This window comes from Mercenaria mercenaria, chromosome 18, assembly GCF_021730395.1.
Source record: "Mercenaria mercenaria strain notata chromosome 18, MADL_Memer_1, whole genome shotgun sequence".
NCBI lineage: Eukaryota > Metazoa > Mollusca > Bivalvia > Venerida > Veneridae > Mercenaria > Mercenaria mercenaria.
This window is the reverse complement of record NC_069378.1, coordinates 35,309,327-35,531,856: the sequence shown is the minus strand read 5'-3', so window position 1 is coordinate 35,531,856 and position 222,530 is coordinate 35,309,327. Positions and strand designations below refer to the sequence as shown.

General features: G+C 36.1%; 2 protein-coding genes across 5 annotated transcripts; one reads left to right on the top strand and one right to left on the bottom strand.

The window, feature by feature from the left end:
* Positions 1 to 11,754: 11,754 nt before the first annotated feature.
* LOC123538398 (uncharacterized) lies at positions 11,755 to 46,639 on the top strand. Of its 2 annotated transcripts, none has more exons than XM_045322478.2 (6): positions 11,755 to 11,852; positions 30,450 to 30,564; positions 34,400 to 34,589; positions 35,541 to 35,688; positions 44,879 to 44,932; positions 46,399 to 46,639. In XM_045322478.2, exons 2-6 carry the CDS (start codon positions 30,451 to 30,453, stop codon positions 46,517 to 46,519), a joined length of 627 nt encoding a protein of 208 aa, XP_045178413.2. In that variant the 5' UTR covers positions 11,755 to 11,852; position 30,450; the 3' UTR covers positions 46,520 to 46,639. The 2 variants fall into 2 exon arrangements, with proteins under 2 accessions (XP_045178413.2, XP_045178412.2); XM_045322477.2 differs by having other exon boundaries at positions 11,762 to 11,856.
* Positions 46,640 to 46,878: 239 nt separating this feature from the next.
* On the bottom strand, positions 46,879 to 202,353 carry LOC123538397 (villin-1-like). Of its 3 annotated transcripts, none has more exons than XM_045322475.2 (22): positions 202,294 to 202,353; positions 172,115 to 172,209; positions 168,193 to 168,267; positions 161,779 to 161,817; positions 153,206 to 153,402; positions 150,884 to 150,986; positions 140,477 to 140,587; positions 136,478 to 136,579; positions 123,663 to 123,851; positions 114,953 to 115,051; positions 109,313 to 109,457; positions 100,936 to 101,036; positions 94,202 to 94,339; positions 93,748 to 93,834; positions 91,778 to 91,849; positions 87,979 to 88,170; positions 86,871 to 86,926; positions 75,346 to 75,643; positions 69,679 to 69,801; positions 63,571 to 63,642; positions 57,421 to 57,534; positions 46,879 to 52,136 (listed from the first exon to the last, which is right to left on the bottom strand). In XM_045322475.2, the coding sequence occupies exons 2-22, from the start codon at positions 172,178 to 172,180 to the stop codon at positions 52,023 to 52,025; spliced, it is 2,493 nt and encodes an 830-aa protein (XP_045178410.2). In that variant the 5' UTR covers positions 172,181 to 172,209; positions 202,294 to 202,353; the 3' UTR covers positions 46,879 to 52,022. The 3 variants fall into 3 exon arrangements, with proteins under 3 accessions (XP_045178410.2, XP_053385547.1, XP_045178411.2); XM_053529572.1 differs by lacking the exon at positions 202,294 to 202,353 and adding an exon at positions 196,061 to 196,082; XM_045322476.2 differs by lacking the exon at positions 161,779 to 161,817.
* Positions 202,354 to 222,530: the final 20,177 nt, after the last annotated feature.

Genomic DNA, 222,530 nt, shown 5'->3' with positions numbered 1-222,530 from the left:
CACAAGAGTGTCGAACGGCAACATCCTTTAATTTGGCAGCAGCCACTGAAGTTTTAAAATTCTTTGAGAGCTGGGGTTCCAATGCTTCTGATGGATCCAAATGTTATGACATGAACCACTTCTTTATTTAGATCATTACCGACGTATGTTTATGAAGTTTGAAGACGGAAAAGAAATCAAATTGGTCATATCATTTAGTGACAATCACATGGGAAACCGATAAAATATTTTTTTATAATTACTTTATTTGTAAAACTTGTGAATCATTGGCAGTCCAGTTGAAACAAGTACAGAAAATCGTCTTTGCACCTGATAGTACAAAAAAAATGGCTTGGCAAACCCAAATGATAATGAAAACTGGATGCAGACCGAGAACCAGCTTATCAATCGGTCTTAAAAACTTTTCAATGAATTTTGTTACATCAGAAGGAACATATAACTTTATAAATGTAGTTGCTATTGGTGTACAACGCAAAGTAATATGAAATATCCGCGCAACCCAAGTGACTTTTGGTACATACACACAGGAATTCGGATCTCAGTGTTACATTAACGTAATACATTTGGTCTGCGGCAGAGTTTCTAAAAACTGAGTGCTGGCAGAGGCTAACTGTTGTCAGAGATAAACAACTTTGACGCATTGTATTTTATAAATTTTCAAATTTAGGAAATATCACAAAGTATGCCGTTGTATATCGTAGCCTAAGTTACGTGCATGGCTTTAGACTGTTAGTACACGGTCAAGAAAACAGTGCTCGCAATTTTATCCTTGCAATATTTTCTAGAAAAATTCAAGATTTAAAAGTAAACAATTAACCTGAAATGACTGTTTGCATGTATGGTAACACATGGTGATCAGTAAATCATTTTTAATGCATGACATACTTATTTCTTTATGGTATATTGGTAATACGGTGGGTGGGGTAGCGCTGATGTCGTGATTTTCGTTTCGGACCAATTGAGTTCTCAAAATTTCCGGAGCCCTGTAGACTTGTATAGGAAAAAACTTTAAAAATCTTCTTGTCTGAAACCACAAGACTTAGGCCTTTGATGTTTTGTATGTAGCATTGCCTTATGGTCTTCTACCAAGATTGTTCAAATTATTACCCTGGGGTGAAAAGAGGCCCTTCCCTGGGAGTCCATAGTTTTACATATACTTATAGAGGAAAAACTTTAAAAATCTTCTTGTCTGAAACTGGAAGGCCTAGGCTTTTGATTTTTGTTATATTGCATTGCCTAGTGGTCCTCTACCAAGATTATTCAAATTATGCCCCTTAGTTGAAAAGAGGCCCCACCCAGGGTGTCCCAAGTTTTACATATACTTATATTGGAAAAAAATTAAAAAATCTTCTTGTGTGAAAGTTCAAGGCCTAGGCCTTTGATATTTGATACGTATCATTGCCTAGTTGATTTCTAACAAGATTGTTCGAATTATGCCCCTGGGGTGAAAAGAGGCCCCACCCCAACCTACTTTCTTGATACAGCCTTGAAATTTGGGTGACATGTACATTTTTGTACACTGATCTTAAAACTGACTTTCAGTGACCATGAATGTGACCTACTGACCTACTGTCTTAATATTTTAGCATCAGTTTGACATTTGATACATGTACCTCATATTACTCAGGTGAGCGATCCAGGGTCATTATGACCCTCTTATATTAGTTTAAATTTACCTCACTTTTAGTAAGCCAGTGTAGTAGTGACAGCATTGTAGACCAAATCAGCTCTGTATTTATCTGATGGATATTTTTTGCTGGATTTTAGTCCATTTTAATTTAAATCAAACTTTGTTTTAACTATGTTTGAATAAGAGATGATTTTTATATAAAAGAAAACTTGTCACTTGCCTAGCAAAATTATAGTAAATATATGAATAGATAAAAATTTAGTGTTAACCATACCTTTTCAACTAGACTAGCTCCTAGACTATGATATATCTTTTTACATTTTTATGATTAAATGTAGTGAACTGAGCCAGTCTATATCCTATGTCCAATACCATGATAATTTCAACATCATTCGTCTGTGAAAATCTCTAAAATAGACTGGCTTTTGTCTCTATGAAATTGAATTCGTCAAAAAAAAGGGGAAAATGTAGAAATATATTTATTATCAGTCTAGTGGCTAGTCTACGTATCAACCATGCATATGCAAGACAATTTTAATTTTTTCCAGTAGTGAAGAATATTATATCTGCATTGAAAAAGAAGTAAAAATTTATGTCAGATTGAGTCTATGAAGTGATATCTTCATCATTGAGAAATGTCAGGCAGCCACTGTTCTCCCTCTCTGTCATCATTAAGAAATGTCAGGCAGCCACTGTTCTCCCTCTCTGTCATCAGTAAGAATCGTCAGGCAGCCACTGTTCTCCCTCTCTATCATCATTACGAAACGTCAGGCAGCCACTGTTCTCCCTCTCTATCATCATTAAGAAATGTCAGGCAGCCACTGTTCTCCCTCTCTGTCATCAGTAAGAAACGTCAGGCAGCCACTGTTCTCCCTCTCTGTCATCATTAAGAAACGTCAGACAGCCACTGTTCTCCCTCTCTATCATCAGTAAGAAACGTCAGGCAGCCACTGTTCTCCCTCTCTACCATCATTAAGAAACGTCAGGCAGCCACTGTTCTCCCTCTCTATTGTTTTGTTTTGAAGGTTTCACTTGATAGCCTCTCTCGTATACTAATGTTAATGTAGTATTATAAATTTTAATATGTGTTTTCTCCTAGATGAGCTGCTTGAAGTTGATGTGATAATTGAGGTGTATTTTAACTTATGATAAAGTTTTAACTTGTGTTTTACTCTGAGAATTTTAAACTTTGTGCATGGTTGATGATTATTTTTAGATACAAACTGTACCTTTTATCACACTTGACACCTCAATTATGACATTACTTGGAATAGGAAATATTTGTTTCAGTGTAAAATCAGAATATATTTCACCAAGTGATCACATAATTATACAATATTTTCATGATTGACTTTGCCGGTAGCAGCAAACAAACAAAAAGATATGGTGATTATGGATGAAAAATATATTGATCTTTCATGTTATTTAAGGACAAATTTTTTTTTATTTTATTTGTGTTTTTAACTTTTTATTATATGTTGATAGTGACTATTGAAATATTAGAATGACATATCTGATACGAAGCTATATGTGTGTACAATTTAATGAAATATTGCATCTGATGTTCAACTTGATGGAAGATATTTTGTTCCTACACTGAACAAGATAAATATTCTCTATAGCTTGTTAACTGATACAGGGAAATGTAATCCTCCTTTAGTTAGCGGATAAACATTATTTTTAGCTTGACTGTTTTTCATACTTAAAGACACAGATTGTATGTTTTGGATCATATGTATGAATTTTTATGACTGAAAAATTGTTGAAAAAGACGTTAAACCCGAACACACACACATACACTGACATATACAAGATATTATAGGAAATGAGTCTTCTTATTTACTGTCTTTATTTTTCTAGTATGTTAAATGCTAAAAATTTATTGCCAGGTCTCCAGGTCAAGTTTTTGTTTGTTTGTTTGTTTTGGGTTTAACGCCGTTTTTCAACAGTATTTCAGTCATGTAACGGCGGGCAGTTAACCTAACCAGTGTTCCTGGATTCTGTACCAGTACAAACCTGTTCTCCGTAAGTAACTGCCAACTTCCCCACATGAATCAGAGGTGGAGGACTAATGATTTCAGACACAATGTCGTTTATCAAATAGTCACGGAGAACATACGCCTCGCCCGAGGATCGAACTCACGACCCCGCATTCCGTAGACCAACGCTCTTACCTACTGAGCTAAGCGGGCGGGCTCTCCAGGTCTAGTAGGTCATAATATTATTTCACAACATTGCATACCAAACTTATGTTTTTATAGTAGTTTGTTGTTCAAAAACAACTTTATGATACAGTTCAGTGGTTCAGAACTATTTATGAAAAAAAAATCTGTGTTTGTTAATGTAACATGTACTTCTATATCAGAGTAATAACATATGACATTACATTTCTGACACCAGAGATATAACATAAGATATAAAACATGTCTATTGATTTCAAGAAATGCCAGTGGTTTATGCGACTTAACAAGTATCTTATTGATCCAGCCAATTATCTAATGAAGATATAGCATGACATTATATTCCTCTGGTATTTGTTCATGGATTTGTCTTGTCTTCATGAAACTATATTGATATCAGTTGTAAGTGATAGTATATAACATGGTGCATTCACAGATGTTTATAAGTGCAGAAGCTGCACTTTAACATCTGTAAAATCACTTGTAGGAAGGATAAACAACACCTGTATAAAGTGTAACAACACCTGTAATTTAACATCTGTTAACAGCACCTGAAATAATGTTAACAACACCTGTAAAAGGGTCAACTGCATCTGTAAAAAGGGTCAACTGCACATGTAAGAAGGGTAAACAACACCAGTAAGAAGGGTAAACAACAATTGTAAAAAAGGGTAAACAACACCTGTAAAAAAGGGGGGGGGGGGTAAACAACACCTGTAAGAAGGGTAAACAACACCTGCAAAAAGGGTCAACTGCACCTGTAAGAAGGGTAAACAACACCTGCAAAAAGGGTAAACACCTGTAAAAAAACAAGGGGGTAAACAACTCCTGTAAGAAGGGAAGAAGGGTCAACTGCACCTGTAAGAAGGGTTAACTACACCAATAACTTAACAACGTCTGTCAACTTCTATGAGAAGGGTTAACTTACCTCCAAGGAGAAAAAGTCTACCTAGAAAGATACCTCAGCTATTAAAATGGGGGGGGGGCATGTAGTGTTATCATTGTCTGTGTGTGTCTATGCTTTCTTTCATTCATCCATCTAATCTTACGTTTGCGAGTGTTCAAAAGTCATGTCTGGTAGAGAACTTTGTTATGCCTGGTAGGATTTCACTTGCCACAAAGGTCCAAAATGAAACAACATGTTGTGTTGAGTGCACCACATAGATACCCTGTGCAAAGGTGAAGGACACTTAGTGGTCAAAGATTTAAGGTCTTTTTAGAGATGGATGATCCAGTGTAGCAGAAAGTTTACACCTTTACACCAAGGCAAGTTTCCCAGGAAATCTCAAAATGTCACCTTTATATATAGGTGTTGTAATAACATGACAGGTTGGATAAGTATATATGTAGTATTGATCTGTAATACCTATGTCTATTCCATGGTGGACTTTTCAAAAAAAAATTCAAACAGTTCCACTTGACTACCCTTAGGAGCCTTTATATTTTCGAAATTCATCTTATTTGAAATTGCTGTCCAGATTTCAGCATATTAAATCAAATTTTTCAATCAGTGTTCAGTTGTTAATTGTATGATCTGTTAAGTACGCATCAGTGTTCAGTTGTTAAATATATGTTTAGTGTATGCTGTAAATAACAAGTTGCTGTTATTTTTATCATTAAAGATACTAAAGTTTTAACTGTGTTGTCTTGATAAAGAAAGATCATTTTAAATGATGTAGTTTCATTTTGCTCTTTCTGATAGACTGGTCTTTATATCGTTTTTATACTCCTCCAGTATGGAGAAGGTATAGTGGTACCTTTACATCCCTATCTATTTTTACTTCTCTAGACTGTAGAGGTTTATCCTTACAAGTTTATGCTTCTCTAGTCTGTAGAAGATACAGTTAGTATTTCCCAAAGCTCCTCTAGACTGAAGTAGATAGACAAGTGCCCAAACATCCCTATCTGTTTATGCTCCTTTAGACAGAAGCAGATAGACTAGTACCCAAACATCCCTATCTGTTTATGCTCCTCTAGACAGAAGCAGATAGACAAGTACCCAAAGATCCCTATCTGTTTATGCTTCTCTAGACAGAAGCAGATAGACTAGTACCCAAACATCCCAATCTGTTTAAGCTCCTCTAGACTGAAGCAGATAGACAAGTACCCAAAGATCCCTATCTGTTTATGCTTCTCTAGACAGAAGCTGATAGACAAGTACCCAAAGATCCTTATCTGTTTATGCTTCTCTAGACAGAAGCAGATAGCCTAGTACCCAAAGTTTCTTATCAGTTTATGCTCCTCTAGACAGAAGCAGATAGCCTAGTACCCAAAGATCCTTATCAGTTTTTGCTCCTCTAGACAGAAGTAAACAGACTAGTACCCAAAGATCCCAATCTGTTTAAGCACCTATGGACTGAAGCAGATAGACAAGTGCCCAAAGATCACTATCAGTTTATGCTCCTTTGGGTTGAAGCAGACAGACAAGTGCCCAAAGATCCCTATCAGTTTATGCTCCTCTAGACAGAAACAGACAGACTAGTACTCAAACATCCTTATCTGTTTATATTCCTCTAGACAGAAGCAGATAGACTAGTACCCAAACATCCCAATCTGTTAATGCTCCTCTAGACAGAAGCAGATAGACTAGTACCCAAAGATCCTTATCAGTTTATGCTCTTCTAGACAGAAGCAGATAGCCTAGTACCCAGATACCCTTATCAGTTTATACTCCTCTAGACAGAAGCAAATATACTAGTGCCCAAAGATCCCAATCTGTTGAAGCTCCTCTGGACTGAAGCAGATAGACAAGTGCCCAAAGATCCCTATCAGTTTATGCTCCTTAGGCCTGAAGCAGATAGACAAGTGCCCAAAGATCCCTATCAGTTTATGCACCTCCAGACAGAAGCAGATAGACTAGTACCCAAACATCCTTATCTGTTTATATTCCTCTAGACAGAAGCAGATAGACAAGTGCCCAAAGATACCTGTCAGTTTGTGCTCCTCTAGACAGAAGCAGACAGACTAGTACCCAAACATCCTTTCTGTTTATATTCCTCTAGACAGAAGCAGATGAACTAGTACCAAAAGATCCTTATCTGTTTATATTTCTCTAGACAGAAGTAGAAAGACTAGTACCCAAAACATCCTTATCTGTTTATATTCCTCTAGACTGAAGCAGACAAGTGCCCAAAGATCCCTATCAGTTTATGCTCCTCTAGACAGAAGCAGATAGACTAGTACCCAAACATTCTTATCTGTTTATATTGCTCTATACAGAAGCAGATAGAATAGTACCCAAAGATCCCTATCTGTTTATTTTCGTTGGGTTTAACGTCGCACCGACACAATTATAGGTCATATGACGACTTTCCAGCTTTGATGGTGGAGGAAGACCCCAGGTTTCCCTCCGTGCATTATTTCATCATGAGCGGGCACCTGGGTAGAACCACAGATCTTACGTAAGCCAACTGGATGGCTTCGACACATGAAGAATTCAATGCCCCGAGTGAGGCTCAAACACACATCGATGAGGGGCAAGTGATTTGAAGTCAGCGACCTTAACCACTTAGCCACAGAGGCCACCCTATCTGTTTAAGCTCCTCAAGAAAGAAGCAGATAGACTAGTATCCAAACATCCTAATCTGTTTATGCTCCTATAGACAGAAGCAGATAGACTAGTACCCAGCCCGCCCGCTTAGCTCAGTAGGTAAGAGCGTTGGTTTACGGACCGCGGGGTCGCGAGTTCGATCCTCGGGCGGGGCGTATGTTCTCCGTGACTATTTGATAAACGACATTGTGTCTGAAATCATTAGTCCTCCACCTCTGATAATTCATGTGGGGAAGTTGGCAGTTACTTGCGGAGAACAGGTTTGTACTGGTACAGAATCCAGGAACACTGGTTAGGTTAACTGCCCGCCGTTACATGACTGAAATACTGTTGAAAAACGGCGTTAAACCCAAAACAAACAAACAAACAAAGACTAGTACCCGAAGATCCTTATCAGTTTATGCTCCTCTAGACAGAAGCAAATAGACAAGTGCCCAAAGATCCCAATCTGTTTAAGCTCCTCTGGACTGAATCAAATAGACAAGTGCCCAAAGATCCCTATCAGTTTATGCTCCTTTGGACTGAAGCAGATAGACAAGTGCCCAAAGATCACTATCAGTTTGTGCTCCTCTAGATAGAAGCAGATAGACTAGTACCCAAACACCCTTATCTGTTTATATTCCATTAGGCAGAAGCAGATAGACTAGTACCCAAACATCCTTCTCTGTTTATATTTCTCTAGAAAGAAGCAGATAGACTAGTACCCAAACATCCTTATCTGTTTATATTCCTCTAGACAGAAACAGATAGACAAGTGCCCAAAGATCCCTATCAGTTTATGCTCCTCTAGACAGAAGCAGATAGACTAGTACCCAAACATCCTGATCTGTTTATATTCCTCTAGACAGAAGCAGATAGACGAGTACCCACACATTCTTATCTGTTTATATTCCTCTAGACAAAAGCAGATAGACTAGTACCCAAAGATCCCTATCTGTTTATTTTTTTCGTTGGGTTTAACGTCGCACCGACACAATTATAGGTCATATGGTGACTTTCCAGCTTTGATGGTGGATGAAGAACATTTCATCACGAGCGGGCACCTGGGTAGAACCACAGACCTTCCGTAAGTCAACTGGATGGCTTCCTCACATGAAGAATTCAACGCCCTGAGTGAGGACCAAACCTACATCGATGAGGGGCAAGTGATTTGAAGTCAGCGACCTTAACCACTCGGCCACAGAGGCCACCCTATCTGTTTAAGCTCTTCTGGTCTGAAGCAGATAGACTATGTCCAAAGATCGCTATCAGTTTATGCTCCTTTGGAGTGAAGCAGATAGACAAGTACCCAAAGATCCGTATCAGTTTATGCTCCTCTAGACAGAAGCAGATAGACTAGTATCCAAAGATCCCTATCAGTTTATGCTCCTCTAGACAGAAGCAGATAGACTAGTATTCAAAGATCCCTATCAGTTTATGCTCCTCTAGACAGAAGCAGATACACTAGTACCCAAAGATCACTATCTGTTTATACTCCTCTAGACAGAAGCAGACAGACTAGTACCCAAACATCATTATCTGTTTATGCTCCTCTAAGTAAAAAGTATGCATAAAGGTATTAAAGGTGTGCAAGTTTGTGTGTATCTTAAAAAATTATTGACTTATAGAGTCATGAAACATCATCGCTCTTTCCTTATATTCAACTTTACAAAATCGAAACCCCTTCCGTATACCTCTTCTTCTTCTCTGAGGGATGATTTTACATTTTTGTAGGGTGCTAACGTTTATTTAAGGACTACGTAATGTCAAAGGTCGATACTATGATCTGATTATTTACTTTAAGTTTTGATTGTGTCAAATTGCAAAGGGAATTGTTCTATAATTAATAATAACATTGAACAATACGCTATCAATTGTACATTTAAACTAAGTAATTCAGTATAAATGTGTAATACCACTAAAACTAGCTTTTTTAACAGTCAACTGTAACTGCCTGACATTTAATTATGAATGTAGCTCTACATGCAAGCTTGATTTGTATATTTAGTAAAATGTAATACATTTGATGGATCGTGGGGATTTTATACATTTAAAGTAAATATCTAAAGACAACAATATTTTAGTGAAAGATGGTCATTCGATATATTTAATTCCTCAACCGAAACGCCATTACACTTAAAACTAAGAACGTATTGATAATAAGTGTTAGGCTAACAATTCTGTTATAATGATTAGTACACGTACTCACTTGGATACCATTTTGAAGTCACAGACAAAGATGGTATGGTCGGATTCTGTCTAAGCAACCACAGTCTTAAGGTGTGCGTAGTACAGTGTATATAGGGATTAATACTGGGTCCAAATGTTAATATACACTACACCAACACCTCTCAGTTTTAACTGTTTTAGGGCATTGGAAGTTGTATCTGTTATACATTGCCTTGTATGCTAGGTCAGATCATGCATCGTAACTTGCTAACACCCAGGGCTGATAAAATACAGGTAGTAATGTTGTTCTCCTCAAAAAGATAAAATGTAAAGGTAGATTTCCCGGAAGCACAGAGCACCCCAAACACAATCATACAGCCAAGCATAATTTCAGCACATTGCTTGCATATCAAGGAAGACCAGTGACTCTGTGATAAAAGTGTGTGAGGAATCTCCAGGCAGTATTAAACTGTTCAGGGATGTATATACACAAAGATATACGCATTATAGGCCAGACCCTACTGAAAACATTATAGTAAGTGCAATTGAAGAGATAATGAATTTCATCACCTAACAAGTTATTGTTGCATAAATGACAGATTATTTGTTCTCTAGCAACGTTTTTAAATCTTCCCTTTTCTACTGATAATACACTTTAATTAACGTAATGTGACAGCAAGATAAATTGGCAGAAATTTGAAATACTATAATTTCTATTATGTATAATATTATCCATGTCTACATCACATTGTGACCAATAAAGTCTTATCCAAAACAGAACTTGCGATCAAGTTCTCATCTAGAACTTCATCCTGATTCATTCTACATTCATTTAATTACTTTAATAAACTCAACAATTGTGCACAAAGAGGTAAATGCAAAGATAATTGTATCTACCACCACTTTGTGAAACAATGAACTTAAGCTCCGTAGAGCTTTTGAGCGATCCTATTTTAATAACAATTAAAGCTAATTATACCTTACCCCTATCATTTTGCTTGTACCCATTTACAGCTGTGTCGACTGAGGCAATCGTAATAAAGTGCCTTGTCCAAGGACACACCTCAATGGGAGTAGCCAGGAATCGAACCCGGGGCTTTCACCTCCATGGGAAAGCATCTTAATTAGCCCTCTTGACCAATATGTCCACAACCAATGCGATTTTTATAGGTGGCAAGGATTTTCCATTTAACTTCAACATGTTTTTCTGTATATGATTTTAAAAAGTATTATTTAATTTATACCATGGTTGTAATCAGTATTATAGCATGGTGAAAAAGATCTTGCATATTTTCAAAAAGTATAAGTCCTTTTGGGGAAGAAATTCCACATGCAAAAAAGTAGATTTTCCGATTAAGTCAACAATGATTATTTCTTTGATATTATTTTTTTTTACCTAAACGTTTATGCTTTGATTATAATTTTACTACAGTGGTATTTTATGTTATATTATTTAGAAGATGTAAGTCCTTTTCATGAAGAAACTCTGTATGCGAAAAGAAGTTTTTCCTATCGCGTTCTATGAAGTTGCCATTGATTATATACTTTATCATCAAAATTATTTTTTTAACTTCAGATATGTTTATTCAGCATAATTGTACCACATTGGTAACAAAAAAATGTTTGATTATATATAAATGGGCAAAGAAAATTCCTTTTTGCATAGAATTTCCATAAAAAGGAGTTCATCAGTCTCATCACTGTTTTTATTTGTTGTCATAGAGTTTTCATTCAACATCAAAAGCCGATTTTTCTTTTAGATGTGTGATTTAATCATATTATTAAAACTGTGTTGAAAAAATGCATTATATTCAGTATTTAGAAAAATATAACTCCTTTTCGCATGGCATTTCCATCTGCGAAAAGGAGTTAATCAGATCACAGTTTTATAAAGTGTCACAGATTTTTCATTTAACATCAAAATCTGTTTTTTTTTCTTTTAGATGTGTGATTTAATCATATTATTAAAACCGTATTGAAACAAAATGCAATATATTTAGTATTTAGAAAAATATAGCTCCTTTTCGCATAGCATTTCCATATGCAAAAAGAGTTCATCAGATCACGGTTTTATAAAAAGTGTCACAGATTTTTCAGTTAACATCAAATTTAATTTTGTTTTCGTTTAAATATGTTATTCAATTACATAATTCGTACTGTGTTGAAAAAAGTAATATATTCAGTAATTAGAAAATATGACCCCTTTTCCCATACAAAAGGAGTCTTTTTTCGCACTTTAGGCGTACCGGTACGGAACGGAATAAAACGGCATTTAATTTGAACAACATGGCTGCGCCCAGTGTATGCCACACGGATGATCAATTTTAGCGACAATTTTTGATATGCGAGTATACATGTTTATCTTTCTAGCTTCTTTACATAATTCATTGTTGTACTCTTCACCTAGTATCGAATTTTGTTATATTTCTCACATGAAAATACCTGTCTAAGTGTAACGGTACTCGGGTAGGCTAGTCTACATGGCCCCTGATCAGAATGAAAAAAATGCACTGTACATATTATAATCTACATCTAGTTCTATAAATAAATGTCGGACTTCAATATTTTATGATTTTGACATTTTATATAGTCCGGCGTTTTATCAAAGCTATGAATTTCCCGGTAGAGCTTTCCGCAAAATATTTTGCGGAAGTTTTACAAGTTCACGGTGAAATAGTTCAATAACATTAAACTTGCACAGGGCGCCTTTTAATATTTGGTTGTATCACAACACTGTAATGTTTTGGTTAAAGTCTTGCGTGCAAGTTCATATGTACATGTATCTCAAATTTGCACACGTAAGAAACTTACAAGAATTATAAGCTTAAATGTATTTCCAACTATAAGACTTTTCTACATGTATCTTCTGCATAAATACCAATTTTGATGTAAATAAATGTGCCTTCATGTATTTACATACAGATTTTTAAAGCTGAAAATTCCTCCAATAGATGTGACACCAGCATTAGATTCAGAAAAGCTAACAGAATACAAGATAGGAAGAAATGAAAGCATTCTGTCTAAAGCAAAATGACACAATATTCTGAGCAAAATTGCAGATTTATATGCCTGTACTTGTGTCTCACTATCCTTCAAATACACCATTTTAATACGCATTTATTCAGCCCCTGAATCACGACATTCATTAATGCACCAAGAGGTGATACCATTATTATATGTACACTGTCATTTTACGTTCAAGGCTTTAAAACAAATTTCGCAAAAACTAACTTTTTCAGGGAAAAACACATTTTTTCTACTCCTTTATTGTTCAATTACAGTTTAATTCCTTATGTCCATTTTATGACAAGCTGTAGGAAATGTGTATCTTTCAGATTCTCCATTCTAGTACAGAGAAATGAAATTCATTTCTGATATAAATTTCAGCTCAACTGACCCCTGCAGTTGTGAATCCCAGCTATCAGAATGATGATCTCAGTGACTTGCATAAACATGTGGCAGTAAACCACAGGGCTGTTGTGATCAGTTCACGACACTGATTGATAACAAAATTTAATGTGAACTTTTGGATTGTACTAGACAATGATATTGGACATAGGATATAGACTGGCTCAGTTCACTACATTCAATCATAAAAATGTAAAAAAAAATATATTATAGTCTAGGAGCTAGTCTAGTATTTAGAGACCATTGACATTTGTCTTGAGACCCATTTTATAAATCAAAGTATTAAGAGACCACTTTTTAGTGACTCCGCTTCAGAATTGACTCCATTACAGAGACTCCATTCCAGTAACTCCGCTCTAAAACTGATTTCAAAATTGACTCCAAAATAGACTCCACTCCAAATTTGACTCCAAAATCAACTCCACTCCATATTTTACATGATGCCGTTTAAAAGGCTAATCCACATGCATTCGGCGGTACCCACAGGGCTTTTTCAGTGTGTCCCACAGGGCCGAAATTCGGCCCCATTCCCAATGGCAAATATGCATATTTTTTCCCAATAGCTGTTCAAAAATTCCCAATCAAAGCAAAAAAAAAAAAAATTTTTTTTTTTCAGACCTATTTTGTTGCAAATTATAGTGGTGCAACCATTGTATTGTAGATTTTATTGAATTTTCAGCTTGAATTTGGATATAAAGCAGTTTCGTTTTATGAATATTAGCAGTAGAAATCACAGAAATACAAGTAAAGGAAAAAAAAAAGACTGATTTTCATGGAAATACTTTCCTAATTTGGATGTTTAACCGTACATATATTTCCCAATATGACAGTATTCGCGAGTCAAAAATTCCCAAAAATCACAGGGGCCTTTTTCCCAAAATGGCCAGAAGAAGCCCTGACCCATGCGTTAAATAATGGCCGCAGGTTTTTACTAGTGCCTTAGGTTAAACGTATTTGTTTTCGTCTAAGCATGTATAATTGATTCTATATATTTATTCAGTGTTGTATTGTTCATGATATTTCATTAAATTACGCTAGAAGAGACTGTAATGCGTCGGGGAAGTGATTGGTGGTGCAGTTTTAACTATGGTAAACCAATATATCACGTGTTTGAGAGTTTTCCAACATTACACTTCATTAAAATAAGGTTGAAATTTTTGCTATGCAAACGGCTGTCGTTCGATTAAACTTGACACAGGGACATGTTGAACGTCCAAATATTAAAAGGCGCCCTGTGCAAGTTTAATGTTATTGAACTAAACCTACATCTAGGTATACTATAAGGGCAATTCATTCCGTAGACCTGATAAGAGTCATATCGCCAATGGCAGATGGGTGGTAGCTAGTCATAGCCAATAAATGATCACATAGTTATAAAGCATAACATTTTAGTGAAAATTAAGGAATTAAAAAATGAAGCTTACTGACATGCATGGCAACACTTTATTTATTCGCAGTTCAACTTTGATGTTACTTGTCCTGCAGCATAGCATAAGATATGATTTATTTTGAGTCGGCAAGACAAATACAAGTAACATAAGCTCAAATGATCTATCTTAGATAGATAGGTAGATAGACAGATTTATTTATCAACACAATATCATACAATTCAATAGCACATGTTATAACACAGTTAGATATCACAGACATATTTTGGGGACTAGTGCACTATTATGACATATATAAAACACAAGATAACCTGTAAAAGCCTTACGGCTTATTTCCAACTGGGTCCTTGAACATATTGTCATAATGGACAAGAGTATTTAAATAATATAAATAATAATAATTACAGTTTGTGCAGTATAAGTGCACAAGTATGTTGTCAGCACTTGACATGCATATATTACACAAACAATGTTATCACAATAAAAATCATATATCACATAAACTCTACATTAGACTATTACATACTTTAAAAATAGATATAACTGGAATCCTCAGCCAACTTCATATTTAGAATCAGATGTTTCTTTACTTCCTTTTTAAAAGCATATTTACTCTTGTGTTATGAATACTTTGTGGTAATTGGTTCCAGTCCAAAATACTATTATAATAAAAAGTTGAACTTGTAAAACCATTTACAGCTAGTACATAAAAATTGGTACTGCTACCTCTACTATTATACTGGTGTTGTTCCTTACACCTTTTAAAATCTTCTTTAAGATATGACGGACATTTATCATTAAATATTTTATACACATGATTATGTCTAAGTTGCTTGCACCTATTTTCAATATTTAAAAAACCAAGATAACTAAAATCTGACACACGCAGAGAAGTTCTGCATTCATAACTTAATATATATCTCACAATCTTATTTTGGGCAATTTGCAGTTTACACTTCAAATGTTTTGAGAGCCCACAATACCACGACAAAGTAGCATAATCAAAATGGCACTGTAAGAGTGTATTTCTTAGAGTTTTTCTTAATGTTTCATTTAAATAACTCTTTTGTCTATATAAAAACTTTAATCTAGAATTGACATTTTTGACAATATTATTAACAATAGTAGTGGCAGATAGGTCTTTATCTGACGTACATGTAGCACCCAAGTATTTTACAGAGTTCTGTGCCTTAATTGTATGCCTATTACAATGAACTGAAAAGTCTTGAATTTTATTGAGCTTACGTCTAGAGCTGAATAGAATACACTCTGTTTTTCCTAGGTGTAGAGATATCTATCAGCCATTTACTACAATAAGCAAGTTCATTAATACTTAAAACAGAACTGATCACATCAGGGTTCTTATGGGAGAAAAGAATAGCGCTATCATCAGCATATAAAATTAACTTGCATGTTTTACTAATGCTAATACCCATATCATTCACATAGCACAAAAATAATAACGGTCCCAGTATTCTACCCTGGGGAACACAGCCAACCATAATGTCAAAATCTGACATAGTATTATTCACATGACTACATTGTAGCTTGAGTCCTTCCGGTTAAATATGAGCGAAACCACTCCACCGACTCAATACCCATCGCCTTCAATTTAAGACATAGTTTCTTATGTGTCAGATCAGTAAAGTGTATAAGGCATAAGTCGGTAGTTTCCTCTAAAACCGCTTTGGAATTCAAATAATAAACCATTTTTGACTAGGAAAGATTCCATCTTACACTCTTAGTCATTGAAAGATGTTTTTAAGCGTTTCTGATACTCTTACCTTCTGGCCTAGTTAGAAAACAAAAGTAAATATTTACTAAATATCTTCATAAATGTGTAAGTATACAAATTTGGTATAATTTTGTAGGTTCAAAAGACGCTTGAAACCTGTGAGATTCTTTAACGGTATAATGAATCGTGTATAACAGACAATAACTCTTGTGCTTGACAGTTTTGATTATATGGTTTAGTTTCTAATTACAGTTGCATCAAATTGAGTCATGATATTTGCACTAGTCAAAAACACAGACACTTGGGGTAAGGACTCACCCCCATGCCGCCTTGGTCAGCTTTTCTCCTAAATTATCAAAGCTATTGCTTTGAAACTTGCAACACTTGTTCACCATTAATAGCTGACTCTGTACAGCAAGAAACATAACTCTATCCTGCTTTTTGCGAGAATTATGGCCCCTTTTGGAATTAGAAAATGTCAGATTTCTTTGTTTAGTTTTATGTTTAGGTCAACTTTTCTCCTGAACTATCAAAGCTATTGCTTTGAAACTTGCAACACTTGTTCACCATCAAAAGCTGACTCTGTACAGCAAGAAACTTAATTCCATCCTGCTTTTTGCAAGAATTATGGCCCCTTTTGGACTTAGAATATCGGGTTTCTTGGTTAAGTTTTGTGTTTAGGTCAGCTTTTCTCCTAAACTATCAAAGCTATTGCTTTGAAACTTTCAACACTTGTTTACCAACAAAAGTTGACTCTGTACAGCAAGAAACTTAATTCCATCCTGCATTTTGCAAGAATTATGGCCCCTTTTGGACTTAGAAAATAACAGAATTCTTGGTTAAGTTTTGCGTTTAGGTCAACTTTTCTCCCTAACGGTCAAAGCTATTGCTTTAAAACTTGGAGCAGTTATTTGCCATTAAAAGCTCACTCTGCACAGCAAGTATCGTAATTTTACATTGCTTTTTGCAAGAATAATGGCCCCTTTTGGACTTAGAAAATCATGGGTAGGACAATATTTCTGTTATACAGAGACAAAAAAATCAGATGAGCATCTACACCCGCAAGGCGGTGCTCTTGCTATTGAAATGGCCTAGCTATTACTTGGTGGATATGGAAAATACAATATTAATGGTTCGGCATGTTCTGCCAGCGTCCGTTTAATTTGGTTGCAACAGAACAGATTCGCCAATTTCTACCGACTGGTTTCATTTAAATTATACCAAAATTGATCACATGCAATATCAAAATTTGTTTGATATATACAATTATTTGAACCAGATGTATTTCTGCTCAAAATAAAATGTGGTTTGCAATAAAAAATGTTGTGCATTAAATAAAAGTACAATTTGACAGTTGGCGGTAAAATAAGCCGATTGTTTGAAACACTACCCATGAGGACGTTCTGCTACTATATCATTATCGATTTTGCCACTGGGCATGATCAGAACAGGTAATTATCGGCTGGTTATGTTTAAGATAAAATGTATACATAAAAATTTATATATTGAAATTTTATAGCTGGGCACTAAGATATTTAAGCCGGGCGCAGCTCCCGGCTGAAAGGGCCTGAAGAGTACCCTGATGTATTCAACATTACATGAAAAAAAACCCACAGGCACCAGTCTAGTGTAATTTATTTTCAAAAATCCCTTTTTTCAGTAACTTCTCATAGGCTGAAAGGGCCTGGGGAGTACCCTGATGTATTCAACATTACCTAAAAAACCCCCACAGGCACCAGTCTAGTGTAATTTATTTTCAGAAATCCCTTTTTAGCTCACCTGAGCAATGCTCAGGTGAGTTTTTCTGATCACTCAATGTCCGGCGTCTGTCTGTCTGTTGTCTGTCTGTCGTCTGTCCGTCAACATTTAGCTTGTGTATGCGATTGAGGCTGTTTTTTCAACTGATCTTCATGAAATTTGGTCAGAATGATTACCTTGTTGAAATCTAGGCCAAGTTCGAAAATGGGTCATCTGGGGTCAAAAACTAGGTCACTAGGTCAAATCAAAGAAAAACCTTGTGTATGCGATAGAGACTGTATTTTTCAGTTAATCTTCATGAATTTTGGTCAGGATGATTACCTTGATGAAATCTAGGCCGAGTTCGAAAATGGGTCATCTGGGGTCAAAAACTAGGTCACTAGGTCAAATCAAAGAAAAACCTTGTGTATGCGATAGAGGCTGTATGTTTCAATTAATCTTAATGAATTTTGGTCAGAATGATTACCTTGATGAAATCTAGGCCAAGTTCAAAAATGGGTCATCTGGGTTCAAAAACTAGGTCACTAGGTCAAATCAAAGAAAAACCTTGTGTATGCGATAGAGGCTGTATTTTTCAATTAATCTTCATGATTTTTGGTCAGAATGATTGCCTTGATGAAATCTAGGTCAGGTTCGAATATGGGTCATCTGGGATCAAAAAGTAGGTCATTAGGTCAAATCAAAGAAAAACATTGTGTATGCGATAGAGGCTATATTTTTTAATTGATCTTCATGAAATTAAGTCAGAATGATTGCGTTGATGAAATCTAGGTCAGTTTTGAATATTGGTCATCTTGGGTCAAAAAGTAGGTTACTAGGTTAAATCAAAGAAAAACCTCGTGTATGTGATAGAGGCTGTATTTTTCAACTGATTTTCATGAAATTTTGTCAGAATGATAACCTTGATAAAATCTAGGTCAAGTTCGAATATGGGTTATCTGGGTTCAAAAACTAGGTCATTAGGTCAAATCAAAGAAAAACCTTGTGTATGCGATAGAGGCTGTATTTTTCAATTGATCTTCATGAAATTTGGTCAGAATGATAGCCTTGATGAAATCTAGGTCAAGTTTGAATATGGGTCATCTGGGGTCAAAAACTAGGTCACTAGGTCAAATCAAAGAAAATACTTGTTTTTGCTCCAATTTTAATGATAATTGGTCAGAATATTTTTTTCCATGAAATCACTAGGTCAAACATATTTACACTGTAATGGTGTATTGTAGTGTGTTTCTCAGGTGAGCGACCTAGGGCCATCTTGGCCCTCTTGTTTCAGTAACATCTCATAGGCTGAAAGGGCCTGGGGAGTACCTGATGTATTCAACATTACCTAAAAAGAAAACCCACAGGCACTAATCTAGTGTAATTTACTTTCAAAAATCCCTTTTTTCAGTAACTTCTCATAGGCTGAAAGGGCCTAGGGAGTACATGTACTTAAGTACATGTGCACACAGCTGTGCTGTCTACAAAAACATGTACCAAAAGTTCATTAGGGAAGTTCATCCAGGTTTTTTCACAGGCATTGGTCTAGTGTGTGTGTGTGTGTGTGTGTGTTCGGGTTTTAAATTCTTTTTCAACATAACCAGCCGATAATTACCTGTTCTGATCATGCCCAGTGGCAAAATGGATAATGATATAGTCGCAGAACATCGTCATGGACAATGTTTCAAACAATCGACTTATTTTACTGCCAACTGTCAAATTGTACTTTTATTTAGTGCACAACATTTTTTTTTGCAAATAAGAGAGTGTTTACTTGAGTGTTCGTGGTGATTGCTTGTTTAGTCGTGTATTTCTTATTTCATTAGAAACACCATTTTCAGAACTGTCTTGTTCTGTCGATATAAGTTTTCTTTTTACAAGCATCCATTTCATGGTGACAGGTTGGCATAAAGATGGTAGCAAGTTCATCCTATGTTACATTATCCGTCTGTATTAGTATAAGATGTTGCCATCTGTGTGCGTCTCAATATAATATACAAGCCACTAGTATTTAAGTGTACTACAGTATACTACTGGTTGCAGATCAAATTGCCCCTTCCACTTTTTTCAGATCGATAGAGTTGCACGTTTACGTCACAGAAACTGTGAAGCTTGAGCTATTTTTGGAGTAATTATGACAGGTTAACCCCGCCTCATCCACAATTAATTATTCATTCACCTTGTCGTGTAACTTTTTTTTATCTTGACGTCACACAAAGCGCGCGCTGTGACTCTGAAGTATTGCCGTACTTGCATACATTGTAAAATGCAATAAGGTGATAAAGGATATGTTTTAAAAGTAGAATATAGAATAGTTGAACTACGTTCAAATGAAAACAGCACTTTTTGTTTGTTATGACAATTATCATCGACAAAATTTCCAACCACGCAAGGTACTGTATACAAGGTTTTATAGAAAGGTATCTCGTTGAACCTTCAAGCTACTTAACACTTGTAGATCCATAAACACTGATTTATTTGATATTCAAACTTTTGCAGAGTCTTCTGTAGCTTAACTATTGCAAATCTAACTCCATTTTAGATCAAGTTTTATTATATTTTTGGTTGCGGGTTTGTCCCGCTACCAAAGTTAAGTGTATTTCTGACAATGATGTAGCATCTTTATTTGATTCCAAATCACATGCAAAGGATGTTCATGTGCTACACAAAATAGTCCCATTCATGAACAATGAGGATGAATTATCAATGATCAAGCAGTTCTTATTCATCCTCTATTCATGCACACTGGCCATTTAGATTATATAAGATCTGTCAATGATAAGGTATTCCAGCCTATGGTTACATCACTGACTTCCAGCTGTGAATTAAGTTAAGTTCATGTAAGGTCAGGCAGAGTTTATCTTAGATATGAGGCACATTAGTATTTGTTTCTTATACATGTATATTTATAGATTGGCATTTGAAATGAAAATAAATCTAGAGCAAAACCCGCAACCACCAGACATCTCAAGGCTTTGATTATTTTATTGGTGGGTTTTACGTGTATGTGAATTTATCTACTTTTTATTTGAAGTCGTTTAAACACTATTTCAGTTATTTACATACAGGCAGCTGATAAGCCTTGTCTTCGTTCATGGAAAGAACCAGTTATAGACTCACATAAGTCAAAATAATGCGATGTTTAGTTTGTTTTATATTTGTGACGGTCACTCTAAATGGACCAAAATAATCGAGGATAAATAACAGCACACCGTCATTTAAAGTCATTGGTTTTATTTCTTACACCTTACGTGTAATGTTAATCGTGTTAAGGGGAATTATGATAACTTTTACATAAATTAATGAGGAATTTAATCTCCCCTTTTGATTAGTCTAAATAATGAGACCTCGGGTAGACCGATTTTACATTTTGAAATTTTACGTTGTCTACCTAAAGGGGATATCGACCAGTCAAAAAAATATAACGATATTCAATTCTTGAGTACAATAATTTGGACTACCTACCTTTTGATACATGTAAGTTTTATTTGAATTTATCTCATATTCGCAACAAATCAGCATCTAAACCCAAATCTAGTGATGACAATTTCTGTTGAGTAGAGAAAATAACTCGTAACTGTTTCCTACGATTGCGTCAGATTAGTTAGACTAAGACTCACATATTCCGTAAGAAATTGCCGACTTTTTTCAACTAAAGAGGCATGGTCGGTTCCGGGAATCGAACTTATGAGTCATTCAATGATGAGCGAACCCAACAACTCGAGTCAGTCACGTTTTATAATTATTGTGAAAACTAAACACGAGATACGTTATTTAACTTGTGTGAAAGAAAAGTCTGCAGGAAATGTTACTGAAATTTAGGCAAAAAAAAGGCCTGTAATGTATAAAAGGGTGTCTTTTTTTTCACATCCATGCTACCTAAATGTAGTGTGCATTGTGGCAAGATTCATTTAAATTTTAAATGAAGATTAGATCTAGTACATCTGCATGCATCTGTTACAATCCGGTTAAACACCCGTTCGAACAGTATTAAAATCATCATTTCTCGGTCATGCAGGTAATGTAAACAAGTTCATTTAGCGTAACTTTACTCGTATCAGAAAGGCGGAGTTACCTGTATAGCCGAGATCCAAAAATAGCTTCCGCATCGCTGCTTTTGTGCCGTAAAGGTACAAGTCTATCGATTTAAAATAAGGCGAAAGGGCAATTTGATCTGCAAACAGTAGTATATTTTCAGTGGCCTTGTTTTGCACCAAAATGGAACAGATTCAAATTTGATTCAATTTTGGAAACATATTTCGTATTTTAGAGAAAATAACTGGCATTTACAAAATAATTTTTGAATTAAAGAAAGCCAAACATATAGGATAAAATGCTAAATCAAGTTCTGCTGGGTAATAAACTGGTAATACATTGGTTAATTAAGCAGTATTGAAAAGATTTAATGGTTTGTACCATTTTCAAATCAAAATATGATACCAATTAGATATAAATGTAATGGATTGCCTTGTTTTAAAATGCTAAAAAAATTCATATTACTTGGCAATGCATGGATTGAATTACCCCAGTAATATATAAATTATGGAAAATCTCACTATTGCTTTGCTTTTTCTCTGAACAAAGCAATTATTTATTGCGCAAAATGAGAAGATTTTAATCCTTTATAAAACCTGGTAACACAAAGAGCTCGGTTTACCTTTTTTTTTCAGAATGAAAGTGCAGAAAGTGCATACTTTTGTTTCACTGTTTAAATATTGTATACAATCCAGTACATAAGTTTACAAAGTTAATGCAATTTTACTTAAGGTGTTTAATATGAGTATATCATCAAAACACAGAAATATTTGATAAACTAACAACATCTTTACCAACATTATCTACCTGACCATTGCATGTTCTGCCATACTGTCCCATATGATGGATACTTAAAATATTCTGAAAAAGTTGTCCCCCTTTAAAAATGAATGTCATTTGTAAAGAAATAAGAATAAACAAATGCTAAAAACTACGTTCCACCTACTTATATAAAATTTCAGCACTGGGACATTTTTGCAAATGCATCAAAACGAAGACATGTAACAGTTCTTTGAACATGTTGAGTTTTTAATGGTGTTGAGGTGTCCAAAATGCAGTCCTTTTCCGGAATTCAATGTATATATCAGTATAAAAAAGGTCGCAGTTGTACTCAAAACACATTAAGCATAAAAGAAATGTTTGTTTCTGGTAAACCAACCTACCCTAAATTTTTGGCCCTGCCCTAAAATCAATGTTTTTATGGCCTTGGAGAATTTTTTTTTTCAATTTTTTAATAAAAAGTAGCAAAATTGCACTTTTTGTCGAGTCTGCTTGCGGAAGCGAAGACATAGTTGTCCAAATGGCTGTTCGGTGTATGTGCGTCAGTGCGTGCGTCCGGATTTGTTTGTCTGAACCAAAATTTGACATGCATGGAGCAGTCTCGTATGTTTGGCATAAATGTTAACCTCAGTGGGGCGGAGTGTCATGCGCAAACCGCAGGTTCCTATCTCAAAGGTCAAGGTCACACATGGAGGTCAAAGGTTAAATTCAATAAAGACTTTGTCCGGAGCATTTCTTCTTCATGCATGGAGGGAGTTTGATGTAACTTGGCACAAATGTTCACAACCATGTGACAGAGTGTCATGCGCAAGAACCAGGACCCTAGGTCTAAGTTCAAGGTCACACTTAGAGGTCAAAGGTTAGATACAAGAATGACTTTGTCCGGAGCATTTCTTTTTCATGCATGGAGGGATTTTGATGTAACTTTGCACAATTGTTCACCATCATGAGACGGAGTGTCATGTGCAAGAACCTAGAATTACATCCCTTTGTTGTTACTATAAATAGCTTATATTTTAACTTTTTATTACTGGTTGTAGGGAAAAATCAAGACCGCTTTTCTGTAGTGCATGTTACATCCAATTTTGAGGTGTATTTTGATCTATCTCTACTGGTAAGGATTTTTGTGTGGACTTAGATTTTTTTAAAGATTTACTTCCCTTTGTTGTTACTATAAATAACTTATATTGTAACTTTTTGCAATCATTTTTTATTTGGCATAAATGTTTGCCTCAATGAGACAGGGTGTCATGTGCAACTCCTAGTCTTTTTGACAGCTGGCGGGCTCGACATGTTGCCCATGGGCATCTAGTTATGCTTTAAACATGGTCTGTGATGTTAGAAATCAACTTACTGATGCCCTAAAGGCATAACTTCCTTATTTTTATTCATTTTTTGACATGAAAATAATTCCCAAAAAGTCACACTTAAAAAAAAAACCGACATACCTACCCTAATTTTTTAAATGTTTCACGAAAACCTAGTTTTTTTTAGATTTGTGTCAAAGACCAGTCTGTAACCTCTAGGAGTAGTTCCTGTACTGTAACTTGTGCTCGACGTATGGTCGGTCGGACCGGCGGGTTCATAACATCGTGTGTTTTGTTCAATAACATATATGTTTCTGGTATAAGCAGATGATTATGAATAAAAAATCATATACTTAATGTATTATATATCAAGACATAATGCCAGTGGGTATTGGACAATTTTGGGTTCCTGTGGTGGTCAATGTCAAGGTCACTGTTACAAAATTATAAAAGAGGTTCTCGGTCTCAATAACAATTGTTGTCGGGTTAATATTAAAGATATATTGAATTAAAACATTATGGTAATGTTGTAGCTTATAAACAAAAATAGGTCGGGTATTGATTTTGGGTTTTCTGGTAAGTCAAGGTCACATGTACTTAAAAAAGAAAAAGGGTTGAATAATTAACTTAGGAATAGATCGTATCATGAATTAAACTGGTAAATTAGAACTTAATACAAGTTAGGTCAGACCCTTTGAATTGATTATATTGGGTATTTCTGCATATCAAGGACAAATATTGTTATGTAAAAAATAGTGGTGTAGGTTTATAAAAGTTGAGGTTTAAAGTATCAGATAAACATTCTACAGTCATGAAGTAGGGATTTTGAATCAAAGTTGCATCTTTGTTTCACCTATTATTGAGACCAGGAACTGGCATAGGCCAAGAAACCAGTTCACAAAGTCATAAGATAAGGTCAACATTGGTCAATGTGGCCTCTAGGATGTTAACAAGCTTTTCCTTTGATTTGACCTGATGACCTAGTTTTTAACCCCTCAAGACCAAGTTTCAGACTGGCCTAGAGATCATCAGGATAAACATTCTGTGCAAGTTTGTATCTAATCAAAGACTAAAATGCAACCTTTATATGGCTGAAAGGGCCAAAAATAGAAAATTTTGCCCCTTTTAGGGGCAGTAACTCTAGAACCCATGATGGAATGTAGCCGGTTTTTGAAAGAAGCCGAGATCTTATTGTGAATTTAATTGTGTGTAAGAGTGGTAAAATAGAATGTAAAATGTCATTTCTATCATGTTCACAAGGTAAAAATTTACAAATTCTAACTCTTTCAGGGGTCAATCAGGGGCCGTAACTCTGGAACCTATGATTAGATCAGAGGGATTTATCATGGAATCCAAGATCTATTGTTGTTAAAGATATTTTGCAAATTTGTTTCAAAAATGAAGTCTCTATATGGCTGCAAAAGCCAAAATAGCAAATTTTTGCCTTTTAAGGGGCCATAACTCTGGAACCCATAATGGGATCTGGCCAGTTTTGGAAAGGAACCGAGATATTATGCCATTGCCAGTTGTGTGCAAGTTTGATTAAAATCTTTTTCAAAATGTGGTCTCTATCGTTTTCACATGCCAAAATAGCAAATTTTGGCCCTTTAGTTTAGTTTATACTAATTTGTTTTAGCTTGATTGTGATGAAAGCTTCAAGCTTATTGTAACCACTGAGTCCACTTCCTGGAAAAACCAGTACTGGTGTCATATGAGAATTCATGGTCATTACCCCAGTGAGGCTCGAACCCACGATCCCTGGATTGAGAGGGCGACACCGTATCCACTAGACCACCGCTCCCCTTGAAGGGGCCATAACTCTGGGATCTGGCCCTTTAAGGAACCCATCATGGGATCTAGCCAGTTTTCGAAAGGAACAGAGATATTATGCCAATGCAATGTTGTTAGAGAAAGAGACACAGTAAAGTGAAAATTGTCGGAGATAAAAATAAACTTTTCATGAAGTGAAGGTTAATTTTTTTTTTAGAGATTAGAGTTACCGGTAATGCATAAAGTTTCATGAACTGCAATTTGAAAAAGAAAATGAAAAGAGATGCAGTTACCTGTAGAAGTATGGCAGATATGAATTAGTCTTAAAAAAGGAAATATGCTGCAGTAATAAACTGCAGTAATTGCTTCAGTTTAAAAAAAAGGGAAAAAGAACAAAATGTAGGAAAGTAAAACATTGTCAGAGATTTGAATAAATGCAGTTCCCGCAATGGAAGAAAAGAAAAAAACAAGATTATACAATTTGATTTATGTTTAAACTGAAAATAATTGTATGCTTCCACAAAGAAGATCTTTTATGCGAAAGACTATAATGTTGAATAACAGTTACACTTGTGAACTACAAAAACATTTGTCATGCTGAATAAAATGTTGTTTCTTGCTCAGACATCATACAGTCAGTTATGTAAGTTTCCATGTAATGTTTTCGATGTATACACGAGATGCACATACATACTTTTAGTTCACCTGAGGACAAAGTGCTAGGGGCTAGCTATTGAGATCGTACACTGTTTGTCCGTCCATCCAGTCTTTTCTTCATATGACATTGCTCATTATCCATCCATCCATCCAGATTTTTCTTCAGTTGACATCTTTTAGTCGGTAGCATCCAGGCATGGTCCTCTATCAAGTTAATTCAAATGTTTGAGCTTTGCCCAATTTAGGGGCCGTCAGAGCTAATCAAATGATTGAGATGTCTGGTGTATGGGGTGGTGTGTTGGTAGATTTATTAGCTCACCTGTCACATAGTGACAAGGTGAGCTTTTGTGATGTCTGTCCGTGCGTCCGTCCGTGCGTCAACTATTTCTTGTCTGCACGATAGTGGTTTCATTTATGATTTTATTTTAACCAAACTTGCACACAGCTTGAATCACCATAAGATCTCGGTTCCTTTCTTGAACTGGCCAGATCCCATTATGGGTTCCAGAGTTATGGCCCCTGAAAGGGTCAAAATTACTATTTTGGCCTTGTCTGCACAATAGCAGTTTCATTTATGATTTTATTTTAACCAAACTTGCACACAACTTGTATCACCATAAGTTCTTGGTTCCTTTCTTGAACTGGCCAGATCCCAATATGGGTTCCAGAAAGGGTCAGAATTAGCTATTTTGACCTTGTCTGCACAATAGCAGCATCATTTATGATTTGAATTTAATCAAACTAGCACAAAACTTGTGTCAGCATAAGATCTTGGTTCCTTTCTTGAACCGGCCAGATCCCATAATGGGTTCCAGAGTTATGGCCCCTGAAAGGGCCAGAATTAGCTATTTTGACCTTGTCTGCACAATAGCAGCTTCATTTATGATTTGATTTTACCCAAACTTGCACACAACTTGTATCACCACAAGATCTTGGTTCCTTTCTTGAACTGGCCAGATTCCATCATGGGTTCCAGAGTTATGGCCCCTTAAAGGTCCAAAATTGGCTATTTTGGCTTTTGCAGCCATATAGAGACTTCGTTTATAGTTTTATTTAATACAAACTTCAAAAATATCTTTAACAACAATAAATCTTGGATTCCATGACAAATCAGATCCAATCGTATGTTCCAGAGTTATTTTATATCTGATTACCTCCCCTGATTGTAATCAAGATGGATTTATATCAGTAAGTACTTATAAGACTTATTTGAAATTTCATTATTGTCATTAGTTGGACTGAGCCAATCAGGGTAGATAACTATGGACTGATTTTATGTCAAATTACCTCCCTTTATTTCAAATTAAAATGGGTATATCTCTGTAACTAATGAAGATACTGATCTGAAATTTCATTTATGTCAACAGATTTATTTGGCAGATCCTTCTTTTGTTCACTTACAATATTTTTTTTTAATTACTTCCCTTTTACGTTACTATAAATAGCTTATTTTTAGTAACTTTTTTATTATTGGCTGTAGGGAAAAACTGAGAGCACTTTTCTGTGGTACAACATGGATGGTATCTCCAATTTTTAGGTGTATTTTGACATACCTGTACCTTGTAAGAATTCTTTTCTTTTTGGTTAAATTTCTTCCCTTTGTTGTTCCTGTCCTTTGGACTTAGATATTTTTTCTGAGGACCTTCTTGTCCTCAAATGCAATGATAACAGGTAAGCGATATAGGGCCGTCATGGCCCTCTTGTTTTATTTCATGGCAACTATTGTGTACCTCAATGCCATTCTTTAACAGTTAGGATAAAGCAAAGAATACTTGAATTTACATTGTGTCTATCAAAAATGTCATGTCACCTGTACAAAATGTAACTTTATAAAAACAAAACAACTACAGTTCGTTTTTGTAAACATCAAGTTTGTAAACATTAAAGATTGCATTTTGTAACCTTAACTCCGGCTTCCATATTTTAGTGTTTCTAGTATATGAAAAACATGAGCTCAAGCTAAAACAAAATATAATCAAAAATTAGAAAGTCATTTTGTAAGTAGAGAAATTTTGGTTTGAAAACGTGTAAACACGTATGACCTAGTAATTGAACTGTAGCAGTTCGCATGCAAATCAAAAACAAAACATCTCTGTGAAATATTAACATTCACCACCGTTACTTTATAAATATCTCACTTGTAAATTGCCTTATTTATAACATACATCTGATCTACCAGTAACACTTTACTTGTAACAAAGCAAATGCCAAACTATTAGAAACACGTACAAATGTGCCTCAAATCTAAGGTGAACTGAGTCAGTATCTGCTCACATGAAGTTATCTAAATGGCCAGCTGGAAGCAGTATTGTACCATGGGCTGTAATATTCATGTTGCGCATGAACATCTTTTTGATATGATTAGGAATAAATAAAAAAGATTCTGTGATTATCAGAAGTACACTTACATCTTTTGTAGAGGGTAAACCCGCTCCCAAAATAATGCCCTTAAAGGAGGGGTATATTGTTTTGCAGATGTCGGTCAGTTAGTTGGTCTATCTGTCAGTATGTAGACCAATCCATTTCTGGATGATAACTCAAGAACGCTTGGGCCTAGGATCATGAAAGTTGATAGGGAGATTGGTCATGACCAGCAGCTGACTCCTATTGATTTTGAGGTCAATAGGTGAAAGGTCAAGGTCACAATGACCCAGAACATTGGAACGGTTTCCGGATGATAACTCAAGAACACTTGGGCCTAGGATCATGAAAGTAGATAGGGAGGTTGATCATAACCAGCAGATGACCACTATTGATATTGAGGTCAGTAGGTCAAAGGTCAAGGTCACAGTGACCCGAAACAGTTAAACCGTTTCCAGATGATTACTTAAGAACACTTGGGCCTAGGATCACGAAACTAGATAGGGAGGTTGATCATGATTAGTAGATGACCCCTATTGATCTTGAGATCAATTAGGGCAAGGTCACGGTGACCTGGAACAGTTAAACGGTTTCTGGATGATAACTCAAGGTCGCTTAGGCCTAGGATCATAAAAGTTGATAGGGAGGTTGGTCATGACCAGCAGATGACCCCTATTGATTTTGAGGTCAGTAGGCCAAAGGTCAAGGTCACATTGACCCAGAACAGTAGAACTTTTTTGTACAGTGACCAAATAATTTCTGTTCCTTGTGTAATTACTGAATGCATCAAGGGGGGCATTTTGTGTTCTACAAGCTCTTGTTATAGAAATTTTGCTTGTAAGCATATTTACTTAACCAGATGTTTTCAGATTCTCAAAACTTCTTTTAACTCTGGCTGACAATTAAGCAAAATAATGCCCATTTTTATGCCCCCCTTCGAAGAGGGAGGGGTATATTGTTTTGCAGATGTCGGTAGGTTTGTTGGTCGGTCAGTCGGTCTGTATGTAGACCAATCAGTTTCCGGATGATAACTCAAGAACGCTTGGGCCTAGGATCATGAAAGTTGATAGGGAGGTTGGACATGACCAGCAGATGACCCCTGTTGATTTTGAGATGAGTAGGTCAAAGGTCAAGGTCACAGTGACCCGTAACAGTTAAATGGTTTCCGGATGATAACTCAAGAATGCTTGGGCCTAGGATCATGAAAGTTAATAGGTAGGTTGGTCATGAACAGCAGATGACCCCTATTGATTTGGAGGTCAACGGTCATGGTCAGAGTGACCTGGAACATTTAAACCGTTTCCAGACGATAACTTGAGAACCCTTGGGCCTAGGATCACGAAACTTGATAGGGAAGTTGGTCATAACCAGCAGATGACCCCTATTGATTTTGAGGCCAGTAGGCCAAAGATCAAGGTCACAGTGACCCGGAACAGTTAAACAGTTTTCAGATGATAACTCAAAAATGCTTGAGCCTAGGATCACGAAACTTAATAGGGAGGTTGATCATGACCAGCAGATGACCCCTATTGATTTTGAGGTCAATAGGTCGAAGGTCAAGGTCACATTGACCCAGAACAGGAGAACTTCTTTGTACAGTGACCAAATAATTTCTGTTCCTTGTGCAATTACTGAATGCATCAAAGGGGGGCATTTCGTGTTCTGCGAGCTCTTGTTCAACTTGGCTTCAAATAATCAAGCAAGCTGTTATTAGACCACTCTTGTTAAACTAAACTAATCTTAGATTTTACTCTGAATTGCAGAATGGGAAAGGTACGAAGAGCAAGACAAAAGGCCCACAATGTTGCTGTGAAGGGCAAAACAGGAGATGGTACCTCCGTAAAACAAGATGAAACAGTTGAGATGGATCAGGATCGAGTATAAAATCTAAATATTCTCCCTTTGATAAAATGTATTTTTATACGCCCGAAGAGACGTATTATGCCGCTGGTGTCCATCCGTCAGCAATTTTATGTCTGCTCTGCAAGTTGAACCCCCTTGAAGGATTTCGAAGAAACTTGACACAAATGTTTACCACATTGAGACAACTTGCAGAATGCATGTTTTGGATGACTCGTTTCAAGGTCAAGGTCACACTTGGGGGTCAAAGGTCATATGACTTTGTTTCATGTCTGCTCTGTACCCCTTGAACTGCTTGAAGGATTTTAAAGAAACTTGGCACAAATGTTCACCACATCGAGATGACGTGCAGAGCGCATATTTCGGATGGCTCGCTTCAAGGTCAAGGTCACACTTAGGGGTCAAAAGTCATATCTTCAGGCGTATATTGCTCCGCATTGCGGTGCTCTTGTCTGATATGTAATGAAAACAATTTTACTTAGTTCTGCCTTGTCTTCTTTTTAGCTCGACTATTCGAAGAATAAGTAGAGCTATCCTACTCACCAAGGCGTCGGTGTCGGCGTCGGCGTCGGCGTCACACCTTGGTTAAGTTTTTCGTACCAGTCCACATTTTGACAAAGTCTTTTGAGATAAAGCTTTGAAACTTTCAACACTTGTTTACCATCATCATGGCCAGTTATAGGCAAGAGCACATAACTCCATCAAGGATTTTGGCTGAATTATGGCCCCTTTTGACTTAGAAATCATGGTTAAGTTTTTCGTACCAGTTCATATTTTGACAAAGTCTTTAAAGATAAAGCTTTGAAACTTTCAACACTTGTTTACCATCACCATGGCCAGTTATAGGCAAGAGTACATAACTCCATCAGGGATTTTGGCTTAATTATGGCCCCTTTCGACTTAGAAATCTTGGTTAAGTTTTTCGTACCAGTTCATATTTAGACAGTCTTTTGAGATAAAGCTTTGAAACTTTCAACACTTGTTTACCATCACCATGTCCAGTTATAGGCAAGAGCACATAACTCCATTAAGGATTTTGGCTGAATTATGGCCCTTTTTGACTTAGAAATCTGGGTTAATATTTCGTACCAGTTCATATTTTGACAAAGTCTTTTGAGATAAAGCTTTGAAACTTTCAACACCTGTTTACCATCACCATGTCCAATTATAGGCAAGAGTACATAACTCCATCAAGGATTTTGGCTGAATTATGGCCCCTTTTAACTTAGAAATCTTGGTTAAGTTTTTTGTACCAGTTCATATTTTTTGTAAAGTGTTTGACATATGGCTTTGAAACTTTTTTCACTTGTTTAGTATAATAGTCTCTATCTGTAGGAAAGAGAACGTAACTCTGTCATCTATTTTGGCTGAATTATGGTCGTTTTTGGACTTTGAAATTGGTTCTGTTTTCATACAAGTCCATGTTTTGTCAAAACTATTTGACATATGGCTTTTAAACTTCGAACACTTGTTTATCATTATGATTTCCATCTGTAGGCAAGAGTACATAACTATTTTGACTGAATTATGGCCATTTTTGGACTTTGAAATTGGATCATATAGCCATTTAGTGCAAGACTTATCGAAATCAAAGTAATACAGGAACATTGTTTGTCTCATCTATTTATTTCTTTTGTCTGAATATCCGTGGAAATATTTTAACCCCATTCTTCAATCAATTCTTCGAATAGTCGAGCGCGCTGTCATAAGACAGCTCTTGTTAGCTCACCTGGTAAGCTATTGTGATCACCATGTCCATTGTCATGTGTCGTCCATTGTCTACAATTTAACTGTTAACACTCCAGAGGTCACAATTTTAGCCTAATCTGAATGCAAAAGTTGGTCACAATATTGCACTTAATAAAATCTTGTACAAGTTTGTTACTTGGTCATCTCAGATTAAAATCTAGATCACGAGATCAGTTAATATTAAAAGAATTGTTAACATGCTGAGGTCACGTTTTAACCTCATCTTTATGAAAATTTAACAGAACGTTTGTCTCTTTGAATTCTAGGACAAGTTTAAAACTTGTCGAAGTTAAAAAAGCAGGTCACTAAGTTAAAAAATAGAATTACCTTGTTAACACTCAAGAGGCCTAATTTTGTGTTTGGTCTTCTTAAGTTTTCACAGAATGTTTGCTTCTATGAAATCTAGGTCAAGTTTAAAACAAGGTTACCAGGGGTGACCGTCAAAAACTAGGTCACTATCGATGTTAAATCATAGAAAAGCGTTTTAACACTCTAGGGGCCACATTTTCTGTTTGATCTTTTTAAAACTTTGTCAAATTGTTTGTCCCTGTGAAATCTAGGTTAAGATTAACCTAAGGTCAAAAACTGTAACATACTTATCAAGTCCTCTCAGATTTTATAAATTCGACTGATTTTAGGGGCTGCTCTACCTAAAAAAAGAAAAAAACCTTTAAGCGATTGCTTTTGATGAACCACTTGATGGATCATCACCAAACTTGATCAGTAGCATCCTTATAAGGTTCTTTCTCAGTGGGCCCCTTCCAAGAAGGAGGGTTATATTGTTTTGCAGATGTTGGTCAGTCTGTATGTAGAACCAGTCCGTTCCCGGATGATAACTCAAGAATGCTTGGGCCAAGGATCATGAAAGTTTATAGGGGGTTGGTCATGACCAGCAGATGACCCCTATTGATTTTGAGATGAGTAGGTCAAAGGATAAAGTCACAGTGACCCTGAACAGTTAAATGGTTTCCGGATGATAACTCAAGAATGCGTGGGCCTAGGATCATGAAAGTTGATAGGGAGGTTGATCACGAAAGCAGATGATCCCTAGTAATTTTGAGGTCAGTAGGTCAAAGGTCAAGGTCACAGTGACCTGGAACAGTTAAACTGTTTCCGGATGATAACTTGAGAACGCTTGGGCCTAGGATCATGAAAGTTGATAGGGAGGTTGGTCATGAAAAGCAGATGACCCCTATTGATTATGTGATGAGTAGGTCAAAGGTCAAGGTCACAGTGACCCGTAACAGTTAAATGGTTTCCGGATGATAACTCAAGAACGCTTAGGCGTAGGACCATGAAAGTTTATAGGGAGGTTGGTCATGACCAGCAGATGACCCCTATTGATTTTGAGATGTTGGTATTTGTTTTTGCGTATCATATTCTCATATCTAAACTACTCTAAAGCCATCATTTGATCTGTACCTTATCCAAAATCATTATACTTCATCCTTGTTTTTTTGAAATTCTGAAGAAAATATATACTATATCCATGGTATTTACCATTTTCCACCTGAGCTAGAAGTACTTAATTTCATCAGTCAATAATTGAGGTAACAAAGGCTTGCTTTTCACAGAGTATTTATGACATGTGTATGTTGATAAATGTTTTAAGATGGAAGAAAACAGATGAAGGAAGTGAGAGGTTACAAAAATTAGGGTGACATTTTGATTTACTTCCAGGCTAGTATATTTCAAATCAAGCAAATACATGCAATGAAAACAGTATTGTGCCTGCTTCCGCTGAATGTTTAAACAAAATAGTCAAGAAAACAAAGAGATACCTTTCCACTGTGTTAATTACCTTCCACCATCTTGTTTATCTGTACCAGAATCAGAAAAATTTATACCAGGTCTTGATCATGACAGAACTAAAACATATTTTTTTCTATATATTTTTTGTGAGATATTCACAAAGAAAGATCATAGTAGGATAATTAGTGGGCCCGTTTTAGCAATTTGATAGAAATTGGACATGTTCTCATTGACAAGAACATGCACATTATAGTTGGTTGTACTTGCATATGAAATGAAGCCTGCTACTCATGAATATTTTGATAAAAAGTTAATTTGCAAATGTTATTCCATGTACTATTTTCTTACACAGGTTTTGCCAGTGTTTGAGGTACCACAGACACAGTGCAACATTTTTGATGGGCTGGACCTGTCAAAGTACAACCTTAAAGCCCAGTTACCCGAGTTTGATACCCAGAGTGCAATCACATCAAAGTCACTGAAAGAGCTCAAGTTAAAGAAGAAAGAGAGGCAGAAATTGAGACATGATCTTTGGTTAAAAAGTAGGTATTTGTTCAGACTGTAACATGCCCTGGCTTTAGCATTTGTTTTATGTTGTATTAAAGAAATGAACTGGTTCTTAGGATTTTTTTTTTCACTTTTATCAAAGGATGTTAATGAAATAATGATTTATTTTAAGATATTTATTTAAACTGTATTTCATTAATTTTGAATGATTTTTTCTAGGTAGAGAAACTGTCATGCTTTGTATTTTAATCTCGAGAAATTACAGAAATTAATCTGTTTAAAAGAGTACTTGCTGAATAGATGTCAGGCTTAATAAACACTAAAACAGTTGTGCCAGTGGGTAGCAAATTTTCTTTCAAACTTCCACATGTCTTCCAGTAGAGGTTTTGAACAATCTGTCAGTGCTATGAATGGCTGATGATGACTTTTGCATAAAATCGTATTCTGGTTAGGCATGCTTGCAGGTATCACATGGTTATTGGTACAAAACAATATAATGAATACTAGAGATTTCTTAACATTGATTGCTAAATATCCAATATGTAACTGGAAACATACACTGATACAAGTAGCTATTCTTTCATATTGTTACATGTGACATAAGTGATTATTTTTATTTAAAAAAGCTTGATTTTCCATTTACACCGATACATACAGGAGTGTCTTGCATCTCATTCAAAATATAGAACAACTTGCTACAGTTTTCTGTCATAAAATGCAAATATGTGGTCTTAGTAACCCTTATAAATGCACTAATTAAAGAAATATTAAACCTGTCTCAATATCATAGTTTTACTTGAATGACAATTAGAATTTGCTTCAATGTAAATTTTGGGTACTACTACTACTACTACTAAGAGAATGTGACTGAAAACTCTTTTAACTTACAGGAAACATTTGAAATGATTATCTCATCAAAATTGAAGGAAATGAAATAGCATTGACATAGTGTACAAATGATATTGTATAAATGTTGAATATTTCAGAGCTGAGTGCCATTGATTCTGCAAAGAAGGATGCAAAGGAGAAGAAGAAGAAAGAGCAGACAGCAGTTGTTGGAGATATAGGGGCACTAGGAGATGCTCTGCCTACACTCGAACTTCTGTTGAAGACCTCAACTAAACCAGTTCAGAGGTACAAAGTTCTAGTAGCTCAGCGATTTTCTGTGCCTCCCATATTTTTTGGGGGAGTGGCACTTAGGGTTGCCCTTGACTGTCCGTCTGTCCATCCGTCTGATTTTGTGTTGTTCATATCTCAAAAACTATTTGACCCAGAGTCATCAAATCTCACAGCATAAGAAGTAGAGATAGTACCAAAAATTTTAAATTATGAAAAGCAATTAAAAATATAACTTTGGTTGTTTGAATATAACATTTAAGACGGAATATAATACATAAGTCTTGATTTGATCATTTTGAAAGATGTTGTTTAAGATTTTCTTAACCTTTACCCTGCTAAATTTCTAAAATGGACTGGTCTGTCATTCAATTTGGGCAGTACCATTCATTATTCGACGGGATGTTCACTGAAAATTTAGTGACTGAATAGCGAACTGTCAGAATAATTTGTATATTTAATATATTGATAACGTAACACATAAGCACAGATAGTGCTTGACTCCCTTTTCATGCTATCATTGCTATAATTATTGTTGAATTGCCGTTAATTATAGAATTTGGGTCATTTATGGTTGATTTGGGTTCATTATGTGAATGACTGGGTCCCAGCTTCGCACATTATGCCATATACAAAAATTAAAGGGAACCAGATACTTGATAGAGCAGGTACTCGTTGTAAGACACAATGTATAAATTTGGACCAATCAGAAACAAGTTCTAAAAATAGCACGTCTGCTGGGGTATAAATAGGTAGATGAATGATAGAGAGTTCATTCGGTATCCAGCGGTGGAAGAAGACACACCGAGGATTCAACTAATAATTTATCCCAGTACCTTGATAAGGAGACTATTGCAGTAACCCTGTCAGGGCGGATAAATTATTAAAAAGAAGACTTTGGAAGTTTATAGACTAACAAAGAGTTGCAGAATTTCAATAAGGTTTCGAGCTACAGGGCCAGCGCATAGGAGTTTTACCTTAAGGGTAGTTGAATGCTATAGACGATAGCATATATAGGCTGAGCATCGGGAAGCTGAGACAGAGACCCAGAGTTTGGTAATCTACTGAGATAGTAGGAGAGTTCCAGCTTATAGACGGTTCAGCATTATTGGCGAAGTACAGCCAAGGCATCGGGGATAATACCTATATGGTAGTTGAATGCTATATATGATAGCATATAGGCGCTGAGCATCCAGGAGTCAGGGCAATCTTATAGAGTTTGAGAGGACAGAGGCCGAGCATCTATGCGATAGGACTCGTATGTTGTTGATTCAAAGACATTGTCTGACGGGAACTCCAACAAAAAGACCAGTCAAGTATAGAGTCTCCAGCCTATAGGAGTTTGAGCTAATCATTTTTAATTGAAGATTGTTAGTTTGAAACATTTAGTGATTTGCTTGATCCCTGAAATTGTCTAGCTCATAATAAGAAATCATTCACGAATCACTGGTACACGAATCATTAAGGCAAGGTAGCCAGAGGAAAATTCTATATATGAGATATTTGGTCTCACCAGCTTTACGTTTTAACAAAGGACATTCTACATCGTTTGTCAGCTAGTCTAAGACATAGTCACCTTAGCGATTGGACCCAAACCATTGTTCAAGATACTAAAGGCGTAGGCACTTCCCTGGGTCATATAACCAGTATCCTGACACGAACAGTGCAGACCATGGTCTGAACTGGTCGCAAAGGCAAAGTCACTTGCCGCAGCAGGCTAAAGGTTAAACTTTTTATTATGCCCCCCTTTGAAGAAGGTGGGGTATATTGTTTTGCAGATGTCGGTCGGTCTCGGTCGGAATGTAGACCAATCCGTTTCTGGATGATAACTCAAGAACGCTTGGGCCTAGGATCATGAAAGTTTATATGGAGGTTGGTCATCACCAATGACCCCTATTGATTTTGAGGTCTGGATGTCAAAGGTCAAAGTCACAGTGACCCTGAATAGTAAAACGGTTTCCGGATGATAACTCAAGAACGCTTGGGCCTAGGATCATGAAAGTTGATAGGGAGGTTGGTCATGACCAGCAGATGACCCCTATTGATTTTGAGGTCTGTATGTCAAAGGTCAAGGTCACAGTGACTCTGAATAGTAAAACTGTTTCCGGATGATAACTCAAGAACGCTTGGGCCTAGGATCATGAAGTTGATAGGGAGGTTGGTCATGACCAGCAGATGACCCCTATTGATTTTGAGGTCTGTATGTCAAAGGTCAAGGTCACAGTGACCCTGAACAGTTAAACGGTTTCCGTATGATAACTGAAGAACGCTTAGGCCTAGGGTTACAAAAGTTGATAGGGAGGGTGGTCATGACCAGCTGATGACCCCTATTGATTTTGAGGTCAGTATGTCAGAGGTCAAGGTCACATGGACCAGGAACAGTAAAATGGTTTCCGGCAGTAACTCAAGAATGCTTGGGCCTAGTGTCAGGAAAATTGATAGTTAGGTTGGTCATGATCAGCAGATGACCCCTATTGATTTTGTGGTCATTAGGTCAATGGTCAAGGTCACATTGGCCAGGAACAGTTAAAGCAGTTTCTGATCTTCTTGTCTAAAACCTTATGGCCCTTTGTTTATTTCTCTAATTTACATAGATTTATATAGGGAAAAACTTTGAAAATCTTCTTGTCCAAAACCACAGAGCCTAGGACTTTGAAATTTAGTATGAATTATCATCTAGTGGTCCTCTACCAAGATGATTCAAATTATTGCCCTGGGATCTAATATGGCCCTGCCCCAGGGGTCACAAGGTTTATATAGACTTATATAGGGAAAACCTTTGACAAACCTCCTGTCCAAAACCACAGGGCCTAGGGCTTTGATATTTTGTATGTGACATCATCTAGTGGGCTTCTACTAAGATTGTTCAAATTATCCCCCTAGGGTAAAATATGGCCCCGTCCCGGGGGTCACATGGTTTACATAGACTTATATAGGGAAAAACTTCGAAAATCTTCTTCTTTAAACCACAAAGACTAGGGCTTTGATATTTGTAATATAGCATCATCTAGTGATTCTCTACCAAGTTTGTTCAAATTATCCCCCTAGGGACAAATGTGGCCCCGCCCTGGGGGTCACATGGTTCATATAGACTTAAATAGGGAAAAGCTTTTAAAATCTTCTTGTCAATAACCTACAACATTTAAATTTTGACCACATGTATGGTTTTGAGTGCCAAGATGAACGTTGACATGAGTTGACCTTGACCTTGACCTAGTGACCTACTTTCACATTTCTGTAGCTACAGCCTTCAAATTTGGACCACATGCATAGTTTTGTGCACCGAAAAAAATTTTGACCTTGACATTGACCTAGTGACCTTCTTTCACATTTTTGAAGGTACAGGCTTCAAATTTGGACCACATGCATAGTTTTGTGTTCCGAAATGAAATTTGACCTTGATTTTGACCTAGTGACCTACTTTCACATTTCTCAAGCTACAGCCTTCAAATTTGGACCACATGCATAGTTTTGTGTACCAAAAATAAGTTCGACTTTGAAATTGACCTAGTGACCTACTTTCACATTTTTGAAGGTACAGGCTTCAAATTTGGACCACATGCATAGTTTTGTGTACCGAACTTTGAACTTTGATCTTGAGATTGACCTAGTGACCTACTTTCACATTTCTGATTGTACAGACTTCAGATTTGGACCGCATGCATATTTTTGTGTTCTGAATTGAAATTTAACATTGATTTTTACCTACTACCTACTTTCACATTTCTCAAGCTACAGCCTCCAAATTTTGAAGCACTTGCATATTTCTGTCTACCGAAATGAACTTTGACTTTGATATTGATCTAGTGACCTACTTTAACATTTCTCAAGCCACAGCTTTCAAATTTGGACCACATACACATTATATTGTACCGAAATTTGACCTTGATTTTGACCTTTGAGCTGGTCATTCAAAAATGGCTCAGTGGATGGCACCAAGATCACTTTGTAATCTCTTGTTAGGTTAAAGGTCAAAGTCAGATTAAAACTGAATGGTAGAACTTTTGCTTACAGTGAGCATATAATTTCTGTTCCTTGTGCAATTACTAAATGCATCAAGGGGGGCATTTCGTGTTCGACGAGCTCTTGTTTAATTTTCTATGTATCCCCTCTTGCAGATAGTCCTACCTATCAGGTCATTGATCAATATTTTATCCCCAATTATACCTTGATTATTGCTGGAAGAAGTTAACTTAATGCAAAAAATTTTTTGTTCAAATACATGATTATTGTATGATATCGGAAAACGTTTTAAGTCTAATAAATTCAGATCCACTATGTAAGACAAAATTTAGATATAATGTTATTTCTATCATATCACACATGGTATATATTAACAAGAAAAAACGCTTCAGCATTTACCATGAAATTTGAAATTGCAATGAAATGACTTATCACTAATTTTTTAATCATATTTTAACCATACAGTTACTTTATTCTTCCTCTTAAGTGGTGTCATACAGGTGTACACACATCATATATGAAAAGAAGAAACAACTTTTCAATATTTTACCTTGCAAATTGACATAAAAATGAAATGACTTATCACCAAGATTTTCCTCAAACAGTTGGCTCATTGTTCTTATTAACTGCTGTCATAGATGCATAGGTAAATGCAAGTAGGATTATCATTTGTGTCATTGATTGATCTTCAGTAAACTTTATCTTTTATGTGTGAGGTTATTGACCAATTTAAGTAACTGATACTACTACAGCCAATCAGCATACTTAATGCTTAATTGCAGAACATCTGGCTGCATCCATATAAAGATTCTAGCATGTATTACTTCCAAAGCTATGGAGTTATTATACTGGATTCCGGTTTGTACCTCCGTCCATCGGTCTGTCCGTCTGTAGAGGGAATTTGTCTGGGCAATTTCTCAGCAATTATTTGCCAGATTTCCATCAAACCTTGTCATTTTTTAACAGTACCAAGCATAGCTGTGCATGTGCAAAGTGGAGTCCATTTGGATGATTTTTCACTTAAGTTATGGCCCTTTATTTTTTTGTTATATGTATTTGGAAAAAATTGTGCACGCTATTTCTCTGCCCTTATATGCCAGACTTTTATTAAACCTTTTAATTATCGTTAGTACCACGTCAAGTTGTGCATGTGCAAAGCACATTCATTTTAAATGATTTTTAGCTCACATGTCACAAAGTGACAATGTGAGCTTTTGTGATCACGCAGCGTCCGTCGTCCGTCCGTGCGTCCATGTGTGCGTAAACTTTAGCTTGTGACCACTCTAGAGGTCACATTTTTCATGGGATCTTTATGAAAGTTGGTCAGAATGTTTATTTTGATGATATCTAGGTCAGGTTCGAAACTGGGTCAACTGCGATCAAAAACTAGGTCAGTAGGTCTAAAAATAGAAAAACCTTGTGACCTCTCTAGAGGCCATACTTTTCAATGGATCTTCAAGAAAGTTATTCAGAATGTTCACCTTGATGATATCTAGGTCAAGTTCGAAACTGGGTCACATGCCGTCAATAACTAGGTCAGTAGGTCAAATAACAAAAAAACCTTGTGACCTCTCTAGAGGCCATATTTTTCATTGGATCTGTATGAAAATTGGTCAGAATTTTTATCTTGATCATATCTAGGTCAAGTTAGAAACTGGTTCAACTGCGGTCAAAAACTAGGTCAGTAGGTCTAAAAATAGAAAAAGCTTGTGACCTCTCTAGAGGCCATACTTTTCAATGGATCTTCATGAAAGTAAGTCAGAATGTTCACCTTGATGATATCTAGGTCTTGTTCGAAACTTGGTCACGTGTTTTTAATAACTAGGTCAGTAGGTCAAATAACAAAAAAGCCTTGTGACCTCTCTAGAGGCCATATTTTTCATGGGATCTTCATGAAAATTGGTTAGAATTTTTATCTTGATGATATCTAGGTCAGTTTCAACACTGGGTCACATGAGCTCAAAAACTAGGTCACAATGTCAAATAATAGAAAAAGTCATACTCGGTTTAAAACTGGGTCATGTGGGGACAGGTGAGTGATTCAGGACCATCATGGTCCTCTTGTTCACTTAGTTATGACCCTTTATTAATTTTTTCTTTACATGTATTTGGAAAAAATTGTCCACGCTACTTCTCTGCCCTTATATGCCAGACTTTTATTAAACCTTGTAATTATCATTTGTACCAAGTCAAGTTGTGCATGTGCAAAGAACATTAATTTTAAATGATTTTTCCACATAGTTATGACCCTTTATTGATTTTTTCTTCATATGTATATGGAAAAAATTTGTTCATGCTATTTGTCAGTCATTGTATGACAGGCTGTTATCAAACCTTGTTATTGTTATCATCGATACCAAGTGTAGTTGGGCATGTGTGAAGCACGTTCCATTTGAATGAGTTTTCACAAAAAGTTATGGCTCTTTATTTGTTTGATATGAATAGAGTTACATTGGAAAAAAACTTCAGTAATTTTCTAACATATTTCATATGCTGTTAAGTATAACTAATTGATGACCCTTAGTGATTACATGGCCCCTCGACTTCCTGGCCTACTTTCTTCTTTTTCATGTTTTTTTATATTGCCATAAAATTTGGACCACTTGTAGTTTTGAACATACATCTCAAAACTGACTTATTGACCTTGATTTTGACCTACTGACCTACTTTCCTTTTTAGCTCACCTGTCACATAGTGACAAGGTGAGCTTTTGTGATCACGCAGCGTCCGTCGTCCGTCGTCCGTGCGTCAGTCCGTCCGTCCGTCCGTAAACTTTTGCTTGTGACCACTCTAGAGGTCACATTTTTTGTGGGATCTTTATGAAAGTTGGTCAGAATGTTCATCTTGATGATATCTAGGTCAAGTTCGAAAGTGGGTCACATGCCATCAAAAACTAGGTCAGTAGGTCTAAAAATAGAAAAACCTTGTGACCTCTCTAGAGGCCATATATTTCACAAAATCTTCATGAAAATTGGTCAGAATGTTCATCTTGATGATATCTAGATCAAGTTTGAAACTGGGTCACGTGCCATCAAAAACTAGGTCAATAGGGCTAAAAATAGAAAAACCTTGTGACCTCTCAAGAGGCCATATATTACACAAGATCTTCATGAAAATTGGTCAGAACGTTCACCTTGATGATATCTAGATCAAGTTCGAATCTGGGTCACGTGCAGTCAAAAACTAGGTCAGTAGATCTAAAAATAGAAAAACCTTGTGACCTGTCTAGAGGCCATATTTTTCATGGGATCTGTATGAAAATTGGTCCAAATGTTCATCTTGATGATATCTAGGTCAAGTTTGAAAGTGGGTCACGTGCCATCAAAAACTAGGTCAGTAGGTCAAATAATAGAAAAACCTTGTGACTTTTCTAAAGGCCATATTTTTGTTGGATCTGTATGAAAGTTGGTCTGAATGTTCATCTTGATGATATCTAGGTCAAGTTCGAAACAGGGTCATGTGCGGTCAAAAACTAGGTCAGTAGGTCTAAAAATAGAAAAACCTTGTGACCTCTCTGGAGGCCATTCTTATGAATGGATCTCCATAAAAATTGGTCAGAATGTTCAACTTGATGATATCTAGGTCAAGTTCGAAAGTGGGTCACGTGCCATCAAAAAGTAGGTCAGTAGGTCAAATAATGAAAAAACCTTGTGACCTCTCTAGAGGCCATACTTTTCATGGGATCTGTATGAAAGTTGGTCTGAATGTTCAATTTGATGATATCTAGGTCAAGTTTGAAACTGGGTCAACTGCAGTCAAAAACTAGGTCAGTAGGTCTAAAATTATTAAAATCTTTTGACCTCTCTAGAGGCCATATTTTTCAATGGATCTTCATGAAAATTGGTCAGAACGTTCACCTTGATGATATCTAGATCAAGTTCGAATCTGGGTCACGTGCAGTCAAAAACTAGGTCAGTAGATCTAAAAATAGAAAAACCTTGTGACCTGTCTAGAGGCCATATTTTTCATGGGATCTGTATGAAAATTGGTCCGAATGTTCATCTTGATGATATCTAGTCAAGTTCGAAAGTGGGTCACGTGCCATCAAAAACTAGGTCAGTAGGTCAAATAATAGATAAACCTTGTGACCTCTCTAAAGGCCATATTTTTCATGGGATCTGTATGAAAGTTGGTCTGAATGTTCATCTTGATGATATCTAGGTCAAGTCCGAAACAGGGTCATGTGCGGTCAAAAACTAGGTCAGTAGGTCTAAAAATAGAAAAACCTTGTGACCTCTCTGGAGGCCATACTTATGAATGGATCTCCATAAAAATTGGTCAGAATGTTCAACTTGATGATATCTAGGTCAAGTTCGAAAGTGCGTCACATGCCGTCAAAAACTAGGTCAGTAGGTCAAATAATGAAAAAACCTTGTGACCTCTCTAGAGGCCATATTTTTCATGGGATCTGTATGAAAGTTGGTCTGAATGTTCATCTTGATGATATCTGGGTCAAGTTTGAAACTGGGTCAACTGCGGTCAAAAACTAGGTCAGTAGGTCTAAAATTATTAAAATCTTTTGACCTCTCTAGAGGCCATATTTTTCAATCTTCATGAAAATTGATCTGAGTGTTCACCTTGATGATATCTAGGTCAGTTTCAAAACTGGGTCACGTGCGATCAAAAACTAGGCCAGTAGATATAAAAATAGAAAAACATTGTGACCTCTCTAGAGACCATATTTTTCAATGGATCTTCATGAAAATTGTTCAGAATTTTTATCTTGATAATATCTAGGTCAAGTTCAAAACTGGGTCACATGAGCTCAAAAACAAAGTCACTATGTCAAATAATAGAAAAAACGACGTCATACTCAAAACTGGGTCATGTGGGAAGAGGTGAGCGATTCAGGACCATCATGGTCCTCTTGTCTGTTTAAAGCTACAGCAATGAAATTTGGAGATTTTATAGTTTTGCACATTTTTTTTGTGCATCTTTGTATCTTTTCTCCCTGTACAATATACAAATGCAATGTATCATATTTTCAATACCCCTTTACCTCTGATAATAAACTGCTGTCTGGGGGTATTCAGCACCATTAGTGATAGGTCTAGTTTTGATGGTCATTATACTGTGATAAATGACAGTATTTATGAAAAATCAAATTTCCACCATAGAGCTTTCTTGGAATTAACAGAAATAACCATTAATATATGATCTGTATATAGGTATGGCCTTCTTCCAGTAGGGGACTTTGTATTGCTGTGTTGATATTTTTGCAGACATAATTAATTGTTTATTTCAGTGAACTAAATAAACCAAAAGGCATACAGAAAGAAAAGAAAAGAAAGAAACAAATGTAAGGTTAATTACATAACAGCTCGGATCATCCTAGTGTCGTTTAACAGGCTCATTTCATGTTTCAATTATGTATCTTGCCTTTTTTCAAGAAATATACAGTCAAAACTCGGTATCTCAAACTCGCTTACCTTGAAATTCCGCATAAGTCGAAGAAATTTTCAAGCCCCGCCAAATTTCCTTATTTGCACGTGCCATAATGATAACTGTTTGATGTAAACATCAGATTTTTTTAATCGGAGGTCATTTGATTTTGAGACGTTATGAAAATTGCTTTTAATTTAAATTAATGAATAAAATTAGTTAGAACAGTTGGGATCTTTAATAAGGATTCATTAGAGGTAATCGCGATGAGACTGTATAAAAAATAACTTCTTTGGAGAAAGCATCATTCGTTCAAAATGTCGGATCGAAATGCTATCAATTCTTTGGGAGAGAAAATATAAAATGTACTTTAAATTTATAATCATTTTGTGTTGCGTTTTAAAAGATTTATTGCAAAATATACTATATTTATAGTGTGTCTAATAGCTGGTTATTAAAAAAAAGGTCATCATTTCGTCAATATACGTCCCTCCTCATAACTCGAATTTCGGTTATCTCGAAGTAAAAAGCATGGTCCCTTGAAATTCGAGATACCGAGTTTCAACTGTATATGCATACTCAAACAGGGCAACATTTTGTTGTATCAGGTGAAATTAATGTTGAAAAATGGTTTCATTTAAGATCATAAAGAATAGGAAGAAAATTACACATTTGAGCAAAACTTGATTTCTGTAAATAAGGTTATGTGTTAACTTGGTACAGAAACTGTTGATGATATGTATGAGTAAGGTAGTGTATTAACTTGATACGGAAATGGTTGGCGAGGTGTGTAAATAAGCTAGTGTATAAATTTGGTAGGGAAATGGTTGTTGAGATGTGTAATGAGCTAGTGTATTAACTTAGTAGGGAAATGGTTGTTGAGATGTGTAAATGAGCTAGTGTATAAACTTGGTAGGGAAATGGTTGTCGAGATGTGTAATGAGCTAGTGATAAACTTATGGAAATGCGGTTGAGATGTGTAAATGAGCTAGTGTATAAACTTTGTAGGGAAATGGTTGTTGAGATGTGTAAATGAGCTAGTGTATAAACTTGATTATGGAAATGTGGTTGTTGAGATGTGTAAATGAGCTAGTGTATAAACTTTGTAGGGAAATGGTTGAATAGTTATGTAATTGAGGTAAGTGTATTAATTTCATACAGAAATTGTTAACCTTGTGTATATGTATATAACTGGATATAGAATGGTTGATATGTTGAAATATGGTTTTTCAGATGTTTAAGCAAGGTGTTTTTGATACAGAAGTTTGTCAAGATGTGTATATACCATAATGTACTGTATTTTAGAGATACAGAAGTAATTGCCGAGAGATGTATTACCTGGGTACAGACATGGTTGATGAGCTTTCAGTATTTGTGTTTCAGGATGGACGATATTTCAGTTTTCCAGCAAGTGATAAAGCATCCAGCATTTAAAGAAAATCCTACCACTACTATAGCAGAACATTTACACAACAGACAAAAACAAGAGAATATGGAACCATGACTAGACTAGTGTTGTGTAAAATTTCTTATTCATGTTTCAGCCTCTACAATGATAGAAAGCAGTATGTAAAAATAAATTAATAGGTATAAGTGGATTTATTGAGAATAAATTTGAAAATAGCCCTATATTGTTTTGGAGGTTACCAGTTTGCCTGGGGTCGACTGATTTGTGTAGAGAATGGGCACATAAGATTTTGAGAATGGGTTTCTTATAGGAGATTGTCAATAGTTTTCATGCCTAACGGCACCTTTGTTAGATAAAAACAACTTCTAATGAAAATGGTACTAAATGCATCAATATCCTTCAAGTATTCTTGTTGGGAGAGGCTACTGTAGGAGTATATATAAAAGCAACAATACTGTTATATATAAATTTATTGCCAAGGTGATATAGAAGTCACAAATATATAACAAAGTCAAAGCATATAGACAATACAGCAGAACATGACATTCTATGAATATTACACCAAGTGTTAGACTCTGTCTATACTGTATGTAAATAATGTTTTGTTATTATGACTGTGAATATTTAAAATGTTCGTGTTTATCAGTGATAACTTACCCATTCATATCTACAATAAAGTGTTTATCACTGACAACTAGTTCACTTTTGTCTAAAATAGTGTTTATCAGTGATAGCTTATTCACAAATGTGTAAAAGATAGAGTTTATCAGTGATAACCTGTACATGCATGTCTTAAATAATGTGTTTATTAGTGACTGTTGTATAGGCTGTAATAAAACCTGGTCATACAATACATTGGGGTATTTTTTCCAAAATCAAATTGTGGGTTATCAAAGTTTGTTTTTATTTTAGTGAATATCACAAGAAACTTCTATAATGATTCTATTTGATATGTTTAATTTTCATTGTTTAGTGTCAGTGACTAATTTTCAATCCTAAATCATGAACGAACTACGGTAACCCTAGAGTATGTAGATTCTGCTGTATCTTGCAAGACTGGTTCATTCTAGGAGTACAATGTTGCAATGTGTAGATAACAAGAAATAGAACTTATTTTATTTGAGACAAAAATTCTTAGATCACAGCTATAAATGTATGCAAAACAGATATACAGGCAAAATATAAACTCCATATAGTACAAGTAGAATACAAGAATCTAAATACATAATACAGAATAAATATTAAGAAGCAATACATGTATTCTAAATTTTCTCATGCATGTAACATTGCTTAATTTTGATTCAATTAGAAAAAAAAAACAGATACTGGAGTATTTTCTGATAAATGAAAAAAAAAGCTGATATTTCATTAACATCATGCTATAACTGTAAAAGTAACACAAATAACCTTAAATCTTAACAGACATGGAACCAGTGAAATATTTATGAATAATGCAGAGTTTTGTCAAATTAAAGAGTGAAAGTTTATTTAAAATGCAATTTAGAAATATTGAAAATACTATTGTAGAATGTCTGGTCATTTTCTTCTCTATTCTACAGAGTATCTGAAAAACATTGTCATGCCAAAAGTTAGTTTCACTCATAAAAGAAAAATGGAACCTGGTTTAACCTTTAAACTGAAAATAAAATCTGCTTTTGTAAAACAGTCCAAACTTATCTTTATGTAAAAACCAATAGAGAGGTTACTACCAATACTACATAAACACTGCTGGATCAATTAAACACAGTTGCTGGCTACAGTTAACACTGCGAGATCAATATAAATACAGTTGCTGGCAACAGTGTTACATGGTATAATAATATTAGTACACTTTAAAAGCAGAAAGTATTGAGAAAACAAATCAAAGTAGCAATATTACTTCTGTAAATAAAAGTAACAAGAATGATATCAATAATGTATGACACATGCCCCTTGAAAATGCTTGTCAGAATGATAAATAAATTCTGCAACAGATAACTCCAGGAAAAAATATTTATTTTGTTTGGTTTAACATCGCACCAACACAGGTCATATGACAACTTTCCAGCTTTGATGGTGGAGGAAGACCCAAGGTGCACCTCTGTGCAGTATTTCATCACGACTGGGCACCTGGGTAGAACCACTGACCTTCCGTTAGCCAGCTGGATGGCTTCCTCACATGAAGAATTCAACACCCTGGGTGAGGCTCGAACCCACATTGATAGGGGCAAGTGATTTGAAGTCAGTGACCTTAACCACTCGGCTACGGAGGCTCCTCCAGAAAAAATAACCAGACATTAAAAGCCCTAAAATATGTGCATGTCTACTTTATGTTTATCATGTATACCAAGTTTCATTTCAATTGTATGGAAACTGTAAGAGAAGCCGAGTTCACAATGTTTTGGTGTAGTTGTAATATTTCAATGTCCAAAAAGGACCCAAACTAAACACTACACGAGAGTCTGGAAGACAGACAGACGGACTGACAGACAGTTAAATCACTATACGCCTTTCTGGTCTTTGACAATGTGGCCATAAAAAATCAAAGTTAAAAATTACTGAAACTTATCCAGTTATTCAATATAATTATAATACCAATTTGTTTAATCATACATTTTTACGGTAAATAGTCCTTATTTCTAAATTTTGTAACACTTTATAATTTGACAGTGTATTTAAGATACATATATTTTGTCTTATTTGATGAAATATGTACAACTAATTAGAAATAGGTTTAATTTGCATGGCATACAAATTTCCCAAATAAATAATGTAAGTTTATGTAGTTTCCTTTGAGCAATTCACAGAGTATATACAGAGTTCACAAATATCAAATGGCAATCAGAAGGAACAAGGCAAAATGTAGTTACTGAGAAGGAGAAAATGTTTATACCAACATATTTACTAAAATGTTATGGAATGCTATGACAGAGAAATGATTCATTTGCTGAACAATGCTACATTGCTAGTTGAATGAGTTTATACAGTATTGATAAATTTATTGCAGTGGGAACTCTGTATAAAGCCTACATAATATACAATGTATATTCACTCCCAGTCATATTATTGAAGCCAGTGCATGAATGAAACTTGAGCTGGGGATCCTCAAGGCCACTAGTTGATCAAGAGCAAAGCCTCGGTATGGGGGGAGGTGGAGTGAAGGCCACTGGGAGTTGTAATAGGGAAGAGGGAATGAAGCCCCCTGGGAGCTCGAGAAAAACAATGTTAATTTTTTGGTCATTAGAATGAAGTTTTAATACTGTTACAATGTCATGATTGGTTTCTTCCATCATTTGCCATGTTTGTTTACATTCCTTAACCCTCCCCAATGTCTGTTTGATTGTATCATCTTTTTTTAACTCGGGAGTGTCTAAATCTGCATTTAAAATCTTTTATTTTTTGTTGCTTCTCGTAACGATTTACAAATTTGACATTTACAAGAGTCAAACAGAGTAGCTTCCCTTAGCACCTGTTTCCCATACCTATCATTTGTTTCACAGCAGATTTTCTGCAGAGTTTGATCCATTTCAGTTTATTTTAAAGGAAAAACATCTTTTTTCATGCATGCTATCTCGAAAGATTTACATGTTCTGCATATATGGCCTCTGACCGCCACTGGAATTCTGTAAAACTTTCCCCATGCCAATGTTTGGAGTTAAGACAGCATACATTCGCAAAGATTTCAAGGAAAGGGTAGCATGTAGGCCTATATAGTTAACACTCGTACAATGACATAATCTCTCAACTTATATAAAGCTAAAACTACTTGTTCAGCAAAGAAAATTCATAAAAGTACTAGTACTACAAAATACCCAACTAAGTATCTAAAAAATTTCTATAATTAACTATTGTTTTCTCAATAAAACAATGAAATAGCACATAAATCTGGGACACTATTTTGTCTCTCTAAAGTTACACTTTCTCTCTGCCTTAGCACAAAATTCGAGGGCTGAATGCAATACTGTAGTAACTCCTGTTAAATAAAGGACTTACGGCAGTATTGCATTCAACCCTCGATTAATGCTAGTTTTGTTGAAACTTTCCCTACATTGAATTGCCAATATAGGCAACCCTATAGGTTCACAGACAGTATTGTTATAACAAACTTAATTACACTTTTGCACGTTACTAGCATATATTATGTAAATGGCAAAAAAGAATGTTTTAATATAGAGTTTTAAATAATATCTATATAACTGATATGTTCAATAATCAGTGACGGTCATAACAGAGGAGGGAAAAGTTATGCACATTTTTAAAAACACGTTTACGCACAGTGACATTTGTTGGATATAAAATCTGTTTTTTAATATTTCTTTTTTCTAGAATGTTGTTAATACTAAACATTCATTAGTTTTTATTATATCATTCTGGTTGAATGTCATAAGGCCTAAAAAGAATTGTTTGTTTCCGGTAACATGTGCAAAAAAATTATGGTAGGTAGGTTGGTAAATTTTTTTTTTTTGATGTGAGACTTCTTGGAAATTATTTTTGTGTCAAAAAATAAATACAAGTAAGGGGGTTGTGCCTTTAGAGCATCAGTAAGTTGATTTCTAACACCACTGACCATATTTGAAGCATAAAAACTGCAGTTTTGCAACTTTTTGTTAAAAAGTTAAAAAAAAAACAAAATCTCTTAAGGCCATAAAGAGATTTAGGGTCGGGCCAAAAATTTAGGGTAGTTCGGGATACCGGAAACAATTTTTTTAGGCATAATGTTAATAAAAAAATGTAACACATTTGCCTAACACTACTACATATACGCACTAACTATATAAAAATAAACATTTGATTGCAAAAAACATCAGATCTATTGGCTTTGTAAATCTACTAGAAAAAGCTGCTAAATCTACTATCTAGTACAACTATATCGTCATAAACAAGCAAAGTGGTATGAAAAATATGGGACCCATAAATAGGTGCCACCCTTCATATTTGGAATGTAATAAACAACCACAACAATTATAAATATAACTTTGAATTCCATAACCAGTAAAAAATAACAAAATTAAAAAGAAAAAATAATAACGAGCTTCAACAATAAAATGTTTATGATATGAGGTGCTTTCACAAAATTTAACACTAACCTTATTGCAGACATATTTCAGAAACCTTGTGTAGCTATAACATATAATGATTAAATTTATTGGTAATATAAAGCTAAAGATGACAACTGAGTGATATTTTTCAGTTACTAACAGTGTACAATAAATGGATTAAAACTTTTGTGAATGTGTTTCAACAGACAGACCACATCTCTTGCTACCCTTGTACAAACATCTACTCCTCGGCAATTATTTTTTCACTAATGTCTATTTTATATTTTCATTTTGTAGTATGTTGTGTCTGAACTGATGACAGGAATGTAGAACAACCCCCTCACAATGGCAGACAAAATCCCCTCTTTGATTTTGGGGTGTTCTTATTCCAGGACACATTAGTCAAATTCTTAAAACAAGGTTTCTGAAATATTTTGTATTATTTTGACATGAATACAGTTTAAAATGTATCGTCAATATCTATTCTTGTTTAAAAATATCATTTACACTAATTTACCCCTGTAATATTATATATGATTCTATGTCCATATAAAATGATCCAGTTATGTTGCTGTGGCAACTCAAAACAATTTTGCTGACTTTTTCATGGCATGTTGTTTCCACAAAGGTTTACCTAAGAATTCTGTGTAGGTCATTCCAAAGGTTTTCATAAACTCGTCTGCTGACAGGTACATCTGGTGAAATAAGAAAATGAACATAATATTACTGAATGTTGTGAATATAGGGTACTTAGTTCTGATAGAAATGTCGAGGGAAATATTTAATTTAATTTGACTGCTAAACAGATAAGTAAATTATCTTGGTTAAATAGATCATATTTCACAGTAATGTTGACCAACTACCCATAAACATTGAAAGAAAGTTTACAGGATAGTAACTCAAGTCCATAACTGTTGTACCTGACAACATTTAGCCATGCAGAACCTTAAAACTGGCATCATCCTTAAATCAAGACACCCCTAACATGTTCCTGAATTACCAATCTAGGCTAACTTAGACTACTTTAGGCAAACTCAGTAGAAAACTAGAGCTGCTTTTGAGAAAAGCGCACGTCTCCCACAACTGCGTCATCATCTGAATAGTTATGTATCTGAGTCAACCGTGCACCAATGACTTAAGAGTGCTGATACTGGCATCAACCATCCACCAATCAATTAAAGCGCATATACTGGCAGCGAATCGTTTTGGTAATTCAAGGGCCATAATTCCAAAGTGCCTGGGCCAATTGGGCTAGTTATCAAACTTGGCCGAGGACTTATTGGCAAACACATTTTGTTCAAGTTTGGTGAAGATCAGATGAGAAATGTTCGACTTAAAAGAGTGCGGACAAGATTTTTGACAGACCGACACATACACACACAGACAGGAGTAAATTAATATGTCTTCCACCACATAAAAACCAACATAACAATAACAAGAGGGTCATGATGACCCTGGTCTGCTCACTTGAGTAATATGAGCTACATATTTAAAGTATCAAACTGATGCTAAAATATTTAGAAAGTAGGTCAGTAGGTCACATTCATGGTCACTGAAAGTCAGTGTTAGGATCACTTGTCATCCAATTCTCAAGGCTCTGTCTTAAAAAAAAAATAAAAAAGTAGGTCAAGGTCAAAGTCAAATGACCCCTAATTACTTGGGGTCATCAGGTAATTATAATAAAACAGTCTAGGAAATATGATCAGAAAATTTTTAAAGTATTTTTTCCTATATATTTCATATAACAAGTGACCCCTAGGGCAGGGGCATAATTTGAAAATTCTTGTTAGAGAACCACTACATACCAAGTATCAAAGGCCTAGGCCTTGAACTTTCAGACAAGAAGATTTTTAACAAGAGGGTCAAGATGACCCTGGATCGCTCACCTGAGTAATATAAGCTACATGTTTCAAATGTCAAACTGATGATAAAATATTAAGAAAGTCAGTAGGTCACATTCATGGTCAATGAAATTCAGTTTTACAATTTGTGTGCAAAACTGTGTATGTCATCAAAATTTCAAAGCTGTATCTTAAAAAACAAGAAAGTAGGTCAGTAGGTCAAGGTCACAGTCAAATGACATCATATTACTTGGGGTCATCAGGTAATTATAATTAAACAGTCTTGGAAATAGGATCAGATGATTTTTTAAGTATTTTTCCTATATAACTCACATAATAACTAAGTGACCCCAGGGCATGGCCTCTTTTAACCCCAGTGGCATAATTTGACAATTTTGGTAGAGGACTACTAGACAATGCATCATACCAAATATCAAAAGGCTAGGTCTTATGGTTTCAGACAAGAAGATTTAAAGTTTTTTCCTATATAAGTCTATATAAAACTTGGGACCCCAAGGGCAGGGCCTCTTTTCACCCAAATATCAAAGGTCTAAGTGTTGTGCTTTCAGACAAGAAGATTTTTAAACTTTTTTTTCCTATATAAGTCTATGTAAAATTTGGGAACCCCGGGGCAGGGCCATATTTGACCCTAGGGGGATAATTTGAACAATCTTGGTAGAGGACCACTAGATTATGCTACATACCAAATATCAAAGCCCTATGACCTGTGGTTTTGGACAAGAAGATTTCCATATTTTTTCCCTATATAAATCTATGTGAACCATGTGACCCCCAGGATGGGGCCATATTTGACCCCAGGGGGATAATTTGAACAATCCTGGTAAAGGACCACTAGATGATGGTACATACTAAATATAAAAGCCCTATGAACTGTGGTTTTGGACAAGAAGATTTTTTAAGTTTTTCCTTTCGGTTGCCATGGCAACCAGAGTTTTGCTTTAAATTCGAATTTTCGAACAATTTTGAAAGGGGTCACCCAAGGATCATTCCTGTGAAGTTTGGTGTAATTCTGCCCAGTGGTTTTCAAGAAGAAGATTTTTTTTTAGAAATTGTTGACGGACACACGACAGACGACGGATGACACACGACGGACACTAAGTGGTCACAAAAGCTATAAACCACGGCTTAAAACCATGGTTCCTTACTTTTCTTTTGGTATATTCATTAATCATGATCAAAAGAAAATATTTTTAAGTCAAATGTGAAAAAGTAAAAAAATTCTAAAATTTTGAAGTTGATTTCCTGTTAATTTCAACCACACATTGGTGAGCTTGTCTGATCGCCCTGTGTCCGTCGTAAACAATTTGACTTTTAACACTCTTCAGGTCACAATTTCAGCCGAATCTTGATGAAATTTGGTCAGAATGTTACCCTCAATAAAATCTTGGACGAGTTTGATGTTGGGTCAGAGGCCACATTTATGACAATATCTCTAATGAAACTTTGTCAGAATGTCAATCTTGATGATCTTTTGGTCCAGTTCAAATCTTGGTCAGGTGGGGTCAAAAACTAAGTCACAAGGTCAAATCAAAGGAAAAGCTCGTTACACTCTAGAGACCACATTTATGACCATATCTCTATGAAACTTGGGATCAAAAACTAGGTCACCAGGACCCTTTTGTCCGAAACTTAAAACAGACTATTAAACTAATCGCCTGTTAAATTTGATTCAAAATACCAGTCTTGGTGGGAAACACTAGTATGATGTTTGGATTTTACTGTAAAGACGTTTTAGTGTTCATAATCCTTAAATCATACATTTGCTTTTTTAAGTTTTCTAAAATGTTGAGATATTACTTTAAAAGTTAATCGACTGTTAGCTTAATCAACTGTTGAAGTTTTGAACAACTGGGCCCAGGTAAAATCAAAGGAAAAGCTTGTTAACACTCTAGAGGCCACATTTATGACAGTATATCTTAAAATTTTGTCAGAATGTTAATCTTGTTGATCTTTAAGTCAAGTAAGAATCTGGTTCATCTGGGGTCAAAAACTAGGTCACCAGGCCAAATCATAAAACTGACTTCCATTGACCTTGAAATTTTGATGACATGTACAGTTTTGCAGACTGATCTTAACACTGAATTTCAGTGACCATGAACGTGACCTACTTTCTAGTTTTTTAAGATACAGTCTTGAAATTTTGATGACATGTACAGTTTTACATACCGATCTTAAAACTGACATTCAGTGACCATAAAGGTGACCTACTGACCTACTTTCTTAATATTTTGACCTACTGGCCTACTTTCTTAATATTTTAGCATCAGTTTGACATTTGAAACATGTAGCTCATATTACTCAGGTGAGCGATCCAGGGTCATCATGAACCTCTTGTTTTTTAATATAAAGTAGATAATAAAATATATAGTATCACATGTTAGCTTTTCCTGTTGAAACATCAAAAATGCTCCTTTCTTTTACTATATAAACAAGTCAATTTGACCAACTTTTCCTATTCTATAACCGTCGACGTCAAAGCTTTATTACACTTATAGTCTAGTGTATTATCATTTTTATGTAATTGCTTTATTACAATCCTGCAACATCAAACGTGATAAAAGGAGGTTAGTCAAAAAGCTAAGGATGCCAGAGCTATGGTTCATGCACACAAGACATCATCATGTCATACTGCTCATTAAAGCCAAGATTGTCTTGAAATCCATCTATGATTGTCAAAATTACAGACCAGATACAAGTCTGGATGGTCATTCAAACAAGAGCTGTCACAGGAGACAGCGGGCTCGACTATTTCGATGCTGGATAGTGAAACTGGGCACATCTGAGGAAACTAGAGCTGTCACTGGAGTGTTTAATGACTCCAATTGTGGATGAAGATATTGCGCAATAGCCTGAACAACTATTTTAAGTTTGAATCAAATCCATTCAGTAATAACAGAGACAGAGTGAAAGTGCACCAAAACTTTAACCTAAAATTCTAAGTGAAAAGGGGGGAATAATTAATGAAAAATTGGTGCCAGAGTTATGCACCTTGCACCATATGGTGTGGGTGATGATGTTGAACAACTATTTTAAGTTTGAATCAAATCTATTCAGTAATAACAGAGACAGAGTGAAAGTGCATCAAAACTTCAACCTAAAATTCTAAGTAAAAATGGGGGAATAATTAATGAAAAATTGGTGCCAGAGTTATGCACCTTGCATCATATGGTGTGGGTGATGATGCTGGACAACTATTTTAAGTTTGAATCAAATCCATTCAGTAATAACAGAGACAGAGTGAAAGTGCATCAAAACTTTAACCTAAAATTCTAAGTAAAAAGGGCAATAATTCATGAAAAATTGTGCCAGAGTTATGCATCTTGTGTCATATGATGTGGGTGATGATGCTGAACAACTATTTTAAGTTTTAATCAAATCCATTCAGTAATAACAGAGGTAGAGTGAAAGTGCACCAAAACTTTAACCTGAAATTCTAAGTAAAAAGGGGGAATAATTCATGAAAAAATGGTGCCAGATTTATGCACCTTGTGTCATATGATGTGGGTGATGATGTTGAACAACTATTTTAAGTTTGAATCAAATCCATTCAGTAATAACAGAGATAGAGTGAAAGTGCATCAAAATTTTAACCTGAAAATCTAAGTGAAAAGGGGGGATAATTCATGAAATATTGGTGCCAGAGTTATGGCCCTTATGTCAGATGATGTGGATGATGATGAGGAATAAGTATTTCAAGTTTAAATCAAATCCTCAAGTAATTACAGAGATAAGTTGAAAAAAGAGAAAGTGTTAAAAAACTTTAACCAAGGTGGGGACGCGGAAAGACGCCGACGCTGGGGCGAGTAGGATAGCTCTCATTAAACTTCGTATAGTCGAGCTAAAAAGGTTGATAATTCACAAGTAAGAGGTGTAGATTTATTTCTTGCAAGTGACATGTCATCATTTCATGTCATGTTGATCATTTGTACCAAGTTTTATTAAAATCCATCCATGAATGACGAAATTACAGACCGGACATACTTCAGATGGATAAACACTGCACTTACTATATCCTAGATGGGGAAAGGTTGCATAAAAATTGTTGAAACAAGCTGTAGACTTGAGAAGCTCTAAAGATGGCATTCTTAATTTCAAACTCAAATACAAAAATATTTACCTCTTTACATTTAGGATCAACTCCACCAGGTAGTTCTTCTGTATTAACCTGTAAATCTGCCAGGGGATATTTAGTCATCTCTTCAAAATTTTCTCCACCATTGGCATTCATATTCTGTAGACAAACACATACCATTAAGAAACAGCAATTAATCTTCTTTGACAAAATGACACTATAGAACTGGTATTACCATTAGAAGAACTTTGTGGTAGAGCCAAAGCATGAAAACAAACAAGACTGTCAGATACTTGATCTTAAACTAGATGCCCAAGGGCAACATGTCGAGCCCGCCAGCTGTCAAAAGGACTGGGAGTTGCACACGAAACTCTGTCTCACTGAGACAAACATCTGTGCCAGGTTATTTTTTAATCTCACATTCAATGACAAAGTTAATTGTCCAGACAAGGTCAATTATAGCCATATTTGACCTTTAAACTCCAAGTGTGACCTTAACCTTTAAGACATTGACACAGGTGTTGCGCGCCACATACCGTCTTATGGTGGTGAACAATAGTGCCAAGTTATTTTAAAATCCCACATTCAATGACGAAGTTATTGTCCGGACAAGGTCAATGATAGCCATATTTGACATTTAAACTCCAAGTGTGACCTTAACCGTTAAGATATTGACAAGGGTTTAAGCGCAACGTGCTGTCTCATGGTGGTGAACAATTGTGCCAAGTTATTTTAAAATCCCACATTCAATGACAAAGTTATTGTCCGAACAAGGTCAATTATAGCCATATTTGACCTTTAAACTCAAAGTGTGACCTTGACCTCTAAGATATTGGAGCCGGTGTTGCACGCGACACACCATCTCATGGTGGTAAACAACTGTGCCAGGTTATTTTATAATCTTACATTCAATGACAAAGTTAATTGTCCAGACAAGGCCAATTATAGCCATATTTGACCTTAATACTCCAAGTGTGACCTTGGCCTTTAAGATATTGACGCCGGTGTTGCACGCGACACACCATCTCATGGAGGTTAATAATTGTGCCAAGTTATTTTAAAATCCCACAATCAATGACAAACTAATGACAAGAAATCCGGATGGACACACTGACGCACGCACATACACCGAACAGCCATTTGGACAACTATGTCTCTTTCCCTTACGGGCTCGATAAAAATTAAAATCCATGAATTTTTGTTCCAACAAATAAATTGTTTTGGCAAAAAGCATCATTATACAGCTGTTGTTATTTTTCCTAGATAACAAATTAAATCACATTGTTATTTTCTTTCTTAGTTATATGTTTCTATCAATGTGAAAAACAGACAACTGTCAAAATTTACAAATATCGAGGGCTGACCGGGAAACTATTGTATCTGACATTTTGACCAAAAATGGTTTTATTGCATTTTCTTAAGCCTTTTATTGTCATACATCTACTGCAAAAATATTATAAAAACTTTCCAATAATTTCTTGTTCTTTTTTTAATAATGTGAAAATATTGTATCTGCAACCATCAACTTCTTAAAAGTTCTTTGACCGGGAAACTATTGTATCTGCCTCCTAAGCACATACAATAGTTTCCTGGTAACATTTCCTGTTACTGTCTCAATTTGAAAAAAACATTATTTGTGACATTATGGTCTGTAATTTAAACACCAAACAAGGAGAAAACTTGTTACTGTTGTTCAGGTTTTATGTGAATATTAAAGAACTAAAATAAGTAATAGTTTACATTAACATTTTCACATAATGTGATACAGATACAATAGTTTCACGGTAACTGCAAACACACTGGTTATAAAATAAAATGTTGTATGTGCAAACTTGTATGGGGGTGTAAGGTCTTGATTTACTTAGAACAAGTGAATCCTTCATGCAAACAGTGAAGTCCCTAATCATCCATCACATTCTGTTGCGTCTAAGGTTGGTCTTCAGCGTTTGCCAAAGTCCTCATTCGCAGATTGCTAGGCATGAATTGTTTAAACAAAACCTGTCCAGAAATGTTTGTGAGGTGACCCTCTACCAAGATGTTTCTACCAAGATATTTCAAGCTGTCAAATCTTAAAATCACTTCTTTTACATACACTTATGTAGGAAAATGTTTGAAAATATTATCTAGTCTAAAACCAAGAAACCAAGAGCTTATACATTTGGTAAATTGGTATCACTGAGGTGAGCGTTTCACGACTCTGTGGATCGTGTAATTTTTGTTGTTCGAAAATTGTTACTATTTTTTTCAGAAAGAACTCGGCTTGTAAGCTTCAAAGCCAATTTCCCCAAAAAATTAATGCTGAATACTATTACATAATGAGCCATGTCATGCAAAAAAGTGTCTTCATGACTGAGTAAATTACTGTCAAGACTTACTGTAGATCCAGGCTTTCCTGTGCTTTTAGGTTGTTGAATTTTAAATAGGATCAGAAAATTGCTTCTTGAAAAAGTTTAATAGGTCTTTTGTTACTTAGCAAACACTGTGGGTCCTGATCAGACTGATCTGGGCCCACTGTTTGCAAAGTCCTGAAGATTACCAAAGGCAGTTGTTAATGTGACGTGGCTCTATTATAACCATGTTAATTCATACAGTCAGTTTTGTCCTTTTTTATTTGTACTATAACGATTTAAATGTTTGAATGTATATGAAAACCTTTGTCCAAAAAAGAAAACGAGACAGTGTCATGTAGAAATCTCTGTTTTCAGCAATTTTTTAAAATGATTCCTGATAATATTCTGTCTTTACCAAAGTTTCACTGTACTACTGTAGCTGGAACACAGGTGATACAGAGAACAAAATCACATATTAAATTGTTCACATAAAGGTAAATTAGGCCTTAATTTGTTTTTGTTTTCGGTAGCATGCACAAAATAAATTAGGGTAGGTAGGTTGGAAAATGTTTTTTTTTTGTTTAAAATTATTGAGACTTTTCGGAAATTATTTTTATGTCAAGAAATGAATACAAATAAGAAGGTTATGTCTTTAGAGCTCCCAATAAGTTCCTTTCTAACATCACTGACAATGTTTAAAGCATAAAAAGTGCAGTTCTGCAATTTTTTATTAAAAATTTGAAGAAAAAAAAATCGTTAAGGCCATAAAAACATTAAAATTTTAGGGTCGGACCAACCATTTTGGGTAGGTTGGAATACTGTAAACAAACAATGGAAACGAACAATTTTTTTATGCCTTACACAGTCACTTCAAAAGCAACAGGACTGTCCTGAAAAATTAAATTCTTGTTGAAGATTTGGGAGGGGTGAAACCATTTCAAATTAAACTAACATATCTGTGCAGTCTGGTCAGGATCCATACTGTTTACTTTTTGCAATTAGAGAAACTTACAACAGTTAGCAAGCAGTAAAGATCCTGACCAGACTGCACAGATGCGCAAGCTGGTCTGGATCCACACTGGTCATAAATGTTCTATGTTGGTTTTCTCATGTTGCAGCTCATTTCCCCCTTGTATAGCTTCATTTTAGCATAAATTAATTTCTTGATTTCATGTATAAAATTTATATCTGGATGTAATGAAATGTGTACAGTCAAGTATTAATGCATACGCTTGCAAAAGAACAACAACAAAAAAATAATTTAAGATAATGATAAACATATTTTTATTTTATTTGACCATTATTTAATACACTGGCTTAAGGTATTGTTTAGTTTAATTCATTTACCAATTTATCGATGGAAATACAAAAATATAATTACAAATAAGCGATAATTCAATGAGATAATAATAAAAAATGAAAAAATAATCGAAGTGCAGATACTATAGTTTCCCGGTCATCAGAAAGAAAATACTGTATCTAACACTATTTTCATTGTATATTTGTAGTTTATGTTATTTATAAATAAAACAATAATTCTATGCTTAAAGCAATATGAATTTTATAAATAATATTGAATAAATAACGCAGATACAATAGTTTCACGGTAATTTTTTTAATTCAATAACGTCATTTTGAACGTGAAACTATTGTATGTGACACTTTTTGCTAAATCTTAAAAATAAATTATTTGAGTACATTTTAAAAGCCAACATATTATTTCTTATTTCGATTGATAATGATTTACTAAGAATGGTAATACTAAGCTGTGTTTTTTAAGAAATATTCAGTTTTTTCTTTCTCCTGTAAAATTTACAAAAATGCAGATACAATAGTTTCCCGGTCAGCCCTCGATATATATATTAACAGAACTGTCAGAGATTCAAACAGTAAAACTGAACTGGATTACTAGTAAATGTAAGTCTAAATGTCTGTGAAGTAAGTATGTCTGAGTACTTCACTATACACATAGATTCTACCAGAGATGGGAAGAATGGTGAGGGACATGGTATAAAAGTGTTTGCAGTGCAATCCCTGTATACATCATTAAGAAGGAATAAACACATCCCAGTGCTCTGTGTGGCATGCTTTTCCAGACAGGTGATTTAAATGAGCTATTTAATTTATAGAAGCATTCCAAGTGATGTTTGTGAATAAGACGGAATGCTGGTAAAACAATATAGGTTTTTGTACCAGATAGAATTCTAGAATGAAGGTATTCCCTTTAACGCTTATTAAACCTATTTTGTGACTTTGAATTTCTTCTTAAATCTCCTCAAAGCTTAAAGATCAACAGCTGTCTGTAAAACACCCCTTTGATGGTCAGAGGCAAGTGGTTATATAATTTTGTATACTGTGACCTTGACCTTTGATTTAATAACTTCTAAAACATCAGGGGTCATCTACTGACTACAGGCAACCATTTAACTAAAGAGCTGAAATCATTTTTCTTGTTGAAATCACTATGATCTCTGACCCCAATATAGTAAGGGTAATCTCTTGACAACAGGCCATTATCCTATGAGACTGATGACCATAGGCCAAAGCATACATTAGTTATTCATCCAAAACTGTTTTCAGGCCAGGAGTCATTGTGACTGACCTTCTGACCCAGGAAAGAATAGGTGTCATGTACTGACCATGGGCAAAGGTTTTTTGAATGAAAGAAAAAGCATTCTTTAGATATCAAGTGGAAACTGCTTTTAATTTAAAGATAACAGTGACCTTGACCTTTGATCTACTGACTCCCAAAACAATTGGGGTCATCCACTGATAGACCACAAGCAATCATCCTATGAAGTTTGACAACAGAAGGTAAAAGCATTCTTCAGTTATTGAGCAGGAATAGTTTTCAGTCTCAAGGTCATTAACCTATTGGCTAAGAGAATAGGGGTCATCTACTGACCACAGACAACCATTCTAAAGTTTGACCATTGTGAGACCAAGCATTCTCTAGTTATTGTTCAGAAACTGAATGGACAAGCAGGCTGATATATCCATACTGAAAACAAAAGAATATAACCAAATTTCTTCCAAGGGAATCATAATCTATTTAGTATAAACTTTTTCAATTTTAAAGATGTCTTTGTTTTTATTCTCTGAAAAATTGTGTCATTTTTTTTTTTATTCAATTTAAAAGAATGCAAATTTGACAGGCGTGATAAATAAACTGATAAAGTAAGTATATGGATTTGGCAAGATATAAGGAGTTGTATAAGGGATTCTATTTACAGTGTAACAATAGTGCATTTACAATGTCTAACACTTACAGCAAATAACACTTCTAATTTTTCCAGCTGATAAAAGTAAACAATGCTTTAAATGCTGCAACAAACCTAGATATATATATACTACTTTCCACACTTTTTCTCTAAACAAGCAATGTATTTTATACATTAATGAAAATCATTAAAACCAAAATCTGAAGTTCAAATATCAGTTTAAGTTATTTGGTAATACAATGTACATACATCTGAAGATTTCATTTTTTTAAAGGACCATTGTAAGTCAAAAGCAGATGTTCTACTGGCATATCAAAATGAACTGGTTTCAAAGGCAACATTGGCAAATATGTAGATGTGGTGTATATAAACAAGTGCAGACAACCTTATGTTGTCACGCTCTGTCTTCAGGGTCATTATTAACACCAAATCAAAATACAATCAAACCTTTTTTTAGCATTCTTTAGCTGAGACATTTCACTGTGATTTCTTACTTGGTATAACATGAGTTCCCACTGTTTAGAACACATTCATTTGAAAGAAACTTGATGATGACCTATGAAGCAATTAATGAGAACAAGTTATTTAAAAGTATTTAACAAAAGTTATAACTGAAAGTTTTGTAACACAAACCAATGACTTACCTCTTGAACAAGAACGACTGCATCATTACCAGAAGCAAGTTGTTGTCCATACTCTTTGTAATCTAAAGATTTCTGCAATATTAAAACAAAATATTTGGTCCAAAATTATCTACATTGAATCTTTTTTATTTTTCTTGGGTTTAACACGGCATTGACATTAGTATAGGTCATATGGCGACTTTCCAGCTTTGATGGTGGAGGAAGACCCCCATGTGCACCACCGTGCTTTATTTCATCACCTGGGTAGAACCAACGACCTTCCATAAGGCAGCTGGATGGCTTCCTCACATGAAGAATTCAATGCCCCGAGTGAGGCTCAAACCCAAATCAGTGAGGGGCAGGTGATTCTAAGTCAGCGACTTTAACCACTAGGCATTGTTACAGATGCCCCTCCACATTGTATCACTACATTTCAATAAACAGGATGTATTTTATTGCAAATAAGTCTCTACTCCACCTGAAATAAAGGGCTGTGATGACAAGGATTCCCAAGTCAAACAGTCAATTTTGGTAGAAACATCCAAGAAAAATTTCTGAATTTCTTTCAACTTACTTTGGAAGGTCTACATAATTATTTGAAGCTTTCCAAGTTTCCATAGCAGCTACTTTTTTTTGACAAATCAAAATGGCATTAAAAACTTGAAAAGGTCACCACTGAAACATTTCAGCAAAATTGTTTGATTTGAATTTATGAAGATCTGTTTGGAGCATAGAACACAAACAAGCAAAATGTTGTTTTTTTCTAACTCAAACAAATCAAAGTAATCTGTGAAATAATTTCAAAATTTGACCAGCAGTCTAGGAGATTTTTGTTTGACCAGTAGTTTAGGAAACTTTTGCTTGAACACTTTTCTATTTGTTAATCCTGGAGGCTGGGGCCTCTGTGGCCAAGTAGCTAAAGTAACTGTAGAAATTAATTGCTGACTTAAAGCTTGCTGACTGAATCACTTGCCCTGTACTGATTTGGTATAGGGTTAACTAAGGAACATTTGTGTGAAATTATTTTGAAATTAAAACAGCAGTTTCTGACAAGAATATTCCACTGTAACTGCAAGGAGTGCCTAGACCCCTTATGACTACCTTTTTTAACACAGCAGAATGACCTGAAGTAAATTGGTAGATCACACAGACATTCCACACTCAAAGAAATATTTGTAAGAAATTATTCTGAAATCGGCCCTGCAGATCTAAAGAAAATCTTCAGAGGTTTCTGTATAGCCTTACAGAGACAGCTAGTCCCATCCCCCTGGTGGCTATAATTTTTAACAAATCAACACAGCTTGAAGAAATTTGGTGGAGGGCCACCCAAGGAATATTGCAATGAAATTATTTTGAAATTTTGACTGGTTTCTGAGAAGAAAATGTTCCAAGTTTTTGTAATAGCAATATACAGCAAACTGTCCTGTGCTCTTGAGGCAATGTTTTTTTTTCTATGAATTAACATGGCTTGGAGGAATTTGGTAGAAGTTCACTCAAGGGACAGTTCAGTGAAATTATGTTCAGAGCAATTCAATTTCAGAGGAGAAGATTTTCTAAGTTTTCCATATAGCAATACAGAGACAAGAGGGTCATGATGACCCTATACCTCTCACTACAGTTTCATATTTCATACAGGTTATAACAAGGCATATTTTGAAATCTAGTTGGCAGATTCAGCGGAGATTTTCAAAGATATCCGTAGATCCATATTAGGAGAACTAGACCCACTTGAAGCATCTTTCCTATGAAATTATTTCAAAATCAAACCAGTGGTTTTAGACAAGAAAACATTCGAACTTTTTTTCCTATATTTAGCTCTCAGCCATGTTTTTGGCATATCAAAATTTAAACATTCTTTAACAAGAGTGAGCGCTTTAGGGTCAATGACCCTCTTGTTAAAGATAGGGAAAACTGACCACCTCCCCACGGCACCCATGTTTTTTGATGAATAAATAATTTGAACAATCTTGGTAGAGGGTAACCATCTGTGTAAAAAAAAATTTACAATTGGGCTAGCAGTTTTACACTAGAAGATTTTTTAAGTTTCCGCTATATACATATAGGGGAAAGTGTCCACACCCTCCGGCGGCCATGTTTTTTGACAAATCACAATAATTTGAACAATCTTGGTAAAGGGTCACTCAAGGACCATTTGTGTAAATTTATTTTAAAATCGGGCCAGCAGTTTCACACAAGACAATTTTTAAAGTTTCCACTATACACATATAGAGAAAAGGAACCACACCCTCTGGTGGCCATGTTTTTTGACGAATCAAAATAATTTGAACAATCTTAGTAGAGGGTCATAACAGGATTATTTGTGTAAAATTATTTCAAAACAAGGCAGTCTGAAAGACAGCTAAATCCCCCACCACTGCTATGGATAGTGAAAGGGTAAAACCTTTGATTTTAGCTGTGACCTAGACCTTGAACTGACATGGCTGACTCATGAATTCTGCACAACGTCTTGATGAGGTGATCATTTGACCAAAGTTTTCATGAAAATCCTTCAAGGGGTTTAGGAGATACAGAGCTGAAACCTTTGACCTTCAGTTGTGACCTGGACCTTGAGTTGACATGACTGACTCATGAGTTCTTGATGAGGTGATCATTTGACCCAAGTTTGATGAAAATCCTTCAAGGGGTTAAGGAGATATAGAGTGGACACCAAATGGAAGGCTCAAACCTTCGACCCTTTGTTGTGACCTTGACCTTGAGCTGGCATGGTTGACTCATAATTTCTGCACATCGTTCTGATGTGGTAATCATTTGACCCAAGTTTTATAAAATTCCTTCAAGGGGTTTAGGAGATATAGAGCGGACACGAAATGGAAGGCTCAAACCTTCGACCTTCAGACGTGACCTTGACCTTGAGCCGACATGGCTGACTTATAAGTTCTGCACATCGCCTTGATGAGGTGATCGTTTGACCCAAGTTTGATAAAAATCCTTCAAGGGGTTTAGGAGATATAGAGCGGACACAAAATGGAAGGCTCAAACCTTTGACCTTGAGCTGTGACCTTGACCTTGAGCCGGCATGGCTGACTGGACAGAAGGACGGACGCAGACCATTCCTACAATCCCTCTGCCACGGCGGGGGATTAATCAGGCCAGCAGTTTCACACAAGAAGATTTTTTTAAATTTCCACTATATACATATAAGGAAAAGTGATAACACCCCCCGGCAGCCATGTTTTTTGACGAATCTGTATGATTTGAACAATCTTGGAACAGGGTGACATAAAGACCATTTGCTTGAAATTATTTCAAAACTGGACCATTGGTTTAGGAGGAGATGTTGTTTGAATATTTTTCTATTTTTAGCTCTAGCAGTCCCTATGTGCAACCAAGTGGAACCGGAACAACCTTGGTAGAGGACCACCCAAGGAACACTAAGGCCAAGTTTCGTCAAAATCCATTCAGTGGTTTTGGAGAGATGTCATTTAAACAAAACTGTTGATGATATGACGGACAGACACTGGCGTCATAACATAATACGTCCCTTCGGGCATATAAAAATTACAGTTACCTATTGTTCCTATAGCCACCTAAGTGTCCAAATGTTAGCACAGATGGACGGAATGGTAGGGACTGATGAAAAAGGCAATCCTATAATCCCCGAAACTGGTTTTCAACCAGAAGGGGTCTAATAGTTTGAAAAATCTTGGTAGGAGGTCACCAAAGACCATAGCTAGGATATCATTATAAAATCAGACCCAACAGATTGGGAGATGTTTTTTTCTTCTTCATTTTTTTTTAAATTTCTGGCAACTAATTTATGTGCAACTGAACAACTTTGAAAGAGGATCACCCAAGGAACACTCCTGACCAAGTTTCCTTTATATATTCTAACCAACTAATGGATTCAGAGGACTTGTCTAGGGAAACTGTTGATGTACAGTGACTGGTCACCATAGCTTATGTGTGTGACTCCCAATTATAGCCCCTTTATACTTTGTAGCCCATTTTGATTAATCTTTAGCTGACCACATTAAGCAGGGACGCGCTAAATAAAGATTTTATATGGAATTCCAACAGTCAGACCTAAGCAGGGCCATGCTATATATATGCGACCCCTAATGTAGGTTACACAGTACTTACATGTCTTACCTTAACCATGGAGACCAAGTTATTGTGTAACAATGCCAATTAATCAACAAAGTGGTAACAGAACATTCTGATCATGTCACTATTTGACTGAAAACAACCACCTCTGATACAATTGATAATCATATTTCTAGCAAATATCACACATTAACTTGAACTAGGATAAGCTTGAATTATGCCAACAGCATGTGCATAGCATATATTCAAATTAAGTTGACACATATGCAAACAATCAGCAGGCTCATTAATGGTAACAGTATCTGTTTTCATGATTTTGGAGCATTCTGACTAGTCATGCCAAAATCTTGCAACAGGAAAACTGTGCAATCTATGGCTTTAACAATGTGTATTTTTTAGCATTAAGGCACACACTGCACATAGTCTCACAGTCAGTGAATACATTTAGTTATTACTAGATACAGGTTGACAGTTGCACTCAAATCTTTAACCAAATTTCTATGTGGAACAAGAGCACCGCCTTGCGGGTGCTGACGCTCATCTGATTTTTTTGTATAACAGAAATATTGTCCTACCCATGATTTTCTAAGTCTAAAAAGGGCCATCATTCTTGCAAAAAGCAGGACAGAGTTACGTTTCTTGATGTAAGTAAGTAAGTAAGTATGTATGTAAGTAAGTAAGTAAAGACTTTATTTTCTGTGGATTACACATCTGGCATATTTACCAATTTACAATATGGTCCACAACATACATGTATATACAAAATATAAAATAAATATTATCAACATAAGTCATTAATTACAATTATGTCTTTTGACAAAAAATGCTGAAAAGTAGAAAACTGAAATAAGTAAACATAAGTACATATAAATATGAATAAAAACAAAGTATACAAACTTAAATGTCTGAACAGATGAAGATATGATATTTCATCTGCTATAGAGTGCTAAGAATTATGTACATAGAGCTTTTCTAGGATACATAGTTTTATTCATTATTCATCCGCTTATGATGGTGAAAAACTGTTGCAAGTTTTAAAGCAATAGCTTTGATAGTTTATGAGGAAAGTTGACTTAAACATAATACTTAACTAAAAAAATGATTTTCTAAGTCCAAAAGGGGCAATAATTATTGCAAAACTCAGGATGGAGTTATGTTGCTTGCTGTACAGGGTCAGCTTATGATGGTGAACAAGTGTTGCAAGTTTCAAAGCAATAGCTTTGATAGTTTAAGAGAAAAAGTTGACCTAAACATAAAACTTAACCAAGAAATCTGATATTTTCTAAGTCCAAAAGGGGCCATAAATCTTGCAAAAAGCAGGATGGAGTTATGTTTCTTGCTGTACAGGGTCAGCTTATGATGGTGAACAGGTGTTGCAAGTTTTAAAGCAATAGCTTTGATAGTTTAGGAGAAAAGCTGACCTAAACATAAAACTTAACCAAGAAAACTGATTTTCTAAGTCCTAAAGGGGCAATAATTCTTGCGAAAAGCAGGATGGAGTTATGTTTCTTGATGTACAGGGTCAGCTTATGATGGTGAACAAGTGTTGCAAGTTTCAAAGCAATAGCTTTGATAGTTTAGGAGAAAAGTTGATCTAAACATAAAACTTAACCAAGAAATCTGATATTTTCTAAGTACAAACGGGGCCATAAATCTTGCAAAAAGCAGGATGGAGTTATGTTTCTTGCTACACAGGGTCAGCTTATGATGGTGAACAAGTGTTCCAAGTTTCAAAGCAGTAGCTTTGATAGTTTTGGAGAAAAGCTGACCTAAACATAAAACTTAACCAGGCAACGCCGACACCGCTCAAGTGATGACAATAACTCATCATTTTTTTCCAAAAAATCAGATGAGCTAAAAATGGTCATAATTTAAATCAAATTCAACCAAGAGTTGTTTTTTTTCCAGTAGAGCTGGTACAAAGTTACAAAGATATGACCTTGCATGCAAAACTTAAACCTTTATGTGATGGTAACGACAGCACAAATGGAGCTGGCCTAAGTAGGAAGTAGCTCTTCCTACTGTTTAACAAGCTGGGCTAAAATGTTAACAACATGTATTTACCTTGAAGAAATCAGGATCCCAGGTACCAAAACATCCAGTAAATGTTGGAGGCTCGCAGCCCTGTTTGATTCTGTAAATTGTTGTATCAGGATCTCTTTCTGTTGGGTCAGTTTTTACATATTCCTGAAAAGAAAAACAAGAGGGCCATGATGGCCCTATATCACTCACCTGAGTACCATTGCTTTAACCAAAAACAAAAAGAAAAAATTCTTACAAGGTACATATATGTCAAAATACACCTAAAAATTGGAGGTACCATCCATGTTGTACCACAGAAAAGTGATCTCAGTTTTTCACTACGGCCAATAATAAAAAAGTTACTAAATAAGCTATTTATAGTTATATCAAAGGGAAGTAATAAAAAAAAATATTGTAAGCAAACAAAGGAAGGATCTGCCAAATAAAACCAAGAGCACTGCAATACAACGCAAATGCAGCGCATTATTCACATAAAACAAAGTCATATGACCTTTGACCCCTAAGTGTGCCCTTGACATTGTATTTAGCCATCCGAAACATGCGCTCTGCACATCCTTTCAAAGAGTGAACATTTGTGTCAGGTTTCTCTGAAATCCATCAAGGGGTTCAAGAATTACAGAGCGGAAGGGAAATTGCTAACCAACACACAGACAGACAGACAGACAGACAGACAGACACCGAGGCGATAACATAATACGTCCCTGTGGGCGTATAAAAAAAAATCGAGATCTTATGGTGATACAAGTTGTGTGCAAGTTTGGTTAAAATCAAATCAAAAATGAAGCTGCTATTGTGCAGACAAGGTCAAAATAGACAACTTTGGCCCTTTCAGGGGCCATAACTCTCGAACCCATTAAGGGATCTGGCCGGTTCAAGAATGGAACCAAGATCTTTTGGTGACACAAGTTTTGTGCAAGTTTGATCAAATTCAAATCAAAAATGAAGCTGCTATTTTGCAGACAAGGTCAAAATAGCTAATTCTGGCCCTATCAGGGGCCATAACTCTGGAACCAATAATGGGATCTGGCCGGTTCCAGAAAGGAACCAAGATCTTATGGTGACACAAGTTTTATGCAAGTTTGGTTAAAATCAAATCATAAATGAAGCTGCTATTGTGCAGACAAGGTCAAAACAGCTAATTTTGACCCCTTCAGGGGCCATAACTCTGGAACCTATAATGAAATCTTGCCAGTTCCAGAAAGGAACCAAGATCTTATGGTGATACAAGTTGTGTGCAAGTCTGGTAAAAATCAAATCATAAATAAAGCTGCTATTGTGCAGACAAGGTCAAAATAGCTAATTTTGGCCCTTTCAGGGGCCATAACTCTGAAACCCATAAGGAATCTGGCCAGTTCCAGAAAGGAACCATGATCTTATGGTGATACAAGTTGTGTGCAAGTTTGGTAAAAATTAAATCAAAAATAAAGCTGCTATTGTGCAGACAAGCTCAAAATAGCTAATTTTGGCCCTTTCAGGGGCCATAACTCTAGAACCAATAATGGGATCTGACCAATTCAAGAAAGGAACCGAGATCTTATGGTGATACAAGTTGTGTGCAAGTTTGGTTAAAATAAAATCATAAATGAAACCACTATCATGCAGACAAGAAATTGTTGACGGACGGACTGACGACGGACGAAGGGTGATCACAAAAGCTCACCTTGTCACTATGTGACAGGTGAGCTAAAAACAAAAACAATCACTTTATAACCAGCCAAGTGTCTCCCTCTGTCATGATGTTTATCCCCTATCTTACTGTATGTCTCATACTGTGATGTGATACATATGTACTTGTACCTTACTAAAGCTTCCTGCGACGTGATACATACCTAACTAAAGCTTCCTTCGACGTGATACATATGTACTTGTACCTAACTACAGCTTCCTGTGACGTGATACATATGTACTTGTACCTAACTAAAGCTTCCTGTGACGTGATACATATGTACGTGTACCTATCTAAAGCTTCTTGTGACGTGAAACATATGTACTTGTACCTAATTAAAGCTTCCTGTGACATGGTACATTTGTACATGTACCTAACTAAAGCTTCCTGTGACTTGATACATAAGTATTTGTACCTAACTACAGCTTTCTGCGACGTGGTACATATGAACATGTACCTAACTAAAGCTTCCTGTGACATGATACATATGTACTTGTACCAAACTAAAGCTTCCTGTGAGCTGATACATATGTACATGTACCTAACTAAAGCTTCCTGTGACGTGATACATATGTACGTGTACCTAACTAAAGCTTCCTGTGACGTGATACATATGTACTTGTACCTAACTAAAGCTTCCTGTGACATGATATATATGTAGGTGTACCTAACTAAAGCTTCCTGTGATGTGATACATAAGTATTTGTACCTAACTACAGCTTTCTGCGACGTGATACGTATGAACATGTACCTAACTAAAGCTTCCTGTGACATGATACATATGTACTTGTACCAAACTAAAGCTTCCTGTGACATGATACATATGTACATGTACCTTACTACAGCTTTCTGCAATGTGATACATATGTACATGTACCTTACTAAAGCTTCCTGTGATGTGATACATATGTACTTGTACCAAACTTAAGCTTCCTGTGATGTGATATATATGTACGTGTACCTAACTAAAGCTTCCTGTGATGTGATAGATATGTACTTGTACCAAACTAAAGCATCCTCTGACATGATACATATGTACATGTACCTTACTAAAGCTTCCTGTGACATGATACATATGTACATGTACCTTACTAAAGCTTCCTGTGAAGTGATACATATGTACTTGTACCAAACTAAAGCATCCTGTGAAGTGATACATATGTACATGTACCTAACTAATGCTTCCTGTGACGTGATATACATGTACTTGTACCAAACTAAAGCTTCCTGTGAAGTGATACATATGTACATATACCTAACTAAAGCTTCCTGTGAAGTGATACACATGTACATGTACCAAACTAAAGCTTCCTGTGAAGTGATACACATGTACTTGTACCAAACTAAAGCTTCCTGTGATACACATGTACTTGTACCAAACTAAAGCATCCTGTGATCCACATGTACTTGTACCAAACTAAAGCTTCCTGTGAAGTGATACATATGTACATATACCAAACTAAAGCTTCCTGTGAAGTGATACACATGTACTTGTACCAAACTAAAGCTTCCTGTGAAGTGAAACATATGTACATGTACCAAACTAAAGCTTCCTGTGAAGTGATACACATGTACTTGTACCAAACTAAAGCTTCCTGTGAAGTGATACACATGTACTTGTACCAAACTAAAGCTTCCTGTGAAGTGATACATATGTACATGTACCTAACTCAAGCTTCCTGTGAAGTGATACACATGTACTTGTACCAAACTAAAGCTTCCTGTGAAGTGATACATATGTACATGTACCAAACTAAAGCTTCCTGTGAAGTGATACACATGTACTTGTACCAAACTAAAGCTTCCTGTGAAGTGATACATATGTACATATACCTAACTAAAGCTTCCTGTGATACATATGTACTTTTACTTTTCTAATCAGTTGCATACAGATGTACATGTACCTTTATACAGCTTCCTATGACTGGAAAAAGGTATAAAAATGGACATGTTCCTATACAGCTTGCTGACAGACAGACGTTAATGATACTAAATACAGCTTCCTTAGACTGGGAAGTCACAAACATAGGTACATATTTATATATACAGCTACCTATGACGGGTAAGTAACAGACAGATGTACATGCTACTAAATACAGCTTCTTATGACTAGGAAGTTGCAGACAAATGAACATGTTTCAAAGGACAGCTTCCATTTTTGGGAAGTTACAGACAGATGTACATATTATATATATACACCTTCATATGCCTGGGAAGTCATAGACAGATGTACACATTTATATATACATCTTCCTATAACTGGGAAGTCACAGACAGACGTACATGTTTCTAAATACAGCTTTCTATGATGTGGAAGTCGCAGACAGACAAACATGTTTTTAAATACAGTTTCCTATGCCTGGGAAGTCGCAGACAGATGTTCACTTTACATACAGCTTCCTATGCCTGTAAAGTCGCAGACAGATGTTCATGTTTCAAACTACAGCCTTATAGGACTGGGAGTCACAGACAGATGTTCACAATTATATATACAGCTTCCACTGCCTGGGTAGTCGCAGACAGATGTTAATGTTTTAAACTTAAGCTTCCTATGACTGGGAAGTAGCAGACAGATTACATTTGTCAATCTATGTATGTTTGATTACCACTACCAATCTATGTATACCTAATTACCAATTGCAATCTATATATTTCTTATGATATGTCTCACTTCAACTGCCTATTTCTACATTCCACAACAAATCTTATTACCATTGCCAATCTATTATGTCCAACTACCACTGCCAATCTATATTTGTATGATAACCATTGCCAATCTTTATATGTATGATTACCATTGCCAATCTCTATATGTATGATTACCATAACCAACCTTTATATGTACGATAACCATTGCCAATCTATATACGTATGATTACCATTGCCAATCTATTCATATATGACTACCATTGCCAACCTATATATGTATGGTTACCATTGCCAACCTATATATGTATGATAACCATTGCCAATCTATATATATGACTACCATTGCCGACCTATATATGTATGATTACCATTGCCAATCTATATATATAAATGACTACCTTTGTCAACCTATATATGTATGACTACCATTGCCAATCTCTATATGTATGATTACCATTGCCAATCTATATATGTATGGTTACCATTGCCAATCTATATATGTATGACTACCATTGCCAACCTATATATATAAATGACTACCATTGTCAACCTATATATGTATGACTACCATTGCCAATCTCTATATGTATGATTACCATTGCCAATCTATATATGTATGGTTACCATTGCCAATCTATATATGTATGGTTACCATTGCCAATCTATATATGCATGACTACCATTGCCAACCTATATATATAAATGACTACCATTGTCAACCTACATATGTATGACTACTATTGCCAATCACTATATGTATGATTACCATTGCCAATCTATATATGTATGGTTACCATTGCCAATCTATATATGTATGACTACCACTGCCGATCTATATATGTATGATTACCATTGCCAATCTATTATGTCCAACTACCACTGCCAATCATACATGTATGATTACCATTGCCAATCTATTATGTCCAACTACCACTGCCAATCTATATATGTATGACTACCATTGCCAACCTCTATATGTATGATTACCATTACCAACCTATATATGTATGACTACCATTGCCAACCTATATATCTATATGACTACTATTGTTGTAATTATATACCTGCAAATATGAAATGAAGAAATAGCTAGTTTAAACTAATCTATTTATACATCATTTGATTTCATGGGCATGAAGATTTTTGGTTTTGGTAAAAAAAAAAACAACAGTTATTTCGTGGGGATATGAATTTGTGGGTTTCAACTTAAAGATAGTATTTATTTGACATTTCTCTGCTCATTGGGATTTAATTTTGTGGGTTGATGGAAATCACACCCCTATAAATACTTATGATTTTCTAATTTGTATCATTACCACTGCCATGCTATAAATGTCTGATTAAAATTGCCAAATCTATAAAAGTCTAACTACCATTGCTAATGTCTCTGCTGCCTTTTTCTCTTCATCACGAGCATTTTCACCAATCCATAAATAAATGCTTTCCCAAACATCTAACATCATGACATCATCTGTAACACAATCTTGTTGAATAAAGTCTGGTATTTCCTCACATTTGAATTGTCCAGAAGCATTAGATAACTGGAAGAGACGAGGGGGATGCTCTGACTCTGGGTCTTGCAGACGTTTGTCACTAATGTACTCGCCTTTACCACCAATAGCATCCCAGAATGCCTGTTTCTCCTGACCTTCAATCACTATGATGATTTCCCTGAAGTTTAAAATTCAACTCAATGAAAAATCATAATACTATTAATTGTCTGCAACATTCATACTGGCAACTAAATAACTTTACAAGAAACAAGAGCTGTCGGAGGACAGCAACGCTCGACTATTCAACAGCCTTGTCAATTGAATGAATGCAAAAGTAAAAAAAAAAGAGGCATAATTTTGTAACAAGAGGGCCATGAAGGCCCTGTATCGCTCACCTGACCTATTGACATAAAGACCATCAAGATTAACATTCTGACCAAGTTTCATTAAGATATGGTATAAATGTGGCCTCTAAAGTGTAAACTTGCTTTTCTTTTAATTTGACTTAGTGACCTATTTTTTGACCCGACATGACCCAGATTCAAACTGGACCTTGAAATCATCAAGATTACCATTCTGACCAAGTTTCATGAAGATACAATCATAAATGTGGCCTCTAGAGTGTTAACAAGCTTTTCCTTTGATTTGACCTAGTGACCTAGTTTTTGACCCCACCTGACCCAGATTTCAATCTGACCTATAGATCATCAAGATTAACATTCTGACCTAGTTTCATTAAGATATGATCATAAATGTGGCCTCTACAGTGTAAATTAGCTTTTCCTTTGATTTGACCTGGTGACCTAGTTTTTGATCCTACATGACCCAGATTCAAACTGGACCTTGAGAATATCAAGATTACCATTTTGACCAAGTTTCATAAAGATACAGTCATAAATGAGGCCTCTACAGTGTTAACAAGCTTTACCTTTGATCTGACTCGGTGACCTAGTTTTTGACCTGACATGACCCAGGTTCGAACTTGACCTAAAGATAATCAAGATTAACATTCTGACTAAGTTTCATAAGATACAGTCATAAATGTGGCCTCTAGAGTGTTAACAAGCTTTTCCTTTGATCTGACCTAGTGACCTAGTTTTTGACCCCACCTGACCCAGATTCAAACTTGACCTATACAGCCTGAAGACTAATATTCTGACCAAGTTTCATTAAGATGTGGTTATAAATGTGGCCTCTACAGTGTTAACAAGCTTTTCCTTTGATTTGACCTGGTGACCTAGTTTTTGACCCCAGATGACCCAATATCAAACTCGTCCAAGATTTTATTGAGGGTTACATTCTAACCAAGTTTCATTAAGATTGAGCCAAAAATGTATCCTCTAGAGTGTTAACAAGCTTTTCCTTTGATCTGACCTGGTGACCTAGTTTTTAACCCCAGATGACCCAATATCAAACTTATCCAAGATTTTATTGAGGGTAACATTTGGACCAAGTTTCATTAAGATTGGACAAAAACTGTGACCTCTAGAGTGTTAACAAGCTTTTCCTTTGATTTGACCTGGTGACCTAGTTTTTGACCCAAGATGACCCAATATCAAACTCATCCAAGATTTAACTGAGGGTAATATTCTGACCAAGTTTCATTAAGATTGGCTCGAATTTGTTACCTCTAGGGTGTTAACAGTCAAATTGTTGACGCCGACGACAACGACAGACGACGGACACAGGGCGATCACAAAAGCTCACCTTTGAGCACTTCGTGCTCAGGTGAGCTAAAAATGCAAAACAGGGTTAAGGAACCTGCAGAGTGCTTATCAGCTCATGACAGTGGACAAGTATGTGAAGTTTCAATCCATTCTCATTAGCGGGTACTGAGATACCAGCTTACATATAAGAATTTAACCAAAAACAGCTAAGTTGAAAAAGGGGCAAAATTTTGTAAAATGCAAAGTAGAGTTATTGAACCTTTGCACTGCATGTCATATCATGACAGTGAACAAGTGTGTGAAGTTTTAATCCTTTCCCATTAGTGGATACTGAGATACCAGCTTACATACAAAAACTTAACCAAAAACTAATAAGTCGAAAAAGAGGCATAATTTTGAAGAAAAAAGTAGAGTTATGGGACCTGCTTAGTGCATGTTAGGTCATGACAGTGAACAAGTGTGTGAAGTTTAAATCCATTCCCATTAGTGAGTACTTAGATACCAGCTTACATACAAAACCTTAACCAAAATTTTCTGAGTCGAAAAAGGGGCATTATTTTGTAAACAAGAGGACCATGATGGTCCTGAATCACTCACCTCTTCCCACATGACCCAGTTTTGAGTATGACGTCAATTTTTCTATTATTTGACATAGTGACCTAGTTTTTGAGCTCATGTGACCCAGTCTTGAACTTGATCTAGATATTATCAAGATAAAAATTCTGACCAATTTTCATGAAGATCTATTGAAAAATATGATCTCTAGAGAGGTCACAGGGTTTTTCTATTTTTTGACCTATTGACCTAGTTTTTGAAGGTAGGTGACCCTGTTTTAAACTTTACCTAGATATCATCAAGGTGAACATTCTCACTAATTTTCATGAAGATCTCATGAAAAATATGATCGCAGATGACCCGTTTCAAATTTTCTATTAATATACATCAGTGACCATTCTTTGACCAACTGTGACCAGTCTCATGAAATATGCCTCTAGATGTCACAAGGTATGAACATATCGACCTATTTTTCATGCAAGGACCATTGAAACACTATGATCCTAGTGAGAGAACAGTTTGCAATTTTTTGGACCATTCACAGTATTTTGAAGGTACGTTCTTATTTTAACCTATGACTAATTTTTGACCGCAATGACCCAGTTTCAAATTGATCATAGATATCATCAAGATGAACATTCAGACCAACTTTCATACAGATCCCATGAAAAGTATGGCCTTAGAGAGGTCACAAGGTTTTTTATTATTTGACCTACTGACCTAGTTTTTGAGGCATGTGACCACTTTTCAAACTTGACCTAGATATCATCAAGGATGATGTCAATTCTGACCAACTTTTATGAAGATCCATTCAAATATGGCCTCTAGGAGGTCACAAGGTTTTTCTATTTTTATACCTACTGACCTAGTTTTTGACGCCATGACCCGTTTCGAACTTGACCTAGATATCATCAAGATGAACATTCTGACCAACTTTCATACAGATTCCTATGAAAATATGGCCTTTAGAGAGGTCACAATGTTTTTCTATTTTTGACCTACTGACCTAGTTTTTGAGGGCATTGACCCATTTTAAATTGCCTAGATATCATCAAGATGAACATTCTGACCAACTTTCATAAAGATCCCATGAAAATATGGCCTTAGAGAGGTCACAAGGTTTTTCTATTATTTGACCTACTGACCTAGTTTTTGATGGCACGTGACCCAGTTTCGCACTTGACCTAGATATCATCAAGGTGAACCTTCTGACCAATTTTCATGAAGATTTTATGAAATATATGGCCTCTAGAGAGGTCACAAGGTTTTTCTATTTTTAGACCTACTGACCTAGTTTTTTACCGCACTTGACCCAGTTTCAAACTTGACCTAGATATCATCAAGATGAACATTCAGACCAACTTTCATACAGACCCCATGAAAGATGTGGCCTTTAGAGAGGTCACAAGGTTTTTCTATTATTTGACTTACTGACCTAGTTTTTGATGGCACGTGACCCAGTTTTGAACTTGACCTAGATATCATCAAGATGAACCTTCTGACCAATTTTCATGAAGATCTTCTGAAATATATGGCCTCTAGAAAGGTCACAAGGTTTTTCTATTTTTATACCTACTGACCTAGTTTTTGATGGCATCTGACCCAGTTTCGAACTTGACCTAGATATCATCAAGGAGAACATTCTGACCAATTTTCATGAAGATCTTGTGAAATATATGGCCTCTAGAGAGGTCATATGGTTTTTCTATTTTTAGACCTACTGACCTAGTTTTTGAAGGCACGTGACCCAGTTTCGAACTTGACGTAGATATCATCAAGATGAACATTCTGACCAACTTTCATAAAGATCCCATGAAAAATGTGACCTCTAGAGTGGTGACAAGCAAAAGTTTACGGACGCACGCACGCACGCACGGACGACGGACACCGCGCCAGCACAAAAGCTCACCTTGTCACTTATTGACAGGTGAGCTAAAAAGCCAAATAGAATCATGGAAGCTGTGCAATGTAAGTCAGTTTATCACAGTGAATAAGTGTGAGAAGTTTCAATCCATTCCCACAAGTGGTTGCTGAGATACCAGCTTACATACAAAACCTTAACCAAATGGGGACGCTGACGCGGGCGCAGATGCCGATGCAGATGCCAACACACGGGCGAGTCCAATAGCTCTACTATTCTATGAATAGTTGAGCTAAAAATACAGGAAAAAAATTTAACACTCAAGCAAAAAGTAACTAGAGCTATCACTAAAGGTGATGAATGTACCCCCCCAACCCCCACCCCCACGCATGCACTGACACAGTACATTGCAATTTAACGCACACAAGATTGCATAATTATGTGGACTGTATATATATAGACTGTATGTATACAGTATAGTAACAAAAAAACAAAGTCCCATAACTATGCAGAATATTTATCTAAAAGAATGTAACATGCACCATGCACAACTAGGGTTGGTACTGATCACTTGTGTGAAGTTTCATTAAATTGTGTGCAAGGGTTGGGTAGATTAGGCACGCACAAGATTGCATATGCAGACTGTATGTACATAGTATGTTAACAAGAAACAAAGTCCCATAACTCTGCAATTTTTGTCGCTGAAAGAACCTAACATGCTCCGTTCACTGTTGTTACTGATCACTTGTGTGAAATTTCATTAAATTGTGTCAAGGGGGTGAGGAGAGATGGTGTGCACAAGATTGTGTCTATGTATATAGTATAGTAACAAAAAAACAAAGTCCCATAACTATGCAAATTTTTTTTCTGAAAGAACGGAACATGCCCCATGCACAACTACTGTTGTTACTGATCACTTGTGTGAAGTTTCATTAAATTGTGTCAAGGAGATGAGGAGAGATGGTGCGCACAAGATTGTGCCTAGTATAGTAACAAAACAAGAGGGTCATGATGACCCTGGATCGCTCACCAGAGTAATATGAGCTACATGTTTCAAATGTCAAACTGATGTTTTTTAGAAATTTTTTAAAAGATTGTCTGATGTACAATCAAGTAACCCCTGGGGCAGGGCCAAATTTCCCCCGGGGGGTCATGAAGGAACAAATTTTTGTAGAATCTACTACAATTAAAAATTCAAATATAAAAGATCTAGGCCCTTTTGGGTTTTTTTTAGCAATTTTTTGAAGATTTCCCTATATATAATCAAGTAACCCCTGGGGGGGGTAAATTGCCCGGGGGCCAATTGAAATTTTTTTGTAGAAGTCTACGGGCAAGCTACACGCCAATAAAAGACAGGCCTTCTGGTTTTTTTTTTAAAAAATTTTTGAAGATTTTTATGTAAAATCAAGTGACCCCGGGGGGGGGGTCTTTGCCCCCAGGGGTCTTTTTTGAGATTTTTTTTGTAAAATCATAGGCCATGCAGGGTCAGACAAATTTTAAATCTTATGGTACCCAAGGGGCATTTTTTGTAGTTCCCAAAAAATTTTTAAACCCCCGAAAATATTAAATTTGCTCACCTAAACCGACTTATGAATGTGAGAATAAAAGGGCGAAAAAAAGGGTTTTGGGTTAAAAAATTTGAAAAACATAAAAATAAACCTTTTTGGTTTTTTCCCATTTTCCGCAACACATTCCTGTCTATTAGTTGTTTTTTTTTAAAAAAGGGCCCTGGTAAAATTTTGAAATTTTTTCACTGGGAACTGAAAAAATTTAATCACATAGTTTAAATTTATTTTCAAGTTTTATGGTAAGCATTCAGATGCTTTAAAAAAACTTTAATATCCCGGGGGGTTTAAAAATTTAAAATTTTTTTTCCAAATTTGCGGGTTCAGACAGCCCTTAAAAAAAAATAATACAAAACTTTGTATGTTCAAACTTTTTTTTACACCGTAAGTTTCACCCAAAACAACTTCATTTCCAAACATAAGGACTGTTGCTTTGGGAAGGAAAAATGGGTCGCGAAAATATGTGATTTTTGTTTTTAAAGGGTGTAAAAACTATCTGCCCCAAAAAACTTTTCTTTGCTTTATTCAATAAATGGGAAAGTATTATGTTTTTTGGATTTTTTTCGTACAAAAAATTTTTCTAGAGTTTTAGTATTTAATTTTTGCCGGGTGCAAATCATGTCCAAAAATGAAACGAGTTTTTTTCCCCTATATTTTGAATTCATTAGCGAACAAACAAACAAAATTGATATAAGTTGGGATTTTTGGTCGTTTTTTGTTTATTTGCAACTATAATCGGGAAACACCCGATTTGATTTTTTAAAAAAACAATGACCAGGCACAAAACTTAAAATTTTTGGTTGCCCCGGGGGGCTTATCGGGGCTTTTTTTGGTAGCCCCATGAAAATTTCTGGTAGCCCCGGGGCCCGGCAAGGATTTGTCGGGCATGGGGTGACCTCAATATCTAAGATCTAGGCCTTGGTTTTTTTTTTTTAGAAATTTTTTTAAGATTTTCCATGTAAAATCAAGGACCCCCGGGGGGGTCAATTTTGACCCGGGGTCATGATTTGACAGATTTTGTAGAAATCCACCAGGGAATGCTACACAGAAAATTCTAAGTGTAGGCCTTCTGGTTTATTTTTTTAAAATTTTTTTTGAAAATTTTTCCCTTTTAAAAACAATGCCCCTGGGGCCGGGGGCAATTTTTTACCGAGGGAGGGGGGGGGGGGGGCTGAATTTTTTAAACAAAAATTTTTAGAGGTCCACTAGGCAAGCTACATGTCAAATATCTAGCGTAGGCCTTCGGTTTTTTTTTAGGGAAAAATTTAAATTTTTCATTCTCAAGTAAAACCCCTTGGGGGGGGTCAATTTGATCCCCGGGGGTCTGATTTGAACAAATTTTTGTAGAATCTACAGGGAATGCTACGGTTAAAATCTAAATCTAGGCCTTCTGGTTTATTTTTTAAAAATTTTGAAGATTTTCCATGTAAAATCAAGTGACCTCTGGGCGGGTCAATTTTTACCCGGGGGGCATGATTTTTAAAAAATTTTTTAGAGGGCCATAGCAATGCTACACTGAAAAATCAAGCTCTAGGTTTGTTTTTGTAGAAATTTTTTTAAGATTTCCATGTAAAATAAGTGACCCTCGGGGGGGGGGTCAAATTTTTAACCCCCGGGCATGGTTTGAACAAATTAAGTAAGGGCCCCTAGGAAAAGTACATGTAAAATATTTTGCTTTGGGGGTTCTGGTTTTTTAGAAAAGATTTTTAAAAATTTTTTTCCTTTTTGTTGCCATGGGAACCGGTTCTGCATGAAATTTAATTTTTGAACAAATTTTTAAAAAGACCATCAAAAGGAACTCCCGTGAAGTTCATCAAAATTGGCCTTTGTTTGGGGGGAATTTGTTTAAGGGAAATGTGGACGGACGCCGACGGGGAGCGATCACAAAAGTCACTTTAGATTTTGGCTTGGTGACTAAAACAAAGTCCCACAACTCTGCAAATTTTTTTTTTTTAAAAGAACCTAACATGCCCCATCCAACTTTTGTTGGTACGACACTTTTTGGGAATTTTATTAAAATTTTGTCAAGGGGGTGAGGAAGATGGGGGGCCCAAAATTTGTCTATGAATAGTTAGTAACAAAAAAAAAGAAAATCCCCTAAATCTGCAAATTTTTTTTCTAAAAGAACCCAACTGCCCCATGCACAACTACTGTTGTTACTGATCACTTGTGTGAAGTTTCATTAAATTGTGTCAAGGGGATGAGGAGAGATGGTGCGCACAAGATTGTGTCTATGTATATAGTATAGTAACAAAAAAACGAAGTCCCATAACTCTGCAAATTTTTTTTCTAAAAGAACCTAACATGCCCCATGCACAACTACTGTTGGTACTGATCACTTTGTGAAGTTTCATTAAATTGTGTCAAGGGGATGAGGAGAGATGGTGCGCACAAGATTGTGTCTATGTATATAGTATACTAACAAAAAAAAACAAAGTCCCATAACTCTGCAATTTTTTTTCTAAAAGAACCTAACATGCCCCATGCACAACTACTGTTGGTACTGATCACTTGTGTGAAGTTTCATTAAACTGTGTCAAGGGGATGAGGAGAGATGGTGCGCACAAGATTGTGTCTATGTATATAGTATAGTACCAAAAAAACAAAGTCCCATAACTCTGCAAATTTTTTTTCTAAAAGAACCTAACATGCCCCATGCACAACAACTGTTGGTACTGATCACTTGTGTGAAGTTTCGTTAAATTCTGTCAAGGGGATAAGGAGAGATGGTGCGCACAAGATTGCGTCTACGGACAGACAACCTGAAACCATTATACACCCCCCTTACAACTTTGTTGTCGGGGGGTACAATAATGCACAATTTCAAAACTTATACCATACTGAAAATTCTATCATACTTCCATTCTTTACCTTGTCTCTTTGAGTGTTACTATTATGTGTGACTGTTTTCTTTCCTCAAGGACCAAAATGTGAAGAGCAGGACAAAGTGTTCCTAAGACAGCACAATATAGACTACAAAATGATCTTAACGTTGAATTATTCTGAGATGACACCATTTTCACAACAAAACAATCTTAATGGTAATTTATTCTATGATAACACAATGTTAAAAATAAAAGTACCACTCACTCAACCTAGTTTTTACCCCAGACATCTTTTTATCTAATTTGGTCTAGATTTCATAAAGACATTTTGACTGTGTTTACATAAATCAGGTAGACCAAGTTTCTCAATTTTGAGCTAGACCAAGATTTCATACTGGCAAACATTCTGAAAAAGGGTTATGATAACCAAGTTAAAAAAGTGGTCTCTAAAGTGTTAACTAAGTCTTTCTAAGATTCGACCTAATAACCTAATCTTATTTTCCTAAGTGACCCTGTTACAAGACTATCCAAAATATTAAACAGACCAATATTCCAACAAGTCCTCATGAAGATCAGAAGAAAATGTGGCCTTTAGAGTCCTATGATTTAACATAGTGACCTAGTTTTTGACACATAATCCATTTTCAAAACTGATGTAGATTACACAAAAATATGACAAAGTTTTATGAAGATCAAGTAGAAAATGTTACCTCTAGAGTGTAAACAAGGTTTTTCTTGTATGACTGAATCTAGTGACCTATTTTAAAACACAGTTAACCCAGTTTGGAATTCAGCCCTGACCTAGAGACAAACATTGTGACAAAGGTTGTCCTCTAGTGCATATTTTATGTGTTTTAACCTAGTAAACCTAGTTTCTGACCTCATGTAACCCTGTTTTGAAACTGACCTAGACTTCATCTAGACAACTATCCACAAATGATTTCATGACACTAGGTCAAATATTTATGTCATGCAACAAAAACCTTCTGGCACTTATATGTAATTTCACTAAATACAGAACCATAATTCTGGTCACAAACACAACACCAGGTGCACAACTCACACGCTATATAAGGTCAATGTCGCATGGACCTGAATACATTTCTGTTACTTTTTACATTTCTGGTATCTAAGTCACAAAGTATATCAGATACAGCATTCAAATGTCTTTTGTTTTCTTTTGGGTTTAATGCCATTTTTCAACAGTATTTCAGTTATGTAATGGCGGACTGTTAACCTAACCAGTGTTCCTGGGTTTTACTACTAGTACAAACCTGTATGTTGCAATTTGACACACAGAAGACTGCATAATTATGTGGACTGTATGTATATAGACCCTATGTATAAAGTATAGTAACAAAAAACAAAGTCTCATATTGCTGCAGAATATTTTCTGAAAGAACCTAACACGCACCATGCACAAATAAGGTTGGTGCTGATCACTTGTGTTAAGTTTCATTAAATTGTGAGCAATGGTTCGGGAGATTAGGTGCACACAAGACTTTATGTGCAGACTCTATGCATACAGCATACAGTGTTATTTCTAGTGCGATGCAGCGGGGCTCCCCACCCTGCCCTTTTTAACTGCTGCCAAGCTGCCCTTAAAATGCGCCTTCCAGCCTCGATCTGCTAAATCCCGCCCTTTATTCTGTAGACATGACTACTGTAGGTTTGATGACTGAGAAGCATTGTGTAGTTTTAATTTAATAAATGTTGTTGTTACTGGCAATTTAGTTTCACACAAGACTTTAACCACATTTTCTCAGTCGAAAAAGGGCCATAATTTAATTTAAATTCAATTTAGAGTTATCTAACTTTGTTACTTCAGTAGTTTTGATAACTAGGAAGCAGTGCAAAATTTCAATCTAATACAAGCTATGGTTACCAAGGCAGAAACTTTAACCTTGAAAATGTGACCCGAACAAGGACACTGACTCACAGGTGAGTAGAACAGCCATCACAATTCAGCTAAAGACTTTGTACAGTCGAGACTGCCTTAACGACCCCCTGAATTTAGCGACTCCCTGTCATATGCGACCCTTTTTTATGCTCCGGACGCAATTTACTATTAAAAGAGTCTTAATTAAGCAACCCCCTGCCTTACGCGACAAGCGACTGTGAAATCAGGCTCCCGAATCGATTATCAGACCGTTTTCAGCGACTTTGAGACGCTCGCTCGCAAGATTTTACACGATAGAGTTGCCGTTCGTTATCTCGCGTGAAGTTGTTTGTGACGAGAACTTACTTGTTTACAAACAATGGCGGATGAAAAACATAAAAAAGAACTGTTTTGACATTAGAACAGCGTGTTAATGCACTTGAATTGCTCGATTGGGGAAAACCAGCGTATAAAGGCGGTGAAGAATTCGGAGTCGGTGCATAAATTAACAATGTTCCTGGTGAAAACAAAAAGATGGCGGTATTTAACAGGAAACGACGAAGAAAACACGGATTAAAGATGCAGTCAATAAACGGATAAATGTCAATGAACCATTAATACACAAAAATATAAATATCATAAATCTCAGTGTGTAAAATAGTTCTAATGGAACATTTATATTTTACTGCTCCCCTTTATTTTCTCGCCTGATCATGAGCTTATATTTGTTTTATCAACATCATACGAATGATGCAAATTATTTGAAATTTATATTTTATCAATATGCAATTAAAGAAATAGAATTTAATCATTTTTCACGCATACCTTAAAAGAGGTCTATATATAAGTATCCGATATACATATACTTTAACTGGAAAAATATATGAAACCAACGTCATCCAGTTAAGTGAGACTGTTTTAAGAGACTCCCTGTCATATGTGACCTTTTTTGCTGCTTCCCAAAGTCGGTCTCTTAAAACAGTCTCGACTGTATACTACAAATAATTGCGAGCTTTTTTCATAGTTATAAAGTAGAGTTGACATTTAATTTACCTTTTCCTCTTCCCTGCTACATTTTTGGCTGCTTCTCTTTCATCACCTGTGCTGCCCTGAATAACAACAACAAAAAAAAACAAGTTACAGAATCATTTTCTCCTATTTGCAATCCCACTACAGGCATTACTGAGATACGTAAGTGGTCAGCAGCAGACCTCAGACACTACAGGCATTACTGAGATAGGTAAGTGGTCGGCAGCAGACCTCATACACTACAGGCGTTACTGAGATACGCAAGTGGTCAGCAGGCATTACTGAGATACGTAAGTGGTCAGCAGCAGACCTCAGACGCTACAGGCATTACTGAGATAGGTAAGTGGTCGGCAGCAGATCTCATACACTACAGGCGTTACTGAGATACGCAAGTGGTCAGCAGGCATTACTGAGATAAGTAAGTGGTCAGCAGCAGATCTCAGACACTACAGGCATTACAGAGATAAGTAAGTGGTTGGCAGCAGACCTCATACACTACAGGTGTTACTGAGATACGCAAGTGGTCAGCAGGCATTAATGAGATACGTAAGTGGTCAGCAGCAGATCTCAGACACTACAGGCAATACTGAGAAAGGTAAGTGGTCGGCAGCAGATCTCAGACACTACAGGCATTACTGAGATACGTAAGTGGTCAGCAGCAGATCTCAGACACTACAGGCATTACTGAGATACGTAAGTGGTCAGCTGCAGACCTCATACACTACAGGCGTTACTGAGATACGCAAGTGGTCAGCAGGCATTACTGAGATAGGTTAGTGGTCAGCAGCAGATCTCAGACATTACAGGCATTACTGAGATATGTAAGTGGTCAGCAGGCATTACTAAGATACGTAAGTGGTCAGCAGCAGACCTCAGACACTACAGGCATTACTGAGATATATAAGTGGTCAGCAGGCATCACTGAAATACGTAAGTGGTCGGCAGCAGACCTCATACACTACAAGCGTTACTGAGATATGCAAGTGGTCAGCAGGCACTACTGAGATAGTCAAAAGCTGAGAGCAATTTTCCACTTTTCCATTATTTCGTTATTATTATACTCCATTAAGATAAGAAAGAATTGAAGGAAACTGTTTGAAATGTAATATAGAGGTGATAAGAGTAAAATTACCTTTCCGCACCAGATGTACGTTGCACCCTTTGCAGTGAAAACCACAAACACATCATTAGAGTTGAGTGAAGCTGCTTCCATTGGTACTTGTATTGATTTAGTGTTGTACATATTTGTCCCGCGTACTTGTAACATATAGGAGTCACCCGGACCATCACTACTCGGGCCGCCAGACCAACCAGCATGGCCTCCCTGTAACACATTACGCAATTAAATATGTATAGTGAGTACAGGAAACAGCCCTGGAATTCACAAAAGCTGTTGGAAGGACAACACACTTGACTTTTCAAAAATGTTTGCATACTGGGAAGTGAAAATGACTGAAAACTGTAAAAGCATACATATTTATCTTTGTATGCACAAGGAGGAGGAATGGGGTGTAACATGTGGGGTAGCGGTGCAACAAGAAACAAGAGCTGTCACAGGAAACAGCGTGCTAGAGTATTTCGATGCTGGATAGTGAAATAAGGCACATCTGAGGAAACTAGAGCTGTCACTGGAGTATCAAATAACTCAAATGTGCATGCAGATATTGGGAAATAGCTTAAGTCTGTGTTAAATGGATAAAGTAATGACAGAGATTAAGTGTATCAAAATATCAAATATGTACGAAAGGGACATAATTAATGGAAAACATTTGCAAAATAATACACCATTGTGACATATCATGTGACTAATAATGTGGAACAACTACTTTCAGTTTGGATCAAATCTATTAAGTAATAACTGACACAGAGCAAAAGTGCATCACAACTTGAACCTGAAATTCTATAAGTAAAAAGTGGGCATAACTCGTAACGTATTGGTGCCAGCATAATGGACCTTGTGTTATTATGTGGGTGAAAATGTGGAACAACCATCTTACCTTTGATACACGAGGGCCAAGATGGCCCCAGGTCGCTCACCTGAGAAACACACCATAATACACCATAACAGTGTAAACATAGACCTAGTGATTGCATGGAAAAAAATATTCTGACTAAGTATCATTAAAATTGGAGCAAACACAAGTATTTTTTTTTATTTGACCTAGTGACCTAGTTTTTAACCCCAGACGACCCATATTCTAACTTGACCTAGATTTTATCAAGGCAATCATTCTGACCAAATTTCATGAAAATCAATTGAAAAACACAGCCTCTGTCACATACACAAGGTTTTCCTTTGATTTGACCTAGTGACCTAGTTTTTGACCCCAGATGACCCATATTCAAACTTGACCTAGATTTCATCAAGGCAATCATTCTGACCAAATTTCATGAAGATCAATTGAAAAATACAGCCTCTATTGCATACACAAGGTTTTTCTTTGATTTTACCTAGTGACCTAGTTTTTGACCACAGATGACCAATAACCAAACTCAACCTAGATTTTATCAAGGCAATAATTCTGACCAAATTTCATAAAGATCAATTGAATAATACAGCCTCTATCGCATACACAAGGTTTTTGTTTGATTTGACCTAGTGACCTAATTTTTCACCCAAGATGACCCATATTCAAACCTGACCAAGATTTTATTAAGGCAATCATTCTGACTGAATTTCATGAAGATCAATTGAAAAATATAGCCTCTATCGCATACACAAGGTTTTTCTTTGATTACACCTAGTGACCTAGTTTTTGAACCCAGATGACCCATTTTCGAACTCGGCCTAGATTTCATCAAGGTTATCATTCTGACCAAAATTCATGAAGATCAATTGAAAAATACAGCCTCTATCGCATACACAATGTTTTTCTTTGATTTGACCTAGTGACCTAGTTTTTGACCCCAAATGAAACATTTTCGAACTCGGCCTAGATTTCATCAAGGTAATCATTCTGACCAAAATTCATGAAGATTAATTGAAAAATACAGCCTCTATCGCATACACAAGGTTTTTCTTCAATTTGACCTAGTGACCTAGTTTTTGACCCCAGATGACCCATTTTCGAACTCGGCCTAGATTTCATCAAGGTAATCATTCTGACCAAATTTCATGAAGATCAGTTGAAAAATACAGCCTCTATCGCATACATAAGCTAAATGTTGACGAACAGACAATGACAGACAGACGTCAGACAGACGCTGGACATTGAGTGATCAAAAAAACTCACCTGAGCATTGCTCAGGTGAGCTAAAAATCCATTTAGTAACAACAGGGAGATGGTGAAAAAGCATCAAAATTAATATAAATTTCTAAGTAATAATGAGATATAACTCATGAAATATTTGCATAGAGTTACTGACCTTTTGCCATATGATGAAGAGGAGGATGTGGAAGAACTGATTTAAGATTTTATCAAATTCATTAAGAAATAACAAAGATATTGTGAAAGTGCACAACAATAAACTGAAATTCTAAATGAAAAGGGGGCATAATTCATGAAATATTGGTGTGTCATATGATGTGGGTGATGATGCAGTACAACTGTTTTAAGTTTGAATCAAATCTGTTAGGTAATACAGAGATAGAGCGGAAGTGCATCACTACTTTAACCTGAAATTTTAAGTAAAAATTAAATACAGGTGTTAGAGTTACGGTGCATTTTTGACAATTTCAGGGGCCATAACTCTGGAAAAAGGGGGTGGAGCCAGATGAAAATTAGGAGGTGCACAAGTTCATATCATGATAAAGACTCATGCAAGGCTTCATCAATTTATATCAAATACTTTTTGAACTAGGCGCGTCAAGGTGAAAATATGCTATGGTTCTGGGTGTTGTGAATGACACATTACCTCATCATGGGGAACATTTATATCAAGTAATATTGTAATCCCTTGATGGATGACAGTTCTAGACCAGCCACGAAGAAAAGAATAATGTGTACCGTATTTTGGTGTGTATAGGTCGCACTTTTTCTACCCATTTTGCTGCCTGAAAAAGTTCCTGCGACCTATACGACAGAACATTGCCAGCAGTTTTTTTTTTCGGGCCAATTTTCTGACCGTAGCTCTCGCAAAATTACGTGCATCTGTTACGAACGAACAAAATGGATAAAAAATATCAATATCGGCGGCTTTTCAACCAATAGCGGTTACTTTCAATAAAATATATCGTAAATAACCCATACAGACTATTAAAATTATGAATGAGTTTAATTCAAAGATGTTTTTGCAGTCTGAATTACGTTTGTTTCTACTTTCGTTTTACTGGACGCCACTGACATGTACTCCGGGTTGGATAAAATCCGGACAGATCCGTCCTCCATTCCAAACATTGTTTATACTAATTCTTAGCGTATTAAAAAATTTGAAAGATAATTTTTTACTTTTGATTTTTAAATAAAAGAAAAAAATCCAAACAGATATTTTGTTAATCTTTTTACTCAAAATCAAAAGAACGCGGTTAATTACATGACACGGAAAGGTGTTATAATTGCTGTGCAAACAATTCACACTTAAACTTGCATGACAACAGAATGTAAACGCAAACCGTCTGCTGCCAATTAGTGTCAAAAAGCCGCTTTTCTTTGATGTAGTCTGTTACCGATACTACTGTTGGTACGAAACAGTTGGGAACGAAAATAACACTGTCCGATTTCCACCAATCAGGTTCCGATAATAATTCAGTCCGCGGCATCAATATGGCCGCCGCCATTACTTTTTTGCCGGTAAATATTAAATATTGCTGGGGAAAAAATCCAAAATTTAACTGCGACTAATACGCTAGAAGTTAAATTTTCCGACCATTTCCAGAGCAAAAATTAGATGCGGACTATACATTACCGCGACCTATACACACCAAAATACGGTATTATTTATTTCTGAATTGTACCTCTTGTATCAACAGTAAAAAAATTTTGAATACTTACAGAGAAGATGATCATTTTTCCATCAAACATTGACATAAAATGATTAGGTTCTTTACCCTGGACCACTCGTACCTAAAACAGGAAAATTCATATATCAGACTAATTAAAGTAAATCTTTTCAACTCTTGGCAGAACTGTATACAGAACAAAAATCCAAAGCTCTGAAAAAGGGACTGACATACTAGCATAAAGTAAACCTCCAAGTAAAAACCTCAGTTTTCACCTGCACAAATACTAGTTATCAAAAACTCCATCTTACATGGGTGTAATGTTAATGACATATAACAAAATATATCTTTATGCAGTAATTGTTTATTTATAACATAAGACCGGACAGAAATCAGATACCTTGATATAGTTCACCTTTGTTCCCAATAGTATATATTTTGAGAAAAACAAGAGCTGTCACTAATGGTGACAAATGCCCCCGCAGCGCCTTGACCTTTGACCTGGTGACCTTTACCTTTGACCTGGTGACCCTTAAGTCGGTAAGGGTCGTGTACTCAATAAGTACTATCAGCATGTGAAGTTTGAAGGTCCTGGGTGCAGTGGTTCGCAAGTAAAGTGCCTTCATGCAAAAAGTTAACGTTGTGACGAACGAACTAATGGACGGACAGTTGAAAACTAATATGCCTCCCTTCAGGGGCATAAAAACCTAAGCTTTTAAGCACTCCGTGTGTATTTTTATTTATGTCAAGGACAATAACTCTGTTCTGATCGACTGAGTGAAATTCCAAACAGAACACCAGCTGCACAACACATGCTAAATAAAAATCCCCTATTGTTTTTTGACTCTAGGTCAAGTACTTTCTGAGATACAGGAGACATATTTTTATGCCCTTGTATATTTTTGACTAAATCAAGGGCCAAAACTATGGTCTTGCAGGTTGAAATCCAAAACAAAACTCAAATTCACAAATTCACATCTGACTAATATTTCTAACATACTTTCAAGACTTTAGGTCAAATATTTTCAACATATTATTTTTAACACAGACTTTTATGCAATTATGTGTATTTTTCAAGTCAAGAAGAATAACTTTGATTTGGCTGAATGAAACCCCAGACCACCAGGTCCAAGACTGCACATGCTATATAACAGTCCTGTGATGTTAAATGACTCTATGCCAAATACTTTTTGAGATTCGAACTTTTATGCACCACAAGAGCTTCAAGGATTTTACTTTGTTTACATATGCAGCAGCAAAACTGTGCTTCAATATTAACTGTAAAAGTTTACCTGTGTAGATGCACCACCTACCTTCAAGAATTTACTCTAAACAATTATCTGTGCAGCTGTACTGACCCAAGCTCTACCTGTGTACATGCACCACCTACCTTCAAGAATTTACTCTAAACAATTATCTGTGCAGCTGTACTGACCCAAGCTTTACCTGTGTACATGCACCACCTACCTTCAAGGATTTACTCTAAACAATTATCTGTGCAGCTGTACTGACCCAAGCTTTATCTGTGTACATGCACCACCAAGCTTCAAGGATTTACTCTAAACAATTATCTGTGCAGCTGTACTGACCCAAGCTTTATCTGTGTAGATGCACCACCAAGCTTCAAGGATTTACTCTAAACAATTATCTGTGCAGCTGTACTGACCCAAGCTTTATCTGTGTAGATGCACCACCTACCTTCAAGAATTTACTCTAAACAATTATCTGTGCAGCTGTACTGACCCAAGCTTTATCTGTGTAGATGCACCACCTACCTTCAAGAATTTACTCTAAACAATTATCGGCGCAGCTGTACTGACCCAAGCTTTATCTGTGTAGATGCACCACCAAGCTTCAAGGATTTACACTTAAATGTTTAATTAAGCATCTGCATCACCAAGCTTCTACGATTTTCTCTAAATGTTTACCTGTGCAGCTCCACCATTAAATTTATAGATTTTCTGTACACGTTTAGGTGTACGACTATACCACCTAACTTGAAGGATTTACTGTACAAATTACCTGAACAGCTGCACCACCAAGTTTATCATCCAATTCAACAGCCTTCAGTGCTGATGTTCCTTTCTCATCAGTACTAGACTTCAAACCCTATAATCATACATGTCAGCTGTTTCTGAATTCTCTTATATATAAAATAGTTTCATCAGTTGAATGAACCATATAATTACTTGATTATCACAATAGATTTGTTTTAACATAGAGAAAATATTTGCATCTATATTACATTTAAAAAAGTTTTCTTAGATGTTGAACAAAGTAAGTTTGATCATGTCAAAAAGTTGATATTTCAAACAAACAAAAAGCAATCTATTTTCCTTAAATAACCATGCATTTATTTACAAATATAGACTCTGGTGTGAAAAACTAGCCAAGTGTTATGTCCATTATGTTAACTTAATTAACCTCTTTGTAAAATTGACACAACATTCAATGAGAGCAGGAAATACTATAGTACCTGCCAGTAGTAGATGATGTAATTTTCTCTCCCATTAACTAGGTATGTGTACAATATCACATAGCAGTCTCCACCATAGAACTGACCAATTTCCTTCATACATATAGGTTGTAGATCAAAGTCATGCACACGCCAGATCTGAAACAATCACAATTTCAGTATTACATTGGTTATATAATCCACACTTTCTCACTTATAAATTGCTGCTGAACAAAAGTTGTGATCTTGTCTGACAGCAGAAACATTACCCTATACAAAAAACCTGTCACTTACGTACCGACACTTCAGGGCATTTCTGACAGTTGTTACTGTGCAATGTTTAGTACAGTTGCTAATCTGCTACTTACTGACTCTCCTGTTTGGTTAAACATAAAAGTTGAATATCTGTGGGTAGTATTGCGGGTAGTATAGTGGTGGGTAGTATTGCAGGTAGTATTGTGGTAGGTGGTATTGTGGGTAGTATTGTGGTAGGTGGTATTGTGGGTAGTATTGTGGTTGGTAGTATTGCGAGTAGTACTGCAGGTAGTATCATGGTGGGTAGTACTGAAGTGGGTAATATTGCAGGTAGTACTGTGGTACTTAGTATTGTGGTGGGTAGTATTGTGGGTCGTATAGTGGTTAGTAGTACTGCGGGTAGTATTGTGGTTGGTGATATTGTGGGTAGTATTGTGTTTGGTAGTATTGTGTTAGGTAGTATTGTGGCGGGTAATATTGCGAGTAGTATTGCAGGTAGTAGTGTGGGTAATAGCACTGTGGGTAGTTTGTGGGTAGTATTGTAGTGGAAAGTCTTGTGGGTAGTATTGTGGTGGGTAGTATTGTGGGTAGTATTACTACTATCATCAAGTTGTCAATGTTTTCTGCAGAGAATATGTTCCTTAATGGAGCTGTTATGGAACATGTGTACAAAGTGAAACAGGAGCATGTGTTCCCTTGACTAGAGCAATGTGAAGTAGGAGCATCTGTGCTCCCATGACTATTAAAATGTGAAGCAGGAGCACATACGTGCTGCCATAATTGTTACAATGTGAAGCAGGAGCATTTGTTCCCATGAATACTACAAAGTGAACTAGAGTTGTCACAGGAGTGACGAATTACACCCCCACAATATGGTCTTGTCACAGAACTAAGCCAATATCAAAGCTGAACATGCTTGACCTTTGACCTACTGATCTCAAAATCAACAGAGGTCATCTGCTGGTCATGATCAATCTCCCTATGGAGTTTCATGATCCTCGGCCCAAGTGTTCTCAAGTCATTGTCCAAAAAAATCATTAGGGGTCATCTGCTAGTCATAACCAACTTCCCTATCAATTTTCATGATCCTAGGCCCAAGTGTTCTCAAGTTATCATCCGGAAACCATTTAACTGTTTCGTGTTATCGTGACCTTGACCTTTGACCTACTAGCCTCAAAGTCAACGTTGACCTGTATTTTATCAAGTTACCCCTGTGTACAAAAATTTATGATCCTAGACCCTAGCGTTCTCAAGTTATCATCCAGAAACCATTTAACTGTTCCAAGTCACTGTGACCGTGACTTTTGACCTACTGACCTCAAAGTAGTACTTGACCTGTATTTCATGCTGTTACACCTGTGTACGAAAATTTATGATCCTAGGCCCAAGTGTTCTCAAGTTATCATCCGGAAATCATTTAACTGTTCCGAGTCACTGTGATCTCGACCTTGACGTACAGACCTCAAAGTCGAACTTGACCTGCATTTCATGATGTCACACCTGTGTACAAAAATTTATGATCCTAGGCTCAAACGTTCGTAAGTTATCATCCGGAAACAGTTTAACTGTTCAGGGTCATTGAGACCTTGACCTTTGATCTACTGACCCCAAATTCGAACTTGACCTGTATTTTCTCGTATTACACCTGTGTACCAAGAATTATTTCAGTCGGTCAAGCCTTTCATGAGTTATCATCCAGAAACCATGAAAACCAAAGGACTGACCGACCAACTGCCGAGCTCACTTCTATATACCTCCCCCCACTTCGTTTAGTGTGGGTATAATTTGAAGCATGTATTCATTCCTTTGATTATTATAATATGGGGCAGTGAATGTAGGAGCATGTGTTCCTTTAACTATTTCAATATGGAGCAGCAGCATGTGCTCCCATGACTACTGCAATGTGAAGCAGGAGCATATGTTCCATAACTATAACAATTTGGAGCAGGATCATGTGTTCCCATAACTACTACAAAGTGAAGTAGGAGCATGTGTTCCTCTGACTATTACAATGTGAAGCAGGAGCGTGAAGTCCCATGTCTACAACAAAGTAAGGTAGGAACATGTACAGTTGACATTGTATTAAGAGACCACCCAAGGGACTGCTAAGAAGTGGTCTCTTAATAGAATGGTCTCTTAATGAATTTCAGTCAGATGAAAAGAAAAGTTATTTTAACCTAAATGTAACTGTATTTATTATGAACATACATGTATGGTTTCAAAATCTGTTTTAACATCGTGAACACTTTTCCAAGTCCACAAACTGTGAAAATTATGGCTAGATTGTTTGTTAGTTTCACTGATACAAAGGTTAATTGCATTCTGTCACGTGCAAAACGTATTTGCTAATTACACAGATGAAGAAATGCCCTGTAAAATTTTGGTTTCCAGTCGCTTAATAGATACTTTTGTCGAATATTTTACCTGTCGGGACTATATTAATGTGGTCACTAGTCGTTTAATGGAATGAATTTATGTACTGAAAACGTTTGGGAGGGATTTTGACCAGTCGTTTAATATGAAAATCGCTTAATACAGGTGGTCGCAAGTACGATGACGACTGTATTCCTTTGACTATTACAATGTGAAGCAGGGGCATGTGTTCTCATGACTACTACAAGTGAAGTAGAAGCATATATTCCTTTGACTATTACAATGTGAAGCAGGAGCATGTGTTCTCATGACTACTACAACTGAAGTAGAAGCATATATTCCTTTGACTATTACAATGTGTAGCAGGGGCATGTGTTCTCATGACTACTACAAGTGAAGTAGAAGCATATATTCCTTTGACTATTACAATGTGAAGCAGGGGCATGTGTTCTCATGACTACTACAAGTGAAGTAGAAGCATATATTCCTTCGACTATTACAATGTGAAGCAGGGGCATGTGTTCTCATGACTACTACAAGTGAAGTAGAAGCATATATTCCTTCGACTATTACAATGTGAAGCAGGGGCATGTGTTCTCATGACTACTACAAGTGAAGTAGAAGCATATATTCCTTTGACTATTACATTGTGTAGCAGGGGCATGTGTTCTCATGACTACTACAAGTGAAGTAGAAGCATATATTCCTTCGACTATTACAATGTGTAGCAGGGGCATGTGTTCTCATGACTACTACAAGTGAAGTAGAAGCATATATTCCTTCGACTATTACAATGTGAAGCAGGGGCATGTGTTCTCATGACTACTACAAGTGAAGTAGAAGCATATACAATGTATTCCTTTGACTATTACAATGTGAAGCAGGGGCATGTGTTCTCATGACTACTACAAGTGAGGTAGAAGCATATATTCCTTCGACTATTACAATGTGAAGCAGGGGCATGTGTTCTCATGACTACTACAAGTGAGGTAGAAGCATATATTCCTTGACTATTACAATGTGAAGCAGGGGCATGTGTTCTCATGACTACTACAAGTGAGGTAGAAGCATAATTCCTTTGACTATTACAATGTGAAGCAGGGGCATGTGTTCTCATGACTACTACAAGTGAGGTAGAGCATATATTCCTTTGACTATTACAATGTGAAGCAGGGCATGTGTTCTATGACTACTACAAGTGAAGTAGAAGCATATATTCCTTTGACTATTACAATGTAAGCAGGGCAGTGTTCCATGACTACTACAGTGAAGTAGAAGCATATATTCCTCGACTATTACAATGTGAAGCATGGGCAATGTGTTCCATGACTACACAAGTGAAGTAGAAGCATATATTCCTTCATACAATGTGAGCAGGGATGTGTCTATGACATACATGAAGTAGAAGCTATCCTTCGATACAATGTGAAGCAGGGCATTGTTCTCATGATATACATGAAGTAGAAAATTCTTGCTTACATTGAACAGGGCTGTGTTCAGATACTACAGTGAATAGAAGCATAATTCTCGACTATTACAATGGAACGGAGTGTTCTGATACTACAAGTGAGTGAACAATATCTGACTATCAAGGAAGCAGGCATGTGTTCAGACATAAGTAGTAGAGCTTCAAATCCTTGATAACAATAAGCGGATGTCTCAGATACTACCTGTGAATGGTATATCCTTTGAATTACAATGATAGCATGTCCAGTCTAACTTGAACTTAAGATCAGATACGTCATGACAATGCTTGCTTCACTTGTAATATTCATGGGAACTTATAGATCTATAGATATAATGTAAATGTCGTACAGCCATGTTGAATTACCTATGAATTAAGAACATCTGAAAATATTTAACAAAAGCAGCCACTAAAATTTTAGTTTAGTCTCTAGTTATTTCACATCTGGATTATTGCAATGTCATATTGTATGGTGTAGCTAACTGTGAGGGGCATAAGATGCAACGTATTCAACACATGTGTGCAAAAGTTGTCCTTAACAGGAGGAAATTTTACAGTTCTAAACAAGCATTGTATCACTTACATTGTTTACCAGTGAAAGCAAGAACTGAGTTCAAAATACATTCAAAAAACAATCTTAAGACACTGTATTTCAGAGATATTGCAGCATTGTTTTAAATTTTTTGATAACTGTTTATTATGTGATAACAGCAGGTGAAAGTTTTTAAATTTTTGTAAAAGATTTTATATTTAAATATTTATATTTATAAGGTTTGTTTAATTAAACACACTTGTTGGTACAGGCTCTAAGTATGTTAGTGTGTTAGTATTTATTTTTTAAATAGTATAATTATGATGGCACCATTAACCGGGAGGTTTGAACCTCTATATGCAGCTTGTCTGGGCGTACCATGTAATGCTTTAAACACTGGTATTCGCAACAGGGGTAAAAAGACCTCAAGGGGAGGGGTGCGGTCATGACTGTTTGTTAAAAGAAAGCTGTTATTATTGTTTTTATTATTATTGTCGTTGTTAATAATAATAATAATAATAATAATAAAATCTTTATTTAATGAAGGTAACATACAAAGTGTACATAACATGAAAATGAAACGTAAACTTATTTTCAGTATGGCCTTCAGTTAACAACAACAACAATACACATGTATACAAACATTTACGATAAATTTCACAAAATCATATTTAAAAAAAATATATATATATATCAATGATCAATGTATTAAATACGATTAGAAGCTTCCCATTCATCCATCCGACAGACACTTACATAATTATAAGACTATTAAAGAGAAAAAAAAACGAACAACAGCAAAACAAAATAATAATAAAATAACTGACATCATGATATGTAAAAAACTGTAATAATATAATTATTTTAAGCACTGGACTGTAACATGAACAAATGTCGTTTGATATTATTTTTGAATATTTTTAATGTATTTGATTCCTTAATTTCAGCAGGTAATTTATTCCAAATATTAACACTGAAGTACGAGAATGAATCTTTAAGATAATTTGTACGAGGTGTTATACGCAAAACAAGATCTTTATGAGCTGTTGATCGTAGATTATGCAATTTATTATTTGAGACACTTAATATTTCAGTCATGTAGATCAGTACCATGTTATGCATAGATTTGTAAACCATCACAGCTGTGTGATATTTTACTCTGTTACTAAATTTAAGCCATTTTAGATCATTAAAAAGTTCTAATGTAGGTGACCTTTATCGGTCTGTTAAGTATAATCTTGGCCACTCTTTTTTGTATTACTTGCACTTTATTTATGTAACATTTTGTATCTTTCCCCCAAATAGTACAACAATAATCGAGAATGGGAAGGATATATGCATTATAGTACATCACTTTTGCTTCTTCGCTAAGATAAAAGATGATATTTTTCAGAAGTGCAATTTTTGCATTCAATTTTTTACATACATTGTCTATCTGAGCATGCCAATTTAGTGTATTATCTAGATAAATACCTAAAATTTTTTGCACTGTAACATTTTCTAGCTCTATGTCATTTACTTTTAATTTTAGAGCATTACATTTCTTTACTTTCATCGAAGAACCGATTATCATACATTTCGTTTTCTTTGGGTGTAAAGACATGTTGTTTAGAATACACCATTCATTGACATAGTCGAGGTTTTGTTGTAAAGTGTTTTGAATTTCATCTACTGTTATCATTATTAAAATTATTTACAACACCACTGAATATGTCACATTGTATAACAAGGAGCTGGCATCCTTGTCGATACAAAGCAACCTAAGTCCAGAACAAGGTCAACTTCAAGGTCAAACTGAGGTCAGGTGATGTCTGAAGATGAGGAATGGTCACAGGTTACATCTGCATTAGTATCAAGTCATTCTAGTGAGTGGTATTGATGCTAGACGAAATGGTCCCATTTAGTTAACCTCGTCAGGACAATCACTATATGCCAGGGGCATAAAAACAGGCGTTTAATCAAATTATTCAGTTTCAGTATTCCTTTGACTTTTACAAAGAGAAGTAGGAGCATTTGTTCCCATGACTACTACAAAGTGAAGTAGGAGCTTGTATTCCTCTCACTATTACAATGTGAAGTTGGAGACTGTGTTCCTAAAACTACTACTGTGTGCAGTAGGGAAATGCTTACTTCAGTTTTCCCTGACCCATCATCTACCATCTGTGTCTCGGCAGCTAGTGCTGTGTTACTGTGTAATGTACTTGCATCAAACTTTGTCTGTACTGTCTTAGCTGCAATCAAAGAAAGGAATTCCTTAGTATTACAAAATAAACAAGAGCTTGTAGAACACAAAATAACCCCTTGATGCATTTAGTAATTGCAAAAGGAACAGAAATTATTTGGTCACTGTGCACTGTATGTTTGAAGAACTGACCTCAAATCAATAATTATGGGTCATTTACCAGTCATAAGTAAACTCCATATCAAATAAGATCTAAGACCAAAGCATTATCCAGTTATTTGGCAAAAAAATTCTACTGTAAATGTGACCTTGACTTCTGACCTACTGCAAAATCGATAGTGGTCATCTGCTAGTCATGATCAACCTCCCAATTAAGTTTCATGATCTTAGGCCTAAACATTCTCAAGTATTGTCTGGAAACGGTTTAACTGTTCGGGTCACTGTGACCTTTGACTTACTGACCTCAAAATTAATCATGGTAATCTGCTGGTCATGATCAACATCCCTATTAAGTTTTGTGACCCTAGGCCCAAGCGTTCCCAAGTTATATAATGGGCCTAGCCCCTGCACATACTTTTGTTCGCATGTTGAAAAATATCAATGTGAAGTTACAGCAAGATATCAGCAATAGTAACTAGAGCTATCACTAAAGGTGATGAATGTACCCCCCGCATGCACTGACACAGTACATTGCAATTTGACGCACACAAGATTGCATAATTATGTGGACTGTATGTATATAGACTGTATGTATACAGTATAGTAACAAAAAACAAAGTCCCATAACTATGCACAATATTTATCTAAAAGAATGTAACATGCACCATGAACAACTAGGGTCGGTACTGATCACTTGTGTGAAGTTTCATTAAATTGTGTGTAAGGGTTTGGTAGATTAGGCACGCACAAGATTGCATATGCAGACTGTATGTACATAGTATGTTAACAAGAAACAAAGTCCCTTAACTCTGCAAATTTTTTTTCTAAAAGAACCTAACATGCCCCATGCACAACTACTGTTGTTACTGATCACTTGTGTGAAGTTTCATTAAATTGTGTCAAGGGGATGAGGAGAGATGGTGCGCACAAGATTGTGTCTATGTATATAGTATAGTAACAAAAAAACGAAGTCCCATAACTCTGCAAATTTTTTTTCTGAAAGAACCTAACATGCCCCATGCACAACTACTGTTGTTACTGATCACTTGTGTGAAGTTTCATTAAATTGTGTCAAGGGGATGAGGAGAGATGGTGCGCACAAGATTGTGTCTATGTATATAGTATAGTAACAAAAAAACAAAGTCCCATAACTCTGCAATTTTTTTTTCTAAAAGAACCTAACATGCCCCATGCACAACTACTGTTGGTACTGATCACTTGTTTGAAGTTTCATTAAATTCTGTCAAGGGGATGAGGAGAGATGGTGCGCACAAGATTGTGTCTATGTATATAGTATAGTAACAAAAAAACAAAGTCCCATAACTCTGCAAATTTTTTTTCTAAAAGAACCTAACATGCCCCATGCACAACTACTGTTGGTACTGATCACTTGTGTGAAGTTTCATTAAATTCTGTCAAGGGGATAAGGAGAGATGGTGCGCACAAGATTGCGTCTACAGACAGACGGACGGACAGACAGACAGACAACCTGAAACCAGTATACCCCCCCTTACAACTTTGTTGTCGGGGGGTACAACAAAGAAAAACAAAGGTTGCTGAAAAACTTTAACCAAGAAAGCTCACACCGATGCCGACATAGGGGCAAGTAGAACAGCACTCCTATTCTCCGAATAGTGGAGCTAAAAAGGGCCATAATTCAGCCAAAATAGTTGACAGAGTTATGTACTCTTGCCTACAGAAGGAGATCATGATGATAAACAAGTGTTTAAAGTTTCAAGCCAGACAGCTCCATTCACAAAACAACCTAATCAGGGCTCGATGTGAACCTGGGTAAAATGATCAACAAGTTGGCTTGACATCTCCCCTCATAAGACAACCTAATCAGTGTTCAAACCAACAGAGAGGAAAGGCAAGTGTTTACTACTTCTATTAAATTTCTATACTGTTTCCTACTTTTTACAACAATTTTACAGAGCAACAAGAAATGTGTCCATGGGACACAGATGCCCCCACTACATGACAAAGGACACAAATATTTTCCTAGGTCAGGGGCCATAACTCATACAATACTGAATGAATCTGGACGTGAAACCCCAGGTGCACTACTGCACATGCTGACCAACATTCCTGTAAACTTTGGTGACTCCAGGTCAAATACTATTAGAGTTACGCGCGACACAATATTAAAATGACCAATTTTTAACAAAGTCAGGGGCCATAACTCCTACATGACTGAATGAATCTGGACGCGAAATCCCAGGTACACAACTGCACATGCTGACCAACATTCCTGTAAACTTTGGTGACACTAGGTCAAATACTTTTGGAGCTACGCGCGACACAACTTTAAAATGACAAATTTTTAACTAAGTCAGGGGCCATAACTCCTACATAACTGAATGAATCCGGACGTTAAACCCCAGGTGCACAACTGCACATGCTGACCAACATTCCTGTAAACTTTGGTGACTCAAGGTCAAATACTATTGGAGCTAGGCGCGACACAACATTAAAATGACCAGGTGCACAACAACAAAAACTGACCAACATTCCTGTAAAGTTTTGTGAATCTAGGTCAAATACTTTTGAAACTACGCGCTACACAATATTAAAATGACCAATTTTTAACAGGGCATAATCTACAGACTGAAGATCGGGGAACCAGTACAACTGCACATCTGACACATTCCTGTAACTTGTGACATAGGCAAACTTTGAGCTCGCGGACACAACTTAAGAATTGCAAACCACAACGAATGCACAACATGCACAACTGCACGTGACCAACATTCCTGTAAACTTTGGTGACTCCAGGTCAAATACTATTGGAGCTAGGCGCGACACAACATTAAAATGACAAGGAGCACAACAACAAAAACTGACCAACATTCCTGTAAAGTTTTGTGACTCTAGGTCAAATACTTTTGAAACTACGCGCGACACAATATTAAAATGACAAATTTTTAACTAAGTCAGGGGCCATAACTCCTACACACCTGAATGAATTCGGACGCGAAACCCCATGTGCACAACTTCACATGCTGACCAACATTCCTGAAAACTTTGGTGACTCTATGTCAAATACTTTTGGAGCTACGCACGACACAACACATAAATGACCAATTTTTACAAAGTCAGGAGCCATAACTCCTACAAGACTGAATGAATCCGGACACAAAACCCCAGGTGCACAACTACACATGCTGACCAACATTCATGTAAAGTTTTGTGACTCTACGTCAAATACTTTTGGAGCTAGGCGCAACACAACATTCTCGGAAGGACAGACGGACGGAAGGACAGACAAAGGCAAATCTATATGCACCCCACCCCCTAAAAGTGGGGGCATAAAAATTACATCAATTATTCTTTATATCTGAATACCACACACCCTAAGCATAGCCCAGGCAGGCTGTTTGTATAGCTTACTCTTCTAGCAATTAAACAGTCCAGCCGGGCCTTTTGTATAGGCTATTTCACATTCTGACAGACACATACAGCTAGGCCTTTTGTATAGGTTATTTTACATTCTGACAGACACATAGTCCAGCTAGGCCTTTTGTATAAGTTATTTCACATTCTGACAGACACCTAGTTCAGCTAGGTCTTTTGTATAGCTTATTTCCTATTCTGACAAACAGTCCAGTTTGGCCTTTTATATAGCTTACCTAGTAGTCCAGCTAAGCCTTTTGTATAGGTTATTTCACAATTCATGGTTCATACAGACCTTCCTAAAAAAAATTCAAGTAGTTTTCAAGGAGTTTTCAAGTAGTTTTCCTCCATTTTCAAGGACTAAAATGGGCGCAATGTCACTGTTGCTGAGACATGAAATAACCAATTTAAATCCAATTTAGGACAAAATTAAACAATGTAACACAAGATTTACCTTCAACGTATCGCGGATAAATTACACAGTGTGAAAATCACTTGAAAGAGCATAAAACCCGTAAAGTACAGTACCGTACTGTACTATCGCCGACTCTGTGGCAGGCCCTTATGGCGGTAACGGCTGTGTTTTTCCTGTTGTTTTTTAGTTTATTTTGGTCCGTTTATAATGTTTGTCCGTTTTCACTTCGCACCCTACGAATTTAAGGACTATTTGCCATCTTTAGTACGTTTTTTCCTAAATTCAAGTAGTTTTCAAGTACTTTCTGACTGTTGCAAAATTCAAGTAGTTTTCAAGGAGTAGGCGTCAAATTAAAGGACTTTTCATGGCCTGTGCGAACCATGCACATTTTGATAGAAAAAAAGTCCAGCTAGGCCTTTTGTGTAAGTTATTTCACATTCTGACAGACACCTAGTCCAGCTAGGCCTTTTGTATGGTTTATTTCACATTCTGACAGACAAACAGTCATGATGGGCCTTTTGTATAGGTTATTTCACATTCTGACAGACACATAGTCCAGCTAGGCCTTTTGTATAGGTTATTTCACATTCTGACAGACACCTAGTCCAGCTAGGCCTTTTGTATGGGTTATTTCACATTTTGACAGACACCAGTAGGCCTTTTGTATAGGTTATTTCACATTCTGACAGACAAACAGTCCAGCTAGGACTTTTGTATAGGTTATTTCACATTCTGACAGATACCTAGTCCAGCTAGGTCTTTTGTATAGGTTATTTCACATTCTGACAGACAAACAGTCCAGCTAGGACTTTTGTATAGGTTATTTCACATTCTGATAGACACCTAGTCAACACATAGTCCTGCTGGGCCTTTTGTATAGGTTATTTCACATTCTGACAGACAAAACAGTCCAGCTAGGACTTTTATATAGGTTATTTCACATTCTGACAGACACCTAGTCGACACATAGTCCTGCTTGGCCTTTTGTATAGGTTATTTCACATTCTGACAGACAAACAGTCCAGCTAGGACTTTTGTATAGGTTATTTCACATTCTGACAGACAAACATAAAAATAAAAATAAAGTGACTTGTTTTCAAAAAGTTTTTGTAGTTTTGACTACTTTTAATACTTGTATAGGTTATTTCACATTCTGACAGACACCTAGTCGACACATAGTCCAGCTGGGCCTTTTGTATAGGTTATTTCACATTCTGACAGACAACTAGTTGACACATAGTCCAGTTGGGCCTTTTGTATAGGTTATTTCACATTCTGACAGACAAACAGTCCAGCTAGAACTTTTGTATAGGTTATTTCACATTCTGACAGACACCTAGTCGACACATAGTGCAGCTGGGCCTTTTGTATAGCTTACTTCACATACTCACAGACACCTAGTCCAGCTGGGCCTTTTGTATAGCTTATTTCACATTCTGACAGACACCTAGACGACACATAGTCCAGCTAGGACTTTTGTATAGCTTATTTCACATTCTGACAGACACCTAGTCCAGCTGGGCCTTTTGTATAGCTTATTTCACATTCTGACAGACACCTTGTCCATACATGTGAAAAGTTCAGAATCCCAAAACTGGAGGTTTGCCATTTTTCAGCTGGAGTTGGGGTCTCAAAACTGGAGGTTTTTTATCGACATAAATTAAGTGCACGGACACGAAACGTATAGACAAAATCCAACAATTTTGGCCTCACAAAAATGCATAAGTCTACACCAGAAGAAACAATCCTCATAACTCTTGATATGAATTTGACAGAGTTATGCCACTTTTTAACTTACATTTTTTGGTTAAAGTTTTATATAATGTCCAATACCTCTGTTACATTCAAAGCCATTGACTATTATGCTCCGTTTACTGGCAAAGCTTTAATTCAGAGTTAATCACTGAGAAAAGTCGAGCATGCGGTACGTCTTACAGAAGCTCACTCTTGTTCTAACTTTAAACTTTCTTAATAAATTTGTAGAAACAAAGTCTCAATATAGGTCTGAAATGGTGGTGAACATTCATTAACATTATTCTTCTCGAGGACTGGAAATAAAACTCATAAATTATGTAAATTCCTTACCCCACCCACTTTTGTATAAAAATACTGATCACTAATGATTTTGACATGAAAACAGAAATGCATCAACATGTATTTACCCTTACCAAAATAATGTAGATTGGTGTTATCAATTAAATGAGTGTATGTTTTCATCCAATTTTCAATGAAATAAGTTCGATTTTAGTAGCAAATTAATTTGGTAAACATTGGAAGAAAATGGTGTAATTGCATAAGGGGAAATAACATTCATGTTCTAAAAATAGTAATTAGTTGGTTTTTCCAACAATTATTTATGTGATGTTATTACCAAACAAAACTTTTCTTTGAATAATCAAAAATTCATTTCAGCTAGGAATTATTTCTAATGACTGGGAGTTTTTTGCTTCAAATTGGTAAAAAGTGAAGCCTAAGTGGCATTGAGAATAGGCTGATAATCGGTCCCGTGAGAAAGGTGGAAATGAAAGGCCCTGCTTATCTAATCCCTTATCAAAACAAATAATAAATCATGTTATCAAAATTCACCTGTGAAAAACAACTCTTTCCTCCAGCTACATGTGTGTCAAACATGTATAATACGGGAGACAATCAAAATCCCCTTGATCAAAATCCCCTACACTGAAAAATGACAGGGTGTTACAAAATCCCCTTCATACTTTTACAGGGGGTATCATAATCCCCTCTGATTTTTACTTATTTCATCAAGTTCAAATACAACTATATACAACTTGAAAGTCTATTGCATAAAGCACGTAAATACAATGCCTTTAGCAAACATAATATAATTTGGAGCACTGATATCTATAATGTAAATCTCAGAGGGGATTATGATACCCCCTGCGAAAGTATGAAGGGGATTTTGTAACACCCTGTCATTTTTCAGTGGAGGGGATTTTGATCAAGGGGATTTTGATATACACTCATATAATACACAACAGTCGGTGACACTTTAATTTACTGTGTAAACTGTTACACGTTTGGCACTCCTCGGTAATTATCAACCCAGTCATAATACTGATTTTTTTTTTTTTGAAAAGTGGGAGAATTATGGTTTTGGTCGGGAGACGGGAGGCAAGGTGAAAAAAATCAGGATTATGACCCTCCCGCGCGGGAGATCACATGTATGACTAGTCCAGCTAGGCCTTTAGTAAAGCTTGTTTCACATTCTGACAGACACCTAGTCCAGCTGGGCCTTTTGTATACCTTATTTCACATTCTGACAGACACCTAGTCGACACATAGTCCAGCTAGGACCTTTTGTATAGCTTATTTCATATTCTGACAGACACATAGTCCAGCTAGGCCTTTTGTATAGGTTACTAGGCCTTTTGTATGGGTTATTTCACATTTTGACAGACACCAGTCCAACTAGGCCTTTTGTTTAGGTTATTTCACATTCTGACAGACACATAGTCCAGCTAGGACTTTTGTATAGGTTATTTCACATTCTGACAGACACCTAGTCGACACATAGTCCTGTTGGGCCTTTTGTATAGCTTACTTCACATTGTGACAGACACCTAGTCCAGCTGGGCCTTTTGTATAGCTTATTTCACATTGTGACAGACACCTAGTCGACACATAGTCCAGCTAGGACTTTTGTATAGGTAATTTCACATTCTGACAGACACCCAGTCCAGCTGGGCCTTTTGTATAGCTTATTTCACATTCTGACAGACACCTAGTCCAGCTAGGCCTTTTGTATAGGTTATTTCACATTCTGACAGACACCTAGTCCAGCTGGGCCTTTTGTATAGCTTATTTCACATTCTGACAGACACCTAGTCGACACATAGTCCAGCTAGGACTTTTGTATAGGTTATTTCACATTCTGACAGACACCTAGTTCAGCTAGGACTTTTGTATAGGTTATTTCACATTCTGACAGACACCTAGTTCAGCTAGGACTTTTGTATAGGTTATTTCACATTCTGACAGACACATAGTCGAGCTAGGCTTTTTGTATAGGTTACTTCACATTCTGACAGACACCTAGTCCAGCTAGGCCTTTTGTATAGGTTATTTCACATTCTGACAGACACCTAGTCCAGCTAGGCCTTTTGTATAGGTTATTTCACATTCTGACAGACACCTTGTCAACACGTAGTCCAGCTAGGCCTTTTGTATAGGTTTTTTTCACATTCTGACAGACACCTAGTCCAGCTAGGCCTTTTGTATAGCTTATTTCACATTCTGACAGATACCTGTATACCAGTAACAGAGATGGATGTCTGTACTATACTGGAGTGGATAAGTCACACAGCGTGACTAGCAATTATCTTATTTAGTTTACATACCTATTCTATTGTTGTTGTATGCCTTCCCTGTGGCTACTGGCATTGGCCAGGATTTGAAAAGGCACTTGAAATCTGTGGGCTCTCCACCTTCAATAACCCTCGTGACACTCGTGCTGTTTGGATAGCTCTTCTTCTTGATGAATCCCTGTAACATATTGTGTACAGTCAAATATACTATAGACACTGAGAGATCAATCAATAACACGACTTCGTATGAAATATGCAGTTTGGACCTGAAGTTGTCTGTAGTTTGCACTGAGCCTTTGATATGTTGCATAAAAGGCTGCAACTAATATTACACTGATCAGAAATCAGATCCTGCATATTCACTTATAGGATGCAAACAGTGAAAGTACTTGCTGCACTGAAAATTTAAGATGACTGTTTGAGACCAATTAAACCAAATCTAGACGTTAACACGGACACAGACCAATGGGAAAGTATCACAGCTCTATCTCTTCTTCGAGTTAAAGTTAAACAAGAGCTGTCACTAATGGTGACAAATGCCCCCGCAGCACCTTGACCTTTGACCTGGTGACCTTGACCTATGACCTGGTGACTCCAAAGTCAGTAGGGGTCGTGTACTCAGGAAGTACTATCAGCATGTGAAGTTTGAAGGTCCTGGGTGCAGTGGTTCGCGAATAAAGTGCCTTCATGCAAAAAGTTAACGTTGTGACGAACGAAATAACTAACGAACGAACGAACGAACGAACGGAGGGACGGGCGGACAGTTGAAAACTAATATGCCTCCCTTCGGGGGCATACAGAAAAACACTACTATGTCATATGATGTTGGTAATGAAGTGAAACAACAATTTTAAGTCTGAAACTTAGTTTTAAGTAGATATGTCAATTGTTAACAGGTTTATCCTTTAACCCTTTAAAAGGTACGATTATCTCTTGGACTGAGTAAAACTGTTAACCAGATAATTCCATATTTTCTTTAAAATAATTTAAATTTTAAAATGTCATAAGGAAATTGGTCTTACAGAAAATTATAATTTCAACTGCTACTATGCACAAAGTAGTCCTTCTAAAATCTGTCTACATGATATCTGTCAGTCATTAAACAAGAGGGCCAAGATGGCCCTAGGTCGCTCACCTAAGAAACACACCATAACAGTGTAAAACATGTTTGACCTAGTGATTTCATGGAAACAAGCAAATTCGATGAATTGGAATCCCCCGCCGAAAGGGTCAGAGTTGAGGAACGGCAAAAAAATATATCCAGGAAAAAGTTAAGAATGTTACCAAGAAGCAAATAATTTCATTAGTCAAAATCAAATTAAAAGAAAATGAATGGTTTGTTTGGGTGGGGGGTGGGGGCTGGGGTGAGGATACAACAGTTTACATGTTGATTATAAATATTGATAGAAAGCGAAAAATGAAAAAAAAAAAAAAAAAAAAAAAAATTGGTTGGGGGCGGGTGAGGGGGGTGACCAAGGTAAGGTGGTGACCAGGTGTAGGTACACAACATCACATGTTTATAATAAATGTTCATGGAAAAGAATGAAAGAAGTTTAATGAAATTCTTCCAATTGGTTGGTTTGTTATGTACAGATCTGTGGATTTTTAAACAATTAAAGGGCAATAACTATATGGAAAATTGACCAATCGAAAAAAAAAAACTTGAAGGGCATCGTCGCAGTATCTTGGTTCATGTCTATTTCAAGTTTGATGAAATTCTACCTGCTAGTTACTGAGAAATGGCTACAGACGGACATTTTTCATTAAATCAAGGGCAATAACTCTGAGGGAAATTGACCTATCAAAAAAAAACTTGACAGGCATCAGCACAGTATCTTGGTTCATGTCTATTTCAAATTTGATGAAATTCTACCTGTTAGTTACTGAGAAATGGCTGCAGACGGACATTTTTTATTAAATCAAGGGCAATAACTCTGAGGGAAATTGACCAATAAAAAAAAAAACTTGACGGGCATCATCGCAGTATGTTGGTTCATATTTATTTCAAGTTTCATGAAATTCTACCAAGTAGTTATGGAGAAATGGCTGCGGACGGACGGACGGACGGACGGACTGATGGACGGACAACGCCATTTCAATACCCCCCTCCCAATTTCATCGGCGGGGGATAAAAAATATTCTGACCAATTTTCATTAAGATTGGACCAAAAAATTGGTCTCATGCGATAAAACAAGCATTTTCTTAGATATGACCTAGTTTTTGACCCTAGATGACCCATGTTCAAACTCGACCTAGATTTTATCAAGGCAATCATTCTGACCAAAATTCATGAAGATCAATTGAAAAATACAGCCTCTATCACATACACAAGTTTATTCTTTGATTTGACCAAGTCACCTAGTTTTTGACCTCAGATGACCCATATTCAAACTCAACCAAGATTTCATTAAGGCAATCATCCTGACCAAATTTCATAAAAATCAATTGAAAAAAAAACAGTCTCTATCGCATACACAAGATTTTTCTTTAATTTGACCTAGTGACCTAGTTTTTGACCTCAGATAACCCATATTCAAACTCGACCTAGATTTCATCAAGGCAATCACTCTGACCAAATTTCATGAAGATCAATTGAAAACTACATCCTCTATTGCATACACAATGTTTTTCTTTGATTTGACCTAGTGACCTAGTTTTTGACCCCAGATGACCCATTTTCGAACTCTGCCTAGAATTTATCAAGGTAATCATTCTGGCTAAATTTAATGAAGATCAGTTGAAAAATACAGCCTCTATCGCATACACAAGGTTTTTCCTTAATTTGACCTAGTGACCTAGTTTTCGACCCGAGATGACCCATTTTCAAACTCGGCCTAGATTTCATCAAGGTAATTATTCTGACCAAAATTCATGAAGATCAATTGAAAAATACCGCCTCTATCGCATACACAAGGTTTTTCTTTGATTTGACCTAGTGACCTAGTTTTTGAACCGAGATGACTCATTTTTGAACTCGGCCTAGATTTCATCAAGGCAATCATTCTGACCAATATTCATGAAGATCAATTGACAAATACAGCCTCTATCGCATACACAAGGTTTTTCTTTGATTTGACCTAGTGACTTAGTTTTTAACCCGAGATGACCCATTTTCGAACTCAGCCTAGATTTCAGCAAGGCAATCATTCTGACCAATATTCATGAAGATCAATTGAAAAATACAGCCTCTATCGTATACACAAGGTTTTTCCTTGATTTGACCTAGTGACCTAGTTTTTGACCCGAGATGACCCATTTTCGAACTCGGCCTAGATTTCATCAAGGCAATCATTCTGACCAAAACTCATGAAGATCAATTGAAAAATACCGCCTCTATCGCATACACAAGGTTTTTCTTTGATATGACCTAGTGACCGAGTTTTTGGCCCGAGATGACCCATTTTCGAACTCGGCCTAGATTTCATCAAGGCAATCATTCTGACCAATATTCATGAAGATCAATTGAAAAATACAGCCTCTATCCCATACACAAGGTTTTTCTTTGATTTGACCTAGTGACCTAGTTTTTAACCCGAGATGACCCATTTTCGAACTCGGCCTAGATTTCATCAAGGTTATCATTCTGACCAATATTCATGAGGAATAATTGAAAAATGCAGCCTCTATCACATACACAAGGTTTTTCTTTGATTTGACCTAGTGACCTAGTTTTTAACCAGAGATGACCCATTTTCAAACTTGGCCTAGATTTCATCAAGGCAATCATTCTGACCAATATTCATGAAGATCAATTGAAAAATACCGCCTCTATCGCATACACAAGGTTTTTCTTTGATTTGACCTAGTGACCTAGTTTTTGATCCGAGATGACCCATTTTCAAACTCGGCCTGCATTTCATCAAAGTTATCATTCTGACCAATATTCATGAAGATTAATTGAACAAGAGCTGTCCGTAAGACAGCCAAGCTCGACTATTCGAAATATTGACCCAGAAACAGGAAAATATTAAAAGATAAATATCAAAAGAGTTTTAAGTTCAAAAGTGGAAATAATTTGACCAAAATGCATATCAGTTATGGGGCTTGCTGCTATCAACTAGTTTTATAACCCCGAAGGCACATGAGAAGTTTCAATTCAATATCTGCATTAGTTTTGGCGATAGAAACTTGCATGTAAAACTTTAACCAGAATTTTCAAAGTCCAAAAGGGGGCATAATTTACCCAAAATACATGCCAGAGTTATGGGACTTGATCCAGTGAGGTTAGTAATTGATCTAGAAAAAGAAAAAATAAGTTTCAAATCTATATGCCTTTTAGTAATAGCTGTATGTACTTGCACGCAAAACTTTAACCAGAATTTGCTAAGTCCAAAAGGGGGCATAATTTAGCCAAAATGAAGGTCAGAGTTATGGGACCTGATTCTATCAACTAGTTTTATAACCCCTAAGACACATGTGAAGTTTCAAATCAATATCTGCATTAGTTTTGGAGATAATAACTTGCATGTAAAACTTGAACCAAAATTTTCTAAGTCCAAAAGGGGGTATAATTTGCTCAAAAAACATGTCAGAGTTATGGGACTTGACCCAGTGAGGTTGGTAATTGATCTAGAAAAAGAAAAAAGAAATTTTAAATCTATATGCCTTTTAGAAATAGTTGTATGTACTTGCACGCAAAACTTTAACCAGAATTTTCTAAGTCCAAAAGGGGGCATAATTTGGCCAAAATGAAAGTCAGAGTTATGGGACTTGCTGCTATCAACTAGTTTTATAACCCCGAAGACACATGTGAAGTTTCAAATCAATATCTGCATTAGTTTTGGAGATAGTAACTTGCATGTAAAACTTTAACCAGAATTTTCTAAGTCTAAAAGGGGGCATAATTTGCTCAAAATACATGTCAGAGTTATGGGTCTTGACCCAGTGAGGTTGGTAATTGATCTAGAAAAAGAAAAAATAAGTTTCAAGTCTATATGCCTTTTAGAAATAGTTGTATGTACTTGCACGCAAAACTTTAACCAGAATTTTCAAAGTCCAAAAGGGGGCATAATTTAGCCAAAATGAAGGTCAGAGTTATGGGACCTGATCCTATCAACTAGTTTTATAACCCCTAAGACACATGTGAAGTTTCAAATCAATATCTGCATTAGTTTTGGAGATAATAACTTGCATGTAAAACTTTAACCAAAATTTTCTAAGTCCAAAAGGGGGCATAATTTGCTCAAAATACATGTCAGAGTTATGGGACTTGGCCCAGAGAGGTTGGTAATTGACCTAGAAAAAGAAGAAATAAGTTTCAAAGCTATATGCCTTTCATTGATGGCTGTATGTACTTGCATGCAAAAACTTAACCAAGGTGTGACGCCGACGCCGACGCCGACGCCAGGGTGAGTAGAATAGCTAGACTATTCTTCGAATAGTCGAGCTAAAAATACAGCCTCTATCGCATACACAAGGTTTTTCTTTGATTTGACCTAGTGACCTAGTTTTTGACCCGAGATGACCCATTTTCAAACTCGGCCTAGATTTCATCAAGGTTATCATTCTGACCAATATTCATGAAGATTAATTGAAAAATACAGCCTCTATCGCATACACAAGCTAAATGTTGACAGACGACGGACGACAGACGCCGGACATCGAGCGATCAGATTGCTCAGGTGAGCTAAAAAACTGCGCAAAAACTGAAGTATTTGGACTCTATTACTTACCAAAGCATTTCTCATGGCCTCACTTTTTTCTTTTTTAGTAGAGCCTTTACCAATCCAGGCCCATATTCCTGCAGCACCATTATCTATGATGTATGAATCCTGCAAATAATTCAAACAAATTAGCAATATGATGGCAAACTGATGAAAAATCACTCTTCATACAATAGGTCTCATTACATCACTCCTTTAAATGACCAATGAACTAAGGGTGTCAGCCGTTGAGGGTGTATGGAACAGATACTACAATGCATCATCAAGAAACACAAGACAAAGTAAAACCAAGAATAATGTTAACATTGCATAATACATACACCTTAGTAATCCTTCACAGAATAAAATATAAAGTAAAATAGGGGCTCACTTAAGTAATATAATCAGATATAAATTTCCCAAGAACATGCTTAAGTCCACTTCATGTTGACAATCTGTACTTTTCATTTGAATTGAGTTTATCCTAAGTTTCATTTGAATTGGACCGACACTAAAGGAGGAGTTGAGAACAACAGGGACAAATGTAGTTATAATACTGTAAAGTTTGAATTGAACTAAAACTAAACTAGGAGTCGAGTACAAGAGACACATTTAGTTGTGATACTGTTGTAAGACACATGCATCCCTCGCCCCCATTAAAATCCCTTGATGGGCAGCAGAGTTAAGGACTGCAAAGGAAACAAGGAGCTGCGTTTTCAAAACATAAAATCATGCCCCCTGCTGTATGACCAAGCATGTTGTTTTCTGAGGTTTCAAGTTTAAAGGTGAAAATCATATGAAGGTCAAGGTCATCTATATATAGGTAATTGTGTAGGTCGTGTCACAAGGTTTGTTGAGTGCGAGTATGAACTGCATTGAGCCACTTATGAGGGCTGTAATCAAGGTCATTTAAATATAGGTCAGTTTGAGGGTCTTGTCTTAAGAATTGTTGATTGCAAGTATGAACAAAATCAGGTCATTAATGTGGGAGGTAGGCAAACTGGTTTGTATGGATGGATGAAGGTCAAGGTCATCTACGTTGTCCAACTTCATTCTTAACTGTTAGCCAGTTATGATCATTATGACCAAAAATGTTGTTTATTAAGATTTAAAGTTAAAGGTAAAGGTCATATGAAAGTCAAGATCATTTATATATAGGTCAGTTTGTAGCTCTTGCAACAAGGATTGTTGTGAGCATGAACTCAATTGGTTTACTTATGTAGGCAGTATGCAGTCTGGTCTGTACAGACGGATGAAGGTCAAGGTCATCTATATATAGGTCAGTTTGGAGGTCTTGCCACAACGTTTGTTGCGTGTGAATACAAACTAAATTGGGCATAAATGCCATATCTCCCGCTGGGAGACTTTTTCTCCCATATTTTCAGTATATCTCCCGGTCCCGCCAGGACATGAAAATCTCCCGTAAAAAAATAAATTCAGAAAAAAAGTCATATGTCGAAAAATCGTATCTCGGAGGATACAATACATAAAATACTTGAAACTCCATATCGAGTATCCCGGAAATCAATACTCCTTTAAACATACCCAGAGGCAATAATTTTGTAAACATGTGCATACGAGATTTTAGACTGATCCAATAACATCAAAGTCGCTGATCCGTAGTGTTAAAAAAAGTATGCAAACCAGCCTTAAAATTACGTCATTTTACGCTACCTGCCAAAGTGTACTTTCATTTTCAATGACCTCAATATTTATCAAGCGATCAGAGGACGAAGCAGCTTAGTGCATACACTGAGTTTATGCAAAAATCGACCGACCATGATTTTGAAAAATCAGCGAGTTGATGTCAGAAACTATACAGAATTTCGGACAAACATAAATTCGGATAAGTGAATTTTATGGGATAAATTGCAATTTATACAGCCCTAAGGAAATTGTAAGTTTATAACAAGAGCTGTCGGAGGACAGCAACGATCGACTATTCAACAGCCTTGTCAACTGAATGAATACAAAAGTTGCAAAAAGGGGCATAATTTTGTAAAATGCAAAGTAGAGTAATTGAACCTTTGCACTGCATGTCATATCATGACAGTGAACAAGTGTGTGAAGTTTCAATCCATTCCCATTAATGGATTCAGAGATATCAGCTTACATACAAAAACTTAACCAAAAACTGCTATGTCGAAAAATGGGGCTGTTTAGTGCATTTCAGATCATGACAATGAATAAGTGTGTGAAGTTTCAATCCATTCCCATCAGTGAGTACTGAGATACCAGCTTACATACAAAACCTTAACAAAAAATTTCTAAGTTGAAAAAGGGGCATAACTTTGTATAAAAACAAAATAAAGTTATGGAACCTGTGCAATGTACGTCAGTTTATCACAGCGAACAACTGTGTGAAGTTTCAATCCATTCCCACAAGTGGTTACCGAGATACCATCTTACATACAAAACCTAAACCAAAAATTTCTAAGTCAAAAAAGGGGCATAATTTTGTAACAAGAGGATCATGATGGTCCTGAATCGCTCACCTCTTCCCACATGACCCAGTTTTGAGTATGACGTTTTTTTCTATTAATTGACATAGTGACCTAGTTTTTGAGCTCATGTGACCCAGTTTTGAACTTGACCAAGATATTATCAAGATAAAAATTCTGACCAATTTTCATGAAGATCCATTGAAAAATATGGTCTCTAGAGAGGTCACAAGGTTTTTCTATTATTTGACCTATTGACCTAGTTTTCGAAGGTACGTGACCCTGTTTTGAACTTTACCTAGATATCATCAAGATGAACATTCTGACCAATTTTCATGAAGATCCATTCAAGGGTATGGCCTCTAGAGAGGTCACAAGGTTTTTCTATTTCAAAACCTACTGACCTAGTTTTTGATCGAAGTTGACCCAGTTTCAAACTTGACCTATATATCATCAAGATAAACATTCAGACCAACTTTCATACAGATCCCATGAAAAATATGGCCTCTAGAGAGGTCGTAACATTTTTTCATTATTTGACCTACTGACCTACTTTCTAAAGGCACGTGTCCCACTTTTGAACTTGACCTAGATATCATCAAGATGAACATTCTGACCAATTTGTATGGAGATCCATTCACAAGTATGGCCTCTAGAGAGGTCACAAGGTTTTTCTATTTTTAGACCTACTGACCTAGTTTTTGACCGCACATGACCCTGTTTCGAATTTGACCTAGATATCATCAAGATGAACATTCAGACCAACTTTCATACAGATCCCATGAAAAATATGGCCTCTAGAGAGGTCACAAGGTTTTTCTATTATTTGACCTACTGACCTAGTTTTTGATGGCACATGACCCAGTTTCGAAACTAACCTAGATATCATCAAGGTGAACATTCTGACCAATTTTCATGAAGATCTCATGAAATATATGGCCTCTAGAGAGGTCACAAGGTTTTTCTATTTTAAGACCTACTGACCTAGTTTTTGACCGCACGTGACCCAGTTTCGAACTTGACCTAGATATCATCAAGATGAACATTCAGACCAACTTTCATACAGATCCCATGAAAAATATGGCCTTTAGAGAGGTCACAAGGTTTTTCTATTATTTGACCTACTGACCTAGTTTTTGATGGCATCTGACCCAGTTTCGAACTTTATCTAGATATCATCAAGGTGAACGTTCTGACTAACTTTCATGAAGATCTTGTGAAATATATGGCCTCTAGAGAGGTCACAAGGTTTTCCTATTTTTAGACCTACTGACCTAGTTTTTGAAGGCACGTGACCCAGTTTCGAACTTGACCTAGATATCATCAAGATGAACATTCTGACCAATTTTCATGAAGATCCATTGAAAATTATGGCCTCTAGAGAGGTCACAAGGTTTTTCTTTTTTTAGACCTACTGACCTAGTTTTTGAAGGCAGTTTCGAACTTGACCTAGAATTTACCAAGGTGAACATTCTGACCCATTTTCATAAAGATCCCATGAAAACTGTGACCTCTAGAGATGTCACAAGGAAAAGTTTATGCACGGATGCACGAACGGACGCACGGACGAAGGAAGCTGCGCGATCACAAAAGCTCACCTTGTCACTTCATGACAAGTGAGCTAAAAAAGCAAAACAGAGTTATGGAACCTGTGCAATGTAAGTCAATTTATCACAGTGAATTTAAAGTATCTGATTCAATCTTTCATGGAATTCTGAATTTCCTTGGATTAAGTAAAGTGCTATATAAGTAATAATCACGCATTCTACACTACTGTTGGCTCCACTCAGTTCAAATCGAAACTCAATGATTTTTTCATGAAAACTGCTATTTAGCACTTTAAAAAAGTGAGTGAATTAAAGTCTCCCTTCTTTTCACCCAAATCTCCCTTAAAAAAAAAGGCCCTGTTGAGGCAAATCTCCCTTACTAACCATCTGAAAATATGGCATGTATAAATTGGGTCATTCATGCGGGATGTAGGACCAAAATGATGTTTATTAACGTTTTAAAGTTTGAAGGGAAGGCCATATGAGGTTTAAAGGTCACCTATATATCAGTCAGTTTGTATGTCTTGCCACAACTAAAATGTTAAGTGTATGTATGAACTAAATCATAGGCTGTAATCCAGTTTGTACAGATGGACAAATGGATGGACAGTTCAATTGCTATAAGCCCAGCGACATAAAAACCCTACTGAACTTTGGGACCTTTGACCTCTGAGTGTGACCTTGAACTCTGGGGTAGGAGTCTGGGTTTTATCCATGACGTGTCACCTCGTTATGGGATACATTTGCGCTAAGCAATATTAAAGTCACTTCAAAGATGACAGTGTTATGGACCGGACAGCAAAAAACCCCAAACTATTGATGTTTGCGTGTGACCTTGGCCTTTGAGCATCTCTACATGGGATACATTTGTGCCATGTAGTATTAGAATCCCTTCAAGGATGACAGAGTTATGGACCAGGCAGGAAAAAAACACTGATGTTTGGATTCCAAGTGTGACCTTGATCTTTAAACTAAGAGTCTGGGTGTAACAAAAAGTCTCATTATGGGATAAATCTGTGCCAAGTAATTTTATAATCAACTCACCAATGACAGAGTCATGGACTGGACAGGAAACTAGAATGTGTCTGTAGGACACAGGGTGTGCACCCACTGGTACATTTGTCACAAATAAGGGGCAATATACAAATAAGTGGTAATAATTCAAATGTTTGCAGTCTTAAGGGGGGTACAGCCTCAACAAACATTTTATATAAAGGATTCATTATTCTAGGCAATATACTTTTTGACCTACGAGCATCACAAACCAAAAAATCCACTATTTTGGACAGAGGCACAAATTTCACCTTTTTCCTTTGACCTCTGAGTGTGACCTTGACCTTTGTATAAGGGGTCTCGGTGCTACACATGACACATTGTCTCACTATGGAATATATTTGTGCCAGGTAATATTAAAAGCCCTTCAAGGATGAAAGTGTTATCATCTCATTATGGGGAACATTTGAGCCAAGATTAAAATCCCCTGATGAATGACAAAGTAACAGACTGGACACATATTCGGGACAATTAAATCAACAAACAGATGGACAGATGAATTAATGCTGCAGTTACTATATGCCACCAATAAAAGCATCCAAGAACCCTAAATTTGAATGAATTTGTGGGAGGACTTTACAATGCTGCTTCAGACCAAATTTAATGAAAGATCCATCAAGCAGTTCATGAGAATGAGTCATTTAAAGGTTTTTCTATTTATAGACCTAGCAGTCCCGAAATTAGAAGAATTTACAAAGATGCTACAGATCAAATCTGATGAAGATCTATTCAGTGGATCATGAGAGTTAAGTTATTTAAAGGTTTTTATAATTTTAGCTGTGGTGGCCCCTTAAAGGGCCAAGCTGAACCATATAAACAAACTTAGTAGAAGACAATGCCAGGATTCTACTGACAAGTTTGGTGCAATTCAGACCAGTAGTTTCAGAGGAGATGTCATCTGTACAGAAGTGTAGAGGGATGAAAGGACAATAGATGGATGGTGAGTGAACACAATCACTCATCCCATGCACAATGAGAACTAAAAACTGTAGAAGAACCTGGATACTCAAACTAGAATTGTGACCACAGGACATGGATGCTCCTTCATACTGTGCCAACCTCTAAGTAGCGATGTTTTTAGTACAAATCATCTTCACATGAAAGATGTTCGACTATAAGTTTACACTAAATTTCTTCACTATAGCCTATATTGTGAAATAAAGAAAGGGCTATAATTCTAGAAAAAAATGGCCATAGAAAAAAAGTCCATTAATTAATATGGTCATTTTCACATGAAGGTCCTTCATTTGTAAAACTTTCAAGCATATCCTTTCAATAGTATTTGAGGAGTTGAACACACAAGATTTTTCTATATATTCTATATAGCAAAACTATCAAAGGGTGTAACTGTGGTAAAAATAGTCACAGCAAACGGTCCTTCCTTTACAGTCATCTGCACATGAAGCTTGTTCATTTGAGAATGTTTGAAGCAAATCAAGCTAATAGTTTGGGATGAGTTAGACACACAAGATTGTTCTCTATATTCTATATAGCAAAACTATCAAAGGGCCATAACTGTAGTGAAATAGTAACAGAAAAAAATTTCTTCCTTTATGGTCATCTGCACATCAAGTTTGTTCATCTGTGAAACAATGAAGCAAATAAGGCTAACAGCGTGGGACATACAAATGGATGCACTGACAGCAGCAACACTATATGCTCTAACATAAATATGGGGGCATAACAAAAGTCCCAATATAAATATGGGGGCATAACAAAAGTCTCAACATAGATATGGGGACATAAAAAATTTGGGTTTTACGGCGCACCAACACAGTATAGGTTATATGGCACCAAACAGGACTACAAATTTTGGTTTCACATCTCATTTACATTGAAATAAACAAGAGCACCGCCTTGCGGGTGCTGACGCTCATCTGATTTTTTTTGTGTAATAGAAATATTGTCCTACCCATGATTTTCTCAGTCTAAAAAGGGCCATCATTCTTGCAAAAAGCAGGATAGAGTTATGTTTCTTGATGTACAGTGTCCACTTATGATGGTGAAAAACTGTTGCAAGTTTTAAAGCAATAGCTTTGATAGTTTATGAGAAAAGTTGACTTAAACATAATACTCAACCAAGAAAATGATTTTCTAAGTCCAAAAGGGGCCATAAATCTTGCAAAAAGCAGGACAGAGTTATGTTTCTTGCTATACAGGGTCAACTTATGATGGTGAACAAGTGTTGCAAGTTTTAAAGCAATAGCTTTGATAGTTTAGGATAAAAGCTGACCTAAACATAAAACTTAACCAAGAAAACTGATTTTCTAAGTCCAAAAGGGGCCATAAATCTTGCAAAAAGCAGGACAGAGTTATGTTTCTTGCTATACAGGGTCAACTTATGATGGTGAACAAGTGTTGCAAGTTTTAAAGCAATAGCTTTGATAGTTTAGGATAAAAGCTGACCTAAACATAAACTTAACCAAGAAAACTGATTTTCTAAGTCCAAAAGGGGCAATAAATCTTGCAAAAAGCAAGATGGAGTTATGTTTCTTGATGTACAGGGTCAGCTTATGATGGTGAACAAGTATTCCAAGTTCAAAGCAATAGCTTTGATAGTTTAGGAGAAAAGTTGACCTAAACATAAAACTTAACCAAGAAATCTGATATTTTCTAAGTACATAAGGGGCCATAAATCTTGCAAAAAGCAAGATGGAGTTATGTTTCTTGCTATACAGGGTCAGCTTATGATGGTGAACAAGTATTCCAAGTTTCAAAGCAATAGCTTTGATAGTTTAGGAGAAAAGCTGACCTAAACATAAAACTTAACCAGGCAACGCCGACGCCGACGCCGACAACCGCTCAAGTGATGACAATAACTCATCATTTTTTTTCAAAAAATCAGATGAGCTAAAAAATGAAATATGGAATCAAAATTTGCATACCTGCTGGAATCACAGAGTTACAGCAAAACCAAGTGTTAAAACCCTATTAATCGCCTCTTACAATCATGCAATGGTAAGGCAGTGGTTCCAATTCTTTTCATATACAGATCATCCCAGAACCACATGGGGATGGGGACATAAAAAAAAAAAGTTTCAACATAGATATGGGGGCATAACAAAAGTCTCAACATAGATATGGGGGCATAACAAAAGTCTCAACATATATATGGGGGCATAACAAAAGTCTCAACATAAATATGAGGGCATAACAAAAGTCTCAACATAAATATGGGGGCATAACAAAAGTCTCAACATAAATATGGGGGCATAACAAAAGTCTCAACATATATATGGGGGCATAACAAAAGTCTCAACATAAGTATGGGGGCATAACAAAAGTCAAGGTCTTCCACCATGGGGGCATAAGAATATGGTGACTGGTCTCTGTTCACAGATTTTCTTTAGCATAGGTTTACAGTACTGATAACCTTTTCACATGATCTTGGTTTAAGCTTATAAACTCACACAAAATGCAAGCTCTCCACTGGAGCTCCATTTGCAGATTGGAAGCTGGTCTCAAGACTAAATTTTATAACCTTGAACCCTATCTGAGTTCAGCTGATATCAGCACAGAAATTTTGATGGAACATTTCTGACAGACTATTTAAAATGTAATAAAAAAACTTAGATCCCGCCCTTGCCCTTTTAATCATAGTGTTTGTCAATGCAATGTCAGGTTTCTGGGAAGAATTATTACCAAGCAACCTAAAAATTTGTCTTTTAAAGGTTATAATATTTAAGTGGAAATACTTACACAGGATTCGAGATCTGCCTTCACCAGTGGTCCTGATTTGACTTCTGACACTTTTAATGTCCCTTCTTCCTCAGTGCATCTGTACAATTTTAATATTTTTGCTTCACTCTTTTCAGCAGATACATCAGAACCAGCTGCACTTGCAGGCTGGACATTTTTTTCTGCCAACGGAAGATGAGCATCCCACATCTGAAATCAGAGAAAACAATTATTTTCATTGAATTTTATGGTAAATTATACTTAGCAAGACATATTTTGTAATACAAATGCTCCCAAAGAGGGCCTGACCAAGGTAAAACGGGTATGTAGTTTTCAGTCTCAATTATACTGAAATCTTAACCTTGGACCTTCTGACAAAAAGGAGTCATCTTCAGACCCTAGGCAGTCAGACATCTTGTAAGTCTTGGGGACGTAGTTTGAGTGACTCTCTAGATTATTTGTGGAAAAACTTGATCAATCCTGTAATCACAATGACATCATGTGCCTAAAACAAAGATGATCATCTACTGGCCAAAAGCAGCCAACTCATGGAATGTATAGGTTATCCACTAAAGTTTTAGCCATAAATCTGATTTTTTCAAGTGATCTGTCTGAAACTTGCAGGGCCACATTTCCTTAGAGCACCTAACATTTCTACCACGTACTACTGAAATCCATTAAACCATGTCTTAGATATGACTACAGACAAACAGAAAATGGATTATTTGTGTAAAATGTTAATTATGTAAGTACAGAAGGTCATAAATCTTGTCTTTGTCAAGCAATCTAACTTAAACTTGCAGGGCCGTGTTTCTTTATAGCAATAAACATTTCTAACATGTTTTACTGAAATTCTACAAACCAGTACTGACGAACAAACAAGCAAATTCGATGAATTGGTATCCCCCGCCGAATGGGTTTGTGGTAAGGAATGGCAAAAAGATATATCCGGCAAAAAGTTAAGGATGTTAATAAGAAGCAAATAATTTCATTAGTCAAAATCAATTTAACAGAAAACAAATGTTTAATTAAAGAGTACATAATAAATGTATGATACTTTGATCCTGACTAAAGAATTTATTTTCAATGGGATATGCTTACTGTAATAAGCTTAGCTTTTAAAATCAAATGCAGTTAACTGAAATGTGAGCTTGAAGTTTAACTGAAACGAAATATTGTCTTTGAGTGGTTTGGCACCAGGTGTTGCTGTTTAACATGTACATTTGAACTTAAAAGGACAGATGTCCTTAAGAGAACGCAGGTAAGATATCTTGAACATGGCTGAGGGCAAGGTTTGTGCAGTCACAACTTAATATGTTGAAGGTTTGAACATTTAAAAAAAAAAACAAGAGGACCATGATGGTCCTGAATCGCTCACCTCTTCCCACATGACCCAGTTTCGAGTACGACGTCGTTTTTTTTATTATCTGACATAGTGACCTAGTTTTTGAGCTCATGTGACCCAGTTTTGAACTTGACCTAGATATTATCAAGATAAAAATTCTGACCAATTTTCATGAAGATCCATTGAAAAATATGGTCTCTAGAGAGGTCACAAGGTTTTTCTATTATTTGACCTATGGACCTAGTTTTCGAAGGTACGTGACCCTGTTTTGAACTTTACCTAGATATCATCAAGGTGAACATTCTCACTAATTTTCATGAAGATCTCATGAAAAATATGGCCTCTAGAGAGGTCACAAGGTTTTTCTATTTTTAAACCTACTGACCTAGTTTTTGACCGCACGTGACCCAGTTTCGAAACTGACCTAGATATCATCAAGGTGAACATTCAGATCAATTTTCATGAAGATCCATTGAAAAATATGGCCTCTAGAGAGGTCAAAAATTTTTATTTATTTTAGACCTACTGACCTTTTTGACTGCAGTTGACCCAGTTTCAAACTTGACCTAGATATCATCAAGATGAACATTCAGACCAACTTTCATACAGATCCCATGAAAAGTATGGCCTCTAGAGAGGTCACAAGGTTTTTTCATTATTTGACCTACTGACCTAGTTTTTTAAGGCACGTGACCCAGTTTCAACCTTGACCTAGATATCATCAAGGTGAACATTCTGACCAATTTTCATGAAGATTCCATTCAAGGGTATGGCCTCTAGAGAGGTCACAAGGTTTTTCTATTTTAAGACCTACTGACCTAGTTTTTGATCGCAGTTGACCCAGTTTCAAACTTGACCTATATATCATCAAGATAAACATTCAGACCAACTTTCATACAGATCCCATAAAAAATATGGCCTCTAGAGAGGTTACAACGTTTTTTCATTATTTGACCTACTGACCTACTTTTTGAAGGCACGTGACCCACTTTCAACCTTGACCTAGATATCATCAAGATGAACATTCAGACCAACTTTCATAGAGATCCCATGAAAAATATGGCCTCTTGAGAGGTCACAAGGTTTTTCTATTATTTGACCTACTGACCTAGTTTTTGACGGCACGTGACCCACTTTTGAACCTGACCTAGATATCATCAAGGTGAACATTCTGACCAATTTTCATGAAGATCTCATGAAATAAATGGCCTCTAGAGAGGTCACAAGGTTTTTCTATTTTTAGACCTACTGACCTAGTTTTTGACCGCACGTGACCCAGTTTCGAACTTGACCTAGATATCATCAAGACAAACATTCAGACCAACTTTCAAACAGATCCCATGAAAAATATGGCCTTTAGAGAGGTCACAAGGTTTTTCTATTATTTGACCTACTGACCTAGTTTTTGATGGCACGTGACCCACTTTCGAACTTGACCTAGATATCATCAAGGTGAACATTCTGACCAATTTTCATGAAGATCTTATGAAAAATATGGCCTCTAGAGAGGTCACAAGGTTTTTCTATTTTTAGACCTACTGACCTAGTTTTTGACGGCACGTGACCCACTTTTGAACTTGATCCAGATATTATCAAGGTGAACATTCCGACCAATTTTCATGAAGATCTTGTGAAATATATGGCCTCTAGAGAGGTCACAAGGTTTTTCTATTTTTAGACCTACTGACCTAGTTTTTGACCGCATGTGACCCAGTTTCGAACTTGACCTAGATATCATCAAGACAAACATTCAGACCAACTTTCATACAGATCCCATGAAAAATATGGCCTTTAGAGAGGTCACAAGGTTTTTCTATTATTTGACCTACTGACCTAGTTTTTGATGGCACGTGACCCACTTTCGAACTTGACCTAGATATCATCAAGGTGAACATTCTGACCAATTTTCATGAAGATCTTATGAAAAATATGGCCTCTAGAGAGGTCACAAGGTTTTTCTATTTTTAGACCTACTGACCTAGTTTGTGACGGCATGTGACCCAGTTTCGAACTTGATCTAGATATCATCAAGGTGAACATTCCGACCAATTTTCATGAAGATCTTGTGAAATATATGGCCTCTAGAGAGGTCACAAGGTTTTTCTATTTTTAGACCTACTGACCTAGTTTTTGACAACACGTGACCCAGTTTCGAACTTGACCTAGATGTCATCAAGATGAACATTCTGACCAACTTTCATAAAGATCCCATGAAAAATGTGACCTCTAGGGTGGTCACAAGCAAAAGTTTACGGACGGACGACGGACACCGCGCAATCACAAAAGCTCACCTTGTCACTTTGTGACAGGTAAGCTAAACAAGAGCTGTGGGATGACAGCGCGCTCGACTATTTGAAGAATTGATTGAAGAATGGGGTCAAAATATTTCCATAGATTTTCAGACAAAAGAAAAAAATGGAATAAACAAAAAATGTTCCTGTATTTGTGGATTTCGATTAGTCTTGCACTAAATGGCAATGTGTGACCATGATGGCAAATATAATAGGGTTATTATAACGGCAGCTTGATCTGGGATGCAGTATTCGGCTCGAGTGGATTTTGCCACGACAGCCGAATACAAAGTCCCAGATCTAGCTACTGTTATAATGACCCTTTTATTATATACCTTTACTATTTTGATTCTTGTTTTGTTCTTGAAGGAAATCCTCAATGTTTATCGATATTTAATGGAACTTACTGAAGTTTTTATGTGCGCTATTTATAGAAATGTGTCGGGTCATGCATATTAATGAAAATAGTCCGGCAGCCTACAATACGGAAGGTACAATACGGAATTTAAAAGGTACAATACGGAACTTTTGTCTGTCTGTTCATATTTAATTGTGAAATACAAGCCGTTTTTTTACAGAATTTATATAGGTATATAATAAGTTAAGTTATATGTTAGGCAAAATATGGACTTGTATGAAAAATTTAACTAATTTTCAAGTCCAAAAAGGGTCATAGTTCAGTCAAATTAGTTGACAGAGGTATGTACACTTGCCTACAGATGGAAACAAGTTGATATACTAGTGTTAAAAGTTTCAAAGCCACAGTTCATATAGTTTTGACAAAAATTTCAAAGTCCAAAAAGGGACATAATTCTTCCAAAATAGTTGTCAGAGTTATGTACTCTTGCGAACAGATGTAAATCATAATGATAAACAAGTGTTAAAAGTTTAAAAGCCATATGTCAAATAGTCTTGACAAAACATGGACATATACGAAAACAGAACCAATTTCCAAGTTGAAAAAGGGCCATAATTCAGCCAAAAAAGATGACAGAGTTATGTACTCTTGCCTATTGATAGAGACTATAATACTGAACAAGATATAAAAGTTTCAAAGCCATATGTCAAACACTTTACACAAAATATAAACTGGTACGAAAAAATTAACCAAGATTTCTAAGTCAGAAGGGGCCATAATTCAGCCAAAGTGCTTGATAGAGTTATGTACTCTTGCCTACAACTGGACATGGTGATGGTAAACAAGTGTTGAAAGTTTCAAAGCTTTATCTCAAAAGACTTTCTCAAAATGTGGACTGGTACGAAAAACTTAACCAAGATTTCTAAGTCAAAAAGGGGCAATAATTCAACCAAAATGCTTGACAGAGTTATGTACTCTTGCCTACAACTGGACATGGTGATGGTAAACAAGTGTTGAAAGTTTCAAAGCTTTATCTCAAAAGACTTTGTCAAAATATGAACTGGTACGAAAAACTCAACCAAGATTTCTAAGTCAAAAGGGGCCATAATTCAGTCAAAATGCTTGACAGAGTTATGTACTCTTGCCTATAACTGGACATGGTGATGGTAAACAAGTGTTGAAAGATTCAAAGCTTTATCTCAAAAGACTTTCTCAAAATGTGGACTGGTATGAAAAACTTAACCAGGGTGTGACGCCGACACCGACGCCCACGCCGTGGTGAGTAGGATAGCTCTACTTATTCTTCGAATAGTCGAGCTAAAAAAGGAATGGAAATATATATATCTCTATATATAGATATATGTATATATTTATTTTTTTAGGGGGTGGGGGTGCAGGGGAACGGAAGAGGAAACAAAATTTCACATGTTGATTATAATTATTGATTAAAAATTAAAAAAAAAAAGGGGGGGTAAAAGGGTGAAGTGGGGGGGGGGGGGGACAGAGGATGCATGATCAGTGGTGGGCATGACTGGGTGAAGAAGTGAGGTGGAGGAATGGTACAACTTGGAAGGTTTGAAAAAAAATCTAAAATAAGAAATGAAAAAAAAAAAAATTGGGGGGGGGGGGGGGGGGGGGAGAGGGAAGGGATGTGACCAAGGCAAGTGGGTGACCAGGTGTGGGTGCACAACTTCACATGTTTATAATAAATGTTCACAGAAAAGAATGAAAGATATTTAATGAAATTCTGCCAAATGGTAGTTTGTTATGTACAAATATGTGGATTTTTAGACAATTAAAGGGCAATAACTCTTTAAGTTACAAAAGAAATCTGTACAAAATTGTCTGTGCACAACCACATTATAGTGCTCTAAATTCTGTTAAAGTTTCATAGTTCTAGGTCAAGTATATCAAAAGTTATGATGCAGAAATTGGCATATCTACAGTACCCTATATAGTTAACACTAGAAACTTCTAAGGGCCATAACTCTGGTGTTACTTGGGCAATCTGTCTGAAACTTGATGGGCCCCATAACCTTATAGTGGTGAACATGTATATGAAGTTTGTTTGAAAAAAATCTAAAATAAGGAATGATTTGTTTTTTGTTGTTTTTTTTTTGGGGGGGGGGGGGGGGGGGGGGGGGATAGGGGGGAGGTGTGTGATCAAGGTAAGGGGGTGATCAGGTGTGGGTACACAACTTCACATGTTTACAATAAATGTTCATGGAAAAGAATGAAAGACATTTAATGAAATTCTGCCAAATGGTAAGTTCGTTATGTACAAATATGTGGATTTTTGTACAATTAAAGGGCAATAACTCTTCATTTACATACAAATCCGAATGAAATTGTGTGTACACAACCACATTATGGTGATCTAAATTCTGTTTAAGTTTCATAGTTCTATGTCAAATATATCAAAAGTTATGATGCAGAAATTGCCATATTTATAGTACCCTATATAGTTAACACTAGAAACTTCTAAGGGCCATAACTCTGATGTTACTTGGGCAATCTGACTGAAACTTGACGGGCCGCAAGAACTCATAGTGGTGAATATGTATATGAAGTTTAAAATAAATATTCCCAACCATTTCCTAGATATGGCTCCGGACGGAAAGACGGACCGAAGGACGGACAACGCTAAAACTATATCCCTCCGACTTTCGTCGGGGGATAAAAATCAAATTAAAACACTATTATTAAATATACTACACTGCCCTATAACAGTTAACATTTCCACCATGTTTTATTGAAATCCTTAAAACCATGTCCTTAACACTCTCCAGGTGACAGATAATAGAATAAATGTACAAAGGGTCATAACTCTTGTCTCATTTATGCAATCTGACCCAAATTTGTAGGGTGGCATTTTACCATGTTTTAAATACATACTCCATACCATGTCATAGATATACTTTCAGACAGATGAGACTGACAGAAAAAGCCATAACAACATCTCTCCGCCTTCGGTGGGGGATAATTAACCATTTTGCTCAGTTAGATGAAAACAAGGTCCACATAATTCTGCAATACCCCGTAAGGTAAAATCAATGATCAACTAGAGAAAAGCTCATGTCTCCCACAACTGCCTTATCATCTGAATAGTTATGTATCTGAGTCAACCATGCACCAATACATGTATCACTGCGGGGGTCACATTGGGAATTTTTTTCTCTGAGCCACTGCTTTTTCCGAGGATAAAATTATGAGACCAACAACAGCGAAGCGCATAGCATTGACGTTCTTGTAGGACTACATTATATGTACCAAAGTACTCATACTACTCAAGAAATTAATGTAGTTATTACATATAATCTTAGTAACCCTTTAAAAAGATATTTAGAAAATCAATTTGTGTTATTTCTAAAATTATCATTTTTATAAACATCTGCCATTTAATAAAAAAATTCTGAAAATCACATTTAAAATAAAGATGTCAAAAAAGAAAAAAAAAGTTTAAAAAATAACCAGTGTTTTATTTTGCACATTACCTATAAGTGGGTGGGGTTCGATGCCTTCGCATGTTTTATTCTTGAAAATTACTTCAAAATAAGAGCTCCTTTTGCAACATTTGTCATATTTTTCTTAAATGTAGACTTTTTATTGGCTTTTTATTAAGATTGCACTAAAAAATCTCGTCAGATATGACAGAAATATCCGAAAATCACGGTCGCGAAAACGGGTGACAAATTCGGAAAACGTAAGTTAAAATTAAATATTTGATAAAATACCTATGTTTTATTGCTTTTCTATCATCATAGCTGTTCAATACTTACAATTTCTGCTTGTCTAAAGCATTTTTATTTGTTTTTGCCCAAACTAACCCTCGGCAATCATAGAAAATTTGTCTAACGGCCGACTGCTCATAAAATCGTATCAAGTGCACAAAATGAAGATTATAATTATCCAGTTTGTTATTCATTAATCTAATTATCGCCAATTAACTGCCTGATCAAATAAAAAAAATTGCAAATTGGCTCCCTCCCTTTCAATAACAGATGTTGTGTCTACACAGATTATCGATTTTTCACACCTTTTGGTTCGTAAAACTGGCAATATTCATAGTTTTGCAGACAGACATAGCTTCGGGCCATTTTCACCAATTAGAAAATTTCGGAGCCACATTTAATTTTTTGTCGCAAATGGCGATCGACAGCGTGACCCCTGCACTGGCATGTGTGTATGGAGAGATTTTCGGTAATTCAAGAGCCATAATTCTGAAGTGCTTGGGCCGATTGGCTAGTTATCAATCTGGGCCGAGAACTTATTGGCAAACACATTTTGTTCAAGTTTGGTGAAGATCGCATCAGAAATATTCAACTTAGAGTGCGGACAAGTGTGTACAGAGCAATTATCGGTAATTCAAGGGCCATAATTCTGAAGTGCCTGTGTTGATTTGGCTATTTATCAAACTTGGTTGAGGACTTATTGGCAAACACATTTTGTTCAAGTTTGGTGAAGATTGAATGAGAAATGTTTCACTTAGAGCGCAGACAAGATTTGTGACAGACAGCCAAGGATGAATGCACACACACACGGACAACAGACACAGACAGGAGTAAATCAATATGTCTTCCACACCACTGCGTAGTGGGAGTAATAATTAACCTTGTTTTGTTAAGTAAGATAACTAGATGCCCACGGGCAACATGTCGAGCCCGCCAGCTGTCAAAAGGACTGGGAGTTGCACATGACACTCCTTGTCTCATTGAGGCAAACATTTATGCCAAATAAAAAAGAGATGGCAAAAAGTTACAATATAAGTTATTTAAAGTAACAACAAAAGGACGTAAAGTCCACACAAAAATCCTCACCAGTAGAGATAGGTTAAAATACACCTGAAAATTGGATGTAACATGCATGTTGTACTACAGAAAAGTGGTCTTGTTTTTACCCTATGACCAGTAATAAAAAATTTACAAATATAAGTTATTTATAGTAACAACAAAGGGAAGTAATTCTAGGATCTTGCGCATGACACTCCTTCTCATGATGATGAACAACTGTGCCAAGTTACATCAAAATTCCTCTATGCATCAAAAAGAAATGCTCCAGACAAAGTCATTCTTGTATCTGACTTTTGACCTCCAAGTGTGACCTTGACCTCAGTCCTAGGAACCTGGTTCTTGCGCATGACACTCCGTCTCATGGTGGTGAACATTTGTGCCAAATTACATCAAAATCCCTCCATGCAGGAAGAAGAAATGCTCCGGACAAAGTTGTCATTCTTGTATCCTTTGACCTCTAAGTGTGACCTTGACCTTAGACCTAGGGACCTGGTTCTTGTGCATGACACTCCGTCTCATGATGGTGAAAATTTGTGCCAAGTTATATCAAAATCCCTCCATGCATGAAGAAGAAATGCTTTGGACAAAGTTTTCATTCTTGTATCCTCTGACCTCTAAGTGTGACCTTGACCTTAGACCTAGGGACTTTGTTCTTGCATATAACACTCCGTCTCATGATGGTGAACAATTGTGCCAAGTTACATCAAAATCCCTCCATGCATGAAGAAGAAATGCTCTGGACAGTCTCTTGAATTTGACCTTTGATCTCTAAGTATGACCTTGACCTTAGACGCAGGGACCTGGCCCTCACACATGACACTCTGTCTCATGTTGGTGAACAACTGTGCCAAGTTTCATCAAATCCCTCTATGCATGAAGAAGATATGCTCCGGACAAAGTCTGTGAATGCCGCCCGCCCAGCCGCCCGGGACGTTCCCATAATACATTCCATTTTTCAAATGAGTATATAACAAAATACACTTCATTTAACTGGGAAGCAGTTTGTGGAAATCAAAGATGGCTGCCAAAATCCAAGATGTCCACCATAATTCAGTTCCATAAGAAAATTGCAAAACACGTATGCAAATCATGCAAATCAGGGCTCTCGCGAGTGGGCGACTTGAGCGAAATAGGCGCTCTAGAACTTCAAACTTCGCTCAAATCTAACCTCAAAGCGAAATGCAAGTCGCCTGATTTTCTTTGATTTCCGCACTCGCTAATTACTGCTACCCGGACTGTTGACAATTTGCACGGTGTCATAACGAGTTGAATACACAAACACATGCCGGTAGCATAATTTAAGCTCCGCCTACTTCAGGTACTTGCGAGATTGTCCCGAGAAGTGTGAAAGCGAATCAAATTATCCAATACACCAGAGTCGATTGTGTTCAGCCAATTAGCGCCGCGTTTACGTCTTTGACACTTCGCGTTTAACTGTCAACATGTTCGAGTGCAAAAAACAATGTTTTATAGAGAAACTGCTGATTAACCATGCGATTAATTGGAATATGGTACACAATTATTTGTTCTATGATAAAAGAACGACATGTAATGTATTAACGGTGCCGTATTAACTACGTTAAATTGACTTCCATCGATGAATTTATTTGAATATGTATTTCTAGTTTACACAATTTACTTTCAGTTTTATTTGAGTGAGAAACTGATATTCCTCGGTGAATGACTCGGTGTTAATAATAAACACTTCATACAAGATATAACCAAAATTCGGCGGGTTACATTTACAGAATCGGCTTGAATTTTGAAAACGACTTTTTTCAGAATTTTGTAACGAAACAATAACCACTGTATGGGAAATGATCTAACTAAGAAAATGAATGGTCACATCAATGTTTTTTATCAAGAAACAAGAAAATTACAGCCACCTTTCGAATCACTCAACATCACTGCGGTAGGAAAAGTCTTCCCACTTCTCCCTAAAGTCTCCCCACTTCTCCCTAAATCAGCTTGAGGGAGAAGTGACTTCTCCCCAAAAATTGGACCTGGCTAGACCCCTGCAAATAGCTTTAATACTGGAATAGAAGTGGAACATTATACTATGCCTTGAATAAATCTGTGACTGATATCGAAAAATTAAAATGGCCGCCAAAATCCAAGATGACCGCCGAATACTATCTATTACTTGAAAATGGCAAGTATTAATGTTAACATTATGTAATCAAAGCCTTGAGAGGTCTGGTGATTGCACCGGTTTAGGTAGATTTATTTTCTGTTTAAATGCCAATCTATAAATATACATGAAACAAATACAAATGTGCCTCATATGTAAGCTGAACTTTGCCTGACCTTACATGAACTTATCTAAATTGCCAGGTGGAAATCACTGATGTAACCATGGGCTGGAATACCTTATCATTGATAGATCTTATACAATCTAAATGGCCAGTGTGAATGGATACAGGTTGAAAAAGAACTGCTTGATCATTGATAATTCATCAACATTGTTTATGAATGGGACTATTTTGTGTAGCACATGAACATCCTGGAATCAAATGAAAATGCAATAATATTACGTTTGTCAGAAATACACTTGTAACTTTGGTAGCAGGGTAAACCTGCAACCAAAAATGATTAATTTAGAACAGGAACAGTTATACCTATAATGTATACACTGACATAATCCAGATACACTTAATGAGACAAAATCCATTTTCATATTCCAAGATGGTCAGCACCATAATCAATTTATGGATTCTCTACTTAATTGACAGTAATATATAAAAGCTGTTTCCCTTTGCAAAAATATGAATGAAAGTTGTCTCCCTTTGTATAAATGCAGCCATAAATCAAAACTAGAAATATGTCACAGACTCTCCCGATCCCATCCAGTTTCTCCTGATTCTGGCTGTAAAACCTGATCACCCAATAAGAAGTCTAATTCTCCAGATTAAAAAAAAAAAAAACAAACAAAGAAATTATCCACTCTTTCACATTAATCTGATATTGCTAATAACAAGAGTCTGTAAACAACAGTTTTCGTATATTTTCACACGTGTCTACCCCTGTTGATTGTTGTTTACTACATGATATAACAACGCCAGATGTGAATGTGTCACACCTGGAACTGAAATCCAGACAACAGATATTTAATTTTGATCAATAACAAGAGCTGTCATTATTAGTGACAAATACCCCCAAAGCGTGCCCAAGAATGCTACAGTTGTCTGCATAAAATAAATAAAAATTTAAATAATGACCTTGACCAAGAGTTCTGGGTCACTGACATGACACACCCTTTGGGATTAAATGAACATTTGTGCAAACTTATTTCAAAATCTCTCCATGTGCAAAAAAGATACCAGACCAGACACGAAAAAACATCATACATCATTTTGTGACCTTGACATGGGAGTCCCGGGTCATAAGTGGGACACACTTTCTCAATATGGTTAACATTTGTGTTAAATTATTTTCAAATCCCCCATAAATTTCTCCACATAACCATAAATTGCTCCTCTGATGACAATAAAGCTCTGTAAGTTTAATGAACATTTTTCAGTTTTAGTGGCCCTTCAATGTGATTTCTGGCACCTGGGTAGAACCTGAATCTGAACAGCTTCAAGCTTCATATTTCCCATGAGGAATTTGGAAACAGCTTTGAAATTTGGAAACAGTCAGCAGAATTTGGCACACACTGTGTATTACTTATAGTTTCCTGCAACTGACTTCTCACAAGCATGTTTTTTTAATGTAGTTCTGAGAAAATTGCTCTTGCATTCCAACATCTATCATTTTTGACTGACCATGAACCTGTAGCATATCTTTACTAGAATACCAACTTAAGTCTCTAACAGATATTAATCTAAACGATTTTTCAGACAAAACCAATTATTTTTATATCATGGTCTAGTAAGGTTTGCAAATTTGGTTAAAAGACTGTTTTCCACATGAATAGTAATGAAGTACTTTGGTCTAATCATAACTAGCCTATGAAGAAATTAATAAAAATATAAGACATGAAGAGCAAAGTTTTGCAGAAAATAAAACTATAAGGACAGATTATGTGACAGTTGATGAAAATGAGCTTTTACCTTCACTTCATTTGGTGCCATGTCATTCTCCTCACCTTCATCAACACATACAATGTTCACCTTGCTCCTCTCATCTCTGTAGTGGCGTGCTTGTTCCAAACCCTAGCAATAGTATACATTCATATTTAGGCTTTCTTTAATATAATAATATGAGGGGTGAATGTCAAAGAAATCTTAGTGCTTCTTTATTTATATGCATTTAAAGGGAAAGGCAATGTTGTTTTGAAGTTAATTCTGTCTGCTGGGAATTCTTTAATCATTTAAAGAAGTGAAAGAATTATCAAAATTGACTTAAAAATAAGAAAGTTATGAGCATTTAAATTTGATGAAAATGGTGGCCATTTTGTTTCCATGGAAACAGAAAACAAAATGGCGTATTTATTAAATTTCTAGACACATATTTGAATTGTACTTACTTAGTTCTGTAAAATAATTTTTCTATTTTTTTCCCACTTATAATGAAATAAATTAACAAGTTTTACATCTTACACTCAAGAAACATATAAAATTAATCTATTTAAAAGGATATTTGCTAAATAAAGAATTCACCAGTGTAAATGACATCATAAACACACAAAATGGCTGACTCCATGATCAGCAATTTTCTTAAATTTCAAACTGCCATATCTTTTTCAATCATGGTCCAATTCTAACAATTCTTTCAGCGTTATGAAAGGTTTGAGAATGGCTTTCATATGAAATTAATTTATTGTCAGGCTTGTCTTATCCTTTAACCTGTTTTGCATTCACTGCTCATTATGATCATAAAAATTACAGAGGATAATGCTTTCTAACCTAATCTAAATATTTTATATTTCTAAAAGGAGAAATGCACATGCTAAAGAAAATGGAGAAATGGCAGTATCAGTATGTACACACACTGGAGAAATGACTATTATTATGTACATATATTTGAGAAATGGCTGTATCAGTATGTACACACATTGCAGAAATGGTTGTATTAATATGTACACACATTGGAGAAATGCCTGAATCAGTATGTACACACATTGGAGAAATGGCTGTATCAGTACGTGCACACACTGGAGAAATGACTGTATTATTATGTACATATATTTGAGAAATGGCTGTATCAGTATGTACACACATTGGAGAAATGGTTGTATTAATATGTACACACATTGGAGAAATGCCTGAATCAGTATGTACACACATTGGAGAAATGACTGTATTATTATGTACACATATTTGAGAAATGGCTGTATCAGTATGTACACACATTGGAGAAATGGTTGTATTAGTATGTACACACATTGGAGAAATGGCTGAATCAGTATGTACACACTCTGGAGAAATGGTTGTATCAGTATGTACACACACTGGAGAAATGGCTGTATCAGTATGTACACACATTGGAGAAATGGTTGGATCAGTATGAACACACATTGGAGAAATGGCTGTATCAGTATGTACACACATTGGAGAAATGTACACACATTGGAGAAATGGCAATATCAGAATGTACACACATTGGAGAGATGGCTGAATCAGTATGTACACACATTGGAGAAATGGTTGTATCAGTATGTACATACATTGGAGAAATGCTTGTATCAGTATGTACATACATTGGAGAAATGGCTGTATCAGTATGTACACACATTGGAGAAATGGCTGTATCAGTATGTACACACATTGGAGAAATGGCAATATCAGAATGTACACACATTGGAGAAATACTTGTATCAGTATGTACACACATTGGAGAAATGCTTGTATCAGTATGTACACACATTGGAGAAATGCTTGTATCAGTATGTACACACATTGGAGAAATGGCTGTATTTTTTAACAAAAAATTCTAAGTTAAAAAGGGGCATAATTCTGTCAAAATTCAAATCAGAGTTATGGGGATTGTTTCTCCTGGTGTAGATTTTGATGGTAAATAAGTATTTTAAGTTTCAAGTCAAAAGCTTTGATAGTAACAGAGATATTTGACTTTATGAAAAACTTCAACCAAAAATTCTAGGTTAAAAAGGGGCATAACTCTGTCAAAACTCAAACCAGAGTTATGGGAATTGTTTCTCCTGGTGTAGATTTTGATAGTAAATAACTATTTTGAGTTTAAAGTCAAAAGCTTTAATAGTAACAGAGATATTTGACAAAAAAAAAACAACAAAAAACTGAAATGTGTCTGTAGGACACAGGGTGTGCCCCCACTGGTACATTTGTCACAAATAAGGGGCAATAATTCAAATGTTTGCAGTCTTAATGGGGTATAGCCTCAACATCCTATGAATTTTCAACATTCTGGGTCAAATGGTTCTCTAGTTATTGATCGGAAATGGTTTTCAATGTTCGGGCCCCTGTGACCTTGACCTTTGACGGAGTGACCCCAAAATCAATAGGGGTCATCTACTCTTCATGACCAATCATCCTTTGAAGTTTCAACACTCTGGGTCAAGCGGTTCTCTAGTTATTGATCGGAAATGGTTTTCAATGTTCAGGCCCCTGTGACCTTGACCTTTGACAGAGTGACCCCAAAAACAATAGGGGTCGTCTACTCCAGCAGCCCTACCACCCTATGAAGTTTGAAGGTTCTAGGTCAAATGGTTCTCCAGTTATTGCTAGGAAATGAAGTGTGACGTACGGACGGACGGACGGAAGGACGGACGGACGGACAGGGCAAAAACAATATGTCTCCTGGGGGAGACATAATAAGAGGTGCGCAAGTTCATATCATGATTTAAACTCATGCAAGGTTTCATGAATCTATATCAAATACTTTTTGAGCTAGGCATGTCACAAGGTGAAAATGTGCATTTTTGACTATTTCAGGGGCCATAACTGAAAATAGGGGGCGAAGCCAGATGAAAAATAGGAGGTGCGCAAGTTCATATCATGATTAAGACTCATGCAAGGTTTCATGAATCATTATCAAATACTTTTTTGAGCTAGGCATGTCACAAGGTAAAATGTGCATTTTTGACTATTTCAGGGGCCATAACTCTGAAAATAGGGGGCGGAGCCAGGCGAAAAATAGGAAGTGCGCAAGTTCATATCATGATAAAGACTCATGCAAGGTTTAATCAATTTATATCAAATACTTTTCGAGCTAGGCGCATCACGAACTTCGGAGGGACGCATGCACGGACACAGGTGCCCCCACTCCTGCCACTGTAACATGGTTTAATGACTCAGGTTAAACAATTTTTAAGACATTTGCAACACAAACTTTTAAGAACCTTATGTGTATTTTTCACTTAGTTGGCCATAACTCTGACCTAGTTGAGTAAAATCCTAAAGAGAACACTTCATAGGCTACAGACGCGAAACCCCAGGTGCACAACTGCACATGCTGACCAACATTCCTGTAAACTTTGGTGACTCTAAGTCAAATACTTTTGGAGCTATGAGCGACACAACATTAAAATGACCAATTTTTAACTCAGTCAGGGGCCATAACTCCTATAATACTGAATGAATCCAGACGCGAAACCCCAGGTGCACAACTGCACATGCTGACCAACATTCCTGTAAACTTTGGTCACTCTAGGTCAAATATTTTTGGAGCTACGCACGACACAACATTAAAATGACCAATATTTTACTAAGTCAGGGGCCATAACTCCTACACGACTGAATGAATCCGGACGCGAAACCCCAGGTGCACAACTACACATGCTGACCAACATTCCTGTAAAGTTTTGTGACTCTACGTCAAATACGTTTGGAGCTAGGCGTGACACAACACTAAAATGACCAATTTTTACAAAGTCAGCAGCCATAAGTCCTACATGACTGAATGAATCCTGACGCGAAACCCCAGGTGCACAACTACACATGCTGACCAACATTCCTGTAAAATTTTGTGACTCTACGTCAAATACTTTTGGAGCTAGGCGCGACACAACATTCTCGGAAGGATGGACGGACGGATGGACGGACAAGAGCAAATCTATATGCCCCCCCATGAGTGGGGGTGGGGGGGCACAAAAATGAAAAGAGAGATAAAAACTGACAGCTAAGTGAGCATACCTTAAACTTCTCTGTTCTACTGCTTTCTTTTCCATTCCACACAAACACCATCTGGCCAAGATCTAATATGAACACATCTCCACTGTTGAATGAACTCCATGCCATATCAACCTGAAATACAATGTCAGTGTACAGTCATATGCAAATTGCTCAAAATGCAAGACTAAATAAACTTCCATACTTCCAATTTTTCTTCTGTTGCATATATCTCCAAATATTTGACCTGAAACTTTGCAAGTGATTCCGCAGAGATAAGAGTAACTGTTGAAACAAATGTAAGTTTGGGGTCAAAATATAAGCAGAGATTTTGCGAGAAAAGGAGGAAAATAGACAAGACAAACAATTATGTATTTGTATTTGTGGAACTGGACTTAGTCTTGCACTACAGTTATAGCAATGTGAAACTTATTACTATTATTATAACTAATTTCTTTGTCAAAATCGGGCCATAACTGAGCCAAAATCCTTGTCCTAGTTAAGTCTTGCCTACATATGGAGACTATGATGGTAAATAAGTGGTCAACGTTTCAAAGCCATCTGTCAAACAGTTTGGACAAAATACAGACTTGTGCGAAAACTGGACCAATATTCAAGTCCAAAAAGGGCTATAATTCAGCCAAAATACTTGACAGAGTTATGTACTCTTCCCAACAGATAGATACTGTTATAATAAACAGGTGATAAAGGTTTCAAAGCCATAATTATGTCAAACAGTTTACACAATATATGGACTGGTACAAAATCTGAACCAATTTTCAAGTCCAAAAGGGCCAAAATTCAGCCAAATATCTTTGACAAAGTAACAGACCCTTGACTACAGATAGAGATCATGATGATGAACAAGTATTCAAATTTTGAAAGCCACATGTCAAATAGTTTTGACAAAATGTGAACTTGTATGAAAACTAAACCCAAAGAGGGCAATGATTCAGCCAGTATATGCTGTTATAATACTGTAAACCCGGTATTACTCGCAGTGTTTTAATTTTTGCTATTTTTTTTGCCAATCGGGCACATCAATAAGTCATAAATCTGCGTTAATTTCCTTCAATAACATACAGACATATCCGAAAAAAAATGTCCAAATACGGTAAAGTTCAGCAATGATTACTAGCCGCCTGTACACGATGTTTATTGAATGACATTCAAATTACTTCAATATACTATAAATAAGTATAATAAAATCCTGGAAACTACATTTCATGTAGAATATACTGCTTAAAGACTGAATTAACACCAAGGATAGAGGTTTGATTTACATGCAGCTGGCTGGGATGTATATAACATGATAACTGATTTTTAACAGGTTACGGAGAGCATCTCCTTGATGTACCAGTACTTTGTATGTGTCAAACAAGCAGAGTGCGTGTTGCCTCAGGGGATGATCCATATCATCCTTTATCTTCTCTACAAACCTGATTTTTTTGACACATTTTGTTCAGATAACAATATATAAATATTGCATTCCTGAGAGGGTGATATGAAAAATGTTCACCACGAGATATATGAATATCGACCGAGGCACCAGCCGAGGTCTATATTCATATTTCGAGGGGTGAACATTTTTCATATCACCTTCTCAGGAATGCAATATTTATTTTATTATACCGAAATGACACTAAAGGTCAAAACATTTACTGTAAAATCAACATAATGATTTAAATGATTTATCTAATGTTAAAAATGAATTACCAAATAATGGAGACAGAATTAAGGAGTGCTTACTTGTTAGCACTCGGGCTGCAAGTCTTCTGTGTAATAAGACATTTTTGATAGATTTAGTCGAGACGTTTTCATACCGCTGAACCCTATGTTTATGCGCATAATTATTTCAACATTGTGACACACTGCTGAAATCGCTAGCAGTAACATTCGAAAAACGGCGATAACTATATTATTTCTAAACGAAACATGTGTGAGCACTTATTTTCTTAGTTAGATCATTTCCAATCTCATGGAAATAGTTTCGATTCAATATTTGATAAAAAGTTGTTTTCGAAATTTTTGGCACGTAGAACAAATCATTAATAAAAGAAAAATCGACCGGGTTCACAAATGAAAGAAATTTAATCCTAAATTATAAAAGCACATCTTCTGAAAAGTTAACGTCTCAGTCTTTTACTCAGTGCAAAAGTATCAATCACTCAACGGGAGATATGAAACAATAATATCACATGCGCAGAAAAACAAAATAGCGCTTTTGTGCAGATGATATGAAATTATGTATCATATCACATGCGCAGAAACTGAAAATAACGGTTTTGCGCATGAGATATAAAATTACTGGGGAATATAATATATTATTCAAGTTAAACTAATGGGAAATTTGCATTGGATATTTATGTGAGGTATAATAATATGGATTAGCGGACCATTTATTACACCAATTTATTATATACTTGTACATTACATAGAGGATATTACATGAGTGTCTTTTCATATTGAATTTATTAAACAAGTTGAATAAAATGATAAATGCGGGGCTCTGCCAAGCATTTTATCAATTTTATTCAACAAGTTTAATAAATTCAATATGGAAAATCACAAATGTAATATTCTTTTTATCACATGGTAGCTTTTCCTGTCGAAACATTGAAAATTCTACTTTCATTTAGAATGTAAACAAGTCAATTTGACCAACGTCTCTTATACTATAAACGACGTCGACGTCAAAGCTGTATTACATTGGTATTATCATTTTTATGTAATGGCTTAATTACAATCCCGCGACGTCAAACATGTGATAAAATTATTTATGAAATGACTGTAACAAACTTTGAATATTTTATCAGCTATTAGATGTAATAAGAACAATCACCCATAAATTAAATAAAGGATTAAAAGGTTCTTTTTAATCAATTTCAGTCGAACAAAAGCAATTTGTGTGAATAAAGTAACCAACTAAAGATGCTTTTGAGAAAAGTGCATGTCTCCTACAACTACCTAATCATCTAAATAGTAGGGATGGGAACGAATACTGAAATCAATATTCCAATATTCGGTTTCGGTTTGTTTTAATGGAAGCTTTAAATTCTTATTAAGTGATTGGCATATACACAACGTATTCATTTGTTTAAAAGGTGGATCATCGTACGTAATAAGGCCAAAAAAATGTTTTTTTCGGGTAACCCGATCCTACCTAGCAAAACCCGCCAATCCTAGCGTTTTATTTCACTATTCTGTCAGTATAATCATGAACATATTTAACTAATTCAGTGTTTTAGCTTCAAAATAATACAAAAAATCAAAACGATTACAATTTAGACCATCGCAATTTTATCTAAAAATAGCAGGTCATCCCATTTAAACATGTGATGCGCTGTTGTATTACCGCCACCATTTTGAAAATTTTCAATCGGCGTGTAAAAATCGTCTAGTAAAAAGCAAGTAAGGCAGACTTAAACCTCCTTCAACATGAACTTATGCATCAATCATGTTATTTCTTTTTTTTCTTATAAAGTACTTCAAAATTTAATTCGAATACGGCCGATTGCGGATGAAAATCGATTCTGCGGATGGTCTGAAACGTCGTACAAAATATTGTGAAAAGATCGGCAATATCTACAAGTTTGGTATTGTTTTCAAAGCCATATATCAAAAAGTCTTGTCAAAATGTGGACTGGTACAAAGAACTTAACCAAATAATTCCTCTTAATGACATATAGATCTACCCATGTATTATATCAGAAATTAATGTCATTCTCTTCAAAGCTGAAAATGCAACTGCAACTTTGTTTAACAAGAGCTGTCTAATGACAGCATGTGTGACTATCTGAAGCCTTCCACCTGATACTTCTTTTTACACAAAAGTTTTTGCAAATTTTTCTAACCTGAAAAGTGGGGTTAATTTTTCAAAAAATGTAAGCCAGTGTTATGAAACTTGCCATGTGAGGTCTATCCATAATGCCAAAGATGTATGGAGAATACGAAAACCAGGGGCGGATACTGGATTTGGTGTTGGTGGGTGCAACTAGGGGGCTCCCCCGGAAAATTCTGAAAACAATGGATTCATTTGGTGCATTCTGGGTGTTCTGAGGTACTTTTTTTGGTATTGAAAAAGGACAGGTTTTGTGACAAAAACAAGGGCTATTAACATAGAAATGGTAAACAGTGTTATAGGAGCTCATGCAAGTGTAGCGAGCCAGAAAAACTACATAATCTAAATTTTTTACCTAGAACAAAAGACAAATTACCTATGTGAGCGTAGCGAACGAGACAAAAAATGCATTTTTTTTTTCACAAAGAACAAGAGATAAATTACGTATGCGAGCAAAGCGAGCTAGACAAGAGCTGTCGGATGACAGCGCGCTTGACTATTCAAAGAATTGATTGAAGAATGGGGTCAAAATATTAGCACAGATTTTCAGACAAAAGAAAAAAATAAATTAGGCAAACCATTTCGATAAGTCTTTCATTAAATGGCAATGTGTGACCATGATGATTATGAAGTATTCAAAGTTTCAAAGTCAAACAGGGAATGATATGAAAAATTTAACTGATTTCCAAGTCCAAAAAGGGCCATAATTCAGCCAAAATAGTTGTCAGAATTATGTACTCTTGCCTACAGATGGAAATCATGATGATAAGTAAGTGATCAAAGTTTAAAAGCCATATGTCAAATAATTTTGACAAAATGTGAACTTGTACGAAAACAGAACCAATTTCCATGTCCAAAAAGGGCCATAATTCAGCCAAAATAGATGACAGATTTATGTACTCTTGCCTACAGATAGAGACTATAATACTGAACAGATAAAAGTTTCAAAGCCATATGTCAAACACTTTACACAAAATATGAACTGGTACGAAAAACTTAACCAAGATTTCTAAGTCAAAAGGGGCCATAATTCAGCCAAAATCCTTGATGGAGTTATGTATTCTTGCCTATAACTAGACATAGTGAAGGAAAACAAGTTTGGAAAGTTTCAGAGCTTTATCTCAAAAGACTTTGTCAAAATGTGGACTGGTACGAAAAACTTAACCAGGATTTCTATGTTAAAAGGGGCCATAATTCAGCCAAAATCCTTGATGGAGTTATGTGCTCTTGCCTATAACTGGACATGGTGATGGTAAACAAGTGTTGAAAGTATCAAAGCTTTATCTCAAAAGACTTGTCAAAATTTGGACTGGTACAAAAAACTTAACCAAGGTGTGACGCAGACGCTGTGGTGAGTATCATAGCTCTACTTATTCTTTGAATAGTCGAGCTTAAAAAAATGCATATTTTGCGCTTTTTTCACCCAGAACAAAAGACAAACTACCTATGCTCAGCAGATTTTAGGTGGTGCACCCCCCCCCCCCCCCTGAACCCGCCCTTGAAACTATTTGGTGAAGTAAATCCTCAGAAACATGCAAACATTACAAAAGGGGCATAACTGTGACAAAACTAGAGTTGTCACAGAAGTGACGAATTATACCCCCACATAATAGCCTTGTCACAGAACTAAGCCAATTTTAAAGCCGAACTTGCTTGACCTTTGACCTACTAACCTCAAAATCAATACAGATCATCTGGTGGTCATGATCAACCTCCCTATGAAGTTTCATGATCCTCGGCCCAAGCGTTCTCAAGTTATTGTCCAGATAAGGTTTAAATGTTCCGGGTAACTCTGACCTTTGACCTTTGGAACTTAAAATCAATAGGGGTCATCTGCTGGTCATGACCAACTCACTATGAAGTTTAGTGATCCTAGTCCAAAGTGTTCTGAAGTTACTGTCCAAAAACCGTTTTAAAGTCACTGTGACCTTGACCTGTGACCTACTGACCTCAAAATCATAAGGGTCATCTGCTGGTCATAACAAAACTCTCTATCAATTTTCATGATTCTTGGCCCAAACGTTCCCAACTTAGCATCTAGAAACCATTTAACTGTTTTGTGTCATTGTGACCTTGACCTTTGACCTACTAACTTCAAAGTCAAACTTGACCTGTATTTTATGGTGTTACACCTGTGTACAAAAAATTATGACCCTACAACCAAGCGTTCTCAAGTTATCAACCAGAAACAGTATAACTGTTCCGAGTCACTGTGATCTTGACCTTTGACCTACTGACCTCAAAGTCAAACTTGACCTGTATTTCATGATGTTACACCTGTGTACAAAAATTTAATTTATAGCCCAAGCGTTCTCAAGTTATCATTCGGAAACCGTTTTACTGTTCAGGGTCACTGTGACTTTGACCTTTGATCTACTGACATCAAAGTTGAAGTTGACCTGTATTTTATCATGTTACACCTGTGTAAAAAAAATTATGATCCTAGACCCAAGCGTTTTCAAGTTATCATCTGGAAACTGTTTAACAATACAGTCACTGTGACCTTGACCTTTGACCTACTGACCCCAAATTCTTGACCTGTATTTTCTGATGTTACACCTGTGTACCATAAATTATTTAAATCGGTCAAGCCTTTCATGAGTTATCGTCCGGAAACCATGCTTTCATTTCATAATACCGAATCATGACAGTGAACAAGTGTGTGAAGTTTCAATCCTTTCCAATTTGTGGATACTGAGATACCAGCTTACATACAAAAACTTAACCAAAAACTGCTAGTCGAAAAAGGGGCATAATTTTGTAAAAATGCAAAGTAGAGTTATGGGACCTTCACAATGCATGTCAGATCATGACAGTGAACAAGTATGTGAAGTTTCAATCCATTCCCATTAGTAAGTACTGAGATACCAGCTTACATACAAAACCTTAACCAAAAACTGCTAAGTCGAAAAAGGGGCATAATTTTGTAAAAAAGCAAATTGAGTTATGGAACCTGTGCAGTGTAGGTCAGTTTATCACAGTGAATAAGTGTGTGAAGTTTCAATCCATTCCCACAAGTGGTTACTGAGATACATGCTTACATACAAAACCTTAACCAAATCGGGACGCAGACACTGACGCACGGTCAAGTCCAATAGCTCTACTATTCTATGAATAGTCGAGCTAAAAATTGGAGGTACCATCCATGTTGTACCACAGAAAAGTGGTCTCAGTTTTTCCCTACGGCCAATAATAAAAAAGTTACTAAATAAGTTATTTACAGTAACATAAAAGAGAAGTAATTAAAAAAAAATTATTGTAAGTGAACAAAAGAAGGATCTGCCAAATAAAAACAAGAGCACTGCATTGCAACGCAAATGCAGAGCAATATACACACAAAACAAAGTCTTATGACCTTTGGCCCCTAAGTGTGACCTTGACCTTGAAGTGAGCCATCCGAAACATACGCTCTGCACATCGTTTCGATGAGGTGAACATTTGTGTCAGGTTTCTTTGAAATCCTTCAAGGGGTTCAAGAGTTACAGAGCAGAAGGGAAATTGCTAACCAACAGACAGACGGACACCGAGGCGATAACATAATACGTCCCTTAGGGTGTATAAAAAGGAATCGAGATCTTATGGTGATACAAGTTGTGTGCAAGTTTGGTTAAAATCAAATCATAAATGAAGCTGCTATTGTTCAGACAAGGTCAAAATAGCTAATTTTGGCCCTTTTAGGGGCCATAACTCTAAAACTTGTTATGGGATCTGGCCGGTTCAAAGAAAGGAACCAAGATCTTATGGTGACACAAGTTTTGTGCAAGTTTGATTAAATTCAAATCATAAATGAAGCTGCTATTGTGCAGACAAGGTCAAAATAGCTAATTTTGGTCCTTTCAGGGGACATAACTCTGGAACCCATAATGGGATCTGGCCAGTTCAAGAAAGGAACCAAGATCTTATGGTGATACAAGTTGTGTGCAAGTTTGGTAAAAAATCAAATCATAAATGAAGCTGCTATTGTGCAGACAAGTTCAAAATAGCTAATTTTGACCCTTTCAGGGGCCATAACTCTGGAACCCATAATGGGATCTGGCCAGTTCAAGAAAGGAACCTAGATCTTATGGTGATACAAGTTGTGTGCAATAACTTGATTATTCTCAGTGCTTGATAGTATAATATAAGCAATGAGTAAAACTTTAACATTACAATAAGCATATTCTAAGTCGAAAAGGGGCCATAATTCAGTCAAAATGCTTGATAGAGTTGCCTCCTCCTTTTTACAGACTGGGGTCATGATGGTAAACAAGTATGCAAAATAAGAAAGAAATATCTCAATGGACTCTGAAAATATTTGGGGTGGTACGCAACCTTTAACATTTATCCCAAGTCGAAAAGGGGCCGTACTTCAGTCAAAATGCTTGATAGAGTTGCCTCCTCCTTTTTACAGACTGGGGTCATGATGGTCAACAAGTATGCAAAATATGAAAGCAATATGTCAATGGACTTTGAAAATATTTTGGGTGGTACGCAAACTTTAACATTTGTGTGACGCTCAAGCTCTTCGAATAGTCGAGCTAATAAAACCATAAATGAAACCACTATCATGCAGACAAGAAATTGTGGACGGACGATCACAAAAGCTCACCCTGTCACTACGTGCAGGTGAATTAAAAAAACAAGAGGACCATGATGGTCCTGAATCGCTCACCTCTTCCCACATGACCCAGTTGATAAACATTCAGACCAACTTTCCTACAGATCCCATGAAAAATATGGCCTCTAGAGAGGTCTAAACATTTTTTCATTATTTGACCTACTGACCTACTTTTTGAAGGCACGTGACCCACTTTCAATCTTGACCTAGATATCACCAAGATGAACATTGTGACCAATTTTCATGAAGATCCATTCACAAATATGGCCTCAAGAGATGTCACAAGGTTTTTCTATTTTTAGACCTACTGACCTAGTTTTTGATCGCACATGACCCTGTTTCGAACTTGACCTAGATATCATCAAGATGAACATTCAGACCAACTTTCATACAGATCCCATAAAAAATATGGCCTTTAGAGAGGTCACAAGGTTTTTCTATTATTTGACCTACTGACCTAGTTTTTGATGGCACGTGACCCAGTTTCGAACTTGACCTAGATATCATCAAGATGAACATTCAGACCAACTTTCATACAGATCCCATGAAAAATATAGCTTCTAGAGAGGTCCCAAGGTTTTTCTATTATTTGACCTACTGACCTAGTTTTTGATGGCACGTGACCCACTTTCAAACTTGACCTAGATATCATCAAGGTGAACATTCTGACCAATTTGCATGAAGATCTCATGAAATATATGGCCTCTAGAGAGGTCACAAGGTTTTTCTATTATTAGACCTACTGACCTAGTTTTTGATGGCACGTGACCCAGTTTCAAACCTGACCTAGATATCATCAAGGTGAACATTCTGACCAACTTTCATACAGATCCCATGAAAAAAATGGCCTTTAGAGAGGTCACAAGGTTTTTCTATTATTAGACCTACTGACCTAGTTTTTGATGGCACGTGACCCAGTTTCAAACCTGACCTAGATATCATCAAGGTGAACATTCTGACCAATTTTCATGAAGATCTTGTGAAATATATGGCCTCTAGAGAGGTCACAAGGTTTTTCTATTTTTAGACCTACTGACCTAGTTTTTGATGGCACTTGACCCAGTTTCAAACTTGACCTAGATATCATCAAGGTGAACATTCTGACTAATTTTCATGAACATGTTGTGAAATATATGGCCTCAAGAGAGGTCACAAGGTTTTTCTATTTTTAGACCTACTGACCTAGTTTTTGATGGCACGTGACCCAGTTTCAAACCTGACCTAGATATCATCAAGGTGAACATTCTGACCAACTTTCATTAAGATCCCACAAAAAATGTGGCTTCTAGAGATGTCACAAGGAAAAGCACGGACGCATGCGTGATCACAAAAGCTTACCTTGTCACTATGTGACAGGTGAGCTAAAAACTTTAAATATGAAAGGGGCATAACTCTGTCAAAAAAAATAATTGAGTTATGGGGATTGTAATCAAACATGCAGATGATGACTATGGAGAAATATTTTTAATTTCAAGTCATTATCTTTTTAAGTACTAAAAATATGTCTATAAACGAAGCTTTCGAAAAGATTTAACATGAAAATAATTCCAAGTATGACAACTTGGTGACCTTGACCTTGGGTATAATGGGCCCAGCACCTGCACACACTTTGTTTGTATGCTGGACAATGTTTATGTGAAGTTACAGTAAGATATAAGCAATAGTAACAAAGACATGACAGAAAAAACAAAGGTTGCCGAAAAAATTTAGAGACACTCCGACGCTGGGGCGAGTAAAATAGCTATCAAGAAAGTGAAAAAAAGTGAGCTAATTAGCAAAATTTTGTTTGACTCACTTTAAGGTAGCAGTATATATATGACAAAAGTAATGATTTAAATATATTTCCTGTATACATTTTCCTATAAACATTTCTATTCAGCTTTAATATGAGGAGTTAGTGCCAGAAGGTGGTAAGTGCATTTGAAGTTTCTTTATCTACATGTACTTCGGACTTTCTGGCTCTAACCCCTCCAATATTATAGATTATACATACCTCTGTCACTCTCACATGCTGTTTTCCCTTCAAATGAAGCAGACGTTTCTTGAAAGTATGATCTACATGGTTAAATCCTGACGCAAAACCACCATCATTATATCTATAATAACATTTTAATTGCATCAATAAGAGATCTATTACATCCAAATATAGTATATTTTAATATGACTAACAATAATTTAATCGTCACAACGATATGTTGACGTCACGTCAACGTGATATTTAGCGTCATGTACGCATCAAGAAATAGCACTTTCAAATTTCATCAAAATATTTTACTTAATATGTTTTAAACCAAATGTCACATTGCACAAATGTGTTGATTAATTTACACACATACCGAGTTAGTTATTCGCTTTGCTGAATAATTTGCAATTATTTTTGCCCAAACTGAACTCTGCCACAAGACGTATTACCGTTTCCGGTCCTGGCATGTATAAACAAAGACCTACTAATGGTGCCATGCTAGCGCGAAGAAACAGTTCCATTATATTTGATATAAATTTTACAATAAAGAACATATTAGAATCGAAATAATTTATAGCAAAACAGTGCTTTATAACTATTTATACACTTGGGCGGTTATACATCGTCCAAAATCCTTTCACTCGGGCTTCACCCTCGAGAAATTATTACACCAGACGTATAAGTGCCCAACTGCCCATCATGTATAAACAGTGATGAAGCACTGTTTTGTTATAAATTATTTCTTAATTAATACCACACACGTCACATGTTAGAGATAGCATTTGAAACAATTGTTTTGCAAACACATCTTGCATAAACATTAAAGCGAACAGCATGGATCCTGACCAGACTGTGTGGATGTGCAGGCTAGTCTGGATCAATGCTGGTCACAAAAACACTATGATGGTTTTTTCATGGTGCGGCTCAAATCATTATTTCGATCATGTTTGGAGTGAGACTAACTCAAAGCTTTGCAATGATGGTTTCCTGCTTTCAGCAATGTTTTTTTTTGTAATGACCTTGACCATGACTCTTAGGATGTGTATCCATATGACAATGGTGCAACCTACTCCTGCCACTGTACATGGTTTCAGGACTCTAGACAAAAATGTTTTTAAGATATATCCAGCACAGAAGTTAAAGCACTTTCATGTGTATTTATTTCACTAAGTGAAGGACCTTACTCTGGTCTGGCTGAGTGAAATCCCAAAGAGAACACGAGGTGCACAACTTCACATGCTATATAAAATCGTGTAATGTTTTATGGCTATAGATCAAACATTTTTCTTTTTTCAGATACATAAAAAACAAATTTTTATGCCCTTACTGCATATTTTTGACTAAGTGAAGGGTCGTAACTTAGCTCTGACTGCCAGAATCAAACAATACCCATGATGCACAACTCCTCAAGCTGAATAATGTTCCAACAAGAATTTGCAACAGTTACCAACATCACCAGCAAAGGGACATTTTTTCACAAAACATATAGCATGCCAATACAACATCTTCTAAGTAATAGGGCAACATACTAACAACACATTTAAATCATAACTATATATCATATGATTCTGTAATTGGTTATTGCTTTGAAATGCTAATATCTGTATTTCATAGATTTAATGTGATTTTATTTCTAAATTGATACGGTAAAATAAAGAACAAGAGCTGTCACAATTAGTGACAAATGACCCCTGAAGCGTACCCAAGAATGCTAAAGTTGTCTGCACAAAATATGCCAGAATAGTTTAGGTATGAATCATTTTGTGACCAAAAAATAAAAATGTTTTCCGAAGGTAACATTGTCTCTGGAGCTAGGGGTCTGGGTGTTGCACATGACACATGAACTCATTATAGGGAACATCTGTGCCAAGTAATTTTAAACCTTGATGAATGGCAGTGTAATTGACCAGATAAAAAACAGACCCTGTGACCTTTGACTTCTAAGTGTGGCCTTGACCTTGAAGCCTGGGTTCTGGGTCTTATAAAGAGAAAATCTTCTTTTTCAATTTCTTACTCTCATTTATAAATGACAGTCTGCTTGTAGCAGTGAGCACAATGCCTAACTTTATAGTGCTGCTCCACTGCAAGACATGATACCCCATCAAAGCATAATATATGAAAATGGGCTGAAAAGTCCTAGAACTATTCTATTAATGCCGAGTGTCATGAGACAAAGCTGTTAGTACCATTTTTCATGTCTTTGGTATAACTCGGTCAAGAAGTGAACCTATGACCTCCAGCACTCGAACGGGACTCACTCCAACTGGGTACCAAGGTGATTCTACTGTTGTAGTGTATCATATATTGTTTAGTCTCTCCTAACAATGAAATTTAAAACAAAGGAAATCTTACTTGATTCCATTCTTGAAATAAGACATGAAGCGATTGGATTCACACCCCTGAACCTCCCTATGCTGTACTGGACTACCTCCAAGAAAATCATCCAGCTCCACCGACTTGATGGCAGCCACACCAGCCTCATCTTGTGATGTTTCTTTACCAAGCCAAAAGTGAATGTGTGCTTCTAAACCTTTTTTACCATCTTTTACCTACAAATGGTGATGAGAGATACCCTTACATTCATACATATATGCTCTTGTATATGCACTGCACACCTTCACACAAGTATTTGTGACACTTAAAAACAAACTAGTTTGTGAAAGAAAATATTATGTCCTTACCATTTCAACGATACAGTTGACAAAATTGAAACAGTTGGCAAATTTGAAATGAAACAGGTGGCACATGTTAATGAAACACATGACAAATCTGGAATAATGGATGTCAAAGACATATATAACAAGAAACTGTAACAGTGTCACCAACGTTACCTGCTTAGGGAAATCTTTCATAAAACATATTGTCAGCCAATACAGCATTTTCCTCATAGTGGAGCTACATATTTATTTATTTTGTTGGGTTTATTATGTCGCACCGACACAATTATAGGTCATGCTTTGGTGGTGGAGGAAGACCCAAGGTGTCCATCTGTGCATTATTTCATCACAAGTGGGCACCTTGGTAGAACAACCGACCTTCCGTAAGCCAGCTGGATGGTTTCCTCACATGAAAAATTCAACGCCCGGAGGTTTTGCATTGAATACTCCTGAATGGTTTGGTGTAAGGGAAATAAAATCATAAAATTTGATGAATCAAAGGCAATAACTCTGCATGAAATCATCAAACTGGAAAATGCTGGTACATAACAAAGCTTGGCATTTTGATCGTGCTTGTGGAGTTTGGTGCAAATCTATCTGTAGCTGCATGGACAAACTTTGTTACTAAAGGACAAATGGACAACACTAAAATCAATATATCTCCCATATGTGGGAGACATAAATAATATTCCAACATGGTTTCATGATTCTAGGGCAAATCTTGTTGTTGTTGTTTTTAAGATCTATGCAATACAAACTTTTAGGCACTTCATGTGTATTTTTAACTGACAGAAGGACGCAGCCTATTCCTATGTCCCCCTTGTAATCTTATAATGAGGCGGATGAACAGCAAGCTGTTTCTCAAACACCAAGTACACAATTTTGTTAGCAATTAGAAGTATCTCTTCCTTGAATGGAGGCTTGACATATAAAATACCTAGTCATGTGCTCAGTACTGTACAGTAACTTCCAAAAAACCTCTACCAAAAATTTCCTCCTACATATATAAAAAATATATTAGTTTGTAGATATAAAAGTATATACACACATGCTATCAGTTATCATAATATGGATAAGAGTGACATACTGGCTGACAAAATTTTCTATAAATGTACTAATTGTATTGTGAAGACTTTTTTAATATATATGCAGCTGACATATCAGTTTACAACTAAAACATTTCACCAAAAAATTATAAAAACCATCCTACAAATTAATATCATGAACCATGAAATATAATGTTTCTTCTTTCTCTAACCAAAGCAAACAAAAGCACAAAAGTCTATAGACTCCTGTAACTGTTTCCATAGGAAATCAATACTCATCAACTCAGTTACCTTAAAAGTATTTCTAATAGAAATGCAGTTATTAGTGTTTAAGACAAACACCTTCCTGACAAAAACATCCAGCTGAAATATAAGTAAGTGACTGTACAGTATTTGTTGATACTGCAGTACAACAACAGTTGTCATTTGATTATGAAGGCTTGTTAGGAAAATGGATTTTCTATCTAAGAATATATACACTGTAAAAATTTATGTACAAGTTATTGGACCTGATGCTTTCCTCTTGTTCAACTATACCCACTATCTGTGTATAGTTTCAATTAAGTATTTGCATTAGGTAGTGAGACATATTATTTCCATGCAAAAGGGGCACCATGTGTCATATTATGTTGGTAGTAATTTGAAACAACTATTTTAAGTTAAAATCATTTCTAAAAATATAACAATTTATTTCTGATGTCATAATAAACAAGAGGGTCATGATGACCCTATAAACCTGGCCTAGGAATCATCCAAATAAACATTCTGACCAAGTTTCATGAAGACAGAGTAAAACATGTGGCCTCTACAATGTTAACAAGAGCTCCGCCAAGCGGGGCAATATACGCCCCAAGAGTTACATCATAGGATGGGAGCAAAATTTAAAGAACTTGACTGTTGTAGCCCAAAGGATTGGCACAACAAAAGGAAAACTTCAAAAAACCAATCTAAGTCCACAAAAAAAAATATTCAAAGTCCACAAAAAAAAAACAAACCCTTATCAGGTACAGATATGTAAAAATACACCTAAAAATTGGAGGTACCATCCATGTTGTACCACAGAAAAGTGGTCTCGGTTTTTTCCCTATGGCTAATAATAAACAAGAGCTGTCTCCATAGGATGACACATGCCCCCGATGGCACTTTGAATGAGTAGTTATGGCCGATGTTAGAGTTTAGGACCTTTGACTACAGAGCTGGGTCTTGCGTGCGACACATCGTCTTACTGTGTCACACATTCATGCATAGTTATTTTAAAATCCATGCATGAATGACAAAGATATGGACCGGACACGCCCATCAATGCACTATCCTTTAAAGTCTAAGTGTGACCTTGACCTTTGAGCTACGGACCTGGGTCTTGCGCGCGACACGTCGTCTTACTGTGGTACACATTCATGCCAAGTTATTTGAAAATCCATCCATCGATGACAAAGATATGGGCCGGACACGCACATCAATGCACTATCCTTTAACGTCTAAGTGTGACCTTGACCTTTGAGCTATGGACCTGGGTCTTGCAGGCGACACGTCGTCTTACTGTGGTACACATTCATGCCAAGTTATTTGAAAATCCATCCATCGATGACAAAGATATGGACCGGACACGCCCATCAATGCACTATCATTTAAAGCCTAAGTGTGACCTTGACCTTTGAGCTACGGACCTGGGTCTTGCGCGCGACACGTGGTCTTACTGTGGTACACATTCATGCCAAGATATTTGAAAATCCATCCATCGATGACAAAGATATGGACCGGACACGCCCATCAATGCACTATCCTTTAATGTCTAAGTGTGACCTTGACCTTTGAGCTACGGAACTGGGTCTTGCGAGCGACACGTCGTCTTACTGTGGTACACATTCATGCCAAGTTATTTGAAAATCCATCCATCGATGACAAAGATATGGACCGGACACGCCCATCAATGCACTATCCTTTAATGTCTAAGTGTGACCTTGACCTTTGAGCTACGGACCTGGGTCTTGCACGCAACACGTCGTCTCACTGTGGTACACATTCATGGAAAGTTATTTGAAAATCCATCCATCGATGACAAAGATATGGACCGGACACGAAAATTGCGGACAGACTGACAGACCAACAGACCGACAGACAGACAGACGGTTCATAAACTATATGCCTCCCTTCGGGGGCATAAAAAGTTTCAAAATAAGCTATTTATAGTAACATAAAAGGGAAGTAATTCAAAAAAAATTATTGTAAGTGAACAAAAAAGAGATCTGCCAAATAAAAACAAGAGCACTGCAATGCAAAGCAATATACACAAAGCAAAGTCATATATGACCTTTGACCCTTAAGTGTGACCTTGACCTTGAAGCAAGTCATCCGGAACATGTGCTCTGCATGTCGTCTCAGTGTGGTGAACATTTCTGCCAAGTTTCTTTGAAACCCTTCCAACAGTTCAAGAGTGACAGAGCGGACACAAAACAAACTGATATGACTTTTGACCCCTAAGTGTGACCTTGACCTTGAAGCAAGTCATCCGGAACATGCGCTCTGCAGGTCGTCCTGGTGTGGTGTACAATTGTGTCAAGTTTCTCTGAAATCCTTCCAGGGGTTCAAGAGTTACAGAGCGGACACAAAACAAACTGATATGACCTTTGACTCCTAAGTGTGACCTTGACCTTGAAGCAAGACATCCAAAACATGCGCTCTGCATGTCGTCTCAGTGTGGTGAACATTTGTGTCAAGTTTCCTTGAAATCCTTCAAGGGGTTCAAGAGGTACAGAGCAGACACGAAATTGCTAACGGACGGACGGACAGACGGACACCTGCGTCATAACATAATACATCCCTTCAATATAACAAGCTTTTCCTTTGATATGTGACCTAGTTTTTGAACTCACATGACCCAGTTTCAAACTTGGCATATAAATCATCAAGATAAACATTCTGACAAAGCTTCATGAAGATAGGGTTATAATAAATATGACCTCTAGAGTGTTAACAAGCTTTTCCTATGATTTGAGCGGGTGACCTAGTTTTTTACCCCACATGACCAAGTTTCAAACTCAGTCTAGGAATCATCAAGATAAACATTCTGACCAAGTTTCGTGAAGATAGGGTCCTATATGTAGCTTATACAGTGATAACAGGCTTTTCCTTTGATTTGACATGGTGACCTAGTTTTTGTCCCATATGACCCGTTTTGAACTAGGCCTAGGAACCATCAAAATAAACATTCTGAATAAAATTTCTTGAAGATAGGGTCATAATCTGGCCTCTAGGGTGTCAACAAGCTTTTCCTTTGATTTGACATGGTGACCTAGTTTTTGATTCCATATGACACAATTTCAAGCTTGGCCTAGAGATCATCGAGAAAAACATTCTGTGCCAGCTTGTATCAAATCAAAGCATAAATGAAACCTCTATTTGGCTAAAAGGGCCAAAATAGAAAATTCTGCCCCTTTCAGGGGCAGTAACTCTAAAATCCATGATGGAATCCAGCTGGTTTTTAAAAGGAACCGAGATCTAATTGTGACTTAGGTTTTGTGTAAATATGATTAAAATCTAATGTAAAATGTCACTTCTATCATGTTTATAAGGTAAAAATTACCAAATTTTGGCTTTTTCAGGGGTCAATCAGGGGCCGTAACTCAGTAACCTTTGATTAGATCTATTATCATTGTTAAAGATATTCTGCAAATTTGTATCAAGTATGAAGTCTTATGGCTGCAAAAGCCAAAATTGCAAATACTCTGGAACCCATGATGGGATCTGGCCAATTTTGAAAGGAAGCGAGATATTATGCCGATATAAGTTGTGTGCAAGTTTTATTAAAACTGATTGCAAAAACGTGGTCTCTATCGTCTTCACAAGAAATTGTAGACGGACAGACAATGGATGAAGGGCAACCACAAAAGCTCAACTTGCAACTACGTGACAGGTAAGTCAAACCTACTGGTCATCAATCCTGCGAAACAATACATTTTGCTCAAACAACTAACATCATACTTTCTTTTTACTTAAAAAATATTTATCAAACACAAGCAATAAAGAGATTTCATCCATAATATCATGCAAAACTAGAAAATGCTTTTGTAAACAAGAGGACCATGATGGTCCTGAATCGCTCACCTGTCCCAACATGACCCAGTTTTGAACTGAGTATGACATCGTTTTTTTTCTATTATTTGACATAGTGACCTAGTTTTTGAGCTCATGTGACCCAGTTTTGAATCTGACCTAGATATCATCAAGATGAACATTCAGACCACCTTTCATACAGATCCCATGAAAAATATGGCCTCTAGAGAGGTCACAAGGTTTTTTCATTATTTGACCTACTGACCTAGTTATTGATGGCACGTGACCCAGTTTCAAACTTGACCTAGATATCATCAAGATGAACATTCTGACCAATTTTCATGAAGATCCACTCAAAAGTATGGCCTCTAGAGAGGTCAAAAGCTTTTTCTATTTTTAGACCTAATGACCTAGTTTTTGACCGCAGCTGACCCAGTTTCGAAATTGATCTAGATATCATCAAGAGGAACATTCAGACCAACTTTCATACAGATCCCATGAAAAATATGGCCTCTAGAGAGGTCACAAGGTTTTTTCATTATTTGACCTACTGACCTAGTTATTGATGGCACGTGACCAAGTTTAAAACCTGACCTAGACATCATCAAGATGAACATTCTGACCAATTTTCATGAAGATCCATTCAAAAGTATGGCCTCTAGAGAGGTCACAAGGTTTTTCTATTATTTGACCTACTGACCTAGTTTTTGAAGGCACGTGACCCAGTTTTGAACTTGACCTAGATATCATCAAGATGAACATTCTGACCAATTTTCATGAAGATCATGTGAAAAATATGGCCTCTAGAGAGGTCACAAGGTTTTTCTATTTTTAGACCTACTGACCTAGTTTTTGACCGCATGTGACCCAGTTTCGAATCTGACCTAGATAACATCAAGATGAACATTCTGACCAACTTTCATAAAGATCCCATGAAAAATATGGCTTCTAGAGAGGTCACAAGGTTTTTTTATTATTTGACCTACTGACCTAGTTATTGATGGCACATGACCCAGTTTCAAACTTGACCTAGATATCATCAAGGTGAACATTCTGACCAATTTTCATGAAGATCCATTCAAAAGTATGTCCTCTACAGAGGTCACAAGGTTTTTCTATTTTTAGACCTAATGACCTAATTTTTGCCCGCAGCTGACCCAGTTTCGAACTTGACCTAGATATCATCAAGATGAATATTCAGACCAACTTTCATACAGATCCCATGAAAATTATGGCCTCTAGAGAGGTCACAAGGTTTTTCTATTATTTGACCTACTGACCTAGTTTTTGAAGGCACGTGACCCAGTTTCGAACCTGACCTAGATATCATCAAGATGAACATTCTGACCAATTTTCATGAAGATCATGTGAAAAATATGGCCTCTAGAGAGGTCACAAGGTTTTTCTATTTTTAGACCTACTGACCTAGTTTTTGACCGCACGTGACCCAGTTTCGAACTTGACCTAGATATCATCAAGATGAACATTCTGACCAACTTTCATAAAGATCCCATGAAAAATGTGACCTCTAGAGAGGTCACAAGCAAAAGTTTACGCACGGACGGACGACGGACGACGGACGCTGCACGATCACAAAAGCTCACACTGTCACTTTGTGACATGTGAGCTAAAAAGCGCATGTCTCCCCAAATGCAAAGTCCTATAGGCAAGAAGTCAATAGGGGTCAGGAGCGAAAGTCAAAGAGACACTGATGGTTGGCTGCAATAGGGATCATCTACTTGGCATGTCCAGTCATCCCGCTAAATTTCAACACTCTTGGCCTAGTGGTTCTCAAGTCACTGTTCAGGCTCCTGTGACCTTGACCTTTGATCAAGTGACCTCAAAATATATAGGGGTCATCTACTCTGCATGTCCAATCATCCTATAAAGTTTCAACATTGTAGGTCAAGTGGTTCTCAAGTTATTTCCAAAAAATGATTTTACATGAACATGCCACTGTGACTTTGACCTTTAATAGACTGACCCCAAAATCAATAGGGGTCATCTACTTTGCATGTTCAATCATCCTATGAAGTTTCAACATTCTGGGTCAAGTGGTTCTCAAGTTATTGATCGGAACTGGTTATCAATGTTCAGGCCCCTGTGACCTTGACCTTTAACTGAGTGACCCCAAAACCAATAGCGGTCATTTACTCTGCATGAACAATCATCCTATGAAGTTTCAACATTCTGGGTCGAGAGGTTCTCAAGTTATTGATTGGAAATTGTTTTCCATGTTCAGGCCCCTGTGGCCTTGACCTTTAACAGAGTGAACCTAAAATTGTTAGGGGTCATCTACTCTGCATGATCAATCATCATATGAAGTTTCATCATTCTGGGTCAAGTTGTTCTCAAGTTACTGACCGGAAATGGTTTTCAATGTTCAGGCCCCTGTGACCTTGACCTTTGATGGAGTGACCCCAAAATCAATAGGGGTCATCTACTCTTCATGACCAATCATCCTATGAAGTTTCAACAATCGGGGTCAAGTGGTTCTCTAGTTATTGATCAGAAATGGTTTTCAATGTTCAGGCCCCTGTGACCTTGACCTTTGAAGGAGTGACCCCAAAATCAATAGGGGTCATCTACTCTTCATGACCAATCATCCTATGAAGTTTCAACATTCTGGGTCAAGTGGTTCTCTAGTTATTGATCGGAAATGGTTTTCAATGTTCAGGCCCCTGTGACCTTGACCTTTGACGGAGTGACCCCAAAATCAATAGGGGTCATCTACTCTTCATGACCAATCATCCTATGAAGTTTCAACAATCGGGGTCAAGTGGTTCTCTAGTTATTGATCGGAAATGGTTTTCAATGTTCAGGCCCCTGTGACCTTGACCTTTGACAGAGTGACCCCAAAAACAATAGGGGTCGTCTACTCCAGCAGCCCTACAACCCTATGAAGTTTGAAGGTTCTAGGTCAAATGGTTCTCCAGTTATTGCTCGGAAATGGAAGTAGTGCCGTGGACTGGACGGGACGGGTGGCAAAAACCTGAGGAAGTCTGGCAGCAGTAGCGAAAGGTGAAACAACGCGGAGGCAAAAACAATATGTCTCCTGGGGGAGACATAATTATATAATTACAAGCAGAATTAGATAAAACATCTTCAAACAAAGCATAAAACAGACTTCCATAGCAATGCCTCACAACAACCATGTAACAACGAATACCTGAACACCCGTTCCTCTCCGTCTCCCTGTTGCTGCTAGCTGTTACCATAGTAACAAAGACATATAAGTAAAAAACATATAATCAAAGTATGTTTATATATCACATTGTATTTATGCACTGAAAATAAATAAGCAAAAGTCTGAAGGACCTGTGTGTCTGCATAGTAACTGGCTGATGCAGTAATGGGAGTTGTGGTAATTACTGCAGTAGAATAAAGTATGTTAAGGTACCGGGGCGAGTGAAGGTTTGGGGGCGATACAGGATACTGGATAACAGCTTTTACCATACATTTAACATGCAACTTTTTTTTAACAAAAGGGTCATGATGATCCTGGATCGCTCACCTGAGTAATATGAGCTACATGTTTCAAATGTCAAACTGATGATAAAATATTAAGAAAGTCTGTAGGTAACATCCATGGTCAATGAAATTCAGTCTTACAATTTGTGTGCAAAACTGTGTATGTCATCAAAATTTCAAAGCTGTATCTTAAAAAACAAGAAAGTAGGTCAGTAGGTCAAGGTCACAGTCAAGTGACATCATATCACTTGGGATCATCAGGTAATTATAATTAAACAGTCTTGGAAATAGGATCAGATGATTTTTTAAGAATTTTTCCTATATAACTCACATAATAACTAAGTGACCCCAGGGCGGGGCCTCTTTTAACCCCTGGGGTATAATTTGAAAAATTTTGGTAGAGGACTACTAGACAATGCATCATACCAAATATCAAAAGCCTAGGTCGTATGGTTTCAGACAAGAAGATTTTAAAGCTTTTTCCTATAAAAGTCTATATAAAACTTTGGACCCCAAGGGCAGGGCCTCTTTTCACCCAAGGGGTACAATTTGAACAATTTTGATTGAGGACCATAAGACAATGCTACAAACTAAATATCAAAGGCCTAAGAGTTGTGGTTTCAGACAAGAAGAGTTTTAAACTTTTTTTCCTATATAAGTCTATGTAAAACTTGGGACCCCCGGGGCAGGGCCATATTTGACCCTAGGGGGATAATTTGAATAATCTTGGTAGAGGACCACTAGATGGTGCTACATACTAATATCAAAGCCCTAGGCCATGTGGTTTTGTACAAGAAGATTTTCAAAGTTTTCCCTATATAAGTCTATATAAATCATGTGACCCCCGGGGCGGGGCCATATTTGACCCTAGGGGGATAATTTGAACAATCTAGGTAGAGGACTACTAGATGATGCTACATACTAAATATCAAAACCCTAGGCCATGTGATTTTGTACAAAAAGATTTTCCCTATATAAGTCTATATAAACCATGTGACCCCCAGGGCAGGGCCATATTTGACCCTAGGGGGATAATTTGAACAATTTTGGTAGAGGACCACTAGATGATGCTACATACCAGATATCAAAGACCTAGGCCCTGTGGTTTTGGACAAGAAGATTTTTAAAGTGTTTCCTTTCGGTTGCCATGGCAACCAGAGTTCTGCATGGAATTCAATTCTTTGAACAATTTTGAAAGGGTGCCACCCAAAGATCATTCCTGTGAAGTTTGGTGTAATTCTACCCTGAGGTTTTCAAGAAGAAGATTTTTTTAGAAATTGTTGACGGACGACGCGCGACGGACATCAAGCGCTCACAATAGCTGGTCCAGTACAGAAATCATATCTGATAGTCATTAGAAATGCTGATTTCAACACTAGTTCCTTAAGAGTGCTTAGGAATACATGACTGATGTTTCCTGGTACTACAAAGTAGCCAGCCATCTCCCTCCTGAGCTAAGCTGGCCGACTACTTTGAAATTGGGCTTGTTTTGTGACAAGATTTTTTTTGTATCAATTACATGCATATAGGAAATACTGTATACAAATGGCATTCATTTTCAAAGGGAGACTAACTTTTTCCGAATATTTTAAGTATCAGTCGCTGTTCGCTATTCAGTCAGCAAATTTCCAGTGAACAACCCTTTGAATAAGAAGTGATACTGCCCAAATTAAATGATGGACCAGTCAATTTAGAAATTGAGCAGTGTAAATGTTAAGAAAGGGCCATAATTATTTATAGCCATTTTCACATAAAGTTCATTCATTTGTGAAACTTTCAAAACTGTTAAAGGGCCATAACAATGGTAAAACAAGAGGGTCATGTTGACCCTGGATCGCTCACCTGAGTAATATGAGCTACATGTTTCAAATGTCAAACTGATGATTTTTAGAAATTTTTTGGAAGATTTTCCGATGTACAATCAAGGAACCCCTGAGGCGGGAACAATTTAACCCCGGGGGTCATGATTTGAACAAAGTTTGTAGAAGTCTACTAGGCAATGTAAAATATCAAATATCTAAGATCTAAGCCTTCTGGTTTATTTTTAGCAAATTTATGAAGATTTCCCCTTCGTACAATCAAGTAACCCCTGGGGCTGGGTCAATTTGACCCTAGGGGGTCAAGATTTGAACAAAATTTGTAGAGGTCCACTAGGCAATGCTACATGTCAAATATCTAAGCTCTAGGCCTTCTGGTTTATTTTTAGAAAATTTTGAAGATTTTTCTATGTACAATCAAGTAACCCCCCAGGGTCATGATTTGAACAAATTTTGTAGAAGTCTACTAGGCAATGCTACATGTCAAATATCTAAGATCTAGGCCTTCTTGTTTATTTTCAGAAAATTTTTTAAGATTTTCCTATGTAAAATCAAGTGATCCCTGGGGCAGGGTCATGATTTGAACAAATTTTGTAGAGGTCCACTAGGCAATGCTGCATGTCAAATATCTAAGCTCTAGGCCTTCCCCGTTTATTTTTAGAAAATGTTTGAAGATTTTCCTATGTAAAATCAAGTGAACCCTGGGGAGGGGTCAATTTTGACCCCGGGGGTCATGATTGAACATATTTTGTAGAGGCCCACTAGGCAATGCTACATGCCAAATATCTAAGCTCTAGGCCTTCTGGTTTATTTTTAGAAAATTTTGAAGATTTTTCTATATACAATCAAGTAACCCAATGGGGCAGGGTCAATTTCACCCCGGGGGTCATGATTTGAACAAATTTTGTAGAAGTCTACTAGGCAATGCTACAAGTCAAATATCTAAGATCTAGGCCTTCTGGTTTATTTTTAGAAAATTTTGAAGATTTTTCTATGTACAATCAAGTAACCCCATGGAGCGGGGTCATGATTTGAACAAATTTTGTAAAAGTCTACTAGGCAATGCTACATGTCAAATATCTCTAGGACTTCTGGTTTATTTTTAGAAATTTTTTAAAGATTTTCTTATGTAAAATCAAGTGACCCCTGGGGTGTGGTCATCAATGTTGGCAAAAAGCCGGTCAATATGAGTATTGACCGGGCCTGCGGTTAATACTGGTTAAAACCGGTCAATACTGGTCAATACTGGTCGATTCAATATGATGGTCACTCTTGGGTGGTCAATACTGGTTTTTCAACACTTTTACATAATGTACGTTTACATATTAGCACAGGCTGTAATAGTAATTTAAAAATAATAAAGCAGTTTGAATAATATAAAATTTTGTTCATTACAAAGTATAGTGGTCAATACTGGTCGACTCAGTTTTGGGCCTTGGCAATGTGTCCTGGTCAGGCTCAATTTTGCATAATATACTTAGACTGGTCAATGGTCAATACTAGTGTATTCAATGCTTTTATCTTCTCACAGTAGTCTTTATTTTAAATAAATTGAAGATTTTATTACTATAAATCACTCTCATTGAAATGGAGAGTACTGGTCAATTCAAATTTTGGTCATACACAATATCCCTGATCAATACATATAAGTGGTTAATACTGGTCAGTTGAATACTTTGATTGCAAAACTTATTTTATTCTAAATAAAGTTACCATGTTCAAGCATCTCAATGATTCAGTGGGATTATAGATTATGACAGCTAATAAGTGACTAGATAGACAGGCCTGCAACATACAATCTATCGTACTGGTCATGATTTGAACAAATTTTGTAGAGGTCCACTAGGCAATGCTACATGTGAAATATCTAAGCTCTAGGCCTTCTGGTTTATTTTTAGAAATTTTTTGAAGATTTTCCTAAGTAAATAAAAATCAAGTGAACCCTGGGGTGGGGTCAATTTTGACCCCAGGGTCATGATTTGAACAAAGTTTGTAGAGGTCCACTAGGCAATGCTACATGTCAAATATCTAAGCTCTAGGCCTTCTGGTTTATTTTTAGAAATTTTTTGAAGATTTTCCTATGTAAATAAAAATCAAGTGAACCCTGGGGTGGGGTCAATTTTGACCAAGGAGGTCATGATTTGAACATATTTTGTAGAGGTCCACTAGGCAATGCTACATGTGAAATATCTAAGCTCTAGGCCTTCTTGTTTATTTTTAGAAATTTTTTGAAGATTTTCCTATGTAAAATCAAGTGACCCCTGGGGCGGGGTCAATTTTGACCCCGGGGTCATGATTTGGACAACTTTAGTAGAGGTCCACTAGGCAATGCTACATGTCAAATATCTAAGCTCTAGGGCTTCTGGTTTTTGAGAAGAAGATTTTTGAAGATTTTCCTATGTAAAATCAAGTGACCCCTGGGGCGGGGTCAATTTTGACCCCGGGGTCATGATTTGAACAAATTTGGTAGAGGTCCACTAGGCAATGCTTCACACCAAATATCTAAGCTCTAGGCCGAAGATTTTTGAGAAGAAAATTTTTAAAGTTTTTCCTTCCCGTTGCCATGGCAACCAGAGTTCTGCATGGAATTCAATTCTTTGAATAATTTTTGTAGAGCTTCACCCAAGGAACATTCCTGTGAAGTTTGGATGAAATTGGCCTAGCAGTTTATGAGAAGATGTCGTTTAAAGTAAAAGTTTACTGACGCCGGACGGTGAGTGATCAGAATAGCTCACCCTGAGCCTTTGGCTCTGGTGAGCTAAAAATCACAGCAAAAGTTCCTTCCTTAATGGTCATCTACACACAAAGCTTGTTTATCTGTGAAAGTTTGAAGCAAATCAGGCTAGAAGTGTGAAAGGAATTGCACACACAAGATGTTTCTCTATATTCTAAATAACAAAACTATTGAATGGCCATAACTGCAGTAAAAACTAGAACTGTCACAGGAGTGACTCATACCCCCACCATACGGTCTTGTCACAGAAGAATGGCAACCATAAGGAATCTTAAAAATACTTTGGAGTACTTCATCCTGGGCTTCCACATATAAGTAATACTAGTATAATACTAGTATAGTAATACTAGTAAATATATTAAATCTCTAATATTAGAGATACACTAAAAGTGAATACAAAAAAGTGTCTTACCGACCCATGTTACCACGGAAAAATGTTTTTACTTTTTACATAGGACTTATAATAAAAAAGTTAGAAAAATACCTAAAATATTGAAAATCTAAAAATAGGATTTCTAAAAATAGACTAATTCCTGGAATTTAAGGGAAAGTAACTCAGTACAAAGGTTAAAAAAAAGTTACATCCCTTTGGCTCTAAGCCAATCAGAATTAGATATAGTGAAAATACATCAAAATTAACCTTAAATTCTAAGTAAAAGGGGACACAATTCAAGAGAAATAGTGTCAGAGTTATGCACCTTGTGTCACATGATGTGGGTGATGAGGTGGAACATCTATTTTAAGTCTGAATCAAATCCATTCAGTAGTAATTGAGATATAGTGAAAATACATCAAAATTAACCTTAAATTCTAAGTAAAAAGGGGCATAATTCATGAAAAATTGGTGTCAGAGTTATGCACCTTATGTCACATGATGTGGGTGATGAGGTGGAACATCTATTTTAAGTTTGAATCAAATCCATTTTGTAATAATTGAGATATAGTGAAAATACATCAAAATTAACCTTAAATTCTAAGTAAAAGGGGACATTCATGAAAACTTGGTGTCAAGAGTTATGCACCTTGTGTCACATGATGTGGGTGATAAGGTGGAACATGTATTTTAAGTTTGAATCAAATCCATTTGGTAATAACTGAGATAATAGATTTCGGGACGCCACGGGACGGGACGCGACAAAACTGACTCCTATATACCCCCCTCAAACATGTTTGGTGGGGGTATAATTCTTTCTTGCATATCAAGCTTGTTCATCTGTTAAAGTCTGAAACAAATCAGGCTATTAGAGGGTAAGGAGTTGAACACACAAGATTTCATGACATACGGACTGATGGACGGAAAAAGCGGCTACTATATGCTACACCTTGGGCAGCGTAACAAATATCACCATTTTTAACTGCAACTAACATTTTTCTCTCATAAAAACAGCAAATGACAAAATACTTCTACTCCCCCACGAGTAGATCAACCCAAATCTTTAGACCAATATTTTCTGTACCTAGAAGTCTCTTTGTTAAAGATGCATACTGATTTATCGATATTAAAAGGCAAAATTACATATGAGCAAGTCTCAGAGTAGAAGAAATTGTAAACAATACTTACTGATAATATGATGTAAGAATCTCCCTTGTAAAACTGACCATACTGTGGCTTAGGCACTGCAACCACTTGCATTTTCTAAATAAAAGATACTCCAGTTAATAATTGGTACGGCTGAAAGAATTAATTTAAATAAGACTGTTGCTAAGCAATAAAAAGTCTTCTAAAAGAAGGGACATTAATTTTGTCAAATTTGCTGCCAAAAAACTAGAAATGTATCAATGGGACACAGATGCCCCCACTACATGACAAAGGACACAGATCAACTTTGGGAAAACAATATGTTGCTATTTAAAAACAAATGCGAACAAGAGATCACAGAGTGATCTTGGCGCCCACCATTGAGCCATTTTTGACTGTTCCAATTTCAAGACTAGCCCAAGGTCAAAATCAAGGTCAAATTTCATTTCGGTACACAACACTGTGCATGTGGTCCATGCATGTGGTCCATGCATGTGGTCCAAATTTGAAAGCTGTAGCTTGAGAAATGTGGAAGTAGGTCACAAGATCAATTTCAAGGTCAAAGTTCATTTCAGTATACAAAACTCAAATCTGGAGGCTGCAGCTTGAGAAATGTGAATGTAGGTACTAGGTGAAAATAAATGTCAAATTTCAATTCAGAACACAAAAATAGGCATGTGGTCCAAATTTGAAGCCTGTAGCTTCAGAAATGTGAAAGTAGGTCACTAGGTCATTCTCAAGATCAAAGTTCATTTCGGTACACAAAACTATGCATGTGCATCAAGTTTGAAGGCGGTAGTTTGAGAAATTTGAAAGTAGGTCACTAGGTTAATGTCAAGGTCAAAGTTTTTTCGGTACACAAAACTATGCATGTGGTCAAAATTTGAAGGCTGTAGCTTGTGAAATGTGGAAGTAGGTCACTAGGTCAAAATCAAGGTCAAATTTCATTTCGGAACACAAAACTATGCATGTCTTAGTGTACCAAATTGTGGATAGCATGTCCGGTCAATCAAAAATGTCTAGAAAGTAGGTCACTAGGTCAAGTCAAGGTCAAAGTTTTTTTTCCGTACATGAAATTATGCATGTGGTCTAAATTTGACAGCTGTAGCTTGAGAAATGTGAAAGTAGGTCACTAGGTCAAAATCAATGTCAAATTTCATTTCAGAACACGGAACTATGCATATGGTCCAAATTTGATGCCTGTATCTTCAAAAATGTGAAAGTAGGTCACTAGGTCAATGTCAAGGTCAAAGTTTTTTCCAGTGAACAAAACTATGCATGTGGTCCAAATTTGAAGGCTGTAGCTACAGGATTGTGAAAGTAGGTCACTAAGTCAAAATCAAGGTCAACTCATGTCAAGGTTCATCTGGCCACTCAAAAAGATACATATGGTCAAAATTTGAATGTTGTAGTTATTGACAAGAAGATTTTAAAAGCTTTTTTTTGCTTTTCCCTATATAAGTCTATATGAACCATGTGACCCCCGGGGCGGGGCTATATTTAACCCTAGGGGGATAATTTGAACAAACTTGGTAGACAACCACTAGATGATGCTACATTCCAAATATCAAAGCCCTAGGCTTTGTGGTTTGGACAAGAAGATTTTCCCCATATAAGTCTATGTAAACAATACGACCCCCAGGGCGGGGCCATATTTGACCCTTGGGGGATAGTTTGAACATCTTAGTTGAAGACCAATAGATGATGTCACATACAAAATATCAAAGCCCTAGGCCCTGTGGTTTTGGACAAGAGGTTTTTCAAAGTTTTTCCCTATATAAGTCTATATAACCCATGTGACCCCGGGGCGGGGCCATATTTGACCCCAGGGAAATAATTTGAATCATCTTGGTAGAGGACCACTAGATGATGCTTCATACCAAATATCAAAGCCCTAGGCTCTGTGGTTTTGGAAAAGAAGATTTTCAAAGTTTTTCCCTATGTAAATCTATGTAAATTATAGAAATAAACAAAGGGCCATAACTCACTCATAAATTGTTGAACCAGTCTGATATTCAGGGGGACACAACTAGGGTACCAATACATCATTCTGACAAAGTTTGGTCAAAATCCCCCCAGTAGTTTCTGAGAAGATGTGATAACGAGAAATTGTTAACGGACGGACGGAAGGACGGACGGAATGACGGATGGACCACGGACGCAGAGTGATTTGGGCTAAAAATAACCATATATAATGTACATATAAACATATATGCTTTCTTGAGATTTTTAGATACCTGTCCATCACCGCATTTTAATGTTGCACAACTGCACATGCTGACCAACATTCCTGTAAACTTTGGTGACTCTAGGTCAAATACTTTTGGAGCTACTCGCGACACAACATTAAAATGACTAATTTTTAACTAAGTCAGGGGCCATAACTCTTAAATGACTGAATGAATCCGGACGCGAAACCCCAAGTGCACAACTGCACATGCTGACCAACATTCCTGTAAACTTTGGTGACTCTAGATCAAATACTTTTGGAGCTACGCGCGACACAACATTAAAATGACCAAATTTTACTAAGTCGAGGCCATAACTCCTACACAACTGAGTGAATCCAGACGCGAAACCCTAGGTGCACAACTACACATGCTGACCAACATTCCTGTCAAGTTTTGTGACTCTACATCAAATACTTTTGGAGCTAGGCGCGACACAACACTAAAAGGACCAATTTTTACAAAGTCAAGGGCCATAACTCCTACACGACTGAATGAATCTGGACGCGAAACCCCAGGTGCACAACTACACATGCTGACCAACATTCCTGTAAAGTTTTGTAACTCTACATCAAATACTTTTGGAGCTAGGCGCGACACAACATTCTCGGAAGGACAGACGGACAAGGGCAAATCTATATGCCCCCCCACCCCCCACAAAATGGGGGCATAAAAATATATTTTTTAGATTGAAATTAACTGAAGTACTAGTATCCTCTGAACAGCCATCTATAAGTCAGGGGTTCATGAAAAAATTCTTTATACTTTGAAAGTTAATAAAGGATTTATCTTTAAATTTGTGGCTACAAAATGGACAGATAGACGGATGACAGGTTGGATAAAGTGACAAACTAAAATGATCTGTACAGTCTATATACTGCTTTCTATTTAGGTCTGACGATACTGGAGTCTATACTGGAGTCTAAGACAAAGCTGAACTAATTGGAAGATTTATATACATGTACAAAGTTTGATGAACATTAATAAGGCTTTCATATTCATAACACTGCTTCCATTTAAGTAATAATACGAAAAACTTGGTCCTGCCTTACCATGCCATATCAAACATGTTACATACTTTGACAGGATGAAAACAATGACTTGATGTCTAACCTCTATAGTACTAGTTCTGACAAAATGGGGGCAGCTTTAAACCTCAAAGTATGACTTTTAATTAAGGCTCTGTATTTTGCACATGACAGATCATCATACTACATGGAGAATTACAAATTAACTCAATGTGGAGAACATTTGTGCCAGGTACTGTTAAAATTGGCCTTAGTGGATGGTTGAGTTTTGGATGGAACAAAAAACTGACCCTGTAAATATTAATATTATATTAACCTTTGACTTCCAAGTGGCAACTTGACCTTCAAGCAAGGGGTCTGGGCTTAGCAAAACAGACATTGTCTGATTATATGCAACATTTTTGCCAGGTATTATTAAAATCCCTTGATAGTAGTCCAGTTATAAAGGAAAAAACTGTTGACCTTTGCTCTCCAAATGACACCTAGATCTGTGAGAAAGGGATCAGGGTATTGCACATGACACATCATCTTGTTATGGGGAACATACCAACATTTCAAACACTTAAACAGTTATTTTGACAGCAGGAAACCTTAACTTGAACCACAGCAAGCTCTTTCTTCTAAACAAGATACCAACATTTCCAACATTTTTTTAAAAACAGCTTCCTTGAGAGGAGGAAACTATCTTGAACCATATCAAGGACTTACCTCTACACGCCATATCAAAAACTGTTGGGTGTTAGCTTTTATGTTTTTGAATGCCTGGTCTGTCATCCTGTCTTGTTTGTTGTATCACCCCTATTCTGAAAAACACAAGCAAGATTAGAGTCATAATTTGAAACTAAACAAGAGCTGTCCATAAGACAGCACGCTCCACTATTTGGCAATTTGACAGTAAAATCAGGGCCCGTTTTGCCATTAGCCATTGTAGTTAATTGCTTATACAATACAACTTTGGCTACAAATTTTTCAATTTGGCTACAAAAATTTGAAGGTTAATTTTGCAATTTTAAACACGTTTTTGTATGATTTCAAAAGGGTTTTTTTTATTTGGCTACAGCCAATTATTGGCCAGGGCAGGCCCTGAAAATGAATATATGTCTCAATCAAAGAGACCTCCACTTTAGAAGGAAGATACACCAAGGGGCATAATTCTGTCAAGAACACAAATTAGAGTTATTGAGACTGTTACCACACATGCAGATGATGATGGTAAATATATATTTTGAGTTTCAAGTCATTATCTTATATAGTATCAAAGTTATGTCCAGAAAACGAAGTTTGTCAAAAAATTTAAGTATGAAAGGGGAATAATTTGGTAAAAAATACAAATCAGAGTTATGGGGATTGTTACCACACATGCAGATGATGATGATAAAGATACATTTTAATTTTCAAGTCTTAATTTTATCTAATATTGTACTAAAGTTATATCCAGAAAGCGAAGACTGCCAAAAACTTTAAGTATGAAAGGGGCATAATTCTGTCCAAAATACATTTAGAGTTATGGGGATTTTAACCACACATGCAGATGATGATTATAAATAAACATTCTAAATTTCAAGTCATTATCTTTTCAAAGATATGTCTATAAATGAAGCTTTCAAAAAATTTTAACATGAAAATAAAATGTTTCAAGTACATGTATAACACCTTGGTGACCTTTACCTTGGGTATAATGGGCCCAGACCCTGCACATACATTTTTTTTAAGCTGGACAATGTTTACGTGAACTTACAGTAAGATATAAGAAATAGTAACAAAGATATGACAGAAAAACAAAGGTTGCTAAAAAACTTTCTTAAAAATAACCCAAGTATAACACCTTGGTGACCTTGACCTTCAGTATAATGGGCCCAGTCCCTGTACATATTTTGTTTGAATGCCGGACAATGTTTATGTGAAGTTACTTCTTTGTTGTAAAAATAGTCGACCATTTTTTAAATACTGTATGTACCCCCTTACAGCCAGCAGGTAACGTTTTTCAACAAATATGAATAATTTTAACAATCTTGGTAGTAGTTTTTATAAGGGCCATTTGTGTAAAATCATTTCAAAATAGGACCAGCTGTTTAGGAGATGTTGTTTGAAGATTTTTAGCTCTGGCGGCAACCAAGCATAACTGTCTGAACAACTTTGGTGGAGGACCTCCCAAGGACCACAGGCCAAATTTCATCAAAATCAATCCAGTAGTTGAGGAGATGTCATTTAAAACAAGGAATCGGTACAACCGAATGATGATCCCCAATGTACATGCTTGTCCCAATATGGGGAATGACGTATTAGAAACCAGAACAAGAGCTGTCGGAGGACAGCAACGCTCGACTATTCAACAGCCTTGTCAACTGAATGAATACATTAGTCGAAAAAGGGGCATAATTTTGTAAGAATGGGAAACAGGGTTATGGAACCTGCACAGTGCTTATCAGCACATGACAGTGAACAAGTGTGTGAAGTTTCAATCCTTTCCCATTAGTGGATATTGAAATACCAGCTTACATACAAAAACTTAACCAAAAACTGCTAAGTCGAAGAAAGGGCATAATTTTGAAAAAAACTAAAAGTAGAGTTATGGGACCTACACAGTGCATGTAAGCTCATGACAGTGAACAAGTGTGTGAAGTTTCAATTCCCATTAGTGGGTACTGAGATACCAGCTTACATACTAAACCTTAACCAAGAATTTCTAAGTCGAAAAAGGGGCATAATTTTGTAGAAAAGCACAATACAGTTATGAAACCTGTGCAATGTAGGTCAGTTTATCACAGTGAATAAGTGTGTGAAGTTTTAATCTATTCACATAAGTGGTTACTGAGATAGCAACTTACATACAAAACCTTATCCAAGAATTTCTATGTCGAAAAAGGGGCATAATTTTGTAAAAAAGCAAAATAGATTTATGGAACCTGTGCAATGTAGGTCAATTTATCACAGTGAATAAGTGTGTGAAGTTTCAATCCATTCCCGCAAGTGGTTACTGAGATACCAGCTTACATACAAAACCTTAACCAAATCGGGATGCGGACGCGGGCGCAGACGCGGACGCCGACACATGGGTGAGTCCAATAGCTCTACTATTCTTTGAATAGTCAAGCTAAAAATTGAGATAATAAAAAGAAGAAAATTGAATAAAGGGAGATAATTCAACAAGGAGCTGCATTCAATAAACGATTGATGCCCCCAGTGGCATCCTTGTCAATAGATTTTGCATCTAAGTCCAAAAGGTGGTCAAGGTAAAACTGGGGTCAGGTGATGTTTGAAGATAAGGAATGGTCACAGTTTACATCTGTATTAGTATCAATTCATTCTTGTAAGGGGTATTGATGCTAGACGCAACGGTCCCATTTGGTTAACCAAGAGAATTTGGCCCATATAAACCAACCTAAGTCCAAAATGAGGTCAAGGTCAAACTGAGGTCAGGTGATGTCTGAAGATGAGGAATGGTCACAGGTTACCTCTGCATTAGTATCAAGTCATTCTAGTAAGGGGTGTTGATGCTAGACGAAACGGTCCCATTTATATAACCTCGTATGGACGGACGGACGAACAGACAGGACAATCACTATATGCCTCCGCATCAGTAGATGCTGGGGGCATAAAAACTAGGTAAGGTAGAGTTATGGTTCTTTTACATTGCACTTCCCATCAATGACCTCTATCATTCTGTGAAGTTTCAATGAAATGCCATAAATACTTTTCAAGTAATGCTCCGGACAAACCTTATTTTGTATAATAAAGGGAGTTAATTCAAAAACTAGGTAGTGTAGGGCTATGGTTCTATGACATTGCACTTCCAGTCAATGGCCTCTATCATTTTGTAAAGTTTCAATGAAATGCCATAAATACTTTCAAGTAATGCTCCGGACAAGCCTTATTTTGTACAATAAAGGGAGATAATTCACAAACTAGGTAAGGTAGAGTTATGATTCTTTGACAATGCACTTTGTCTCAATGGCCTCTATAATTATTTGAAGTTTCAATCAAATGCCATTAATACTTTTCAAGTAATACCCTGGACAAGTGTGATGGACGGACGGAAGGATGGACACAGCAGCCACTACATGCTCGCCCTTTGGGGAGCATAAAAATTGTTGACAACATATTGGCGCTTGCATGGATGCATGACAGACACAGCATGATCACAATGGCTCACCATGAGCACTTTGTGCTCATTCTGTTTTTGTTAGGTTTAACGTCCCACTGACACAATGACAGGACATAATTTAAACTTTTCAGCTTGATGGTGGAGGAAGACTCCAAGTGCCCCTCCGTGCATTATTTCATCACAGGTGGGCACCTGGCAACTTTCTGTAAGCCAGACAGATGGCTTCCTCACACGAAAAGTCATTGCCCTTAGTAGGCTCGAACAATCATAAATGAGTGGCAAGTCATTGGATGTCAATCACTCGGCTACAGAGGCCAGCATTTCGTGCTGAGCTGAGCTAAAAAAGACAGGTAGCTTAAGGTCCTTGTAACTGCACTTCCTCAAAATGTCCTTTATCATTCTGTAAAATTTGCAGACATTCCCCTCAGTACCCTGGACGAGAGCATTCAATAAAGGGAGGTAACTTTACAGGAGACAGCTTGCTCAACTATTTCAATGCTGGATAATGAAATTGGACAATTCTGAGAAAGTTGGAGATGCCACTGGAGTGTTTAATGTGAATGAAGATATTGTACAATTTAAAATGTATTTAGTAACAGAGATAGAGGTCAAATGAATCGAAACAATAACTAAGTATAAAAGGGCGATAATTCATGGAAGCTTTCTGCTAAGTGTAATATCAACATGTGTAACAACCATTTTAAGCTAGAAAAAAATATATTTAGTAATAAATGAGATAGAACAAAAGTGAATCTAAGCACAAACAGGAAATTATAAGTAAAGTAACACATAACTCATAACATATTGCTGCCTGATTTACAGACCTTGTGTCACATGATAGGGGTGATGATGTGAAACAACCACTTTAAGTTAGAATCAATCCATCAAGTAATAACAAAGATATGGTGAAAAGACATAAGAACTCAACTGAAATTCTAAGGAACCGCAGATGCCTATGTGGCAACTTATTACAAGAGAATGAAATAGGTATCTGCATGCAATTTCATGAGGATCCTGTATGATTGCTTGCAACCAGCAGTTCCCATTTTGGAAAAGGTGACTCTTTTTTTTATCTTCAGCATTTAAGTAGGAATTCAAGTTGTGAATCTTCTCATTTTAGTTTCATTTTCTGTAACATAATTATTTTTGTCACACCTGCACAAATCAGTTCTCAGTCAAAGTTCAAAATGTATAGCAAATTATGCATATATATATTTCCAAACTTGTTCTTACTGGAAAACACTACCATTCTAACAATGTGCTCAATGAAACTCAACAGTTGGAAAAGAGAAGAATCTATCTATCTCCACTGACTTTATCAACTTTTACACAAGTGCCAGCCAGATACTGTAGATAATCAGTGGTCATGAATCTGTCGGACAGTTATGTTAGCTAATACTGAAACGCTAACGGATTCTTTGAGATTAAATCATGATTCAGACTGCTGATTCCATTGGAAGAAATGAGACAAAGAGAACTATTATGAACAGAAATACACACCTTATTTCTTGGATAAAAAGAAGTTTGGTCCGTTAGGTGGAAGTGGCAAACAACAACAAAAATTAGGCACAGCGGTAAGACTGTCAATATTAGGTTATTATATACATATATTTTACACTTTGCACAATATACACTTCAAACTTCAGCATTCTCTAGAAACTCTTATAACTTATAGTCTGCCAAATTTGTACATATATTTTGAAGATCAAGTCAACACTCAACAGTGAAGCATAAAATTCCAAAATGAATTCACTTTAGGTGTACAAATACACTTGACATTGATCATAAAAATATATCCACTGCAACTGAATTAGATGATAAAATTGTTTAAAAAAATATCACATCTTACAGTGATTAAAATTTTGATTAATATCCAATAATCTGTGCCTACCTGTCTTGCCTCCTACACCAGCTAGAATGTTTAGAATAATTGAGTAACTAAGTGATAGATCTTATTTCATGATTCATTCCCATTATATTACCATATAGGATTATACATGAAACGTCCTAGTTTATAACACACAATACTCCTACTACATGAAAAATAGATCAATGTGACATTTCCCCCACTGCAGAAATTTTGATAAAAGCCAACAATAAAAGAATCTTTGGAGACTGTTTTGGTCTCTCGCTGCTGATATATAAAATACATACAGGAACCATGCCAGAGCACATAAAAATTTGAAAAATGAAGCTAATGAAGTATTTAACATTTATATGATCAGTAGTGTATATATATTTATACAAATTTAAAATGTTATAATGCAAACTTAAAAGGGAACAAGCAAATTCGATGAATTGGTATCCCCCGCCGAAAGGGTCTGTGGTGAGGAACGGCAAAAAATATATCTGGCAAAAAGTTAAGAATGTTACAAAGAAGCAAATAATTTCATTAGTCAAAATCAAATTAACAGAAAATGAATGCTTTTTTTGGGGGGAGGGGGGGGGGGGGGGGGTGGATGGGAGGGGTGAGGGTACAAAACATAACATGTTGATTATAAATATTGATGAAAAATTAAAAGGAAAGAAAAAAAAATGGCAGGGGGGGGGGGGGGGGGGGGGGGGCAGATGCATGATCGGTGTGGTGACTGGGTGGAGGAGTGAGGTGGGTGAATGGTACAACTTTGCATGTTGATAAATATTCATGGAAGGTTTGAAAAAAAAAAAAGAAATAAAAAAGGAATGAAATAAAGAAAAAATTTGGGAGGGGGGGAAGGGGGAGGGGGTGTGACCAAGGTAAGGTTGCGACCAGATGTGGGTACACAAACTTCACATGTTTATAATAAATGTTCATGGAAAAGAAAAAAAGTTTAATGAAATTCTTCCAATTGGTTGGTTTGTTGTGTACAAATCTGTGGATTTTTAAACAATTAAAGGGCAATAACTCCATGGAAAATTGATCAATAACAAGAGCTGTCTCCATAGGATGACACATGCCCCCGATGGCACTTTGAATGAGTAGTTATGGCCGATGTTAGAGTTTAGGACCTTTGACCTACGGAGCTGGGTCTTGCGCGCGACACGTCGTCTTACTGTGTCACACATTCATGCGTAGTTATTTTAAAATCCATGCATGAATGACAAAGATATGGACCGGACACGCCCATCAATGCACTATCATGAAAAATGACCTTTAATGTCTAAGTGTGACCTTGACCTTTGAACTACGGACGTGGGTCTTGCGCGCGACATGTCGTCTTACTGTGGTACACATTCATGCCAAGTTATTTGAAAATCCATCCATGGTTGACAAAGATATGGACCAGACACGCCCATCAATGCACTATCCTTTAAAGTCTAAGTGTGACCTTGACCTTTGAGCTACGGACCTGGCTCTTGCGCGCGACACGTCGTATTACTGTGGTACACATTCATGCCAAGTTATTTGAAAATCCATCCATCGATGACAAAGATATGGACCGGACACGCCCATCAATGCACTATCCATTAATGTCTAAGTGTGACCTTGACCTTTGAGCTACGGACCTGGGTGATGCGCGCGACACGTCGTCTTACTGTGGTACACATTCATGCCAAGTTATTTGAAAATCCATCCATCGATGACAAAGATATGGACCGGACACGCCCATCAATGCACTATCCTATAATGTCTAAGTGTGACCTTGACCTTTGAGCTACCGACCTGGGTCTTGCGCGCGACACGTCGTCTTACTGTGGTACACATTCATGCCAAGTTATTTGAAAATCCATCCATCGATGACAAAGATATGGACCAGAAACGAAAATTGCGGACAGACTGACAGACCGACAGACGGTTCAAAAACTATATGCCTCCCTTCAGGGGCATAAAAAAAGAAAATGACGGGCATCATCAAAGTATGTTGGTTCATATACATTTCAAGTTTCATGAAATTCTACAAACTTGTTACTGAGAAATGGCTGCAGACGTGTATTTTTCATTAAATCAAGGGCAATGAACTCTAAGAGAAATTGACCAATCAAAAAAAAAAACTTGACAGGCATCATTGCAGTATGTTGGCTCATGTTTATTTCAAGTTTGATGAAATTCTACCTACTAGTTACTGTGAAATGGCTGCGGACGGACATTTTTGTGCATTTTTCATTAAATCAAGGGCAATAACTCTAAGGGAAATTGACCAATCAAAAAAAAAAAACTTAAAGGGCATCATCACAGTATCTTGGTTCATGTTTATTTCAAGTTTGATGAAATTCTACCTGCTAGTTACTGAGAAATGGCTGCGGTCAGACATTTTTCATTAAATCAAGGGCAATAACTCTAAGGGAAATTGAACAATCCAAAAACAAGAGGGCCATGAAGGCCCTGTATCGCTCACCTGACCTTATGACCTAAAGATCATCAAGATCAACATTCTGACCAAGTTTCATTAAGATATGGTCATAAATGTAGCCTCTAAAGTGTTAACTAGCTTTTCCTTTGATTTGACCCAGTGACTTAGTTTTTCACCCCACATGATCCAGATTCAAACTTGACCTAAAGATCATCAAGATTAACATTCTGATTAAGTTTCATGAAGATACATTCATAAATGTGGCCTCTAGAGTCTTAACAAGCTTTTCCTTTGATTTGACCTAGTGACCTAGTTTTTGAGCCCCACCTGACCCAGATTTAACAAAAGCACCGTCTTGCGGGTGCTGACGCTCATCTGATTTTTTTTTGTATAATAGAAATATTGTCCTACCATGATTTTCTAAGTCTAAAAAGGGCCATCATTCTTGCAAAAAGCAGGATAGAGTTATATTTCTTGATAAACAGCATCTGCTTATGATGGTGAAAAACTGTTGCAAGTTTTAAAGCAATATGTTTGATAGTTTATGAGAAAAGCTGACTTAACCTTTACCCTGCTAAATTTCTAAAATGGACTGGTCTATCATTCAATTTGGGCAGTACCGTTTATTATTCAAAGGGGTGTTCACTGAAAATTTACTGACTGAATAGCGAACAGTGCAGACCATGATCGGCCTGCACGGATGTGCAGGCTGATCTTGGTCTGCACTGGTCACAAAAGCAGACACATATGCCGGCAGCAGGCTAAAGGTTAAACATAATACTCAACCAAGAAAACTGATTTTCCAAGAAAACTGATTTTCTAAGTCCAAAAGGGGCAATAATTATTGTAAAAAGCAAGATGGAGTTATGTTTCTTGATGTACAGGGTCAGCTTATGATGGTGAACAAGTGTTGCAAGTTTCAAAGCAATAGCTTTGATAGTTTAAGAGAAAAAGTTGACCTAAACATAAAACTTAACCAAGAAATCTGACATTTTCTAAGTCCAAAAGGGGCCATAAATCTTGCAAAAAGCAGGATGGAGTTACATTTCTTGCTGTACAGCAATAGCTTTGATAGTTTAGGAGAAAAGCGGATCTAAACATAAAACTTAACCAGGCAATGCCAACGCCGATGCCGACACCGACGCCGATCAAGTGATGACAATAACTCATCATTTTTTTTTCAAAAAATCAGATGAGCTAAAAATGACCTATAGATCATCAAGATTAACATTCTGACCAAGTTTCATTAAGATATGGTCATAAATGTGGCCACTACAGTGTTAACAAGCTTATCCTTTGATTTGACCTGGTGACCTGGTTTTTGACCCGACATGACCCGAACTCGTCCAAGATTTTATTGAGGGTAACATTCTGACCAAGTTTTATTAAGATTGGACCAAAATTGTGACCTCTAGAGTGTTAACAAGCTTTTCCTTTGATTTAACCTGGTGACCTAGTTTTTGACCCCACCTGACCCAGATTTGAACTTGACCTATGAAGCATCAAGATTAACATTCTGACCAAGTTTCATTAAGATATGGTCATAAATGTGGCCTCTAGAGTGTTAACTATCTTTCCTTTGATTTGACCTAGTGACCTAGTTTTTGACCCTACATGACCCAGATTTAAACTGAACCTTGAGATCATCAAGATTAACATTTTGACCAAGTTTCATGAAGATATAGTCATAAATGTGACCTCTAGAGTTTTAGCAAGCTTTTCCTTTGATTTGACCTGGTGACCTAGTTTTTGATCCCAGATAACCCAATATCAAACTCGTCCAAGATTTTATTAAGAGTAACATTCTGACCAAGTTTCATTAAGATTGGGCCAAAATTGTGACCTCTAGAGTGTTAACAAGCTTTTCCTTTGATCTGACCTGGTGACCTAGGTTTTGACCCCAGATGACCCAATATCGAACTCGTCCAAGATTTTATTGAGGGTAACATTCTGACCAAGTTTCATTAAGATTGACCTCTAGAGTGTTAACAGTCAAATTGTTGATGACGGACAGACGGACGACGACGAACACAGGGCGATCACTAAAGCTCACCTTTGAGCACTTCGTGCTCAGGTGAGCTAAAAACATGAAAGTAGGTCAGTAGGTCAAGATCACAGTCAAGTGACCCTCTAATCACATGAGGTCATCATGTAACTATAATTTAGCAGTCTAGGAAATATGATCTGATAAGTTTTTAAGTAAAGCAACCTCAGTCCAAAATGAGGTCAAGGTCAAACTGAGGTCAGGTGATGTCTGAAGATGAGGAATGGTCACAGGTTACATCTGCATTAGTATCAAGTCATTCTAGTAAGGGGTATTGATGCTAGACGAAACGGTCCCATTTGGTTAACCTCGTAAGGACAGGACAATCACTATATGCCTCCCGCATCAGTAGATGCTGGGGGCATAAAAACAGCTTCTAACTTCTAAGGCACCAAAATGGATGGAAGTGTAAGTTGGAATCAATGAATTTGGACATCCTGGGATAACCAGCATGTTTATACAAAAGAAAGACTAATGAGGCCATACTGGTACTGATGATAAACCTGAACAGAAAATGAGGTTTTTTACCTGTAACTTTTTTATTTCTGCAAATTGTAATCAATGGTCGGTATCAAAATAATGCTTAACCTTTGCTGAAAACTTTACATAATTCGAATTTATATTTAGTAAGCAAACTCACACGAAGTGAGGCCCTGAAAGGGGAATGTAAAATGGGGACTGTATGAATGTTGACTGATGATAAATTCAAACACTTGTCATTTACAAAATTTTCTTGGTATTATTATATTGAAACTTTCCCCAAAAAGCTGCAACAATCATTCCTGATCAAGTAATGAAAAGTTACCAAATGTCAGGCCTTCATGTTTCGGCAGTAAGCATGCGCAAAAAACACCCTCTTCCCCAGTAATTTTGGATAATGCCTGCTGCACAGTAAATGGGCCAAATGTGTTAGCATCAAAGTCAAAAATTAAAGTTAAAGATTTCTTACCTGTTAAGCCTTTTTCATGAAGTTATATGTTTTAACTTCATGAAAAAGTAAAATAATAGATAACTTTTTGCTAATTTTTGTTTTTATACATCATTTTCTATCAGTGGTTGGGCAAGGGGACGGACGTTACATGGGAATGTAAAAAGCTTGTTTCTGAAGCTGTTTACTGTCATTCAGATGAGAAAATTCACCAAATCAATAAACCAGTATATCTTTACAAGAAACTTATAAAAAATTTGCCAAAAATTGGAAAAAAATGTTTTTTTGTTATTTTACCTGTCGAAGCAGAGAAGGAAAAAAATAGCCATACTCGTATTTTTCCTGTTACCATTTATAATATTACACTTAATTGGATAACAACCTTTTAAATGAAAACACAAGAACATAAGTTATTAAACATTTAATTTTTTTGTATATTTCTTTTTTATTTAGGCTTCAAAACTAGTAAAGAGAAACTGATGGCAAAGGGGGACGGACGTTACATTATGAGGGGACGGACGTTACACTAATTATATACATTTGTTTTTCAAGCTTTAATGTGGCTCTACTGAATAAAAACAGATTCTGTTAATGTTAAACCTATCTAGATGAATGAAAAATGATACAAAGTAATAAAATAAAAAGAAATATGCTGAATTAGAGTCTTAAAATATGGAGGGAAAAAGAAAACAGTAATATTTTTTAATCAGGAAATTGATAGTGTTCGTCTTATGTATTCACTGACTTAATGAAAAGTGTTTCTAAATTTTCATTATATGCTACTATGTCATTCAATAAAAGATATGTGTGTGGTAATGGTACATCTTACTGCTATAGTTAAGTAAATTAGGATGGACGTTACAAATTCACCATAATTTCTAACAATTTTTTTTTGCAAGAACTATGTTGAAGGATAAAACAAAACGAAACAGAACAAAATGAGAAAATGTATTAAAATACAAATGTATTTCTTTTCATGAACATGTAAATGATATGTATCATATACTATCATACACTTTTAAGAAAGTGACAGCAGTCATCATCTCAGCACAAGAAGGGGATAAGAGCTCTGACATCAAACACTTTTTTAACCGAGGTGAGGAGGATCATTTTGTTTCACTTTGAATTTCACAGATACCACTATGAATCATATTGATATACATAGATTAAGAAAAATCCCTTAAGTATGTAATCTGAAACTAATGCTGAAAATACATTTAGATAGACAGTATTTTCTATTCCCCAGTTTTGGGGATTGAAGGAAGGATCCATTAGGAGGGGAAAATATGTTTTAATGACAAATACTATTTGGGTCCTTAATATGAGTTTGAAAAAAAAATACCCTGGACCCTGTACAACAGTTGGTACATTTACTTAAAATATCTGTGGTTCATTGCCATGACACATGTATCAGATTTTGTTTATGAAATGATCATAATTTAGAGAAAAAAAAATATTCAATTTAAGGGTCTACACAACCATGTGGCCATCATCACTGGCATGAGCCTGGATCATAAAATTAGTTCAACTTAAAAGAATTTCACACATTTAGTCCCACTCCTAATCTGCATATGACAGCAAGCTCCTCCCCTTTCTGACAGTTTTTCAAAAGAAATCACTTTGTATATACAAGGTTCATTAACGAGTCAGTGTTTTTACAAGGACAAGGTATGGATCCAGAAATGTATATACAGGGTCCAGTTTTATGGCACCTTGTATAACGCTTAAGTTTTCCCAAAGTATGTGTTTATACAAGACTCGTTAAGAGGTTAAGTGTTGTTTTTAGAATCTTACAAGGATCCAGAGATATATATATGTATGAACTGGGCCCAGTTAAGTGGATCCATTTTATCAGTTTTGTATATTTTTCTCATGTTGTTTTTATAGCCAACTGTTGTTTCAGCAGGGGTCTCGTTACATGTGACATATTATTCTTTTGAATAATGGCCTCATATTTGTAAATAAATGCTTCATTGGGAATGATTTAACACACAGCATCTTTATTTATCAATATATAACCTTCAAAAAGTTACTGATGGATAACAAAATCACAACAAATGAAGTATACAATTATCACAATTTTTGTAACATCCGTCCCTTTTCTGTAACGTCCGTCCCTATATGTTTCAGATGAAGATGATACAACATCATATAAATCTAAATGAATCTTTTTATATATTTATTACTTATTGATGCATGTCCTATCAAACAGGAGTTAATATCATTTAAATTTCCTCACATAGCATAAAAACAAAGATTTTTGCTCTAATTTTCAGTTTTTTTTTCTAGTTTTCAATTTAAAATCCTCAAAAGTATGAAAAAAAATTTTTTTCAACATTGTTTTTGATAATTTCATACTTTTTACATACTCTTGTGAAATAATAGTGTCAGATATTACCATCAAAACATGAAAACACTACATTTTGTACATGATTAAGAAAAGCATATATAGGGGGACGGACGTTACAGGGACGGACGTTACACGTAACTTTTGATATTTCGTCATTTTTTTCCCAGCAAGGCTGCAGATCTATTTATTTTTCATTTTTTCATGATAGGTATGTCATTAAGCATATATGAAAGTAATTAATATCAATATATTCATATTCAATTATAAAATAATAGTGGGGGACGGACGTTACACTTTTTTTCACGCAAATGGTTTTTTGGGTGCTTAAATGGACTTTTTTACTAAAATGTCCATTGATAAGTGCTGCAAGAATTTTTTTCATATTCTACAAATACATAGTAAGACAGTGAGCAAGAAAATTATTTTGAATATGTAAAATTAAGACATTTTGTGTTCAATTCAAAATTTAGCATTTTTGTTAAAAACAGTGGTGTTACATGAGTCACTCTTTATTATCATATTCATAAAAATGTAACGACTTCAGTGATCATCAATGTTATACATCATTTTGAAGCTAATAAAATTATCTGCTTAAAGGTTTTTAAATCAAACTTATATTTTGTTATTTGAACATACTGTAGCATTTTTTGAAAAGGGTTAAAATCCAATGCTAACGCATTACATGAAAAAACGGCCTATTTTCAGCCATAAAATGGCTTTCAAATTTTTTTTTGGTTGATTAAATGATTTTTTTTTTACTGCAGCATTTGAATACTAATAAGACACATTGAAAACAGTTTTAACAAAACTTGAAACAGATGTTCCTCTATAAATAAAATGCAATTACATGTTTTTTGAAAAAATTGGCCCATTTACTGTGCAGCAGGCAATAAATATTTTTTATACAAATAAATGTAAGTCATTTATTTATACAGAATATTTACCAATTTTGTTTTTGTTTACACCAGTTGGTGTTTTAAGTGGAAACTATTAGATGGTGTGTTCAATTTTATAAATAACCGATTGCAATCGAACATTTCCAAGGTGGTCGACTTTATCATCTGTCCAGGTTTATCATCAGTACCATTAAAGGAACTGATACATCATAAAAAAGTTCATTAAGAACATAAGAGATAATCATGGTTGATATCTTGCATTGTCTGGTGACAAAGCTATTACCATAAATGTTGAACAACACTTGACTTTTACTTCCAGGGTATCTAACCAGAAAAGGCATCTACAGGTGTTTTACCATACTGCAATACAGCTACCAAACCCAGTATTACCACATTCACTTTAAGTTGCTTCCTCACCATAAGAGTGAAATACTAGAGCTGACACAGGAGTGACGAATTATACCCCCACAATATGGCCTTGTCACAGAACTAAGCCAGTGTCAAAGCTGAACTTGCTTGACTATTGACCTACTGACCTAAAATCAATAGAGGTCATCTGGTCATGATCAGCTTCCCTATGAAGTTTCATGATCCTTGGCCCAAGCATTCTGAAGTTATTGTCCGAAAAAGGTTTAAATGTTCAAGGTAACTCTGACCTTTGACCTTTGGAACTCAAAATCAATACAGGTCATCTGCTGGTCATGACCAACCTCCCTATTAAGTTCTGTGATCCTGGGCCCAAGCTTTCTGAAGTTATTGTCCGAAAACCTTTTAAATGTTCCCGTTCACTGTGATCTTGACCTGTGACCTACTGACCTCAAAATCATTAGGGGTCATCTGCTGGTCATAACCAAACTCCCTATCAATTTTCATGATCCTGGTCCCAAGTTATCATCCGGAAACCGTTCCAACTGTTCTGAGTCAATGTGACCTTGACCTTTGACCTACTGACCTCAAAGTAGAACTTGACTTGTATTTGATGATGTTACGCCTGTGTACCATAATTTATGATCCTAGGCCTAAGCGTTCTCAAGTTATCATCCGTAAACCATTTAACTGTTCTGAGTCACTGTGACCTTGACCTTTGACCTACAGACCCCAAAGTCGAACTTGACCTGTATTTTATGATGTTTCAATGTATACTAAAATTTATGATCCTAGACCCAAGAGTTCTCAAGTTATCATCCGGAAACCGTTTAACTGTTCAGGGTCACTGTGACCGTGACCGATCTACTGACCCCATATTCAAACTTGACCTGTAGTTTCTTATGTTACACCTGTGTACCACAAATTATTTAAATCGGTCAAGACTTTCATGAGTTATTATCTGGAAACCATGAAAACCAAAGGCCCGACCGACCATCAAGCTCACTCCTATATACCCCCCAACTTCGTTTTGTGGGGGTAATTTATTAAAACAAGGCAGTCTGAAAGACAGCTAAATCCCCCGCCACTGCTATGGATAGTGAAAGGGTAAACCTTTGACCTTTAACTGTGACCTTGACCTTGAACTGACATGGCTGACTCATGAATTCTGCACAACGTCTTGATGAGGTGATCCTTTGACCCAAGTTTCATAAAAATCCTTCAATGGGTTAAGGAGATACAGAGCTCAAACCTTTGACCTTGAGTTGTGACCTTGACCTTGAGTTGACATGGCTGACTCTTGAGTTCTTGATGAGGTGATCATTTGACCCAAGTTTGATGAAAATCCTTCAAGGAGTTTAGGAGATATAGAGTGGACACAAAATGGAAGGCTCAAACCTTTGACTCTAAGTTATGACCTTGATCTTGAGCCAGCATTGCTGACTCATAAGTTCTGCACATCGTTTTGATGAGGTGATCATTTGACGCAAGTTTTATAAAATTCCTTCAAGGGGTTTAAGAGATACAGAGTGGACACAAAATGGAAGGCTCAGACCTTTGACCTTCAGTTGTGACCTTGACCTTGAGCCAGCATGGCTGACTCATGAGTTCTGCACATTGCCTTGATAAGGTGATCATTTGACCCAAGTTTGATGAAAATCCTTCAAGGGGTTTAGGAGATATAGAGCGGACACAAAATGGAAGGCTCAAACCTTTGACCCTAAGTTGTGACCTTGACCTTGAGCTGACTAATGGGTTCTGCACATCGTCTTGATGAGGTGATCATTTGACCCAAGTTTATAAAATTCCTTCAAGGGGTTTAGTAGATATAGAGGGGACACAAAATGGAAGACTCAAACCTTTGACCTTGAGTTGTGTCCTTGACCTTCAGCGGACAAGGCTGACCCATGGGCTCTGCACATCGTCTTGATGAGGTAATCATTTGACCCAAGTTTCATGAAAATCTTTCAAGGGGTTTAGGAGATATGGAGTGGACACAAAAGTGTTACGGACAGATGGACGGACGGACAAAAGGACGGATGGAAAGACAGAAGGAGACCATTCCTATAACACCCCACCACTTGTGGCGGGGGATTAATTAAACAAGGGCCATTTTGGATGTGGCCATCTCCCCATAATGTGAATGTGGCAAAGAAGATACAAAATACTTTGAAATGCTGAACTGTATGCATATTAGTTCAAAAGAGAAAAGGTTTATCAAGACAACCGTATACACACTGCAGTTTCTTTACGATGCTCATTAATAAACTGATATCATAATAGGTAACTTTCCTCAGGAAGTAAAGAGTTTAAAGCTGTAGATGGAATAACTTCAATGTGTGATTTAGACATTCTTAAGTTGTAAAGGAAAACACTGTCTGTATCAGCTTCATTTTTGGACAAGAAATGCCGAATTAACAAGAATAGGAAATCTGACAAACACTACTGACTGCTGGTAATCCATTACCTTAGATCAAGTCCTTCCTTAAATACCTCCCTTTCCTTACTGACTGTCATATGGATAATCCTTATAATCAAATACTCCACTGTTCAAATATTTTCTCATCTTCAAACTTTAATATACAAATACACCCAATTGATTGTAAATGGAGCTCTCACTCATTTGCAAAGTTTTTGACCCAAATATATTACATCTTCCAAAAGAGCAAACTGAATGTACATGTACATATTAAAGTAGCCTTTCAAAAGTAAAACTGATGAGAAACATTGCCAGATTTACATCAAATATCAATCTTCTAACACAACTCGTATTTTTTATTAATATCTTTCTAATTACTTTAATTAAACTTTTGAAATTTTTAACACATTTTGGAAATATCTATTGTTTATGTGTCAAAATTAAAGCAAAATCAATGCACGCATGAACCGCATATTAAATTTTATTCATTCTGATATTAAAAAGCCACACAAAAAGGTTTCACTATAGTATAGCGTGTAGCTTTAAATGAGTGAAACTTCAATCTTTTGATGCCAGAGACTTGACTTTGAAAGGATTTGTCCCAACAGTTCCTGAAAAACCATGCTTATACATGTACATGCAAAATTTGGACGCCATTGCACCTGTGAGTCCAATAGCTCTCTACCTGTTCTTTGAATAGTTGAGCTAAAAACTCAGTTAAGAAATATATTTGTCATCAAAAGGTTAAGTTATCTAATTAAGCACACAGATGATTGGCAGGTACATCATAGGCTGGGAGCTTATCACAACTAGCAGTAGTATGAATCACAGGCAATTATGGAATGCTTGTACTTCAAAGTTTTTATTCTTAATATGATTGAGGTATATGCCATTAACTGTTTAATTCATCTACCATACATGAATACATTTCTCTTTCCTCTAAATACGATTAATCTATATCTGTCTTAAATCCTTCTATTTCATTTGATATAAAAATTATAAGTGGTAACTGTGTGGGAGTGATTTTACTCAATGGCATTATAATAACTATTTTTATGAAAAAAAAAACAACAAAAGACGCTCAGCTGGATTTGAACCGCAACCCATCTGTTCCTCTGGGCAAGAAATCGTACTATAAGTATAATACTTTTGAATAACCAATGGGCAATATTAAACTTACAGAACAAGAGGTCCGCCTACAGGTGCCATCATTCGGACAGTATGTAAGAAAAGAGCTATAGTTCAGATTTTCTAAGTACAAAAAGGTCCATATTTCTGACAAGTTAGAGTTATGGTTTTTGACCTACATTGTCCCCCTAATGATGATAAACAAGTGTGCAAAGTTCCAAAGCTATAGCTCTTATAGCTTTTGAGAAAAAGTGACCTAAACAAAAAATTTAAACAGGAAACTCAAATTTTCTAGGTACAAAAAGAGCCATAACAAAATGCATTCCAGAGTTATTTTTTCTTGGTCTTCACAGTCACATAATGATGGTTAACAAGTGTGCAAAGTTTCAAAGCTGTAGCTCTTGCAGTGTTTGAGAAAAGGTGGATCTAAGCAAAAATTTTAACCAACACCGACACCGACCATCAAGTGATGACAATACCTTATAGATTTTTTTTCAAAAATCAGACAAGCTAAAAATCAATTCATCCAACCAGATCACGAAGATAATATGCACATTTCCTCTTGACAGGAAAATTTCTTTGAAGTTTGGCTAAATTCAAACCAGTGGTTGCTGAGGAATACTCCTGACAAAAACTGTACTATAGTATACTAATGTTGAGTAATCAAAGGGCAAAAACTTTAAAATCATCTGACCGAAACCTAAAGACAATAATATTATATATCAAAATAATATTATGTACATCTCCTCTTGATAGCAGAGCTTCCTGTGAAGTTTTAAATGTGGGGTTCTCAATATGTAAATGTATATTGGAATTCCAACCAGTGACCGGGACAAGAATCGTACAATGTACCATAGCATATTACTGTTGAATAATCAAAGGGCAATAACAAGGTGAACAAGAGCTGTCCGTAAGACAGCCAAGCTCGACTATTCGAAATATTGTCCCAGAAGCAGGAAAATATTACCCAAAAAGGTTAAATATCAAAAGAGTTTTAAGTTCAAAAGGGGACATAATTTGACCAAAATGCATATCAGTTATGGGACTTGCTGCTATCAACTAGTTTTAAAAACCGAAGGCACATGTGAAGTTTCAATTCAATATTGCATTAGTTTTGGAGATAGAAACTTGCATGTAAAACTTTAACCAGAATTTTCAAGTCTAAAAGGGGCATAATTTGCCCAAAATACATGCCAGAGTTATGGGACTTATCCAGTGAGGTTAGAATAATTTGATCTAGTAAAAGAAAAAATAAGTTTCAAATCTATATGCCTTTTAGTAATAGCTGTATGTACTTGCACGCAAACTTTAACCAGAATTTGCTAAGTCCAAAAGGGACATAATTTGGCCAAAATGAAGGTCAGAGTTATGGGACTTGCTGCTATCAACTAGTTTTATAACCAGAGACACATGTGAAGTTTCAAATCAATATCGCATTAGTTTTGGAGATAGTAACTTGCATGTAAAACTTTAACAAAATTTTCTAAGTCTAAAAGGGGGCATAATTTGCTCAAAAAACATGTCAGAGTTATGGGACTTGACCCAATGAGGTTGGTAATTGATCTACAAAAAGGAAAAATAAGTTTCAAATCTATATGCCTTTTAGAAATAGCTGTATGTACTTGCACGCAAAACTTTAACCAGAATTTTCTAAGTCCAAAAGGGGGCATAATTTTGCAACAAGAGCACCGCCTTGCGGGTGCTGACGCTCATCTGATTTTTTTTGTGTAATAGAAATATTGTCCTACCCATGATTTTCTAAGTCTAACAAGGGCCATCATTCTTGCAAAAAGCAGGATAGAGTTATGTTTCTTGATGTACAGTGTCCACTTATGATGGTGAAAAACTGTTGCAAGTTTTAAAGCAATAGCTTTAATAGTTTATGAGAAAAGTTGACTTAAACATAATACTCAACCAAGAAAATGATTTTCTAAGTCCAAAAGGGGCAATAATTATTGCAAAAAGCAGGATGGAGTTATGTTGCTTGCTGTACAGGGTCAGCTTATGATGGTGAACAAGTGTTGCAAGTTTCAAAGCAATAGCTTTGATAGTTTAAGAGAAAAAGTTGACCTAAACAAAAACTTTAACCAAGAAATCTGATATTTTCTAAGTCAAAAGGGCCATAAATCTTGCAAAAAGCAGGATGGAGTTATGTTTCTTGCTATACAGGGTCAATTATGATGGTAAACAAGTGTTGCAAGTTTTAAAGCAATAGCTTTGATAATTTAGGATAAAAGCTGACTAACATAAAACTTAACCAAGAAAACTGATTTTCTAAGTCCAAAAGGGGCATAAATCTTGCAAAAAGCAAGATGGAGTTATGATTCTTGACGTACAGGGTCTGTATGATGGTGAACAAGTATTCCAGTTTCAAAGCAATAGCTTTGATAGTTTAGGAGAAAAGTTGACCTAACATAAAACTTAACCAAGAAATCTGATATTTTCTAAGTACAAAAGGGGCCATAAATCTTGCAAAAAGCAATGATGGAGTTATGTTTTCTTGCTATACAGGGTCAGCTTATGTGGTGAACAAGTATTCCAAGTTTCAAAGCAATAGCTTTGATAGTTTAGGAAAAGCTGACCTAAACAAAAACTTAACAGGCAACGCCGACGCAGACGCCGACGCCGAAACCGTCAAGTGATGACAATAACTCATCATTTTTTTTCAAAAAATCAGATGAGCTAAAAATGAAGGTCAGAGTTATGGGACTTGCTGCTATCAACTAGATTTATAACCCCGAAGACACATGTGAAGTTTCAATTCAATATCTGCATTAGTTTTGGAGATAGAAACTTGCCTGTAAAACTTTAACCAGAATTTTCAAAGTCTAAAAGGGGGCATAATTTGCCCAAAATACATGCCAGAGTTATGGGACTTGATCCAGTGAGGTTAGTAATTGATCTAGTAAAAGAAAAAATAAGTTTCAAATCTATATGCCTTTTAGTAATAGCTGTATGTACTTGCACGCAAAACTTTAACCAGAATTTGCTAAGTCCAAAAGGGGACATAATTTGGCAAAAATGAAGGTCAGAGTTATGGGACTTGCTGCTATCAACTAGTTTTATAACCCAGAAGACACATGTGAAGTTTCAAATCAATATCTGCATTAGTTTTGGAGATAGTAACTTGCATGTAAAACTTTAACCAAAATTTTCTAAGTCTAAAAGGGGGCATAATTTGCTCAAAAAACATGTCAGAGTTATGGGACTTGACCCAATGAGGTTGGTAATTGATCTAGAAAAAGAAAAAATAAGTTTCAAATCTATATGCCTTTTAGAAATAGCTGTATGTACTTGCACGCAAAACTTTAACCAGAATTTTCTAAGTCCAAAAGGGGGCATAATTTGGCAAAAATGAAGGTCAGAGTTATGGGACTTGCTGCTATCAACTAGATTTATAACCCCGAAGACACATGTGAAGTTTCAAATCAATATCTGCATTAGTTTTGGAGATAGTAACTTGCATGTAAAACTTTAACCAAAATTTTCTAAGTCTAAAAGGGGGCATAATTTGCTCAAAATACATGTCAGAGTTATGGGTCTTGATCCAGTGAGGTTGGTAATTGATCTAGAAAAAGAAAAAATAAGTTTCAAATCTATATGCCTTTTAGAAATAGCTGTATGTACTTGCACGCAAAACTTTAACCAGAATTTTCTAAGTCCAAAAGGGGGCATAATTTGGCCAAAATGAAAGTCAGAGTTATGGGACTTGCTGCTATCAACTAGTTTTATAACCCCGAATACACATGTGAAGTTTCAAATCAATATCTGCATTAGTTTTGGAGATAGTAACTTGCATGTAAAACTTTAACCAAAATTTTCTAAGTCTAAAAGGGGGCATAATTTGCTCAAAATACATGTCAGAGTTATGGGTCTTGATCCAGTGAGGTTGGTAATTGATCTAGAAAAAGAAAAAATAAGTTTCAAATCTATATGCCTTTTAGAAATAGCTGTATGTACTTGCACGCAAAACTTTGACCAGAATTTTCTAAGTCCAAAAGGGGGCATAATTTGGCCAAAATGAAAGTCAGAGTTATGGGACTTGCTGCTATCAACTAGTTTTATAACCCCGAATACACATGTGAAGTTTCAAATCAATATCTGCATTAGTTTTGGAGATAGTAACTTGCATGTAAAACTTTAACCAGAATTTTCTAAGTCCAAAAGGGGGCATAATTTGCTCAAAATACATGTCAGAGTTATGGGACTTGACCCAGAGAGGTTGGTAATTGACCTAGAAAAAGAAAAAATAAGTTTCAAAGCTATATGCCTTTAATTGATGGCTGTATGTACTTGCATGCAAAAACTTAACCAAGGTGTGACGCTGACGCCGACGCCCACGCCAGGGTGAGTAGAATAGCTTGACTATTCTTCGAATAGTCGAGCTAACAACAACTGACCAGAACATAACCGGAACACGAAGATAAAATGGGCATCATTCTCTTTATAGTGAAGCTTCTTACAAAGTTTGCAAAATTCCAACCGGTGGTTGCTAATTATAAGAAATACTCCAGAAAAGAATTGTGGGATGGACGAACAAAGCGGTAACTATATGCTAGCATAAAATGAAAATTAGAAATTTATGATCATGTTTAAACATTTTAATGTTTCTTTGTTCCATCAAATATTCAAAGTTATTTAAGAAAAGCCACGGGTGGGGATCCAACATATGTATTCCCAAATGGGTAAAAATTTCGCAGAAAAACAGGTGAGGTTTTTATTTATGATTGAATTTTGTGGAAATGACATTGTTTTGCCAAAAAAATCGCGATACAGTGCAACCGAGTATACATTAACCAGCACGTAAGTGCATTTACCTTACCTGTATTAGTAGAAATGACAGAGAAAAACTTATCCTCTGTGAAGCGGTATGACTGAAAATTAGCAACATTTTTTATCAACAGATGGAAATATGTTGTAATTGCCCTGCGCCTGCTTAAATTTTGCCCTCGAAACCTTCCATATGCAAAACCCCACCCAGAAAAAGAAAATTATGGTGATCACTTTGCTAGTAAAATGTTTTTGGGCGAAAAACCGAATGGGATACATATGTTGTGCATGGGCTACATATATGGTGCATTAGACTTTTTTATATTTTTGCATATTTCCGACATTCACAGGTCAACACACATAAGCAACACATAAACCCCATCGGATTTAGGAGAGATGCGTTGACTCCTAAGTGGAAATGTTCTACAACATCTGATATAAGCTTAAAGCTGTGCTCGTTTATAAGTTATCCCTTACATACAAATGTATATAATATTTGGACTGATGTGACATATACTTGGCACGTATTTCCTGTTCGTTTCTTTATCCTGGTACCATTTATGCTCAAGATCCATGGAGTTCTTAAAAATCTAATGCATCACATATGTAGCCCATGCACAACATACGTATCCCATTCCGTTTTTCGCCCAAAAATATTTTTCTAGCAAAGTGATCGCCAAATATTTTTTCTTCTGGATGGGGTTTAGCATACGGAAGGTTGCGAGGGCAAAATTAAGCAGGCGCACCGCAAGTAAACAACATATTTCCACCAGTTGATAAAATGATGCTATTTTTCAGTTATACTGCTTCACGGAGGATACGTTTTTCTCTGTCATTTCTACAAATACAGGTAAGGTAAATGCACTTACGTGCTTGGTAATGTATACTCGGTTGTACTGCATCGCGATTTTTTGGCAAAACAATGTCATTTTCACAATATTCAATCACAAATAAAAATCTCACGTATTTTTCTGTGAAATGTTTACCACATATGTACTACCGGAAGCACAACATATGATTTTAAGAGGTGCCAATATGGGAATACATATGTTGGATCCCCTCCTGTGAAAGCAAGTTCATTTTACACAGTATAATTTTAGTTGGAAAAATCTTTTGTGTTTCACACAATATCTTACAATGCACTGGATTATATTTCTCTTCTTTACCCCTGACAGTGTGAAATGTCAGTTTTATTAGGGAATATGGAGATGGTCTAAAAGGGTCTGAGACCAATAGAATACTGAAGAAATAATTTTGCTATACAAAAAAATAATCTTAATGAGGTGGTCTTATTTAAGGTGTGGTCTAAATGCGGGGTTTTCAAATTGTATATATATAAATAACCTATAAACCATGCAGTGTTCCTGGATTCCGTACCTGTACTAATCTATTCTCCAGAAGTAACTGCTAACTTCTCCACATGAATCAGAGGCAGAAATCAAAATGACTTCTGGTCCAATCTCTTTTTATCAGACTGTCACTGTGAACATGACATTGGGCTGGGATCAAACTCATGACCTCTTGATCTGTTCCTTGATGAAGTAAAATTTCATGTAATGCATACAGGTATTTTAATGAATGGCAAGCTTTTGTTTATATCCAGGATTTCTATGATCATATATTATATCAATTCTGTGTTACTCAAATATATGCTCTTTGCACTGAACACCAATAGCCCAACTACATTGTATATCTGCACAACATATACAGTCAAAAGCACCAAATTATGCCTTTTTATTTGATTCCACTGCACCCCCACTCCCCCTCCCCCCTCCACTGTCCCCCACCCCCACAAATAAAAAGTCTATGATTTTACAGCTTCATCAAGTGCACTTAAATTTCGAACAGGGATCACATTCCACAAAGCCACAGAAAGAAATTTCAAATTGACAACATCATTACAGGACATCATCAAATCATCTTAAGCTTTGATATTGTCTGTCATATAAGTATGCTGTTGTTTTTTTATAATTAATGCTTATTTATTATCCAACAGGTGTAACTGGAAAGAAAAATCTACTGGAGATGAAACTTTGTGAATTTTCATGAAATCAGTGATTGTGAGGGGGGCGGAGCATTTTGGATAGTCATAAATACATGTATCTCACATAGTTGCCAGTTCAAATACAGTAAATGGCTTTTCAAAAGATTTATTACTTCACAAGGGACAGAAGCTGGAAATTATGATATCTGAAGTAGTGGCGTTTATCATAAGCAATTCATAATGCCCTTTTGGCATCAAGGGGATATAAAAAAAATTTTGAAAAGGTTCATGGACATATAAAAAAATCTTAGACATGTGTATTGATATTACTCACTTCAAAAAAGATTTTGTATATCTGGTATATATCTGGTATGACAGTCTTTTTTGACAAAAAGTTAAAATTAAATGATTTTACCCTCTCAGTTAGTGACATAACATTTTTTAACATTTTGACCTCAATGGGTTATGTCAGTTACAATGCAAATTAAAAATAAAATGTAAAATAATAAAATAATGAATATTGAAGGTAAAATGAGCATGTATACATCTAATATTTTGGACTACCTCTCAATAGGACAATGGTGTTGCAAAAGACATGGAAAATACATTTTTGAAATGATGCCAAATGACACTTTTTCATCCTATTTAATGTTGTTGTTTTTTTGTAACTTATGACATTTTGAGTTCAATGAAAAAATACATCCAATTGTTTCTAAAATTCCTTAAGAGAGGAGGAGGAGATTGCACTGTCAATTGCTTTGTTTGTATGTGTTTGTACGTTTCTTATCTCTAACAAATAGATAACAGTACATGTTTGCACAGAGATAACTCCATCTTGCGAAAAATCTCATTCAAGTTGAACTTGAAAAGAAACACCCAAACCAAGGACAAGGCACTGACCCAGACATTTAGTGATATTGCAATCCAAAATACACAAGTACATTTTTGTTCATATTTATGGGGAAATCTGGCGTATATTCACCAGCAGTTATAGTACCATATTTGATTGCTACAGAAACTGTACCAAAATGCTGAATTAATTTGTAACAATCTCATAATGTAAATTTCCCAACTTGTATCCTCCCAAAATGATAAAGGTTTCCCAAATTCACTGAAAAGTTGAGCTCAGATGAAATACATGTAGTCAGTTTGTTTAATTGCATCAAAATTTAAGTACAGAAGTACAAATCGTTCTGAGTAACGGTATGTGCTAAAACATAATGTCATGCCTAGTACTGTTAGGTACCCAAAATTCTGTGTATTTATTCACTGTTCAGGTAAAACTATCTTTAATTGTATTCATATTTATGATTTTACACCTGAGAACAGACATCGCTGTATTTACACAGTTTGGTCTGGGGAAATGGATTTTATACATTACAGAGCCGACATGCACACAATTCAAATTTGTAATTAGTGAAATAATATTAAGTATCAAAAGTCAAAAACTTTAAAAAAAACTCACTGAAATGATCAATCTTGATGCTATAATGAGACTCAGTGACAAAATGCAAGAACAAGGAAGGTTATGTCAGAATGTTGGTCACTGAAATGTTCAAAAGATGTGGGAGACTGGGAAAAGTCATTGTAAAGACTAGGTTGACAAGATACAGCTATAGCTTTTGAAAAGTGTTTGATGTTTGTTTTCTTTTTCATTAAGGTTTGCAAACCTTTGCTTTCAATTTTAGCATTACCCCTCAAAATTTTCCCAATTTTTGGTAATAACGTGTCATTTCTTCCCAATTTACAAAAGGGGTGATGTCATTGACCTTGACCAGTGGGGTTATTTTAAAACGTTGTTTTCTGGTAAACAAACAATAATGCTACTTAGCAGTTATCTGATGTGATATTCAAAATTTTATGCATCAACATGATTATTGTGTTTAGAAAACTGAACATTTAAAGGAACTGACCTCCAGATCACACAACAACAAAAGAAGGGGAATTTATTAGATATCAGAAAGTCATTGCTTTCTTTGAAACATATAGTTACTGACAGATTTAATCTATATGTTATAGAAACACTAGAATTAGTTTTTTTTTACTAATTTTTCCATTCAAAATTGTAAAGCGTTTGTAACAGGATACCGGAGGTAAACTGCTTTATATTTTACCATCATTTAAAATTTTTATTGCCACAGCAGTCCAGGTTCCATTCCCCACTCAGGTATGTTTTTTTTCTTGATTTGGCATTTTTAAGACAGTTTAGAAACAAAAACTCATGTTGTAATGTTCATATCACTAAACTTCAATTTTAAAGAGAGATCATTTTTAGCAAAAATCTGGAGGTCAGTGCCTTTACACAAAGGTTCACAGTCATTAGGGCCTAATGATTAGGCAATATTTATTACACTTATTCTAGTATATTTCATTCTGATTATTGTTTACAGCTACCATCAGCCTATCATAACAGCTAAAGTTAACAAAATTTGAAAACATGTATGTCCTGATAAATTAAATTTCTCTAGTATCAAGTGGTTTAGTCCCAATTATTTTCTATGATACATGAAATTATTATGAATAGCAGTCATGCTTTATTACCAGTATATTATTTATAATGTGTATCAACTGGCAATCAAGATATGTGTCAAAAATGATGTATACTAGTATATGGGACAAAGATATCAAATGAAATGATCAGTAGGTGGGACAGTTCTCATTTTTGCCTTCAATAATGATTTTCTGGATAGTGAAGTACTTTTGTGTTATCTATTATTTTGTTCAGCAAGAAAAATACAGTTTCTTTGATTGGAAAAACAATCTGAGTCTATACTATTTTAAAACTTGTCTTGAGAATTTTTTTTCAACTTTTTAACAAAAAGTTGCAAAACTGCACTTTCTATGCTTTAAACATCATCAGATCAGTGATGTTAGAAATCAACTTACTGATGCTCTAAAGGCATAACCCCCTTATTGTATTCATTTTTTTACCCAAAAATAATTTCCGAAAAGTCTCACTTAATAATAATAAAAAAAAAATCCAAAAAAAAAAAAAAGTTCTGCCCAGAGTGAGTAGATCTACCTACCCTAACTTTTTTTAGCATGTTACTGGAAACAAAGATTTTTTTAGGCCTTACAGGTTTTTTTCATTTGGTGTGATGTGAGAGCTAAGTGCACCAATTTACTAACTATTTATGCTTTTCCTCCTCTCCATGTAAAAATAGAAATATTTGATTAAAAACAAGAAGCTGCGTTCAATAAACGCTTGATGCCCCCAGTGGCATCCTTGTCGATACAAAGCAACCTAAGTCTGAAATGAGGTAAAGTTCAAGGTCAAACTGAGGTCAGGTGATGTCTGAAGATGAGGAATGGTCACAGGTTACATCTGCATTAGTATCAAGTCAATCTTGTAAGGGATATTGATGCTAGACGAAACAGTCCCATTTGGTTAACCAAGAGATGGCCCATATAAAGCAACCCAAGTCCAAAATGAGGTCAAGGTCAAACTGAGTTCAGGTGATGTCTGAAGATGAGGAATGGTCACAGGTTACATCTGCATTAATATCAAGTCATTCTAGTAAGGGGTATTGATGCTAGACGAAACGGTCCCATTTGGTTAACCAAGAGATGGCCCATATAAAGCAACCTAAGTCCAAAATGAGGTCACGGTCAAACTGAGTTCAGGTGATGTCTTAAGATGAGGAATGGTCAAAGGTTACATCTGCATTAGTATCAAGTCATTCTTGTAAGGGGTATTGATGCTAGACGAAACGGTCCCATTTGGTTAACCTCATACGGATGGACGAACAGACGGACAGGACAATCACTATATGCCTCCCGCATCAGTAGATGCTGGGGGCATAAAAAAACTCTTGCATCGACAGTTTTTCATTGATTTTGGAATTTCCCCAATTATAGTTTATATCAAAAGTCTCAACAGCTAAATAAATTTAATAGAATATAGTGTAACTTAAGTATGATTTGGCTGGGTGTGAGCCATGGAGGACATGCTCTCTTGTTGGTTAGAAGTTTTGTTCAGCAGTTGTTAACTTCTCCAGAGGACTTGACCACCGTATTGACTAGGCAAGTTTGGTTTGCATTATGTGCAGTGTGATGATGCATACTACTTATATACTCTGTTGCTGGTTGGTGCTGGTGCCATAGCCCGTATGAGGCTGGTTTGGCTTTTACATGGCCTTCTGGGATACTCCTGGTGCCGGCTTCTTTTTTTTTTGCGTGCAACATGTCGTCTCATCATGGGGAACATTTGTGCCAAGTAATATTAAATCACTTCATGGATGGCAGTTATGGACCGGCCAGGAAAAAAGCCCTGTTGACCTCAATTGTGACCTTGACCTTTGAGCTAGGGGTCTAAAAGTTGTGCATGACACATCGTCTTATTATGAGGTACATTTGTGCCAAGTAATATTAAAATCCCCTCATGGATGGCAGAGTTAAGGACCGAACAGGAAAAAAGGCCCTGTTGACCTTTGACCTCCAACTGTGACCTTGACCTTTGAGCTAGGGTTCCAGGTTTTGTGCATGACATGTTGTCTCATCATGGGGAACATTTGTGCCAAGTAATATTAAAATCCCTTCATGGACAACAGAGTTATGGAACGAAAACGAAATTGCGGACGGATAGACAGAATGACAAATGGACGGAATTTAAGCGCATTCCTATAGTCCCCAAAACTGGTTTTCAACCAGTAGGTGACTAATAATGGCAATCAAAATTTAACATGGATGACAAGTCAAAGATTTGAAAGAACCTGTGAAGTTTGGCTGAAAACTGCATAGTGATTTAGAAGATATTCTTTGAAGAAATAGTGATGACAGACAGACAACATGGATCCAACGATCCTAAAAATTGACACTAGAACTTCATCATGCTCAGGTGAGCTTACAACTTACAAGTGAAATGTGTCACAAAATGTTGCTTATAATAAATGTAACTGATCACCTTTCATACATAAATTTATACCAGGACATGCAGAGATGCATTTAACCTTTCATTAATACTTGTAACTAAACTTGAACAGTCCTTACTCCTTCGGCTTATTGGCATGGCTTATTTTATAATCTAACTCTACTGTATATAGTGGAGTTTTAGTTCCCATCTCTGGCCAAAAATTTTACAGCATCCCTATTTAAACATCAGTTGGACTTATGCATACCACAAGTAAATCAGTTAATTTCAAGCTGTCTCAGAAAATAATCTTTCAGCAGAATTCATGCATGCACGATCTTGAGGCAAACTCTTTCAGCAGGTTCTGTAAAATTTAGTCTAGATTGAACAAATCAGTCAATTTATTGATGGCCCTTTATTGATAGCCTGTAAAATATACACTTTTTTAGACCTGGATAAATATGTTTGTTAATCAACTGATAATTGTGAATAAATTAAACTGATGATTGTTGGAACATGTGCTACTTTGTTGCAGATATTTGTGTTGACAATGGATATCAACCGTCCACTTTATAAAATGGTTACTATTCAGTGAAGCGTGAATACATTAATTCTGAATACATGTTGGGTGTGTTGGAACCGGTATAAAAGTCCAGGAATGTCTGACATCGGCTGTGGTATTTGCAAATAAATTTCTAAAGCTATAACCTGCAATACATTTTCTTATCAACAATTAGAAACAGTGCAAACAACAAACAAAATTAAATATATACACACCTGTCGGCAAATCCTAAACAAAAAATCACAGGTGTATGAATACTTGACTAAATTTAGAATTTGCGTCAACAATTTATACGTACGCCAGGTAAAAAATAGGTCTTAAACGGACGCTGTATTCACTCGGACTGTTTTATATATCTCGAAATTTCAATAACATAAATACATTTATTTGACAATACAGCGGAAACTGTGTATTTTTGGAATTAAATAATTTATAGAAAATTATTTATAAGGGTAGCGTTGATCCGGTTCCAAGGGAGACAACTCGTTCATAATTGCCAATTCCCCGTCCCGTACCGTACAAGTTCAAACTGAGGCCCAGTTTTAAAAATATTTACGTGGCATTGTATGTTCATAAATCAACTCCAGTGCAGCGAAGAGAGGTCCAGGGATGTGAGTCCAATCGCTTCATGAATATGTCCTATTTCAAGAAAGGAATCAAGGCCGCGTCATACCAAAGACCAGTAGCTTAACTACTGTTCCTCTATATGGCACCCTTGGCAAAAAATCCCTCACATAAAAATTGAACGAGTACAACGATCTGCAGCTCGATACGTATGTAACAATTATGGTCAAACAAGCAGTGTCACCCAAATGCTTCAAGATCTTAACTGGCTATCCCTTGAACAACGCCGCATCAAAAATTCCCTAAGTTACACTCTTTTTAAAATTAAGTACAGTCTTATTGCAGTTGCCCATAACCACCTCATATCTACAAGGAACCTGAACTACTTGATCCCACAATCCTATACACATACAATTCTTGGAATGGTCTTCCCCTACACATACAGTCCAGCCCCAGTTTGATTCTATTCACACGAGAGGCTGGCAACTATAACCTTCTAATCTATATCTAAGTTTTTAATCTTAGTAAATGTAGTTCTTTTTAACTTTGAACGTAATGAGCTTGCTCATCTTCTAACAGTCTGTCCTAGACAAGCGCCTCCCAGATATAATCAGAACTGATTGTTGGGCAGTACACAGCAGATGTAGATGTAGCCCCCTTGCTTGGCGTTCAGCATTAAAAGGGAATCTGGCTTCTCTTCTCTCATACCCTCGCGGCGATGGATTCCATCAGGAATGAGGTGTCGATAGTGATTGATATAAGCTGTATAACTTGCTTCACAATCGACCTAAAATAAATTAGAATAAACTAAAGAAATCAAGTGAGATGTCATTGTTAAGAAGCATAACAATATTATATGATACAATACAATTTTCAATAGAACCACCGTGGTAGCCTAGTTGGAGAGTGCTCGGTCCTAATGCTGGAGGTCGTGGTTGATCGCTAAAAGGAATCCTAAGTTATTGTTTATGTGTACTTTTCTTATGGACTTAATTGGAAAATACTTCTCTAGATCGTTTGCTCAGAAATGTCACAAGTGTGGATATCTAACAGAAGACCTCACAGTACATTTAATTTGCTACTGTGCAAAGAACAGCTCCTTTCAATTGGAACTCTGGGATACTGTCATAACGCAACACGGTGTCGCAAAATTTGCACAAACATTTTCATTGCGTCCTAAGGAACAATGCTTGTTTTATATCAAAATGTCCGCTGAATCAGACGGGTACAGCTTAAAGTATTATAATGCTGCCAAACTCCTGTTACGTATGATGAAATAGACATTTAAATTTGATAAATGATTTTATACATGGTTGCTTAAGGAACTGTATTAACGATTGCTTTATTGTGCGAAAGACTGTGCATCGCGTATCAAAGGTCGTATAATTTTTAGTATTCTTATAGTGCTAGTTCTCCATATGAACAAAAAAAAAAAAACAACATTTTAAGAACATGCAGTAAAGTATAATTATGTAAAAGACTTTTCCATATTCTTACTTTTTCGTTTCGAGTAAAGATTTTGGTAAAAGTCTTAGTTCATTGTTGTTGTTTTATTTCCTTTTTTTTCCTCAGTGTAAACAGTATAAAATTACATCTCTCGGTCAATCAAATTTTGACTTGACTTTCGGTTTCGTTCCAAATCTCAGATAGGTTGGCTAGTGAATAATTACTGTATGTATTGCTGTGTATGCTTGTAAGTAATATTGTATCAGTTTTTGTAAGTAATATTGTATCATATAGAGTATCAAATTACTGTATCGACTCTAGTATGTAAAGGCAGCTGTGATAGGATACCTCTAATGTTCTTACGCCAGATGTGTCTGATATGATCTTAGTTTATTTGTCTTCTGAAACAAAATATCATATGTAAGTACTGATGTCAAAAATATAACTTTAACTCGACACTTTTTACATACGTGTTAGGACACTTGGCCATTAATGGTATGTAAAACATCTTATTGTGATGTAGCATTCTATAATGGTCTTAATGGTGATTGTCATATCATATGTCTTAATGTATTTGTTGTTCTGTGTCTGTACATATATGATCATATTTGTTTCATGTACATGTGTTGTGCTCTTCAGTATTGGAGGAATTAAAAGTTATCTAACTATAAAATTAGGCATTGTGCTCAATGCTACAAGCAGACACTATTGTTTTATGTCACTGCAAGAAACTGTCAAATAACTCTCTCTCTCTCTCTCTTTCTCTCTCCCTCTCTCTCTCCCTCTCTCTCTCTCTCCTTACTGCGTCACACCACTCGTGAGCTAGCAAGTTATACAAATTTTATTTAAAATTGGTGCATATATAAACAGATTATTTAGCGCACATATCAAACTATATGTGCATTTAAAAATGTGTGCAAGCACGCTTAAATATGTAATATGTATATGCGCTAGAATGTGAACGTCAACGTATATGTAAGCGCTCGCTAATTTAATACATGCGCATGCGTGCAGGTGTAAAATATATGTGCTTGTATAATTTTTACGGGTGCACGTATAAAGTTGTAGGTGCACGCATTTAATAATAATAATAATAATTTGATTTGTAATTGTAATAATTTGTAGGTTACACTTTGTATTAGTAACAAAATGTTATATCACAAGTAAAATGTTTTAGAGAATAACTAAAGGCACGAGAAATACATATACATATTTTTGATATGAGCCTAAAGGCATAAGGTATTCTAGATTGGAATAGTAGTCACCTTTATCAAAAGTACACAGAAGGTTAACGTGTTCACTATTCTTGCGCTTTAATCAAGATAATCTTAAACATATTTGTGGCATCTTGTAAAACATGACAAGCTAGTGGCATCCAGAGGTACGACACCAGTCCGACGGGAATAATCATTTTTGTTCCATATGATTGTACGACAATAGACTTAACATTCCCGGCTTGTGTATGTTTGTGACCTTTGTGTGCGATGACCATTCAGTGTCATGCTATTGGTTATATAAACCAGGGAACTGCCTACGCTTTTATATATATTGAAAAATGTGGGTGGGTGGATGGGGATAATGTTTAAGCACGGAGCAATTTAGTGGGCTTCCCTTTAAGTGTGGTCCGAAGGGCCTTGCATTTACTTGGATTAAAATCAGTCTCCCACATTTTTGCCCAATTTTCTAACTGAAGAAGATCATCTTGAGATGTAAATGGATGTGTCATTTGCAAGTAAGCGACTGTGCAACGTGACGGAGTAGTAGAGGTCATTTATATAATATAGCAAGAGAAGGGTCTCCAGAACAGCTTGATTAAACGCGTGCAATAAGCTAATATGAAATTCATGTTATCTACCTACAAACAATATGACCGTATTTTAAGAGGCACCGCGTTCTTGTATGATAGTTATAAATGGTTGATCCTGTTAAACTCTTTACTGAAACCAAGAATGTATTGAAATCGGAGGAAACATTTGTCTTTGTCCAGTACGTGGGATTGGCATTGGCAAGATTTTGGTACTTTTATTCATAAAGGAGCTCTCCTAGGATAATGGGCTTAATCCACACTGAGATTTTGGAGTAAGTTCAGGACACCATTGGGTATATCAAATTAGGCATCACTTGGTATTTGGGGTTCATTAAAGCATATCTGCATATCTGTTACTGTGTGAGAAGGAACATCTGAGAAAAAAGTTTTAATACAAACTTATAGCTCATTCCTCAATCCTGTGACATTAATCTATGTTTGTATGTAACGCATATTGGAAAGAAATGTTAAAACCTAAACAGACAACAACTGTTTATTCAGGATGTTTGCTTTTAAGTTAGGAAATGTCTTGGCTGTCTTGTCTGACATTTGTAATGACTGAATACATAGCCTTTTTTGGTATCAAGTTTGGTGGAATTAATGTCATCGATGTATAGAATATCCGGGATGTTTTTCTATGAATGTCCCATGTATTTTGTATTATATGGCTTGGTGATGACTTTAAATTTCCAGGTTTTCTACAAAAATACGGATACGTAGATTTTCAATTGTTTCACATATAGAGAGAATAAATATTACACATTGACTCCACGAATCCTAAAAAGCTACAGGAGTTGACGCATTACCGCCTACACCAGCATCAACATACAGGAAAAAAAACATCATTGCAAATTGCATTTTATTAAAAAGTAAATTATAGATGCACAAATACAAAGACAGATATACAATAGCCACGTTCATTGAACCACACCGAAATCATACAGCTGAGAATGTATAGACAGCGAGAACAAAATAAACAAACTGATTCCAAACTGCTCTCATAATCTACACCACATTCCAAAGCTAAATACTGTTCTCAATAGCTTTTCAAGAAGAGAGCGCATCAGGAGAAACACGGTATAGACCGATAGACTGAAGTTAAAGCAGCTCAGTCCAAGTTTGTAAAGGGATTGCCTTCATGTAATACAACAATACGCATGTGTTATTTTCTAATTGTTAGTCTGGCTCTTGTATTTCTGTGACGATCAGCTCTATTACCGGTTTGCTGAAACTGCTGCCAGAGGGCCTGTGTAGCGGAAAGGCGTACACCCATAGACATTTATAATCGGTCACCTATGCTTTTCATATATTTCGTTAAGATTACGCTGAAAATAAAACAATAAAATATACCACCTATGGTTGATTTAAACCATTACCCTCACGAATAAATAGCATATGGGAACAAAAGTGATCGAGCAAATTTCAGTCGTGTAATTTAAATATGATCCAAGTTATCGCAATTGCAACAGTGACCGGATATAAAAGTCTACGAGTGTATATTGATTACCCGGGACACCTCCTTTCATCATCATTTACAGTAATGGCAAACGTCCAATATCGATATATTAAGGCCATGCGTGGGGTGTTAAAGAAAGTAAAAGACTGTCAGGTTTCCTAGGCTACCCAGTCCACCTAGAGCTTCCTAACAATTATGATAAAATGATACAAAAACCTTTTAACATCAAATCCCTTAGCTACAAAATATATATACACATAAACTGTTCGGAGAAAGGAAGACGTGAGTAGGGTTAAAACAGGAAAAAGTGAAAAGTTTGTACTGTTCTCTAGTAGGGGAAAATGAATTATCTGAAATCAAGGAAGTATTAAATTTATTTTTATAGCTCTTTGCTGAAATACAAGATGATTGTAGTACCTGGAATATCTTGTGTAAGGTGTAACGTATTGCTTAGGATTAGCATCTAAATGATGATAAAATAGAAAAAGTGGAAACTCCACAATAAACCAACTTTTTGTAATAAAATTAGTCTTCTATGTTTTCTCCTAAATTGCAGTCAGTTCCGTTTAAGTCATTTACGATATTTGTGAATGTGCTCAGGGTCTTGCTATAATTGTTTGTTACAAATCTTGCAGCTTGTCTTTGAATGTTTTCTAGTTTTTCTATATCTTTCTGATGGTAAGGATCCCAAAAATCAGTATTCTAAAGTTGGTCTTAAAAAAGTATTATAAGCAGCTGCCTTGGTGGAACTTTTAGAAGAATGTATGCTACGTTTTAAGAAACCTAAGCTCTGACCAGCTTTATTAGAAATTTTATTTACATGTGGAGACCAACATAAATTTGATGTTACTTCCACGCCTAAAATGCTGGCTTGACTGACAACATGTGTAGGCTGTATTTATAGGTTTTCTGGACCTAGAAACATGTAATATGTGACATTTGTTTACATTGAAAGACATCTTCCATTTCTGCTCCCACAATGATAAACTGTCAAGGTCCCTTTACATCTGAGCTAAATCAGTGTTCGAATTATAGTCCTATAAACTACATAGTCATCTACGACCTACACTGGAAGAAAATTCTAGGTTTAATCAGTTCTGGACCTGCTGCTTTGTATGGATTTAAATTTTCCAGAATCTTTCTAAAACTATTTCTGTTACATTTATTTCAGACATGCTGGCTGGTTTGATAGTTTATGGTCTGGATCTTTTGTGAAAACAGTAAGACATTGTCTGTCTTATCCTTTGGCGCTAGATTTTATAACATCATTTTCCCTTAATGGCTATATCCACAAGAACTATTGCGTAATCTTTTTTTATAAAACCCCAGAGACGTTTGGTTGTGCCATGTTTATGTTCGTCAAGACTACAAACAATATTATTCATATAATCTCAGTGAGCATTTTGAGTTTTATTTTGATTCAAAGATTTAATCTTTTTAAATTTAGAAAACAGAGTGAAATTTTTACTTTTCTTAACTTAACTGTATAATCTTTCACGTTTCTTCATCAACTTTTTAACTTCAAATTTTAGCCATGGAAGTTGTTGAAACAAACTTATTCGATAATATAATATGACTTGAAACTAATTCTTCTATTTTATTCTGATTCTATAAATCTTGTACATTCAAAGTTTGCGGACGATTTTGAGTTGCTGAATTCCTTAAGCGTCTTTTGAATTCTGACCCGTTTGCCTTTTAAAACAATAAGATTTTGTGTTACTCTAGCTGATAGCGGTTGCCAAGAAAAGGAATACAATGATTACTGAAACCAGGAATAACTTGACAGTTTCTGCCAAAGTAGGATTTGACAAGAGTACAATGTCAAATAGATTGCTAGTGGTATCAGTAACACTGGTAGGTTAATTCAGTTATCATCAAAGTAAAGTATTAAGAATCAACAAAATCTAAAAGTTTGTTACATTGTTCTAGGTTGGGGGTACATATGTTTTTGATTGCCAGTTTATATCACCACGATTCAGGACCCCACCTATAACCTATAACAGTTGTACTGTTCAGTTGATCTGTGAATCTAATTGTACGTTCTAATTCATCTATGCATCTAAAGTCCTCATAAGGCCTGTATGAACTACAAACAAGTAAATCTTTCTTATTCTGTTTTATATTTACTCATATCAGTTCTTAGTCAGACTAAAATTTAGAAGGTAAAACACTTTTAAACTTTTAACACCACCTTCCGTTCTGCCTTTTATATCAGGTTACAACACACTAAATAGCTGTTCTTCTTTATTCTATATAAAATTGAATTATTTCCAATGGCCGCAGCACAAATCAGGACCCATTTTAAATGTCTGTAACTTACATTTTCCTGAAGCATATTGTCAGTGCTGAATAAAAATCAAAAGAAAAGTTGGGGCCGTGTTTGATGCAAGAAAAATATTTTCAGTCAAACACACAAACTGCAAAATCAGCTAATAAATCACATCCCAACTTACAGTGGTGGTGTATGATCTAAGTTTCCATGAACAAGTCTGTCATGTTGTTATTTCATTATGAAAATGCTACCTACATGTCAAGCATAGATCTGTCATGTGATTTTAGCCAAAAAATTGCAAAGAAAATAAGGAAAATAGCTCTACAGAGCAAAACAACTGAGGACTATTTGTATCCGCCATTATGCGACTACCATTTTTTTTCGCGCCATTTTCCTATTTAGTGACTGTATGTCATCAATCATTCCTGTAAACATCATAATCAGGAGGGAGGAAAACTTCAGTATTTTTAATTTTTGGCTCTAACCAAGATTCATTGCCAAGCATTACATGAGGTTTTACTGTACCTAGCATAGATAAAAATCCCAAAATTTCCTCTTTACAGATTGGCAATTTTCAAATGTTGTGTATACTGGTATATATAATTTGATGGTTTTGGCTGGCGTTTTGAGTTTTTGCTGTTATCTGAAGGTTTGCTGATTAATGTGCTAAAGTGTAATGGCATGGAATGCTTTACTTTACATAGAGACTGAATAGATGAATTGTCTGATAGTGATTGATCTAGATCTAGTGATTTTGAATAATCGAAAAATAAAGAATTAAAACGTAGTAGAACACAATTTGTGCAGTGCCATGATCAGAACGAAACTGATACATTATAGTATTCATACCTTGACATTCGGCGTGAAACCAAGTATTACAGTCCTCATAAGATATGCCAGGGTCTGGATGCCAATTCACGTATAAAGTACAAAGATCAGACCTATCTGTTCCAGGACTTGAAAAGCAATTAAAATAAGTACAAAACATAAGCAAGTGAGTGTAAGGCGGTTCTTACCAAAGGGTTGTTTCTTATGGCGAGTGATTAGACCAGAACACGGCACAAAATATAAAAACAATTTATTTGAATCAAAGAGCTGGCTAACGATATTACAGAAACGGTTTAATAAGGGGCTGCTGCTTTATGAGCTCAAAAGTTTTTAACCATAGGTTATGAGTTCAGCTAACGACACTTCTATCATGTTTGTGTGGTGTATTTTCTGAATCCCACTGGTAGCTCAGCACCAATAATATGAAGTCCCCCATAGGCCCTACCAAACATAGAGCATATGTATATCACACCGAAGGGAACGATTTCGAATAAAAACGATGGATTTTTTTTTTTGCTGAATTGAAAATAAAGGTCACATTGAAAAGGAATCATATATTCTATAGGAATTGCCAAAGTAGGACAAATGGACGGGCAATGGCCATACTAATTCCCCAAATTTTATTATTACTATTATCATTATCAATACTATTATTGCGATATAATTATCAATGTTTTATTATCATCATCATTACAGTAACTATAATATTTTTTTTTCATCATGTACCCTTTTAATTATTATTATTATTATTATTATTATTATTATTATTATCATCATCATCAAAATTATATCTGTCTCACTGGAATGCCTGAGGCAACTATGCGAACACTTCAGCAGACATTCTCGCCATTTTTATGGGTTTTTCTTTCAGAAGTAAAAACACTTGTACAGGGTTAGAAATATTTTTTGTCCATGTATGTTGGACAGTAAGTTCATTTTACTAAGCCACCAGCCTATTGATTTTATAAATAGTTTTACTGTTGTTCTGATTAAAGGGTAAATTTTCAGTGAATAATATTCCTAGGTCCCTTTTTAAGTTTTCAGATGAAAATACGTGCGAATTACTTTAGTTTTCAGCCGATGTACTGCTCTTCACATAAATTAATACACCCGTGGTAGAACGATTTGTATTACTGATTAGAAATGATGAAAAAGCATTCATTTCAGTTTACATTTTCAGGAAAATCTCAGTTCAAAATGTTAATCAAATTACAAGTTAATCTAATTTGTTAAGTACACAGAATGCATTTGTGAAATGAAATTTCAGCTTACTTTCCCTAAACTTCTGATAAGAATCGAAGATCTACTGCTGAAAGGACTGCTCCTTCTATAATGTAAAGAAGATCTGTCCATTTGAGTTAAGAACGTCCAGCATAAACTTATGTGGACAAATACAGCACGTGTTTAATGACGTACATGCATATACGTCAATACCTGTTTTTCTGCTGAACATGCGAATTATCTTACCTGTTGACACGATGACTATAATATACATGAAGCAACTTCAAAGGTTTTCACGTTTCTTAAATTGAAGCTTACATATATCTTACATGTATAGAAATACAAATGATAAATTATATAAAAATGTACTTAAACATACAATCACTTTATCATTTATACGAATGTCATTTAAAAAAATGTAACATATAATAAAAAGTGTTCAATCTCAGCAAAATAGCCTCTTGCTGCAATATTTACCACATATTTCAATATAAATATGTATATATCCATGTTTATATTTCTATGGTAAAAATGGAATCGTTGTCCGTGTACATGTACATGTACAGCGGCTCAGCGCCATTTCATAGATTTCGACATTTTTTCGGCAGCTATGTTTTTTTCTCCGATTTTTATATGTGTATAATGGAGTGGATACTTGATTAAATTTTCATGTGATAGTATTGTCATTTACTTCAGTAATTCGTATTTTTCGATTGCAAAAAGTGTTAATGTTTTCAAACTTGCCGAGTGTTCTCGGGACATATAAGTGAATGGAATAAAGTACGGTTACCGGTGGATATAGGAAGGTAAGGGGCATATGATAATATATATTAGAACATATAAAACACAGGTTAATTAATAGTTTCAAGACTATTGGCCATTTTTCCGTGCAAGCTGCCTTTGTAAGTCACGTGGTTCCCCGCACTGGAATATTTCTGTAGCATCGTAGTCATGTGACACCAGAACATATCTTTATTGGAGACCTCCATAGTGTTGGCTTTCAAACCAGGAGAATTCAGACTAATCTACTAATTTTACGGCGTTAGATTTCACTTTCTAGCGAAAATTACGGTGAGACAGTCTAAAATGGTAGAATGCGCTTGCGCACAAGTAAGTTTTAAAATCCTCTAATAGAGACGAAATTTACTGTCCATTTAAAATAAAGAAATATGTTCAATACCATTGTTATGAATGTTGGAAACGGTTCAGTTATTAACTATTCTTTGCTCGCAGTATTCAAAGATATGCATATGAACTGAATCACGTTAAAATGTATTTCGTTCAATTAAATGAACTTATTGTTTAACTGGCGGGTTCGTTTGCCCCTTTCGGAAGATCTGCCGGAATAAGAAGAGTTCTTCCGAGCTTCTGTGTCTTCCACCCGATAGTCGGAGGTGTTAATCGCGTGATCAAAACAAGGTAGCAATTCGACATATATACCTTACAAGATACAAGATACAGGAAGATTTATTTAACGTCGGATAAGTGTAATTCTAACACGATCCGATTCATTTTCCTATTAAACAAAGAAGGAAGAAAGCAGTGAATTATCATACAACAAATCACTGTTCTGACGTCACAATTATTACGTCATGGCGTCAAGCGGCATAGCGGCGCGCTGGAAAAGAAACCGATTGAAAACGGGCAAATATTTAATGCACGTCATCAAGGATGTACTTTAAAATCCTTTATAACGTGTTAGAATCGAAATAATATATCTCATTTAGTGATTTGCTCTTGAATGAACCATTGCTTGTCGTTCAGATGCGTATTATTATATCACTCGTGATATAATTCCTTCGCATCTGAACTCCAAGCAATGATTTATTCAACGGCAAATCACTGGATGAGATATATTATTTCATAAACATATAACACTAGCTTAAAGCTATTTTCCGACAAACGCATGTAAATAAGCCCAACATAAGTAAAACAGCTGTGATAAAATGCATATATGTTAAAGCACATTAAAGCAAATAAAGCATCTGGCTCTAAGTAGATAAGAAACAAAGCACAAATTATCACATACATGTTACAGCACATCAAAACAAAAACACATAGGTACTAGCAAATAAAAGGAAAAAAGCAATTTACCACATACAGATTGAAGCACATTTAAAGCAACATAAAAGAAGAAATCATATACATGCTAAAGGGAACATAAGAACTACTTAAAGCAGCTGAAGAAAACATTTGCATCACCAGCAAATAGCATTCTGTAACTAAAACTAAAAAGGAAAAACAATGGTCACACACAGACTAAAAGTACATTTAAAACCATTGGTATTATACAATGCATGCATTACAGATGACAAAGCAGATGACAAAGCAAGCAAACTACAAAAAAGAAACTAAAACAAAACAAAAAAGACTAAGACACACAGGGGAAGCAAATAAAGCAGAGCTAAAACACATGGCACATTTGCATTTGGGGCCAGTCCAGGTGCGGATCAGTCTGACAAATTCCATGTAGTTATCAGTGGTCCTGATTTCATTTGGCAGACTGTTCCACACCCTGACAACCTCAAACCTTTTGCTATACCTGACAGACTTCACCCTGGGGACTTCTAACATATTTACATACCTGAAATTATAAGAACAATCTTTAACATTTATTAGAGATCTTAAATTTTCTGGTGACATATTGTGAATTAATTTAAATGTTTCAGTGGCAATAGTTCTGAGCCTACCTAAATGAAGTGATGTCATATTAACTTTGTTTAGTAATGTGTCGTATGACGAAGAATAATCATCAAAAACAATCCTAAGTGCTCTATATTGAATTTTTTCCATTTTTTCTGTGTTACTTTTGCTGCAGAAGGCACTTTTTAACGGACAGTAATTAAAGTTGGATTTGATAAAAGTTTTGAAAATAACTAATTTAGTATTAAAATTTAAAAATTTACTTAACCTTTGCAGGACATTTAGTTGTTTTGCTGCCTTCTGACATAAATTAATAACTTGGCTGTCAAAATTTAAGAGGTAATCAAGATTTATTCCTAAAAGTTTAACTTCATTTTCACACATTTTGGTCAATTTGAAAGGATTTTACTAACTTATTTGTTTTGCTTCCTACACATATAGACTGAAATTTTTCTGGATTTGCCTGCATATGGTTAATGTCAAACCAGTTTATTAAAGATTTACTTTCTGTTTCTAAGGTGTATTTGAAGGTGTTTGGATCTGCATGACTGAAGGACAGAGTATTGTCATATGCATAGTTATATAGAGTAGATTGCTGATAAAAAAATGTCATTTATAAAAATATTAAAAATCAGAGGACCTAAAATCGATCCCTGGGGCACTCCTTTAATGATTTCTAACCAGTCACTTTTAACATTATTAATTTTAACTCTTTGACTTCTATTTGTCAGGTAATTATCCTTTAGTTTACATGCCTCATCTGTAAGACCATAGGCTTTTAACTTTAGAATAATAAGATTATGTGGCAGACAGTCAAAGGCCTTTGACAGATCCATTAGCACCGCACCCACATATTTGTTCTCATCTAGAGCTTGTCTCCAGACTTCAACTAGTCGTAGAAAAGTGGTCTGACAACCAAACGATGTTCGAAATGCTGCTAGGAAGGGATGAAAAATGGAGCTGAAATGTTCATTTAACTGGTTACTTATTATTCTTTCATACAATTTGGATAGTGCGGGTAGGATGCTGACGGGTCTGTAGTTTTTTTCAACAAAAGGGTCATCTTTTTTAAATATAGGGGTCACTTGAGCTTGTTTTAATTTTGTGGGGAATTCTCCTTTAACTATAATTGCATTTGCAATAGAAGTGATTGGGGAGGTAAGACTGGGACTTCCGGCCTTAATTATTTTGGGGGGTATACCATCAACTCCAGTCACTTTTTTACAATCTAGTTTTTTAATACAGGTTGCTATTTCTTTCTCTGTAACCTTGGAGAAATTGAAATTCTGTATATTTATATTATCATTAATTGCCTTTATACTAGGATGGTCCTTATTTACAGGGGTATTGTTATTAATACCAATGTTTCTTGCAATATTTACATAAAAGGAATTCATTTTAAGTTCAACTAAGTTTTGATCAGATATAAGTTTATTTTGTTCTTGATCTTTAAGAATGATTTGACTGTCAGATTTTATGACTGATTTTTGAGATAAAAAAGGCTTGATAGTTGGCCAGAAGTCTTTTGACTTTGGGCTACCATCACACCTTTCCCTAAAATAAACCGTTATAGATTCACGTTTTATTTTTGTTGTTAAATTTCTTAGTTTTGTATAATTTTTCCAGTTTTCAGTTGTTTTATTCTTGAGATATATATTTTAGCTTGTCTGGTTTTATAAATAAATAATTTTCCTGTAATGGGAGTTCATATATGGTGGAGGGTTTCGTTTTGGTACTTTCTGTTTAGTTGGGGCATGTTCATCAACTACTTGTTTCAATAACAATTTATGTGCCCAGTAAATGTCATCAACATCATCAAATACGTGTGCTACATGAAAAGGTACTTGTGACAAGTCGTGATTAAATTGATCAGCATCAAAGCCTTTATAGCTTCTGAACGTGACTTTCTTTTTAGAAACAGGCTGACATTGCTCTCTCAATGATGTAGCTATTAGATTATGACAGTCACTTAAACCACAACTAAAGTTTACAGTATTGCAGAGAAGTCTTTTGGAGTTTGTCACCTTAAAAACTGAGTTATAAACTAGAACAAATAAAATGTTTGGAATTTCTTTTTCAAATAGCACATTAACAATAAAAATCTCTGAAAAAATACATTTAGAAAAAAGAATTATATATTCTTTCACTTCTGGCAGACGTCTGTTCGATTGGGATTTTCTTCTAAGCTTTTCTAAAGCTTCTCGGAAACTATTCTCTTGTGCCCAAACGAGCGGGGCAGTTGACAAACAAGCCTGTCAGGTGAGATTCTCGCATGAATAGTAAGATGCTAATTTGGCAGATTTCACCAGGGCCAAATACATTGTACAATTATTGCAGTGGTAGCTTTTGAACATTTTTAAATGAAATTCAATATTAACTAGGAAGTGTTTGGGCCCTTAATAGGTCACAGTGACCTGCAGCAGGGAAACTCGTCTATAGCAATCTATCATATCATGCATATAACCAGAGACAATAATTAGATAAAATGTGTCTGATACAACTTTAAAATGAGCAACACTGGACCTCTCCTAGGTTTCTTTTTTAAAAGAAGCCAACTTGTTTCGATACCGTTTTAGTCATAAGGTCACAACTCTTATGGTCACAGAACAGACATGTTGGATATATTAGTCATATAGTCACAGAATGAATATATGTTTTCGATAGCACATTAGTCATGTCCAATAATAGATTGCACATTAATGAACATTTCGCTAGCATATAAGTCAATGTCAAAGAACAGATCACATATATTACTAACAATTACAGCCAGGGAGCTGATAACACTTTGATAGCATTTATTCATATCGACTATTCGGCAGTAAATTAGTCATATGGTGACATAACAGGCATCTCGAATACTATTGTAGTCAGTCGTACGTGTAATTTCAACCAACTAACATGTATTTAGGTACAAAAATATCACGTCTGACAAAAACAGAAGCCATTTTCTCGTGAATATATTATGAAGGCGGGCTTTGGCAAATTAGATAAACGAACATTTTTGGTTATTTCATTAGGCTTTTATTTATTTTTCATGATCTTATATTTTTTCCGAATATTCGAATAATGAAACAGTATTCGAATATTCATGTAATGAACGAATATTCGTTGCCATCCATATAGTTAGAATAAAAAGGGAAACAAATCGGGTCATGTTAAAATTGTAACTTACTTAGTATGAATATGATATTTTGAACTTCTGTTCGCGAAACAAAGTTAATAGAACTTACAAAATTATAACATTATAAAATAACGTTTCACTAACAAAGGTTAGGTAGAAAAATAAATAAGTGACATATTATGAGTGACGATTTAGAGTAAACGAAAGTTTTATTATAGTAAGATATTTTGATAATTTTTTTTTCAAATTTCGACCTGATTCGTATATAAGAATTAAAATCTGTGCGCAATATAATATCTGTTCTGCCTTAACTGTTAGGTGTAATATCGGGTCAGAAGCACGATACAAAGTCACAATGATAATTTCCTTTCTCGAATTCAACGATCAAATATTTATATTGAATTAATGTCAAAAGCAAACGATGTAAATATGCAGACAATCTTTTGCATATACTGTGATAATCATAACATTTTTGAAAATAATGAAATTTTGACCACATTTTAAAAGGTCACTTTTTTAAGCTTATTCAGTTTATGTGTCATTTTCTTGTGAAATTATCGGAATGTCCTATTTCCTTGATTTTAATTCTAATCAAAATCTTGTGATTCTAAATATACGACACTGATAATATTTGTACAACAATAAATTATGTTTATTAGGATGTTTTTCCTAGCACTAAAGCAAAAAATAACCATGTGCAGTAATTTTTAATTTCTGGTTTACATATTTTGTTTGGCGTAAAATTGCATCATCTATTAAATTAACCCTTTCGTTGCACCAATTTCCCAACATATGCAACAACGGATGTTAGACATAAATCTTGAATTCTGTTGAATTTGACACTATATTTTACCTACACTGCTGTTTTACTTAAATATGGGGCCCGTGAAGGGGTAGTATGACGACAATAGTATGATTTTCCTGCTAAGAGCGGAAAGGTAAATTCTGCGCTCTATTGCTTCCTGAAGTTATTCGAAGTAAAAACTAATTAATTCTACATCACCCCTTGTATACAGCTTTTTAAAGATGATAATGTATTTGCACGGGTAAAAGTATAGACGCGCTAAATAGCGCTTATTAGCACTTCATTAACACTTAGAATATGCCCTAGTGCCAATGTAGGTTTATTCTTACCAGTAATCAGGCATGCTAATGCCATTAAACAAGTATAAAAATATATTAGCAAAGTAATTCACATTATGTACATTTTTGCTCAATGACCTATAGGGACATTATGTTTGGTCTTTTATTTGAGTATGCAAGACACGAGAACGGCATCAGAAAACTATTAGCAGTTTAGTTAAAGGGTGGTATAAGATACAATGGTGGTGTAAGATACAGAAGACGCTCCAGAAGCGTCCCCAGTTCTTTGGCGTGCAAGGTGTAAACACTCATACACCGGCCTCTTATCGCAAGTAATTTTAGGTTTGGTAGTCAGACAGTGTTACCACGGGATCACTGTGACCGCAGGGATAAATAACTTGCGGAGCATGTTAAAACTCTAAGTGAGCAATATGTCGGATATTATTTGCCCCAAATCAGGTACAAATTAGCCATTCTGGTTGATTAAACTCTCTTTACTGGTCTATTATTTTTGTCTTCGTTCATAAAAGTTTAGTTCATAAAAAAAAACAGAACCCAGGTCATTGGGTTTTGCTAAGTTTTGTGAAACATAAGCGTTATTTTATCAGTAGGAAGAATGAATGTACGCATTGTAAAATGCTAACATATCGCCATTTAAATAGAAATTTTGTGTTTCAGGGACAAAATTGCAGTGCAATTTTTTTAATCATGCGGTGTATCTAACATGTCAGTCTAATGCGTCACCAGCATAAAAATCCCTGAATATTTTTGTACTATAACATTCTCTAGCTCTGTATCATTCACATTTTAAAATTATGCATTTAACTTCTCTTGTTCATGTCATCAAGTACACACAATTCTCATTGGTGGCAAGGAAGCAAAACTCTTGCAAACATTTTTATAGAACTATGATGGTTTATGTCCACATTTGTTTTGACAATTGTAAGGACTATAACTTTTAAATGTTTGTCTATCAAATATTGGTGGGTATTTCATAAAGCGTATAAGCTTTAAAGTATAAGATCCTTTGGAAGTATCGAGCGCAAACAAACAAATTGATAGGATATTCGGTTTCATTGAATCTGTTCATGAGAGAAACTAAAATGTGAAAAGCTACTCATGCCCTTTAGCACTGGCTTAAGTTGAATTGGATACATTGGTCACATTTTAGCACAATCAGAATCGTTTCCTTAATACAATCTCGGAACAATATATTACTGGGTCATCTGTGGTCAAACTTTTGTTCACTTGGTCAAGTAATTGGGGGAAAATTCGAGGTCACACTCTTTCTACTCATATCTAGGTCATGTCGAAAGCGGATTATTTAGGTAAAACAACTCGCTCACTAGTAACATTGTTAACACTGTTGATGCCAGTCTCTGTTAGATCTTCATAAAACTTTTTCAGAATGTTTGTCGCTATAAAGTGTAGTTCAAGTTCAAAACTGGGTAGCTTGAGATTAAAATTAGGTCACTAGGTTAAGTCATAGAAAAATATTGTTAACACTCTTTATGCCACATTTTCTACTTTATCATCGTAAGTCTTTGTCAGAATGTTTTTCTCTAAGAAAGCTAGGTGAGAAACAAAACTGGGTTACCTGAGGTAAAAACTAGGTCATTAGGTAAAATAAAAAAAAACTTGTTAACATTCTAGAGGCCTTATATTCCACTTGATCTTCATATATTTTGTCAGAATGTCCGTCTCTTTCAAAGTTATGTCAGATTCCAAACTGGATGACCTGAAATCAAAAACTAAATAGCCAGAATGTTTGTCTGTATGAAATCTATGTTAATTTCATAATTGGATTACATGAGGTAAAAAAACAAGGTAACTTTGTCAAATCATAAGAAAACGTTGTTAACAGTGTAGAGACCACTTTTTCCATTTGATCATCATAAACTTTCGTCAGAATGTCCGTCTGTATTGAATCTAGGGCAGATTCAAAACCGGTTTACCTGAGGTAAAACAATAGACCGCTAAGTTAAATTATACGAAACCTTTATTGACACTATGGGCCACATTTCCACTTGTTCCTCATAAACCTTTGTCACAATGTGTATCTCAATGAAGTCTAGGTCGATTTGAAACTGGATTGTCTAGGTCAAAAACTAGGTCACCATTTTCCCCAGAGTTTTTTATCTATAATTATGGAAAATATTGAAACTCTTCTCTTCAGAAACAACTAGCCAGTTCATAAAAAATGTTCAGTCCAGCTGCGAATCTCAAGGAAACAGTTCAAGACCGTCAAAACCTTTTTTTTTTTGGTGGTGGTGGTGGTGGGGTTGGTGAAGGAGGTGGGAAAGTGGCTTCAGTGGCTCAAACGTCAACGTCATTTAGACCTGATTTAATTTGTACTATTTTTTTCTTCTTTTTAGCGTTTTCGAATAGTATTTTAATATTACTTTAGACGATGAGTTTGCACCACTGGAGAGGATCCCAATGGTTTCGGGGAATAACAAGTCTCAGGTCAGCGTCACAGTAACCGGCAGACTGGAAAGTATATATTTCAGACTTCATTCTATATATTCTTTTTTTTTATTTTCAGAAATGTTTGTTGATATTATATCTTTTAATCTGTCGTCCAATCTCGCCTCAAGCCTACCTAAACGCTATTTTTAAGTCAGTCCTATTCTGTAGAACTATTGTTATGTACTTCAAAAGCTGAACAAGTTTTTATAGTAGCTTCTGCAGAGTGTTTTGATATGTTTAGTGTAAAGAAGCTCAGTGAAAAATAAGAACAGTATAATCTAGCGTCCATTACAAGAATAAGCATACACCCAAGGTAAGTAAATTCAAACTGAATTGTATAACTAATGTATACCAGAAAAAACGTAATATTCATTTATCTTTCCATATTTTATTGTAATATTTTACTGTAACACTTTACAAAATAATTATACACCGTAACTAAAATAAAGGAATTTGTGCAGCACATATAAAACAAGTTTTCTGAAAATCATGGAAAGTACATTTAGAAACACGTTTGACAATGATAAATGTGGTAAATGTTAAACTGGAGCATTGCAGCTTACACATTCAGTCTCCAAACCATTACATTGAATAAGAATTAATATATATAGTGAAAGCAGGTGTCATTGTTCCTTTTCGACAGCTTCCTGGTCAAACATGGCATGTAGCTTAGCAAAATTGATCTAACTTAGTTATTTTATTACAGCGTGTTACAATATTTTTTCGTGGCAACGATGACAAATTGCAAACAAACTGCAACGCAAATTTCTAAGTCAAATAAGGTTTTAATTTGAATCAGCGCCGGCCAAGAATTGTCTAACATGGTTGTGTTAGTACATTTGATTAGAAGGATGTTTTTTTTCTTTCAATCCAATATAAGTAGTAACTACCAAGACGCAGCTTGATAGTTAGTTTCACTCAAAATTCCAACCAAATTTTCTATGTGGGGAAAGGGCCATAATTTACACTGAATTCAATAAATAAACGGGTGACTTTAGTTGGTTTGATAAGTGAGGAATATAGTGTGAAGTTTCATGCAAAGCTTACAGTTTTTTAATGAGATGTAGCTTAATAGTTCGTTGCACGCATTTTTGTCTAATTTAAAAAGGTAATATTTTTTGTTGAATTAAACCAAAAGCCATTTAATTTATCAGTAGGTCTCATGACTAGGAAGCAATTTGTGAAGTTCCAGTTCATTGTACAGCCATGGCTTAGTAGTTGGTTGCACTCAAAACTTTTTTTACAAAGTTTATAAGTCAAATTAAATTCACCCAAGAGTTTTCTATATTGATTATTTCAGTAGATTTGAAGACTAGAATGCCTTCTGTGAAGTTTCAATCTAATACATGCAATGGTTAATGAGTTATGCACTGGAACGCTTAACTAAGCTGGGATAACGCGCCCTTGTTCTTAGAGCTCAGACTGATAAAGAATAAACAGTGAACATCTTTTAGAACACTCGCACTTCTATAAAACAAAATGCAATGTGTGAAATATAAAGTCATCAGGTAATTAAGAAAAGCCTAACAAAAACATATTTGA

Coding starts and splice junctions, on each gene's coding strand:
- LOC123538398 (XM_045322478.2), top strand. CDS start 30,451: ATGGGAAAGGTACGAAGAGCAAGACAAAAGGCCCACAATGTTGCTGTG. Junction 30,565..34,399: donor TTGAGATGGATCAGGATCGA/GTATAAAATCTA, acceptor TTTCTTACACAG/GTTTTGCCAGTGTTTGAGGT. Junction 34,590..35,540: donor ACATGATCTTTGGTTAAAAA/GTAGGTATTTGT, acceptor TGAATATTTCAG/AGCTGAGTGCCATTGATTCT.
- LOC123538397 (XM_045322475.2), bottom strand. CDS start 172,180: ATGACAGACCAGGCATTCAAAAACATAAAAGCTAACACCCAACAGTTT. Junction 168,268..172,114: donor TTTTGATATGGCGTGTAGAG/GTAAGTCCTTGA, acceptor TCTTTTATTTAG/AAAATGCAAGTGGTTGCAGT. Junction 57,535..63,570: donor CAGTCGTTCTTGTTCAAGAG/GTAAGTCATTGG, acceptor GTTTGTCTACAG/AATATGAATGCCAATGGTGG.